Genomic DNA, 282680 nt, shown 5'->3' on the forward strand with positions numbered 1-282680 from the left:
TTATCCTTGCAAAAATACATTTTTCTTAACAAATACAATGCTTTTCAGCCCTAAAAATATCATTTTCTCCCCAAAATACTGGGTTTCATCCTCAAAAGAAGACAGTTCCTCTAAAAAATGAGTATTTGCAGCATAATATGATACATTGTTTACAGAATACCGGAATTCCTCTTTCAAATAAGGACACTTTCCCCCTAAAGATCAATTTCTGTTCTAATTTTTGAAATTTACACATGACTTTCACTACATAGACCAGAAATAATAAGTTCTCTCTAAAGCATCAGCATTTATCCTGGCAAATATTTGAGATTCTTTTGAAAATATGAATTTTCTTCACTAAAAATAGCATTTTCTAAACCTAATACCTGTTTTCATAACCAAAAGAAGATATTTTCTCTAGAAAATGATGCACTGTAGCATTATAGGATGCATTTCTACCAGAATACCCGTTTTCCTCTACAAATTATGGACATTTCCACCCAAAATGACAGTTTCTGTTAAAATTTTTACCATTTACACATGAATATCACCACTTCTTCCAGAAATAAGAAGTTCTCTCTTAAGTATCACTCTGTATTCTGGCAAAAATACATTTTTCTTACCTAAGAAAATGCTTTTCATTCCTGAGTATAGTATGTTCTAAACAACATATGGTTTTTAATTCCCAAAAGAAGATATTCTCTCTACTAAATGATACTTAGGAGCATAATATGACACATTGTTTCCAGAACACCAGTTTTACTCTACAAAATAAGGACAGTTCCACCCGAAATATCAATTTCTGTCAAAACATTAAAAATTTTCACACGAATATCACTACACATACCAGAAATAAAAAGTTATCACTGAAGTATCACTAATTATCCTTGCAAAAATTTCATTTTCTTTCAAAAATAAAGCATTTCATTCCTAAAAATAGCATTTCTAAACAAAATACTGGTTTTCATACACAAAGAAAGACTTTATCCCTACAGAATGATGGTTTGGAGCCTAATAGAATACAGTGATTCAAGAATTCCCAAATTCCTCTACAAAATAAGGACATTCCCACCAGAAATATCAAGTTGTGTCATAATGTAGAAAACTTTCACACTAATATCCTTGCTTATCTCAGAAATAAAAAGGAATCTCATAAGTATCACTAATTATCCTTTCAAATATTTCATTTTCTTACCAAACTAATGCTTTTCATTCCTAAAAATAGCATTTTCTAAACAAAATACTGGTTTTCATCCCCAAAGGTAGACATTATCTCTACAGAATGTTCCTTTGGAGCATAATAGAATACAGTGTTTCATGAATTCCTGTATTCCTCTACAAAATAAGGACATTTCCACCCAAAATATCAATTTCTGTCAAGATTTAGAGAACTTTGACATTAAGAGCAGTACTTATCCCAGAAAAAAAAAAAAGGTACATTCTTGAGTATCACTTCTTATCCTTGCAAAAATACATTTTTCTTAACAAATACAATGCTTTTCAGCCCTAAAAATATCATTTTCTCCCCAAAATACTGGGTTTCATCCTCAAAAGAAGACAGTTCCTCTAAAAAATGAGTATTTGCAGCATAATATGATACATTGTTTACAGAATACCGGAATTCCTCTTTCAAATAAGGACACTTTCCCCCTAAAGATCAATTTCTGTTCTAATTTTTGAAATTTACACATGACTTTCACTACATAGACCAGAAATAATAAGTTCTCTCTAAAGCATCAGCATTTATCCTGGCAAATATTTGAGATTCTTTTGAAAATATGAATTTTCTTCACTAAAAATAGCATTTTCTAAACCTAATACCTGTTTTCATAACCAAAAGAAGATATTTTCTCTAGAAAATGATGCACTGTAGCATTATAGGATGCATTTCTACCAGAATACCCGTTTTCCTCTACAAATTATGGACATTTCCACCCAAAATGACAGTTTCTGTTAAAATTTTTACCATTTACACATGAATATCACCACTTCTTCCAGAAATAAGAAGTTCTCTCTTAAGTATCACTCTGTATTCTGGCAAAAATACATTTTTCTTACCTAAGAAAATGCTTTTCATTCCTGAGTATAGTATGTTCTAAACAACATATGGTTTTTAATTCCCAAAAGAAGATATTCTCTCTACTAAATGATACTTAGGAGCATAATATGACACATTGTTTCCAGAACACCAGTTTTACTCTACAAAATAAGGACAGTTCCACCCGAAATATCAATTTCTGTCAAAACATTAAAAATTTTCACACGAATATCACTACACATACCAGAAATAAAAAGTTATCACTGAAGTATCACTAATTATCCTTGCAAAAATTTCATTTTCTTTCAAAAATAAAGCATTTCATTCCTAAAAATAGCATTTCTAAACAAAATACTGGTTTTCATACACAAAGAAAGACTTTATCCCTACAGAATGATGCTTTGGAGCCTAATAGAATACAGTGATTCAAGAATTCCCAAATTCCTCTACAAAATAAGGACATTCCCACCAGAAATATCAAGTTGTGTCATAATGTAGAAAACTTTCACACTAATATCCTTGCTTATCTCAGAAATAAAAAGGAATCTCATAAGTATCACTAATTATCCTTTCAAATATTTCATTTTCTTACCAAACTAATGCTTTTCATTCCTAAAAATAGCATTTTCTAAACAAAATACTGGTTTTCATCCCCAAAGGTAGACATTATCTCTACAGAATGTTCCTTTGGAGCATAATAGAATACAGTGTTTCATGAATTCCTGTATTCCTCTACAAAATAAGGACATTTCCACCCAAAATATCAGTTTCTGTCAAGATTTAGAGAACTTTGACATTAATAGCAGTACTTATCCCAGAAAAAAAAAAAAGGTACATTCTTGAGTATCACTTCTTATCCTTGCAAAAATACATTTTTCTTAACAAATACAATGCTTTTCAGCCCTAAAAATATCATTTTCTCCCCAAAATACTGGGTTTCATCCTCAAAAGAAGACAGTTCCTCTAAAAAATGAATATTTGCAGCATAATATGATACATTGTTTACAGAATACCGGAATTCCTCTTTCAAATAAGGACACTTTCCCCCTAAAGATCAATTTCTGTTCTAATTTTTGAAATTTACACACGACTTTCACTACATAGACCAGAAATAAGTTCTCTCTAAAGCATCAGCATTTATCCTGGCAAATATTTGAGATTCTTTTGAAAATATGAATTTTCTTCACTAAAAATAGCATTTTCTAAACCTAATACCTGTTTTCATAACCAAAAGAAGATATTTTCTCTAGAAAATGATGCACTGTAGCATTATAGGATGCATTTCTACCAGAATACCCGTTTTCCTCTACAAATTATGGACATTTCCACCCAAAATGACAGTTTCTGTTAAAATTTTTACCATTTACACATGAATATCACCACTTCTTCCAGAAATAAGAAGTTCTCTCTTAAGTATCACTCCGTATTCTGGCAAAAATACATTTTTCTTACCTAAGAAAATGCTTTTCATTCCTGAGTATAGTATGTTCTAAACAACATATGGTTTTTAATTCCCAAAAGAAGATATTCTCTCTACTAAATGATACTTAGGAGCATAATATGACACATTGTTTCCAGAACACCAGTTTTACTCTACAAAATAAGGGCAGTTCCACCCGAAATATCAATTTCTGTCAAAACATTAAAAATTTTCACACGAATATCACTACACATACCAGAAATAAAAAGTTATCACTGAAGTATCACTAATTATCCTTGCAAAAATTTCATTTTCTTTCAAAAATAAAGCATTTCATTCCTAAAAATAGCATTTCTAAACAAAATACTGGTTTTCATACACAAAGAAAGACTTTATCCCTACAGAATGATGCTTTGGAGCCTAATAGAATACAGTGATTCAAGAATTCCCAAATTCCTCTACAAAATAAGGACATTCCCACCAGAAATATCAAGTTGTGTCATAATGTAGAAAACTTTCACACTAATATCCTTGCTTATCTCAGAAATAAAAAGGAATCTCATAAGTATCACTAATTATCCTTTCAAATATTTCATTTTCTTACCAAACTAATGCTTTTCATTCCTAAAAATAGCATTTTCTAAACAAAATACTGGTTTTCATCCCCAAAGGTAGACATTATCTCTACAGAATGTTCCTTTGGAGCATAATAGAATACAGTGTTTCATGAATTCCTGTATTCCTCTACAAAATAAGGACATTTCCACCCAAAATATCAGTTTCTGTCAAGATTTAGAGAACTTTGACATTAATAGCAGTACTTATCCCAGAAAAAAAAAAAGGTACATTCTTGAGTATCACTTCTTATCCTTGCAAAAATACATTTTTCTTAACAAATACAATGCTTTTCAGCCCTAAAAATATCATTTTCTCCCCAAAATACTGGGTTTCATCCTCAAAAGAAGACAGTTCCTCTAAAAAATGAATATTTGCAGCATAATATGATACATTGTTTACAGAATACCGGAATTCCTCTTTCAAATAAGGACACTTTCCCCCTAAAGATCAATTTCTGTTCTAATTTTTGAAATTTACACACGACTTTCACTACATAGACCAGAAATAAGTTCTCTCTAAAGCATCAGCATTTATCCTGGCAAATATTTGAGATTCTTTTGAAAATATGAATTTTCTTCACTAAAAATAGCATTTTCTAAACCTAATACCTGTTTTCATAACCAAAAGAAGATATTTTCTCTAGAAAATGATGCACTGTAGCATTATAGGATGCATTTCTACCAGAATACCCGTTTTCCTCTACAAATTATGGACATTTCCACCCAAAATGACAGTTTCTGTTAAAATTTTTACCATTTACACATGAATATCACCACTTCTTCCAGAAATAAGAAGTTCTCTCTTAAGTATCACTCCGTATTCTGGCAAAAATACATTTTTCTTACCTAAGAAAATGCTTTTCATTCCTGAGTATAGTATGTTCTAAACAACATATGGTTTTTAATTCCCAAAAGAAGATATTCTCTCTACTAAATGATACTTAGGAGCATAATATGACACATTGTTTCCAGAACACCAGTTTTACTCTACAAAATAAGGGCAGTTCCACCCGAAATATCAATTTCTGTCAAAACATTAAAAATTTTCACACGAATATCACTACACATACCAGAAATAAAAAGTTATCACTGAAGTATCACTAATTATCCTTGCAAAAATTTCATTTTCTTTCAAAAATAAAGCATTTCATTCCTAAAAATAGCATTTCTAAACAAAATACTGGTTTTCATACACAAAGAAAGACTTTATCCCTACAGAATGATGCTTTGGAGCCTAATAGAATACAGTGATTCAAGAATTCCCAAATTCCTCTACAAAATAAGGACATTCCCACCAGAAATATCAAGTTGTGTCATAATGTAGAAAACTTTCACACTAATATCCTTGCTTATCTCAGAAATAAAAAGGAATCTCATAAGTATCACTAATTATCCTTTCAAATATTTCATTTTCTTACCAAACTAATGCTTTTCATTCCTAAAAATAGCATTTTCTAAACAAAATACTGGTTTTCATCCCCAAAGGTAGACATTATCTCTACAGAATGTTCCTTTGGAGCATAATAGAATACAGTGTTTCATGAATTCCTGTATTCCTCTACAAAATAAGGACATTTCCACCCAAAATATCAGTTTCTGTCAAGATTTAGAGAACTTTGACATTAATAGCAGTACTTATCACAGAAAAAAAAAAAAGGTACATTCTTGAGTATCACTTCTTATCCTTGCAAAAGTACATTTTTCTTAACAAATACAATGCTTTTCAGCCCTAAAAATATCATTTTCTCCCCAAAATACTGGGTTTCATCCTCAAAAGAAGACAGTTCCTCTAAAAATGAATATTTGCAGCATAATATGATACATTGTTTACAGAATACCGGAATTCCTCTTTCAAATATGGACACTTTCCTCCTAAAGTTCAATTTCTGTTCTAATTTTTGAAATTTACACACGACTTTCACTACATAGACCAGAAATAATAAGTTCTCTCTAAAGCATCACCATTTATCCTGGCAAATATTTGAGTTTCTTTTGAAAATATGAATTTTCTTCACTAAAAATAGCATTTTCTAAACCTAATACCTGTTTTCATAACCAAAAGAAGATATTTTCTCTAGAAAATGATGCACTGTAGCATTATAGGATGCATTTCTACCAGAATACCCGTTTTCCTCTACAAATTATGGACATTTCCACCCAAAATGACAGTTTCTGTTAAAATTTTTACCATTTACACATGAATATCACCACTTCTTCCAGAAATAAGAAGTTCTCTCTTAAGTATCACTCCGTATTCTGGCAAAAATACATTTTTCTTACCTAAGAAAATGCTTTTCATTCCTGAGAATAGTATGTTATAACAACATATGGTTTTTAATTCCCAAAAGAAGATATTCTCTCTACTAAATGATACTTAGGAGCATAATATGACACATTGTTTCCAGAACACCAGTTTTACTCTACAAAATAAGGACAGTTCCACCCGAAATATCAATTTCTGTCAAAACATTAAAAATTTTCACACGAATATCACTACACATACCAGAAATAAAAAGTTATCACTGAAGTATCACTAATTATCCTTGCAAAAATTTCATTTTCTTTCAAAAATAAAGCATTTCATTCCTAAAAATAGCATTTCTAAACAAAATACTGGTTTTCATACACAAAGAAAGACTTTATCCCTACAGAATGATGCTTTGGAGCCTAATAGAATACAGTGATTCAAGAATTCCCAAATTCCTCTACAAAATAAGGACATTCCCACCAGAAATATCAAGTTGTGTCATAATGTAGAAAACTTTCACACTAATATCCTTGCTTATCCCAGAAATAAAAAGGAATCTCATAAGTATCACTAATTATCCTTTCAAATATTTCATTTTCTTACCAAACTAATGCTTTTCATTCCTAAAAATAGCATTTTCTAAACAAAATACTGGTTTTCATCCCCAAAGGTAGACATTATCTCTACAGAATGTTCCTTTGGAGCATAATAGAATACAGTGTTTCATGAATTCCTGTATTCCTCTACAAAATAAGGACATTTCCACCCAAAATATCAATTTCTGTCAAGATTTAGAGAACTTTGACATTAATAGCAGTACTTATCCCAGAAAAAAAAAAAGGTACATTCTTGAGTATCACTTCTTATCCTTGCAAAAATACATTTTTCTTAACAAATACAATGCTTTTCAGCCCTAAAAATATCATTTTCTCCCCAAAATACTGGGTTTCATCCTCAAAAGAAGACAGTTCCTCTAAAAAATGAATATTTGCAGCATAATATGATACATTGTTTACAGAATACCGGAATTCCTCTTTCAAATAAGGACACTTCCCCCCTAAAGATCAATTTCTGTTCTGATTTTTGAAATTTACACACGACTTTCACTACATAGACCAGAAATAATAATTTCTCTCTACAGCATCACCATTTATCCAGGAAAATATTTGAGTTTCTTTTGAAAATATGAATTTTCTTCACTAAAAATAGCATTTTCTAAACCTAATACCTGTTTTCATAACCAAAAGAAGATATTTTCTCTAGAAAATGATGCACTGTAGCATTATAGGATGCATTTCTACCAGAATACCCGTTTTCCTCTACAAACTATGGACATTTCCACCCAAAATGACAATTTCTGTAAGTAATTTTAAAATTTACACAGGAATATCGCCACTTCTTCCAGATATAAGGAGTCCTCTCTTAAGTATCACTTCGTATTCTGGCAAAATATTTTTTTCGTTCGTAAGAAAATGCTTTTCATTCCTAAGAATAGCATATTCTTAACCACATCTGCTTTTCATCGCCAAAAGAAGAAATTTTCCTTACAGAATGATGCTTTGGAGCAAAATAGAATACGGTGTTTCTACAATTCCCAAATTCCTCTACAAAATAAGGACATTCCCACCAGAAATATCAAGTTGTGTCATAATGTAGAAGACTTTCACACTAATATCCTTTCTTATCTCAGAAATATAAAGGAATCTCATAAGTATCAATAATTATCCTTGCAAAAATTTCATTTTTTTGCCAAAATAATTCTTTTCATTCCTAAAAACAGCATTTTCTAAACAAAATACTGGTTTTCATACCCAAAGGAAGACATTATCTCTACAAAATTATGCTTTGGAGCATAACATGGTAGATTGTTTCCAGAATTCCTGTATTCCTCTACAAAATAAGGACATTTCCACCCGAAATATCGATTCCTGTCAAGATATAGAGAACTTTGACACCAATAGCTGTACTTATCTCTGAAAGAAATAAAAAGTTCATTTTTGAGTATCACTCTTTATCCTTGCAAAAATACATTTTTCTTACCAAATAAAATTATTTTCATCCCTAATAATTGCATTTTCTAAACCAAATAATGGTTTTCATCCCCAAAGAAGACATTTTCTTTACTGAATGTTGGTTTGTTGGATAAGAGAATCCATTGTTTCAAGAATTCCTGTTTTCCTCTACAAAATAAAGACATTTCTACCCCAGTTATCTGTCTCCAGATGAAGGTCAACCCAATGCTGCCATGACTTGAGCAGGTTGCCCTTCCTTTGCTGCTTAACCCAATGCTGCCATGCGATGTGCAGGTTGCCCTCCATCCAGCTGCAGCTCAACCCAATGCTGCTCGTCCATTCGTTGCTCACCTGCTTCTGCTCCTGCAGCAGCTTCAGACACTGCAGCGCTGTTAATGTTCCGCTGGCAAATTGGGCCCGCATTGCTGCACTGCTCACACAGCTCCTTGCAGGACCTGAGCCAATTGCAGAATGGGGCCGGTGGGTTCCGTGCTGCCCCACTGCCCCTGCCCCACCCTGGGTGGCTTCTATGAGGTCAGAGTGTCATTGTGACACACCAGCACTGGAGGGTCCTTGAAGGTCACAGATGCAAAGCATGGTTTGTGATGGAAGAGACCTTGAAGGTCATTAAGAACCAGGGAATCACAGAATCACAGAATCACAGAATTACCCGGGTTGGAAGGGACCTCAAGGATCATGAGGTTCCAACCCCCCTGCCTAGCAGGGCCACCAAACATACACCTCTACTAGATCAGGTTGCCCAGGGCCCCGTCCAACCTGGCCTTGAACACCTCCAAGGACGGGGCATCCACAACCTCACTGGGCAGCCTGTTCCAGGACCTAACCACTCTTCTAGTAAAGAACTTTCCCCTAACATCCAACCTAAATCTTCCCTCCTTCAACTTAAAACCATTTCCCCTAGTCCTGCTATTATCAGCCCTTTCGAAGAGTTTACTCCCTTCCTGGGAGTAAGTTCCCTTCAGGTATTGAAAGGCTGCAATGAGGTCGCCCCGCAACCTTCTCTTCTCCAGGCTGAACAAACCCAACTCCCTCAGCCTGTCCTCATAGGGGAGGTGCTCCAGCCCCCTGATCATCTTTGTGGCCCTCCTCTGGACCCTTTCCAAAATCTCCATATCTTTTTTGTACTGAGGGCTCCACACCTGGACACAGTACTCCAGATGGGGCCTCACAAGAGCAGAGTAGAGAGGGATGATCACCTCCCTATCCCTGCTGACCACCCCTCTCCTGATGGAGCCCAGGATCCCATTTGCTTTCCGGGCTGCCAGAGCGCACTGCTGGCTCATGTTAAGTTTCTCATCTATCAGGACCCCTAGGTCTTTTTCTGCCGAGCTGCTCCTTGATGGCCCTCCTCTGGACCCTTTCCAAAATCTCTATGTCTTTCTTGTACTGAGGGCTCCACACCTGGACACAGTAGTCCAGATGGGGCCTCACAAGAGCTGAGTAGAGAGGGACAATCCCTATCCCTGCTGACCACCCCTCTCCTGATGGAGCCCAGGATCCCATTTGCTTTCCGAGCTGCCAGAGCGCACTGCTGGCTCATGTTAAGTCTCTTGTCCATCAGGACCCCCAGGTCCTTCTCAGCCGAGCTGCTCTCAAGGACAACTCCTCCCAGCCTGTACAGGTGCCTGGGGTTCTTCCGGCCCATGTGCAAAACCTTGCACTTTGCCGTGTTGATCCTCATTAGATTCACACAAGCCCAGCTTTCTAGTCTGTTGAGGTCCCTCTGAATGTCACCCCTTCCTTCCAACGTATCGACCGCACCACTCAGCTTGGTGTCGTCAGCAAACTTGCTGAGGGTGCACTCAATTCCCTTATCAATGTCATTAATAAAGATGTTCAAGAGCACCGATCCCAAGACAGACCCTTGAGGGACACCGCTCGTTACTGGCCTCCACCTGGACATAGAGCCATTGACCACCACACTCTGTCTGCGGCCTTTCAACCAATTGCTTATCCATCGAGTTGTCCACCCATCACATCCACTTCCCTCCAATTTGGAGATGAGGATGTGATGGGGGACCATGTCAAAGGCCTTGCTCAGGTCCAGGTAAATGACATCAGTCACCTTCCCTTCGTCCACCAACACCGTCACTCCATCATAGAAGGCCACAAGATTAGTTAAGCATGACCTTCCCATGGTGAAGCCGTGCTGGCTGTCTCGGATCACATGCTCATTCTTTATGTAATGGAGCATGTTGTCCAGGACGATCTGTTCCATGATATTCCCAGGCACGGAGGTGAGACTCACCGGCCTGTAGTTCCCCGGGTCCTCCCTGCTCCCCTTCTTGTATATGTGAGTGACATGACACATCCAGCAGCAGCTCAACCCAATGCTGCCATGCTATGTGCAGGGTGCCCTCCAGTTGCAGCTCAACCCAGTGCTGCCATGCCTTGTGCAGGTTGCCCTCCATCCAGCTGCAGCTCAACCCAATGCTGCTCGTCCATTCATTGCTCACCTGCTTCTGCTCCTGCAGCAGCTTCAGACACTGCAGCGCTGTTAATGTTCCGCTGGCAAATTGGGCCCGCATTGCTGCACCGCTCACACAGCTCCTTGCAGGACCTGAACCAATTGCAGAATGGGGCCGGTGGGTTCCGTGCTGCCCCACTGCCCCTGCCCCACCCTGGGTTGCTTCTATGAGGTCAGAGTGTCATTGTGACACACCAGCACAGGAGGGTCCTTGAAGGTCACAGTGGGTTTGTGTCTATGTTGGGTTTGGGTTTGAGGATTGGGTTTGGGGTAGGGTTGGTTTTAGCTTTGGAGTTTGGTTTTGTGTCTATGTTGGGTTTAGGTTTGGGGTTTGGGTTTGGGGTAGCTGTGGTTTTAGGTTTGGGGTTTGGGTTTGGGGCAGGGTTGGTTTTAGGTTTGGGGTTTGGGTTTGGGATAGGATTGGTTTTAGGTTTGGGGTTTGGGTTCAGGGTAGGGTTGGTTTTAGGTTTGGGGTTTGGGTTTGGGGTAGGGTTGGTTTTGGTTTGGGTTTGGAGTAGGGTTGGTTTTAGGTTTGGGGTTTGGGTTTGGGGTAGGGTTGGTTTTAGCTTTGGGGTTTGGTTTTGTGTCTATATTGGGTTTAGGTTTGGGGTTTGGGTTTGGGGCAGGGTTGGTTTTAGGTTTGGGGTTTGCGTTTGGGATAGGGTTGGTTTTCGGTTTGGGGTTTGGGTTCAGGGTAGGGTTGGTTTTGGTTTGGGTTTGGAGTAGGGTTGGTTTTAGGTTTGGGGTTTGGGTTCAGGGTAGGGTTGGTTTTAGGTTTGGGGTTTGGGTTTGGGGTAGGGTTGGTTTTGGTTTGGGTTTGGAGTAGGGTTGGTTTTAGGTTTGGGGTTTGGGTTTGGGGTAGGGTTGGTTTTAGCTTTGGGGTTTGGTTTTGTGTCTATATTGGGTTTAGGTTTGGGGTTTGGGTTTGGGGCAGGGTTGGTTTTAGGTTTGGGGTTTGCGTTTGGGATAGGGTTGGTTTTAGGTTTGGGGTTTGGGTTCAGGGTAGGGTTGGTTTTGGTTTGGGTTTGGAGTAGGGTTGGTTTTAGGTTTGGGGTTTGGGTTCAGGGTAGGGTTGGTTTTAGGTTTGGGGTTTGGGTTTGGGGTAGGGTTGGTTTTGGTTTGGGTTTGGAGTAGGGTTGGTTTTAGGTTTGGGGTTTGGGTTTGGGGTAGGGTTGGTTTTAGCTTTGGGGTTTGGTTTTGTGTCTATATTGGGTTTAGGTTTGGGGTTTGGGTTTGGGGCAGGGTTGGTTTTAGGTTTGGGGTTTGCGTTTGGGATAGGGTTGGTTTTAGGTTTGGGGTTTGGGTTCAGGGTAGGGTTGGTTTTAGGTTTGGGGTTTGGGTTTGGGGTAGGGTTGGTTTTGGGTTGGGTTTGGGGTAGGGTTGGTTTTAGGTTTGGGGTTTGGGTTTGTGTCTGTGTTCAGTTTGGGGTAGGGCTGCTTTTAGCTTTGGGGTTTGCATTTGGGGCAGGGTTGGTTTTAGGTTTGGGGTTTGGGTTTGGGGTAGGGTTTGTTTTGGGTTGGGTTTGGGGTAGGGTTGGTTTTAGGTTTGGGGTTTGGGTTTGGGGTAGGGTTGGTTTTAGATTTGGATTAGGGTTTGTGTCTATGTTCGGTTTGGGATAGGATTGGTTTTAGGTTTGGGGTTTGGGTTTGTGTCTGTGTTCAGTTTGGGGTAGGGCTGCTTTTAGCTTTGGGGTTTGGGTTTGTGTCTATGTTGGGTTTGGGGTAGGGTTGCTTTTAGGTTTGGGGTTTGGGCTTGGGGTAGGGTTGGTTTTAGATTTGGATTAGGGTTGAGGGTAGGGTTGGTTTTAGATTTGGATTAGGGTTCAGGGTAAGGTTGGTTTTAGGTTTGGGGTTTGGGTTTGTGTCTATGTTGGGTTTGGGGTAGGGTTGGTTTTAGGTTTGGGGTTTGGGTTTGTGTCTGTGTTCAGTTTGGGGTAGCTGTGGTTTTAGCTTTGGGGTTTGCGTTTGGGGCAGGGTTGGTTTTAGGTTTGGGGTTTGGGTTTGGGATATGGTTGGTTTTACGTTTGGGGTTTGGGTTTGGGGTAGGGTTGGTTTTGGGTTTGGGTTTTTGGTTTGGGGTAGGGTTGGTTTTAGATTTGGATTTGGGTTTGGGGCAGGGTTGGTTTTAGATTTGGATTAGGGTTCAGGGTAGGGTTGGTTTTAGGTTTGGGATTTGGGTTTGTGTCTATGTTGGGTTTGGGGTAGGCTTGCTTTTAGGTTTTAGGTTTGGGGTTTGGGGTAGGGTTGGTTTTCGATTTGGATTTGGCTTCAGGGTAGGGTTGGTTTTAGATTTGGATTAGGGTTCAGGGTAGGGTTGGGTTTAGCTTTGGGGTTTGGGTTTGTGTCTATGTTGGTTTGGGGGTTTCAGTTTGGGGTAGGGTTTGTTTTAGATTTGTGGTTTGCGTTTGTATCTATGCTGGGTTTGGGTTAGGGGTACAGTTGGTTTTAGGTTTGGGGTTTGGGTTTGTGTCTATGTTGAGTTTGGGTTTGTGTCTGTGTTGGTTTATGGTTAGGCTTTGGCACTGGATTAGGGTAGGGTTGGGTTTGGGTTAGGCTTCGGCCTTGGATTAGGGTTCAGTTTTGGTTTAGGGTTTGGGATGGCGTTTGGGTCAGAGTTAGGGTTGTGAATCATGCACAACTTAAGCAGATCCAACCTGAAGGACAAAGGCGCTGGAGTAAATGTCAGCTCAGGAACAGAACTGGGAGTGGGCCGCAGAGTTTGCTTTCAAGGGAAGATTGGACAGATGTGCTGCTGTTGAAAATAAGATTGCAGATGTGCTGGTGTTGAAGATAAGATGGCAGAACAGATGCCTCAGCTGGACGTAGCATCAACAGGAACCAGTTTGGGCACCCCCCCTTAGAGAGTTGGGCATTTATAGTGAGAATGGCTATTAGCCTTCATCCCACCACCACCAGAGATGTTCATTAATGCTTGGAATCTCTGCCCATGTCATTGGGATTAATGACCATGTATAGGCTATGCCTATCAATGGGTAGTCGCTGCAGTGATCCCCACGCACCCAGTGCTGCAATAAAGGGAACAGAACTCATTGGCGTGTCACATTCCTGTCTTGATTTCCTTGGCTTCACCATGGCCACAGCTTATAGGACTGGTCATAGATCAGCTTCCAAAGCCCCTTTTTTTAAAGGAGATGCCACAAAGCTGTACTGCCTGGTGGTGTTGTTGATCAGGTAGTAGAGAGCATTCAAAAGGCTCCAAATGATGCATTATAGAAAGCTGCAGCCACATCATGAATCCCTTCCCCTGCCCCCATCCCCAAATCCATCACCAATCAACCCCTCCATCCACGGCCCCAAATCCCCCCCTTCCATTTCTAGGAACCAATGAAGCTACATTGTGTGCCTCCGGTGGCACAGTGGTTAAGGACGCCACTTTGCAACACCAGAGGCCCGGGTTCAAATCCCCCCTGTGTCGCAAGTGGTAGAAGTGCCGCTCTGCTACACAGGAGGCTCAAATCCTGGGGGTTGGACTCGATGATCTCTAAGGTCCCTTCCAACCCGCATGAGACTGTGATACTCTGATACATCCATGGCCCCAGATCCATCTCCAATGAACCTTTATTCACAGCCCCAAATTCATCCCTCCATTTAGAGGAACCAATGAACCCCTTTATCCACAGCCCCAAATCCATCTCCAATGTACCTCCACCCATGACCCCAAACCCATCACCAATGAACCTTCATCCACCACCCCAAATCCATCCCTTCCATTTATAGGAACCAACAAACCCCTTCATTGATGGCCCCAAATCCTTCCCTTCCATTTATAGGAATCAATTAACCCTTCCATCCCATCCCCAACCCCCCACTTCCCCCTTCAGCCTCAACGCACAGAACTGACACATTGTGGGCCTAAAAATGAACCCAAAATCCAAACCCTAAATAAACAGGCCCAAAATGATGCAAAATGAACCCAAAACCAGACCCCAAATTAAGCCGTGGGGCTTCCAAACTCCACCTCAGCACCTTCCCACCTTTGGCTGCTTGATGCCCCCCATGGCAGCAGCTCTCCTGCCCTGCTGCAGCCTGTAGAGCATCTCCCCCCGGTTCCCCCTCATCTTTTCCTCATAGCTTCGGCCCTTTAAGGTCACGACGTCGCCATATTCCTCCTTCAGCTTCTTCATCACAGCCTTCAGTTCCCCTTCGTACCTCGTGAGCTCTGCGTTCAGCTGTTGCCGTGTCTCACCAGGCCATGATGGGAGCCCATGTTGGCCTTGGAAGCCATTGGGGTTGGAGTCTGGGATCCCACGTTGACCTATAAAGAAGCCATTGGGGTTGGAGTCACGGCCACCCAGGAGGGGGGTTGAAGGCAGAGCACAGATGAGGGTCCTGCATCCTGAAGGAGCATCTGGTACAGAGCAGACACATCTGAAGGATGAGCTCCAGCATGGCTGGCACCAACAAGGAGCAACCCAGGATGAGCAAGAACGGCCCCAGGGTGGGAACTGCCTCTGGACAGACATGCAGTGACACTGAAGGTACACGTGCCCACAGCCACCAAGGGAGTGGTGCTGCAGCCAGTCTTGGGATGGAAATGGCACTTTCCATCTGCCACCTCCATCCTGCCCAGCAGTGGGAGGGGTGCCAGGAAGCAGCAGATGCAGAATGTGACCTGCTTTTATTTTAATCTCCAGAGCGAGTTGCCATCTGGGATGCGGTGGCCGCCTTTGTATGAGAGAATCATGGAACAATTGGAGCAGGAAGGAACCCCAAAAGGGCACCCGGTCCCACCGCCCTGCGGGGAACAGGGACACCTACCTCCAGATGAGGTTGCTCTGAGCCTGGTCCAGCCTGGCCTTGAAAGCCTGTCTGGGCACCCACCACCTCTCTGGGCAAGACATCCCAGTGCCTCACCACCCTCCAGCCAAATCCTTCTTCCTCCCATCCAAAGCCAATCTTCCCTCTTTCTGCCTGAAACTGTTTCCCCTCCTCCTATCCCAAGTGACCCTGCTAACAGCTTTAGAAAGCCTTCATGCAGCATGAAAACATGCCTGTGAGCAAACAAGCAGAGAGAGCAGCAAGGATTGCTGTTGCACTGCGTCACGCCGCTCACTGCCCTCTCCTCCCTTACCAACTCCCCAAAATAAAGCCCACCCCCCCCCCTTCAATATATACTCATTAATAACACACACACACACACCCCTTATATAGAAACCCAGAACGCAGCGTTGGGTGCGGCGCAGCCCCGGGGCAGGAAGCGCTGATGATGGGAGGGGGCCGGGCCATATACACTCATATGGGCCCGCCCCTAAGCTCTGCCCCCCTGCACGGAAGGACACAAAGTTCCCCTGTCGTGGCTGTGGGTGACCACTAGGGGGCACCGTAGGCATAAAGATTGCCCCCCACGTCCCTTCCCCTTCAACCCAATTTGGTTCCAAAGAGACCCCCCCGCCCCCCCCATTAAACTGGGGTCTTAGAGTGCCCCCACTGACTCCAAATACCTCCCCCAACCCACCCTATAGACCCCAAACCCACCCCACTGCACCCTAATCCCACCCCACAGCCCCCAAACACCCCCCCAAGCCCACCTTAAAACACCCAAAGTCCACCCCATAACCCCCAGATACCCCCCAAACCCACCCTATGGCCCCAAAATCCACCCCTCAGCCCCCAAATACTCCCTTAAACCTACAATATAGACCCCAAACCCACCCCACTGCACCCTAATCCCACCCCACAGCCCCCAAACACCCCCCAAGCCCACCTTAAAACCCCCAAAGGCCACCCCATAACCCCCAGATACCCCCCAAACCCACCCTATGGACCCCAAATCCATCCCTCAGCCCCCAAATACCCCCTTAAACCCACCCTATGGATCTCAAATCCACCCCTTAGCTCCAAAATACCCCCTTAAACCATGCTGGAGCCTTGGGGGCGGCTGTTGGCGGCCCTCAGCCCACAAACCTCTTCCGCTCCCTCTGCCGTTCCCCCCCCTCCGCCCCACGCAACCAGGTCAGGCCTCTCCGGTCTCCACTCCCCTTTCCCCCCATTATCCCCAATGGGTCCGTGCCGTAACCCGCTCCCCCGGAGGGAACGCGTGCTCTGCGGAAATGAGTCCCCTGGGAAACGCGATCCGCTTCACTGGCGTTCCGCCCTTGCTTTGGTTCCTACGGCCTACAGAGCCGGAGGAAGGTGATCCCGGGAAGGGGGGGGGGTGGTGTCCTCAGAGGAGTGGGGACGTGTCAGCTGTGTCTCCACGGAGGGCTGTGTGTCCCCCCCCTACAGGTGGAGCTGCTGCTGCTGCTGCTCGTGTACCCCCGTGGGCGCCCCCCCCCACCACCCAAAACGAAGGGGGGCTGCGGGGATACCTGAGAGTATTGGCTCGGGCGCCCGGCCCCCCCCGGCCCAAAGCGTGCAGCCGCTACCTGCGGCGTTTGGCTGCCCGGAGCCTGGGGGGGTTACAGGAGGGCTTTGGCACGATGGGGAGCCCCGGAGGGGGGTTACGGCTTTGCCTCCGTTTGGAGCCCGACAACGCGACCCCCCCTCATCGCCTCCACATCCTGCCGGTGCTGCTGCAGGTGGGGGGGGGGGCTCAGGGCTGATCGGTGCGGTTGGAGTCGGGGGCAGCAGAATTAAGGCTCACCCTGCGCCCCTCCCGGTTTCCCCCCCACCCCCCACTCCTCCCGGTCAATGCCCTATTCAGCTCCTAAGGCCCCGGGCGATGGGGGGTGTCTCCGACTCCTCTTTGCCCCCCCTTCCTTTACCCGTAGCGGCTCAATTGCGACCCTCCCCCCACCTTGGGATGCCTCCAGGCAACGCCGCATGTTCGACGCCATGTGGGAAACGCTGGGAGTGGGACCCGAAAGCCAGTTGGTGTGAGAAGGGGCTCGGCCCCCCGCCATCATCACCCCCTTCATGTTCGATGAAGGGGACGGAGATGGGGGGTGGGTGGCGGCCACCTCGTTGCCCCCCCGTGGTCTGGCCATAGGAAATAATTCATCTCGATGGTTTTCTTATGGATTCATTTCCTTCCTCGAGGTTGTCCTGACATTTGGCAATTTCCTTCAGTAGCGTTTTGAGCCTTTTCACTTCTGCATCCTTCTGCTGTAGAAATATCACATTCCAAACAGGACGAACCAGATCATTTTAGAAACAATTACAAGCCAAGTTGCATTTTGGTGTTAAAAACAGCCATAGACTCATAGAATAGCCTGGGTTGAAAAGGACCACAGTGTGCAGGGTCTCCAACCAGCAGACCAGGCTGCCCAGGGCCACATCCAGCCTGGCCTGGAATGCCTCCAGGGATGGAGCATCCACAACCTCCATGGGCACCTGTTCCAGTGTGTCACCACCCTCTGTGTGAAAAACATCAACCTAATATCCAACCTAAACGTCCCCATATAACTTTAAAACCATTCCCCCTTGTCCTATCACTATCCACCCTTGTAAACAGCCATTCCCCTGCCTGTTTATATGCTCCTTTCAAATACTAGAAGGCCACAGCGAGGTTTCCCTGGAACCTTCTCTTCTCCAAGCACAACAAGCCCAGTTCCCTCAACCTGTCCTCACAGGAAAGGTACTTCAGCCCTCTGATCATCTTACTGGCCCCCCTTAGCGTTATTTGCAATTCTCTTTTGCCTTCCTGCAAGCACACCTGCTTCAGGGCACATTTCATCCCACTGTTAGGCCTTGTAAGAAGCACTATGGCAAGTCCATATGCAGAAAACACTGGCATTCCATTCACTAACAGAGAAACTATTCTGCCCTTGCTCCTGACTCTTGTCCCTGCCTCCTCCTGCACTGGGCAGTGTTTGTGGGCAATGAAAGAAATACCCACATTCTGGAAAATACAGACAAAAAAGAAACAGGCAGAAAAGCGGCACTAACACTTTGTCACTGGTGGGAATCTCCACAGAAAGTGCTGTGCTAAAGGTGTGAGGTTAAGGGATCATCACTGTCACGATAAAAGTCACAGCATGGAAGATTTAGCGATGGCGTGCTGACTAGAAGGAAAAAACAACACTTACCTTGGAGCTTGTTCATTTTCTCTCCTATCATCGGATATCTTCTCATCATCTACGTAGCTCTGAGGTTGGCCAAAGCCTGTTGCCATGAGCTTTGCTAAACGCAACAGTGCTGTGGCTCAGAGGTATTACACCGGCACATAGCATAGGAGAACTCCATAACCCAAGTGTCAAGGGAAGAAGAAAGGGGAACTGTTACAATTAATTACGTTCACTAAATTGATAATTGTAGGCTTCTTGTCACACACTACTGCCTACAGCAAAACAGCACAGATGCTGACAACTGTGATTTCTGCATACAAGCAACCACTCGAGGCTGAGCACACTCTCCTGTCCCTTTGCCATGTCTAGAAAGACCCAGAAGAGCTCAGTGTTCTCTTGCTGTTAGTTTACATCCTCCAAGCACTTCCAAAGGCACGCTGCTCTGTAGAAAAAGCTGAGCTGCCCAGAAAGTTTGTGCAGGAAGAAGGCAGCAGTATCAGTGCACGTCATCCTGGGGGATCTGAAAGCATTTGTGAAGAGAACACAGAAAGAAGAGGGAAGAGAGCAAAACCAACAGGCACTAGCACTGCTGCCCACAGGGGGCGGGGCTTGAGGCAGGGCCTGTGCCAGAGGGGGGCCTGGCACAGTTAGGGCCAGCTCAGGGCCCAGAGCAGAGGGGGAGCAGGCAGAGGCAGGGCCTTGGGGCCCAGGATGGAGGAGGACCAGGCACAGCTGGGGCCAGCTCAGGGCCCAGAGCAGAGGGGGACCAGGCACAGCTGAGGCCACTGCAGGGCCCAGGTGAGAGGGGAACCCAGCACAGTCGGGGCTGCTTTGGGGCCTGGGCCGGAAGGGGGCCGGGCACAGCCAGGGCCTATCCCCCTTTTTTGCACATATGAAATGCTCCCAGCTGTGCTGCACAGCAGAACATCTCTCAATGGAGATGAAAGCCTGTGAAATGAAAGAATCCTTTCTTATTTCTTTCACATTTGTGTTTGTTGACTGCAGTTCCAACCAGGTGGACTCGCAGTGTCTTGCAAGTGCCACCTGGAAGCAGGTACAGACTGGAGACACAGCACCCTCAATGTCCAGGTGAGTAACAGCAGCCAAGGAGGCCTTTGGGCTCTGCAGGGTCCAAGTGTGGAGCATTACACACAGGAACAGCTGAGTATAAAGACAGTGGCAGAGCTGCAGAGCTTGCCATAGTAGGGAGGCACAGTGGCTCAGCTCATTTCCCACAGTAACACAGGAAATAAGAGCCATGAGGGAAATGCAGATGCCTTCTGCCCCCATCAGAGGGGAGGAATGAGCTGCACTTCCACAGAGACATTCCTCTCACAGCCACTCACACCTCAGGTGTGGAGGGACGAGCTGGGGCTGCTGGTGGCAGCTGTGGAACACTGCCATCTGTGGTGCTCCATCCTACCTTGGAGGTGGGCATGTAGAGCTGAGGACCTTTGTCACTGCACAAATGACTGCAAGCAGAGATGTAGCAGAGGGAACATAAAGCATTTAATAACTTATACAAAGCAGTGAGTAATAGAAATGACAATATTTCCAACCAAATATCCCCCATCCTAACAGTCATATCTGATCTCTACAATCCCACCCAAACAATTTCCCAGCCCCCTCCAATTCCTCCTCACTATCCCACCCCTGAATTTCCCTCCCCCAATTCCCACACAGTAATTGCCCACACTAATTACCAGCATGCAGGGCATGGGGAACACCTGTTCCTTGTGTGCAGACACCTGGAAAAAAAAGAAGTGGCAGGGAACTGGGGGTCTGTAGCAGGTTGTGGAGGCTCTGCATAGAACGTAACCCCAGACCACAACCCCATCAGCTGCTGGAGCAGCATCATCCCTGTCATTGGGGGATGTTGCCAGTGGTGGACAGGGACACAGGGAGAAGCCACACCTTGGTGTAGCTCTGATCTGCTCATGTCCAGTCCAATCCTCTATAGCACTTTCCATCTTCTGTCCTTTGTTCTTAACCGTATCCTTCCTTCTCTTCTGCTCTTTTCCTTTCTTTTAGGTGTCTTACCTGTATCTGCTTTTCCCCTCTTCTGTTCTTTTACTGCTCTGGTCAGCATCCAGTGTCTGCACCGCAACTCTAGGTTTTGGGATGGAGAAAGGTACACAGGGCATAGATTTGTACAAGAAAAGCTCTCTTGCTGTGCCCAACAGATGACAAAAAGGAACCCTCAGGACCACAAAGGCAGCTTGTTTCTCCAAAGGCCACAGCGTAAGCTCGTGTAACTGGGAAGGACTCTGTTATACATCTCCTGAAAGTGCCTTTGAATTAATAATTTTCTGGTCTTGTTTCCAATTGTTGCTCAGAGGAAATGAGGTTTTTATCCTTGTATCTTTGCAGGAAGACAGAGAGGAGGGAACCTGTCTGGTGAAATGCTCAGGTGCTGTTTCCTTCCTTGCACCAACAGCCTGTTTGTGTCCATGCGATGCCAGTTGTCCTCCTGACAGTTTCTACCGGTCCTTCTCCGAGTCCTTCTGCTAAGCACTGCTATTTCTGTATCCTCGGGGCCCTGTTAGGACTAAAAAGAGGAGCGGATAACAGACGGAAGGATCTGGCCTTCTGCTGGGTGAAAGCCGCCTGCATGTCCTGTTCCTGCTTTCTCTTTTCCCCAGGTGGCATTGTGCTTCCCAAGGAGCATATGGACCTTTTAGATGGGAGTGCGCAGCAAGGAACACATGGGGTCTCAGCTTCCTCCGTGCTCTACATCTGAGTGAGGGACACTGTGACCTGCTCAGGAGGCAAGATGTCATGTCAGGGAGGTGTGTTTTCCTTGTTGTTTTTTATCATCTGTGCTTTGCTTTGCTGTGTTATTTTTTTTCCTTTGCAGTTCTATGGTTTTCTTTCCTATTTGGTGTTTTCTATGTCGTGTTTTTTTTTGTTTTTTGTTTTTTGTTTTTTGTTTTTTGTTTTTTGTTTTTTGTTTTTTTAATAAGTTTTTTTCTGTTTTTCCTTGTCTTAGTTTTTTTCTTTTGTTTGATTTATCATTTTTTCTTTGCTTTTATTATTATTATTATTTTTAATTCTGTGTTATTTCCTAAAATCCTTCATGGTTTATTTGTTGTTGTGTTTTTCATCTATGTTTTGCTATTTTTCTTTATATACGCTGTATGAGAACTGTTGAATCACAGTCTGAGCCACTGATTATCACCTAGGGAAGGGACCTGGTCAGCCCTGGTTAGTGCAGGTGAGGCCAATGCAGCTGAGTGACTGGAAGGGATGGAGCCTGGCTACACCTCTCTTACAGCTCATTTTTGAAGGCTGACTGCCCCTGGGTGGAATTTTTTTTTGATGGTTTCTCCTCTGTGGAGTTTGTTCTGTGCACTTCCATCCTCAGTGGTGGGTGAGCCATTCTTTCCTTACCTTTGTAGTATATTCACACTGTGCTAGTCTTTCTGTTGTTACAGATAGCATGTGTTTTTTTTTCTATTTGTTTTCTGTGGTTTTTTAAACTTTGATTCCCTGGTTTTTGGCTTGCTTTTTTTCTTTATATTTCTTTTTTTTTTTTCTTTTTCTTTTTTTTTTTTTTTTTTGCTGTGTCCTATTTTGCTTTACGGTGACATTTGCAAGAGACTGTGAATTCTCCTGGTTCAAATTGCAGTTGGCTTAATCAAATGTGTAAGAAATATATAAGGGCTGCTGAGGCCAGGCTGGAGTTGCATTTCTTTATGAACTGGGGTGTTGCTGCGGATGCGTTTCTCTCCTGTTTTGTCTCTTTTGCGGCTGTTCAAGAATATTAGATTGTGCTATGTCAGTGTTTGTTGCCATCCTGCTTTCTCTTCTCTGTCTTGCAGGTCAGCTTGTGCTAGAAGTCAGTGGTATCACTGTATGAATGGAGGTCAGTTTAGGAGCAGCTGCTGATGGAAGGAATCAAGACCAGGCTAATAAATGGAAGCATCTCCTGGTAAGGTGTCAGAGGTGGCAGTAATGATGTCTGTCATCGTTAAAACCAGAGGGCAGGCTCATCTGAGTGCTTGCTGACTGATACTTCGGAGTATCTCGTTCTCCAGCTGAACGATAAGAAAGCTAAATATGCTGAGCCATTACAGCTTGTGCTGAAGTTGTGAATGTGCTCCCAGATGTTTCCTTTAGTGGTAAATCATGTTCTGGCACTGTGGTAGTCCTATCTCTGGCATGATCTGGAGCACCGTGTCTTGTTGCGAGCCTTGTGTGCCTGTTTCCATGAACCTTGCTTTCTTTCTCTCTTCAGAGTAAGGGCAGGGTGCTTCCTTGCTTTTGGTGGATTCATCCAGGAGGCTGTCAGAAGGCCAAATGCAATGTTCATTACATGGAGGGACAGGATGGGAATGGACTGTCGTTGCCACCAGGCAAAAGTGAGTTTCTTATGTCATGAATGATATAATTTTGATTATTCTGAGCAGTTGCAGTGTGGTAGAGGATGTCACGAAACCATTTATTTGGGAGCGCAGGGAAGAGTCATGAGAACCGAAACCGTAGTTTCTGTTTTGGCTGTCAAAATGGTGGAGTTTCTTTGGGAGGGCAATAGCTGGGCTTCCTGTTAGCAGGCCCCCTCTGAGAGATTGGGCTTTGCTTGCTGCTTTGCTGTGCCTACCTGCCTGCTCCCTGTGCTTGTTCCTTTTACATTTCAGTGCTTCTTTTCCCTTGCTTTGATGCTTTTCCCTTTCAGGGCTTCTTTTCTCTTTCAGTGCTGCCTTTGCCCTTTATGTACTCCTTTTCCCTATCAGTGTTACTTTATGCTGTTCCTTTCCCTTTCGGGGCTCCTTTTCCCTTTAAGGGCTGCTTTTCTTTGCTTATTTTCTTTTTCAGGGCTGCTTTATCCTTTCAGGGCTGATTTCCTTTGCTTATTTTCTTTTTCAGGGCTCCTTTTCCCTTTCAGGGCTCCTTTTCCCTTTCAGGGCTCCTTTTCTTTATCAGTTCTGCTTCTCCCTTTCAGGGCTGCATTTTCTTGTTCCTTTTCCCTTTCACTGCTGCTTTTCCATTTCACTGCCGCTTTTCCCTTTCATGCTGCTTTTCCCTATTAGTCTTGCTTTTCCCATTCATTGCTGCTTTTCCCTTTTATTCTTGCTTTTCCCGTTCACTGCTGCTTTTCCCTTTCACTGCTGCTTTTCCCTTTCACTGCTGCTTTTCCCTTTCACTGCTGCTTTTCCCATTCCATGCTGCTTTTCCCTTTTAGTCTTGATTTTCCCTTTTAGTCTTGCATTTCCCTCTCACTGCTGCTTTTCCCTTTTAGTCTTGCTTTTCCCTTTTAGTCTTGCATTTCCTTTTCACTGCTGCTTTTCCCTTTTAGTCTTGCTTTTCCCTTTTAGTCTTGCTTTTCCCTTTCACTGCTGGTTTTCCCTTTCAGTCTTGCTTTTCCCTTTCTGTTCTGCTCTTCCCTTTCACTGCTGCTTTTCCCTTTCACTGCTGCTCTTCCCTTTCACTGCTGCTCTTCCCTTTCACTGCTGCTTTTCCCTTTCACTGCTGCACTTCCCTTTCACTACTGCTTTTCCCTTTCACTGTGGCTCTTCCCTTTCACTGCTGATTTTCCCTTTCACTGCTGCTTTTCCTTTTCACTGCTGCTCTTCCCTTTCACTGCTGCTTTTCCCTTTCACTGCTGCTTTTCCCTTTTCACTGCTGATTTTCCTTTCACTGCTGATTTTCCCTTTTAGTCTTGCTTTTCCCTTTTAGTCTTGCTTTTCCCTTTCAGTCTTGCTTTTCCCTTTCACTGCTGCTTTTCACTTTCACTGCTGCTCTTCCCTTTCACTGCTGCACTTCCCTTTCTCTGCTGCTTTTCCCTTTCTCTGCTGCTTTTCCCTTTCACTGCTGCTTTTCCTTTCACTCGTGCTTTTCCCATTCACTGCTGCTCTTCCCTTTAACTGCAGCTCTTCCCTTTCACTGCAGCTCTTCCCTTTCACTGCTGCTCTTCCCTTTCACTTCTGATTTTCCCATTCACTGCTGCTTTTCCCTTTCACTGCTGTTTTTCCTTTTAGTCTTGCTTTTCCCGTTCACTCTGCTTTTCCCTTTCACTGCTGCTTTTCCCTTTCACTGTTGCTTTTACCTTTCACTGCTGCTTTTCCCTTTCACTGCAGATTTTTCCCTTCACTGCTGCTTTTCCCTTTCACTGCTGCTTTTCCCTTTCACTGCTGCTTTTCCTTTTTATTCTTTATTTTCCCTTTCACTGCTGCTTTTCCCTTTCACTGCTGCTTTTCCCTTTCACTGCTGTTTTCCCTTCCCCTGCTGCTTTTCCCTTTCACTGCTGCTCTTCCCTTTCACTGCTGCTTTTCCTTTTTATTCTTGATTTTCCCTTTCACTGCAGCTCTTCCCTTTCACTGCAGCTCTTCCCTTTCACTGCTGCTTTTCCCTTTCACTGCTGTTTTCCCTTCCCCTGCTGCTTTTCCCTTTCACTGCTGCTATTCCCTTTCACTGCTGCTTTTCCTTTTTATTCTTGATTTTCCCTTTCACTGCTGCTTTTCCCTTTCACTGCTGCTTTTCCCTTTTAGTCTTGCTTTTCCCTTTCACTGCTGCTCTTCCCTTTCACTGCTGCTCTTCCCTTTAATTGCTGCTTTTCCCTTTCACTGCTGCTTTTCCCTTCCCCTGCTGCTTTTCCCTTTCACTGCTGCTCTTCCCTTTCACTGCTGCTTTTCGCTTTTAGTCCTGCTTTTCCCTTTTAGTCTTGCTTTTCCCTTTCTCTGCTGCTTTTCCCATTCACTGCTGCTTTTCCCTTACACTGCTGCTTTTCCCTTTCACTGCTGCTTTTCCTTTTTATTCTTTATTTTCCGTTTCACTGCTGCTTTTCCCTTTTAGTCTTGCTTTTTCCTTTCACTGCTGCTTTTCCCTTTCACTGCTGCTTTTCCCTTCCCCTGCTGCTTTTCCCTTTCACTGCTGCTTTTCCCTTTCACTGCTGCTCTTCCCTTTCACTGCTGCTTTTCGCTTTTAGTCCTGCTTTTCCCTTTTTGTCTTGCTTTTACCTTTCTCTGCTGCTTTTCCCATTCACTGCTGCTTTTCCCTTACACTGCTGCTTTTCCCTTTCACTGCTGCTTTTCCTTTTTATTCTTTATTTTCCCTTTCACTGCTGCTTTTCCCTTTTAGTCTTGCTTTTTCCTTTCACTGCTGCTTTTCCCTTCCCCTGCTGCTTTTCCCTTTCACTGCTGCTTTTCCCTTTCACTGCTGCTCTTCCCTTTCACTGCTGCTTTTCGCTTTTAGTCCTGCTTTTCCCTTTTTGTCTTGCTTTTCCCTTTCTCTGCTGCTTTTCCCATTCACTGCTGCTTTTCCCTTACACTGCTGCTTTTCCCTTTCACTGCTGCTTTTCCTTTTCATGCTGCTTTTCCCTTTAACTGCTGCTTTTCCCGTTCACTGCTGCTTTTCCCTTTCACTGCTGCTTTTCCTTTTTATTCTTGATTTTTCCCTTTCACTGCTGCTTTTCCCTTTCACTGCTGCTTTTCCCTTTCACTGCTGCTTTTCCCTTCCCCTGCTGCTTTTCCCTTTCACTGCTGCTCTTCCCTTTCACTGCTGCTTTTCGCTTTTAGTCCTGCTTTTCCCTTTTAGTCTTGCTTTTCCCTTTCACTGCTGCTTTTCCTTTTTATTCTTTATTTTCCCTTTCACTGCTGCTTTTCCCTTTTAGTCTTGCTTTTTCCTTTCACTGCTGCTTTTCCCTTTCACTGCTGCTTTTCCCTTTCACTGCTGCTCTTCCCTTTCACTGCTGCTTTTCCCTTTTTGTCTTGCTTTTCCCTTTTTGTCCTGCTTTTCCCTTTCTCTGCTGCTTTTCCCATTCACTGCTGCTTTTCCTTTTTATTCTTTATTTTCCCTTTCACTGCTGATTTTCCCTTTTAGTCTTGCTTTTCTTTTTCACTCTTGCTTTTCCCTTTTAGTCTTGCTTTTCCTTTTCAGTCTTGCTTTTCCCTTTCACTGCTGCTTTTCTCATTCACTGCTGCTCTTCCCTTTCACTGCTGCACTTCCCTTTCTCTGCTGCTTTTCCCTTTCACTGCTGCTTTACCCTTTCACTGCTGATTTTCCCTTTCACTGCTGCTTTTCCTTTTTATTCTTGATTTTCCCATTCACTGCTGCTTTTCCCTTTCACTGCTGCTTTTCCCTTTTAGTCTTGCTTTTCCCTTTCACTGCTGCTCTTCCCTTTCACTGCTGCTCTTCCCTTTCATTGCTGCTCTTCCCTTTCATTGCTGCTTTTCCCTTTCACTGCTGCTTTTCCCTTCCCCTGCTGCTTTTCCCTTCCCCTGCTGCTTTTCCCTTACACTGCTGCTTTTCCCTTTCACTGCTGCTTTTCCTTTTTATTCTTTATTTTCCCTTTCACTGCTGCTTTTCCCTTTTAGTCTTGCTTTTTCCTTTCACTGCTGCTTTTCCCTTTCACTGCTGCTTTTCCTTTTCACTGCTGCTTTTCCCTTCCCCTGCTGCTTTTCCCTTTCACTGCTGCTCTTCCCTTTCACTGCTGCTTTTCGCTTTTAGTCCTGCTTTTCCCATTTAGTCTTGCTTTTCCCTTTCTCTGCTGCTTTTCCCTGTCACTGCTGCTTTTCCCTTTCACTGCTGCTTTTCCTTTTCACTGCTGCTTTTCCCTTCCCCTGCTGCTTTTACCTTTCACTGCTGCTCTTCCCTTTCACTGCTGCTTTTCGCTTTTAGTCCTGCTTTTCCCATTTAGTCTTGCTTTTCCCTTTCTCTGCTGCTTTTCCCTTTCACTGCTTCTTTTCCCTTTCACTGCTGCTTTTCCCATTCACTGCTGCTTTTCCCTTTCACTGCTGCTTTTCCTTTTTATTCTTTATTTTCCCTTTCACTGCTTCTTTTCCCTTTCACTGCTGCTTTTCCCTTTCACTGCTGATTTTCCCTTTCACTGCTGCTTTTGCCTTTTAGTCTTGCTTTTCCCTTTTAGTCTTGCTTTTCCCTTTCTCTACTGCTTTTCCCTTACACTGCTGCTTTTCCCTTACACTGCTGCTTTTCCCTGTCACTGCTGCTTTTCCTTTTTATTCTTTATTTTCCCTTTCACTGCTGCTTTTCCCTTTTAGTCTTGCTTTTTCCTTTCACTGCTGCTTTTCCCTTTCACTGCTGCTTTTCCCTTCCCCTACTGCTTTTCCCTTTCACTGCTGCTCTTCCCTTTCACTGCTGCTTTTCGCTTTTAGTCCTGCTTTTCCCATTTAGTCTTGCTTTTCCCTTTCTCTGCTGCTTTTCCCTTTCACTGCTGCTCTTCCCTTTCACTGCTGCTTTTCGCTTTTAGTCCTGCTTTTCCCTTTTTGTCTTGCTTTTCCCTTTCTCTGCTGCTTTTCCCATTCACTGCTGCTTTTCCCTTTCTCTGCTGCTTTTCCCATTCACTGCTGCTTTTCCCATTCACTGCTGCTCTTCCCTTTCATTGCTGCTTTTCCCTTCCCCTGCTGCTTTTCCCTTTCACTGCTGCTTTTCCCTTTCACTGCTGCTTTTCCCTTTCACTGCTGCTCTTCCCTTTCACTGCTGCTTTTCGCTTTTAGTCCTGCTTTTCCCTTTTTGTCTTGCTTTTCCCTTTCTCTGCTGCTTTTCCCATTCACTGCTGCTTTTCCCTTTCACTGCTGCTTTTCCCTTTCACTGCTGCTTTTCCTTTTTATTCTTTATTTTCCCTTTCACTGCTGATTTTCCCTTTTAGTCTTGCTTTTCTTTTTCACTCTTGCTTTTCCCTTTTAGTCTTGCTTTTCCTTTGCAGTCTTTCTTTTCCCTTTCTCTGCTGCTTTTCTCTTTCACTGCTGCTCTTCCCTTTCACTGCTGAACTTCCCTTTCTCTGCTGCTTTTCCCTTTCACTGCTGCTTTTCCCATTCACTGCTGCTTTTCCCATTCACTGCTGCTTTTCACATTCACTGCTGCTTTTCCCATTCACTGCTGCTCTTCCCTTTCACTGCAGCTCTTCCCTTTCACTGCAGCTCTTCCCTTTCACTGCAGCTCTTCCCTTTCACTGCTGCTCTTCCCTTTCATTGCTTCTTTTCGCTTTTAGTCCTGCTTTTCCCTTTTAGTCTTGCTTTTCCCTTTCTCTGCTGCTTTTCCCATTCACTGCTGAACTTCCCTTTCTCTACTGCTTTTCCCTTTCTCTGCTGCTTTTCCCATTCACTGCTGCTTTTCCCATTCACTGCTGCTTTTCCCATTCACTGCTGCTCTTCCCTTTCACTGCAGCTCTTCCCTTTCACTGCAGCTCTTCCCTTTCACTGCTGCTCTTCCCTTTCATTGCTGCTTTTCGCTTTTAGTCCTGCTTTTCACTTTTAGTCTTGCTTTTCCTTTTCTCTGCTGCTTTTCCCATTCACTGCGGCATTTCCCTTACACATCTGCTTTTCCCTTTCATTGCTGCTTTTCCCTTTCACTGCTGCTTTTCCTTTTTATTCTTGATTTTCCCTTTCACTGCTGCTTTTCCCTTTCACTGCTGCTTTTCCCTTTCACTGCTGCTTTTCCCTTCCCCTGCTGCTTGTCCGTTTCACGGCTGCTCTTCCCTTTTAGTCTTGCTTTTTCCTTTCACTGCTGCTTTTCCCTTCCCCTTCTGCTTTTCCCTTTCACTGCTGCTTTTCGCTTTTAGTCCTGCTTTTCCCTTTTAGTCTTGCTTTTCCCTTTCTCTGGTGCTTTTCCCATTCACTGCTGCTTTTCCCTTACACTGCTGCTTTTCCCTTTCACTGCTGCTTTTCCTTTTTATTCTTTATTTTCCCTTTCACTGCTACTTTTCCCTTTTAGTCTTGCTTTTTCCTTTCACTGCTGCTTTTCCCTGCCGCTGCTGCTTTTCCCTTTCACTGCTGCTTTTCCCTTTCACTGCTGCTCTTCCCTTTCACTGCTGCATTTCGCTTTTAGTCCTGCTTTTCCCTTTTTGTCTTGCTTTTCCCTTTCATTGCTGCTTTTCCCTTTCACTGCTGCTTTTCCCTTTCACTGCTGCTTTTCCCTTTCACTGCTGCTTTTCCCTTTCATGCTGCTTTTCCCTTTCACTGCTGATTTTCCCGTTCACTGCTGCTTTTCCCTTTCACTGCTGCTTTTCCTTTTTATTCTTGATTTTCCCTTTCACTGCTGCTTTTCACTTTCACTGCTGCTTTTCCCTTTCACTGCTGCTTTTCCCTTCCCCTGCTGCTTTTCCCTTTCACTGCTGCTCTTCCCTTTCACTGCTGCTTTTTGCTTTTAGTCCTGCTTTTTCCTTTTAGTCTTGCTTTTCCCTTTCTCTGCTGCTTTTCCCATTCACTGCTGCTTTTCCCTTACACTGCTGCTTTTCCCTTTCACTGCTGCTTTTCCTTTTTATTCTTTATTTTCCCTTTCACTGCTGCTTTTCACTTTTAGTCTTGCTTTTTCCTTTCACTGCTGCTTTTCCCTTTCACTGCTGCTTTTCCCTTTCACTGCTGCTCTTCCCTTTCACTGCTGCTTTTACCTTTCAATGCTGCTCTTCCCTTTCACTGCTGCTTTTCCCTTTTTGTCTTGCTTTTCCCTTTTTGTCTTGCTTTTCCCTTTCTCTGCTGCTTTTCCCATTCACTGCTGCTTTTCCCTTTCACTGCTGCTTTTCCCTTTCACTGCTGCTTTTCCCTTTCACTGCTGCTTTTCCCATTCACTGCTGCTTTTCCCTTTCTCTGCTGCTTTTCCCATTCACTGCTGCTTTTCCCATTCACTGCTGCTTTTCCCTTTCACTGCTGCTTTTCCCTTTCACTGCTGCTTTTCCCTTTCACTGCTGCTTTTCCTTTTTATTCTTTATTTTCCCTTTCACTGCTGATTTTCCCTTTTAGTCTTGCTTTTCTTTTTCACTCTTGCTTTTCCCTTTTAGTCTTGCTTTTCCTTTTCAGTCTTGCTTTTCCCTTTCACTGCTGCTTTTCTCTTTCACTGCTGCTCTTACCTTTCACTGCTGCACTTCCCTTTCTCTGCTGCTTTTCCCTTTCTCTGCTGCTTTTCCCATTCACTGCTGCTTTTCCCATTCACTGCTGCTTTTCCCTTTCACTGTTGCTTTTCCCTTTTAGTCTTGCTTTTCCCTTTTAGTCTTGCTTGTCCCTTTCACTGCTTCTTTTCCCTTTCACTGCTGCTTTTCCCTTTCACTGCTGACTTTCCCTTTCACTGCTGCTTTTCCTTTTTATTCTTTATTTTCCCATTCACTGCTGCTTTTCCCATTCACTGCTGCTTTTCCCTTTCACTGCTGCTCTTCCCTTTCACTGCTGCTCTTCCCTTTCACTGCTGCTCTTCCCTTTCATTGCTGCTTTTCCCTTTCACTGCTGCTTTTCCCTTTCACTGCTGCTTTTCCCTTTCACTGCTGCTTTTCCCTTCCCCTGCTGCTTTTACCTTACACTGCTGCTTTTCCCTTTCACTGCTGCTTTTCCTTTTTATTCTGTATTTTCCCTTTCACTGCTGCTTTTCCCTTTTAGTCTTGCTTTTTCCTTTCACTGCTGCTTTTCCCTTTCACTGCTGCTTTTCCCTTCCCCTGCTGCTTTTCCCTTCCCCTGCAGCTTTTCCCTTTCACTGCTGCTTTTCCCTTTCACTGCTGCTCTTCCCTTTCACTGCTGCTTTTCGCTTTTAGTCCTGCTTTTCCCTTTTTTTCTTGCTTTTCCCTTTCTCTGCTGCTTTTCCCATTCACTGCTGCTTTTCCCTTTCACTGCTACTTTTCCCTTTCACTGCTTCTTTTCCTTTTTATTCTTTATTTTCCCTTTCACTGCTGATTTTCCCTTTTAGTCTTGCTTTTCTTTTTCACTCTTGCTTTTCCCTTTTAGTCTTGCTTTTCCTTTTCAGTCTTGCTTTTCCCTTTCACTGCTGCTTTTCTCTTTCACTGCTGCTCTTCCCTTTCACTGCTGCACTTCCCTTTCTCTGCTGCTTTTCCCTTTCTCTGCTGCTTTTCCCATTCACTGCTGCTTTTCCCATTCACTGCTGCTTTTCCCTTTCACTGTTGCTTTTCCCTTTTAGTCTTGCTTTTCCCTTTTCGTCTTGCTTTTCCCTTTCACTGCTGCTTTTCCCTTTCACTGCTGATTTTCCCTTTCACTGCTGCTTTTCCTTTTTCTATTTGATTTTCCCATTCACCGCTGCTTTTCCCTTTTACTGCTGCTTTTCCCTTTTAGTCTTGCATTTCCCTTTCACTGCTGCTCTTCCCTTTCACCGCTGCTCTTCCCTTTCACTGCTGCTCTTCCCGTTCATTGCTGCACTTCCCTTTCTCTGCTGCTTTTCCCTTTCTCTGCTGGTTTTCCCTTTCACTGCTGCTTTTCCCTTTTAGTCCTGCTTTTCCCTTTCTCTGCTGCTTTTCACTTTTATTCTTGCTTTTCCCTTTCACTCGTGCTTTTCCCTTTTAGTCTTGCTTTTCCCTTTTAGTCCTGCTTTTCCCTTTCACTGCTGCTCTTCCCATTCACTGCTGCTCTTCCCTTTCACTACAGCTCTTCCCTTTAACTGCAGCTCTTCCCTTTCACTGCTGCTCTTCCATTTCACTGCTGATTTTCCCATTCACTGCTGCTTTTCCCTTTCACTGCTGCTTTTCCTTTCACTCGTGCTTTTCCCTTTTAGTCTTGCTCTTCCCTTTTAGTCTTTCTTTTCCCTTTTAGTCCTGCTTTTCCCTTTCACTGCTGCTTTTCCCATTCACTGCTGCTCTTCCCTTTAACTGCAGCTCTTCCCTTTCACTGCAGCTCTTCCCTTTCACTGCTGCTCTTCCCTTTCACTGCTGATTTTCCCATTCACTGCTGCTTTTCCCTTTCACTGCTGTCTTTCCCTTTTAGTCTTGCTTTTCCCGTTCACTCTGCTTTTCCCTTTCACTGCTGCTCTTCCCTTTCCCTGCTGCTTTTCCCTTTTAGTCTTGCTTTTCCCTTTCTCTGCTGCTTTTCCCATTCACTGCTGCTTTTCCCTTTCACTGCTGCTTTTCCCTTTCACTGCTGTTTTTCTTTTTAGTCTTGCTTTTCCCGTTCACTCTGCTTTTCCCTTTCTCTGCTGCTTTTCCCTTTCACTGTTGCTTTTACCTTTCACTGCTGCTTTTCCCTTTCACTGCTGATTTTCCTATTCATGCTGCTTTTCCCTTTCACTGCTGCTTTTCCCTTTCACTGCTGCTTTTCCCTTTCACTGCTGCTTTTCCTTTTTATTCTTTATTTTCCCTTTCACTGCTACTTTTCCCTTTCCCTGCTGCTTTTCCCTTTTAGTCTTCCTTTTTCCTTTCACTGCTGCTCTTCCCTTTCACTGCTTTTCTTCCCTTTTACTGCTGCTCTTCCCTTTCACTGCTGCACTTCCCTTTCTCTGCTGCTTTTCCCTTTCTCTGCTGGTTTTCCCTTTCACTGCTGCTTATCCCTTTTAGTCCTGCTTTTTCCTTTCTTTGCTGCTTTTCCCTTTTATTCTTGCTTTTCCCTTTCACTCGTGCTTTTCCCTTTTAGTCTTGCTTTTCCCTTTTAGTCCTGATTTTCCCTTTCACTGCTGCTTTTCCCATTCACTACTGCTCTTCCCTTTCACTGCAGCTCTTCCCTTTCACTGCAGCTCTTCCCTTTCACTGCAGTTCTTCCCTTTCGCTGCTGCTCTTCCCTTTCACTGCTGATTTTCCCATTCACTGCTGCTTTTCCCTTTCACTGCTGTTTTTCCCTTTTAGTCTTGCTTTTCCCGTTCACTCTGCTTTTCCCTTTCACTGCTGCTTTTCCCTTTCACTGTTGCTTTTCCCTTTCACTGCTGCTTTTCCCTTTTAGTCTTGCTTTTCCCTTTCACTGCTGCTTTTCCCTTTCCTGCTGCTTTTCCCTTTCACTGCTGCTTTTCCCGTTCACTGCTGCTTTTCCCTTTCACTGCTGCTTTTCCTTTTTATTCTTGATTTTCCCTTTCATTGCTGCTTTTCCCTTTCACTGCTGCTCTTCCCTTTCACTGCTGCTTTTCCCTTCCCCTGCTGCTTTTCCCTTTCACTGCTGCTCTTCCCTTTCACTGCTGCTTTTCCCTTTTAGTCTTGCTTTTCCCTTTTAGTCTTGCTTTTCCCTTTCTCTGCTGCTTTTCCCATTCACTGCTGCGTTTCCCTTTCACTGCTGCTTTTCCCTTTCACGGCTGCTTTTCCTTTTTATTCTTTATTTTCCCTTTCACTGCTGCTTTTCCCTTTTAGTCTTGCTTTTTCCTTTCACTGCTGCTTTTCCCTTTTACTGTTGCTTTTCCCATTCACTGCTGCTTTTCCCTTTCACTGCTGCTTTTCCCTTTCACGGCTGCTTTTCCTTTTTATTCTTTATTTTACCTTTCACTGCTGCTTTTCACTTTTAGTCCTGATTTTTCCTTTCACTGCTGCTTTTCCCTTTCACTGCTGCTTTTCCCTTCCCCTGCTGCTTTTCCCTTTCACTGCTGCTTTTCCCTTTCACCGCTGCTCTTCCCTTTCACTGCTGCTTTTCGCTTTTAGTCCTGCATTTCCCTTTTTGTCTTGCTTTTCCCTTTCTCTGTTGCTTTTCCCATTCACTGCTGCTTTTCCCTTTCACTGCTGCTTTTCCCTTTCACTGCTGCTTTTCCTTTTTATTCTTTATTTTCCCTTTCACTGCTGATTTTCCCTTTTAGTCTTGCTTTTCTTTTTCACTCTTGCTTTTCCCTTTTAGTCTGGCTTTTCCTTTTTCAGTCTTGCTTTTCCCTTTCACTGCTGCTTTTCTCTTTCACTGCTGCTCTTCCCTTTCACTGCTGCACTTCCCTTTCTCTGCTGCTTTTCCTTTTTATTCTTTATTTTCACTTTTACTGCTGCTTTTCTCTTTTAGTCTTGCTTTTTCCTTTCACTGCTGCTTTTCCCTTTCACTGCTGCTCTTCCCTTTCACTACTGCACTTCCCTTTCTCTGCTGCTTTTCCCTTTCTCTGCTGCTTTTCCCATTCACTGCTTCTTTTCCCATTCACTGATGCTCTTAAATTTCACTGCAGCTCTTCCCTTTCACTGCTGCTCTTCCCTTTCACTGCAGCTCTTCCCTTTCACTGCTGCTCTTCCCTTTCACTGCTGATTTTCACATTCACTGCTGCTTTTCCCTTTCACTGCTGTTTTTCCCTTTTAGTCTTGATTTTCCCGTTCACTCTGCTTTTCCCTTTCACTGCTGCTTTTCCCTTTCACTGCTGCTTTTCCCTTTCACTGCTGCTTTTCCCTTTTAGTCTTGCTTTTCCCTTTCTCTGCTGCTTTTCCCATTCACTGCTGCTTTTCCCTTACACTGCTGCTTTTCCCTTTCACTGCTGCTTTTCCTTTTTATTCTTTATTTTCCCTTTAACTGCTGCTTTTCCCTTTTAGTCTTTCTTTTTCCTTTCACTGCTGCTTTTCCCTTGCACTGCTGCTTTTCCCTTCCCCTGCTGCTTTTCCCTTTCACTGCTGCTTTTCCCTTTCACTGCTGCTCTTCCCTTTCACTGCTGCTTTTCACTTTTAGTCCTGCTTTTCATTTTTGTCTTGCTTTTCCCTTTCTCTGCTGCTTTTTCCATTCACTGCTGCTTTTCCCTTTATCTGCTGCTTTTCCCTTTCACTGCTGCTTTTCCTTTTTATTCTTTATTTTCCTTTCACTGCTGATTTTCCCTTTTAGTCTTGCTTTTCTTTTTCACTCTTGCTTTTCCCTTTTAGTCTTGCTTTTCCTTTTCAGTCTTGCTTTTCCCTTTCACTGCTGCTTTTCTCTTTCACTGCTGCTCTTCCCTTTCACTGCTGCACTTCCCTTTCTCTGCTGCATTTCCCTTTCTCTGCTGCTTTTCCAATTCACTGCTGGTTTTCCCATTCACTGCTGCTTTTCCCTTTCACTGTTGCTCTCCCTTTTAGTCTTGCTTTTCCCTTTTAGTCTTGCTTTTCCCTTTTAGTCTTGCTTTTCCCTATCACTGCTTCTTTTCCCTTTCACTGCTGCTTTTCCCTTTCACTGCTGATTTTCCATTTCACTGCTGATTTTCCTTTTTATTCTTGATTTTCACATTCACTGCTGCTTTTCCCTTTCACTGCTGCTTTTCCCTTTTAGTCTTGCTTTTCCCTTTCACTGCTGCTCTTCCCTTTCACTGCTGCTCTTCCCTTTCACTGCTGCTCTTCCCTTTCACTGCTGCACTTCCCTTTCTCTGCTGCTTTTCCCTTTCTCTGCTGGTTTTCCCTTTCACTGCTGCTTTTCCCTTTTAGTCCTGCTTTTCCCTTTCTCTGCTGCTTTTCCCTTTTATTCTTGCTTTTCTATTTTACTCGTGCTTTTCCCTTTTAGTCTTGCTTTCACCTTTTAGTCCTGCTTTTCCCTTTCACTGCTGCTTTTCCCTTCCCCTGCTGCTCTTCCCTTTCACTGCTGCTTTTCCCTTCCCCTGCTGCTTTTCCCTTTCACTGCTGCTTTTCCCTTTTAGTCCTGCTTTTCCCTTTTAGTCTTGCTTTTCCCTTTCTCTGCTGCTTTTCCCATTCACTGCTGCGTTTCCCTTTCACTGCTGCTTTTCCCTTTCACGGCTGCTTTTCCTTTTTATTCTTTATTTTACCTTTCACTGCTGCTTTTCACTTTTAGTCTTGCTTTTTCCTTTCACTGCTGCTTTTCCCTTTCACTGCTGCTTTTCCCTTCCCCTGCTGCTTTTCCCTTTCACTGCTGCTTTTCCCTTTCACCGCTGCTCTTCCCTTTCACTGCTGCTTTTCGCTTTTAGTCCTGCTTTTCCCTTTTTGTCTTGCTTTTCCCTTTCTCTGTTGCTTTTCCCATTCACTGCTGCTTTTCCCTTTCACTGCTGCTTTTCCCTTTCACTGCTGCTTTTCGTTTTTATTCTTTATTTTCCCTTTCACTGCTGATTTTCCCTTTTAGTCTTGCTTTTCTTTTTCACTCTTGCTTTTCCCTTTTAGTCTGGCTTTTCCTTTTTCAGTCTTGCTTTTCCCTTTCACTGCTGCTTTTCTCTTTCACTGCTGCTCTTCCCTTTCACTGCTGCACTTCCCTTTCTCTGCTGCTTTTCCTTTTTATTCTTTATTTTCACTTTTACTGCTGCTTTTCCCTTTTAGTCTTGCTTTTTCCTTTCACTGCTGCTTTTCCCTTTCACTGCTGCTCTTCCCTTTCACTGCTGCACTTCCCTTTCTCTGCTGCTTTTCCCTTTCTCTGCTGCTTTTCCCATTCACTGCTTCTTTTCCCATTCACTGATGCTCTTAAATTTCACTGCAGCTCTTCCCTTTCACTGCAGCTCTTCCCTTTCACTGCAGCTCTTCCCTTTCACTGCTGCTCTTCCCTTTCACTGCTGATTTTCCCTTTCACTGCTGCTTTTCCCTTTCACTGCTGTTTTTCCCTTTTAGTCTTGCTTTTCCCGTTCACTCTGCTTTTCCCTTTCACTGCTGCTTTTCCCTTTCACTGCTGCTTTTCCCTTTCACTGCTGCTTTTCCCTTTCACTGCTGCTTTTCCCTTTTAGTCTTGCTTTTCCCTTTCTCTGCTGCTTTTCCCATTCACTGCTGCTTTTCCCTTACACTGCTGCTTTTCCCTTTCACTGCTGATTTTCCTTTTTATTCTTTATTTTCCCTTTAACTGCTGCTTTTCCCTTTTAGTCTTTCTTTTTCCTTTCACTGCTGCTTTTCCCTTGCACTGCTGCTTTTCCCTTCCCCTGCTGCTTTTCCCTTTCACTGCTGCTTTTCCCTTTCACTGCTGCTCTTCCCTTTCACTGCTGCTTTTCGCTTTTAGTCCTGCTTTTCATTTTTGTCTTGCTTTTCCCTTTCTCTGCTGCTTTTTCCATTCACTGCTGCTTTTCCCTTTATCTGCTGCTTTTCCCTTTCACTGCTGCTTTTCCTTTTTATTCTTTATTTTCCTTTCACTGCTGATTTTCCCTTTTAGTCTTGCTTTTCTTTTTCACTCTTGCTTTTCCCTTTTAGTCTTGCTTTTCCTTTTCAGTCTTGCTTTTCCCTTTCACTGCTGCTTTTCTCTTTCACTGCTGCTCTTCCCTTTCACTGCTGCACTTCCCTTTCTCTGCTGCATTTCCCTTTCTCTGCTGCTTTTCCAATTCACTGCTGGTTTTCCCATTCACTGCTGCTTTTCCCTTTCACTGTTGCTCTCCCTTTTAGTCTTGCTTTTCCCTTTTAGTCTTGCTTTTCCCTATCACTGCTTCTTTTCCCTTTCACTGCTGCTTTTCCCTTTCACTGCTGCTTTTCCCTTTCACTGCTGCTTTTCCCTTTTAGTCTTGCTTTTCCCTTTCACTGCTGCTCTTCCCTTTCACTGCTGCTCTTCCCTTTCACTGCTGCTCTTCCCGTTCATTGCTGCACTTCCATTTCTCTGCTGCTTTTCCCTTTCTCTGCTGGTTTTCCCTTTCACTGCTGCTTTTCCCTTTTAGTCCTGCTTTTCCCTTTCTCTGCTGCTTTTCCCTTTTATTCTTGCTTTTCTATTTTACTCGTGCTTTTCCCTTTTAGTCTTGCTTTCACCTTTTAGTCCTGCTTTTCCCTTTCACTGCTGCTTTTCCCATTCACTGCTGCTCTTCCCTTTCATTGCAGCTCTTCCCTTTCACTGCAGCTCTTCCCTTTCACTGCTGCTTTTTTTTTTTATTCTTTATTTTCACTTTTACTGCTGCTTTTCCCTTTTAGTTTTGCTTTTTCCTTTCACTGCTGCTTTTCCCTTTCACTGCTGCTTTTCCCTTCCCCTGCTGCTTTTGCCTTTCACTGCTGCTTTTCCCTTTCACTGCTGCTCTTCCCTTTCACTGCTGCTTTTCGCTTTTAGTCCTGCTTTTCCCTTTTTGTCTTGCTTTTCCCTTTCTCTGCTGCTTTTCCCTTTCACTGCTGCTTTTCCCTTTCACTGCTGATTTTCCATTTCACTGCTGATTTTCCTTTTTATTCTTGATTTTCACATTCACTGCTGCTTTTCCCTTTCACTGCTGCTTTTCCCTTTTAGTCTTGCTTTTCCCTTTCACTGCTGCTCTTCCCTTTCACTGCTGCTCTTCCCTTTCACTGCTGCTCTTCCCTTTCATTGCTGCACTTCCCTTTCTCTGCTGCTTTTCCCTTTTTCTGCTGGTTTTCCCTTTCACTGCTGCTTTTCCCTTTTAGTCCTGCTTTTCCCTTTCTCTGCTGCTTTTCCCTTTTATTCTTGCTTTTCTATTTTACTCGTGCTTTTCCCTTTTAGTCTTGCTTTCACCTTTTAGTCCTGCTTTTCCCTTTCACTGCTGCTTTTCCCTTCCCCTGCTGCTCTTCCCTTTCACTGCTGCTTTTCCCTTCCCCTGCTGCTTTTCCCTTTCACTGCTGCTTTTCCCTTTTAGTCCTGCTTTTCCCTTTTAGTCTTGCTTTTCCCTTTCTCTGCTGCTTTTCCCATTCACTGCTGCGTTTCCCTTTCACTGCTGCTTTTCCCTTTCACGGCTGCTTTTCCTTTTTATTCTTTATTTTACCTTTCACTGCTGCTTTTCACTTTTAGTCTTGCTTTTTCCTTTCACTGCTGCTTTTCCCTTTCACTGCTGCTTTTCCCTTCCCCTGCTGCTTTTCCCTTTCACTGCTGCTTTTCCCTTTCACCGCTGCTCTTCCCTTTCACTGCTGCTTTTCGCTTTTAGTCCTGCTTTTCCCTTTTTGTCTTGCTTTTCCCTTTCTCTGTTGCTTTTCCCATTCACTGCTGCTTTTCCCTTTCACTGCTGCTTTTCCCTTTCACTGCTGCTTTTCGTTTTTATTCTTTATTTTCCCTTTCACTGCTGATTTTCCCTTTTAGTCTTGCTTTTCTTTTTCACTCTTGCTTTTCCCTTTTAGTCTGGCTTTTCCTTTTTCAGTCTTGCTTTTCCCTTTCACTGCTGCTTTTCTCTTTCACTGCTGCTCTTCCCTTTCACTGCTGCACTTCCCTTTCTCTGCTGCTTTTCCTTTTTATTCTTTATTTTCACTTTTACTGCTGCTTTTCCCTTTTAGTCTTGCTTTTTCCTTTCACTGCTGCTTTTCCCTTTCACTGCTGCTCTTCCCTTTCACTGCTGCACTTCCCTTTCTCTGCTGCTTTTCCCTTTCTCTGCTGCTTTTCCCATTCACTGCTTCTTTTCCCATTCACTGATGCTCTTAAATTTCACTGCAGCTCTTCCCTTTCACTGCAGCTCTTCCCTTTCACTGCAGCTCTTCCCTTTCACTGCTGCTCTTCCCTTTCACTGCTGATTTTCCCTTTCACTGCTGCTTTTCCCTTTCACTGCTGTTTTTCCCTTTTAGTCTTGCTTTTCCCGTTCACTCTGCTTTTCCCTTTCACTGCTGCTTTTCCCTTTCACTGCTGCTTTTCCCTTTCACTGCTGCTTTTCCCTTTCACTGCTGCTTTTCCCTTTTAGTCTTGCTTTTCCCTTTCTCTGCTGCTTTTCCCATTCACTGCTGCTTTTCCCTTACACTGCTGCTTTTCCCTTTCACTGCTGCTTTTCCTTTTTATTCTTTATTTTCCCTTTAACTGCTGCTTTTCCCTTTTAGTCTTTCTTTTTCCTTTCACTGCTGCTTTTCCCTTGCACTGCTGCTTTTCCCTTCCCCTGCTGCTTTTCCCTTTCACTGCTGCTTTTCCCTTTCACTGCTGCTCTTCCCTTTCACTGCTGCTTTTCGCTTTTAGTCCTGCTTTTCATTTTTGTCTTGCTTTTCCCTTTCTCTGCTGCTTTTTCCATTCACTGCTGCTTTTCCCTTTATCTGCTGCTTTTCCCTTTCACTGCTGCTTTTCCTTTTTATTCTTTATTTTCCTTTCACTGCTGATTTTCCCTTTTAGTCTTGCTTTTCTTTTTCACTCTTGCTTTTCCCTTTTAGTCTTGCTTTTCCTTTTCAGTCTTGCTTTTCCCTTTCACTGCTGCTTTTCTCTTTCACTGCTGCTCTTCCCTTTCACTGCTGCACTTCCCTTTCTCTGCTGCATTTCCCTTTCTCTGCTGCTTTTCCAATTCACTGCTGGTTTTCCCATTCACTGCTGCTTTTCCCTTTCACTGTTGCTCTCCCTTTTAGTCTTGCTTTTCCCTTTTAGTCTTGCTTTTCCCTATCACTGCTTCTTTTCCCTTTCACTGCTGCTTTTCCCTTTCACTGCTGATTTTCCATTTCACTGCTGATTTTCCTTTTTATTCTTGATTTTCACATTCACTGCTGCTTTTCCCTTTCACTGCTGCTTTTCCCTTTTAGTCTTGCTTTTCCCTTTCACTGCTGCTCTTCCCTTTCACTGCTGCTCTTCCCTTTCACTGCTGCTCTTCCCGTTCATTGCTGCACTTCCATTTCTCTGCTGCTTTTCCCTTTCTCTGCTGGTTTTCCCTTTCACTGCTGCTTTTCCCTTTTAGTCCTGCTTTTCCCTTTCTCTGCTGCTTTTCCCTTTTATTCTTGCTTTTCTATTTTACTCGTGCTTTTCCCTTTTAGTCTTGCTTTCACCTTTTAGTCCTGCTTTTCCCTTTCACTGCAGCTCTTCCCTTTCACTGCTGCTTTTTTTTTTTATTCTTTATTTTCACTTTTACTGCTGCTTTTCCCTTTTAGTTTTGCTTTTTCCTTTCACTGCTGCTTTTCCCTTTCACTGCTGCTTTTCCCTTCCCCTGCTGCTTTTGCCTTTCACTGCTGCTTTTCCCTTTCACTGCTGCTCTTCCCTTTCACTGCTGCTTTTCGCTTTTAGTCCTGCTTTTCCCTTTTTGTCTTGCTTTTCCCTTTCTCTGCTGCTTTTCCCATTCACTGCTGCTTTTCCCTTTCACTGCTGCTTTTCCCTTTCACTGCTGCTTTTCCTTTTTATTCTTTATTTTCCCTTTCACTGCTGATTTTCTCTTTTAATCTTGCTTTTCTTTTTCACTCTTGCTTTTCCCTTTTAGTCTTGCTTTTCCTTTTCAGTCTTTCTTTTCCCTTTCACTGCTGCTTTTCTCTTTCACTGCTGCTCTTCCCTTTCACTGCTGCACTTCCCTTTCTCTGCTGCTTTTCCCTTTCTCTGCTGCTTTTCCCATTCACTGCTGCTTTTCCCATTCACTGATGCTCTCCCATTTCACTGCAGCTCTTCCCTTTCACTGCAGCTCTTCCCTTTCACTGCAGCTCTTCCCTTTCACTGCAGCTCTTCCCTTTTACTGCAGCTCTTCCCTTTCACTGCTGCTCTTCCCTTTCACTGCTGATTTTCACATTCACTGCTGCTTTTCCCATTCACTGCTGTTTTTCCCTTTTAGTCTTGCTTTTCCCGTTCACTCTGCTTTTACCTTTCACTGCTGCTTTTCCCTTTCACTGCTGCTTTTCCCTTTCACTGCTGCTTTTCCCTTTCACTGCTGCTTTTCCCTTTTAGTCTTGCTTTTCCCTTTCTCTGCTGCTTTTCCCATTCACTGCTGCTTTTCCCTTACACTGCTGCTTTTCCCTTTCACTGCTGCTTTTCCTTTTTATTCTTTATTTTCCCTTTAACTGCTGCTTTTCCCTTTTAGTCTTTCTTTTTTTTTTCATTGCTGCTTTTCCCTTGCACTGCTGCTTTTCCCTTCCCCTGCTGCTTTTCCCTTTCACTGCTGCTTTTCCCTTTCACTGCTGCTCTTCCCTTTCACTGCTGCTTTTCGCTTTTAGTCCTGCTTTTCATTTTTGTCTTGCTTTTCCCTTTCTCTGCTGCTTTTTCCATTCACTGCTGCTTTTCCCTTTATCTGCTGCTTTTCCCTTTCACTGCTGCTTTTCCTTTTTATTCTTTATTTTCCTTTCACTGCTGATTTTCCCTTTTAGTCTTGCTTTTCTTTTTCACTCTTGCTTTTCCCTTTTAGTCTTGCTTTTCCTTTTCAGTCTTGCTTTTCCCTTTCACTGCTGCTTTTCTCTTTCACTGCTGCTCTTCCCTTTCACTGCTGCACTTCCCTTTCTCTGCTGCATTTCCCTTTCTCTGCTGCTTTTCCAATTCACTGCTGGTTTTCCCATTCACTGCTGCTTTTCCCTTTCACTGTTGCTCTCCCTTTTAGTCTTGCTTTTCCCTTTTAGTCTTGCTTTTCCCTTTCTCTGCTGCTTTTCCCTTTCACTGCTGCTTTTCCCTTTCACTGCTGATTTTCCATTTCACTGCTGATTTTCCTTTTTATTCTTGATTTTCACATTCACTGCTGCTTTTCCCTTTCACTGCTGCTTTTCCCTTTTAGTCTTGCTTTTCCCTTTCACTGCTGCTCTTCCCTTTCACTGCTGCTCTTCCCTTTCACTGCTGCTCTTCCCTTTCATTGCTGCACTTCCCTTTCTCTGCTGCTTTTCCCTTTCTCTGCTGGTTTTCCCTTTCACTGCTGCTTTTCCCTTTTAGTCCTGCTTTTCCCTTTCTCTGCTGCTTTTCCCTTTTATTCTTGCTTTTCTATTTCACTCGTGCTTTTCCCTTTTAGTCTTGCTTTCACCTTTTAGTCCTGCTTTTCCCTTTCACTGCTGCTTTTCCCATTCACTGCTGCTCTTCCCTTTCACTGCAGCTCTTCCCATTCACTGCAGCTCTTCCCTTTCACTGCTGCTCTTCCCTTTCACTGCTGCTCTTCCCTTTCACTGCTGCTTTTCCCATTCACTGCTGCTTTTCCCTTTCACTGCTGTTTTTCCCTTTTAGTCATGCTTTTCCCGTTCACTCTGCTTTTCCCTTTCACTGCTGCTTTTCCCTTTCACTGTTGCTTTTCCCTTCCACCGCTGCTTTTCCCTTTCACTGCAGCTCTTCCCTTTCACTGCACCTCTTCCCTTTCACTGCTTCTTTTCCCATTCACTGCTGCTCTTCCCTTTCACTGCTGCTTTTCCCTTTCACTGCTGCTCTTCCCTTTCATTGCTGCTCTTCCATTTCATTGCTTCTTTTCGCTTTTAGTCCTGCTTTTCCCTTTTAGTGTTGCTTTTCCCTTTCTCTGCTGCTTTTCCCATTCACTGCTGCTTTTCCCTTTCACTGCTGCTTTTCCCTTTCACTGCTGCTTTTCCTTTTTATTCTTTATTTTCCCTTTCACTGCTGTTTTTCCCTTTTAGTCATGCTTTTCCCGTTCACTCTGCTTTTCCCTTTCACTGCTGCTTTTCCCTTTCACTGTTGCTTTTCCCTTCCACCGCTGCTTTTCCCTTTCACTGCTGCTTTTCCTTTTTATTCTTTATTTTCCCTTTCACTGCTGCTTTTCCCTTTTAGTCTTTCTTTTCCCTTTTAGTCCTGCTTTTCCCATTCACTGCTGCTTTTCCCATTCACTGATGCTCTTCCATTTCACTGCAGCTCTTCCCTTTCACTGCAGCTCTTCCCTTTCACTGCAGCTCTTCCCTTTCACTGCAGCTCTTCCCTTTTACTGCAGCTCTTCCCTTTCACTGCTGCTCTTCCCTTTCACTGCTGATTTTCACATTCACTGCTGCTTTTCCCTTTCACTGCTGTTTTTCCCTTTTAGTCTTGCTTTTCCCGTTCACTCTGCTTTTACCTTTCACTGCTGCTTTTACCTTTCACTGCTGCTTTTCCCTTTCACTGCTGCTTTTCCCTTTCACTGCTGCTTTTCCCTTTCACTGCTGCTTTTCCCTTTTAGTCTTGCTTTTCCCTTTCTCTGCTGCTTTTCCCATTCACTGCTGCTTTTCCCTTACACTGCTGCTTTTCCCTTTCACTGCTGCTTTTCCTTTTTATTCTTTATTTTCCCTTTAACTGCTGCTTTTCCCTTTTAGTCTTTCTTTTTTTTTTCACTGCTGCTTTTCCCTTGCACTGCTGCTTTTCCCTTTCACTGCTGCTTTTCCCTTTTAGTCTTGCTTTTCCCTTTTACTGTTGCTTTTCCCTTTCACTGCTGCTTTTCGCTTTTAGTCCTGCTTTTCATTTTTGTCTTGCTTTTCCCTTTCTCTGCTGCTTTTTCCATTCACTGCTGCTTTTCCCTTTATCTGCTGCTTTTCCCTTTCACTGCTGCTTTTCCTTTTTATTCTTTATTTTCCTTTCACTGCTGATTTTCCCTTTTAGTCTTGCTTTTCTTTTTCACTCTTGCTTTTCCCTTTTAGTCTTGCTTTTCCTTTTCAGTCTTGCTTTTCCCTTTCACTGCTGCTTTTCTCTTTCACTGCTGCTCTTCCCTTTCACTGCTGCACTTCCCTTTCTCTGCTGCATTTCCCTTTCTCTGCTGCTTTTCCAATTCACTGCTGGTTTTCCCATTCACTGCTGCTTTTCCCTTTCACTGTTGCTCTCCCTTTTAGTCTTGCTTTTCCCTTTTAGTCTTGCTTTTCCCTTTCTCTGCTGCTTTTCCCTTTCACTGCTGCTTTTCCCTTTCACTGCTGATTTTCCATTTCACTGCTGATTTTCCTTTTTATTCTTGATTTTCACATTCTCTGCTGCTTTTCCCTTTCACTGCTGCTTTTCCCTTTTAGTCTTGCTTTTCCCTTTCACTGCTGCTCTTCCCTTTCACTGCTGCTCTTCCCTTTCACTGCTGCTCTTCCCTTTCATTGCTGCACTTCCCTTTCTCTGCTGCTTTTCCCTTTCTCTGCTGGTTTTCCCTTTCACTGCTGCTTTTCCCTTTTAGTCCTGCTTTTCCCTTTCTCTGCTGCTTTTCCCTTTTATTCTTGCTTTTCTATTTCACTCGTGCTTTTCCCTTTTAGTCTTGCTTTCACCTTTTAGTCCTGCTTTTCCCTTTCACTGCTGCTTTTCCCATTCACTGCTGCTCTTCCCTTTCACTGCAGCTCTTCCCATTCACTGCAGCTCTTCCCTTTCACTGCAGCTCTTCCCTTTCACTGCTGCTCTTCCCTTTCACTGCTGCTTTTCCCATTCACTGCTGCTTTTCCCTTTCACTGCTGTTTTTCCCTTTTAGTCATGCTTTTCCCGTTCACTCTGCTTTTCCCTTTCACTGCTGCTTTTCCCTTTCACTGTTGCTTTTCCCTTCCACCGCTGCTTTTCCCTTTCACTGCTGCTTTTCCCTTTCACTGCTGATTTTCCATTTCACTGCTGATTTTCCTTTTTATTCTTGATTTTCACATTCACTGCTGCTTTTCCCTTTCACTGCTGCTTTTCCCTTTTAGTCTTGCTTTTCCCTTTCACTGCTGCTCTTCCCTTTCACTGCTGCTCTTCCCTTTCACTGCTGCTCTTCCCTTTCATTGCTGCACTTCCCTTTCTCTGCTGCTTTTCCCTTTCTCTGCTGGTTTTCCCTTTCACTGCTGCTTTTCCCTTTTAGTCCTGCTTTTCCCTTTCTCTGCTGCTTTTCCCTTTTATTCTTGCTTTTCTATTTCACTCGTGCTTTTCCCTTTTAGTCTTGCTTTCACCTTTTAGTCCTGCTTTTCCCTTTCACTGCTGCTTTTCCCATTCACTGCTGCTCTTCCCTTTCACTGCAGCTCTTCCCATTCACTGCAGCTCTTCCCTTTCACTGCAGCTCTTCCCTTTCACTGCTGCTCTTCCCTTTCACTGCTGCTTTTCCCATTCACTGCTGCTTTTCCCTTTCACTGCTGTTTTTCCCTTTTAGTCATGCTTTTCCCGTTCACTCTGCTTTTCCCTTTCACTGCTGCTTTTCCCTTTCACTGTTGCTTTTCCCTTCCACCGCTGCTTTTCCCTTTCACTGCAGCTCTTCCCTTTCACTGCACCTCTTCCCTTTCACTGCTTCTTTTCCCATTCACTGCTGCTCTTCCCTTTCACTGCTGCTTTTCCCTTTCACTGCTGCTCTTCCCTTTCATTGCTGCTCTTCCATTTCATTGCTTCTTTTCGCTTTTAGTCCTGCTTTTCCCTTTTAGTGTTGCTTTTCCCTTTCTCTGCTGCTTTTCCCATTCACTGCTGCTTTTCCCTTTCACTGCTGCTTTTCCCTTTCACTGCTGCTTTTCCTTTTTATTCTTTATTTTCCCTTTCACTGCTGTTTTTCCCTTTTAGTCATGCTTTTCCCGTTCACTCTGCTTTTCCCTTTCACTGCTGCTTTTCCCTTTCACTGTTGCTTTTCCCTTCCACCGCTGCTTTTCCCTTTCACTGCAGCTCTTCCCTTTCACTGCAGCTCTTCCCTTTCACTGCTTCTTTTCCCTTTCACTGCTGCTCTTCCCTTTCACTGCTGCTTTTCCCTTTCACTGCTGCTCTTCCCTTTCATTGCTGCTCTTCCCTTTCATTGCTGCTCTTCCCTTTCATTGCTTCTTTTCGCTTTTAGTCCTGCTTTTCCCTTTTAGTGTTGCTTTTCCCTTTCTCTGCTGCTTTTCCCATTCACTGCTGCTTTTCCCTTTCACTGCTGCTTTTCCCTTTCACTGCTGCTTTTCCTTTTTATTCTTTATTTTCCCTTTCACTGCTGCTTTTCCCTTTTAGTCTTGCTTTTTCCTTTCACTGCTGCTTTTCCCTTTCACTGCTGCTTTTCCCTTCCCCTGCTGCTTTTCCTTTTCACTGCTGCTTTTCCCTTTCACTGCTGCTCTTCCCTTTCACTGCTGCTTTTCGCTTTTAGTCCTGCTTTTCTTTTTTAGTCTTGCTTTTCCCTTTCTCTGCTGCTTTTCCCATTCACTGCTGCTTTTCCCTTTCACTGCTGATTTTCCCTTTCACTGCTGCTTTTCCTTTTTATTCTTTGTTTTCCCTTTCACTGCTGATTTTCCCTTTTAGTCTTGCTTTTCTTTTTCACTCTTGCTTTTCCCTTTTAGTTTTGCTTTTCCTTTTCAGTCTTGCTTTTCCCTTTCACTGCTGCTTTTCTCTTTCACTGCTGCTCTTACCTTTCAATGCTGCACTTCCCTTTCTCTGCTGCTTTTCCCATTCATAGCTGCTTTTCGCATTCACTGCTGCTTTTCCCTTTCACTGTTGCTTTTCCCTTTTAGTCTTGCTTTTCCCTTTTAGTCTTGCTTTTCCCTTTCACTGCTTCTTTTCCCTTTAACTGCTGCTTTTCCCTTTCACTGCTGAATTTCACTTTCACTGCTGCTTTTCCTTTTTATTCTTGATTTTCCCTTTCACTGCTGCTTTTCCCTTTCACTGCTGCTTTTCCCTTTTAGTCTTGCTCTTTCCTTTCACTGCTGCTCTTCCCTTTCACTGCTGCACTTCCCTTTCACTGCTGCTCTTCCCTTTCACTGCTGCACTTCCCTTTCACTGCTGCTTTTCCCTTTCACTGCTGCTTTTCCCTTTCACTGCTGCTTTTCCCTTTCACTGCTGCTTTTCCCTTTTAGTCTTGCTTTTCCCTTTTATTCTTGCTTTTCCCTTTCACTCGTGCTTTTCCCTTTTAGTCTTGCTTTTCCCTTTTAGTCCTGCTTTTCCCTTTCACTGCTGCTTTTCCCATTCACTGCTGCTCTTCCCTTTCACTGCAGCTCTTCCCTTTCACTGCAGCTCTTCCCTTTAACTGCTGCTTTTCCCTTTTAGTCTTGCTTTTCCCGTTCACTCTGCTTTTCCCTTTCACTGCTGCTTTTCCCATTCACTGTTGGTTTTCCCTTTCACTGCTGCTTTTCCCTTTCACTGCTGCTTTTCCCTTTTAGTCTTGCTTTTCCCTTTTACTGCTGCTTTTCCCTTTCACTGCTGCTTTTCCCTTTCACTGCTGCTTTTCCTTTTTATTCTTGATTTTCCCTTTCACTGCTGCTTTTCCCTTACACTGCTGCTTTTCCTTTTTATTCTTTATTTTCCCTTTAACTGCTGCTTTTCCCTTTTAGTCTTTCTTTTTTTTTTCACTGCTGCTTTTCCCTTGCACTGCTGCTTTTCCCTTCCCCTGCTGCTTTTCCCTTTCACTGCTGCTTTTCCCTTTCACTGCTGCTCTTCCCTTTCACTGCTGCTTTTCGCTTTTAGTCCTGCTTTTCATTTTTGTCTTGCTTTTCCCTTTCTCTGCTGCTTTTTCCATTCACTGCTGCTTTTCCCTTTATCTGCTGCTTTTCCCTTTCACTGCTGCTTTTCCTTTTTATTCTTTATTTTCCTTTCACTGCTGATTTTCCCTTTTAGTCTTGCTTTTCTTTTTCACTCTTGCTTTTCCCTTTTAGTCTTGCTTTTCCTTTTCAGTCTTGCTTTTCCCTTTCACTGCTGCTTTTCTCTTTCACTGCTGCTCTTCCCTTTCACTGCTGCACTTCCCTTTCTCTGCTGCATTTCCCTTTCTCTGCTGCTTTTCCAATTCACTGCTGGTTTTCCCATTCACTGCTGCTTTTCCCTTTCACTGTTGCTCTCCCTTTTAGTCTTGCTTTTCCCTTTTAGTCTTGCTTTTCCCTTTCTCTGCTGCTTTTCCCTTTCACTGCTGCTTTTCCCTTTCACTGCTGATTTTCCATTTCACTGCTGACTTTCCTTTTTATTCTTGATTTTCACATTCACTGCTGCTTTTCCCTTTCACTGCTGCTTTTCCCTTTTAGTCTTGCTTTTCCCTTTCACTGCTGCTCTTCCCTTTCACTGCTGCTCTTCCTTTTCACTGCTGCTCTTCCCTTTCATTGCTGCACTTCCCTTTCTCTGCTGCTTTTCCCTTTCTCTGCTGGTTTTCCCTTTCACTGCTGCTTTTCCCTTTTAGTCCTGCTTTTCCCTTTCTCTGCTGCTTTTCCCTTTTATTCTTGCTTTTCTATTTCACTCGTGCTTTTCCCTTTTAGTCTTGCTTTCACCTTTTAGTCCTGCTTTTCCCTTTCACTGCTGCTTTTCCCATTCACTGCTGCTCTTCCCTTTCACTGCAGCTCTTCCCATTCACTGCAGCTCTTCCCTTTCACTGCAGCTCTTCCCTTTCACTGCTGCTCTTCCCTTTCACTGCTGATTTTCCCATTCACTGCTGCTTTTCCCTTTCACTGCTGTTTTTCCCTTTTAGTCATGCTTTTCCCGTTCACTCTGCTTTTCCCTTTCACTGCTGCTTTTCCCTTTCACTGTTGCTTTTCCCTTCCACCGCTGCTTTTCCCTTTCACTGCAGCTCTTCCCTTTCACTGCAGCTCTTCCCTTTTACTTCTTCTTTTCCCTTTCACTGCTGCTCTTCCCTTTCACTGCTGCTTTTCCCTTTCACTGCTGCTCTTCCCTTTCATTGCTGCTCTTCCCTTTCATTGCTTCTTTTCGCTTTTAGTCCTGCTTTTCCCTTTAGTGTTGCTTTTCCCTTTCTCTGCTGCTTTTCCCATTCACTGCTGCTTTTCCCTTTCACTGCTGCTTTTCCCTTTCACTGCTGCTTTTCCTTTTTATTCTTTATTTTCCCTTTCACTGCTGTTTTTCCCTTTTAGTCATGCTTTTCCCGTTCACTCTGCTTTTCCCTTTCACTGCTGCTTTTCCCTTTCACTGTTGCTTTTCCCTTCCACCGCTGCTTTTCCCTTTCACTGCAGCTCTTCCCTTTCACTGCAGCTCTTCCCTTTCACTGCTTCTTTTCCCTTTCACTGCTGCTCTTCCCTTTCACTGCTGCTTTTCCCTTTCACTGCTGCTCTTCCCTTTCATTGCTGCTCTTCCCTTTCATTGCTTCTTTTCGCTTTTAGTCCTGCTTTTCCCTTTTAGTGTTGCTTTTCCCTTTCTCTGCTGCTTTTCCCATTCACTGCTGCTTTTCCCTTTCACTGCTGCTTTTCCCTTTCACTGCTGCTTTTCCTTTTTATTCTTTATTTTCCCTTTCACTGCTGCTTTTCCCTTTTAGTCTTGCTTTTTCCTTTCACTGCTGCTTTTCCCTTTCACTGCTGCTTTTCCCTTCCCCTGCTGCTTTTCTTTTTCACTGCTGCTTTTCCCTTTCACTGCTGCTCTTCCCTTTCACTGCTGCTTTTCGCTTTTAGTCCTGCTTTTCTTTTTTAGTCTTGCTTTTCCCTTTCTCTGCTGCTTTTCCCATTCACTGCTGCTTTTCCCTTTCACTGCTGCTTTTCCCTTTCACTGCTGCTTTTCCTTTTTATTCTTTATTTTCCCTTTCACTGCTGCTTTTCCCTTTTAGTCTTGCTTTTTCCTTTCACTGCTGCTTTTCCCTTTCACTGCTGCTTTTCCCTTCCCCTGCTGCTTTTCCTTTTCACTGCTGCTTTTCCCTTTCACTGCTGCTCTTCCCTTTCACTGCTGCTTTTCGCTTTTAGTCCTGCTTTTCTTTTTTAGTCTTGCTTTTCCCTTTCTCTGCTGCTTTTTCCATTCACTGCTGCTTTTCCCTTTAGGTGCTGCTTTTCCCTTTCACTGCTGCTTTTCCTTTTTATTCTTTATTTTCCTTTCACTGCTGATTTTCCCTTTTAATCTTGCTTTTCTTTTTCACTCTTGCTTTTCCCTTTTAGTCTTGCTTTTCCTTTTCAGTCTTGCTTTTCCCTTTCACTGCTGCTTTTCCCTTTCACTGCTGCTTTTCCCATTCACTGCTGCTCTTCCCTTTCACTGCAGCTCTTCCCATTCACTGCAGCTCTTCCCTTTCACTGCAGCTCTTCCCTTTCACTGCTGCTCTTCCCTTTCACTGCTGATTTTCCCATTCACTGCTGCTTTTCCCTTTCACTGCTGTTTTACCCTTTTAGTCATGCTTTTCCCGTTCACTCTGCTTTTCCCTTTCACTGCTGCTTTTCCCTTTCACTGTTGCTTTTCCCTTCCACCGCTGCTTTTCCCTTTCACTGCAGCTCTTCCCTTTCACTGCAGCTCTTCCCTTTCACTGCTTCTTTTCCCTTTCACTGCTGCTCTTCCCTTTCACTGCTGCTTTTCCCTTTCACTGCTGCTCTTCCCTTTCATTGCTGCTCTTCCCTTTCATTGCTTCTTTTCGCTTTTAGTCCTGCTTTTCCCTTTTAGTGTTGCTTTTCCCTTTCTTTGCTGCTTTTCCCATTCACTGCTGCTTTTCCCTTTCACTGCTGCTTTTCCCTTTCACTGCTGCTTTTCCTTTTTATTCTTTATTTTCCCTTTCACTGCTGTTTTTCCCTTTTAGTCATGCTTTTCCCGTTCACTCTGCTTTTCCCTTTCACTGCTGCTTTTCCCTTTCACTGTTGCTTTTCCCTTCCACCGCTGCTTTTCCCTTTCACTGCAGCTCTTCCCTTTCACTGCTTCTTTTCCCTTTCACTGCTGCTCTTCCCTTTCACTGCTGCTTTTCCCTTTCACTGCTGCTCTTCCCTTTCATTGCTGCTCTTCCCTTTCATTGCTTCTTTTCGCTTTTAGTCCTGCTTTTCCCTTTTAGTGTTGCTTTTCCCTTTCTCTGCTGCTTTTCCCATTCACTGCTGCTTTTCCCTTTCACTGCTGCTTTTCCCTTTCACTGCTGCTTTTCCTTTTTATTCTTTATTTTCCCTTTCACTGCTGCTTTTCCCTTTTAGTCTTGCTTTTTCCTTTCACTGCTGCTTTTCCCTTTCACTGCTGCTTTTCCCTTCCCCTGCTGCTTTTCCTTTTCACTGCTGCTTTTCCCTTTCACTGCTGCTCTTCCCTTTCACTGCTGCTTTTCGCTTTTAGTCCTGCTTTTCTTTTTTAGTCTTGCTTTTCCCTTTCTCTGCTGCTTTTCCCATTCACTGCTGCTTTTCCCTTTCACTGCTGATTTTCCCTTTCACTGCTGCTTTTCCTTTTTATTCTTTGTTTTCCCTTTCACTGCTGATTTTCCCTTTTAGTCTTGCTTTTCTTTTTCACTCTTGCTTTTCCCTTTTAGTCTTGCTTTTCCTTTTCAGTCTTGCTTTTCCCTTTCACTGCTGCTTTTCTCTTTCACTGCTGCTCTTACCTTTCAATGCTGCACTTCCCTTTCTCTGCTGCTTTTCCCATTCATAGCTGCTTTTCGCATTCACTGCTGATTTTCGCATTCACTGCTGCTTTTCCCTTTCACTGTTGCTTTTCCCTTTTAGTCTTGCTTTTCCCTTTTAGTCTTGCTTTTCCCTTTCACTGCTTCTTTTCCCTTTAACTGCTGCTTTTCCCTTTCACTGCTGAATTTCACTTTCACTGCTGCTTTTCCTTTTTATTCTTGATTTTCCCTTTCACTGCTGCTTTTCCCTTTCACTGCTGCTTTTCCCTTTTAGTCTTGCTCTTTCCTTTCACTGCTGCTCTTCCCTTTCACTGCTGCACTTCCCTTTCACTGCTGCTCTTCACTTTCACTGCTGCACTTCCCTTTCACTGCTGCTTTTCCCTTTCACTGCTGCTTTTCCCTTTTAGTCTTGCTCTTTCCTTTCACTGCTGCTCTTCCCTTTCACTGCTGCACTTCCCTTTCACTGCTGCTCTTCACTTTCACTGCTGCACTTCCCTTTCACTGCTGCTTTTCCCTTTCACTGCTGCTTTTCCCTTCCACTGCTGCTTTTCCCTTTTAGTCTTGCTTTTCCCTTTTATTCTTGCTTTTCCCTTTCACTCGTGCTTTTCCCTTTTAGTCTTGCTTTTCCCTTTTAGTCCTGCTTTTCCCTTTCACTGCTGCTTTTCCCATTCACTGCTGCTCTTCCCTTTCACTGCAGCTCTTCCCTTTCACTGCAGCTCTTCCCTTTCACTGCTGCTCTTCCCTTTCACTGCTGATTTTCCCATTCACTGTTGCTTTTTCCTTTCACTGCTGATTTTCCCTTTTATTCTTGCTTTTCCCGTTCACTCTGCTTTTCCCTTTCACTGCTGCTTTTCCCATTCACTGTTGCTTTTCCCTTTCACTGCTGCTTTTCCCTTTCACTGCTGCTTTTCCCTTTTAGTCTTGCTTTTCCCTTTTACTGTTGCTTTTCCCTTTCACTGCTGCTTTTCCCTTTCACTGCTGCTTTTCCTTTTTATTCTTGATTTTCACTTTCACTGCTGCTTTTCCCTTTCACTGCTGCTTTTCCCTTTCACTGCTGCTTTTCCCTTCCCCTGCTGCACTTCCCTTTCACTGCTGCTTTTCCCTTTTAGTCCTGCTTTTCCCTTTTAGTCTTGCTTTTCCCTTTTACTGCTGCTTTTCCCTTTCACTGCTGCTTTTCCCTTTCACTGCTGCTTTTCCCTTTCACTGCTGCTTTTCCCTTTCACTGCTGCTTTTCCTTTTTATTCTTGATTTTCCCTTTCACTGCTGCTTTTCCCTTTCACTGCTGCTTTTCCCTTTCACTGCTGCTTTTCCCTTCCCCTGCTGCTCTTCCCTTTCACTGCTGCTTTTCCCTTTTAGTCCTGCTTTTCCCTTTTAGTCTTGCTTTTCCCTTTCTCTGCTGCTTTTCCCATTCACTGCTGCTTTTCCCTTTCACCGCTGCTTTTCCCTTTCACTGCTGCTTTTCCTTTTTATTATTTATTTTCCCTTTCACTGCTGCTTTTCTTTTTTAGTCTTGCTTTTTACTTTCACTGCTGTTTTTCCCTTTCACTGCTGATTTTCCCTTCCCCTGCTGCTTTTCCCTTTTACTGCTGCTTTTCCCTTTTACTGCTGATTTTCCCTTTTAATCTTGCTTTTCTTTTTCACTCTTGCTTTTCCCTTTTAGTCTTGCTTTTCCTTTTCAGTCTTGCTTTTCCCTTTCACTGCTGCTTTTCTCTTTCACTGCTGCTCTTCCCTTTCACTGCTGCACTTCCCTTTCTCTGCTGCTTTTCCCTTTCTCTGCTGCTTTTCCCATTCACTGCTGCTTTTCCCATTCACTGCTGCTTTTCCCTTTCACTGTTGCTTTTCCCTTTCACTGCTGCTTTTCCCTTTCACTGCTGTTTTTCCCTTTCACTGCTGCTTTTCCCTTTTAGTCTTGCTTTTCCCTTTCACTGCTGCTTTTCCCTTTCATGCTGCTTTTCCCTTTCACTGCTGCTTTTCCCTTTCACCGCTGCTTTTCCCTTTCACTGCTGCTTTTCCTTTTTATTCTTTATTTTCCCTTTCACTGCTGCTTTTCCCTTTTAGTCTTGCTTTTTACTTTCACTGCTGCTTTTCCCTTTCACTGCTGCTTTTCCCTTCCCCTGCTGCTTTTCCCTTTTACTGCTGCTTTTCCCCTTCACTGCTGATTTTCCCTTTTAATCTTGCTTTTCTTTTTCACTCTTGCTTTTCCCTTTTAGTCTTGCTTTTCCTTTTAGTCTTGCTTTTCCCTTTCACTGCTGCTTTTCTCTTTCACTGCTGCTCTTCCCTTTCACTGCTGCACTTCCCTTTCTCTGCTGCTTTTCTATTTCTCTGCTGCTTTTCCCATTCACTGCTGCTTTTCCCATTCACTGCTGCTTTTCCCTTTCACTGTTGCTTTTCCCTTTCACTGCTGCTTTTCCCTTTCACTGCTGCTTTTCCCTTTCACTGCTGCTTTTCCCTTTCACTGCTGCTTTTCCCTTTTAGTCTTGCTTTTCCCTTTCACTGCTGCTTTTCCCTTTCATGCTGCTTTTCCCTTTCACTGCTGCTTTTCCCTTTCACTGCTGCTTTTCCCTTCCCCTGCTGCTTTTCCCTTTCACTGCTGCTCTTCCCTTTCACTGCTGCTTTTCCCTTTTAGTCCTGCTTTTCCCTTTTAGTCTTGCTTTTCCCTTTCTCTGCTGCTTTTCCCATTCACTGCTGCTTTTCCCTTTCACTGCTGCTTTTCCCATTCACTGCTGCTTTTCCCTTTCACTGCTGCTTTTCCTTTTTATTCTTTATTTTTCCTTTCACTGCTGCTTTTCCCTTTTCGTCTTGCTTTTTCCTTTCACTGCTGCTTTTCCCTTTAACTGCTGCTTTTCCCTTCCCCTGCTGCTTTTCCCATTCACTGCTGCTTTTCCCATTCACTGCTGCTTTTCCCATTCACTGCTGCTTTTCCCTTTCACTGCTGATTTTCCCTTTTACTCTTGCTTTTCCCTTTTAGTCTTGCTTTTCCCTTTCAGTCTTGCTTTTCCCTTTCACTGCTGCTTTTCCCTTTCACTGCTGCTCTTCCCTTTCTCTGCTGCTTTTCCCTTTCTCTGCTGCTTTTCCCTTTCACTGCTGCTTTTCCTTTCACTCGTGCTTTTCCCTTTTATTCTTGCTTTTCCCTTTTAGTCTTTCTTTTCCCTTTTAGTCCTGCTTTTCCCTTTCACTGCAGCTTTTCCCATTCACTGCTGCTCTTCCCTTTCACTGCAGCTCTTCCCTTTCACTGCAGCTCTTCCCTTTCACTGCTGCTCTTCCCTTTCACTGCTGATTTTCCCATTCACTGCTGCTTTTCCCTTTCACTGCTGTTTCTCCCTTTTAGTCTAGCTTTTCCCGTTCACTCTGCTTTTCCCTTTCAGTGTTGCTTTTCCCTTTCACTGCTGCTTTTCCCTTTCACTGCTGATTTTACCCTTCGCTGCTGCTTTTCCCTTTCACTGCTGCTTTTCCTATTCATGCTGCTTTTCCCTTTCACTGCTGCTGTTCCCTTTCACTGCTGCTTTTCCCTTTCACTGCTGCTTTTCCCTTTCACTGCTGTTTTCCCTTCCCTTGCTGCTTTTCCCTTTCACTGCTGCTCTTCCCTTTCCCTGCTGCTTTTCCCTTTTAGTCTTGCTTTTCCCTTTCTCTGCTGCTTTTCCCATTCACTGCTGCTTTTCCCTTTCACTGCTGCTTTTCCCATTAACTGCTGCTTTTCCTTTTTTTTCTTGATTTTACCTTTCACTGCTGCTTTTCCCTTTCACTGCTGATTTTCCCTTTTAGTCTTGCTTTTTCCTTTCACTGCTGCTCTTCACTTTCACTGCTGCTCTTTCCTTTCACTGCTGCACTTCCCTTTCTCTGCTGCTTTTCCCTTTTATTCTTGCTTTTCCCTTTCACTCGTGCTTTTCCCTTTTAGTCTTGCTTTTCCCTTTTAGTCCTGCTTTTCCCTTTCACTGCTGCTTTTCCCATTCACTGCTGCTCTTCCCTTTCACGGCAGCTCTTCCCTTTCACTGCAGCTCTTCTTTTTCACTGCTGCTCTTCCCTTTCACTGCTGCTTTTCCCTTTCACTGTTGCTTTTCCCTTTCACTGCTGCTTTTCCCTTTTAGTCTTGCTTTTCCCTTTCACTGCTGCTTTTCCCTTTCATGCTGCTTTTCCCTTTCACTGCTGCTTTTCCCATTCACTGCTGCTTTTCCTTTTTATTCTTGATTTTTCCTTTCACTGCTGCTTTTCCCTTTCACTGCTGCTTTTCCCTTTCACTGCTGCTTTTCCCTTCCCCTGCTGCTTTTCCCTTTCACTGCTGCTCTTCCCTTTCACTGCTGCTTTTCGCTTTTAATCTTGCTTTTCTTTTTCACTCTTCCTTTTCCCTTTTAGTCTTGCTTTTCCTTTTCAGTCTTGCTTTTCCCTTTCACTGCTGCTTTTCTCTTTCACTGCTGCACTTCCCTTTCACTGCTGCACTTCCCTTTCACTGCTGCTTTTCCCTTTCATGCTGCTTTTCCCTTTCTCTGCTGCTTTTCCCATTCGCTGCTGCTTTTCGCATTCACTGCTGCTTTTCCCTTTCACTGTTGCTTTTCCCTTTTAGTCTTGCTTTTCCCTTTTAGTCTTGCTTTTCCCTTTCACTGCTTCTTTTCCCTTTCACAGCTGCTTTTCCTTTTTATTCTTGATTTTCCCTTTCACTGCTGCTTTTCCCTTTCACTGCTGCTTTTACCTTTTAGTCTTGCTTTTCCCTTTCACTGCTGCTTTTCCCTTTCATGCTGCTTTTCCCTTTCACTGCTGCTTTTCCCTTTCACCGCTGCTTTTCCCTTTCACTGCTGCTTTTCCCTTTTAGTCTTGCTTTTTACTTTCACTGCTGCTTTTCCCTTTCACTGCTGCTTTTCCCTTCCCCTGCTGCTTTTCCCTTTTACTGCTGCTTTTCCCCTTCACTGCTGATTTTCCCTTTTAATCTTGCTTTTCTTTTTGACTCTTCCTTTTCCCTTTTAGTCTTGCTTTTCCTTTTCTGTCATGCTTTTCCCTTTCACTGCTGCTTTTCTCTTTCACTGCTGCTCTTCCCTTTCACTGCTGCACTTCCCTTTCTCTGCTGCTTTTCCCTTTCTCTGCTGCTTTTCCCATTCACTGCTGCTTTTCCCATTCACTGCTGCTTTTCCCTTTCACTGTTGCTTTTCCCTTTCACTGCTGCTTTTCCCTTTCACTGCTGCTTTTCCCGTTCACTGCTGCTTTTCCCTTTTAGTCTTGCTTTTCCCTTTCACTGCTGCTTTTCCCTTTCATGCTGCTTTTCCCTTTCACTGCTGCTTTTCCCTTTCACCGCTGCTTTTCCCTTTCACTGCTGCTATTCCTTTTTATTCTTTATTTTCCTTTTCACTGCTGCTTTTCCCTTTTAGTCTTGCTTTTTACTTTCACTGCTGCTTTTCCCTTTCACTGCTGCTTTTCCCTTCCCCTGCTGCTTTTCCCTTTTACTGCTGCTTTTCCCCTTCACTGCTGATTTTCCCTTTTAATCTTGCTTTTCTTTCTCACTCTTGCTTTTCCCTTTTAGTCTTGCTTTTCCTTTTCAGTCTTGCTTTCCCCTTTCACTGCTGCTTTTCTCTTTCTCTGCTGCTTTTCCCTTTCACTGCTGCACTTCCCTTTCTCTGCTGCTTTTCCCTTTCTCTGCTGCTTTTCCCATTCACTGCTGCTTTTCCCATTCACTGCTGCTTTTCCCTTTCACTGTTGCTTTTCCCTTTCACTGCTGCTTTTCCCTTTCACTGCTGATATTCCCTTTCACTGCTGCTTTTCCCTTTCATTGCTGCTTTTCCCTTTTAGTCTTGCTTTTCCCTTTCACTGCTGCTTTTCCCTTTCATGCTGCTTTTCCCTTTCACTGCTGCTTTTCCCTTTCACTGCTGCTTTTCCCTTTCACTGCTGCTTTTCCCTTCCCCTGCTGCTTTTCCCTTTCACTGCTGCTCTTCCCTTTCACTGCTGCTTTTCCCTTTTAGTCCTGCTTTTCCCTTTTAGTCTTGCTTTTCCCTTTCTCTGCTGCTTTTCCCATTCACTGCTGCTTTTCCCTTTCACTGCTGCTATATCCTTTCACTGCTGCTTTTCCTTTTTATTCTTTATTTTTCCTTTCACTGCTGCTTTTCCCTTTTCGTCTTGCTTTTTCCTTTCACTGCTGCTTTTCCCTTTAACTGCTCCTTTTCCCTTCCCCTGCTGCTTTTCCCATTCACTGCTGCTTTTCCCATTCACTGCTGCTTTTCCCATTCACTGCTGCTTTTCCCTTTCACTGATGATTTTCCCTTTTACGCTTGCTTTTCCCTTTTAGTCTTGCTTTTCCCTTTCAGTCTTGCTTTTCCCTTTCACTGCTGCTTTTCCCTTTCACTGCTGCTCTTCCCTTTCTCTGCTGCTTTTCCCTTTCTCTGCTGCTTTTCCCTTCCACTGCTGCTTTTCCTTTCACTCGTGCTTTTCCCTTTTAGTCTTGCTTTTCCCTTTTAGTCTTTCTTTTCCCTTTTAGTCCTGCTTTTCCCTTTCACTGCAGCTCTTCCCTTTCACTGCTGCTCTTCCCTTTCACTGCTGATTTTCCCATTCACTGCTGCTTTTCCCTTTCACTGCTGTTTCTCCCTTTTAGTCTAGCTTTTCCCGTTCACTGTGCTTTTCCCTTTCAGTGTTGCTTTTCCCTTTCACTGCTGCTTTTCCCTTTCACTGCTGATTTTCCCCTTCGCTGCTGCTTTTCCCCTTCGCTGCTGCTTTTCCTATTCATGCTGCTTTTCCCTTTCACTGCTGCTGTTCCCTTTCACTGCTGCTTTTCCCTTTCACTGCTGCTTTTCCTTTTTATTCTTGATTTTCCCTTTCACTGCTGCTTTTCCCTTTCACTGCTGCTTTTCCCTTTCACTGCTGCTTTTCCCTTCCCTTGCTGCTTTTCCCTTTCACTGCTGCTCTTCCCTTTCCCTGCTGCTTTTCCCTTTCTCTGCTGCTTTTCCCTTTCACTGCTGCTTTTCCCTTTCACTGCTGCTTTTCCCTTTAACTGCTGCTTTTCCTTTTTTTTCTTGATTTTACCTTTCACTGCTGCTTTTCCCTTTCACTGCTGCTTTTCCCTTTTAGTCTTGCTTTTTCCTTTCACTGCTGCTCTTCACTTTCACTGCTGCTCTTTCCTTTCACTGCTGCACTTCCCTTTCTCTGCTGCTTTTCCCTTTTATTCTTGCTTTCCCCTTTCACTGCTGCTTTTCTCTTTCTCTTCTGCTTTTCCCTTTCACTGCTGCACTTCCCTTTCTCTGCTGCTTTTCCCTTTCTCTGCTGCTTTTCCCATTCACTGCTGCTTTTCCCATTCACTGCTGCTTTTCCCTTTCACTGTTGCTTTTCCCTTTCACTGCTGCTTTTCCCTTTCACTGCTGATATTCCCTTTCACTGCTGCTTTTCCCTTTCATTGCTGCTTTTCCCTTTTAGTCTTGCTTTTCCCTTTCACTGCTGCTTTTCCCTTTCATGCTGCTTTTCCCTTTCACTGCTGCTTTTCCCTTTCTCTGCTGCTTTTCCCTTTTATTCTTGCTTTCCCCTTTCACTGCTGCTTTTCTCTTTCTCTGCTGCTTTTCCCTTTCACTGCTGCACTTCCCTTTCTCTGCTCTTTTTCCCTTTCTCTGCTGCTTTTCCCATTCACTGCTGCTTTTCCCATTCACTGCTGCTTTTCCTTTTCACTGTTGCTTTTCCCTTTCACTGCTGCTTTTCCCTTTCACTGCTGATATTCCCTTTCACTGCTGCTTTTCCCATTCACTACTGCTTTTCCCTTTCACTGCTACTTTTCCCTTTCACTGCTGCTTTTCCCTTTCATGCTGCTTTTCCCTTTCACTGCTGCTTTTCCCTTTCACTGCTGCTTTTCCCTTTCACTGCTGCTTTTCCCTTCCCCTGCTGCTTTTCCCTTTCACTGCTGCTCTTCCCTTTCACTGCTGCTTTTCCCTTTTAGTCCTGCTTTTCCCTTTTAGTCTTGCTTTTCCCTTTCTCTGCTGCTTTTCCCATTCACTGCTGCTTTTCCCTTTCACTGCTGCTATATCCTTTCAATGCTGCTTTTCCTTTTTATTCTTTATTTTTCCTTTCACTGCTGCTTTTCCCTTTTCGTCTTGCTTTTTCCTTTCACTGCTGCTCTTCACTTTCACTGCTGCTCTTTCCTTTCACTGCTGCACTTCCCTTTCTCTGCTGCTTTTCCCTTTTATTCTTGCTTTTCCCTTTCACTCGTGCTTTTCCCTTTTAGTCTTGCTTTTCCCTTTTAGTCCTGCTTTTCCCTTTCACTGCTGCTTTTCCCATTCACTGCAGCTCTTCCCTTTCACTGCTGCTCTTCCGTTTCACTGCTGATTTTCCCATTCACTGCTGCTTTTCCCTTTCACTGCTGTCTTTCCCTTTTAGTCTTGCTTTTCCCGTTCACTCTGCTTTTCCTTTTCACTGCTGATTTTCCCTTTCACTGTTGCTTTTCCCTTTCACTGCTGCTTTTCCTTTTTATTCTTGATTTTCCCTTTCACTGCTGCTTTTCCCTTTCACTGCTGCTTTTCCCTTTCACTGCTGCTTTTCCCTTCCCCTGCTGCTTTTCCCTTTCACTGCTGCTCTTCCCTTTCACTGCTGCTTTTCGCTTTTAATCTTGCTTTTCTTTTTCACTCTTGCTTTTCCCTTTTAGTCTTGCTTTTCCTTTTCAGTCTTGCTTTTCCCTTTCACTGCTGCTTTTCTTTTTCACTGCTGCTCTTCCCTTTCACTGCTGCACTTCCCTTTCACTGCTGCTTTTCCCTTTCTCTGCTGCTTTTCCCTTTCTCTGCTGCTTTTCCCATTCACTGCTGCTTTTCGCATTCACTGCTGCTTTTCCCTTTCACTGTTGCTTTTCCCTTTTAGTCTTGCTTTTCACTTTTAGTCTTGTTTTTCCCTTTCACTGCTTCTTTTCCCTTTCACAGCTGCTTTTCCTTTTTATTCTTGATTTTCCCTTTCACTGCTTCTTTTCCCTTTCACTGCTGCTTTTCCCTTTTAGTCTTGCTTTTCCCTTTCACTGCTGCTTTTCCCTTTCATGCTGCTTTTCCCTTTCACTGCTGCTTTTCCCTTTCACCGCTGCTTTTCCCTTTCACTGCTGCTTTTCCCTTTTAGTCTTGCTTTTTACTTTCACTGCTGCTTTTCCCTTTCACTGCTGCTTTTCCCTTCCCCTGCTGCTTTTCCCTTTTACTGCTGCTTTTCCCCTTCACTGCTGATTTTCCCTTTTAATCTTGCTTTTCTTTTTGACTCTTGCTTTTCCCCTTTAGTCTTGCTTTTACTTTTCAGTCTTGCTTTTCCCTTTCACTGCTGCTTTTCTCTTTCACTGCTGCTCTTCCCTTTCACTGCTGCACTTCCCTTTCTCTGCTGCTTTTCCCTTTCTCTGCTGCTTTTCCCATTCACTGCTGCTTTTCCCATTCACTGCTGCTTTTCCCTTTCACTGTTGCTTTTCCCTTTCACTGCTGCTTTTCCCTTTCACTGCTGCTTTTCCCTTTCACTGCTGCTTTTCCCTTTTAGTCTTGCTTTTCCCTTTCACTGCTGCTTTTCCCTTTCATGCTGCTTTTCCCTTTCACTGCTGCTTTTCCCTTTCACTGCTGCTTTTCCCTTTCACTGCTGCTTTTCCCTTCCCCTGCTGCTTTTCCCGTTCACTGCTGCTCTTCCCTTTCACTGCTGCTTTTCCCTTTTAGTCCTGCTTTTCCCTTTCAGTCTTGCTTTTCCCTTTCACTGCTGCTTTTCCCTTTCACTGCTGCTCTTCCCTTTCTCTGCTGCTTTTCCCTTTCTCTGCTGCTTTTCCCTTTCACTGCTGCTTTTCCTTTCACTCGTGCTTTTCCCTTTTAGTCTTGCTTTTCCCTTTTAGTCTTTCTTTTCCCTTTTAGTCCTGCTTTTCCCTTTCACTGCAGCTTTTCCCATTCACTGCTGCTCTTCCCTTTCACTGCAGCTCTTCCCTTTCACTGCAGCTCTTCCCTTTCACTGCTGCTCTTCCCTTTCACTGCTGATTTTCCCATTCACTGCTGCTTTTCCCTTTCACTGCTGTTTCTCCCTTTTAGTCTTGCTTTTCCCGTTCACTCTGCTTTTCCCTTTCACTGTTGCTTTTCCCTTTCACTGCTGCTTTTCCCTTTCACTGCTGATTTTCCCCTTCGCTGCTGCTTTTCCTTTTCACTGCTGCTTTTCCTATTCATGCTGCTTTTCCCTTTCACTGCTGCTTTTCCCTTTCACTGCTGCTTTTCCCTTTCACTGCTGTTTTCCCTTCCCTTGCTGCTTTTCCCTTTCACTGCTGCTCTTCCCTTTCACTGCTGCTTTTCCCTTTTAGTCTTGCTTTTCCCTTTCTCTGCTGCTTTTCCCATTCACTGCTGCTTTTCCCTTTCACTGCTGCTTTTCCCTTTAACTGCTGCTTTTCCTTTTTTTTCTTGATTTTACCTTTCACTGCTGCTTTTCCCTTTCACTGCTGCTTTTCCCTTTTAGTCTTGCTTTTTCCTTTCACTGCTGCTCTTCCCTTTCACTGCTGCTCTTCACTTTCACTGCTGCTCTTTCCTTTCACTGCTGCACTTCCCTTTCTCTGCTGCTTTTCCCTTTTATTCTTGCTTTTCCCTTTCACTCGTGCTTTTCCCTTTTAGTCTTGCTTTTCCCTTTTAGTCCTGCTTTTCCCTTTCACTGCTGCTTTTCCCATTCACTGCTGCTCTTCCCTTTCACTGCAGCTCTTCCCTTTCACTGCTGCTCTTCCCTTTCACTGCTGATTTTCCCATTCACTGCTGCTTTTCCCTTTCACTGCTGTTTTTCCCTTTTAGTCTTGCTTTTCCCGTTCACCCTGCTTTTCCCTTTCACTGTTGCTTTTCCCTTTCACTGCTGCTTTTCCCTTTTAGTCTTGCTTTTCCCTTTCACTGCTGCTTTTCCCTTTCATGCTGCTTTTCCTTTTAGTCTTGCTTTTCCCTTTCACTGCTGCTTTTCCCTTTCATGCTGCTTTTCCCTTTCACTGCTGCTTTTCCCATTCACTGCTGCTTTTCCTTTTTATTCTTGATTTTCCCTTTCACTGCTGCTTTTCCCTTTCACTGCTGCTTTTCCCTTTCACTGCTGCTTTTCCCTTCCCCTGCTGCTTTTCCCTTTCACTGCTGCTCTTCCCTTTCACTGCTGCTTTTCGCTTTTAATCTTGCTTTTCTTTTTCACTCTTGCTTTTCCCTTTTAGTCTTGCTTTTCCTTTTCAGTCTTGCTTTTCCCTTTCACTGCTGCTTTTCTCTTTCACTGCTGCTCTTCCCTTTCACTGCTGCACTTCCCTTTCTCTGCTGCTTTTCCCTTTCTCTGCTGCTTTTCCCTTTCTCTGCTGCTTTTCCCATTCACTGCTGCTTTTCGCATTCACTGCTGCTTTTCCCTTTCACTGTTGCTTTTCCCTTTTAGTCTTGCTTTTCCCTTTAAGTCTTGCTTTTCCCTTTCACTGCTTCTTTTCCCTTTCACAGCTGCTTTTCCTTTTTATTCTTGATTTTCCCTTTCACTGCTGCTTTTCCCTTTCAATGCTGCTTTTCCCTTTTAGTCTTGCTTTTCCCTTTCACTGCTGCTTTTCCCTTTCATGCTGCTTTTCCCTTTCACTGCTGCTTTTCCCTTTCACCGCTGCTTTTCCCTTTCACTGCTGCTTTTCCATTTTAGTCTTGCTTTTTACTTTCACTGCTGCTTTTCCCTTTCACTGCTGCTTTTCCCTTCCCCTGCTGCTTTTCACTTTTACTGCTGCTTTTCCCCTTCACTGCTGATTTTCCCTTTTAATCTTCCGTTTCTTTTTGACTCTTGCTTTTCCCTTTTAGTCTTGCTTTTCCTTTTCAGTCTTGCTTTTCCCTTTCACTGCTGCTTTTCTCTTTCACTGCAGCTCTTCCCTTTCACTGCTGCACTTCCCTTTCTCTGCTGCTTTTCCCTTTCTCTGCTGCTTTTCCCATTCACTGCTGCTTTTCCCATTCACTGCTGCTTTTCCCTTTCACTGTTGCTTTTCCCTTTCACTGCTGCTTTTCCCTTTCACTGCTGCTTTTCCCTTTCACTGCTGCTTTTCCCTTTTAGTCTTGCTTTTCCCTTTCACTGCTGCTTTTCCCTTTCATGCTGCTTTTCCCTTTCACTGCTGCTTTTCCCTTTCACTGCTGCTTTTCCCTTTCACTGCTGCTTTTCCCTTCCCCTGCTGCTTTTCCCGTTCACTGCTGCTCTTCCCTTTCACTGCTGCTTTTCCCTTTTAGTCCTGCTTTTCCCTTTTAGTCTTGCTTTTCCCTTTCTCTGCTGCTTTTCCCATTCACTGCTGCTTTTCCCTTTCACTGCTGCTTTTCCCTTTCACTGCTGCTTTTCCTTTTTATTCTTTATTTTTCCTTTCACTGCTGCTTTTCCCTTTTCGTCTTGCTTTTTCCTTTCACTGCTGCTTTTCCCTTTAACTGCTGCTTTTCCCTTCCCCTGCTGCTTTTCCCATTCACTGCTGCTTTTCCCATTCACTGCTGCTTTTCCCATTCACTGCTGCTTTTCCCTTTCACTGCTGATTTTCCCTTTTACTCTTGCTTTTCTTTTTTAGTCTTGCTTTTCCCTTTCAGTCTTGCTTTTCCCTTTCACTGCTGCTTTTCCCTTTTACTGCTGCTCTTCCCTTTCTCTGCTGCTTTTCCCTTTTATTGTTGCTTTTCCCTTTCACTCGTGCTTTTCCCATTCTCTGCTGCTCTTCCCTTTCACTGCAGCTCTTCCCTTTCACTGCAGCTCTTCCCTTTCACTGCTGCACTTCCCTTTCTCTGCTGCATTTCCCTTTCACTGCTGATTTTCCCATTCACTGCTGCTTTTCCCTTTCACTGCTGTTTCTCCCTTTTAGTCTTGCTTTTCCCGTTCACTCTGCTTTTCCCTTTCACTGTTGCTTTTCCCTTTCACTGCTGCTTTTCCCTTTCACTGCTGATTTTCCCCTTCGCTGCTGCTTTTCCTTTTCACTGCTGCTTTTCCTATTCATGCTGCTTTTCCCTTTCACTGCTGCTTTTCCCTTTCACTACTGCTTTTCCCTTTCACTGCTGTTTTCCCTTCCCTTGCTGCTTTTCCCTTTCACTGCTGCTCTTCCCTTTCACTGCTGCTTTTCCCTTTTAGTCTTGCTTTTCCCTTTCACTGCTGCTTTTCCCTTTCATGCTGCTTTTCCCTTTCACCGCTGCTTTTCCCTTTCACTGCTGCTTTTCCCTTTCACTGCTGCTTTTCCCTTCCCCTGCTGCTTTTCCCGTTCACTGCTGCTCTTCCCTTTCACTGCTGCTTTTCCCTTTTAGTCCTGCTTTTCCCTTTTAGTCTTGCTTTTCCCTTTCGCTGCTGCTTTTCCCATTCACTGCTGCTTTTCCCTTTCACTGCTGCTTTTCCCTTTCACTGCTGCTTTTCCTTTTTATTCTTTATTTTTCCTTTCACTGCTGCTTTTCCCTTTTCGTCTTGCTTTTTCCTTTCACTGCTGCTTTTCCCTTTAACTGCTGCTTTTCCCATTCACTCCTGCTTTTCCCATTCACTGCTGCTTTTCCCATTCACTGCTGCTTTTCCCTTTCACTGCTGATTTTCCCTTTTATTCTTGGTTTTCCCTTTTAGTCTTGCTTTTCCCTTTCAGTCTTGCTTTTCCCTTTCACTGCTGCTTTTCCCTTTCTCTGCTGCTTTTCCCTTTCACTGCTGCTTTTCCTTTCACTCGTGCTTTTCCCTTTTAGTCTTGCTTTTCCCTTTTAGTCTTGCTTTTCCCTTTTAGTCCTGCTTTTCCCTTTCACTGCAGCTTTTCCCATTCACTGCTGCTCTTCCCTTTCACTGCAGCTCTTCCCTTTCACTGCAGCTCTTCCCTTTCACTGCTGCTCTTCCCTTTCACTGCTGATTTTCCCATTCACTGCTGCTTTTCCCTTTCACTGCTGTTTCTCCCTTTTAGTCTTGCTTTTCCCGTTCACTCTGCTTTTCCCTTTCACTGTTGCTTTTCCCTTTCACTGCTGCTTTTCCCTTTCACTGCTGATTTTCCCCTTCGCTGCTGCTTTTCCTTTTCACTGCTGCTTTTCCTATTCATGCTGCTTTTCCCTTTCACTGCTGCTTTTCCCTTTCACTGCTGCTTTTCCCTTTCACTGCTGTTTTCCCTTCCCTTGCTGCTTTTCCCTTTCACTGCTGCTCTTCCCTTTCACTGCTGCTTTTCCCTTTTAGTCTTGCTTTTCCCTTTCTCTGCTGCTTTTCCCATTCACTGCTGCTTTTCCCTTTCACTGCTGCTTTTCCCTTTAACTGCTGCTTTTCCTTTTTTTTCTTGATTTTACCTTTCACTGCTGCTTTTCCCTTTCACTGCTGCTTTTCCCTTTTAGTCTTGCTTTTTCCTTTCACTGCTGCTCTTCCCTTTCACTGCTGCTCTTCACTTTCACTGCTGCTCTTTCCTTTCACTGCTGCACTTCCCTTTCTCTGCTGCTTTTCCCTTTTATTCTTTCTTTTCCCTTTCACTCGTGCTTTTCCCTTTTAGTCTTGCTTTTCCCTTTTAGTCCTGCTTTTCCCTTTCACTGCTGCTTTTCCCATTCACTGCTGCTCTTCCCTTTCACTGCAGCTCTTCCCTTTCACTGCTGCTCTTCCCTTTCACTGCTGATTTTCCCATTCACTGCTGCTTTTCCCTTTCACTGCTGTTTTTCCCTTTTAGTCTTGCTTTTCCCGTTCACCCTGCTTTTCCCTTTCACTGTTGCTTTTCCCTTTCACTGCTGCTTTTCCCTTTTAGTCTTGCTTTTCCCTTTCACTGCTGCTTTTCCCTTTCATGCTGCTTTTCCTTTTAGTCTTGCTTTTCCCTTTCACTGCTGCTTTTCCCTTTCATGCTGCTTTTCCCTTTCACTGCTGCTTTTCCCATTCACTGCTGCTTTTCCTTTTTATTCTTGATTTTCCCTTTCACTGCTGCTTTTCCCTTTCACTGCTGCTTTTCCCTTTCACTGCTGCTTTTCCCTTCCCCTGCTGCTTTTCCCTTTCACTGCTGCTCTTCCCTTTCACTGCTGCTTTTCGCTTTTAATCTTGCTTTTCTTTTTCACTCTTGCTTTTCCCTTTTAGTCTTGCTTTTCCTTTTCAGTCTTGCTTTTCCCTTTCACTGCTGCTTTTCTCTTTCACTGCTGCTCTTCCCTTTCACTGCTGCACTTCCCTTTCTCTGCTGCTTTTCCCTTTCTCTGCTGCTTTTCCCTTTCTCTGCTGCTTTTCCCATTCACTGCTGCTTTTCGCATTCACTGCTGCTTTTCCCTTTCACTGTTGCTTTTCCCTTTTAGTCTTGCTTTTCCCTTTAAGTCTTGCTTTTCCCTTTCACTGCTTCTTTTCCCTTTCACAGCTGCTTTTCCTTTTTATTCTTGATTTTCCCTTTCACTGCTGCTTTTCCCTTTCAATGCTGCTTTTCCCTTTTAGTCTTGCTTTTCCCTTTCACTGCTGCTTTTCCCTTTCATGCTGCTTTTCCCTTTCACTGCTGCTTTTCCCTTTCACCGCTGCTTTTCCCTTTCACTGCTGCTTTTCCATTTTAGTCTTGCTTTTTACTTTCACTGCTGCTTTTCCCTTTCACTGCTGCTTTTCCCTTCCCCTGCTGCTTTTCACTTTTACTGCTGCTTTTCCCCTTCACTGCTGATTTTCCCTTTTAATCTTCCGTTTCTTTTTGACTCTTGCTTTTCCCTTTTAGTCTTGCTTTTCCTTTTCAGTCTTGCTTTTCCCTTTCACTGCTGCTTTTCTCTTTCACTGCAGCTCTTCCCTTTCACTGCTGCACTTCCCTTTCTCTGCTGCTTTTCCCTTTCTCTGCTGCTTTTCCCATTCACTGCTGCTTTTCCCATTCACTGCTGCTTTTCCCTTTCACTGTTGCTTTTCCCTTTCACTGCTGCTTTTCCCTTTCACTGCTGCTTTTCCCTTTCACTGCTGCTTTTCCCTTTTAGTCTTGCTTTTCCCTTTCACTGCTGCTTTTCCCTTTCATGCTGCTTTTCCCTTTCACTGCTGCTTTTCCCTTTCACTGCTGCTTTTCCCTTTCACTGCTGCTTTTCCCTTCCCCTGCTGCTTTTCCCGTTCACTGCTGCTCTTCCCTTTCACTGCTGCTTTTCCCTTTTAGTCCTGCTTTTCCCTTTTAGTCTTGCTTTTCCCTTTCTCTGCTGCTTTTCCCATTCACTGCTGCTTTTCCCTTTCACTGCTGCTTTTCCCTTTCACTGCTGCTTTTCCTTTTTATTCTTTATTTTTCCTTTCACTGCTGCTTTTCCCTTTTCGTCTTGCTTTTTCCTTTCACTGCTGCTTTTCCCTTTAACTGCTGCTTTTCCCTTCCCCTGCTGCTTTTCCCATTCACTGCTGCTTTTCCCATTCACTGCTGCTTTTCCCATTCACTGCTGCTTTTCCCTTTCACTGCTGATTTTCCCTTTTACTCTTGCTTTTCTTTTTTAGTCTTGCTTTTCCCTTTCAGTCTTGCTTTTCCCTTTCACTGCTGCTTTTCCCTTTTACTGCTGCTCTTCCCTTTCTCTGCTGCTTTTCCCTTTTATTGTTGCTTTTCCCTTTCACTCGTGCTTTTCCCATTCTCTGCTGCTCTTCCCTTTCACTGCAGCTCTTCCCTTTCACTGCAGCTCTTCCCTTTCACTGCTGCACTTCCCTTTCTCTGCTGCATTTCCCTTTCACTGCTGATTTTCCCATTCACTGCTGCTTTTCCCTTTCACTGCTGTTTCTCCCTTTTAGTCTTGCTTTTCCCGTTCACTCTGCTTTTCCCTTTCACTGTTGCTTTTCCCTTTCACTGCTGCTTTTCCCTTTCACTGCTGATTTTCCCCTTCGCTGCTGCTTTTCCTTTTCACTGCTGCTTTTCCTATTCATGCTGCTTTTCCCTTTCACTGCTGCTTTTCCCTTTCACTACTGCTTTTCCCTTTCACTGCTGTTTTCCCTTCCCTTGCTGCTTTTCCCTTTCACTGCTGCTCTTCCCTTTCACTGCTGCTTTTCCCTTTTAGTCTTGCTTTTCCCTTTCTCTGCTGCTTTTCCCATTCACTGCTGCTTTTCCCTTTCACTGCTGCTTTTCCCTTTAACTGCTGCTTTTCCTTTTTTTTCTTGATTATACCTTTCACTGCTGCTTTTCCCTTTCACTGCTGCTTTTCCCTTTTAGTCTTGCTTTTTCCTTTCACTGCTGCTCTTCCTTTCACTGCTGCTCTTCACTTTCACTGCTGCTCTTTCCTTTCACTGCTGCACTTCCCTTTCTCTGCTGCTTTTCCCTTTTATTGTTGCTTTTCCCTTTCACTCGTGCTTTTCCCTTTTAGTCTTGCTTTTCCCTTTTAGTCCTGCTTTTCCCTTTCACTGCTGCTTTTCCCATTCACTGCTGCTTTTCCCTTTCACTGCTGCTTTTCCCTTTCACTGCTGCTTTTCCCTTCCCCTGCTGCTTTTCCCTTTCACTGCTGCTCTTCCCTTTCACTGCTGCTTTTCGCTTTTAATCTTGCTTTTCTTTTTCACTCTTGCTTTTCCCTTTTAGTCTTGCTTTTCCTTTTCAGTCTTGCTTTTCCCTTTCACTGCTGCTTTTCTCTTTCACTGCTGCACTTCCCTTTCTGTGCTGCTTTTCCCTTTCTCTGCTGCTTTTCCCATTCACTGCTGCTTTTCGCATTCACTGCTGCTTTTCCCTTTCACTGTTGCTTTTCCCTTTTAGTCTTGCTTTTCCCTTTTATTCTTGCTTTTCCCTTTCACTGCTTCTTTTCCCTTTCACAGCTGCTTTTCCTTTTTATTCTTGATTTTCCCTTTCACTGCTGCTTTTCCCATTCACTGCTGCTCTTCCCTTTCACTGCAGCTCTTCCCTTTCACTGCAGCTCTTCCCTTTCACTGCTGCTCTTCCCTTTCACTGCTGATTTTCCCATTCACTGCTGCTTTTCCCTTTCACTGCTGTTTCTCCCTTTTAGTCTTGCTTTTCCAGTTCACTCTGCTTTTCCCTTTCACTGTTGCTTTTCCCTTTCACTGCTGCTTTTCCCTTTCACTGCTGATTTTCCCCTTCGCTGCTGCTTTTCCCTTTCACTGCTGCTTTTCCTATTCATGCTGCTTTTCCCTTTCACTGCTGCTTTTCCCTTTCACTGCTGCTTTTCCCTTTCACTGCTGCTTTTCCTTTTTATTCTTGATTTTCCCTTTCACTGCTGCTTTTCCCTTTCACTGCTGCTTTTCCCTTTCAGTGCTGTTTTCCCTTCCCTTGCTGCTTTTCCCTTTCACTGCTGCTCTTCCCTTTCACTGCTGCTTTTCCCTTTTAGTCTTGCTTTTCCCTTTCTCTGCTGCTTTTCCCATTCACTGCTGCTTTTCCCTTTCACTGCTGCTTTTCCTTTTAACTGCTGCTTTTCCTTTTTTTTCTTGATTTTACCTTTCACTGCTGCTTTTCCCTTTCACTGCTGCTTTTCCCTTTTAGTCTTGCTTTTTCCTTTCACTGCTGCTCTTCCCTTTCACTGCTGCTCTTCACTTTCACTGCTGCTCTTTCCTTTCACTGCTGCACTTCCCTTTCTCTGCTGCTTTTCCCTTTTATTCTTGCTTTTCCCTTTCACTCGTGCTTTTCCCTTTTAGTCTTGCTTTTCCCTTTTAGTCCTGCTTTTCCCTTTCACTGCTGCTTTTCCCATTCACTGCTGCTCTTCCCTTTCACTGCAGCTCTTCCCTTTCACTGCAGCTCTTCCCTTTCACTGCTGCTCTTCCCTTTCACTGCAGCTCTTCTCTTTCACTGCTGATTTTCCCATTCACTGCTGCTTTTCCCTTTCACTGCTGTTTTTCCCTTTTAGTCTTGCTTTTCCCGTTCACTCTGCTTTTCCCTTTCACTGCTGCTTTTCCCTTTCACTGTTGCTTTTCCCTTTCACTGCTGCTTTTCCCTTTTAGTCTTGCTTTTCCCTTTCACTGCTGCTTTTCCCTTTCATGCTGCTTTTACCTTTCACTGCTGCTTTTCCCTTTCACTGCTGCTTTTCCTTTTTATTCTTGATTTTCCCTTTCACTGTTGCTTTTCCCTTTCACTGCTGCTTTTCCCTTTCACTGCTGCTTTTCCCTTCCCCTGCTGATTTTCCCATTCACTGCTGCTCTTCCCTTTCACTGCTGCTTTTCGCTTTTAATCTTGCTTTTCTTTTTCACTCTTGCTTTTCCCTTTTAGTCTTGCTTTTCCTTTTCAGTCTTGCTTTTCCCTTTCACTGCTGCTTTTCTCTTTCACTGCTGCTCTTCCCTTTCACTGCTGCACTTCCCTTTCTCTGCTGCTTTTCCCTTTCTCTGCTGCTTTTCCCATTCACTGCTGCTTTTCGCATTCACTTCTGCTTTTCCCTTTCACTGTTGCTTTTCCCTTTTAGTCTTGCTTTTCCCTTTTAGTCTTGCTTTTCCCTTTCACTGCTTCTTTTCCCTTTCACAGCTGCTTTTCCTTTTTATTCTTGATTTTCCCTTTCACTGCTGCTTTTCCCTTTCACTGCTGCTTTTCCCTTTTAGTCTTGCTTTTCCCTTTCACTGCTGCTTTTCCCTTTCATGCTGCTTTTCCCTTTCACTGCTGCTTTTCCCTTTCACTGCTGCTTTTCCCTTTCACTGCTGATTTTCCTTTTTATTCTTGATTTGCCCTTTCACTGCTGCTTTTCCCTTTCACTGCTGCTTTTCCCTTCCCCTGCTGCTTTTCCCTTTCACTGCTGCTCTTCCCTTTCACCGCTGCTTTTCCCTTTTAGTCCTGCTTTTCCCTTTTAGTCTTGCTTTTCCCTTTCTCTGCTGCTTTTCCCATTCACTGCTGCTTTTCCCTTTCACTGCTGCTTTTCCCTTTCACTGCTGCTTTTCCTTTTTATTCTTTATTTTCCCTTTCACTGCTGCTTTTCTGTTTTAGTCTTGCTTTTTCCTTTCACTTCTGCTTTTCCCTTTCACTGCTGCTTTTCCCTTTCACTGCTGCTTTTGCCTTTCACTGCTGATTTTCCCTTTCACTGCTGATTTTCCCTTTTAGTCTTGCTTTTCTTTTTCACTCTTGCTTTTCCCTTTTAGTCTTGCTTTTGCCTTTCACTTCTTCTTTTCCCTTTCACTGCTGTATTTCCCTTTCACTGCTGATTTTCCCTTTCACTGCTGCTTTTCCTTTTTATTCTTGATTTTCCCTTTCACTGCAGCTTTTCCCATTCACTGCTGCTTTTCGCATTCACTGCTTCTTTTCCCTATGTTGCTTTTCCCTTTTAGTCTTGCTTTTCCCTTTCACTTGTGCTTTTCCCTTTTAGTCTTGCTTTTCCCTTTTAGTCTTTCTTTTCCCTTTTAGTCCTGCTTTTCCCATTCACTGCTGCTTTTCCCATTCTCTGCTGCTCTTCCCTTTCACTGCAGCTCTTCCCTTTCACTGCAGCTCTTCCCTTTCATTGCAGCTCTTCCCTTTCACTGCAGCTCTTCCCTTTCACTGCTGCTCTTCCCTTTCACTGCTGATTTTCCCATTCACTGCTCCTTTTCCCTTTCACTGCTGCACTTCCCTTTCTCTGCTGCTTTTCCCTTTCACTCGTGCTTTTCCCTTTTAGTCTTGCTTTTCCCTTTCAGTCTTGCTTTTCCCTTTCAGTCTTGCTTTTCCCTTTCACTGCTGATTTTCCCATTCACTGCTGCTTTTCCCTTTCACTGCTGCTTTTCCCTTTTAGTCTAGCTTTTTCCTTTCACTTCTGCTCTTCCCTTTCACTGCTGCTCTTCCCTTTCACTGCTGCTCTTCCCTTTCACTGCTGCACTTCCCTTTCTCTGCTGCTTTTCTCTTTCTCTGCTGGTTTTCCCTTTCACTGCTGCTTTTCCCTTTTAGTCCTGCTTTTCACTTTCTCTGCTGCTTTTCCCTTTTATTCTTGCTTTTCCCTTTCACTCGTGCTTTTCCCTTTTAGTCTTGCTTTTCTTTTTTAGTCTTGCTTTTCCCTTTTAGTCCTGCTTTTCCCATTCACTGCTGCTCTTCCCTTTCACTGCAGCTCTTCCCTTTCACTGCAGCTCTTCCCTTTCACTGCTGCTCTTCCATTTCACTGCTGATTTTCCCGTTCACTCTGCTTTTCCCTTTCACTGCTGCATTTCCCTTTCACTGTTGCTTTTCCCTTTCACTGCTGCTTTTCCCTTTTAGTCTTGCTTTTCCCTTTCACAGCTGCTTTTCCCTTTCATGCTGCTTTTCCCTTTTACTGCTGCTTTTCCTTTTCACTGCTGCTTTTCCCATTTCACTGCTGCTTTTCCTTTTTATTCTTGATTTTCCGTTTCAGTACTTCTTTTCCTTTTTAGTCTTACTTTTCCTTTTCATGCTGCTTTTCCCTTTCACTGCTGCTTTTCCCTTTCACTGCTGCTTTTCCCTTCCCCTGCTGCTTTTCCCTTTCACTGCTGCTCTTCCCTTTCACTGCTGCTTTTCCCTTTTAGTCCTGCTTTTCCCTTTTTTGTCTTGCTTTTCCGATTCTCTGCTGCTTTTCCCATTCACTGCTGCTTTTCCCTTTCACTGCTGCTTTTCCCTTTCACTGCTGCTTTTCCTTTTAATTCTTTATTTTCCCTTTCACTGCTGCTTTTCCCTTTTAGTCTTGTTTTTTCCTTTCACTGCTGCTTTTCCCTTTCACTGCTGCTTTTCCCTTCCCCTGCTGCTTTTCCCTTTCACTGCTGCTTTTCCCTTTTCACTGCTGATTTTCCCTTTTAATCTTGCTTTTCTTTTTCACTCTTGCTTTTCCCTTTTAGTCTTGCTTTTCCTTTTCAGTCTTGCTTTTCCCTTTCACTGCTGCTTTTCTCTTTCACTGCTGCTTTTCCCTTTCACTGCTGCACTTCCCTTTCTCTGCTGCTTTTCCCTTTCTCTGCTGCTTTTCCCTTTCTCTGCTGCTTTTCCCATTCATTGCTGCTTTTCGAATTCGCTGCTGCTTTTTCCTTTCACTGTTGCTTTTCCCTTTTAGTCTTGCTTTTCCCTTTTAGTCTTGCTTTTCCCTTTCACTGCTTCTTTTCCCTTTCACAGCTGCTTTTCCTTTTTATTTTTGATTTACCCTTTCACTGCTGCTTTTCCCTTTCACTGTTGCTTTTCCCTTTTAGTCTTGCTTTTCCCTTTCACTGCTGCTTTTCCCTTTCATGCTGCTTTTCCCTTTCACTGCTGCTTTTCCCTTTCACTGCTGCTTTTCCCTTTCACTGCTGATTTTCCTTTTTATTCTTGATTTTCCCTTTCACTGCTGCTTTTCCCTTTCACTGCTGCTTTTCCCTTTCACTGCTGCTTTTCCCTTCCCCTGCTGCTTTTCCCTTTCACTGCTGCTCTTCCCTTTCACTGCTGCTCTTCCCTTTTAGTCCTGCTTTTCCCTTTTAGTCTTGCTTTTCCCTTTCTCTGCTGCTTTTCCCTTTCACTGCTGCTTTTCCCTTTCACTGCTGCTTTTCCCTTTCACTGCTGCTTTTCCTTTTTATTCTTTATTTTCCCTTTCACTGCTGCTTTTCTGTTTTAGTCTTGCTTTTTCCTTTCACTGCTGCTTTTCCCTTTCACTGCTGGTTTTCCCTTTCACTGCTGCTTTTCCCTTTCACTGCTGATTTTCCCTTTCACTGTTGATTTTCCCTTTTAGTCTTGCTTTTCTTTTTCACTCTTGCTTTTCCCTTTTAGTCTTGCTTTTCCCTTTCACTGCTTCTTTTCCCTTTCACTGCTGTATTTCCCTTTCACTGCTGATTTTCCCTTTCACTGCTGCTTTTCCTTTTTATTCTTGATTTTCCCTTTCACTGCTGCTTTTCCCTTTCACTGCTGCTTTTCCCTTTTAGTCTTGCTTTTTCCTTTCACTGCTGCTCTTCCCTTTCACTGCTGCTCTTCCCTTTCACTGCTGCACTTCCCTTTCTCTGCTGCTTTTCCCTTTCTCTGCTGGTTTTCCCTTTCACTGCTGCTTTTCCCTTTTAGTCCTGATTTTCCCTTTCTCTGCTGCTTTTCACTTTTATTCTTGCTTTTCCCTTTCACTCGTGCTTTTCACTTTTAGTCTTGCTTTTCCCTTTTATTCCTGCTTTTCCCTTTCACTGCTGCTTTTCCCATTCACTGCTCCTTTTCCCTTTCACTGCTGCACTTCCCTTTCTCTGCTGCTTTTCCTTTTTATTCTTGCTTTTCCTTTTCACTCGTGCTTTTCCCTTTTAGTCTTGCTTTTCCCTTTCAGTCTTGCTTTTCCCTTTCACTGCTCATTTTCCCATTCACTGCTGCTTTTCCTTTCACTCGTGCTTTTCCCTTTTAGTCTTGTATTTCCCTTTTAGTCTTTCTTTTCCCTTTTAGTCCTGATTTTCCCATTCACTGCTGCTTTTCCCATTCTCTGCTGCTCTTCCCTTTCACTGCAGCTCTTCCCTTTCACTGCAGCTCTTCCCTTTCACTGCTGCTCTTCCCGTTCACTGCTGATTTTCCCATTCACTGCTCCTTTTCCCTTTCACTGCTGCTCTTCCCTTTCACTGCTGCTTTTCCCTTTTAGTCCTGCTTTTCCCTTTTAGTCTTGCTTTTCCCTTTCTCTGCTGCTTTTCCCATTCACTGCTGCTTTTCCCTTTCACTGCTGCTTTTCCCTTTCACTGCTGCTTTTCCTTTTTATTCTTTATTTTCCCTTTCACTGCTGCTTTTCTGTTTTAGTCTTGCTTTTTCCTTTCACTGCTGCTTTTCCCTTTCACTGGTGCTTTTCCCTTTCACTGCTGCTTTTCCCTTTCACTGCTGATTTTCCCTTTCACTGCTGATTTTCCCTTTTAGTCTTGCTTTTCTTTTTCACTCTTGCTTTTCCCTTTTAGTCTTGCTTTTCCCTTTCACTGCTTCTTTTCCCTTTCACTGCTGTATTTCCCTTTCACTGCTGATTTTCTCTTTCACTGCTGCTCTTCCTTTTTATTCTTGATTTTCCCTTTCACTGCTGCTTTTCCCTTTCACTGCTGCTTTTCCCTTTTAGTCTTGCTTTTTCCTTTCACTGCTGCTCTTCCCTTTCACTGCTGCTTATCCCTTTCACTGCTGCACTTCCCTTTCTCTGCTGCTTTTCCCTTTCTCTGCTGGTTTTCCCTTTCACTGCTGCTTTTCTCTTTTAGTCCTGGTTTTCCCTTTCTCTGCTGCTTTTCCCTTTTATTCTTGCTTTTCCCTTTCACTCGTGCTTTTCACTTTTAGTCTTGCTTTTCCCTTTTAGTCCTGCTTTTCCCTTTCACTGCTGCTTTTCCCATTCTCTGCTCCTTTTCCCTTTCACTGCTGCACTTCCCTTTCTCTGCTGCTTTTCCCTTTTATTCTTGCTTTTCCCTTTCACTCGTGCTTTTCCCTTTTAGTCTTGCTTTTCCCTTTCAGTCTTGCTTTTCCCTTTCACTGCTGATTTTCCCATTCACTGCTGCTTTTCCCTTTCACTGCTGCTTTTCACTTTTAGTCTTGCTTTTTCCTTTCACTGCTGCTCTTCCCTTTCACTGCTGCTTTTCCCTTTTATTCTTTCTTTTCCCTTTCACTCGTGCTTTTCCCTTTTAGTCTTGCTTTTCTCTTTCAGTCCTGCTTTTCCCTTTCACTGCTGCTTTTCCCATTCACTGCTGCTCTTCCCTTTCACTGCAGCTCTTCCCTTTCACTGCAGCTCTTCCCTTTCACTGCTGCTCTTCCCTTTCACTACTGATTTTCCCGTTCACTCTGCTTTTCCCTTTCACTGCTCCTTTTCCCTTTCACTGTTGCTTTTCCCTTTCACTGCTGCTTTTCCCTTTTAGTCTTGCTTTTCCCTTTCACTGCTGCTTTTCCCTTTCATGCTGCTTTTCCCTATTACTGCTGCTTTTCCCTTTCACTGCTGCTTTTCCCTTTCACTGCTGATTTTCCTTTTTATTCTTGATTTTCCCTTTCACTGCTTCTTTTCCTTTTTAGTCTTACTTTTCCTTTTCATGCTGCTTTTCCCTTTCACTGCTGCTTTTCCCTTTCACTGCTGCTTTTCACTTCCCCTGCTGCTTTTCCCTTTCACTGCTGCTCTTCCCTTTCACTGCTGCTTTTCCCTTTTAGTCCTGCTTTTCCCTTTTACTCTTGCTTTTCCCTTTCTCTGCTGCTTTTCCCAATCACTGCTGCTTTTCCCTTTCACTGCTGCTTTTCCCTTTCACTGCTGCTTTTCCTTTTAATTCTTTATTTTCCCTTTCACTGCTGCTTTTCCCTTTTAGTCTTGCTTTTTCCTTTCACTGCTGCTTTTCCCTTTCACTGCTGCTTTTCCCTTCCCCTGCTGCTTTTCCCTTTCACTGCTGCTTTTCCCTTTTCACTGCTGATTTTCCCTTTTAATCTTGCTTTTCTTTTTCACTCTTGCTTTTCCCTTTTAGTCTTGCTTTTCCTTTTCAGTCTTGCTTTTCCCTTTCACTGCTGCTTTTCTCTTTCACTGCTGCTCTTCCCTTTCACTGCGGCACTTCCCTTTCACTGCTGCTTTTCCCTTTCATGCACCTTTTCCCTTTCTCTGCTGCTTTTCCCATTCACTGCTGCTTTTCGCATTCACTGCTGCTTTTCCCTTTCACTGTTGCTTTTCCCTTTTAGTCTTGCTTTTCCCTTTTAGTCTTGCTTTTCCCTTTTAGTCTTGCTTTTCCCTTTCACTGCTTCTTTTCCCTTTCACTGCTGCTTTTCCTTTTTATTCTTGATTTTCCCTTTCACTGCTGCTTTTCCCTTTTAGTCTTGCTTTTCCCTTTCACTGCTGCTTTTCCCTTTCACTGCTGCTTTTCCCTTTCACTGCTGATTTTCCCTTTCACTGCTGATTTTCCTTTTTATTCTTGATTTTCCCTTTCACTGCTGCTTTTCCATTTCACTGCTGCTTTTCCCTTTCACTGCTGATTTTCCCTTTCACTGCTGATTTTCCTTTTTATTCTTGATTTTCCCTTTCACTGCTGCTTTTCCCTTTCACTGCTGCTTTTCCCTTCCGCTGCTGCTTTTCCCTTTCACTCCTGCTCTTCCCTTCCGCTGCTGCTTTTCCCTTTCACTCCTGCTCTTCCCTTTCACTGCTGCTTTTCCCTTTTAGTCCTGCTTTTCCCTTTTAGTCTTGCTTTTCCCTTTCTCTGCTGCTTTTCCCATTCACTGCTGCTTTTCCATTTCACTGCTGCTTTTCCCTTTCACTGCTGCTTTTCCCTTCCCCTGCTGCTTTTCCCTTTCACTGCTGCTCTTCCCTTTCACTGCTGCTTTTCCCTTTTAGTCCTGCTTTTCCCTTTTAGTCTTGCTTTTCCCTTTCTCTGCTGCTTTTCCCATTCACTGCTGCTTTTCCCTTTCACCGCTGCTTTTCGCTTTCACTGCTGCTTTTCCTTTTTATTCTTTATTTTCCCTTTCACTGCTGCTTTTCTGTTTTAGTCTTGCTTTTTCCTTACACTGCTGCTTTTCCCTTTCACTGCTGCTTTTCCCTTCCCCTGCTGCTTTTCCCTATCACTGCTGCTTTTCCCTTTTCACTGCTGATTTTCCCTTTTAATCTTGCTTTTCTTTTTCACTCTTGCTTTTCCCTTTTAGTCTTGCTTTTCCTTTTCAGTCTTGCTTTTCCCTTTCACTGCTGCTTTTCCCTTTCACTGCTGCTTTTCACTTCCCCTGCTGCTTTTCCCTTTCACTGCTGCTCTTCCCTTTCACTGCTGCTTTTCCCTTTTAGTCCTGCTTTTCCCTTTTAGTCTTGCTTTTCCCTTTCTCTGCTGCTTTTCCCATTCACTGCTGCTTTTCCCTTTCACTGCTGCTTTTCCCTTTCACTGCTGCTTTTCCTTTTAATTCTTTATTTTCCCTTTCACTGCTGCTTTTCCCTTTTAGTCTTGCTTTTTCCTTTCACTGCTGCTTTTCCCTTTCACTGCTGCTTTTCCCTTCCCCTGCTGCTTTTCCCTTTCACTGCTGCTTTTCCCTTTTCACTGCTGATTTTCCCTTTTAATCTTGCTTTTCTTTTTCACTCTTGCTTTTCCCTTTTAGTCTTGCTTTTCCTTTTCAGTCTTGCTTTTCCCTTTCACTGCTGCTTTTCTCTTTCACTGCTGCTCTTCCCTTTCACTGCTGCACTTCCCTTTCACTGCTGCTTTTCCCTTTCATGCACCTTTTCCCTTTCTCTGCTGCTTTTCCCATTCACTGCTGCTTTTCGCATTCACTGCTGCTTTTCCCTTTCACTGTTGCTTTTCCCTTTTAGTCTTGCTTTTCCCTTTTAGTCTTGCTTTTCCCTTTTAGTCTTGCTTTTCCCTTTCACTGCTTCTTTTCCCTTTCACTGCTGCTTTTCCTTTTTATTCTTGATTTTCCCTTTCACTGCTGCTTTTCCCTTTTAGTCTTGCTTTTCCCTTTCACTGCTGCTTTTCCCTTTCATGCTGCTTTTCCCTTTCACTGCTGCTTTTCCCTTTCACTGCTGATTTTCCCTTTCACTGCTGATTTTCCTTTTTATTCTTGATTTTCCCTTTCACTGCTGCTTTTCCATTTCACTGCTGCTTTTCCCTTTCACTGCTGATTTTCCCTTTCACTGCTGATTTTCCTTTTTATTCTTGATTTTCCCTTTCACTGCTGCTTTTCCCTTTCACTGCTGCTTTTCCCTTCCGCTGCTGCTTTTCCCTTTCACTCCTGCTCTTCCCTTCCGCTGCTGCTTTTCCCTTTCACTCCTGCTCTTCCCTTTCACTGCTGCTTTTCCCTTTTAGTCCTGCTTTTCCCTTTTAGTCTTGCTTTTCCCTTTCTCTGCTGCTTTTCCCATTCACTGCTGCTTTTCCATTTCACTGCTGCTTTTCCCTTTCACTGCTGCTTTTCCCTTCCCCTGCTGCTTTTCCCTTTCACTGCTGCTCTTCCCTTTCACTGCTGCTTTTCCCTTTTAGTCCTGCTTTTCCCTTTTAGTCTTGCTTTTCCCTTTCTCTGCTGCTTTTCCCATTCACTGCTGCTTTTCCCTTTCACCGCTGCTTTTCGCTTTCACTGCTGCTTTTCCTTTTTATTCTTTATTTTCCCTTTCACTGCTGCTTTTCTGTTTTAGTCTTGCTTTTTCCTTACACTGCTGCTTTTCCCTTTCACTGCTGCTTTTCCCTTCCCCTGCTGCTTTTCCCTATCACTGCTGCTTTTCCCTTTTCACTGCTGATTTTCCCTTTTAATCTTGCTTTTCTTTTTCACTCTTGCTTTTCCCTTTTAGTCTTGCTTTTCCTTTTCAGTCTTGCTTTTCCCTTTCACTGCTGCTTTTCCCTTTCACTGCTGCTTTTCACTTCCCCTGCTGCTTTTCCCTTTCACTGCTGCTCTTCCCTTTCACTGCTGCTTTTCCCTTTTAGTCCTGCTTTTCCCTTTTAGTCTTGCTTTTCCCTTTCTCTGCTGCTTTTCCCATTCACTGCTGCTTTTCCCTTTCACTGCTGCTTTTCCCTTTCACTGCTGCTTTTCCTTTTAATTCTTTATTTTCCCTTTCACTGCTGCTTTTCCCTTTTAGTCTTGCTTTTTCCTTTCACTGCTGCTTTTCCCTTTCACTGCTGCTTTTCCCTTCCCCTGCTGCTTTTCCCTTTCACTGCTGCTTTTCCCTTTTCACTGCTGATTTTCTTTTTTAATCTTGCTTTTCTTTTTCACTCTTGCTTTTCCCTTTTAGTCTTGCTTTTCCTTTTCAGTCTTGCTTTTCCCTTTCACTGCTGCTTTTCTCTTTCATTGCTGCTCTTCCCTTTCACTGCTGCACTTCCCTTTCTCTGCTGCTTTACCCTTTCTCTGCTGCTTTTCCCTTTCTCTGCTGGTTTTCCCATTCACTGCTGCTTTTCCCATTCACTGCTGCTTTTCCCTTTCACTGTTGCTTTTCCCTTTTAGTCTTGCTTTTCCCTTTTAGTCTTGCTTTTCCCTTTTAGTCTTGCTTTTCCCTTTCACTGCTTCTTTTCCCTTTCACTGCTGCTTTTCCTTTTTATTCTTGATTTTCCCTTTCACTGCTGCTTTTCCCTTTCACTGCTGCTTTTCCCTTTTAGTCTTGCTTTTCCCTTTCACTGCTGCTTTTCCCTTTCATGCTGCTTTTCCCTTTCACTGCTGCTTTTTCCTTTCACTGCTGCTTTTCCCTTCCCCTGCTGCTTTTCCCTTTCACTGCTGCTTTTCCCTTTCACTGCTGATATTCCTTTTTATTCTTGATTTTCCATTTCACTGCTGCTTTTCCCTTTCACTGCTGCTTTTCCCTTCCCCTGCTGCTTTTCCCTTTCACTCCTGCTCTTCCCTTTCACTGCTGCTTTTCCCTTTTAGTCCTGCTTTTCCCTTTTAGTCTTGCTTTTCCCTTTCTCTGCTGCTTTTCCCTTTCACTGCTGCTTTTCCCTTCCCCTGCTGCTTTTCCCTTTCACTGCTGCTCTTCCCTTTCACTGCTGCTTTTCCCTTTTAGTCCTGCTTTTCCCTTTTAGTCTTGCTTTTCCCTTTCTCTGCTGCTTTTCCCATTCACTGCTGCTTTTCCCTTTCACCGCTGCTTTTCCCTTTCACTGCTGCTTTTCCTTTTTATTCTTTATTTTCCCTTTCACTGCTGCTTTTCTGTTTTAGTCTTGCTTTTTCCTTTCACTGCTGCTTTTCCCTTTCACTGCTGCTTTTCCCTTCCCCTGCTGCTTTTCCCTTTCACTGCTCCTTTTCCCTTTTCACTGCTGATTTTCCCTTTTAATCTTGCTTTTTATTTTCACTCTTCCTTTTCCCTTTTAGTCTTGCTTTTCCTTTTTAGTCTTGCTTTTCCCTTTCACAGCTGCTTTTCTCTTTCACTGCTGCTCTTCCCTTTCACTGCTGCACTTCCCTTTCTCTGCTGCTTTTCCCTTTCTCTGCTGCTTTTCCCTTTCTCTGCTGCTTTTCCCATTCACTGCTGCTTTTCGCATTCACTGCTGCTTTTCCCTTTCACTGTTGCTTTTCCCTTTTAGTCTTGTTTTTCCCTTTTAGTCTTGCTTTTCCCTTTCACTGCTTCTTTTCCCTTTCACTGCTGCTTTTCCTTTTTATTCTTGATTTTCCCTTTCACTGCTGCCTTTCCCTTTCACTTCTGCTTTTCCCTTTTAGTCTTGCTTTTCCCTTTCACTGCTGCTTTTCCCTTTCATGCTGCTTTTCCCTTTCACTGCTGCTTTTCCCTTTCACTGCTGCTTTTCCCTTTCACTGCTGATTTTCCTTTTTATTCTTGATTTTATCTTTCACTGCTGCTTTTCCCTTTCACTGCTGCTTTTCCCTTTCACTCCTGCTTTTCCCTTCCCCTGCTTCTTTTCCCTTTCACTCCTGCTCTTCCCTTTCACTGCTGCTTTTCCCTTTTAGTCCTCATTTTCCCTTTTAGTCTTGCTTTTCCCTTTCTCTGCTGCTTTTCCCATTCACTGCTGCTTTTCCCTTTCACTGCTGCTTTTCCCTTTCACTGCTGCTTTTCCCTTCCCCTGCTGCTTTTCTCTTTCACTGCTGCTCTTCCCTTTCACTGCTGCTTTTCCCTTTTAGTCCTGCTTTTCCCTTTTAGTCTTGCTTTTCACTTTCTCTGCTGCTTTTCCCTTTCACCGCTGCTTTTCCCTTTCACCGCTGCTTTTCCCTTTCACTGCTGCTTTTCCTTTTTATTCTTTATTTTCCCTTTCACTGCTGCTTTTCTGTTTTAGTCTTGCTTTTTCCTTTCTCTGCTGCTTTTCCCTTTCTCTGCTGCTTTTCCCTTTCTCTGCTGCTTTTCCCTTTCACTGCTGCTTTTCCCTTTCACTGCTGCTTTTCCCTTCCCCTGCTGCTTTTCCCTTTCACTGCTGCTCTTCCCTTTCACTGCTGCTTTTCCCTTTTAGTCCTGCTTTTCCCTTTTAGTCTTGCTTTTCCCTTTCTCTGCTGCTTTTCCCATTCACTGCTGCTTTTCCCTTTCACTGCTGCTTTTCCCTTTCACTGCTGCTTTTCCTTTTTATTCTTTATTTTCCCTTTCACTGCTGCTTTTCTGTTTTAGTCTTGCTTTTTCCTTTCACTGCTGCTTTTCCCTTTCACTGGTGCTTTTCCCTTTCACTGCTGCTTTTCCCTTTCACTGCTGATTTTCCCTTTCACTGCTGATTTTCCCTTTTAGTCTTGCTTTTCTTTTTCACTCTTTTTTTTCCCTTTTAGTCTTGCTTTTCCCTTTCACTGCTTCTTTTCCCTTTCACTGCTGTATTTCCGTTTCACTGCTGATTTTCTCTTTCACTGCTGCTCTTCCTTTTTATTCTTGATTTTCCCTTTCACTGCTGCTTTTCCCTTTCACTGCTGCTTTTCCCTTTTAGTCTTGCTTTTTCCTTTCACTGCTGCTCTTCCCTTTCACTGCTGCTTATCCCTTTCACTGCTGCACTTCCCTTTCTCTGCTGCTTTTCCCTTTCTCTGCTGGTTTTCCCTTTCACTGCTGCTTTTCTCTTTTAGTCCTGATTTTCCCTTTCTCTGCTGCTTTTCCCTTTTATTCTTGCTTTTCCCTTTCACTCGTGCTTTTCACTTTTAGTCTTGCTTTTCCCTTTTAGTCCTGCTTTTCCCTTTCACTGCTGCTTTTCCCATTCACTGCTCCTTTTCCCTTTCACTGCTGCACTTCCCTTTCTCTGCTGCTTTTCCCTTTTATTCTTGCTTTTCCCTTTCACTCGTGCTTTTCCCTTTTAGTCTTGCTTTTCCCTTTCAGTCTTGCTTTTCCCTTTCACTGCTGATTTTCCCATTCACTGCTGCTTTTCCCTTTCACTGCTGCTTTTCCGTTTTAGTCTTGCTTTTTCCTTTCACTGCTGCTCTTCCCTTTCACTGCTGCTCTTCCCTTTCACTGCTGCTCTTCCCTTTCACTGCTGCACTTCCCTTTCTCTGCTGCACTTCCCTTTCTCTGCTGGTTTTCCCTTTCACTGCTGGTTTTCCCTTTTAGTCCTGCTTTTCCCTTTATCTGCTGCTTTTCCCTTTTATTCTTTCTTTTCCCTTTCACTCGTGCTTTTCCCTTTTAGTCTTGCTTTTCTCTTTCAGTCCTGCTTTTCCCTTTCACTGCTGCTTTTCCCATCCACTGCTGCTCTTCCCTTTCACTGCAGCTCTTCCCTTTCACTGCAGCTATTCCCTTTCACTGCTGCTCTTCCCTTTCACTGCTGATTTTCCCGTTCACTCTGCTTTTCCCTTTCACTGCTCCGTTTCCCTTTCACTGTTGCTTTTCCCTTTCACTGCTGCTTTTCCCTTTTAGTCTTGCTTTTCCCTTTCACTGCTGCTTTTCCCTTTCATGCTGCTTTTCCCTTTTACTGCTGCTTTTCCCTTTCACTGCTGCTTTTCCCTTTCACTGCTGCTTTTCCTTTTTATTCTTGATTTTCCCTTTCACTGCTTCTTTTCCTTTTTAGTCTTACTTTTCCTTTTCATGCTGCTTTTCCCTTTCACTGCTGCTTTTCCCTTTCACTGCTGCTTTTCACTTCCCCTGCTGCTTTTCCCTTTCACTGCTGCTCTTCCCTTTCACTGCTGCTTTTCCCTTTTAGTCCTGCTTTTCCCTTTTAGTCTTGCTTTTCCCTTTCTCTGCTGCTTTTCCCATTCACTGCTGCTTTTCCCTTTCACTGCTGCTTTTCCCTTTCACTGCTGCTTTTCCTTTTAATTCTTTATTTTCCCTTTCACTGCTGCTTTTCCCTTTTAGTCTTGCTTTTTCCTTTCACTGCTGCTTTTCCCTTTCACTGCTGCTTTTCCCTTCCCCTGCTGCTTTTCCCTTTCACTGCTGATTTTCCCTTTCACTGCTGATTTTCCTTTTTATTCTTGATTTTCCCTTTCACTGCTGCTTTTCCCTTTCACTGCTGCTTTTCCCTTTCACTGCTGCTTTTCCCTTTCACTCCTGATTTTCCTTTTTATTCTTGATTTTCCCTTTCAATGCTGCTTTTCCCATTCACTCCTGCTCTTCCCTTCCGCTGCTGCTTTTCCCTTTCACTCCTGCTCTTCCCTTTCACTGCTGCTTTTCCCTTTTAGTCCTGCTTTTCCCTTTTAGTCTTGCTTTTCCCTTTCTCTGCTGCTTTTCCCATTCACTGCTGCTTTTCCATTTCACTGCTGCTTTTCCCTTTCACTGCTGCTTTTCCCTTCCCCTGCTGCTTTTCCCTTTCACTGCTGCTCTTCCCTTTCACTGCTGCTTTTCCCTTTTAGTCCTGCTTTTCCCTTTTTGTCTTGCTTTTCCCTTTCTCTGCTGCTTTTCCCATTCACTGCTGCTTTTCCCTTTCACCGCTGCTTTTCCCTTTCACTGCTGCTTTTCCTTTTTATTCTTTATTTTCCCTTTCACTGCTGCTTTTCTGTTTTAGTCTTGCTTTTTCCTTACACTGCTGCTTTTCCCTTTCACTGCTGCTTTTCCCTTCCCCTGCTGCTTTTCCCTATCACTGCTGCTTTTCCCTTTTCACTGCTGATTTTCCCTTTTAATCTTGCTTTTCTTTTTCACTCTTGCTTTTCCCTTTTAGTCTTGCTTTTCCTTTTCAGTCTTGCTTTTCCCTTTCACTGCTGCTTTTCCCTTTCACTGCTGCTTTTCACTTCCCCTGCTGCTTTTCCCTTTCACTGCTGCTCTTCCCTTTCACTGCTGCTTTTCCCTTTTAGTCCTGCTTTTCCCTTTTAGTCTTGCTTTTCCCTTTCTCTGCTGCTTTTCCCATTCACTGCTGCTTTTCCCTTTCACTGCTGCTTTTCCCTTTCACTGCTGCTTTTCCTTTTAATTCTTTATTTTCCCTTTCACTGCTGCTTTTCCCTTTTAGTCTTGCTTTTTCCTTTCACTGCTGCTTTTCCCTTTCACTGCTGCTTTTCCCTTCCCCTGCTGCTTTTCCCTTTCACTGCTGCTTTTCCCTTTTCACTGCTGATTTTCCCTTTTAATCTTGCTTTTCTTTTTCACTCTTGCTTTTCCCTTTTAGTCTTGCTTTTCCTTTTCAGTCTTGCTTTTCCCTTTCACTGCTTCTTTTCTCTTTCATTGCTGCTCTTCCCTTTCACTGCTGCACTTCCCTTTCTCTGCTGCTTTTCCATTTCTCTGCTGCTTTTCCCTTTCTCTGCTGGTTTTCCCTTTCACTGCTGCTTTTCCCATTCACTGCTGCTTTTCCCTTTCACTGTTGCTTTTCCCTTTTAGTCTTGCTTTTCCCTTTTAGACTTGCTTTTCCCTTTTAGTCTTGCTTTTCCCTTTCACTGCTTCTTTTCCCTTTCACTGCTGCTTTTCCTTTTTATTCTTGATTTTCCCTTTCACTGCTGCTTTTCCCTTTCACTGCTGCTTTTCCCTTTTAGTCTTGCTTTTCCCTTTCACTGCTGCTTTTCCCTTTCATGCTGCTTTTCCCTTTCACTGCTGCTTTTCCCTTTCACTGCTGATTTTCCCTTTCACTGCTGATTTTCCTTTTTATTCTTGATTTTCCCTTTCACTGCTGCTTTTCCCTTTCATGCTGCTTTTCCCTTTTACTGCTGCTTTTCCCTTTCACTGCTGCTTTTCCCTTTCACTGCTGCTTTTCCTTTTTATTCTTGATTTTCCCTTTCACTGCTTCTTTTCCTTTTTAGTCTTACTTTTCCTTTTCATGCTGCTTTTCCCTTTCACTGCTGCTTTTCCCTTTCACTGCTGCTTTTCACTTCCCCTGCTGCTTTTCCCTTTCACTGCTGCTCTTCCCTTTCACTGCTGCTTTTCCCTTTTAGTCCTGCTTTTCCCTTTTAGTCTTGCTTTTCCCTTTCTCTGCTGCTTTTCCCATTCACTGCTGCTTTTCCCTTTCACTGCTGCTTTTCCCTTTCACTGCTGCTTTTCCTTTTAATTCTTTATTTTCCCTTTCACTGCTGCTTTTCCCTTTTAGTCTTGCTTTTTCCTTTCACTGCTGCTTTTCCCTTTCACTGCTGCTTTTCCCTTCCCCTGCTGCTTTTCCCTTTCACTGCTGCTTTTCCCTTTTCACTGCTGATTTTCCCTTTTAATCTTGCTTTTCTTTTTCACTCTTGCTTTTCCCTTTTAGTCTTGCTTTTCCTTTTCAGTCTTGCTTTTCCCTTTCACTGCTGCTTTTCTCTTTCACTGCTGCTCTTCCCTTTCACTGCTGCACTTCCCTTTCTCTGCTGCTTTTCCCTTTCTCTGCTGCTTTTCCCTTTCTCTGCTGCTTTTCCCATTCACTGCTGCTTTTCGCATTCACTGCTGCTTTTCCCTTTCACTGTTGCTTTTCCCTTTTAGTCTTGCTTTTCCCTTTTAGTCTTGCTTTTCCCTTTTAGTCTTGCTTTTCCCTTTCACTGCTTCTTTTCCCTTTCACTGCTGCTTTTCCTTTTTATTCTTGATTTTCCCTTTCACTGCTGCTTTTCCCTTTCACTGCTGCTTTTCCCTTTTAGTCTTGCTTTTCCCTTTCACTGCTGCTTTTCCCTTTCATGCTGCTTTTCCCTTTCACTGCTGCTTTTCCCTTTCACTGCTGATTTTCCCTTTCACTGCTGATTTTCCTTTTTATTCTTGATTTTCCCTTTCACTGCTGCTTTTCCCTTTCACTGCTGCTTTTCCCTTTCACTGCTGCTTTTCCCTTTCACTCCTGATTTTCCTTTTTATTCTTGATTTTCCCTTTCACTGCTGCTTTTCCCATTCACTGCTGCTTTTCCCTTCCGCTGCTGCTTTTCCCTTTCACTCCTGCTCTTCCCTTCCGCTGCTGCTTTTCCCTTTCACTCCTGCTCTTCCCTTTCACTGCTGCTTTTCCCTTTTAGTCCTGCTTTTCCCTTTTAGTCTCGCTTTTCCCTTTCTCTGCTGCTTTTCCCATTCACTGCTGCTTTTCCATTTCACTGCTGCTTTTCCCTTTCACTGCTGCTTTTCCCTTCCCCTGCTGCTTTTCCCTTTCACTGCTGCTCTTCCCTTTCACTGCTGCTTTTCCCTTTTAGTCCTGCTTTTCCCTCTTAGTCTTGCTTTTCCCTTTCTCTGCTGCTTTTCCCATTCACTGCTGCTTTTCCCTTTCACCGCTGCTTTTCCCTTTCACTGCTGCTTTTCCTTTTTATTCTTTATTTTCCCTTTCACTGCTGCTTTTCTGTTTTAGTCTTGCTTTTTCCTTTCACTGCTGCTTTTCCCTTTCACTGCTGCTTTTCCCTTCCCCTGCTGCTTTTCCCTATCACTGCTGCTTTTCCCTTTTCACTGCTGATTTTCCCTTTTAATCTTGCTTTTCTTTTTCACTCTTGCTTTTCCCTTTTAGTCTTGCTTTTCCTTTTCAGTCTTGCTTTTCCCTTTCACTGCTGCTTTTCCCTTTCACTGCTGCTTTTCACTTCCCCTGCTGCTTTTCCCTTTCACTGCTGCTCTTCCCTTTCACTGCTGCTTTTCCCATTTAGTCCTGCTTTTCCCTTTTAGTCTTGCTTTTCCCTTTCTCTGCTGCTTTTCCTATTCACTGCTGCTTTTCCCTTTCACTGCTGCTTTTCCCTTTCACTGCTGCTTTTCCTTTTAATTCTTTATTTTCCCTTTCACTGCTGCTTTTCCCTTTTAGTCTTGCTTTTTCCTTTCACTGCTGCTTTTCCCTTTCACTGCTGCTTTTCCCTTCCCCTGCTGCTTTTCCCTTTCACTGCTGCTTTTCCCTTTTCACTGCTGATTTTCCCTTTTAATCTTGCTTTTCTTTTTCACTCTTGCTTTTCCCTTTTAGTCTTGCTTTTCCTTTTCAGTCTTGCTTTTCCCTTTCACTGCTTCTTTTCTCTTTCATTGCTGCTCTTCCCTTTCACTGCTGCACTTCCCTTTCTCTGCTGCTTTTCCATTTCTCTGCTGCTTTTCCCTTTCTCTGCTGGTTTTCCCTTTCACTGCTGCTTTTCCCATTCACTGCTGCTTTTCCCTTTCACTGTTGCTTTTCCCTTTTAGTCTTGCTTTTCCCTTTTAGTCTTGCTTTTCCCTTTTAGTCTTGCTTTTCCCTTTCACTGCTTCTTTTCCCTTTCACTGCTGCTTTTCCTTTTTATTCTTGATTTTCCCTTTCACTGCTGCTTTTCCCTTTCACTGCTGCTTTTCCCTTTTAGTCTTGCTTTTCCCTTTCACTGCTGCTTTTCCCTTTCATGCTGCTTTTCCCTTTCACTGCTGCTTTTCCTTTCACTGCTGCTTTTCCCTTTCACTGCTGCTTTTCCCTTCCCCTGCTGCTTTTCCCTTTCACTGCTGCTTTTCCCTTTCACTGCAGATTTTCCTTTTTATTCTTGATTTTCCCTTTCACTGCTGCTTTTCCCTTTCACTGCTGCTTTTCCCTTCCCCTGCTGCTTTTCCCTTTCACTCCTGCTCTTCCCTTTCACTGCTGCTTTTCCCTTTTAGTCCTGCTTTTCCCTTTTAGTCTTGCTTTTCCCTTTCTCTGCTGCTTTTCCCTTTCACTGCTGCTTTTCCCTTCCCCTGCTGCTTTTCCCTTTCACTGCTGCTCTTCCCTTTCACTGCTGCTTTTCCCTTTTAGTCCTGCTTTTCCCTTTTAGTCTTGCTTTTCCCTTTCTCTGCTGCTTTTCCCATTCAGTGCTGCTTTTCCCTTTCACCGCTGCTTTTCCCTTTCACTGCTGCTTTTCCTTTTTATTCTTTATTTTCCCTTTCACTGCTGCTTTTCTGTTTTAGTCTTGCTTTTTCCTTTCACTGCTGCTTTTCCCTTTCACTGCTGCTTTTCCCTTCCCCTGCTGCTTTTCCCTTTCACTGCTCCTTTTCCCTTTTCACTGCTGATTTTCCCTTTTAATCTTGCTTTTTATTTTCACTCTTCCTTTTCCCTTTTAGTCTTGCTTTTCCTTTTTAGTCTTGCTTTTCCCTTTCACAGCTGCTTTTCTCTTTCACTGCTGCTCTTCCCTTTCACTGCTGCACTTCCCTTTCTCTGCTGCTTTTCCCTTTCTCTGCTGGTTTTCCCTTTCACTGCTGCTTTTCTCTTTTAGTCCTGATTTTCCCTTTCTCTGCTGCTTTTCCCTTTTATTCTTGCTTTTCCCTTTCACTCGTGCTTTTCACTTTTAGTCTTGCTTTTCCCTTTTAGTCCTGCTTTTCCCTTTCACTGCTGCTTTTCCCATTCACTGCTCCTTTTCCCTTTCACTGCTGCACTTCCCTTTCTCTGCTGCTTTTCCCTTTTATTCTTCCTTTTCCCTTTCACTCGTGCTTTTCCCTTTTAGTCTTGCTTTTCTCTTTCAGTCTTGCTTTTCCCTTTCACTGCTGATTTTCCCATTCACTGCTGCTTTTCCCTTTCACTGCTGCTTTTCACTTTTAGTCTTGCTTTTTCCTTTCACTGCTGCTCTTCCCTTTCACTGCTGCTCTTCCCTTTCACTGCTGCTCTTCCCTTTCACTGCTGCACTTCCCTTTCTCTGCTGCACTTCCCTTTCTCTGCTGGTTTTCCCTTTCACTGCTGCTTTTCCCTTTTAGTCCTGCTTTTCCCTTTATCTGCTGCTTTTCCCTTTTATTCTTTCTTTTCCCTTTCACTCGTGCTTTTCCCTTTTAGTCTTGCTTTTCTCTTTCAGTCCTGCTTTTCCCTTTCACTGCTGCTTTTCCCATTCACTGCTGCTCTTCCCTTTCACTGCAGCTCTTCCCTTTCACTGCAGCTCTTCCCTTTCACTGCTGCTCTTCCCTTTCACTGCTGATTTTCCTGTTCACTCTGCTTTTCCCTTTCACTGCTCCGTTTCCCTTTCACTGTTGCTTTTCCCTTTCACCGCTGCTTTTCCCTTTTAGTCTTGCTTTTCCCTTTCACTGCTGCTTTTCCCTTTCATGCTGCTTTTCCCTTTTACTGCTGCTTTTCCCTTTCACTGCTGCTTTTCCCTTTCACTGCTGCTTTTCCTTTTTATTCTTGATTTTCCCTTTCACTGCTTCTTTTCCTTTTTAGTCTTACTTTTCCTTTTCATGCTGCTTTTCCCTTTCACTGCTGCTTTTCCCTTTCACTGCTGCTTTTCACTTCCCCTGCTGCTTTTCCCTTTCACTGCTGCTCTTCCCTTTCACTGCTGCTTTTCCCTTTTAGTCCTGCTTTTCCCTTTTAGTCTTGCTTTTCCCTTTCTCTGCTGCTTTTCCCATTCACTGCTGCTTTTCCCTTTCACTGCTGCTTTTCCCTTTCACTGCTGCTTTTCCTTTTAATTCTTTATTTTCCCTTTCACTGCTGCTTTTCCCTTTTAGTCTTGCTTTTTCCTTTCACTGCTGCTTTTCCCTTTCACTGCTGCTTTTCCCTTCCCCTGCTGCTTTTCCCTTTCACTGCTGCTTTTCCCTTTTCACTGCTGATTTTCCCTTTTAATCTTGCTTTTCTTTTTCACTCTTGCTTTTCCCTTTTAGTCTTGCTTTTCCTTTTCAGTCTTGCTTTTCCCTTTCACTGCTGCTTTTCTCTTTCACTGCTGCTCTTCCCTTTCACTGCTGCACTTCCCTTTCTCTGCTGCTTTTCCCTTTCTCTGCTGCTTTTCCCTTTCTCTGCTGCTTTTCCCATTCACTGCTGCTTTTCGCATTCACTGCTGCTTTTCCCTTTCACTGTTGCTTTTCCCTTTTAGTCTTGCTTTTCCCTTTTAGTCTTGCTTTTCCCTTTTAGTCTTGCTTTTCCCTTTCACTGCTTCTTTTCCCTTTCACTGCTGCTTTTCCTTTTTATTCTTGATTTTCCCTTTCACTGCTGCTTTTCCCTTTCACTGCTGCTTTTCCCTTTTAGTCTTGCTTTTCCCTTTCACTGCTGCTTTTCCCTTTCACTGCTGCTTTTCCCTTTCACTGCTGCTTTTCCCTTTCACTGCTGCTTTTCCTTTTAATTCTTTATTTTCCCTTTCACTGCTGCTTTTCCCTTTTAGTCTTGCTTTTTCCTTTCACTGCTGCTTTTCCCTTTCACTCCTGATTTTCCCTTTCACTGCTGATTTTCCTTTTTATTCTTGATTTTCCCTTTCACTGCTGCTTTTCCCTTTCATTGCTGCTTTTCCCTTCCGCTGCTGCTTTTCCCTTTCACTCCTGCTCTTCCCTTCCCCTGCTGCTTTTCCCTTTCACTGCTGCTCTTCCCTTTCACTGCTGCTTTTCCCTTTTAGTCCTGCTTTTCCCTTTTAGTCTTGCTTTTCCCTTTCTCTGCTGCTTTTCCCATTCACTGCTGCTTTTCACTTTCACCGCTGCTTTTCCCTTTCACTGCTGCTTTTCCTTTTTATTCTTTATTTTCCCTTTCACTGCTGCTTTTCTGTTTTAGTCTTGCTTTTTCCTTTCACTGCTGCTTTTCCCTTTCACTGCTGCTTTTCCCTTCCCCTGCTGCTTTTCCCTATCACTGCTGCTTTTCCCTTTTCACTGCTGATTTTCCCTTTTAATCTTGCTTTTCTTTTTCACTCTTGCTTTTCCCTTTTAGTCTTGCTTTTCCTTTTCAGTCTTGCTTTTCCCTTTCACTGCTGCTTTTCCCTTTCACTGCTGCTTTTCACTTCCCCTGCTGCTTTTCCCTTTCACTGCTGCTCTTCCCTTTCACTGCTGCTTTTCCCTTTTAGTCCTGCTTTTCCCTTTTAGTCTTGCTTTTCCCTTTCTCTGCTGCTTTTCCCATTCACTGCTGCTTTTCCCTTTCACTGCTGCTTTTCCCTTTCACTGCTGCTTTTCCTTTTAATTCTTTATTTTCCCTTTCACTGCTGCTTTTCCCTTTTAGTCTTGCTTTTTCCTTTCACTGCTGCTTTTCCCTTTCACTGCTGCTTTTCCCTTCCCCTGCTGCTTTTCCCTTTCACTGCTGCTTTTCCCTTTTCACTGCTGATTTTCCCTTTTAATCTTGCTTTTATTTTTCACTCTTGCTTTTCCCTTTTAGTCTTGCTTTTCCTTTTCAGTCTTGCTTTTCCCTTTCACTGCTGCTTTTCTCTTTCATTGCTGCTCTTCCCTTTCACTGCTGCACTTCCCTTTCTCTGCTGCTTTTCCATTTCTCTGCTGCTTTTCCCTTTCTCTGCTGGTTTTCCCATTCACTGCTGCTTTTCCCATTCACTGCTGCTTTTCCCTTTCACTGTTGCTTTTCCCTTTTAGTCTTGCTTTTCCCTTTTAGTCTTGCTTTTCCCTTTTAGTCTTGCTTTTCCCTTTCACTGCTTCTTTTCCCTTTCACTGCTGCTTTTCCTTTTTATTCTTGATTTTCCCTTTCACTGCTGCTTTTCCCTTTTCACTGCTGATTTTCCCTTTTAATCTTGCTTTTCCCTTTCACTGCTGCTTTTCCCTTTCATTCTGCTTTTCCCTTTCACTGCTGCTTTTTCCTTTCACTGCTGCTTTTCCCTTTCACTGCTGCTTTTCCCTTCCCCTGCTGCTTTTCCCTTTCACTGCTGCTTTTCCCTTTCACTGCAGATTTTCCTTTTTATTCTTGATTTTCCCTTTCACTGCTGCTTTTCCCTTTCACTGCTGCTTTTCCCTTCCCCTGCTGCTTTTCCCTTTCACTCCTGCTCTTCCCTTTCACTGCTGCTTTTCCCTTTTAGTCCTGCTTTTCCCTTTTAGTCTTGCTTTTCCCTTTCTCTGCTGCTTTTCCCTTTCTCTGCTGCTTTTCCCTTCCCCTACTGCTTTTCCCTTTCACTGCTGCTCTTCCCTTTCACTGCTGCTTTTCCCTTTTAGTCCTGCTTTTCCCTTTTAGTCTTGCTTTTCCCTTTCTCTGCTGCTTTTCCCAATCACTGCTGCTTTTCCCTTTCACCGCTGCTTTTCCCTTTCACTGCTGCTTTTCCTTTTTATTCTTTATTTTCCCTTTCACTGCTGCTTTTCTGTTTTAGTCTTGCTTTTTCCTTTCACTGCTGCTTTTCCCTTTCACTGCTGCTTTTCCCTTCCCCTGCTGCTTTTCCCTTTCACTGCTCCTTTTCCCTTTTCACTGCTGATTTTCCCTTTTAATCTTGCTTTTTATTTTCACTCTTCCTTTTCCCTTTTAGTCTTGCTTTTCCTTTTTAATCTTGCTTTTCCCTTTCACAGCTGCTTTTCTCTTTCACTGCTGCTCTTCCCTTTCACTGCTGCACTTCCCTTTCTCTGCTGCTTTTCCCTTTCTCTGCTGCTTTTCCCTTTCTCTGCTGCTTTTCCCATTCACTGCTGCTTTTCGCATTCACTGCTGCTTTTCCCTTTCACTGTTGCTTTTCCCTTTTAGTCTTGCTTTTCCCTTTTAGTCTTGCTTTTCCCTTTCACTGCTTCTTTTCCCTTTCACTGCTGCTTTTCCTTTTTATTCTTGATTTTCTCTTTCACTGCTGCTTTTCCCTTTCACTGCTGCTTTTCCCTTTTAGTCTTGCTTTTCCCTTTCACTGCTGCTTTTCCCTTTCACTGCTGCTTTTCCCTTTCACTGCTGCTTTTCCCTTTCACTGCTGCTTTTCCCTTTCACTGCTGATTTTCCTTTTTATTCTTGATTTTCCCTTTCACTGCTGCTTTTCCCTTTCACTGCTGCTTTTCCCTTTCACTGCTGCTATTCCCTTCCCCTGCTTCTTTTCCCTTTCACTCCTGCTCTTCCCTTTCACTGCTGCTTTTCCCTTTTAGTCCTCCTTTTCCCTTTTAGTCTTGCATTTCCCTTTCTCTGCTGCTTTTCCCATTCACTGCTGCTTTTCCCTTTCACTGCTGCTTTTCCCTTTCACTGCTGCTTTTCCCTTCCCCTGCTGCTTTTCTCTTTCACTGCTGCTCTTCCCTTTCACTGCTGCTTTTCCCTTTTAGTCCTGCTTTTCCCTTTTAGTCTTGCTTTTCCCTTTCTCTGCTGCTTTTCCCATTCACTGCTGCTTTTCCCTTTCACTGCTGCTTTTCCCTTTCACTGCTGCTTTTCCCTTCCCCTGCTGCTTTTCCCTTTCACTGCTGCTCTTCCCTTTCACTGCTGCTTTTCCCTTTTAGTCCTGCTTTTCCCTTTTAGTCTTGCTTTTCCCTTTCTCTGCTGCTTTTCCCATTCACTGCTGCTTTTCCCTTTCACCGCTGCTTTTCCTTTCACTGCTGCTTTTCCTTTTTATTCTTTATTTTCCCTTTCACTGCTGCTTTTCTGTTTTAGTCTTGCTTTTTCCTTTCACTGCTGCTTTTCCCTTTCACTGCTGCTTTTCCCTTTCACTACTGCTTTTCCCTTTCACTACTGATTTTCCCTTTCACTGCTGATTTTCCCTTTTAGTCTTGCTTTTCTTTTTCACTCTTGCTTTTCCCGTTTAGTCTTGTATTTCCCTTTCACTGCTGCATTTCCCTTTCACTGCTGATTTTCCCTTTCACTGCTGCTTTTCCTTTTTATTCTTGATTTTCCCTTTCACTGCTGCTTTTCCCTTTCACCTCTGCTTTTCCCTTTTAGTCTTGCTTTTCCCTTTCACTGCTGCTCTTCCCTTTCACTGCTGCACTTCCCTTTCTCTGCTGCTTTTCCCTTTCACTGCTGCTTTTCCCTTTTAGTCCTGATTTTCCCTTTCTCTGCTGCTTTTCCCTTTTATTCTTGCTTTTCCCTTTCACTCGTGCTTTTGACTTTTAGTCTTGATTTTCCTTTTTAGTCCTGCTTTTCCCTTTCACTGCTGCTTTTCCCATTCACTGCTGCTCTTCCCTTTCACTGCAGCTCTTCCCTTTCACTGCAGCTCTTCCCGTTTCGCTGCTGCTCTTCCCTTTCACTGCTGATTTTCCCATTCACTGCTGCTTTTCCCTTTCACTGCTGCTTTTCCCATTCACTGCTGCTCTTCCCATTCACTGCTGCTCTTCCCTTTCACTGCTGCTCTTCCCTTTCACTGCAGCTCTTCCCTTTCACTGCAGCTCTTCCCTTTCACTGCTGCTCTTCCCTTTCACTGCTGATTTTCCCATTCACTGCTGCTTTTCCCTTTCACTGCTGCTTTTCCCTTTCACTGTTACTTTTCCCTTTCACTGCTGCTTTTCCCTTTTAGTCTTGCTTTTCCCTTTCACTGCTGCTTTTCCCTTTCACTGCTGCTTTTCCCTTTCACTGCTGCTTTTCCCTTTCACTGCTGCTTTTCCTTTTTATTCTTGATTTTCCCTTTCACTGCTGCTTTTCCCTTTCACTGCTGCTTTTCCCTTTCACTGCTGCTTTTCCCTTTTAGTCCTGCTTTTCCCTTTCTCTGCTGCTTTTCCCATTCACTGCTGCTTTTCCCATTCACTGATGCTTTTCCCATTCACTACTGCTTTTCCCTTTCACTGCTACTTTTCCCTTTCACTGCTGCTTTTCCCTTCCCATGCTGCTTTTCCCTTTCTCTGCTGCTTTTCCCATTCACTGCAGCTTTTCTCTTTCACTGCTGATTTTCCCTTTCACTGCTGCTTTTCCTTTTTATTCTTTATTTTCACTTTCACTGCTGCTTTTCGCTTTCACTGCTGCTTTTCACTTCCCCTGCTGCTTTTCCCTTTCACTTCTGCTTTTCCCTTTCACTGCTGATTTTCCCTTTTAGTCTTGCTTTTCTTTTTCACTCTTGCTTTTCCCTTTTAGTCTTGCTTTTCCTTTTCAGTCTTGCTTTTCCCTTTCACTGCTAATTTCTCTTTCACTGCTGCTTTTCCCTTTCACTGCTGCTTTTCCCTTTCACTGCTGCTTTTCCTTTTTATTCTTGCTTTTCCCTTTCACTGCTGCTTTTCCCTTTCACTGCTGCTTTTCCCTTTCACTGCTGCTTTTCCCTTTTAGTCCTGCTTTTCACTTTCACTGCTGCTTTTCCCATTCACTGCTGCTCTTCCATTTCACTGCAGCTCTTCCCTTTCACTGCAGCTCTTGTTTTTCACTGCTGCTCTTCCCTTTCACTGCTGCTTTTCCCATTCACTGCTGCTTTTCCCTTTCACTGCTGTTTTTCCCTTTTAGTCTTGCTTTTCCCTTTCACTCTGCTTTTCCCTTTCACTGTTGCTTTTCCCTTTCACTGCTGATTTTCCCTTTCACTGCTGCTTTTGCCTTTTAGTCTTGCTTTTCCCTTTACTGCTGATTTTCCATTTCACTGCTGCCTTTCCCTTTCACTGCTGCTTTTCCTTTTTATTCTTGCTTTTCCCTTTCACTGCTGCTTTTCCCTTTCACTGCTGCTTTTCCCTTCCCCTGCTGCTTTTCCCTTTCACTGCTGCTCTTCCCTTTCACTGCTGCTTTTCCCTTTCAATGCTGCTCTTCCCTTTCACTGCTGCTCTTCCCTATCACTGATGCTTTTCCCTTGCACTGCTGATTTTCCCTTTTATTCTTGCTTTTCTTTTTCAGTCTTGCTTTTCCCTTTTAGTCTTGCTTTATTCTTTCAGTCTTTTTTTCCCTTTCACTGCTGCTTTTCCCTTTCACTGCTGCTCTTCCCTTTCACTGCTGCACTTCCCTTTCTCTACTGCTTTTCCCTTTCTCTGCTGCTTTTCCAATTCAATGCTGCTTTTCCCATTCCATGCTGCTTTTCCCATTCACTGCTGCTTTTCCCTTTTAGTCCTGCTTTTCCCTTTTAGTCTTGTTTTTCCCTTTCACTCGTGCTTTTCCCTTTTCGTCTTGCTTTTCCCTTTCACTCGTGCTTTTCCCTTTTAGTCTTGCTTTTCCTGTTCACTGCTGATTTTCTCTTTCACTGCTGCTTTTCCCTTTCACTGCTACTTTTCCCATTCACTGCTGCTTTTCCCTTTCACTGCTGCTTTTCCTTTTTATTCTTGCTTTTCCCTTTCACTGCTGCCTTTCCCTTTCACTTCTGCTTTTCCCTTCCCCTGCTGCTTTTCCCTTTCACTGCTGCTCTTCCCTTTTCACTGCTGCTTTTCCCTTTCACTGCTGATTTTCCCTTTTAGTCTTGCTTTTCTTTTTCAGTCTTGCTTTTCGATTTTGGTCTTGCTTTTCCTGTTCAGTCTTGCTTTTCCCTTTCACTGCTGCTTTTCCCTTTCACTGCTGCTTTTCCCATTCACTGCTGCTCTTCCCTTTCACTGCTGCTCTTCCCTTTCACTGCAGCTCTTCCCTTTCACTGCAGCTCTTCCCTTTCACTGCTGCTCTTCCCTTTCACTGCTGATTTTCCCATTCACTGCTGCTTTTCCCTTTCACTGCTGCTTTTCCCTTTCACTGTTACTTTTCCCTTTCACTGCTGCTTTTCCCTTTTAGTCTTGCTTTTCCCTTTCACTGCTGCTTTTCCCTTTCACTGCTGCTTTTCCCTTTCACTGCTGCTTTTCCCTTTCACTGCTGCTTTTCCTTTTTATTCTTGATTTTCCCTTTCACTGCTGCTTTTCCCTTTCACTGCTGCTTTTCCCTTTCACTGCTGCTTTTCCCTTTTAGTCCTGCTTTTCCCATTCACTGCTGCTTTTCCCATTCACTGCTGCTTTTCCCATTCACTGATGCTTTTCCCATTCACTACTGCTTTTCCCTTTCACTGCTACTTTTCCCTTTCACTGCTGCTTTTCCCTTCCCATGCTGCTTTTCCCTTTCTCTGCTGCTTTTCCCATTCACTGCAGCTTTTCTCTTTCACTGCTGATTTTCCCTTTCACTGCTGCTTTTCCTTTTTATTCTTTATTTTCACTTTCACTGCTGCTTTTCGCTTTCACTGCTGCTTTTCACTTCCCCTGCTGCTTTTCCCTTTCACTTCTGCTTTTCCCTTTCACTGCTGATTTTCCCTTTTAGTCTTGCTTTTCTTTTTCACTCTTGCTTTTCCCTTTTAGTCTTGCTTTTCCTTTTCAGTCTTGCTTTTCCCTTTCACTGCTACTTTTCTCTTTCACTGCTGCTTTTCCCTTTCACTGCTGCTTTTCCCTTTCACTGCTGCTTTTCCTTTTTATTCTTGCTTTTCCCTTTCACTGCTGCTTTTCCCTTTCACTGCTGCTTTTCCCTTTCACTGCTGCTTTTCCCTTTTAGTCCTGCTTTTCACTTTCACTGCTGCTTTTCCCATTCACTGCTGCTCTTCCATTTCACTGCAGCTCTTCCCTTTCACTGCAGCTCTTGTTTTTCACTGCTGCTCTTCCCTTTCACTGCTGCTTTTTTCATTCACTGCTGCTTTTCCCTTTCACTGCTGTTTTTCCCTTTTAGTCTTGCTTTTCCCTTTCACTCTGCTTTTCCCTTTCACTGTTGCTTTTCCCTTTCACTGCTGCTTTTCCCTTTCACTGCTGCTTTTGCCTTTTAGTCTTGCTTTTCCCTTTACTGCTGCTTTTCCATTTCACTGCTGCCTTTCCCTTTCACTGCTGCTTTTCCTTTTTATTCTTGCTTTTCCCTTTCACTGCTGCTTTTCCCTTTCACTGCTGCTTTTCCCTTCCCCTGCTGCTTTTCCCTTTCACTGCTGCTCTTCCCTTTCACTGCTGCTTTTCCCTTTCACTGCTGCTCTTCCCTTTCACTGCTGCTCTTCCCTATCACTGATGCTTTTCCCTTTCACTGCTGATTTTCCCTTTTATTCTTGCTTTTCTTTTTCAGTCTTGCTTTTCCCTTTTAGTCTTGCTTTATTCTTTCAGTCTTTTTTTCCCTTTCACTGCTGCTTTTCCCTTTCACTGCTGCTCTTCCCTTTCACTGCTGCACTTCCCTTTCTCTACTGCTTTTCCCTTTCTCTGCTGCTTTTCCAATTCAATGCTGCTTTTCCCATTCCATGCTGCTTTTCCCATTCACTGCTGCTTTTCCCTTTTAGTCCTGCTTTTCCCTTTTAGTCTTGTTTTTCCCTTTCACTCGTGCTTTTCCCTTTTCGTCTTGCTTTTCCCTTTCACTCGTGCTTTTCCCTTTTAGTCTTGCTTTTCCCTTTCACTGCTGATTTTCTCTTTCACTGCTGCTTTTCCCTTTCACTGATACTTTTCCCATTCACTGCTGCTTTTCCCTTTCACTGCTGCTTTTCCTTTTTATTCTTGCTTTTCCCTTTCACTGCTGCCTTTCCCTTTCACTTCTGCTTTTCCCTTCCCCTGCTGCTTTTCACTTTCACTGCTGCTCTTCCCTTTTCACTGCTGCTTTTCCCTTTCACTGCTGATTTTCCCTTTTAGTCTTGCTTTTCTTTTTCAGTCTTGCTTTTCGATTTTGGTCTTGCTTTTCCCTTTCAGTCTTGCTTTTCCCTTTCACTGCTGCTTTTCCCTTTCACTGCTTCTCTTCCCTTTCACTGCTGCACTTCCCTTTCACTGTTGCACTTCCCTTTCTCTGCTGCTTTTCCCATTCTCTTCTGCTTTTCCCATTCACTGCTGCTTTTCCTATTCACTGCTGCTGTTCCCTTTTAGTCTTGCTTTTCCCTTTCACTACTGCTTTTCCCTTTCTCTGCTGCTTTTCCCTTTTACTCTTGCTTTTCCCTTTCACTAGTGCTTTTCCCTTTTAGTCTTGCTTTTACCTTTTAGTCTTTCTTTTCCCTTTTAGTCCTGCTTTTCCCTTTCAATGCTGCTTTTCCCATTCACTGCTGCTCTTCCCTTTCACTGCTGCTCTTCCCTTTCACTGCTGCTCTTCACTTTCACTGCTACTCTTCCCTTTCACTGCTGCTCTTCCCTTTCACTGCTAGTCTTCTTTTTCACTGCTGCTCTTCCCTTTCACAGCTACTCTTCCCTTTCACTGCTGCTCTTCCCTTTCACTGCTGCTCTTCCCTTTCACTGCTGCTCTTCCCTTTCTCTCCTGCTCTTCCCTTTCACTGCTGCTTTTCCCTTTCACTGCTGCTCTTCTCTTTCATTGCTGCTTTTGCCTTTCACTGCTGCTTTTCCCTTTTAGTCTTGCTTTTCCCTTTTAGTCTTGCTTTTCCCTTTCACTGCTGCTTTTCACTGCTGCTTTTCCCTTTTAGTCCTGCTTTTCCCATTCTCTGCTGCTTTTGCCCTTCACTGCTGCTTTTCCCATTCACTGCTGCTTTTCCCATTCACTGCTGCTTTTCCCATTCACTGCTGTTCTTCCTTTTCACTGCAGCTCTTCCCTTTCACTGCAGCTGTTCCCTTTCACTGCTGCTTTTCCCTTTCACTGTTGCTTTTCCCTTTCACTGCTGCTTTTCCCTTTCACTGCTGCTTTTGCCTTTTAGTCTTGCTTTTCACTTTACTGCTGCTTTTCCATTTCACTGCTGCTTTTCCCTTTCTCTGCTGCTTATCCCTTTCACTGCTGCTTTTCCTTTTTATTCTTGCTTTTCCCTTTCACTGCTGCTTTTCCCTTTCACTGCTGCTTTTCCCTTCCCCTGCTGCTTTCCCCTTTCACTGCTGCTCTTCCATTCACTGCTGCTTTTCCCTTTCACTGCTGATATTCCCTTTCACTGCTACTCTTCCATTTCACTGATTCTTTTCCCTTTCACTGCTGCTTTTCCCTTTCACTGCTGCTCTTCCCTTTCACTGCTGCTCTTCCCTATCACTGATGCTTTTCCCTTTCACTGCTGATTTTCCCTTTTATTCTTGCTTTTCTTTTTCAGTCTTGCTTTTCCCTTTTAGTCTTGCTTTATTCTTTCAGTCTTTTTTTCCCTTTCACTGCTGCTTTTCCCTTTCACTGCTGCTCTTCCCTTTCACTGCTGCACTTCCCTTTCTCTACTGCTTTTCCCTTTCTCTGCTGCTTTTCCAATTCAATGCTGCTTTTCCCATTCCATGCTGCTTTTCCCATTCACTGCTGCTTTTCCCTTTTAGTCCTGCTTTTCCCTTTTAGTCTTGTTTTTCCCTTTCACTCGTGCTTTTCCCTTTTCGTCTTGCTTTTCCCTTTCACTCGTGCTTTTCCCTTTTAGTCTTGCTTTTCCCTTTCACTGCTGATTTTCTCTTTCACTGCTGCTTTTCCCTTTCACTGCTACTTTTCCCATTCACTGCTGCTTTTCCCTTTCACTGCTGCTTTTCCTTTTTATTCTTGCTTTTCCCTTTCACTGCTGCCTTTCCCTTTCACTTCTGCTTTTCCCTTCCCCTGCTGCTTTTCCCTTTCACTGCTGCTCTTCCCTTTTCACTGCTGCTTTTCCCTTTCACTGCTGATTTTCCCTTTTAGTCTTGCTTTTCTTTTTCAGTCTTGCTTTTCGATTTTGGTCTTGCTTTTCCCTTTCAGTCTTGCTTTTCCCTTTCACTGCTGCTTTTCCCTTTCACTGCTTCTCTTCCCTTTCACTGCTGCACTTCCCTTTCACTGTTGCACTTCCCTTTCTCTGCTGCTTTTCCCATTCTCTTCTGCTTTTCCCATTCACTGCTGCTTTTCCCATTCACTGCTGCTGTTCCCTTTTAGTCTTGCTTTTCCCTTTCACTACTGCTTTTCCCTTTCTCTGCTGCTTTTCCCTTTTACTCTTGCTTTTCCCTTTCACTAGTGCTTTTCCCTTTTAGTCTTGCTTTTACCTTTTAGTCTTTCTTTTCCCTTTTAGTCCTGCTTTTCCCTTTCAATGCTGCTTTTCCCATTCACTGCTGCTCTTCCCTTTCACTGCTGCTCTTCCCTTTCACTGCTGCTCTTCAATTTCACTGCTACTCTTCCCTTTCACTGCTGCTCTTCCCTTTCACTGCTAGTCTTCTTTTTCACTGCTGTTCTTCCCTTTCACAGCTACTCTTCCCTTTCACTGCTGCTCTTCCCTTTCACTGCTGCTCTTCCCTTTCACTGCTGCTCTTCCCTTTCTCTCCTGCTCTTCCCTTTCACTGCTGCTTTTCCCTTTCACTGCTGCTCTTCTCTTTCATTGCTGCTTTTGCCTTTCACTGCTGCTTTTCCCTTTTAGTCTTGCTTTTCCCTTTTAGTCTTGCTTTTCCCTTTCACTGCTGCTTTTCACTGCTGCTTTTCCCTTTTAGTCCTGCTTTTCCCATTCTCTGCTGCTTTTGCCCTTCACTGCTGCTTTTCCCATTCACTGCTGCTTTTCCCATTCACTGCTGCTTTTCCCATTCACTGCTGTTCTTCCTTTTCACTGCAGCTCTTCCCTTTCACTGCAGCTGTTCCCTTTCACTGCTGCTTTTCCCTTTCACTGTTGCTTTTCCCTTTCACTGCTGCTTTTCCCTTTCACTGCTGCTTTTGCCTTTTAGTCTTGCTTTTCACTTTACTGCTGCTTTTCCATTTCACTGCTGCTTTTCCCTTTCTCTGCTGCTTATCCCTTTCACTGCTGCTTTTCCTTTTTATTCTTGCTTTTCCCTTTCACTGCTGCTTTTCCCTTTCACTGCTGCTTTTCCCTTCCACTGCTGCTTTCCCCTTTCACTGCTGCTCTTCCATTCACTGCTGCTTTTCCCTTTCACTGCTGATATTCCCTTTCACTGCTACTCTTCCATTTCACTGATTCTTTTCCCTTTCACTGCTGATTTTCCCTTTCACTGCTGCTCTTCCCTTTCACTGCTGCACTTCCCTTTCTCTGCTGCTTTTCCATTTCTTTGCTGCTTTTCCCATTCACTGCTGCTTTTCTCATTCACTGCTGCTTTTCCCTTTTAGTCCTGCTTTTCCCTTTTAGTCCTGCTTTTCCCTTTTAGTCTTGTTTTTCCCTTTCACTCGTGCTTTTCCTTTTTTTTCCTGCTTTTCGCTTTCACTGCTGCTCTTCCATTTCACTGCTGCTTTTCCCTTTCACTGCTGATATTCCCTTTCACTGCTACTCTTCCATTTCACTGATTCTTTTCCCTTTCACTGCTGCTTTTCCCTTTCACTGCTGCTCTTCCCTTTCACTGCTGCTCTTCCCTATCACTGATGCTTTTCCCTTTCACTGCTGATTTTCCCTTTTATTCTTGCTTTTCTTTTTCAGTCTTGCTTTTCCCTTTTAGTCTTGCTTTATTCTTTCAGTCTTTTTTTCCCTTTCACTGCTGCTTTTCCCTTTCACTGCTGCTCTTCCCTTTCACTGCTGCTCTTCCCTTTCACTGCTAGTCTTCTTTTTCACTGCTGCTCTTCCCTTTCACAGCTACTCTTCCCTTTCACTGCTGCTCATCCCTTTCACTGCTGCTCTTCCCTTTCACTGCTGCTCTTCCCTTTCTCTCCTGCTCTTCCCTTTCACTGCTGCTTTTCCCTTTCACTGCTGCTCTTCTCTTTCATTGCTGCTTTTGCCTTTCACTGCTGCTTTTCCCTTTTAGTCTTGCTTTTCCCTTTTAGTCTTGCTTTTCCCTTTCACTGCTGCTTTTCACTGCTGCTTTTCCCTTTTAGTCCTGCTTTTCCCATTCTCTGCTGCTTTTGCCCTTCACTGCTGCTTTTCCCATTCACTGCTGCTTTTCCCATTCACTGCTGCTTTTCCCATTCACTGCTGTTCTTCCTTTTCACTGCAGCTCTTCCCTTTCACTGCAGCTGTTCCCTTTCACTGCTGCTTTTCCCTTTCACTGTTGCTTTTCCCTTTCACTGCTGCTTTTCCCTTTCACTGCTGCTTTTGCCTTTTAGTCTTGCTTTTCACTTTACTGCTGCTTTTCCATTTCACTGCTGCTTTTCCCTTTCTCTGCTGCTTATCCCTTTCACTGCTGCTTTTCCTTTTTATTCTTGCTTTTCCCTTTCACTGCTGCTTTTCCCTTTCACTGCTGCTTTTCCCTTCCACTGCTGCTTTCCCCTTTCACTGCTGCTCTTCCATTCACTGCTGCTTTTCCCTTTCACTGCTGATATTCCCTTTCACTGCTACTCTTCCATTTCACTGATTCTTTTCCCTTTCACTGCTGATTTTCCCTTTCACTGCTGCTCTTCCCTTTCACTGCTGCACTTCCCTTTCTCTGCTGCTTTTCCATTTCTTTGCTGCTTTTCCCATTCACTGCTGCTTTTCTCATTCACTGCTGCTTTTCCCTTTTAGTCCTGCTTTTCCCTTTTAGTCCTGCTTTTCCCTTTTAGTCTTGTTTTTCCCTTTCACTCGTGCTTTTCCTTTTTTTTCCTGCTTTTCGCTTTCACTGCTGCTCTTCCATTTCACTGCTGCTCTTCCCTTTCACTGCTGCTCTTCCCTTTCACTGCTACTCTTCCCTTTCACTGCTGCTCTTCCCTTTAAATGCTGCATTTCCCTTTCAGTGCTGCTTTTTCCTTTTAGTGCTGCTTTTCCCTTTCACTGCTGCTTTTTCCTTTCACTGCTGCTTTTCCCTTTTAGTCTTTCTTTTCCCTTTTAGTCTTGCTTTTCCCTTTCACTCGTGCTTTTCCCTTTTAGTCTTGCTTTTCCCTTTCACTGCTGATTTTCCCTTTCACTGCAGCTTTTCCCTTTCACTGCTGCTTTTCCATTTCACTGCTGCTTTTCCCTTTCACTGCTGCTTTTCCCTTTCACTGCTGCTTTTCCTTTTTATTCTTGCTTTTCCCATTCACTGCTGCTTGTCCCTTTCAGTGCTGCTCTTCCTTTTCACTTCTGCTCTTCCCTTTCACTGCTGCTTTTCCCTTTCACTGCTGCTTTTCCCATTCACTGCTGCTTTTCCCTTTTACTGCTGCTCTTCCCTTTCTCTGCTGCTTTTCCCATTCTCTGCTGCTTTTCCCATTCACTGCTGCTTTTCCCATTAACTGCTGCTGTTCCCTTTTAGTCTTGCTTTTCCCTTTCACTACTGCTTTTCCTTTTCTCTGCTGCTTTTCCCTTTTATTCTTGCTTTTCCCTTTCACTAGTGCTTTTCCCTTTTAGTCTTCCTTTTCCCTTTTAATCTTTCTTTTCCCTTTTAGTCCTGCTTTTCCCTTTCACTGCTGCTTTTCCCATTCATTTCTGCTCTTCCCTTTCACTGCTGCTCTTCCCTTTCACTGCTGCTCTTCCCTTTCACTGCTGCTTTTCCCTTTCACTGCTGCTTTTCCCTGTTAGTCTTGCTTTTCCCTTTCACTGCTGCTTTTCCTTTTTATTCTTGCTTTTCCCTTTCACTGCTGCTTTACACTTTCACTGCTGCTTTTCCCTTCCCCTGCTGGTCTTCCCTTCCCCTGCTGCTTTTCCCTTTCACTGCTGCTTTTCCCTTTCACTGCTGCTCTTCCCTTTCACTGCTGCTTTTCCCTTTCACTGCTGCTTTTCCCTTTCACTGCTGATATTCCCTTTCACTGCTGCTTTTCCCTTTCACTGCTGATTTTCCCTTTTAGTCTTGCTTTTCTTTTTCAGCCTTGCTTTTCCCTTTTAGTCTTGCTTTTCCCTTTCACTGCTGCTTTTCCCTTTCACTGCTGCTCTTCCCTTTCACTTCTGCACTTCCCTTTCTCTGCTGCTTTTCCCTTTCTCTGCTGCTTTTCCCTTTCTCTGCTACTTTTCCCATTCACTGCTGCTTTTCCCATTCACTGCTGCTTTTCCCTTTCACTGCTGCTTTTCCCTTTCACTGCTGCTCTTCCCTTTCACTGCTGCACTTCCCTTTCACTGATGCACTTCCCTTTCTCTGCTGCTTTTCCCATTCTCTGCTGCTTTTCCCATTCACTGCTGCTTTTCCCATTCACTGCTGCTGTTCCCTTTTAGTCTTGCTTTTCCCTTTTATTCTTGCTTTTCCCTTTCTCTGCTGCTTTTCCCTTTTATTCTTGCTTTTCCCTTTCACTAGTGCTGTTCCCTTTTAGTCTTGCTTTTCCCTTTCACTACTGTTTTTCCCTTTCTCTGCTGCTTTTCCCTTTTATTCTTGCTTTTCCCTTTCACTAGTGCTTTTCCCTTTTAGTCTTGCTTTTCCCTTTTAGTCTTTCTTTTCCCTTTTAGTCCTGCTTTTCCATTTCACTGCTGCTTTTCCCATTCACTGCTGCTCTTCCCTTTCACTGCTGCTCTTCCCTTTCACTGCTGCTTTTCCCTTTCACTGCTGATTTTCCCTTTTAGTCTTGCTTTTCTTTTTCAGTCTTGCTTTTCCCTTTTAGTCTTGCTTTTCCCTTTCACTTCTGCTCTTCCCTTTCTCTGCTGCTTTTCCCTTTCTCTGCTGCTTTTTTCTTTCTCTGCTGCTTTTCCCTTTCTCTGCTGGTTTTCCCATTCACCGCCACTTTTCCCATTCACTGCTGCTTTTCCCTTTTAGTCCTGCTTTTCCCTTTCACTGCTGGTCTTCCCTTTCACTGCTGCTCTTCCCTTTCACTGCTGCACTTCCCTTTCACTGATGCACTTCCCTTTCTCTGCTGCTTTTTCCATTCTCTGCTGCTTTTCCCATTCACTGCTGCTTTTCCCATTCGCTGCTGCTGTTCCATTTTAGTCTTGCTTTTCCCTTTCACTACTGCTTTTCCCTTTCTCTGCTGCTTTTCCCTTTTATTCTTGCTTTTCCCTTTCACTAGTGCTTTTCCCTTTTAGTCTTGCATTTCCCTTTTAGTCTTTCTTTTCCCTTTTAGTCCTGCTTTTCCCTTTCACTGCTGCTTTTCCCATTCACTGCTGCTCTTCCCTTTCACTGCTGCTCTTCCCTTTCACTGCTGCTTTTCCCTTTCACTGCTGATTTTCCCTTTTATTCTTGCTTTTCTTTTTCAGTCTTGCTTTTCCCTTTTAGTCTTGCTTTTCCCTTTCACTTCTGCTCTTCCCTTTCTCTGCTGCTTTTCCCTTTCTCTGCTGCTTTTTTCTTTCTCTGCTGCTTTTCCCTTTCTCTGCTGGTTTTCCCATTCACTGCCGCTTTTCCCATTCACTGCTGCTTTTCCCTTTTAGTCCTGCTTTTCCCTTTCACTGCTGGTCTTCCCTTTCACTGCTGGTCTTCCCTTTCACTGCTGCTCTTCCCTTTCACTGCTGCTCTTCCCTTTAAATGCTGCATTTCCCTTTCACTGCTCCTTTTTTTTTTTAGTGCTGCTTTTCTATTTCACTGCTGCTTTTTCCTTTCACTGCTGCTTTTCCCTTTTAGTCTTTCTTTTCCCTTTTAGTCTTGCTTTTCCCTTTCACTCGTTTTTTTCCCTTTCACTGCTGCTTTTCCCTTTCACTGCTACTTCTCCCATTCACTGCTGCTGTTCCCTTTTAGTCTTGCTTTTCCCTTTTATTCTTGCTTTTCCCTTTCTCTGCTGCTTTTCCCTTTTATTCTTGCTTTTCCCTTTCACTAGTGCTGTTCCCTTTTAGTCTTGCTATTCCCTTTCACTACTGTTTTTCCCATTCTCTGCTGCTTTTCCCTTTTATTCTTGCTTTTCCCTTTCACTAGTGCTTTTCCCTTTTAGTCTTGCTTTTCCCTTTTAGTCTTTCTTTTCCCTTTTAGTCCTGCTTTTCCATTTCACTGCTGCTTTTCCCATTCACTGCTGCTCTTCCCTTTCACTGCTGCTCTTCCCTTTCACTGCTGCTTTTCCCTTTCACTGCTGATTTTACCTTTTAGTCTTTCTTTTCTTTTTCAGTCTTGCTTTTCCCTTTTAGTCTTGCTTTTCCCTTTCACTTCTGCTCTTCCCTTTCTCTGCTGCTTTTCCCTTTCTCTGCTGCTTTTTTCTTTCTCTGCTGCTTTTCCCTTTCTCTGCTGGTTTTCCCATTCACCGCCACTTTTCCCATTCACTGCTGCTTTTCCCTTTTAGTCCTGCTTTTCCCTTTCACTGCTGGTCTTCCCTTTCACTGCTGCTCTTCCCTTTCACTGCTGCACTTCCCTTTCACTGATGCACTTCCCTTTCTCTGCTGCTTTTCCCATTCTCTGCTGCTTTTCCCATTCACTGCTGCTTTTCCCATTCGCTGCTGCTGTTCCATTTTAGTCTTGCTTTTCCCTTTCACTACTGCTTTTCCCTTTCTCTGCTGCTTTTCCCTTTTATTCTTGCTTTTCCCTTTCACTAGTGCTTTTCCCTTTTAGTCTTGCTTTTCCCTTTTAGTCTTTCTTTTCCCTTTTAGTCCTGCTTTTCCCTTTCACTGCTGCTTTTCCCATTCACTGCTGCTCTTCCCTTTCACTGCTGCTCTTCCCTTTCACTGCTGCAGTTCCCTTTCACTGCTGCTCTTCCCTTTCACTGCTGCACTTCCCTTTCACTGATGCACTTCCCTTTCTCTGCTGCTTTTCCCATTCTCTGCTGCTTTTCCCATTCACTGCTGCTTTTCCCATTCACTGCTGCTGTTCCCTTTTAGTCTTGCTTTTCCCTTTTATTCTTGCTTTTCCCTTTCTCTGCTGCTTTTCCCTTTTATTCTTGCTTTTCCCTTTCACTAGTGCTGTTCCCTTTTAGTCTTGCTTTTCCCTTTCACTACTGTTTTTCCCTTTCTCTGCTGCTTTTCCCTTTTATTCTTGCTTTTCCCTTTCACTAGTGCTTTTCCCTTTTAGTCTTGCTTTTGCCTTTTAGTCTTTCTTTTCCCTTTTAGTCCTGCTTTTCCCTTTCACTGCTGCTTTTCCCATTCACTGCTGCTCTTCCCTTTCACTGCTGCTCTTCCCTTTCACTGCTGCTTTTCCCTTTCACTGCTGATTTTCCCTTTTAGTCTTGCTTTTCTTTTTCAGTCTTGCTTTTCCCTTTTAGTCTTGCTTTTCCCTTTCACTTCTGCTCTTCCCTTTCTCTGCTGCTTTTCCCTTTCTCTGCTGCTTTTTTCTTTCTCTGCTGCTTTTCCCTTTCTCTGCTGGTTTTCCCATTCACCGCCACTTTTCCCATTCACTGCTGCTTTTCTCTTTTAGTCCTGCTTTTCCCTTTCACTGCTGGTCTTCCCTTTCACTGCTGCTCTTCCCTTTCACTGCTGCACTTCCCTTTCACTGATGCACTTCCCTTTCTCTGCTGCTTTTCCCATTCTCTGCTGCTTTTCCCATTCACTGCTGCTTTTCCCATTCGCTGCTGCTGTTCCATTTTAGTCTTGCTTTTCCCTTTCACTACTGCTTTTCCCTTTCTCTGCTGCTTTTCCCTTTTATTCTTGCTTTTCCCTTTCACTAGTGCTTTTCCCTTTTAGTCTTGCATTTCCCTTTTAGTCTTTCTTTTCCCTTTTAGTCCTGCTTTTTCCTTTCACTGCTGCTTTTCCCATTCACTGCTGCTCTTCCCTTTCACTGCTGCTCTTCCCTTTCACTGCTGCTTTTCCCTTTCACTGCTGATTTTCCCTTTTATTCTTGCTTTTATTTTTCAGTCTTGCTTTTCCCTTTTAGTCTTGCTTTTCCCTTTCACTTCTGCTCTTCCCTTTCTCTGCTGCTTTTCCCTTTCTCTGCTGCTTTTTTCTTTCTCTGCTGCTTTTCCCTTTCTCTGCTGGTTTTCCCATTCACTGCCGCTTTTCCCATTCACTGCTGCTTTTCCCTTTTAGTCCTGCTTTTCCCTTTCACTGCTGGTCTTCCCTTTCACTGCTGGTCTTCCCTTTCACTCCTGCTCTTCCCTTTCACTGCTGCTCTTCCCTTTAAATGCTGCATTTCCCTTTCACTGCTCCTTTTTTTTTTTAGTGCTGCTTTTCCCTTTCACTGCTGCTTTTTCCTTTCACTGCTGCTTTTCCCTTTTAGTCTTTCTTTTCCCTTTTAGTCTTGCTTTTCCCTTTCACTCGTTTTTTTCCCTTTCACTGCTGCTTTTCCCTTTCACTGCTACTTCTCCCATTCACTGCTGCTTTTCCCTTTCACTGCTGCTTTTCCCTTTTAGTCTTGCTTTTCCCGTTCACTCTTCTTTTCCTTTTCACTTCTGCTTTTTCCTTTCACTGCTGCTTCTCCCTTTCACTGCTGCTTTTCCCTTTCACGGCTGCTTTTTCCTTTCACTGCTGCTTTTCCCTTTCACTGCTGCTTTGCCTTTTTGTTCTTGCTTTTCCCTTTCACTGCTGCTTTTCCCTTTCACTGCTGCACTTCCCTTTCTCTGCTGCTTTTCCCATTCTCTGCTGTTTTCCCATTCACTGCCGCTTTTCCCATTCACTGCTGTTCCCTTTTAGTCTTGCTTTTCCCTTTCACTACTGCTTTTCCCTTTCTCTGCTGCTTTTCCCTTTCACTAGTGCTTTTCCCTTTCACTAGTGCTTTTCCCTTTTAGTCTTGCTTTTCCCTTTTAGTCTTTCTTTTCCCTTTTAGTCCTGCTTTTCCCTTTCACTGCTGCTTTTCCCATTCACTGCTGCTCTTCCCTTTCACTGCTGCTCTTCTCTTTCACTGCTGCTTTTCCCTTTCACTGCTGATTTTCCCTTTTACTCTTGCTTTTCTTTTTCAGTCTTGCTTTTCCCTTTCACTACTGCTTTTCCCTTTCTCTGCTGCTTTTCCCTTTTATTCTTGCTTTTCCCTTTCACTAGTGCTTTTCCCTTTTAGTCTTGCATTTCCCTTTTAGTCTTTCTTTTCCCTTTTAGTCCTGCTTTTTCCTTTCACTGCTGCTTTTCCCATTCACTGCTGCTCTTCCCTTTCACTGCTGCTCTTCCCTTTCACTGCTGCTTTTCCCTTTCACTGCTGATTTTCCCTTTTATTCTTGCTTTTATTTTTCAGTCTTGCTTTTCCCTTTTAGTCTTGCTTTTCCCTTTCACTTCTGCTCTTCCCTTTCTCTGCTGCTTTTCCCTTTCTCTGCTGCTTTTTTCTTTCTCTGCTGCTTTTCCCTTTCTCTGCTGGTTTTCCCATTCACTGCCGCTTTTCCCATTCACTGCTGCTTTTCCCTTTTAGTCCTGCTTTTCCCTTTCACTGCTGGTCTTCCCTTTCACTGCTGGTCTTCCCTTTCACTCCTGCTCTTCCCTTTCACTGCTGCTCTTCCCTTTAAATGCTGCATTTCCCTTTCACTGCTCCTTTTTTTTTTTAGTGCTGCTTTTCCCTTTCACTGCTGCTTTTTCCTTTCACTGCTGCTTTTCCCTTTTAGTCTTTCTTTTCCCTTTTAGTCTTGCTTTTCCCTTTCACTCGTTTTTTTCCCTTTCACTGCTGCTTTTCCCTTTCACTGCTACTTCTCCCATTCACTGCTGCTTTTCCCTTTCACTGCTGCTTTTCCCTTTTAGTCTTGCTTTTCCCGTTCACTCTTCTTTTCCTTTTCACTTCTGCTTTTTCCTTTCACTGCTGCTTCTCCCTTTCACTGCTGCTTTTCCCTTTCACGGCTGCTTTTTCCTTTCACTGCTGCTTTTCCCTTTCACTGCTGCTTTGCCTTTTTGTTCTTGCTTTTCCCTTTCACTGCTGCTTTTCCCTTTCACTGCTGCACTTCCCTTTCTCTGCTGCTTTTCCCATTCTCTGCTGTTTTCCCATTCACTGCCGCTTTTCCCATTCACTGCTGTTCCCTTTTAGTCTTGCTTTTCCCTTTCACTACTGCTTTTCCCTTTCTCTGCTGCTTTTCCCTTTCACTAGTGCTTTTCCCTTTCACTAGTGCTTTTCCCTTTTAGTCTTGCTTTTCCCTTTTAGTCTTTCTTTTCCCTTTTAGTCCTGCTTTTCCCTTTCACTGCTGCTTTTCCCATTCACTGCTGCTCTTCCCTTTCACTGCTGCTCTTCTCTTTCACTGCTGCTTTTCCCTTTCACTGCTGATTTTCCCTTTTACTCTTGCTTTTCTTTTTCAGTCTTGCTTTTCCCTTTTAGTCTTGCTTTTCCCTTTCACTTCTGCTCTTCCCTTTCTCTGCTGCTTTTCTCTTTCTCTGCTGCTTTTTTCTTTCTCTGCTGCTTTTCCCTTTCTCTGCTGGTTTTCCCATTCACCGCCGCTTTTCCCATTCACTGCTGCTTTTCCATTTTAGTCCTGCTTTTCCCTTTCACTGCTGGTCTTCCCTTTCACTGCTGCTCTTCCCTTTCACTGCTGCACTTCCCTTTCACTGATGCACTTCCCTTTCTCTGCTGCTTTTCCCATTCTCTGCTGCTTTTCCCATTCACTGCTGCTTTTCCCATTCGCTGCTGCTGTTCCATTTTAGTCTTGCTTTTCCCTTTCACTACTGCTTTTCCCTTTCTCTGCTGCTTTTCCCTTTTATTCTTGCTTTTCCCTTTCACTAGTGCTTTTCCCTTTTAGTCTTGCTTTTCCCTTTTAGTCTTGCTTTTCCCTTTTAGTCTTTCTTTTCCCTTTTAGTCCTGCTTTTCCCTTTCACTGCTGCTTTTCCCATTCACTGCTGCTCTTCCCTTTCACTGCTGCTCTTCCCTTTCACTGCTGATTTTCCCTTTTAGTCTTGCTTTTCTTTTTCAGTCTTGCTTTTCCCTTTTAGTCTTGCTTTTCTCTTTCACTTCTGCACTTCCCTTTCTCTGCTCCTTTTCCCTTTCTCTGCTGCTTTTTTCTTTCTTTGCTGCTTTTCCCTTTCTCTGCTGGTTTTCCCATTCACTGCCGCTTTTCCCATTCACTGCTGCTTTTCCCTTTTAGTCCTGCTTTTCCCTTTCACTGCTGGTCTTCCCTTTCACTGCTGGTCTTCCCTTTCACTGCTGCTCTTCCCTTTCACTGCTGCTCTTCCCTTTCACTGCTGCTCTTCCCTTTAAATGCTGCATTTCCCTTTCACTGCTCCTTTTTTTTTTTAGTGCTGCTTTTCCCTTTCACTGCTGCTTTTTCCTTTCACTGCTGCTTTTCCCTTTTAGTCTTTCTTTTCCCTTTTAGTCTTGCTTTTCCCTTTCACTCGTTTTTTTCCCTTTCACTGCTGCTTTTCCCTTTCACTGCTACTTTTCCCATTCACTGCTGCTTTTCCCTTTCACTGCTGCTTTTCCCTTTTAGTCTTGATTTTCCCGTTCACTCTTCTTTTCCTTTTCACTTCTGCTTTTCCCTTTCACTGCTGCTTCTCCCTTTCACTGCTGCTTTTCCCTTTCACTGCTGCTTTTCCCTTTCACGGCTGCTTTTTCCTTTCACTGCTGCTTTTCCCTTTCACTGCTGCTTTTCCTTTTTATTCTTGCTTTTCCCTTTCACTGCTGCTTTTCCCTTTCACTGCTGCACTTCCCTTTCTCTGCTGCTTTTCCCATTCTCTGCTGTTTTCCCATTCACTGCTGCTTTTCCCTTTCACTGCTGCTCTTCCCTTTCACTGCTGCTTTTCCCTTTCACTGCTGCTCTTCCCTTTCACTGCTGCACTTCCCTTTCACTGATGCACTTCCCTTTCTCTGCTGCTTTTCCCATTCTCTGCTGCTTTTCCCATTCACTGCTGCTTTTCCCATTCACTGCTGCTGTTCCCTTTTAGTCTTGCTTTTCCCTTTTATTCTTGCTTTTCCCTTTCTCTGCTGCTTTTCCCTTTTATTCTAGCTTTTCCCTTTCACTAGTGCTTTTCCCTTTTAGTCTTGCTTTTCCCTTTTAGTCTTTCTTTTCCCTTTTAGTCTTGCTTTTCCCTTTTAGTCTTGCTTTTCCCTTTCACTGCTGCTTTTCCCTTTCTCTGCTGCTTTTCCCTTTCTCTACTGGTTTTCCCATTCACTGCTGCTTTTCCCATTCACTGCTGCTTTTCCCATTCACTGCTGCCTTTCCCTTTCACTGCTGATATTCCCTTTTAGTCCTGCTTTTCCCTTTCTCTGCTGCTTTTCCCTTTTAGTCTTGATTTTCTTTTTTAGTCTTGTTTTTCCCTTTCACTCGTGCTTTTCCCTTTCACTCGTGCTTTTCCTTTTTAGTCCTGCTGTTCCCATTCACTGTTGCTTTTCCCATTCACTGCTGCTCTTCCCTTTCACTGCTGCTTTACCCTTTCACTGCTGCTTTTCCCTTTCACTGCTGCTTTTCCCTTTCACTCGTGCTTTTCCTTTTTAGTCCTGCTGTTCCCATTCACTGTTGCTTTTCCCATTCAGTGCTGCTCTTCCCTTTCACTGCTGCTTTACCCTTTCACTGCTGCTTTTCCCTTTCACTGCTGCTGTTCCCTTTCACTGCTGCTTTTCCCTTTTAGTCTTGCTTTTCCCTTTCACTGCTGCTTTAACATTTTAGTCTTGCTTTTCCTTTTCACTGCTGTTTTTCCCTTTTAGTCTTGCTTTTCCCTTTCACTGCTGCTTTTCCCTTTCTCTGCTGCATTTCCCTTTCACAGCAGCTCTTCCCTTTCACTGCTGCTTTTCCTTTTTATTCTTGCTTTTCCCTTTCCCTGCTGCTTTTCCCTTCCCCTGCTGATTTTCCCTTTCACTGCTGCTTTTCCCTTTCACTGCTGCTTTTCCCTTTCACTGCTGCTTTTCCCTTTTCACTGCTGCTTTCCCCTTTCACTGCTGATTTTCCCTTTTAGTCTTGCTTTTCCCTTTTAGTTTTGCTTTTCACTTTCAGTCTTGCTTTTCCCTTTTAGTCTTGCCTTTATCTTTCACTGCTGCTTTTCCATTTTAGTCTTGCTTTTCACTTTTAGTCCAGCTTTTCCTTTTCACTGCTGCTCTTCCCTTTCACTGCTGCTTTTCCCTTTCACTGCTGCTTTTCCCTTTCACTGCTGCTTTTCCCTTTTCACTGCTGCTTTCCCCTTTCACTGCTGATTTTCCCTTTTAGTCTTGCTTTTCCCTTTTAGTTTTGCTTTTCACTTTCAGTCTTGCTTTTCCCTTTTAGTCTTGCCTTTCTCTTTCACTGCTGCTTTTACATTTTAGTCTTGCTTTTCACTTTTAGTCCAGCTTTTCCTTTTCACTGCTGCTCTTCCCTTTCACTGCTGCTTTTCACTTTCACTGCTGCTTTTCCCTTTCACTGCTTCTTTTCACTTTCACTGCTGCTTTCCCCTTTCACTGCTGCTTTTCCCTTTTAGTCTTGCTTTTCCCTTTCAGTGCTGCTTTAACATTTTAGTCTTGCTTTTCCGTTTCACTGCTGTTTTTCCCTTTTAGTCTTGCTTTTCCCTTTCACTGCTGCTTTTCCCTTTCTCTGCTGCATTTCCCTTTCACAGCAGCTCTTCCCTTTCACTGCTGCTCTTCCCTTTCACTGCTACTCTTCCCTTTCATTGCTGCATTTCCCTTTCACTGCTGCTTTTCCCTTTCATTGCTGCTTTTCCTTTTTATTCTTGCTTTTCCCATTTAGTCTTGCTTTTCCCCTTTAGTCTTGCTTTTCCCTTTTAGTCTTGCTTTTCCCTTTTAGTCTTGCTTTTCCCTTTCACTGCTGCTTTTCCCTTTCATGCTGCTTTTCCCTTTCACTGCTGCTTTTCCCTTTCACTGCTGCTTTTCCCTTTCACGGCTGCTTTTCCTTTTCACTGCTGCATTTCTCTTTCACTGGTGCTTTTACCTTTCACTGCAGCTTTTCCCTTTTAGTCTTGCTTTTCCCTTTCACTGCTCCTTTTCCATTTCACTGCTGCTTTTCCTTTTTAGTCTTTCATTTCCCTTTTAGTGTTGCTTTTCAATTTCACTGCTGCTTTTCACATTTAGTCTTCCTTTTCCCTTTCACTGCTGCTTTTCCCTTTCACTGCTGCTTTTCCCTTTCACTGCTGCTTCTCACTTTCACTGCTGCATTTCTCTTTCACTGCTGCTTTTCCATTTCACTGCTGCTTTTCCATTTCCCTGCTACTTTTCCCTTTTAGTCTTGCTTTTCCCTTTTAGTCTTGCTTTTCCCTTTTATTCTTGATTTTCCCTTTCACTGCTGCTTTCCCCTTTCACTGCTGCTTTTCCCTTTTAGTCTTCCTTTTCCCTTTCACTGCTGACTTCCCCTTTCACTGCTGCTTTTCCATTTTAGTCTTGCTTTTCCCATTCACTGCTGCTTTTCCCTTTTAGTCTTGCTTTTACCTTTCACTGCTGCTTTTCCCTTTTAGTCTTGCTTTTCCCTTTTAGTCTTGCTTTTCCTTTTAGTCTTGCTTTTCCCTTTTATTCTTGCTTTTCCCTTTTAGTCTTGCTTTTACCTTTCACTGCTATGTTTCCCTTTCACTGCTTCTTTTCCCTTTTAGTCTTGCTTTTACCTTTCACTGCTGCTTTTCCCTTTTAGTCTTGCTTTTCCCTTTTAGTCTTGCTTTTCCTTTTTAGTCGTGCTTTTCCCTTTTAGTCTTGCTTTTCCCTTTTAGTCTTGCTTTTCCCATTCACTGCTACGTTCCCCTTTCTCTGCTGCTTTTCCCATTCACTGCTGCTTTTCCCTTTTAGTCTTGCTTTTCCCTTTCTCTGCTGCTTTTCCCTTTCACTGCTGCTTTTCCCTTTTAGTCTTGCTTTTCCCTTTCACTGCTACATTTCACTTTCACTGCTGCTTTTCCCTTTTAGTCTTGCTTTTCCCTTTCACTGCTGCTTTTCCCTTTTAGTCTTGCTTTTCCCTTTTAGTCTTGCTTTTCCTTTTTAGTCGTGTTTTTCCCTTTTAGTCTTGCTTTTCCCTTTTAGTCTTGCTTTTCCCATTCACTGCTACATTTCCCTTTCTCTGCTGCTTTTCCCATTTACTGCTGCTTTTCCCTTTTAGTCTTGCTTTTCTTTTTCTCTGCTGCTTTTCCCTTTCACTGCTGCTTTTCCCTTTTAGTCTTGCTTTTCCCTTTCACTGCTACATTTCCCTTTCACTGCTGCTTTTCCCTTTTAGTCTTGCTTTTCCCTTTCACTGCTGCTTTTCCCTTTTAGTCTTGCTTTTCCCTTTTCGTCTTGCTTTTCCCTTTTAGTCTTGTTTTCCCTTTTTAGTCTATATTTTCCCTTTTAGTCTTGCTTATCCCTTTTAGTCTTGCTTTTTTCTTTGAGTTCTGCTTTTCACTTTCAGTCTTGCTTTTCCCTTTTAGTCTTGCTTTTTCCTTTCAGTGCTGCTTTTCCCTTTTAGTCTTGCTTTTCCCTTTTAGTCTTGCTTTTCCCTTTCAGTGCTGCTTTTCCCTTTTAGTCTTGCTTTTCCCTTTTAGTCTTGCTTTTCCCTTTTAGTCTTGCTTTTCCCTTTTAGTCTTCCTTTTCCCTTTTATATTTGCTTTTCCCTTTTATTCTTGCTTTTCCCTCTTAGTCTTGCTTTTCCCTTTCACTGCTGCTTTTCGCTTTCAATGCTGCTTTTCCCTTTTAGTCTTGCTTTTCCCTTTTAGTCTTGCTTTTCCCTTTCACTGCTGCTTTTCCATTTTATTCTTGCTTTTCCCTTTCACTGCTGCTTTTCCCTTTCACTGCTGCTTTTCCCTTTCACTGCTGCTTTTCCCTTTTAGTCTTCCTTTTCCCTTTCACTGCTACTCTTCCGTTTCACTGCTGCTCTTCCCTTTCACTGCTACTCTTCCCTTTCATTGCTGCTCTTCCCTTTCACTGCTGCTCTTCCCTTTCACTGCTACTCTTCCCTTTCACTGCTGCTCTTCCCTTTCACTGCTGCTCTTCACTTTCACTGCTGCTCTTCCCTTTCACTGCTACTCTTCCCTTTCATTGCTGCATTTCCCTTTCACTGCTGCTTTTTCCTTTTAGTGCTGCTTTTCCCTTTCACTGCTGCTTTTTCCTTTCACAGCTGCTCTTCCCTTTCACTGCTGCTTTTCCCTTTCACTGCTGCTTTTCGCTTTCACTGCTGCTTTTCCCTTTCACTGCTACTTTTCCCATTCACTACTGCTTTTCCCTTTCATTGCTGCTTTTCACTTTTAGTCTTGCTTTTCCCGTTCACTCTGCTTTTCCCTTTCACTGCTTCTTTTCCCTTTCACTTCTGCTTTTCCCTTTCACTGCTGCTTTTCCCTGTTAGTTTTGTTTTTCCCTTTCACTGCTGCTTTTCCCATTCACTGCTGCTTTTCCCTTTCACTGCTGCTTTTCCTTTTTATTCTTCCTTTTCCTTTCACTGCTGCTTTTCCCTTCCCCTGCTGCTTTTCCCTTCCCCTGCTGCTTTTCCCTTTCACTGCTGCTTTTCCCTTTCACTGCTGCTCTTCACTTTCACTTCTGCTCTTCCCTTTCACTGCTGCTTTTCCCTTTCACTGCTGCTTTTCCATTTTCACTGCTGCTTTTCCCTTTCACTGCTGATTTTCCCTTTTAGTCTTGCTTTTCTTTTTCAGTCCTGCTTTTCTATTTTAGTCTTGCTTTTCTCTTTCAGTCTTGTTTTTCCCTTTCACTACTTCTTTTCCCTTTCTCTGCTGCTTTTCCCTTTTATTCTTGCTTTTCCCTTTCACTCGTGCTTTTCCCTTTTAGTCTTGCTTTTCCCTTTTAGTCTTTCTTTTCCCTTTTAGTCCTGCTTTTCCTTTTCACTGCTTCTTTTCCCATTCACTGCTGCTCTTCCCTTGCACTGCTGCTCTTCCCTTTCACTGCTGCTATTCCCTTTCTCTGCTGCTTTTCCCTTTCACTGCTGCTTTTCCCTTTTAGTCTTGCTTTTCCCTTTCACTGCTACATTTCCCTTTCACTGCTGCTTTTCCCTTTTAGTCTTGCTTTTCCCTTTCACTGCTGCTTTTCCCTTTTTGTCTTGCTTTTCCCTTTTAGTCTATCTTTTCCCTTTTAGTCTTGCTTATCCCTTTTAGTCTTGCTTTTCCCTTTGAGGTCTGCTTTTCACTTTCAGTCTTGCTTTTCCCTTTTAGTCTTGCTTTTCCCTTTCAGTGCTGCTTTTCCCTTTTAGTCTTGCTTTTCCCTTTTAGTCTTGCTTTTCCCTTTTAGTCTTGCTTTTCCCTTTTAGTCTTCCTTTTCCCTTTTATATTTGCTTTTCCCTTTTATTCTTGCTTTTCCCTCTTAGTCTTGCTTTTCCCTTTCACTGCTGCTTTTCGCTTTCAATGCTGCTTTTCCCTTTTAGTCTTGCTTTTCCCTTTTAGTTTTGCTTTTCCCTTTTAGTCTTGCTGTTCCCTTTCACTGCTGCTTTTCCATTTTATTCTTGCTTTTCCCTTTCACTGCTGCTTTTCCCTTTCACTGCTGCTTTTCCCTTTCACTGCTGCTTTTCCCTTTTAGTCTTCCTTTTCCCTTTCACTGCTACTTTTCCCTTTCACTGCTGCTTTTCCCTTTCACTGCTGATTTCCCTTTTAGTCTTCCTTTTCCCTTTCACTGCTGCTTTTCCCTTTCACTGCTGCTTTTCCCTTTCACTGCTGCTTTTCCCTTTTAGTCTTGCTTTTCCCTTTCACTGCTGCTTTTCCCTTTTAATCTTTTCCCTTTCACTGCTGCTTTTCCCTTTTAGTCTTGCTTTTCCCTTTCACTGCTGCTTTTCCCGTTTAGTCTTGCTATTCCCTTTCACTGCTGCTTTTCCCTTTTAGTCTTACTTTTCCCTTTTAGTCTTGCTTTTCCATTTTAGTCTTGCTTTTCCGTTTTAGTCTTGCTTTTCCATTTCACTGCTGCTTTTCCCTTTTAGTCTCACTTTTCCCTTTTAGTCTTGCTTTTCCCTTTTAGTTTTGCTTTTCCCTATTAGTCTTGCTTTTCCCTTTCCCTGCTGCTTTTCCCTTTTAGTCTTGCTTTTCCCTTTTATTCTTGCTTTTCCCTTTCACTGCTGCTTTTCACTTTCCCTGCTGCTTTTCCCTTTTAGTCTTGCTTTTCCCTTTCACTGCTGCTTTTCCCTTTCACTGCTGCTCTTCCCTTTCACTGCTGCTTTTCTCTTTCTCTGCTGCTTTTCAATTTCACTGCTGCTTTTCCCTTTCACTGCTGCTTTTCCCTTTTAGTCTTGAATTTCCCTTTTAGTCTTTCTTTTCCCTTTCAGTGCTGCTTTTCCCTTTTAGTCTTGCTTTTCCCTTTTAGTCGTGCTTATCCCTTTTAGTCTTGCTTTTCCCTTTTAGTCTTCCTTTTCCCTTTTATATTTGCTTTTCCCTTTTATTCTTGCTTTTCCCTCTTACTCTTGCTTTTCCCTTTCACTGCTGCTTTTCGCTTTTAGTCTTCCTTTTCCCTTTCACTGCTACTTTTCCCTTTCACTGCTGCTTTTCCCTTTCACTGCTGATTTCCCTTTTAGTCTTCCTTTTCCCTTTCACTGCTGCTTTTCCCTTTCACTGCTGCTTTTCCCTTTCACTGCTGCTTTTCCCTTTCACTGCTGCTTTTCCCTTTCACTGCTGCTTTTCCCTTTTAATCTTGCTTGTCCTTTTTTGTCTTGCTTTTCCCTTTTAGTCTTGCTTTTCCCTTTCTCTGCTGCTTTTCCCTTTCACTGCTGCTTTTCCCTCTTAGTCTTGCTTTTACCTTTTAGTCTTGCTTTTCCCTTTTATTCTTGCTTTTCCCTTTTAGTCTTTCTTTTCCCTTTTAGTCTTGCTTTCCACTTTCACTGCTGCTTTTCCCTTTCACTGCTGCTTTTCCCTTTCACTGCTGCTTTTCCCTTTTAGTCTTCCTTTTCTGTTTTATTCTTCCTTTTCCCTTTTAGTCTTGCTTTTCCCTTTTAGTCTTGTTTTTCCCTTTTAGTCTTGCTTTTCCCTTTTAGTCTTGCTTTTCCCTTTTAGTCTTGCTTTTCCCTTTCACTGCTGCTTTTCCCTTTTAGTCTTGCTTTTCCCTTTCAGTGCTGCTTTTCCCTTTTAGTCTTGCTTTTCCCTTTTAGTCTTGCTTTTACCTTTTAGTCTTGCTTTTCCCTTTTATATTTGCTTTTCCCTTTTATTCTTGGTTTTCCCTCTTAGTCTTGCTTTTCCCTTTCACTGCTGCTTTTCCCTTTCACTGCTGCTTTTCCCTTTTAGTCTTGCTTTTCCCTTTTATTCTTGCTTTTCCCTTTCACTGCTGCTTTTCCATTTTATTCTTGCTTTTCCCTTTCACTGCTGCTTTTCCCTTTCACTGCTGCTTTTCCCTTTTACTCCTCCTTTTCCCTTTTTCTGCTACTTTTCCCTTTCACTGCTGCTTTTCCCTTTCACTGCTGCTCTTCCCTTTCACTGCTGCATTTCGCTTTTAGTCCTGCTTTTCCCTTTTTGTCTTGCTTTTCCCTTTCACTGCTGCTTTTCCATTTCACTGCTGCTTTTCCCTTTCACTGCTTTTCCCTTTTAATCTTGCTTGTCCTCTTTTGTCTTTCTTTTCCCTTTTAGTCTTGCTTTTCCCTTTTGTTCTTGCTTTTCCCTTTCACTGCTGCTTTTCCCTTTCACTGCTGCTTTTCCATTTTAGTCTTGCTTTTCCCTTTCACTGCTGCTTTTCCCTTTTAGTCTTGCTTTTACCTTTCACTGCTGCTTTTCCCTTTTAGTCTTGCTTTTCCCTTTCACTGCTGCATTTCCCTTTCTCTGCTGCTTTTCCCATTCACTGCTGCTTTTCCCTTTTAGTCTTGCTTTTCCCTTTCACTGCTGCTTTTCCCTTTTTGTCTTGCTTTTCCCTTTTCGTCTTGCTTTTCCCTTTTATTCTTGCTTTTCCCTTTTAGTCTTGCTTTTCCCTTTTAGTCTTCCTTTTCCCTGTCACTGCTGATTTTTTCTTTCACTGCTGCTTTTCCCTTTTAGTCTTCCTTTTCCCTTTCCCTGCTGTTTTTCCCTTTCACTGATGCTTTTCTTTTATAGTCTTGTTTTTCCCTTTCACTGCTGCTCTTCCCTTTCACTGCTACTCTTCCCTTTCACTGCTGCTCTTCCCTTTCACTGCTGCTCTTCCCTTTCACTGCTACTCTTCCCTTTCACTGCTGCTCTTCCCTTTCACTGCTGCTCTTCACTTTCACTGCTGCTCTTCCCTTTCACTGCTACTCTTCCCTTTCATTGCTGCATTTCCCTTTCACTGCTGCTTTTTCCTTTTAGTGCTGCTTTTCCCTTTCACTGCTGCTTTTTCCTTTCACAGCTGCTCTTCCCTTTCACTGCTGCTTTTCCCTTTCACTGCTGCTTTTCCCTTTCACTGCTGCTTTTCCCTTTCACTGCTACTTTTCCCATTCACTACTGCTTTTCCCTTTCATTGCTGCTTTTCACTTTTAGTCTTGCTTTTCCCGTTCACTCTGCTTTTCCCTTTCACTGCTTCTTTTCCCTTTCACTTCTGCTTTTCCCTTTCACTGCTGCTTTTCCCTGTTAGTTTTGTTTTTCCCTTTCACTGCTGCTTTTCCCATTCACTGCTGCTTTTCCCTTTCACTGCTGCTTTTCCTTTTTATTCTTCCTTTTCCTTTCACTGCTGCTTTTCCCTTCCCCTGCTGCTTTTCCCTTCCCCTGCTGCTTTTCCCTTTCACTGCTGCTTTTCCCTTTCACTGCTGCTCTTCACTTTCACTTCTGCTCTTCCCTTTCACTGCTGCTTTTCCCTTTCACTGCTGCTTTTCCATTTTCACTGCTGCTTTTCCCTTTCACTGCTGATTTTCCCTTTTAGTCTTGCTTTTCTTTTTCAGTCTTGCTTTTCTATTTTAGTCTTGCTTTTCTCTTTCAGTCTTGTTTTTCCCTTTCACTACTTCTTTTCCCTTTCTCTGCTGCTTTTCCCTTTTATTCTTGCTTTTCCCTTTCACTCGTGCTTTTCCCTTTTAGTCTTGCTTTTCCCTTTTAGTCTTTCTTTTCCCTTTTAGTCCTGCTTTTCCTTTTCACTGCTTCTTTTCCCATTCACTGCTGCTCTTCCCTTGCACTGCTGCTCTTCCCTTTCACTGCTGCTATTCCCTTTCACTGCTGCTTTTCCCTTTCACTGCTGCTTTTCCCTTTCACTGCTGCTTTTCCCTGTTAGTCTTGTTTTTCCCTTTCACTGCTGCTTTTCCCTTTCACTGCTGCTCTTCCCTTTCACTGCTGCACTTCCCTTTTTTCTGCTGCTTTTCCCTTTCTCTGCTGCTTTTCCCTTTTTTTGCTGCTTTTCCCTTTCTCTCTGCTTTTCCCATTCACTGCTGCTTTTCCCATTCACTGCTGTTTTTCCCTTTCACTGCTGCTTTTCCCTTTTAGTCTTGCTTTTCCCGTTCACTCTGCTTTTCCCTTTCACTGCTTCTTTTCCCTTTCACTTCTGCTTTTCCCTTTTACTGCTGCTTTTCCCTGTTAGTCTTTTTTTTCCCTTTCACTGCTGCTTTTCCCTTTCACTGCTGCTTTTCCCTTTCACTGCTGCTTTTCCCTTTCACTGCTGCTTTCCCCTTTCACTGCTGCTTTTCCCTTTTAGTCTTGCTTTTCCCTTTCACTGCTGCTTTAACATTTTAGTCTTGCTTTTCCGTTTCACTGCTGTTTTTCCCTTTTAGTCTTGTTTTTCCCTTTCACTGCTGCTTTTCCCTTTCTCTGCTGCATTTTTCTTTCACAGCAGCTCTTCCCTTCCACTGCTGCTCTTCCCTTTCACTGCTACTCTTCCCTTTCATTGCTGCATTTCCCTTTCACTGCTGCTTTTCCCTTTCACTGCTGCTTTTCCTTTTTATTCTTGCTTTTCCCATTTAGTCTTGCTTTTCCCCTTTAGTATTGCTTTTCCCTTTTAGTCTTGCTTTTCCCTTTTAGTCTTGCTTTTCCCTTTCACTGCTGCTTTTCGCTTTCCGTGCTGCTTTTCCCTTTCCGTGCTGCTTTTCCCTTTCACTGCTGCTTTTCCCTTTCACGGCTGCTTTTCCCTTTCAATGCTGCATTTCTCTTTCACTGGTGCTTTTACCTTTCACTGCTGCTTTTCCCTTTTAGTCTTGCTTTTCCCTTTCACTGCTCCTTTTCCCTTTCACTGCTGCTTTTCCCTTTTTGTCTTTCATTTCCCTTTTAGTGTTACTTTTCAATTTCACTGCTGCTTTTCCCATTTAGTCTACCTTTTCCCTTTCACTGCTGCTTTTCCCTTTCACTGCTGCTTTTCCCTTTCACTGCTACTTCTCACTTTCGCTGCTGCATTTCTCTTTCACTGCTGCTTTTCCATTTCACTGCTGCTTTTCCATTTCCCTGCTACTTTTCCCTTTTCGTCTTCCTTTTCCCTTTCACTGCTGCTTTTCCCTTTCACTGCTGCTTTTCCCTTTCACTGCTGCTTTTCCTTTTTAGTCTTCCTTTTCTCTTTTAGTCTTGCTTTTCCTTTTTAGTCTTGCTTTTCCCTTTTATTCTTGATTTTCCCTTTCACTGCTGCTTTCACCTTTCTATGCTGCTTTTCCCTTTTAGTCTTCCTTTTCCCTTTCACTACTGACTTCCCCTTTCACTGCTACTTTTCCCTTTCACTGCTGCTTTTCCATTTTAGTCTTGCTTTTCCCTTTCACTGCTGCTTTTCCCTATTAGTCTTGCTTTTACCTTTCACTGCTGCTTTTCACTTTTAGTCTTGCTTTTCCCTTTTAGTCTTGCTTTTCCCTTTTAGTCTTGCTTTTCCCTTTTAGTCTTGCTTTTCCCATTCACTGCTAAGTTTCCCTTTCTCTGCTGCTTTTCCCATTCACTTCTGCTTTTCCCTTTTAGTCTTGCTTTTCCCTTTCTCTGCTGCTTTTCCCTTTCACTGCTGCTTTTCCCTTTTAGTCTTGCTTTTCCATTTCACTGCTACATTTCCCTTTCACTGCTGCTTTTCCCTTTTAGTCTTGCTTTTCCCTTTCACTGCTGCTTTTCCCTTTTTGTCTTGCTTTTCCCTTTTAGTCTATCTTTTCCCTTTTAGTCTTGCTTATCCCTTTTAGTCTTGCTTTTCCCTTTGAGGTCTGCTTTTCACTTTCAGTCTTGCTTTTCCCTTTTAGTCTTGCTTTTCCCTTTCAGTGCTGCTTTTCCCTTTTAGTCTTGCTTTTCCCTTTTAGTCTTGCTTTTCCCTTTTAGTCTTGCTTTTCCCTTTTAGTCTTCCTTTTCCCTTTTATATTTGCTTTTCCCTTTTATTCTTGCTTTTCCCTCTTAGTCTTGCTTTTCCCTTTCACTGCTGCTTTTCGCTTTCAATGCTGCTTTTCCCTTTTAGTCTTGCTTTTCCCTTTTAGTTTTGCTTTTCCCTTTTAGTCTTGCTGTTCCCTTTCACTGCTGCTTTTCCATTTTATTCTTGCTTTTCCCTTTCACTGCTGCTTTTCCCTTTCACTGCTGCTTTTCCCTTTCACTGCTGCTTTTCCCTTTTAGTCTTCCTTTTCCCTTTCACTGCTACTTTTCCCTTTCACTGCTGCTTTTCCCTTTCACTGCTGATTTCCCTTTTAGTCTTCCTTTTCCCTTTCACTGCTGCTTTTCCCTTTCACTGCTGCTTTTCCCTTTCACTGCTGCTTTTCCCTTTTAGTCTTGCTTTTCCCTTTCACTGCTGCTTTTCCCTTTTAGTCTTTTCCCTTTCACTGCTGCTTTTCCCTTTTAGTCTTGCTTTTCCCTTTCACTGCTGCTTTTCCCGTTTAGTCTTGCTATTCCCTTTCACTGCTGCTTTTCCCTTTTAGTCTTACTTTTCCCTTTTAGTCTTGCTTTTCCATTTTAGTCTTGCTTTTCCGTTTTAGTCTTGCTTTTCCATTTCACTGCTGCTTTTCCCTTTTAGTCTCACTTTTCCCTTTTAGTCTTGCTTTTCCCTTTTAGTTTTGCTTTTCCCTATTAGTCTTGCTTTTCCCTTTCCCTGCTGCTTTTCCCTTTTAGTCTTGCTTTTCCCTTTTATTCTTGCTTTTCCCTTTCACTGCTGCTTTTCACTTTCCCTGCTGCTTTTCCCTTTTAGTCTTGCTTTTCCCTTTCACTGCTGCTTTTCCCTTTCACTGCTGCTCATCCCTTTCACTGCTGCTTTTCTCTTTCTCTGCTGCTTTTCAATTTCACTGCTGCTTTTCCCTTTCACTGCTGCTTTTCCCTTTTAGTCTTGGATTTCCCTTTTAGTCTTTCTTTTCCCTTTCAGTGCTGCTTTTCCCTTTTAGTCTTGCTTTTCCCTTTTAGTCGTGCTTATCCCTTTTAGTCTTGCTTTTCCCTTTTAGTCTTCCTTTTCCCTTTTATATTTGCTTTTCCCTTTTATTCTTGCTTTTCCCTCTTACTCTTGCTTTTCCCTTTCACTGCTGCTTTTCGCTTTTAGTCTTCCTTTTCCCTTTCACTGCTACTTTTCCCTTTCATTGCTGCTTTTCCCTTTCACTGCTGATTTCCCTTTTAGTCTTCCTTTTCCCTTTCACTGCTGCTTTTCCCTTTCACTGCTGCTTTTCCCTTTCACTGCTGCTTTTCCCTTTCACTGCTGCTTTTCCCTTTCACTGCTGCTTTTCCCTTTTAATCTTGCTTGTCCTTTTTTGTCTTGCTTTTCCCTTTTAGTCTTGCTTTTCCCTTTCTCTGCTGCTTTTCCCTTTCACTGCTGCTTTTCCCTCTTAGTCTTGCTTTTACCTTTTAGTCTTGCTTTTCCCTTTTATTCTTGCTTTTCTCTTTTAGTCTTTCTTTTCCCTTTTAGTCTTGCTTTCCACTTTCACTGCTGCTTTTCCCTTTCACTGCTGCTTTTCCCTTTCACTGCTGCTTTTCCCTTTTAGTCTTCCTTTTCTGTTTTATTCTTCCTTTTCCCTTTTAGTCTTGCTTTTCCCTTTTTGTCTTGTTTTTCCCTTTTAGTCTTGCTTTTCCCTTTTAGTCTTGCTTTTCTCTTTTAGTCTTGCTTTTCCCTTTCACTGCTGCTTTTCCCTTTTAGTCTTGCTTTTCCCTTTCAGTGCTGCTTTTCCCTTTTAGTCTTGCTTTTCCCTTTTAGTCTTGCTTTTACCTTTTAGTCTTGCTTTTCCCTTTTATATTTGCTTTTCCCTTTTATTCTTGGTTTTCCCTCTTAGTCTTGCTTTTCCCTTTCACTGCTGCTTTTCCCTTTCACTGCTGCTTTTCCCTTTTAGTCTTGCTTTTCCCTTTTATTCTTGCTTTTCCCTTTCACTGCTGCTTTTCCATTTTATTCTTGCTTTTCCCTTTCACTGCTGCTTTTCCCTTTCACTGCTGCTTTTCCCTTTTACTCCTCCTTTTCCCTTTTACTGCTACTTTTCCCTTTCACTGCTGCTTTTCCCTTTCACTGCTGCTTTTCCATTTCACTGCTGCTTTTCCCTTTCACTGCTTTTCCCTTTTAATCTTGCTTGTCCTCTTTTGTCTTTCTTTTCCCTTTTAGTCTTGCTTTTCCCTTTTGTTCTTGCTTTTCCCTTTCACTGCTGCTTTTCCCTTTCACTGCTGCTTTTCCATTTTAGTCTTGCTTTTCCCTTTCACTGCTGCTTTTCCCTTTTAGTCTTGCTTTTACCTTTCACTGCTGCTTTTCCCTTTTAGTCTTGCTTTTCCCTTTCACTGCTGCATTTCCCTTTCTCTGCTGCTTTTCCCATTCACTGCTGCTTTTCCCTTTTAGTCTTGCTTTTCCCTTTCACTGCTGCTTTTCCCTTTTTGTCTTGCTTTTCCCTTTTCGTCTTGCTTTTCCCTTTTAGTCTTGCTTTTCCCTTTTAGTCTTGCTTTTCCCTTTTAGTCTTCCTTTTCCCTGTCACTGCTGATTTTTTCTTTCACTGCTGCTTTTCCCTTTTAGTCTTCCTTTTCCCTTTCCCTGCTGTTTTTCCCTTTCACTGATGCTTTTCTTTTATAGTCTTGTTTTTCCCTTTCACTGCTGCTTTTCCTTTTCACTGCTGCTTTCCGTTTCACTGCTGCTTCTCCCTTTCACTGCTGCTTTTCCCTTTTAGTCTTGCTTTTCCCTTTTAGTCTTGCTTTTCCCTTAAACTGCAGCTTTTCCCTTTTAGTCTTGCTTTTCCCTTTTAGGCTTGCTTTTCCCTTTCACTGCTTGTTTTCACTTTTAGTCTTGCTTTTCCCTTTCACTGCTGCTTTTCCCTTTTATTCTTGCTTTTCCCTTTTAGTCCTGCTTTTCCCGTTTTGTCTTGCTTTTCCCTTTCACTGCTGCTTTTCCCTTTTAGTCTTGCTTTTCCCTTTCACTGCTGCTTTTCCCTGTCATGGTATTGTAATTTTTTAATTTTGCTATCAGTATTCCACATCATAACATAATGTCAATTATGGATACTTCTCTTGAATGTGCAGTCCACAGAAGAAGACTACATATCCCAGAGAGCAACAGGAGTAACAATAAGTTACGGGACCAGGACTCTATATAATCTAGTTTCCAGGCTGGAGTGCCCTCCTTCTTCTCTTGAACTTCTCAGAGAGTGGGATGCGTTCCAGCCGTGTCGCCTAGAGTTCATAGTAGGCCTCTCGGTTTTCGGGGACTCTCTCTGTTTCGTTCGATTTGTTAGCCTCAGTTATATTATATTGTGTTATCTTGTATTTCGATATCTTATTTAGTAAAATAAGTTTTTCCTCCTTAGATTGTTGCTGTTTTATCCCACTCGCCTTTTCCCCCTACTTACCGGGCCCCGGGGGGGGCCCACGGGGTGGCTTCCCGTGTCACGGGCATAGGTAGATCTAAGTAACCCGTGACACCTATTAGTCTTGCATTTCCCTTTCACTGCTGCTTTTCCCTTTTAGTCTTTTCCCTTTCACTGCTGCTTTTCCCTTTTAGTCTTGCTTTTCCCTTTCACTGTTGCTTTTCCCTTTTAGTCTTTTCCCTTTCACTGCTGCTTTTCCCTTTTAGTCTTGCTTTTCCTTTTTAGTCTTGCTTTTCCCTTTTAGTCTTGCTATTCCCTTTCACTGCTGCTTTTCCCTTTTAGTCTTACTTTTCCCTTTTAGTCTTGCTTTTCCATTTTAGTCTTGCTTTTCCCTTTTAGTCTTGCTTTTCCATTTCACTGCTGCTTTTCCCTTTTAGTCTTACTTTTCCCTTTTAGTCTTGCTTTTCCCTTTTAGTTTTGCTTTTCCCTATTAGTCTTGCTTTTCCCTTTCCCTGCTGCTTTTCCCTTTTAGTCTTGCTTTTCCCTTTTATTCTTGCTTTTCCCTTTCACTGCTGCTTTTCACTTTCCTTGCTGCTTTTCCCTTTTAGTCTTGCTTTTCCCTTTCACTGCTGCTTTTCCCTTTTAGTCTTGCTTTTCCCTTTTAGTCTTGCTTTTACCTTTTAGTCTTGCTAAAAACCCTTCTTAAGGCCTCAGCACCATCAAAGAAGAGGCCACCCCGCCGGCAGCAATAGAAGAGCCCATGGGGCAGCTGAGGAGGCGGGGGCCAGGCAGCACCTGGGACACACACTGGCCCCAATGGACCCTTGTCATCACCGTCCAATTCAACCTCAAATAGAAAACAGAAAGACTGCAAACAATAAATTAACATTGAAAACAATTGAAAAACAAAGTGGTGGTATTGAGTGCTGGTATTGATATCGGCACAGCTGTTGACGCTTCCCCATCCTTGACGCTCTCTCCCCTTTTTCCTACTGCCGTGCAACTGCTGCCACTATTGCATTCCAGACACGAACCCCACAGGCTTCAGAGAGGGCAATGGCAAACCTCTGCTCCTGGGGACCAACATCCACAGGCTGTGCTACAGCTGGGGTCAGCCAGCTGGAGCAGAACCACCAGTCCTGCTGGACACCAGGCTGAACCTGCAAGGAACCCACGCGGGCTGCCTTGCCGAACGCTGTCCTGAGCTGCGTGAGGCCAGGTGCCACCCGTGGGTGAAGGGCGGTTATCCCGCCCTCTGCTCAGCCCTGAGGAGGTCACAGCTGGAGCGCTGGGACCGCAGCTGGGCTACCCAGCACAGGGGATAACAACACGCTTCTTCCCATTACGAGTGGACCATTCGGTTCTACCACTCCAGATCCGCAGCCCATCCCTGTACAACCGCTCTTAAGTAGGGACCTATACACTTCCTTCTTTGCAGGCATTTGAAATGTCTCTACAGAAGACAAAACCAGACAAAAATCTTTCCGTGCCTATTCACACCACGTTCCTAAGACAACACAGCTGGTTCTTAAACACGGTAGTACGTACCCTTGGTTTACTGCACAGCTGGTGAACAGAAAGTTCTCCAGCCTCACTACGGAATAAAGAACTCCACCATCATTCCCATGCTCCCTATGAAGCATACTGAGCTCCAACACTCACTCAGTCCCTCACTCAATCTTCCCCCTGCTAATGTTCTTCCATCTAATTCCACCTCACATCACAACACAAGCTGTCACAGCCTGGTGTACAGTCTCATCAAAGGGAACGCTGCTTGTTTGCCATCAGAATTCATTAAAAAATGAAACAATTCAACAACCAACAACCACTACTTCTCATATTACCTACAGGCAACAATGCCTGAAGAACTGGAGTGTCAGATGGCATGCAAAACATTACAAGTTGGCTCGTAGGAATGAAAGAATTTCATGAGAGAACGGGGTGTTGGTATTGATAACGGCACAGCTGTTGACGCTTCCCCATCCTTGACGCTCTCTCCCCTTTTGAATGCGGGCAAATTGAGTTGCTGTTTTTCTGTGTTTTCTTCTGTTGCTCTTTTAGCTTTTAACAGAGCTACGAGTTTTTTTCCCTGTTAAGGAGCTATCTCAGGTTTACGATTCTGCACCTGCGAGCTTGACCTTGAAAGTCCAGGCGGACTGCCAATACTCCTGTATATTTTATAAACACTGCTGAGCTTTGTTTTCTTTTACTTTTTTTCCTCTCTATTGAAGAAAAAAAAAGGAAAAAAAAATGTTTTCTCTACTAAATTTTTTTACCAGGGACTGTGTGCCATTGGTTCCTTTTTTGAGACGCTCCGAACATATTGGGTCATGTTTAAGCTAGCCACTTTTTCTTATGGAGCTATACAATTGTATAATGGATTGAAAGCATGGTTAGCAATGCTCACTTCGTATCTGCGTACAGCTCCAGAGGGAGCAACTAATGCAACTAATTATACAGAAATGGTGATTTTTAAGCGTGCTCCTCTTTCTTTCTATGAATCCTTTATGCAGTTTTTGAATGATCAGTGGGCCACACTCTTAATCTCCCTGATCTTACTGTTGATTATTATAATAATCTCACTCAGTATCTGGATTTATAACATCCGGAGGAAGTCTTCCCTAGAACCAGAGAATACTGAGTGGCAGGGAGTGTGGAGAGGCTTTGAAGAGATTCTCAAAGGACAGACATCTTCAGTGTTATGGAGCTTCACCCCTGAACACTTGAAGAATCCTGAGAGTTTGATTGCATATTTGAGGCAGGAATGTTGTGGCTCAGGCAGATCTCAGGAGGCACAAATGATTTTGGGCCTAGCTAATGCTTATCGGGCCTTATTCAATACCATTCCTGAGAGGGAAGTTTTTGAAGCTGAGAGAGAGAGTCTCAGGGCCGAGAAGGAGAGTCTTAGAGCTGAGGCAGAAAAACTTTGGACTGAGAAGGTAGAGAGAGTAAAAGCTTTTGAAGCTGCGAGAAAAGATCTCCTGTACCAACGAGACTCAATCTGGTACGAGAAAGAGAATCTTAGAGCTGACGCAGAAAAACTTTGGGATGAGAAAAGCTCCCTGCAATCCCAACTCAACACTCTCCGGTCCTAGCACAGCGCCCTCCGGTCCGAGCACGACACTCTCCAGTCCGAGCACAGCGCCCTCCGGTCCGAGTACAACACTCTCCAGACTGAGCGCGATGCCCTCCTGACCGAGCACAATGCCCTCCAGACCGAGCACAATACTCTCCAGTCCAAGTATGACGCCCTCCAGTCTGAGTGTGGCACCCTCCAGGCCAAGCACGATGCCTTCCAACCCAACTGCGATGCCCTCCGGTCCGAGCACAACACTCTTCAGTCTGTCCATAATGCCCTCCGGTCTGAGCATAACGCTCTTCAGACTGAGCACAATGCCCTCCGGACCGAGCACAATACTCTCCAGATTGAGCACAACGCTCTCCGGTCCGGGTACAATACTCTCCAGTCCAAGTATGACGCCCTCCAGTCTGAGTGCGGCACCCTCCAGCCTAAGCACGATGCCCTTCAACCCAATTGTGACACCCTCCAAACCGAGCACAACACTCTTCAGTCCAAGCATAATGCCCTCCAGTCCGAGCATAACGCTCTTCAGACTGAGCACAATGCCCTCCGGACCGAGCTCAACACTCTCCAGACTGAGCACACTGCCCTCCAGGCCGAGCATAACGTCCTCTGGTTCGGGTACAACACTCTCCAGTCCAACTACAACAGCCTCCAGACTGAGCTTGGTGTCGTCCAGTTTGAGCGGAACGCTTTCCGAGACCAGCTATGTGCCCTCCAGGGTGAGTTGAATGTATTTAACCAACTACCAGGGGCACATGTAGTCCAATTGGGCCAGCCACTGGGGGCGCATGTAGTCCAATCTGACCAGCCACCGGGGGCACATGTAGTCCAATTGGACCAACCATCGGGGACACCAGATACAATGTTGGTTGCCCCTGTAAGAGGGTGAAAGACAAAACAAGTTTCAACTCAGTTAGAGAAAATGCAGAAGGAGTTAGAAGAGCGGAGGGAGTTAGGAGAGCAGGACTCAGGAGACTCAGGTGACTCGGGAGAGCAGGGGGAGTCAGAAGACCAGAAGAAGTTGGAGGAGCAGAGGATGTTAGAGGGGTATAAGAAGATGATAGAGGAGCAGAAGATGATAGAGGAGCAGAAGATGATAGAGGAGCAGAAGAAGTTAGAGGAGCAGAGAAAGTTAGGAGAGAGGAAAAAGAAGGAGGGTTACCTGGAGGAAATAACACAAGCATCAGGGTCAGGGTCAGAGTCAGAAGAGGAGCCAAAAGCTACTTTTTCTTTACGAGAATTTCTCAAGTCCAAACTTATAGATGGGGCAGCCTCATCAACACAGTTGCCACCATCAACACCTGGGACTCTTGATAGAGCAAAAGGTGAGCAAAGTATTACGACCATTATTGATCGATCTTTTAAACTGAGTGAAATTCGAGATCTAAGAAAGGATTACACACGTCAGCCAAAAGAAAATATGGTCACTTGGTTACTTCGCTGCTGGGACAATGGCGCCAACAGTGCGTGGCTCGATGGCAGTGAAGCTCGCCAACTGGGTAGCATTTCCAGGGACTCACGTGTGGACAGAGGTATTGGCACATGCCAAAATCGGTCCTACACCCTCTGGAAGCGGATGTTGATAGCGGTAAGAGATAGATTCCCCTTTAAACGGGACTTGGAGCCTGAGAGAAAGAAATGGACTGATATTGAGAAAGGTATCCAATTTTTGAGAGAAAATGCTCTGGTGGAAATGCTATACAGTCGCGAGTTCAATCGTAATGATCCAGACCAATTACATGATCCTGAAGCAGTCCGCGTTCCACGACAAATGTGGCGTGACTTTACAAAAGCAGCTCCAGAAAAGCCTGCCAGTGCACTTGCATTAGTATATGGCAAAGGGGACAGGAAACCCTTTGTGAATGAACTAATTGGCAGACTTCAGGAACTTGAATTATTTATAAGCGCCACAGAAGTTAATCTGTATACTTCAGCCATTGTCAAAATTGTGGAAAGGTTAAACGAAGTGGAGGGAACACAAAATGATATTATTGACAAATTGGCTAATGTGCCTGATGTAGATGAATCCACGGTGGTACAAGATGATGGAAACCAGGATTTCCACAATCGCCTATTGAGGAAGCTAAACAACATGAGTTCCTCTCGACCTGTATCATCGAAAATCTCAACCATTAAAAAGAGACGTCCTCGTATTCAAGCAAATGACAATGATAAGTCACCTCGAATCAACGATGAGACTACACGTCTTGCCTTGTTGCTTTTCCTCTGTAGTCATGGGGAGGACATGAAGAAGTGGTGTAATTCATCCAGCTCTGCACTTCAGGCACGAGTGAAAGAATTACAAGGTGAAACAACTACCAAGGTGAACTCTTCCAAGAAGGGGAGAGTTCCAGTTGCTGCAAGTCAACGAGGTAAACAATAGAGGGGCCCTGCCCCCAGCCAGGGGGGGGAAAGGGACAATAGAGTATACTGGACTGTGTGGATTAAGTGGCCTGGCACATCTCAACCACAGAAATATAAAGCCTTGGTGGACACTGGTGCACAATGCACCCTAATGCCCTCAAGTCACCAAGGGACACAACCAATATATATCCATGGAGTGACTGGGGGTTCCCAAGAATTGACTATGTTGGAGGCCGAAATAAGCCTCACTGGTAAAAACTGGCAGAGACACCCTATTGTGACTGGTCCAGAGGCTCCATGTATACTGGGAATCGATTACCTTAGGATGGGATATTTCAAGGATCCCAAGGGGTATCGATGGGCCTTTGGGATAGCTGCTGTTAACACAAACGGTGTTAAGCAGCTGTCAGCTTTACCTGGTCTGTCAGATCCTTCTGCTGTGGGGTTGCTCCAGGTAAAAGACCAAGAGGTACCAATTGCCACCAAAGTGGTTCACAGACGGCAGTACCGCACCAATAGGGACTCATTGCTCCCCATTCACAAGCTAATTCGCCAATTAGAAAATCAGGGAGTGATTAGCAAAATGCACTCGCCTTTTAACAGCCCCATATGGCCAGTGCGTAAAACCAGTGGGGAATGGAGGCTGACGGTAGATTACCGTGGCCTGAATGAAGTTACACCTCCATTAAGTGCTGCTGTACCAGACATGCTAGAACTCCAGTATGAATTGGAGTCAAAAGAAGCTAGGTGGTATGCCACCACTGATATTGCTAATGCCTTCTTTTCCATCCCATTGGCTGCAAAATGCAGGCCACAGTTTGCTTTTACCTGGAGAGGTATTCAGTATACCTGGAACCGTTTACCCCAGGGGTGGAAGCACAGCCCAACAATTTGCCATGGATTAATCCGTGCGTGCACACAGCTCCTGAGGACACTGAGCTGTATTTCTGGTTAAAATGCACAAAACAGCAACAGCCAACAAAGGTGGCTGCTGCCAGCTCACCTGACCAGCACCTCATGCTCTGTTGTTCTCTTTTAGCACAAACCATGCAGTACTAACACCACCAAAGCAGCAGTGCTGCTGTAAGCCCATGCTGCTCCTGGACCCCCCTTCTGCCTCACACCACAGGTCAGAAAGCAAAACTCAGAGGGGGAGCAGTGGAAATACAAACAGCAAATGCTCCCCATAAAGCTGCAATCCACCCAGCGGGCTGTTACCTCTCTGTTATTTTCATTACTTGGTATCAGCTGGGTTACAGATGGCTGCTCAGAGTTACCAGCTTCAAAAACTAGGTCAATGGTATCAGAGAGAGGAGGGAAACATAACGATCCTGGGCTTTACGAACCCAAACCATCCAAATAACAGCAGCCTAACAGAGAAGATGATTTCACTGAGAGTCCTCATTAACCCCAGGCCTGGCAGCTGCACTGCTGAGCGATCAGAGCAGTGAGAGGGGCAGAGGACCGTGCAGCTGCAGCTGCGCACTCAGTACCTTTTACCATTGCCCAGTAATTCCTATAGGAGTTAATCCTGCTGCGTAACCTTCCAGCAAACATAATCAGTAGCTCTCCAGCATTTCCTAAGACATAGTTAATTTTTTTGTTAGCAGGTTGGTTATGCACAAAAAGCAATACAAAGGGCACTACCACTGCTCTAATTCATACAGAAGTGCCCCGGATCAAAGACCAATGCTCCTGCACTCCTCCAGACCCCAGTTTCATACAACACATTCTGCAGCCAGGCTTCCCCTGCCCTCGTTCCCATGGGGATGATTTCCCTATTCCAGCAGTACAGGCAGTTACAGCACACAGGGCTTCCAGCCGCAGCGTGGAGCAGAAGCAAACAGCTGTGTGCCAGGGAAGAGTGAGCACCAATACCAGTTACCTGAAATGTCGGTATTGAGGCCAAAGATTTGTGTTGTGAAAGCACAGCCACACTTACAGCCACAGAAACCTCCGCTGTGGGCTTTGACTGGGTCAGGTTATGGGATTTCTTTCCAGTAAATATGTAATTGTGGGTCTTTAGGTCAGAACAATCAAATCATATTTGAAGGACTCATTACAACAACGTTTAGCTGAACAAGTTTCCCAATTGAAAGCAAGTTGTAAGCATGTTTAAATGCTACACATCCAGTGCCCAATCTCTTTGAACCTATGGAGAAGAATTCTTGGGGAGCACCAAACATTGTATCACCCCAAACAGGGACAGTTTAGTGTCTTAACCAAAGGGCTGCAGCAGCCTGGATAGGCATACAATGGGCTCAATGATACCGTTTAATATTTTATTAAATTAAGTGGACTTCCTTGGGTACAGCTGTCACACACCACCAGAGACCCCTGAGCCACAGCCTGGAAGCAGCTCCAGTCACTGAAGTGCAAACCATACCAATGGAAATAGCAGACACCTCGCTGCTGTCAGGGGCTGGATTGAAGAAGATAGTAATTAACATCCCCTAAAGTAAAACACATTCAGTTTTTCGCTACATTTATGACCTCTTCCTAATGTCTAAACCTCATTTTAATAAGATTATGCTGAACACGGTATACATCTATTGAATAATCTGTATATGTTTTACCCTTTTGTTGTACCCTTTTTAACACAGCTCATCCCGTGCAAATACCTCAATATCTTATTTGTGCAGAGAAGCAATGGATAAGGAGCTCATGGGACATTCTGTCCAACAAAAGCATTGCTGCTCACAACTTCTGTGCTTTCTTTTTTCACAGGTAATTACTGAGCCGGAATGTAAACGAAGCTTGTCACTACATTTAAAGAAACACTTGGGGATTGCACAGTGGCAGCACTGAGGAGCAGTGCAGGATGCTGCTCCATCGCTCCCAGGCAATCGTGGCCCATTTGTTTCTCTCACAGGCACCACAGAATGTGAGAGAAGTAAACAGAGAAGGACACCAGAGTCCCTCTGGGACAGGATCCCCATAGAACAGCCCCCCAGCTGCTGCCTGTTCTGCCATCAGGACACGCTCCTCCCCTGCATTAGAGAAATGAAGAAATGAGGGGCTCAGGGGTGTCAGTATGGTCACAGACAGTGGCAGGCATGCTGCTTTCTCTTGCAACACTCAAAAACAATGGTGTCTTTGTTGTGGGGAGGCTAAATAAATAATGCAGCTAGCAGATGACATAAAGAAAAGGAGCATTACCTGATTAAGTTCCAAATGTTGGCTGGGGCAGCTCCGCCACCCTCACAGGTAAACAAACAGCCGTGTGAGCTGGCAGCTTGCTGTTCTTTAGGGCAAAAAGTGCCCAGGGTGCATAGAGAGACACAACATGAAGATTCTTGGGTATTAAGTACCGTTTAGCACTGGATGACGTCTGATAACATGTATTTATTGTTATTATGCTTTAATTTACTGCACTGGAATGGATGAGTACATGAACCCAGTAGGAGTGGAACCAATGGCCCTTGGACATGGCTTCTGAAGAAAACCCAGCCATCATGCAAGGCAGCTCGAGCACATTTCCAGAAGTAAAAGTTCTATTATTCTACCAACCAAACTCTAAAGAGTATCAGAGGTCTCCAAACAGACATCACATTACATCACTACAGACATAACTTTGAGCTTTACATACTGACCATCCACAGCTCCCAAGGCCATCCCTGGAATTCCCCTTGGAAGCAAAGAGATCAGCACTTGGAACTAAGAAAGTGACCACATCTATTATTGACAAGTCCGTAGTTGTTAATAGTTGTAGTGACTTATAGTTGCTTGTTTACTCTGATTATTTACATTCATTCACTTTATGTTTATCCTGTTTTTCATTCGCCTCATGAAGAGCCTCAAAGCTCAAGCGCTGCCGTAACACTGCACACCCCTGACAATGAGTACAGGCACTGTGACCATCTGCACATCAAAAAGTCACAAATATCTCATTCTCAAACATAAAGCCTATGCTCATACATACGCACAGAACGAAAAATGTAAATCCTGCATCATTTGTGGCAACACACAGGACTGTATTTGGGCATAACTTTCTCGTTACCCACCCTCCACTCCAGCTTGGTGTGCACTGTACAGCCAGAGGAACCTGAACTTACCAGAGCGGGACACCCCCAGGAGCGCTGTGACCAACTTCACCCCCAGCTCAGCCCATTCACTGACACCTCAGCACCCTCCAGTATTCAGTGCCTGAATCCTCACCCACAGAATCATCACCCTTCTGACAGCAAAGACTATCAGGAAACGTTCCTGTCAGGTCATGAAATATTTAAACACATTTGATCACTTTTGAAAATGTACAAAATTAAGTTCCAGAGGAGCATTAAGTTCAGGTGGATCTCCAGGTCTGCCATACACCTGCAGTAATGGCGAGCTGATGTCACAAGAGCAGATGATGAAGAGGAAGGTGATAGAAACTGGAGTGTGTTTGAGACTTGGCACCAACCATATTTCTAGCACAGTCTTTCCTTTGCAGATAACTTTCAAAGAAATTAAAGCTTCATTTTAATAACTAAGGTTAAGAAAACATCACAAACAAAAAGGAACTAACTGTGATTAGCTCTTTTTTCCCCCCTTCTCATTGCTTTCAGCTGTCTGTATGGAAATTATACACGTCTATAATTATGTTTAAAGAACATTCACAGAACTCCTACTCCATTTGTGTTCACCCCACCCCTCCCAGCCCCATTCCCACCTGCTCAGCTCTGCCAGGTCCTGGGGCACAGTGTCAGAACCCCCAGTTCCAGTGTGGCCAATGCCCACCAGGAGCCCACAGTGACAGTCGGGCTCTGCACCTGAAGGCACGGGTTGGAGGCAGCCGGGTCATTTATCTCTTGGGATGAGCCCAGAGTCAGCCCAGCCATGGCTGGGAGCTCCTGGAGATTCCAGTAGGATAAGGACAATCTTCAGACATTTAAGGTATGAAAATCAAAGCGAGTGCATTTTTTGTTGATTATTAATTGGCCAGACTTGGGAGGATCTTCAGAGGGAAGAACAAAAGGTGCATCCCTAATGCAAATCCATGCAAAACAAAAATTAGTTCCTTTCTCCAAATCATGGGAAACGCAGCTGCTCAGTGACAGCTCAGAACTACTGAAAATAGGGAAGACAGCATTTGATCCCCTAAGATCATCGTTAGGGACACAGGGTTTGTTCTGCTAACTTTGCCCCAAAAACCCAGACCGAGTAAACAACCAGAGTGCAAATTATCAGCTGAAACAAACTCCAGCAAAGTCAGGACAAGGCAGCGAGCGAGTTCAACTCCAAAGCTGACTTCACTGTTCAAAGTTGAACAGGAGAGTTCAACTCCAAAGCACAGAGGTGGCTCAGAAGCACGGCAGCACTCCCACATCCCCGGCCCTACGCGTGCTCAGACTCACAGCTCAGCACCAAACACAGCAGTCAAGAGGCAGCATCAGAGCACACGAAACCTCCCAGGCAGATTCATAAGTAAATCATTTGCATCTGCTCTCCCAAATCACTGGAAAGTCTGCTGGGATTTTCTCCCCCTCCCCTGCAAACACCTTTCCTTCCCAGCCACACCTCTGCCCGATTCATTCACTTTGGATTCCTGTTTTCCAGCTGCATGCTCAAATCATTTCACGAGTTTTAACGTTTTCTCCTGGACTTTCACACCGAAGCACACACACACACACTGCTAAGAGACACTTCTTAAACACAACACATCCGAACATCTCACAACACAACTAAGTGCTCAGATCTCAGCAGCGCAGTGTATTCGCTCCCTGCCCCGTCCCGGCGCTCAGACCTTTGCTGCTCAGAGGAGACCCCGCAGTGACCGCAGGAATTAGCGATGCGGCTCAGACCGCGACCACACAGATTTTAAAGCCCAGAGAATGGCATGTCGATGCATGGCAGAGCCGCCTTAGCCACGTAACGCCGCTTATTCAATCTACAGCAGGGCTCTTTTCACCGCGGAGATAACATCACATGAGACACAATCATCATCAGGACCATTTTGAGCAGACAACAGGACGCCGTACCTTTAGCGCTGTACAGATGAGAGCAGCATCCCCGGGAGGGATTTCCGAGAGTCCGTTTCCAGCCGGGACCGCTTCAGGCAGGAATCAGCGCAGTAACACCCGCACGGCAGCTCCCGAGAGCACAACTTCGGAACTTCCCCAAGCACTGCAGGGTTTCACCGGCCCCTCAAATCGCTGCATAAGCGATCCCTCCCCCTCCACCCTTCCCAAATCCGTCTACCTCCGTCAGTCCCAAATCGCTTCCAGATGGGTACACGCGCTCTCAGCTATTGGACCCGAGCGGCGCAACTAACGGAGCGGAGCCGACCCCGCTCGGCCCAATCCCCGCAGCGCTGCGCTCTGCCGGCCCGGCCCCGGGGAGGCACGGAGGTGGGGTCACGGGGAGACACGTGTGGCTGGAGCAGAGCTGCTGGGGAGAAAGTAGGAGGAGAACCCCCCACGGACACGGGGAAAGGGCGAAGCGGCCGCCCCGAAGTCGCACGAACGGGCAGCGCCGGGCGGAGCAACGGCGTGGGCTCCGGTCCGTGGAGTTTGGAGCGGCCACGAGGGGCTGCTTCACAGCCCAGTGCTTTTATGGCTGAGGGTCACACAAGGACACGCACGGCAGCACAACAAAACGAACGATTCCTTGTTTTCCTACCAGCCGGTGGCTGCCAGAACGGCTGGAATTGCTATTTTATTTAAAAACTATTTTAAAACATCCGAAAAATGTCACACGTGGGTACTGTTATTTACCTACCCCATCAGCTGCCCTGTGCCAGGTGACAGTGGCAGCATCAGTGCCGTGCTGCTGCTTGTAGGTACCTTCCAACGTGAGGACATGGCAGATCTCAGCTCTGTAGCAGCACAAAAACAGGAGGAAGAAAGCCAAGCATCAGCACCCACCTCCTGGCTTGTCAGGAGGGGGTTCATTTGGGTTTTTGTCCTTCCCCTTTATATAGAAAAAGTAAAATAGAAAAGGGTGAAGGTCCTCTGCCAACCTGTCTCTGCATATATTACAAGCGCTTTGGTTGTTCTTAATGACCAACCAGCACACTCTAACCACATGTGCTTTTCCCCAGACCATGCAGCTGATGACAGCACTGCATGGTATCGCCCTACAAAGAATCCACGCTAACAGCAGCACTGCAGAGCCACCACCTCACCTCCTGCCTTCCTCCTTAACAAAGGGCACAGCCTGAGCTGCCCCATGGCCCTGGTTGGATTGAGCAGCCAAGGAATGAGCTCTCATCGTTCTTTTTTAATGAACACCTGATTACAACAAGGAGAGACCCACCAGCTTCTACGCAGTATAGGCTGAACGGGTGAGGATGTGAGTGCCATGTTTGAACACTACGTATCAACATTTATCACCTCACATAACATGGCTGATGGGAAGCAATGAGTGGATGAGTTGTAAACCAAGATTTCAGTACAGAAGAGCTCTAAGTGAGCACTCCACAAGCACATACCTTCACTGCAGCAGGACTGAAGGGACTGGATGAAGCCAAGCAGCCCCAGCAGCCCACGAGCAGAGGAGGGCCAGGCTCCATTCCAGTGGCCAAAGCAGGGCCGTGCTGTGCCAGGCAGTTGTTTTCACCAAGGGTGAAGTACAGCTTTTCTCACATTGCTGCCTATTCAGTCACTGAACTCTACTAAATGAACCAACTGACTGACTACCCTGCCAAGAACAGTTATTAATTCCAGTGGTACAAACTGCCCAGTCTCTCAATGCTGTGCTACATGCTCAGCTTCCTGCTGGTAATGCATCCAAAGGAGCAACAGTGCACCTATGCAGTGTGCCTTGCTCCTGGCATGGAGAACACAGCTCATCACAGCACTGCGTGCAGCAAGCTTCATACTCAGAGCAGGACACAGCTCCACAGCAGGCACTGAGCTCACAGTTACAGTGTAGAAGTAGTTAGCTACAGACCTACAGCATTATCAAGGGACCTTACAGAGAGCACCTGTTGCTTCTTGTATTTCACAGTACTCTGAATCAGCCCAACAAGCCCAAGTAAAGCACTTGGTTGGGGCAGAACAGCTGCTCCTGCAATTGATGCTTCCGCTCTCTCATGGAAACAAACAAATGTCATTATCTTGCTACAGGGCAAAGCACCAAGTCTTCTCTGCTTCATAGAAATTCAAAGATTGCCATTAGTTTGTGATAGTACAAATGAGGTACTTGGTGTTTCCCAAGGAAGAAGAAAGAAAAGATATTGGAGAGCAGCTTTAATAGTCATGAAACAGCAGAAACCATCATCATGTTTGTCTGACATTAACACAGGGAGGGAATGGTTTACATGCACAGGAGAGCAGCAGATCAGCTCTTCAGGTGTCACTGAAGGATGCATTTTTAAAACAAACAGAAGTACCGACCTCATCCAAAGCGCTGTTACACAGATGGCCTTAGACCTGATGGCATCCCCTTATCTCATCACAGTCAGAACAGCTCTAAGAGATCTAAGCAAAAAGGTTATGTTGTTTCACATTAGAGATTGGTTGTTGGAGATGGAGGGAGAAAAGCAAACGACCACACCTGTCATTGACATATGATCAGCTAATCTCATTTATTGCTTGGCTGCGTGTACATTTATAATACAGATAATTAGCTCATACATAGTGCAAAAGCGGAGCTCATCATTGGTTCCCAATTACATACCATCCCCAAGTATCTTTGCAACTTGGAGTTATCATCCTGATAGTTACTCCCTTGCTGAGTTCACAAAACCATGGCTAGTTTCTCACCATCACAGGGCATCCTGTTGCTCTTGCTGTCCTTGCAGGTGGTACAGCTGCTTGTTTAGCTGCACTGTGTTTATGACCCTTCTCAGCTAACTAGCTGTCAATAACACTCCAAAATTGGTATCTGAATTAAACCTTCCATTCCAAATGAAAGAATTCTGTAAGTTAATTAAGCATTCTCTGAACAAGCACACATTATTTAGAAGCCCTAAGATGCAAAAGCCAGATTACAGGTGACACTTCACTAGATTACCGATAGCACAGCTCTAATTAAAACCATCTGGCATGAAAACACGTTTTCCTTACTAAGTAAAACAAAACTCCACCCCTTTCCTTACATCATGCAACAAGTTTCTAAACACACCAAGCACTCACTACTACTCCAGATGGAATCTTTAGGAGCAACAATATTTAGCATCTTATATATATTTAGCAATGATAACTGGTGCTGTTGCTGAACTTCCTTTAACAGCTAACACCCTGATACCGGAGTGCCGGCAGATCGCGCTCACTCAGCCGGACCGGCGGCATCACTTGGGCTCCCAGCTCCCCCTGGGGGCTGATCCACGCACATGGTGCGCTGCAGTTTTCACCAGGTGGAGAAGTTTAACCCTGAGAAGCAGCGTTTGTTGGTGAGACGCTTCCACGTGCAGAGACTCAGCCCAGCCGCACACACACGCACGTGGATTCCACAGCCAGCTGCGGATCTTCCCCTTTGGTTTCTAATCACAAAGAAACCTCCCTTTAGAGTCACAGCTGAAGCATATATAAGGGCTCGCACTCGTGTGCGTTCGTTTTTTCTTGAATATTTTGGGGGAGGCGTTGTTAGGCTGCAGCTCTGAAGAGCATGGAGGGTACCTGGAGGGTCTGCGTTTGTTTCTATTGCTGCATTCACTGGTTTTCTTTCAGCATCCAGTGCTCCCCCTGCTCCAGGGGTCGCGCAGCTCCAGACAAGGGCTCCGGGCTTATGAGAGCTCCTGAGCTCCGCGAGCTCTACCTGCTGCTGCGGCTGCCCAAGGGAGCGAGCCGAGGCTGTGCGCTCCTGCCCCCCCTGCTCAAAGTGCTGTCCGACCAGGGATGGCAGAGCTGGGAACGTGGGACCCCCAGGCTCCAGCTGGACTCCCGAGCCCTGCGGTACATGAAGAGGCTGTATAAGATGTACGCCACCAAGAAGGGAATCCCAAAGGCCCACAAGAGCCACCTCTATAACACTGTTCGACTTTTCACCCCGTGTTCTGAGTGCCAGCACTGCCACAGGGACCTGATTACAGGTAGGTGATCAGGTAGGTGATTTACAGCACAGGCTGCTGGAGGCGTTTTGGTTTTTAACAGGCAGCCTCATGCCAATGTCTCCTAAATACAGCAGCAGTTAAAGCAGTGGTCTGAATCCAAATCAACTTGGAGCAAATTTGGAGGCTGCTGTTGAAATTCATAACTTTAGATAAAAAAAAAATCATTAACATAAAGTTGTAAGTTTATTAAGATCCACAGAGACCACATCTGACTCTTAACCCTTTGCTTCTCTGTGTTTGAAGATCACTTAATGCACTTGTGTCTACCAAAGAACAATCTCTAACTCAGGAAAGCAGCAGTGCTGAGCAGTAAGAGAAGCAGCGTGCTGAGCATTCAGCTCTACACCTGGAGAGAAGGCCAGCACGGGGCTTCACCAGCCTCAGAATGAGACAGAAATTGCAGTAAATACAAATAACATCATGGGAAATGACAACAAACAGCGTGTACTACAGTAGGGACAAATGAGACAGAAATATGCATTCAGAATAGCTTGGAAGCTGTCATTCTGTTTCATGAGAGAGAAGCAAACTGACAGAAATGACTTTCTGCTTTGCTGTTAGTCAGCATCACTGGCAGCTGTTGGTCAGGAATGTGTGAGTAGGAACAATAACTGCAGCTAATGCTAAAAATCTAAAGTTTTAAAGGGAACATGGCAGCACACCCGTTAGAACTTACATCATTTCATGGTTTCCTGCACAGTCCAAAGGCTCTGGTTCCTTTTTCCCCATTGGAACTGCCAACTTTGTGTGCTGTTCCTTAACTGCACTCAGTGCCTCTTAGAAACCTTGGGCCTTCTTGGTTTTGTTGATAAGTTTTGGTTCTGACTGAAGTAGACATTCCATATAATAAAAATATGGGCATCTAAATTGGTTTCTTCTGCTGCTTACCAATTTCTGGTGATCCACTATGTCAGAGCATTTATGTACCGGTGGCAAATCAAGATGCATTAACTGTGCAAGATCTTTGTTTCTCTTTTCAGGAGACCTTCACTCAGTGGATCTGCTCTTCAACCTGGACCGTGTTACTGCTCTCGAGCACTTACTCAAGTCTGTCTTGCTCTACTCATTTGACACCTCAGTTCCCACTTCTTCCTTTACGTGCACGTGCCATTTGGCTGTTAAGGAGCATGATTCTTCTAGCCAAGAATGTCCGAGCATTTCACACTCTGTAGCTTTTAGCCTGCACTTTGAAGTTAGAAAGCGCAAGTGGATTGAGGTTGATGTGACTTCTTTTCTGCAGCCTCTCATTGCTACTAACAGGAGGAATATTCATATGGCTGTGAACTTCACTTGTCTGATGGGTAACCCACAACATAACACTAACCAGGATAATCTCATTAATATGGCTCTGGTCCCCCCTTCTCTTCTTCTTTACCTAAACGATACCAGCGAGCAAGCTTATCACAGGTGGAACTCACTTAGACACAGAAGGAAAAGCCCAGCGCGGCCCAGGCAGAGGAACAGCCTGTTTGCTGATGTGACAGGTGACAAAGGAAGAGAGAACACGCAGGTTAAAAGGGCATCCAGGCATCGAAGGGAAGAGAATCTGAAGGAAGCTCCAGCAACTCCGCCTCAAAACCTGAGTGAATATTTCAAACAATTTCTGTTTCCTCAAAACGAGTGCGAGCTTCACAGCTTCCGTTTAAGCTTCAGCCGGTTAAAATGGGACAAATGGATCATAGCACCACATAGATACAGCCCTCAGTACTGCAAGGGTGACTGTCCAAGGGTGGTTGGGCACCGTTATGGCTCACCTGTACATACAATGGTGCAGAACCTCATATATGAGAAACTGGACTCCTCTGTTCCCAGGCCCTCCTGTGTTCCTGCTGAATACAGCCCTCTGAGCATCCTGACCATAGAGCCTGATGGCTCCATAGTCTACAAAGAATACGAGGACATGATAGCTACTAAATGCACTTGTCGGTAGGGGGTGCACCTTAACCTGCTTCACACTTGCTTTGGGTGTTTTGTAATCTCAGAATATTTGTGGTGTTTGTGTAATTCTGACGGCTCTTTCAAACTGAATAGGAGCATGGAGTTAATTAGTGGGTGTTTATATAATAGCACTGTTTTTGTAGCCACTCGGGCTTTCTAGAATGTGGAAATAAATGTAAATATCTTTTTATTGGAATAATGTTGCATTTGAACAGAAGTGGTTTCAACTACCAGGTGCCTATTTTAAGCTGTTTTGGTACAGATTTAATAATAAATAAAATGAGTGCCTATCACACATATCACTTGAATTCAGTGTCTGCTAGTCTTACTTTATATAAAGAAATCCTTTGTAATGGCACTTCTGTTAAGGTTCTGGATAAGAGGAAAGGCTCATGTTAAAATTATTCTCAGTATTTCATTCTTTTTCCTTTCCAAATTTCCAGCCCCCCCCCCAGTGTTTTTCTTGTTGTAGGAATGTTGCAGAAAATGCTTGTTTCAGGATGAGAACAACTCAAGCTAAGAGAGCTTTGGCTGCAGCTCACACAAAGGGGGCTGCTTTTGGTAGGGATTTTTTAATAGAATATGGTGCTGTTTTGAGTGTGGGGGTTTTTTTAGTTGCGAAGAATAGCTTTTAAAACAATTTGTGAGCATGTTGTTGCGTAAACTCCCGTTCTCTACCAGCCCTTAACATTAGATCATGACTCACACGGCTCCGTGGGGCTTAGGCTGGGAGCACAGCCTGGTGGGGACAGCACGGAGCCCGAGGGCTGTACATGGCTCACAGGGCACTGGCAGGGCAGCAGACGTGCTTTAGTCCCTCGGCATGAGCCTGGAGCTGCGGTGCTGCCTGACACAGCCCAGCTCTGCCCATTGCGTTGGCCTGAAGCTGCTGAACTAAAAATAGTGCTGACTTTGGCGCTGTGTGAGGTTCATCTCACCAAGGGCTCCAGGCGAAATGGTTCCACGTCAAACAAAGTCCTGCCTCAGCTTGGTGCTGTGTCTGATTGGCTTTAAAAAGGGTTGCTTGCTGAATGTACGCCACTCCCACCGATCCATTCCAAACGATGGGAGCTGAGCTCTGCCAAACGTGTGTGTATTTGAAGCCGCCTCCTTTCACATTGTGGCTGTGGCTCTTTCAGCAGTGACAGATCCTGGCAGCGCCCTGTGGTGCCTTTTCTCACCATTTTTAGGGCGTTTTGGTGTTTTTAGGGGATTAAAGATGCTGCGCACCCTGCAGCTGGTTCAGCAGAAGTGAACACGGAGATGTGAAGTTATTCGCTCTTTATCACGAGTGTGGAAAAGTCAATGGAGGACAAAGCATTCAGGCTGTGGAAGCTGTAATGGGGGCAGCTACAGAAACGTATCACCTCATATCAGAAATGTGATGGATTCGAGGGCGCATCCTCTGCACAGTGATAACGCACCCATTGCAACCAATGGCGACCAAGGGCCGCCTCGCCGCCAGGAAGCAGAAACAGCATGTGAGGTTCCATTCTGAGTCGCGCTGCAGCGGGGCGGTGTGACAAGGTGACACGGTCCGGCCATGGGCATCCACTTCGGGAACCTGGCCCAGGTGCGGCACATCATCACGTACAGCCTGTCGCCCTTCGAGCAGCGCGCCATCCCCAACGTCTTCTCGGACGGGCTGCCCAACGTGTGGCGGCGCTTCAGCTTGCAGGTCTTCAAGGTGGCGCCCCGTGAGTAGGAGCGGGGCTGAGCGGGGGCCCGATGGAGCTTGGGGGGGCACAGTGAGCAATGGGGTCTTATGGTGGCAATGGTGCTTTGTAGTGGCAGTGGGGTCTTATAGTGGCAATGAGGCTTTATTATGGCAGTGGGGTCTTAGAGTGGCAATGGAGCCTTATGGTGGCAATGGGGCCTTACGGTGGCAGTGGGGCTTTATGGTGGCAATGGGGCTTTATAGCGAGGTGTCATGGCTGTGTTGCCGTAGAAGCACAGCGGGCAGCCCGTGCTGCTCTGTGCCGTGCTCTGTGTCAGTGTTTCCTTTCCGTTTCCAGCCTTCCTGGGCGCCTACCTGCTGTACTCGTGGGGCATGCAAGAGTTTGAGAGGCTGAAGAGGAAGAATCCTGCTGACTATGAGAACGACCAGTGACTGCACCGCTCAGTGTCACCGCTCTGCGTTACTTGTTCCATTGCTCATTCACGGAACCAGAGGGACGGGGAGATAATACATAATAATGCCTAATAAACTTTAACTTTGGCCTGTATCTTTATATGAAGTCTGTGTCTTACATTGTTTAAGGTGAATTATACCCCGTTATCTGTCAGGTGAATGCCATACAGAGATAACAGTACTAAAATCCTCTAAGCTCAAATTGCTTTATTTCACATTTCTTTCTGACTCTATTTTCTAGATACATTTCTCAGTGTATTCAGTTGAAGGCAGCCCTGGCTACAGTACAGGTGATGAGAAATAGCAGAGCATTGGTGAGCAATTTGATCCTTTTATCCTCCTCTCACTGGCCACTTTTTGCTTGAATTAGAACATATTCCAGTCTGTGTACCTGTGAAGAACAGTCTGATATGATACTGACAAAAATTGCCCAGCCTGACTGATGGTTCAGAATTGAATATGAGCTTTGATCCTTTATACAGTTACCAGGTTATCATATTTATTAATAATAATCAGATGATAAACTGCAATTCTGATGTTTGGTTAGAGTTAACTGGCTGAATTAAAAGCAGTTCCTAGGGAACTACAAGGAAGTAAAAGGATTATTTTAACACCCAAAGATGATTTAAGGAACTCTATTACTACCATTAAATTTTCAAATGCATGACTACAAAATTCACCCCGGGGCTCTTACATGTATGACACGTTTCCCTCTGCAAAGTCCAGAACATTTGGCCCATTCCTTTATCTTTTATTTTTCTTAGTGTTGAGCTGTCTGCCTCAAATTCAAGCAAAGTAACACCTTTATCTCCCTGTCACGCTATTCCTGTAGCTGGTACTGAAAATTTATCTAATCTGGAGAGTGTGACGTTCTTCTGTGATAGATCCTTTGTGGGTTAAGGGCTGAGCTGTCTGGAAGTCAAAGATGCTCAGTCTCTCACTTCAGCAAGCTGTGAATATACACTTCCAATAGCTGCAGGCTTTCTTGTTCTGTACTCCCAAGTGCAGTCTGAGGTTGGCAGAAACAAGCAAAGCAAGCTACTCAGTGCTGTAAGTTCTGCTAAAAATAATCTATTTCAGTTCTATTTCTACTTAAGCAAGGGAAGAATAAACTGGGTTCTCCAATTCTGAGCAGCCAAACATGTCGGCAGCCATACTTCATTCAGAACTCTTGTTTGGGTCTTATTTATTTACCCTCAAACAGCAACAGGAGTTGATTCGTAGCCTGAATAACAGGACATCTAAGGTTTCGTACTGTGGGAGTTTGAGTCAATACTTCCTTTTTGGTACCTCTCAGCAGTTCTGTTGAGCATGAGCAGCTCAGAACAGAGCCCAGCCTCTCGTGAGGTCTCTGCTCCCATTCACAGACAGCTGAACTATGTCCAGACCAGCTGCTAGACTGCTGTAAACAGGTGGCAAGTTCAGCTGCCACTGCTGAGTTTACCTACAACCCAGCAGCCCCGTGAGCTTCAAGCGACAGCACCGCTGCCAGGCCCTGGCTTTTAACCTTCATGCTGCAGGGTCAGCAGCTGGGCTGGAGCTGCTCCCTGTCTGTTCCTGCTGCTGGCAGCGCCTGCTGCAATCCCGCTGAGCTGTTCTCATCTCTGCAGTTGCCTGCGGGCCCAGCCATGCAGCAGGGAGCAAGAAGCAAACCTGGCACATTGACATGCTGCTGCAGTGATGGCTCCCACCTGCCAGGTGGTACGTGGGAGCTCAGCTGAGCAGCATTTCAGAGTCTGAACAATGCAGCTGAAAATCAATCTGTCCCCTCATTTATTTCTGATGTTCCTTCACTAAATGCTAAAAGTGGCAACACAGCAATGTTTTACATTCTTTTCAATTGTTTAAACAATTGCAGTGGCTATCTACTGGCCTGCAACAGACATCTGGACTGCACTGCATTTGCACACATGGAAACAATCAGTCCCTTTTTTCTCTTGCACAGATGAAACAGATGCAGCCCAGAAGGGATCTGCAACTACAAAGACACTATAAAGAACTTATAATACACAACAATTTTGATGTATCATCACACGACTAGTTTTAGCTAGCAAAAAATGCTGAGAAACAATGACATGCTGGAGGCACTGCTCTTAGAGTTGAGATGCCATTCAAACCTGTGCTCCACAGGTGAAGGCAGTAATTAAAACTCAGTTGTATGTAAAGAAAGGATTCAGTAGAAGAAACAGTTGAGAAATTCACAGCAAAATGTAAAAAAAACAACCAACCAACACTGAAGTTCAGCTATTTGATCTGCAGTGATTATGTGAGACCCAAGAATGCAAAATAAAGACCAGTTTTGATTCCTCCTCACAGGGAAGCAAGACAAATAAGGGGAAGTGGGAAAATGTAAGAGGAACGCCAGGAAAGGAGCAAATCTTCCTGCAGTGGGTTGGAGGCAATATGCTGCAAAGGGCTTTCATTTAATCCCAGTGAAATTTGGGCTTCGCAGTAATCATTTGTAGGCTGGAACCTGACAACCAAGCAGGCATTATCTTAATCTATGTAACTTGCCTTCCACGCTGGCACTTATGCCTCCATATTGGGCAATCACAGAAAACTGTAGCCTACTGCATTCACATTTGGATTTATAATGTAGCTGAAGCACAATTATTTTGTACAGTACCTGAAATATTTGTTTTTAAACAGACTGCTTCCAAATCTACGTGCAGAGCTTGACACAGCTATACTGGTGTTCTGCTACTCTGCAACTGAAAAAAGTCATTTCCTTGACAGATACAGCAAACCTGGACATACGTGGTAGCTGGGTGCATGAAGCATCACAGCCAAAAAGGAGTAAATAGTGACAAGGTGCATTTACAGAGTAGTAATCTTAGACACACACCTACTCCTACTTGTCTCAGTGGGAGACAAGTGGGGGAAGCATGTTTCAACTTTGATATTTTGGAAGAAATGGGAAGCAGTATGTAGTGCTTTTTAAACATTATTTTCTCTGGGCTGTTGGCAATCTTCTATCATCACAGAAGAGTTTAAGATTTCCCTTAATTACAGTCTGCCTGTCCACATCAGTGGGAGTTTTGCAGGCACCTTTCAGAAGATGAATCGTGAGGTAGACTATGAGATACAGAGGCAGAGTACAGCAGAGAGCATTCATCTCCATAAACCAGTCTTGCTACATAGAGCAACTCACCTCCATAAAATCCTTGCAGCCATCCCTTCTACTTTTTTGCTTAGCTATCTAGAGATTAACTGCACATGAGGATCCTTGAAAGGACAGATCTGTGATTTACCTACCAAGTAATAACATTATTTTGACATTCCAAACCCCACATGGAAAATATTATATCTGATTCTCAAGTACTGCTTTGTGGGAATAAAGGTTAAATTATTTGCTTGTGATTCTTTCACACACCAAGAATGAGAAGCAGAGTCGAAAGTTTGATTCTCTGCTCAAAATACTCTCAGGAGAGCAGTATTTACCTCCCAGCTGGCAAACTCAGAGCTGTGCATGCTGTGAATGTCACAGAAGTCAGGTTATGGCTTTTTGATCTTCACCATGAGACTGTTGGCCACCCACACTTTTACTTGCAGGCACACAAGGGAGTTCTGGTAACATGCTAGATAGGTGTTAGAAAGAACAGTTGGCAAATCTGGTAAGCTGACCAGACAAAGTACAAGTGGAAGGAGAGTAAATCATTAGCTAGATAGATAGGCCTTGAACCAGATCGCTTCAGTAGATGCTAACTTTGTAATTCCCTCTTGCTCCTAAATGAACTTTGTTCCTGTAATGATGACAGCTGAATGCATGCATTTGAAATGCTTCTTGTGGTTCTACCAACTAGTATGGATGAACTGTAACAGCAGCTACAGGAAGATAAATAGACAGAAAGGTGTCTCTTATGGGTAACTTGTACGCCACTATCTGACTACTGGGTCAGACCTGGGTAAGCTGTTCTTTGCAGTTACCACGAGAAGCAAAGAATGTAAAACGAATAAAGTCAAACTGAATTAAGTCAGTGAGATAACAGCAGCACCGCTGCAATGGCTGAGTAAGATGAGCACCGCTAGGGCTGGATAGACTTGTGTAAGCCCTACATGGCCGCCAGTCTGAGCTGTCAGTGCCTGATGATGTTTTGTCCTCCGGGAAGAACCGCTGCTTCCTTAGAACTGCCTCCGAGTGACCTGCCTCTAAGAACACCCACTGCTGTTACTGCTGCCACGGCTCAGCTCTACTTGTGACGTATTTATTGACCACTCAGAAGCTACGACAGCAAATCAGCAACAAGTACATTCGACTTTCCTGCCACAGGAACTGGTAAAAGGACTTCCAAAAGATGGAGAGCATTCGCTCACCGGGGTTGTACCTCTGCAGCACGCACTGAGGATGGCCAAGCTCAATAAAAGGACTCTGCATCTCATGCTTGTTTTGTTTGTAATTGTTCATATATATATATTTATTTTAAGGTGCGTATTAAAAGTTTATATTCCGCAACCTACCTGGGTTTTTCCTTGCATCCTGTGACCACAGTGTCTGCTGACGGCACATCAGGCACTTCAAGCAGAAGTGCTTATTTCACAGTGGACTTTAGACATTTATCGTTCAACCTGGCAAGTGTGTAAAGTTGATCACGCTTCTGTCTCATTTCAGTCTCAATAGCTGAACTCTTAGCCGGACTTCAAATAAAAGCCTGTTAGAAGAGAGAGCAAACAAACTGATAATAATAGTGCTAGCAGATTCAATATACTAAATATATCTGGTGATAACTGGAAGAAGTATTTACTTTTAAATTATTTCTAATCAAAATTGCCTACGTCCCAAGCTGACCTCCCCGTCTGAATAATCCCATCATTTCAACATACCTCACATACTGGACGGTATCTTCCCTTGTTATGCAGAGTGCTGGGGTCAAAAAAGAAACCTCTGCTTAAAAATACAGCAGCAGGGAGCACGCAGCCCTTTCAACAGACAGGACCACTTTGAAGTTTAATACAGAAAATCTATTTGATATTTATTAAACTTAGTTTCTCCAGTTACAGTTTTGCATTGTACAAAGCATTTTAATGACACAGTAGTTAAAAAGATCTTTACAAATTGAAATGTGATACCCTTTTCTCCAAATATTTTAATTGCCATAAATTTGTTTAAAAATACACATTAAACGCATGTTTCAGACACTAAACTTTCTATAATCTCAATACCACAAAATACATAGAATATACTATACAGATGTGGAAAAAATCTAGTTAGTATATAATACTTTGCTCACCATTAACAGCTTTATTACGTGAAATGCACATACTGACTTAGAAATCCTAATTTGAGCCCCAAAGTACCCTTTGAAATTTCAAATGTATTGCAACAAATAAAATCACAGTTGGTGTGTTTCTTTAGGTTTTGGTTGAAGACGGACGCCTAAATATTCCCATAGAAACAAAACGTAACACATGGACTCGTCATGTACAAAGTGTGAAACAGAGGCATCCCATTAGTTACTAGCAGTACCTTTCTGTATGATTCACAAGGGCTTCATTTATAAGAGACAGGTGAAAAGTTACCTTCCCTCACCCACAAACCCTCCCCCCAAAAAACCCTTCTTCATCAAATAATAATTTCAATTAAGATAAAGGATTTTTAATAAATATATAAGCACTTTATCCTCCATATACAAAATTTCTTAAAACAATTTAAAAGGGGGACCAGATACAAATGTCAGGAACTGTGCTTGCAAAAGTCATGCCTGGTCCTTAGAGTTGAGTTTTCAGATGTGTAACATCAATGCAGCCGAAAAGAAGCGCTGCAGAAGTACTGTGCACCCAACAGCACCGATTCCCCGGGCTGCATATAAAAACCAAGTCGGGGAACACTGCATTCCAATTTGCCCGTATCAGCTCCAATAGCAAACGCAGAGAGGTATGACAGGAGTAGGTACGTTTCCATTAAGTTTCCAGATGAAATTAAAACTTTTACATAAAGATGGCCTATATAAACCCTAACGCTGTAACACAGCGTTTCAAATTGTTCAGTATAGTGTATTCGATTGAAACTCAGCTGAGATCGGCAGAGAGCAAAGAACTAATGCTGTCGATAGCTGATCTAGCAAGGACAAGAGCTCGTATTGAGAGAAAAATGTACTTATTACATCGCTAAGCCCTCCCTCCCTGCCTCCCCCCACCCCCAATACCGCTGCTTTCAAATGGCATCATGGCATCAGAAACCAATTCCTTGAAAAGTAATGGAGTTTGACATACATCACGATTCCCTGATTGATTGATTGCTTTTAGGTAACTTTCACACTGTGGAGATTTGCCTCCTGGAACAGCTCTGTATTTGTCTGAGTTGGCCACCAAAAGCTTTGGCTAGTCTTCACACTTCAAGATATCCAGCATTAACATACAGGTTTCCATAACACTGTTTCATTAGATGGAATAATTTAAACCCTGACCAAAATTTTTGTCAGAAATCTAGAAATTTGGAAGTTGCTTACTCCCCAATGGGTAATTCAAACTTGACTTGCTCAGGCCCTTAACATAAACGCTGCGGTGACAGTAAATATCTGTTAGGTAACTGAAATATTAAATACAGCAAAGGTAGTCTCTTTTTCCAATAGTTTCCCATTCTGGAAAACTACATCATTATCTGCCTACGGCTTTATTTTACTTGCCCCGGGCAAGCACATCATTCCCATAAAGTACTGACTCTGTATGTTGGGGCCATTCATAAATACATTTCAGGGCTTTTTTTTTTCTTCTTCTTTTCCTTTGTTATCACAGCAATCAAGCCTCAGCAATCTAAAGGAATATACATTGCACTCCTGTATAATATGCAAGATTTATCACCAGTAAGATGGTGACTCAGCACTCAATAAATAATATATCAATATAGTCAGTTGCACCATAATCTAAAAACAAGTATAACATATACTTTGGACAGACTGATTTCATATATATATACATATATATTAAAAGACACATACAATACAAATTGCATACTGCCATCAAAAGCCAAGAAGAGCCATTCACATGCTCTACTTTATGGCTAATAGTTTCAAATCAAAATAAAAGTATCGGGCTGTTTTACTCTGGTGTCCTGAAGATTTGTTTATAAGTATAAATGGTTGCACCTTACCATCTAGGAACCTGCAAGTTTCACAGCAAATCCAAATAATAGTGATATCTGAGCAAGCCTAGTCTGATTAAGCCATTTTTAAGATTCACCAACTGGGACCACGTTCGGTAAGGGAATTAAGATCTCACTGTTGATATGTGCTTAAGATCCAATCATCTAGGGAATCGTTGAGGAAGCTGGGAGTGAGGGATCCCCTCCTCAGCCACCAGCGCAGCCTGCCTTAGTGCTGACGCTGTCTGCATTTCCACTGCTGTTGTGTAGAGGTTAACAAAAGGACAGAGTTGGACTGTTAGTCTGCATCGTGGCACCGGGATGGAAGCATATTCAGTATTTGCATTTTTTTAATTGCTATGAAATCTGACAAAGTACACAACTTCTGTCTTAGAAATAATGGTAAAGCCCAAATCAGATATGCTTTTGGAAGCGTGAAATTTAAGTGTCTCTGATTGAAATAGCCACAGATGAGTAAGGCATTTTTCAAATAACAAGACCACTGTGTATCTCCCATACAGACAGAAAACCTGGGCAGCACTCCAGGGAATGTTTCCCTGTGACGGATTCTGTCAGCCATTTCAGGTCCACATTTTAACACAATGTAAGAAGTCTTTCAGTTACCCAAAGACCCATTGACCTGGGGACAAGCAAAACATTTTTGTAAGAGACAACTGCGTGTAACACCAAAAGCTATTTGTGGGACTCTAAGGAAATAAAAAGAGAAAATAAATTCCCAGAGATGAGACCATTCCTGCTTACAGTCATGGTCACGGTGCACAAAGGAGCAAGCTGGAAGCAGCCGCACCGGCCGGTGCAGCACTACACAAAAAAAAACAACTATGAATGCAACTCCTACAAAGGTATTTTTTATATAGCGTCAAAAGAGTGCTAGGCACTTTAGAGTATTAAAGGAAAAATTAGTTGACAGTGTCCTATTAACCAGGATGCAGAGTCTGAGGGTACAGAGTTTTGTCTCTAACAGCAAACACGAAAAGAATGCGATCTTGCACAGTGATTTAATAAAAAGGATGCTCCAACCAACAGACCTGATCAGTGATTCAGCTCTAACGGGAAAAGTCACAGGTCCGCTAACCAAACACATGTTGGTTCGTATGTAGCAAAGCTCTTCTGGAAGTACAAAACACGCTGGAACACAAAGGAAGCTCTACGAATATGCAGCTACCTTTTAGTAGGTTACTCATTTCAAAACTTCTAAACTCTTAAAGCCCATAGGACATACTGCAGTACTAAGTAGCGTAGAATTCTATTCCTTCTTTCGAGGTTGCCATGATTTTGGCACTTAACCACGACGACAAAAAACTTTAGTGCAATATTTTTTCCTGAACGTGCACGTTCATCTCTGGTACAGAACTAAGGGTTAAATGGGAGATAAAACAAAGCAGCATTCCACAATCGCACTCTAAAGTATTCAGAGCTTGACTCTTTAGAAGACCACTGCAATGAGAAGTCAGTTTGCATGACAGACACTGGTACTTTTGAAAAAGAAATGGAATTTTACCCAAGTACTGCAGAAGACCACTGCATACAGTACACCTGGTCCTGCTGTAAAACATCTGGTAAACAGTTCATAAAATCTTCATCTAAAAGTAAGGCATAAGGCACACCAGACATGTTAGGGGCACTAAGCAATACTGAAAGCAGTAGCATTTTAAACCTTTGACTCAGACAAGCACCTCATGTGGAAAGGTACTTTGGTTTTGAGAGCAGTCGACTGCAACTCCACAAACTGTTTCTGTTACACCAACTCGCTTCCCTCTCAAATGAATATTCTGCTCCATCAAATGCATCAAACACGAATGGGACCTTCATTAACATGGGGTAAATACAAGTTTTAAATCCATTCTGCATCAAAACGATTAGACAACTTCCCTGTAATAGCAGGTGTGCTCCCCCACCCCACAATGGCTGTTGCACTGTCATGCTGTAGTGTCCATTAACCACCAGACATTTTTTCAGGCAGAAAAAAAAATGGACCTCCGTCTCTACTTAAGATTCCTGATTTTCCAGTCAATGAGAAAGTTGCAAATGGCAGTTCTGGTAGGAATTTAACTACTGTTGGTTTTTTTCACCACAAAACTGCTGATTTTGCAAGTGTCAAAAAATGACAAACAAAATGCGTTTTAAATGAAGAGAGATTAAAAAAAAAGCACAAGATTGTCCATTTCAGAAACCTTTCCTATATGCCTTTCCTATCAGACCGAAGTTCATTCCTACACCATTACTCTGATATTACATTGAATGCATATTGTTTCATGATTTGCTATAGTGTTAACCAATGGTTTGAAACTGCCTTGAAAGCAACCCAAGTCAGAACCAGCTAAATATTTTTCCATATAAATTTCTTTAAAATTCATTTAAATGAAGTATTTTAATACGTAGAAGAATATCTGGAATTTTTTCTATTTAGTACAAATTCTGCAATAATAAAATTCTAGCTGTCATTTATTAGTTGATCATAGGCATTAGGCATGAAAAGTATGGTGTTTCTACACGTTAGAACCTATCAATCCTAATTCCTTTTACAGGTTCTGCCACCACAAGACATTACAGAGTAACAAAGCTCACAGAGTACTTAAATAAAGTGTCTATGTTTAATTTTTCCTAAGTACTTGGAAGGGTAAAATTTAGGGAAGAAACAGCTAAAAACTACCCAAAAACTGGGCTTTTCAAAATTAAAATTAAAAAAATTAAAATAAATAGGATTTAAACCGACTATTTACGTATTGTGACGGGAATTCCAATGACTGATCCATCCATGATAGATTAGCCAAGCTACACCTTTATATGTCGCAAATTTAAAAATATTTAAATAACTTAAAAAGGGAATACTGAAGGAGTTCATTAACAAGATCGTTTTGGGTTAAAACACAAAACACAAATCAAGATGGGAGACATGTGAAAGCATTCTTTGTTTTTAGTGTCAACTAAGCAATGTGTTATGGCAGTCTTCCTTATTGACATGACACAGTGTTGTGGAGATAAATCAGAGGCAGCGAGAAAAATGTGTTCAATTTTCCATTCCTTCAGTTCGAAGTATCACTTGGCATCCAGGCGCAACCAGTGGAGTCCCTGACGGGTGTAACGCACTAGGTCTGTCATGATGCTCGAGTTAAAAACCAGAGGGCCCATAGCTTTATCCAGTTCGGCAAAGAACTCTAAAACAACAGAAACACAAATTAGGCACAGTTGTTCTCATTGGCTGCCGTAAGTGAAATATTGCTCTCCCTAAAAGAACACCACCTCAGCACAAACATTGCAGATCAAGGCAAAAGAAATGAAAGACGGCTGAAGATGGCAGAAGAAAGAGAAAGAGATCCTTTCTAAGCCCATTTCTTTACTGTTTTGCAGAAGGTAAGCATAATTACACTGTGGCCTAACTGTTACAAAGCATTCTTGGCCTTCTCCCTCGAATGTGTATATTCACTCCAGGATTTCAGAAAATGAAATGCACCAAGTTCTACTTCCTAAAGAGAAAAACTTGCAGGAAATGCAAGACTTATTTATTTATTTTAAGCATAGCTGGTAGGAAATGTTAGATCTCCAACACCACCTGACAACCAGGACAGCCAGCCCAGAGCATCGCTGTCACCAAAGGAATTACTTTCCATCTTTCTTTTACAAAGGACCCAATTATTTATCATTATGCACTGTTAACTCCAAAATTGAAAACCTGTTAGAATTTAACACAATGTATACATCTTAGGTTACAACTTGCCTTTGCCTACCCTTACCTTTCTGTTCTTTAGACAGCTGTTCAGCTTGGTCCCAAATTTCAGTGGCATAGAGGAAGTTGGATGTAACTTGGACGTAGCTGGCTGCCATCTGATGGATCCTCTGGGGGATCGTCACCGAAGACCCACTCCCTGAAGGGTTGGCTGCCCCAGAGGAGTAATTTCCTGAATTCCCTGGAGACAGCTTTGGAGAGACTGGAGACGGCATACCAACAGGCTTGCTGCTTATCCAAAGGAAAACATTACATTGTAAAACACGCACACAGATATGTCAGGTGTGTCATGCAAATGTCTTCCTACAGCTCAGAACATGGGATGCTAAGGCACTCCTACTTCACACACTGAGAACTCAGGACTGGCCCTAAAACAAGTGAGCTTTTGAAAACCTCTCATGTTCCTCCAGCTCCTGTATTTTAGCCTCACAGCCAAATCAACATGCAGCATCTTTCAATCAAATCTGTTGTTTAAATAAATTGAACCTCACATAGTAATAATGAAAAAATTAAAGCAAGGCAATTATACTGCTGTTGTATTTTCAAATAACATGATGCATATCTGAAATGCCCTCCTAAAATTCTGGTTTTTGTTTTGTTTTGATAGAGTAATCTATAAAAAGTCTGTTGTCAGGTTTCAAGAACAGAAGTAAACTGCTGTACCATGGAAGAGCTTACTGTGAAAGCACTTGTAGCCATCTGGGCTACAAGTGCATCACTGCAGCACTAATAAAGCTATTGTTTTGAGAGCAAAAGCATTACATAAAACAACAAACCACTGAGACAAGTGACCTGTGTGTTAAGGACACGCTGAGAAGTTTTTTGTTCATTCCTCCCAACAACGAGTTGCCTGAGAATATCTCTGTACAGCACATTTCTCAACCTCTTATCAGAACACTTACCTGAACAAAGGGATCAAAATCTAGACCTTAGAACAATTAGAAATTAGAACAAAAACAACAGAAGCTCAAGAAAGTAAAAGCTGCTCTTTGAGCACCTCAAACTCACAGTTTATGTGGAGAATGAGCTATAAACATAGAAATACAGGTAAACTTTTACTACCTACCTTCCCAGACCAGGTGACGGTGCTTGAGAATTATTATAGGAATTCTGTTGGGAAAAAGTAAACGTATGTTTATACCTCAGCTAATTATATTTTATCTGGTTGTTTAATTGCTCATTTCTGAACATGAGTTCTCATGGCTTTTCTTTTAAGCATATAATAATATCAAAATATCCTAAATAATATCAAAGTACTTTCAAAATTGGGAAAAGCATCCATTTCACTGATGACTAAGACACAAATCAGCAAAGTTTTAACTTTGTTATATCAACAACAAAATTAAAATTCTCTTTGAAGCCAACTAAATTTACTAAAAGCTGCACCAAAATATTAATAGGAAGCCATCATTAGGACCAATGGGTTGATGACATCATAGTCATGCTGTATCCTCCCAGCTTTAAACAGCTCAGCTTGAATGTACTTTCAAGGTCCATTCCTAAATTAGGGCATACTGGAAGTTCACGTGCAGCAATCTGAATACCAGGCAGAGGAATTTTAAGTAATGTAGAGCTTCAATTTGATTAGTTTTTTAATATTTGAAGAAAATATATATCCAATTACCTTCAGATGTTCAGTCAGAGTTTTAGAATATTTCAATGCACTTTCCTTTTTCAGTTTGAAAAGCCTTAGGTATAGTAGAGATTGGCACCGAAGACTAACCAAAGACAGAACAACAAAACATTTCCAGTTAAAGTCAAGCTTATCACAACATACCAAAAGTCAAAAATGGAGTACCCATGTTTTTAAAAGCTTTTCTCTCCCAACACTAAACAGCCAACTGTCAAACTGTAACTAGACAAAGTCCCACACCACCTTTACTTCTCAAGAAAGTAAAGAACAGTTTTGTGCCTTAAGCTGAAACTAGGTTGCAGTGACTTTACTGATACAGCCTTCACTTTTTTCTCATGTCAGGACACACTGAATCTGGTGCATGCTGCTATAGTCCCCCCTCCCTTTTCCACCTGACACAGTCAGCTTTGTTCAACTGCTTGCTGCAGCCATTTAATTAGTCCAGAAGGCAAATGACAATTCTTAACAGCCATTTCAAGTTTTGCCATATCACTGTGTGAACACACAGCAAAGACCCCAAACCCTCCTTCTGCTACTCCTCCCAAATCCAATAGATAATTTCCTTTCCAAGAAAGTTTCAAAACAGAACTGGAAATTCATTCAAATGAGTAAAGCAGTGTGCTCTGATTATGTTATTTTACTAAAATTAAAGCCAAGACCAGACAACAGTTTGCTTGTTAATGTAATCTCAAAGTTTCCCGAAGCATTTAGGTCACAGCCCAACATCAGCTGACCGTGCAACCAACTCAACAGTAGTCTGTTATTTTGGAACACTATAATTTACAAAGAGAGCAAATGAAGAGCTCAGTTCATCAACAGTAACTTTATCAAAACACTAAGGATAATGAAATTCACAAAGGCACCTCTATCATTTTTAGCCATATTAACAATTCCATTGCATGCGACAAGTTACCAATGACATCGCGTTCTAAAATAAAAGCAGTAACTGACAGAACATTATGGAAGTCAAAGTTGAAGTCAGTCAGTCATTTTCTTAATAGCTGAAAGACTTTGCTGTTGTTAACAAGCCCTTACAGTAATCGATCTATAGCATCAATGGTACTGAACAGTCAAACAGAAAACTCCTATTTGGTTCAAAACACCTGAAAACTCAGTGTAAGACAGCATTTCACAGACTGAAATCTGTGTGTGTAATTAATCAGTGTGTAATATAAAGTTCAGGATACACGTACCAAAGCACTGCTAGCCTTTTGTCTGCAGCCGTAGCATCTGGTGCCAAGTAATTCTTCAGTTTCATAGTGTACCTATAAACAAATCACCAACAAGAAAACTATCAAGTAAATGAAACATTATACAATCATTTATCAGCCACCAAGTTCTTATGAAATTCAACTTTCAACTCCTTCACTGTTTCAGGTCTTTCCCTCAGACCCTAAACAGAACGTGGCTAGGCAATAATTGGAATAGTTCTGCTCTGCACATGTCACAAATTGTTAAGACATCACAGACTTTGGAATAAAGGATCTCAGCCCTCAAGAACACACTTGAAGCTTCAGTAACTGGAACAAAGTGGCTAGTGATCCGTTCTTAGTGCAGAGCAAGGGACTCCAAAAGTTAGTGGCAGAACATGAGTAAAATGCAGAAGCTTTGATTTCCAGCCCTCTTCCCCAACCATCTGAGTTCTGTGTGTGCTTTACAGCGCTTACTTGATTAATTCCACAGTTTCTGAATACATAGGGAACGGGGACTTGGATTCCTGAGCATTTTTCTCCAATGCATTCCCACACTCAATGAATGACACCACTGCATCTAGGTAGTACACAGCCTTCTCAAACCTGTCAGACTGAGAAGATTGGATAAAAAAAAATAAGGAAAATATTGAGAGGAAATACCAGAAAGTTCTAGTACAGACAGGCAGCAACACAGCACAAGCAGTAAACAAACCCCAGCATAATGTGCAAATACTGGATAAACATTGTAGATTTGCTTACCAATGCATCTGCATTATGTTTTAACTTCTTTGCTTGCTGTAAATAATGATCAGCTGAGTAAGTCCTACAATAGAAGACACATTTAAGGAGTCAGACCACCTACTCTGTACTTCCTTTTATGACAAAAGTTTGTTAATGTTACAGCTTTCACTTCATCCCCCTCTAACTCAAGTTACAATAACAGGAGGTACTGCATCACAATCCCATTTGGGTTCAAAAAATGAAGGCTCCTCTTTGCTACCAAAGACAACAACTGCTCACCATGGGCAAAGCAGACTCTGTTAAAAGAGAACAGGCAGCAGTGATATCCTGAAAGTGTGTGATGGATACATCAACACTTAAAAACAGGACAACCCTGGACTGTTTAGATCTACTGTTTGGTCCATCCACGCTCTGCAGGAACACACAGGGCAGACTAGAGTTTCTCCTCAAGGAGTGCACCATCTGCCAAATATTTGGTGCACAAAGCAGGCAGAGAAGCACGTTGCTGCAGAACAGCATGCAGATCTCCAGAGCATGAACTAGTATTCAGCATCTTTTGTGAAGCAAACAGGACAACCCTTCTCCACAGAAGAGCTCACTGTGCTGCAAGATTAGCACCCCCAAAAAGGGAAAGGCACCCTCTGCTTTTCTTACCTGTCATCAAAAACAAGTTTTGCTCTTCTGGACATTGAGCTCTCTGTAGATGGAGCAGAAACAGGAGGGCAGTTCGATGAATTGTTCAGAATCTTCTCCTGAAAGGAAAATGGTCACCGAATCATGTCAAGACTTTTTTTTATTTTTATATTTTCAAAGACAAAGAGGAATTTACTGTACACATTTTTCCCATGATTTCACACTCTGTAAGCAGTAAGTTCAGTTTAGTAGCTGCTTTAGCTGCCATTCACCATACAATAACACAGTTTCCCTGAGGCTTTCATCTAATGCTGGCACAGGGGATGACACAGAGGCTATAATTAAGCTGAGCCCTACTACACTAGGAGATCTCCCTTATTGCTAAATCATGATTTTCCACTCTGAACAAAGAGGCTATATATACTTCTATGACTTCTCATGTCTTTCAACAATAAACTACTGAATGTCTCTGGGTAGAAAAGATTAGTATTTCAGAAACACCAACTTCAAGGAGAAATAACAGCTGTCTTCACAACATGCTGCCCTTGCTCCCCTTAATTTTACATGGCTCAATGTGACACTTCAGGCTAAAGAAGGGACATCAAAACATCTTGTGAATTCTAAGTGAATCTCTTCTCACTAGATCAACAGCATAAGGCAATTTCCCAGCTTCAGTGTGCTTTCAGTTCTTTGGAGTCATCGTGACCAAAGGCCAATTACACAGAGTATTTAATAACCTGCCTTTATCAGATCCTTGCTAATTAGAAGGATCTCAAAGTTGCGAGGCACTGCACTTGCACAGCAATGCCCTAACTACCAGTGTAACATAAAACACCACCAAAACATGCAGGGAAATGCAGCATTTCCAAAGTATGAAAAGAAAAACATCAAACAAGTTAACAGCTGGTTTAGGGACAGTTCTATGCTGATGAATAAGGAAAGGCCAGAGCAGCAGTCTATGATGCAAATCTGCTATCTACAGGCTTCCTGTAAGTGCAGACACCGATGCACACAACCTTCCCAGGTTTCTAAAATTTCACAGTAATGGCATGTAAATTAATCCAGCAGGTCTCCCAGTTTAAATATTGCATGGACTCCACCCTAATGACTAAGCTACTTTCTGCCACTGCCGATGGCAATTTGCTGCTTCACTCCTCCCCAAATCAATTACCCTTCCTGAACACTTCAGAGCAATCAAGGAGAAATGGTACATTTGGAATCCCAAAGATAAAGGTGAAATCCCTCCAACTTGAACATATTACACTCAAATCTGGTTATACAACAGAAATTACTCTATGAAGATACCCAGATGTGCTCACAAGTTTACTCCTGTCCAGTAATACACATTTATATACTAATGAAAAAGCACATTACATATCATGACCTTACACTATCATCATCTTATAATGTTTTTGAAACCCTTCAACTACATATGTTCTTAATCTAAGTTGCTTAAAAAACACTTTCTGCATCACCTTTTCCACAGTGTTTTCTCTACTCTAACCACAGAGAGCTCTGTACCATCCTGATCTGGAATCAGATGAACCTTTCTAGAATCCTAGGGTGAAAAATGAGAGCCACAGCTTTGTATCTCAGCACTGTGCACGGACCCAGCTCCTGTTCTCCTTAAAACGAGGACAAGATCTGTACTTGCTCCAGCGACATAAGAGTAACCTCATTATTTATTCAGTGTGAGCAGATCTGTAGTGATATTTCTCATTAACAAATTAAACAGCAAATACGCAGCATCTGTCATCAAAAGATGACTAAATGCACTTTAGTAATTAACATAAATATTTGGTAGGAATAAACATTAGCATTCGACAATCTCTCCTAAGTTATTTTCCAATTTAGAGTCTAAGCACCATGGTACGAAACAAGGCAAATCTGAAACTAATTACATTTCAACAACTGCAAATTATTTAGATGACACTGCACGTCAAAATGCAAAGCCAAGAAATAAGTTCAAGGCATTCACAGAACAAGCCCTTTACCTTTGTTTCTTTAGCACTGCCAGAACCTTTTCCCTCTATCTTCCTCTGTTTAGAAGATGAGCAGCTTTTACTGCCACTTCTGCTGTCCTAACTAACATTGCTGCTGGACTTCAAGGATGATGACGGACTGGCTGTCCTCTTCCGGGACCCGTGCTCTTGTTTGGAATCCTTCTGAAGGACTGGGGCAGCAGGAGATGGCAGTAAATCCTTCTCTTTAACAGCACTTGGTTTTAAAGACCTGGACAAAATGAATACATTCAGTTTTGTTTTTTACTTTTCAAAATAGAAATAAAACAAAAATCCAGCATCACTTCTTTTTTCTCTCCACACCCTTCCCCCATTTAAGCCTTTTCCCTCTCCCTCCCCCCCCCCCAGAAAAAAATAATAAAACAAGATTTTTAATGTTAAACATAGCAAGACAGATTCAGAGGAAGCAAATTATCACCACAGTAACTAAACGTTACGAAGCCTGATTAAACTAGTTTTCACCACTTTTTCTGTTCTGACCTGAAAACGCAGAAGGCAAGTTCTAACCATAAAACCACATCCCTCAACAGTTCTTAAAAACACCCTAAACACTTGTAATGTTAGAAATGAATGCCAGCATTAGCGCCAGTCTGTCTATTGCAGACAAGTCAGCCTAACAGCTCAGAAAAAAGATGGCCCAGATAACTGTTCTCTAGAAGCCATTGGCCTTTTGGTACAGTCTTACCTTGGCTGCTGAGGATTCCAGTTGCTAATTCTGGCATCCCTTTTCACAGAGAACAGTACACAAAATAACTATTTACATGAAGTTTTTGAAAAACCATCTTGTTGCATTTAACCAAGTGCCCTTCAGAAAATCACACCAGCAACAAAACAAAATATCAGGACTAAAGGAAAAAAAACATGACAGACGAGCATCCATTTTTTCTACATTTCTTAACAGAAACAAAGAAGGCATTTAACTCAGAAAGACTTCTAGCATCTGTAGCCAGAAGCTGCAGCTTCTCACACATCAGTAATTCAACAAATATTCGCTGTAGAGAATTTTTTTTCCATGATATAATTATACCAGCTGTCTGTTGTTTGATCTGAAAAAGGTGAACCCTTCATAGTAGGGTTTACCTAGTCAATATTTTCAGTTATGGATATGAATTTCCACCAACAACTAATGGAAACTTCAAACTGAAGAATCAGAAACCATGAAATATTACCCACTGATTAGTAAGGAGACATTTTGTTGTGGAGGAAGGAGAAGAAGGTAAGGGAGAGATGGATACAGGCATGAGTCTTCTTGATCACTCTGAGCCTTCAGTGCTGAAAAGACAGGCAAGATACTCACTCCCTACTGCTAGAAGTCTTGTGTCCTGATGGAGCTTTTTCTTCCAGTTTTGTTTTCTTGCTTTCACTGGCTCTGTTTTCATCCTCATTCTGAATACAGCAAACAAGAAACACATCCAGATAAATGTCTACATTTACAGCTTCACGAAGACAGTAATTTTTCACATTTAATGGATTTAATTCAGTGGGCGTCTTGCAGCGTACAGAATAATACCTGTACAGGCTACAGAAACATCCCCTGAAGCAACTACCTTGTATCATATATTTGAAAAGTGGCAGTCTCAAGTTGTTCATTTTATAACACGCATATCACTATGAAATAACAAAAATCTGCCAAAGGCTTTGGTACGAAATCAGATTTTATGCTGGGGAGTCAAACACAGGTGTCTTATGAATGCCAGGAACTGTAAAACCCATGGAGTCTGTAAGAGATGTCGAAGACCAGATTTTTATATAAACCTAATCCTAAAGTTGAAGAGTTTAAGAGGATACACAATCTGTGCTACCTCCAGGAATGCAAGCTACAGTGCTAACACATCTAAAGGTACAACCTTCTGCCTTTCATGAATGAAAACTCCAATATTCCCTATTACAACGGCACAGGAAGGATCAATTTATTCTACATAGAATAGGTAGGCAAAGTAATCTCCTAAATTACTGAGCCACTGCAGTGAGGTATGACATTGGTTACTGGGCCATATGCTTAACCCCTTTAGCAAGATACTAAAAGGCTAAGATAACAGGCAAGATTTTATTTACGATACTGTTACCTGTTTATGTTTCCTTTTGCCTTTTGTGGAACTCTTATCAGAAGGCTGCTTCTGAGATTCTCTTGCATGCTTCTCTGGCACATTTTTCTTTTCCACTTTGGGCACATCAGCATCCTTGTAAGGCTTCCCTGGTATTCTTGATAAGAGGCTCAGGTATCCATTTTGTGAAGGTACCCACTTCACAATAAGTGGGTACCTTTCATCAGGATCGCTGAGTGGTGAAAGAAGCTCTTTCTCTTCCATAGGAGAGAACATTCTTTGCCGAAAAAAGCTGTCATCCTCCTCCATGGAAGATTTAACAGGAGTCCTATTGCTCTCGGGGTATTTGGCTGTTTGTGATGAAGGAGGCAGGCTTTCATTTTCATCTGAATCAGAGGATGAGGTATCTGTTTCTATGAATTCCCTGGATTTCTGGGCAGATTTGCTTGAAGCCTTGTATTTCTTTTTCTCTGTTGTAGGCCGAGGGGAAGATTTGGGCTCTTTCTTTATATTAGGTTTTCTGGAACCTTTAGTGGCTGCCTTATGCCTGTTTGAAGGTATGTTTGTTGCCATGTCTACTGGGGTTTCACTTTCTATTTTAAGACCTCCTCTAGGCTCTTCAACAGATGTCTTTTCTGCTTTCTTGGGCTGCTTTTTACCCACGGTCCTCCTCTGTGTTGAGCTGTCACTCTGGGCAGGTGATTTCTGCGTGCCACGACTGCTCTCTGAGCCCTTTTGGGTGGGTTTGGAATCTCGCCCTGGTGTTGAAGAAATCGAGTCCTTGGATCCGCTTTGATCAGCGTACCCACTTCCTGTTCCCTGATCCCGTCCCTCTTTTTTGTAGCCTTGTGAGGATGGGATGTTGCTGTCCACAGAAGAAGCTGGTGACACTTTATGTGAATTAACTTTGTTCAACCAGTTATCCAGTTGCCACTTGTTTGTTGGCGGTGGCTCCGGCTAAAAACAAATTTCAATAAAGCACTGTTAGATACAGTGTTTCACGTGGCTTCCATTTTTTCTGCAGCCCTACTGTGCTGCAAGCCAAAGCAAGAGGTGCACTCGAGCATCTGAGGTCAGTAACTAATGAAAAATGCATATAACTACAGATAGCAGGTCTGCTTTTTCCTTCAATCAGAAGAACTGCAGTCCACAGGAAGCACTTGCTGCCATGGCATTCCAGACTAAAAGCTACTGGTTTTTAAGCTACTGTTCCCATGTCTTCTGCACTCCAACAGATAACTATGGTAAAAATCACCTCAAATAGCAAATGTGTGCTTATAGAAAATATAGCTATCATGTCAAATTACAGGTACTTTAGCAAAAGAATATGTGGAAATATGTGGAAATAATTCTACACTTGACAAGTTTTTGTTAAAAAAAAAAAAAGAGACCGAGAACATGTTCATTTTTTTCTGCTTTTAAAACTCAGGATTAATGCCTGATGACAGCCCAAATGCGTGACAAATCCTACCTCAGGGGATGCACTCTGTGATGGTTCATTAGCTTCACTATCACTGGAACTGCTTTCACTTTCAGAGTCAGATCCTGAACTGCTTTCAGACCCACTGTGGCTGCTTGAGTCATCCCTAGAATTATCTGCTCCTTCACTGTTATGTTGTGAAGGTTCAGAACTACTGAAAACAAAAAGGAAGAAAAATAAACAAACATTACTCAGTGCAAAGGCATCCTGGAAGTTCTTCCATTAGGAAGAATAAAATGTAATATTTTAACTAACATTTGCTAAAGAGTTCAACTGAGCACAATTCACCTTGTTCCCCTCCCCCCTTCACAATGTTGTCAGTATAATATTTGCAGAATATGTGTTGGCCACTGATTAAACTCTAATCACCTTCTGGTCTAATCAAAGACAAACAACTAACACTGATTTTAGAAATGAGATCAAGCCAGAAGCGCTGACTGGACCAAACATCACTACCATTGGATTGCAGCATAGAAAGTAAAGGAATGCCTACCTTCCAGGTGTGCTCCTTGGAACTGTTTTATCACAGTCCTGCAATTAAGAAGAAGAGCATGAGGCTTCTAGAAGCATATGCAATTACATTGCAAAGTATTGATATCAAGTCTTAAAGATTCTAAATACTTAGCCTGAAGAGTGCTCTAATTCAGAAATACAGAGGTTTAAATTTGCCTGCCTTTGGCTTGTACAAAAGGAAAAATAAATCACAGTTCTTTTATCCAAGCTTTTACCACAAACGTGTCATCTCAGAACCCTCCATATTCTGACAGTAGTTCTGAGATTTCCTATTTTCTCCACTCCCCCATGCCATGTTTTAGAACCAGATGATACAAATTTTTACTGTGCTATTCCAGAAATGTTCCATGCCCCAGTAATTAAACAACTAAATGCACCATCTTCAAGTTTTCCATGTGAAAAAATAACAAACAGCGGAACTGAGAACAGCAAAAAAAGCAGCATGGACTTCTGCTGGGTAGCACAGACTCAAGAGGTATGTTTAATTCAGCAGGCTGAACACCATCTCTGGCTGGAGATGCACAGAGTTAATATTGCCAAGGAGCAAAAGATACGATAAAAATAAAGGAGCTGCTAGACTTATAGTTACAGAAACAACCTGGGAGTAAAAGACACACACAGCAGCTCTTATCCCGAACAGTTGCTGCATGGACATCTGTGTGCCATGTACTCTTTAGCCAGCACAGAACATGAGGGGCTCTCCCTTAGGTGGCAGCCCATTGTGTGTGTTAGGAAACTGACTCTGTTTCCATTCCACATTTAAAGAAAGCCCATTTGAAATCATCAAAGCATGAGTCCATAGGTAAAAAAAAAAAAGTACTGTTCTCACAAAACCAGATCATTTTCCTCACATTTGCATTTTAGAGTACCTGAAGTTTGTTTGAAAACTTGCTAATTGTTTTTCGTACCTCAATTGCAAATTCTCCTTCAGCTGTTCAGTTTGCTGTTGGACTACTGAACATTGCTGATGTAACAAACCATCAATACACTTGGTTTATTCTACTGAATCTTTGGTATCTTGTGAACATACCTGCTCTCCATCGCTGTCTTCGCTACTGCTAAGTTTTAAGTCATCTTTCAACATACTAAGTAAGTAAAAGGGAGAAAGTGAGACAAGATTTTCCATGTAATTTAATTACATTCAAAGCACTCTTCTATATTCCAACAAGTTACTGTTTATGCTACAGAGCTGGGTGTGTGGGTGAAATCCACAAGTTACCATTTAAAACATTTAATGTCTAAGAATGGCAAGTTAAGTCATTCTTTAAAGAAAACTACGGGCTGTAGTGCTTTGATTCCTTTGTTCGTTCTTTAAAGTTTAGAAAGGAATTCTGACACGTTTTACTAATGCAGGTGGAGCTAAAACATCTGCGTTCAACCTCTTACACACCATGGACAAGAATACTGTTTCCCATTGAATTAAGAAATGTGATTGCTTCATGTCTAGTGGCAAAATCCCAACTGTTCGACATCATAAATTTTCTACTATTCTTCAAGGGTATAATTGCTCCTATTTAGGGTAGTCATACATACACATACTATTTCATGACACTGAAAGTACAGGAACACAAAGAAAACATAGTGGGGTATTTGTGCTTATTTAAAAACACCTTCGTTACAAAAATAAAACGTCTTACTCTGTCTGGTTCGATTCACATCTGGAGAAAGAAGATAAGAAAGGATTAGATACTTCCCAATTTCACAGTACAGCTGCTCTACTTATAATCTGAAAAGAAACAGCAACCTCGAGAATCTACTTAGACATCTATTTTCAGCTGCTACCCTTATCAAAAGATGCATTTATCTCACTTTTTAACGCTTTCTTAACAGAGCACAATCGCTTTATCGGAAATTCTATTGACACAGCAAACATCTCCTCACCCCTCTTCCCATGCACCTCACTTTAACTAATGTGAAGTGCTAGCTCCAGTTCTTGCACCTTCCTACACCCTCCCATTCTGGAACCAGCACAGCCCTTTCATAGAGGACTACACTGCTATAACAAAAGAAAAGCCAAATGATGAACTCCTACTGCTACCACTTATTGAAGTGGCTGTGTATAAACATCTGAAACCTCATGTTTTAAGGAACTGACATAGTCTATAATAAATAAATAAATGAACAAGCCACTCTTCAATTATTTCCCATTTCTTTCTCACAGATGATTTGTTTTTTAATCTTATTAATACTAAAAATGTAAACAGAAAAACTAAACTTCATTTCGTAACTGCATCACAGCAAATACTAACTTAGAATACCTTCAGAATCTGCAGTTGCTTTCAGTAAACATTCCATCAGGTGGAATGGGCATTTTTTGTTTGGAAATTGTATTTAAACAGAATGTAATCAATTTTCAGGTATGAATAGGGCAGAAGACAGTTAGATTCTTCCTGCTGCTTTTTTATTTTTTCTTTCTGATGTCTGATTAATGAAGCATAATGTTAGGTCTGTGTACGCAACTAATAAAAATGCCTGTCAGTCACTTAAGAGAATGAGTAACTACTCGTACAAACTTAACTAGATCTCAAACTTAATTTACTGTCTCCTCTAATAACAGAACAGTTCCTCATCCTATTTGTGCAACTGCAACAAGCTGCTTCCAGCTGACAGCTTAGCAATGCACGTTTAGTAAATCCTGTCCCATCCTGCCCATTCTCACACACTGATACACTTCCAGCTCACCAGCCAATTCCTAGGGCCAAACTCCTGCTCAGTATCCTACAGCTGAGAAGAAAGCAGGGGGATGGAAGGAAGGCACAGCGCACCTGTTACACCGGTGTGCCATTATTTGCCCTACTGTTCCTGAAAATAGGTTGAAATCAACTTTTTTTTCCCTCTCCTGTCAGTTAACTGTAAAGCATGACAAAGAGTGTGCAAGAACTGACACATTCTGGTAAAGAAACAGCTACTTCCAGAATCTTTTAAAAGTTGACTGTTACGTGAGAAATGTTTTCTCAACTGCTACTTACGATTTGGATTGATGGCCATTGGATGTTTTTGATGAAGGATTATATCGTTCTAGAAGGAAAAAGAAATAACGCTGTACTCTTTTGAACACAGACAGCAAAACAGTCACTGCAAAGTGGACAGAACTAAACAGGCTTAGCCAAACAAACTCAAGAATGGCGGAGTGAACAGGAGAAAGAGGGACCAGCTGACGTCAGGTGCAGCCTCTCACACATTGACCAAGTGAGAGAGGAGCAGAGACAGACTGCCAAGAGAAGCAATGACCTTAATCAAGAAAATCTAGAAGGCTTTTTTAAATCGTTGCTGTCTAAACCAACACACACTTAATATGTTTCTGAAGGTGTGAAAAACTTCTGCTTCTATCAAGGTAGGATACAAGTGACAATCCTGAAGTAAAAGAGGATAGGTCTAGCTTAGATATTAGGAAGAAATTCTTTAGTCAGAGTGTGGGGAAGCCCTGGCACTGCTGCCAGAGAGCTGTGGGTGCTCCATCCCTGAAGCCAGGCTGGGTGGGACCTGGGCAGCTTGGTCTGGGGGGAAGCTTGGAACTGGATGGCATCTAAGGGACCTTAGAGCCCAAACCCTCCCATGAAAATTATTCTATTACCCTCTACATGCTGAGGAGATCAATTAAATCAAGTTTTTAATCTGTTTCAGCATTCCTACGCAGCTTTTTAGTGAATGAAAAGTCTTTAAATCCAAAAAGCAAACTCATAAACCAAACCCTACAGTTAGAACACTGTGATATAATCTGCTTTTTGGTTTGTCTTCTTTTTCCTTCCCTGTTCTTTAGTTCTAGTAAATTACTAAACATAGCACAACAGAAACAATATCTGAGGTTGTTGGAAGTGTCACAGAAAACTGAAAATGGAGCTGAGAAATGGTTCTGTGTTTTTATCTATTTGGCCTCCCTGATGACATACCTAAAGATCAGCTGTTTCCAGAATGTAACCTATTGGCTAGCCTTATGGAATTAAGTTTTAATTTGTTTCCTTAATTCCCCACTGTATTAGGAGTTTAGATTAAGCTGCTTGTGAATACCTAAGAATAAACCATTCCGCTTTTACTATTTAATCTGTTTAATCACTTTGACAGGGACTGGTAAGACTGTTGGAAGGCAACAGCACAAATCTAATTCATTTTTGCCAGATATGTTACCTGGTTAAATGCTTCATTTCAGTAATATTCAAAATGAAGACACAGTCAAATAGGAATAAAAGGTGCATTTGTCTAGACTTTGGAAATACATTCTGGGATAATACACTCAAGAATATTAACAATTCTTGAGCAGTTCTCTTCAATTTTCATATCCATAATGCGAAAGTGGACAAGAAAAAGGAAGAAAATGCATTGTGCTTTTTCTATTAAAATATGAACTTCGTTGCTTTCCAGCATACCCAGGGGTTTTCTCTGTGGGTGTTTTCACACTCAGCTATTTTCAATCATATCAACCAAGGAAGCCTATTTTTCGAGAATTAAAAAAATAACAACAATTTAAAGAAACAATTTTATTTTTTTCCCCTTTTCTAGAAGTTATGAGTGAGTTACACAACAGTTATTAACTTTCCAGTTCTCAGCAAGAAGCCACAAATAAAATCAAGTGTTTATTTCATAAGTCTTGAGAAAATACGGACAATTTTTACGTGCAACCCATTCCATTACCAGCCTGGAGAGGTCTCATGATCTAATGGCCTGACTTCTTAAGGGGTACTAAGAATACTCAGTTGTAACAAAAACACTGCACATAGGAAAGGAAGTTTAATGTACTTACTCTGTTCTCCAGTGCCAAAACTGGACTGTTGAGACTCCTAAGGGAACAAAAGATCACAGGAGTTTTTTCAAAGGGAATTTTAACATCTCAAAAATCATGCCATAATCAAGCTATTGTTCTGACTTTAAAGGATGGCACATATCCTTTAAAAAACAACAACAAAACAAAACCAACACCTACTCCCAAAGAAAACCAACATGCTAAAAACAAAACCCAGTGGTAACAACCAAACAGAAACAGGGAGCCCTTTCCTGGGCCCAAGCTGCCTTCCCCAGCAGTGACAGAGCAGCGAGTACATGGGAAGAGCATCCTTAGCTCATCTGTCCCACTGACCCATCTGTCCCTGCTTGCTTGCTTGGAAGATGGGCCACGTGCAGTTGTCATACACAGTACCTGAATCTCCAGAAACTGTGCAACTTCTGCAAACCCTATCTTCCCTTTCTCACCTTCATCCAAATCCTCATGTAACTGAGCAACCTGGCTGTATAAAAGCCAACAGACAGTGATAAATACCTGCCTCGATATACAGTGGATTTGCTGTCTATGAAACTAGCCTTGAAAGACAGAGCCTCACCAATTCTAGCACTGGTAAGATCTCTGTATTCCTGTTCCAGAAAACCCAATTCTGCCTCCTGAAACACAGTACGTTATCAAACACTTGAAATGTTAAAAAATAAATAAATAAACAAATAATCAGAGAGTATTGTGTTACTGAAAACCTACTTCTAAGCTAGTGTGCCATTTTAAAATAGGACCTTCCTGACCTCCTTTTAAAATGAGGACAACTGCTGACCTTACGCATAAAAACAGAGAATGTTTGAGTCAATTCACCAAGCTGATAGATGTACTCTGTGACAGTGAATTGCAGGGGTTTGGGGCACAGCTGTACAGCAGTCTTCACAAACAGCCAGCTCAGTGACGTGATGCAATTTATAAATGCAGTTTCCAATTGTAACTTCATAAACACACAAAAGCTCTACATGGCAAGGCATACTTACATATATCTGACTTCCTTTAACATTTTTATTTCAAAAGTGGCAGCAGTTGAAATCATGACTTGAATGAGTATTGTCAGTGGAATGGAGAAAGAGTGCAATTTTCTCAAAAACAAAACCTCTTAGGGAACTTTAAGATGATACCAATGCCCTTCATCTTTACTGACTGAAAGAAGAGACATTAAAATCAACCTATGGTTAAACTGCAAAGTCAAGATCAAGTTGCAGAAGTCTTCTTACTTCAACAGAGAGCAAAAGCCGTACTCTCTTCAGAATACAAACTGATTCTTATCTTTCACACAGGTTCAATGAGTACAAGCATGATTCCTCAGTTTCCTTTTTCCTGTCAACTAAGACAAGTAGGTAAATACTTGATAAAAGTACCTGATAAAATGTAGGTAAAACCAAAAAAAAGACCCTACAGTAATCAAAATACCACATATGCAGAACGACTGCGCTGTGCTGAGCACAAGGTGAGTAACTGGGACTGTTCTCATCAATGTACATACCATAAATTCTACAGAAAGTGTCTGCCTCAGTGCTTACCTCAGCCAGCTTCCTATTTCTAAGGCAGTATTCCAGTTAAGGGCACTTTAACGAGGTGTTATGCTTAAATGTGCAACTTCTTCCAAATAACTCACCATCTATTTTGCCTCTGAATACACGTCTCTCAGAAACTCAAAGATTAATAAAGAAATAAACAGAAATATATATTTTTTCAAGTCCAATTTCTTGAGAAAGAAGAAATTAAGAACATTTTGAAGGATGGAAATGCTTTTCACAAAAGCACAGCAGATTGCTGAAGTTAAGTGGAAGACACTTCAACAGGTAAGAAACCATTGCTTGGACTCTGACAAAAAATGGTGATTAGAATGGTAGTCAGGTACATAATTCTTACGTGTCCATTTTTGGTTTGGCTGTGGTGAATAGGATCCATTTCCATTTAATATCTGACAACCCAAGTCAGACCTCACTTTTAATTCTCAGAATAAAGTTTCTGGATCACAAGGATCACAAGGGATCGACGCAACTGACTGCTGCCTTCACAACTACTACAGCACGGGACACTGAGCAAACCCAGAGACCAGTGCACCTCTTCAGAGATGTCTGCAGGTCACTGCTCAGGTACACAGACATAACAGCTGTCAGTGACATCACACTCCCTGTTCTATGATGGAAAGATTCCATCCAATAAGAAACAGCTGCATTTCTGAATATATTTTACAAACACACCAGTCCTCCTGCTCTGCATTTTTTGACTGTGAACCCCTGGCTTTAAAGACTTACACAGGATGAAATTACAGAGCGTTAGGTGATGGGATAACATTTTTATCAAGAGTCAGGAATCTGTTTTTCACAGCACCCATAAAACTTTTTATGACCTATTTTCATGAAGTTTTATCTTCTGATTCAAAGACTTCCTGATAATTATAAGATACATTTATAGTAATGCAGACAGGCCCCACTCAGGATTTTGGGTCCCTGCAAACACTTGCTGCACACAGGGAAAATGATCTTATGCCAGCAATCTTAGACATAAAATCCACCCATCCACCAAAACGAGCCTCATTTTCTACATGTAGGCAAAGTGTACCAGACTTCTGCACACAAGAGAAATGCTGTGAGATGCTGCAGCATATAACTTGTAAATAAATAGAAAGTTAAGGAGAATAAGATTTTCTAGAACAGTGTGGCTTGATTCAAGTAAACCAGCACTGTGTTCAGCCTTCTGAATTCTGTTCCGGGTCTAGGCTGTACAAGCCTATGGCTCACTAACTTGCTGGAATTTGGAGAAATCACACTGCCAAGAATGACAGAGGGGAGAAGGCAGAGGAAATTACAGACTTTGGAAACAGAGAATTTGACAAAGTTCCATGGCTAAGATGTACGCACACAAAATAAATAGGCTGGCAGAAAGTTGAAAGGCTCAGGGCAGCCATACATGGAATTTTTTCGCAAACTTTGTGAAGAAACAGAATCCAAGGTTGACAGATTCAGAAAGAAAAACACAGCCTCCCTTTTGTGTTCAGACGTCAACAAGGCTGTGCAATATTATGCAGTTCCTATCTGCAGCACGAAGGCCTTTGTATTTCTGCACACTTTCTTTCCCCCCCTGAATCAAACAGCCACTGAGAGAAGAATGTAGGCAACACAGGCTGCTGACACCAAAGCTGCCCATAGCTCTGGGCTACCCAGGCAGTGACAGTACCAGGACCATCCAACCTTCTGTCAGCCTGTGGCACTTTGGTGGATGTGCACTTACAACACACAGCCTGGAACATTTGGCCAAAAAGCAACCATGAGTTGTAGTCGGAGCCTTTTGGAAAGCTCCATTCACACACTGCTCTGAATTCTTAAATGTTGAAAAGCTGGATAACTTAAAAAGTAGTCTGTCTGTGTGCTTCAAACAAAGAAGTAACTAACAACTCTATTAAAATCTTTGATCAAATTTAAATGCAACTTTGCCCAGTTATCATTTTCTCATTTTATTTCATATGGCCAACAAAGTATCTGTGAAGATTTATCCTTCAGCCTGGGAAGACACAAAAACACCCAGGACACAGAACTCTAAGAAAAGCATTATTTAAAGCATTGCTTTTTAGGGAGGCAGGTGAAAGGAAGCAAACTAAAATGTCAGCCATATCTATTTATCAAAGACTACCAAGGGCTGAATGAAAGAACTGCCATTAGCAAATAAAAAACCACTTCTATGTGTTCTTCTGCATACAGGCCCCTTTAAAACTGCCCTCTTGATTGCACGTCAAATAGGATTTCCTATACAGAGGAGATTACCACTGTCTTAGCAGAGGCTGAGAAGACACCTGTTCATAGAAAATAATGACTAAATCCCTACAGGCAGAGAAGAGAAGGAAAAAGACCAAAATACTTTGCAATACTTCATACTTATTTTGACAGTTTACACTTATTTTGATAGAAAGAAAGCCAAATGAAAAGTGTCTATTGATGCCCAATCCATGCTTATTCTCTAAAAAATGAAGCCGTTGTTAAAATCTACACAGTCAATAGAGTTTTTAGTCCCATGCATTAGAAGGTGAAGGAAACAGGCAAGCAGCCACACAAGTGAAAAATACTAATTAAATGGCCTGAAGATCCCTGTATCTTAAACCCCTACAAAGAGTCACAGTGACCCAATTCTCCCCAACCAACCACAATAATGCAGTTCTTTCCCTCCCTCTGCTCATCTTTTTCTCCCTCAAATTTCCTCTTTCCCCTGAGAGGCAGATGAATTACAGCTGACTTCAAATAAATGGATCAATCACTTCACAAACTCAGTTCTGTTATTTTCTTATATTCCAATTCTCATTCTGGGCAAAGAAAGTGGATTTATTTAATCTGCAGCCAAATTCTAGGTCTTCAGCCAAGTTTCAACAGGGATTTTAAGTAGTACTTCTGTACAGCACCACTTAAATTGACCAAGAATAGTTGAAACACTAACCAGTGCTTCAAAGAATGTATAGGTGAGCTGCATGGAAGACTTTAAGAACTGTAGACATTGTCACCTTAAAGTCTATAATGTATTGGTCAGACAACGCTTTACTTAGCAGTAAAATAACATCAGCTCAACCTCACCACTCAGTTATGTAATTTTTAATTGGTATTTATACTGGAATAACTTGTTGCCAACACAGTTATAGGGGTTCTTTCCTGAAAAACCAGTTGGGGTTTTTTCTGTTGTTTCTTTTTTGCCCTTCAAATCAGTTTTACTGTATTCCAACCAGCTTTAGTTAGCTTCATACTTGTAGGTTTTAGTTATCAGGCACAGCAAACAGAAGGGAAGACAGGAATCAAAAAACTCACAACTTCCCTCCTGAGGGAGAAAAGTCTTCAGCTGCAATGTTTGACCTCCCGCAAACAAAACAGAGATAAGGGAATGGCTTTGTTTTCAAAGTGAGTTTTGAACTGTATAATGAAAACCTTCAATGGTACCACTTAATGACCACTGCAGCAGAAGCAGAAAAAAGGTTTTTTCAAAAAATCCTGTCTCATTATCCCTTTCCTCCCTTGAAAATAGTCCCTGCTTCATAAGTATTAGCATAAATCTGCCTATGGAGATGAGTAGTAACTAACTGTCCATCCTTAGTTTCAATACTTGCTTAAATGCTGGTTAAGGTGACAACTGGGACCTGAAAAGATTTCAGATATAAACAGATTTGTAGCACATATTTCCCTACAATTTCCACTACAAAACAAAAAAACACATTTGTACAAATGGCAGAAACTCACAACTTTGTACGGTTCAGCAAAGAGAGGAGAGTTGGGTGGAAAGGCTTCTTCACCCTGCTGGATTTCTTGATTTCGCCTTTCCCTTTCTTTCATACGCAGCACATTTCGGTCTTCACGGTTCATGTTGCTGCAAAAAACAACCAACAATTCCCTGGTCACAGAAGGAAAGAGGAGGATGGAAGCACACCCTGTTCTGCAAGAGATCCCAGGCAAGAACCCCCCGCTGACTGCAGCTCCTCAAAACTGAAAAGAAGTTTGTCCAGCTTAAAACATTTCACATTTAGAGCATCTATAACCTACAATCTGTTCCTGACAGGGACAGTTTATGCACTTAAATAAATAAATCACAGAGTCCTCAGGCAAACAACTGGAAGTTGGAGCCTTCAGCTCTGTTGGCACTGCGATGCAGCAGTCAGGAGTTGTCCAGGCTCCAGGAAATCCAGAAGGATCAGCCCCTCTGGTAGCCCAACAGACAGCACACATTACAGTGCTCTACTGCAAAAATGTAGATCAAAAACATAGAAATCTCACATATTACAAATCTTCCTTGGAAGCCTGGCCTTGCTGCTTGCATTAACAGCAACGTGTCAAATTGCAGAAATGCAAAATCCACAAACAAGTCAGCAATGATTTCCTTTGAGGTTCATAAAGCACCAGGACTTACAGGAGTAAACAAAATAAGGTATAAATAAGGTCTCTAACTCTTTTTTGTACGTGTCATGCTGTACTTTGCATTAAGAGATTTATAAAAGTGGCTTATTGATCTACAAAATGATGGTAGGTGCATCCAGAACATAAATACTATTCCAATTTAAGTGTAAAATGAAAAAGGTGTCTGCTCAGAAAGTCATTATTTCATATTTTCAGACAGCTGCCTGATTATTAGAAATACAGCATCATAATCCTGCCACAGAGCTCATCTGAAAGCTCTATGAAACCAGCTGTTCCATCCTGGGCACAACTTCCACCTACCACTCAGCTTTTAAAAAAACATTATTTGTGCTTTTCACCTTAAAATCATTTGAGCCTTTCACTGCAGTTTCTTACTCACTTGGCTTCATTTTTTCCTACTGCTCTGCCCACAGGCACATCAAAACCAGAAGAAATCCCCGGTGTAAGTTTAAATGTGTGATGCTTTAGGGTGTGAGTTTGTTGCATTTCCCTGAGATACCTGCACTGTAAGCAAGCTAAAAGCATCAGCATCATCCAACGTGACGCTGACATCGAGCCTAGGAATGTGCTAACTTTTAACGTACATACGAAAATCACTTCTTCTCTAATTGTGCTAAAATCAGTTGAACTCATGCAACTGCAAGTGAATGCAAGTCTGCCAGCTGAGGGAGGGCCCTGCACGCTGCAATGCAGCCAAGCTACAAACTACAACCAATGTTCACAGTGATGGCAGAACGTAAACCTGCCTTGAAAGTTGGAGGTATAAACAGCTTTTTCTTTTTTCCTCCTTCAGATTTCTTGTATATCCAAGACTTAAACAGCAACAAATGTCAGACTTAATCACAGATAGTGACCTGTTAAAGCCAACCATTAGGATCTATGCCATTTTACTATCAAAGGCAAAATGTTTGGCAGGGAACAGAGTATCTACACCTACCTGTGGGTAGTTCATTCAATAAAAAGCACTAAGATAATGAATCATATGCAGATATCCCTTTAGAAGATAATTACACTTTACAAGTAGAGAGTTACACTTTAACACGAGGATCTTCACTGAGCATCACCTTTCAAAACTGTATCAACATCTGTTGAAAAAAACAAGTGTACTATACAAAGATATAAAAACAAATATAAAGGGAGTTACAGTACTATTTGAGTATAAGAGTAAAAAGGTCAAAAGAGTCAAAACAGTTTAAATCTGCTCTCCACTAAATATCCCAAGACAGACGGAAAATTTGATTTAATATGCTGTTACCCTTTTTTTCCTCCCAGTACATTTCACTTGGGTCTCTCAATATGCATTATGCTACATTTATATTCCTAGTTAAAGAGTCATAACTTCTTCAGAGCGAAGAAGCAGCAAATGCCTGCCATGAATCTGTGCAATGAAGTGCTCCTTAAAAAATCAAAAATGCATGAAATGATCCAGAGCTGAAAGCTGAAAATCATCCATGCCAACCTTCAAAATTACCATTGTGTTTACAAATGTCATAGGAGAATATGATTTTAGTTCCCAGGATTTCCTGTCTTCACAATGAGAAAAATATCTGATATTTAGCCAAGACTTTGTCTTGAGGCTTGTATACAGAGTCATGTCCACAGCATGTGAACATTTGGGTGAACACTTCCAAGGCACAGCACGCATGCCAGTGCAGCTAAGTGCTTCTACCCTGACCTGGCCTCTGTTATCCTGATGAATTTTCATTCAGTGAAATGAAGTAGGATTCTTGGGGTGGGACATCGCAACTGCTTAACTGCACACAAAAACACTCTGTAACAGCATAAAGGAACATGAAGCTGTACTTAACCTTTTTAAGTGGGCTTTTCCTGCAGCCATATTTCTCATAAAGTACAAAGAGGAGAGTAAGCCATACCCTTTATCCTTTTCTGCATGTACAGCACCACACCACCTAAAGCAAAACACTGCTAAATACGTATTAATTCACATGGTAATATAGAGTGAATAAGATGGAAGTACAAAGATAGTAGGACTCTTCTGTTACCTACAGCACTCTGCTAGCTGAGTGTTTTCCTGGGAAACAACCAACTGAATACCTGTAGAAAATTATATTCTGAATCTTTCCTTTATGGACCCTCCTTAAATGAATGGAATTTCAGACTTAAACCCTATAAAACTGCAGAATTAAAATTGAAAAACTAGGACCTTAACATTTCTGTGCAAATCAAGATGAATCTGAACATTTGTAAAACATGACCATCTTGGGAAATGAGAAATGTCTTTGGATATTTATTATGCCACAATTTAAAAACATTCTGAAATCTCAGTAGCTTGGGCCTGAGTTAGCTCCCAGTCAGATGGAAAGATTTTGTTTAAAGCTGTAAATCCTTCTAATGGTATTTAACTGTTTGAGTCATTGGAGAATTTCCTGTCGGAGTGACAAAGTGCGTAAATAAAAACTAAAGCATCTGAAATATCAAAGAGATCACAGACACCTTTGGCTTCAGTCTATAGGAAAAAGCTCAATTGCCTCATCACAGTGCAGCGCCCAGCACACAACATCAGGGCAGAACACCAGACAGAGAAAGCTTTTTTGTGTGTGTTTACACAAACAAACCCAGTAGGGAGTGTAACTGACTAGGATAGTTTTCAAGATCCCTTCACAAAAGCGATCCCAGAAATGCCAAAAAGTGTAGCACATATTTAGTCTGAGACTGAAATGAGGAAAAAGCAATCACTTCTTTCAGGTGAACACTCCAAAGCTAATGGGAATGCCTTTTTATAAACGCCAAGGCAACTTTTAAAGATTGAAAATTAGAACTAGAAGTTATTTTTGCTGTTGTAGGTGTCACGGAGTTCTCTCTAGAGCTCACTCCGGGACAGTGGGCACAAACCCGGGGCAGCAGGAACAAAAGCCCCCCCCCCTTTTCTCTAGCGGCAGTGCGGCGTGGCCCGGCCCGGCCCAGCCACGTGCGTTTAGGGAGACGGGGAAGGGAAGGGAGATTACGATTAGGTCTAACAAAAAATGAGGGAGAAAAAAAGGTGATCTGAGAACGAATGGCAGTTTAATAACCTAATAATGCTAAACAAACAACAAGAGAGTATCAACAAAGAGAATACCAAGTCCCCAATCTCACCGGTGGAGCTGTGGAAGGCAGGAAGCTCTGACCACGTTGTCTCCTCGCAGGGAGCCGGCCAGCAACCCCGTCCCCTTCCTCACTTCCCTTCCGGTGCCCCACCCCACATGCCCATTAAGGCAGCCCACAGAAAAAAAAACTTGTCCCCTTTACTCCCATTATTAGCATGGTGTTCTGATGTGGAATACCAACACCAACCAAATTACAAAACAATAACATTCCACCCCTTATTACACATCATCACATCATGCCTAACTTTTATCAACATATAAACAGAACAGTAGTTAACATGCATTACATATGTACATACAGATATATATATATATATATATACACACACATGGAATCACAGGCTGCACTCCCCCAGCATCAAATTTCCCTGTGGCACACACTGAACATCCCCATCCTTCTGCATCACCCACCAGGTGCACCCAGGTCCCTGTGCAAAGACAGTTCCACGGAGGGGCCTCCCCTTTCCAGAGGCTGGAAGGACCCAAACCGCTTTTCCCAGCATATTCTTTACATGCACCACAGGAACCTTGTCTCCCTCCACGGTACACAGGGAGTTGGACTGTGTAGCACCGTCTCGGTTGTTTACCAGCCAGGTGGCTTCTGCTAGATGTTTCTCCCAGTTCTTAAATGTTCCACCACCCATTGCTTTCAGCGTGGTTTTCAGCAAACCATTGTGGCACTCGATCTTACCAGCGGCTGGTGCGTGATAGGGGATGTGATAGATCCACTCGATGCCATGTTCTTTGGCCCAAGTGATCACCAGTGAATTTTTGAAATGAGTCCCATTGTCTGATTCGATCCTCTCTGGGGTGCCATGTCGCCACAAGATTTGTGTCTCTAGGCCTAATATGGTGTTTCTGGCAGTGGCATGGGGTACCGCATATGCCTCAAGCCACCCGGTGGTTACCTCCACCATGGTGAGTACATAATGCTTACCATTACGAGTCTTTGGCAGGGTGATATAATCAATCTGCCATGCCTCCCCATATTTATACTTTTCCCATCGCCCTTCCCCCCAGAGAGGTCTCATCCTCTTGGCCTGTTTGATCATGGCACAGGTGTCACAATCATGGATGATCTGCGCAATAGCGTCCATAGTTATGTCCACCCCTCGGTCTCTAGCCCACTTATGTGTTCCATCTCTGCCAGTCTCTACCAGTGAGGCTTATCTTGGTCTCCAACACCGACAGTTCCTGCGAACCCCCAGTCACCCCATGTATATGTATTCGTTCTGTCCCTTCGAAACCTGAGGGTATCAGAGTGCACTGTGCACCGGTATCCACCAGTGCTTTATATTTTTGTGGTTCTGATGTGCCAGGCCACCGAATCCACACAGTCCAATACACTCTATTATCCCTCTCCCCTCCCTGGCTGAGGGCAGGGCCCCTCTATTGGTTGTCTGAAGCGGTAGAGGCAACCTCAGTAGTGGCTGACCTCTTTTGTAATTTTCTTACCCGTGCTCGCAGTACAAAATTGGGTTCGTCATGCCACTTCTTCATATCCTCTCCATGGTCACGCAGGTAGTTCCACATGGCACCACGTGACATAGGCTCACTGCGGTCCTTCACTCGGACAGGTGTGTGTTTGCGTCTGACAGCTGAGACTGCCACAGGTTCACTGTGGTTCCTTGCCGCAGACCAGCTCTTCTGCATGTTGTCCTGTCTTCTCTCCATTTGGTCCATTCTATCCACCATTTTACAGATGGCTGCGATGGTGGTACGGTGTGGCAGTAGTGAGTATTCGATATTTTGCAGTGAAAGGATGAGCTCAAAAATTTCAGGTCTCCTATCCAGCTCATCATACCTGTTAGAGTTCGTTAATAGTACACTGGAATACTTCCCTGGTGCTGACCGTATGAGTTTCTTGCATATTTCCGGAGTACCGCTCACCTTTTCTGGGTCATGGTAATCCTCTGGGTCCCCAGGGACAAACGTGGGATCAAACAGCATTTCTGCCACAGCCATTTCTCTCAGGTACTGGATACCTTCCTCAGCTGTACTCCATTTTTCCAGTACAGGCTCCAAATCACTTTTGAGAAGACAGGTTGCCTTTACAGCTGATAGAATCCTCTCCCCGAGATTGGCGACTCCATCGAGACATCTGCTGATTCCTCTATCAATAGATGAGTCTCAAGCAATGTTTCCTAATTGACGAGCCTCATCGCAGCTTAGGGACATGCAGGCAGCCCCATTGTCCCAACACCGGAGCAGCCAAGTGACAAGGCGTTCACCTGGGAGTCGGGCAAACTCCTTTCTCGCACTTTGGATTTCAGTAATTTTCAGAGGTTTACAAGTAGAGGAAGCAGTGACTTTTCCCTCATCATCACTATCTTCTCCGCGTCTGTTAGTCTTCTGGGTTGCCTTTCTCAGTGGTTTTGGGGAGGGTCCCTCACCAGGATCTTCCTCTACTTCCTCCATCCGTTCCAGACGTGAGGGCACACGCTCCCATCTCTGGCCTTCATCGTCACTATCTTCTCCATGTCTGTTAGTCTTCTGAGTTGCCTTCCTTGGTGGTTTTGGGGAGGGTCCCTCGCCCGGATCTTCCTCTACTTCCTCCATCCGTTCCAGACGTGAGGACACACGTTCCCATCTCTGGCCTTCCACTGGGGCGACTGACACTGATGCTGGTGCTTCCTGTGGTCGGCTGGGATTAACTTGTTGCCTTCCCCTTAGGATTTGGATCTCATTCTCGAGACTCTCTATCTTTTTCATAAGCCATTCGTTCTGAGATCCCCCTGATCTCCCACACTCACTCAGGGGTTCTACTAATTTCCCAAGGTCCCTCTGGTGTTCAGGGGTGAGATTACCTGATACTGGGGGTCCCGATGCTTCTGGCCCTTTTCCTGAGTCTCTCTGCACTATTCTTTGCAAGTCTCTCTGCAATTTATAGTAAACTACTACAATCAGAGAGACTAACAACACAGTATTCAAATTGACACCCCAGTCATACTTAAGGAATTCAGAGCATTCGTGAGCCAGTTCAAGCACGGTGCCTGTGATGTTCGTTAGTCTGGAAGGGAGCCAGGCAGATATCTCTATCCCTGCCAGCCATCGGCTTAATAAATCTACCCCTACCCCCAACATCAGGAAGTCCTTAAGCCAGGACCACAGGAACCTAGGGACTATCAGTCCTACATACAGGGCTGCTGAAAAAAACCACCTAATTACTGCCCAAAACATTGCCCTGAGCTCTGCCTGCATCCTCCACCAAAAATGTCACGGAGTTCTCTCTAGAGCTCACTCCGGGACAGTGGGCACAAACCCGGGGCAGCAGGAACAAAAGCCCCCACCCTTTTCTCTAGCGGCAGTGCGGCGTGGCCCGGCGCGGCCCGGCCACGTGCGTTTAGGGAGACGGGGAAGGGAAGGGAGATTACGATTAGGTCTAACAAAAAATGAGGGAGAAAAAAAGGTGATCTGAGAACGAATGGCAGTTTAATAACCTAATAATGCTAAACAAACAACAAGAGAGTATCAACAAAGAGAATACCAAGTCCCCAATCTCACCGGTGGAGCTGTGGAAGGCAGGAAGCTCTGACCACGTTGTCTCCTCGCAGGGAGCCGGCCAGCAACCCCGTCCCCTTCCTCACTTCCCTTCCGGTGCCCCACCCCACATGCCCATTAAGGCAGCCCACAGAAAAAAAAACTTGTCCCCTTTACTCCCATTATTAGGCATGGTGTTCTGATGTAGAATACCAACACCAACCAAATTGCAAAACCATAACATAAGGAAACAAACATTTGGGGAATGGCAGAATGGGGTAAAATTTACCGTCACGTCAAGAAAGTTGAAATTTCACTCTCATGTTCTTGGTGTGGTTTCTGCTATAATTATTTGGACTAATTAAGCTTTTCCCTGACGAAAGCCTAGAAGTATATCACAAAAAGGACCAACTTACCCATGACCTTTTATTTGTCTTACTCAAGCATCTCCTCCTGACCAAAACTGACAATAAAATATTCAGCCAGACTACAGGTTTGAGTAGCTGGGTTGTTTCTAGGATCTCCTGCAATCATAAGCTTGTAACACACACTTGTCTTTTGACTAAGTGTCTTTTACAGTGCAGTAAAACAACAGGTTTTCACATGGCTATTCCTCATTTACCTTGCTCTGAACTCATTCACAAACCATGCGGGATCAATCCAGGGAGAAGGGGAGGAGAGGGGAAGGGAAAGGGGAAGTCCACTGTCCTCTAAAATCAGGCTTCTTAGCCTAAAGCTCAACAGCAAATAGCAGTCCACTTCCCCACATTGCTAGACTCCGAGCATTTAAAGAACATCAGCTGACCTCATTATGAGCTCTAACATAGCCAAAGGAATTCACATATTCAAATATTCTCTTGAGTGATGAGAAATATGGAGCATAACTTCAGACTTCTGCTGTTAAACTCTCACTTCTATCATCAACCAGGGTAACAGTTCAATGCTGTTTTAGATGGAAGACTCATACTTTAAATAACTCAGCTCATTAAGGCTTGGATTCCCTACTACAATTAGCTAAATTCCAGTTTGGATCATGCTTCACCTTGGATCACTTAGGGATTCAGCCACTTAATGGAACTAACTCAGTTTGTCTACAGAGAAGCTGTTTTCTATAGCAACAATAAGCTGGGATTGCAACTGGATGTCGGGAAAGCACAAATCCCGCAGTTCTCCTGCACCAACATCCTCTCCTTCCATCAGAACTGCAAGTTTTTAAACCAGACTCATGCAAGCTTGCATGACACACCTTGTGCAAAACTGTTGGCAGCCATCAGGACAGCCAGTTGCTTCCTGTATAGACACTGTTCCATCAGTTTGGGTTTTTTGCCTCGCTAGAACAACATCCAGTGGTGAAAACTCACACAGCTGAAGCAACCACGCTGATATACTGCAGTCACTGGAGGTGCTCAAGAGCCACGGGTATGTGGCACTGGGGACGTGGTTAGTAAGTCCAGTGAGGGTGGGCTGGGTTGGACTCAGCTATCTCAGTGGTCTTTTCCAGCCTTGGGTGCAACTTGTAAGAGGGAATGAAGCAGCAAACTGCCCAGCACTGAGCTGCATTCTTCCGACATGTGCTATCAATGAACTGCTGTATTTCCCTATCTTCTCTGGAACTATTATTCATCTAACCTAACTGAAACAGTAAGCCTGAACCTAGATATAAATCAGGATCATAGTCACCCGTGGTTCCTTCTATATTCAGAAATACACTCTAGAGGGTAATTCAGTGCATCTAGAAATTCAAGTAGTCTCTGAAGGTCTTTGTATTTTCCAATGTCTGTTGGCCGCAGAAGTATGTGAAGTGATGGACATGGCCCAACGATCAGCACTGACAATCAGCTGCAAGTTAATATCTGCGGGTTGTTTGGTTTGTTTGCTTGTCTGTTTTATTTCCTACAACCATTCAGTTTGGAGAAAAGATGAGCAACTGCCAATAGAAGTGATAAGTGCACATTTTGGGACACAGAAGCAGAATTTTGTGACAACTGTCAGCCCAGAATATGTTGATGATGAAGTTGTCCTAACAGTGCATGCCAGTGATTTGACAAACCCTGCTCGGTATGACACAGTTTGTCTTCAATTTTTGGGATCTTTGATTCCCAGTTGGCTCTTAGGCAAAAAAAAAAAAAGCCACCCAAACAACCTAGTCCTCATCTCATCCTTCCCATCCAGCTGCTGCCTCACAGAAGGGGTAAAATAAAAACTCTCTTGGACTAGCAGAGAGATTTACAATGGAGTAACTTAAGTAAGGATGGGAGACTGAAGGTGTTGGGGAAGACATCCAGGCTTTAGCTACAGGGCATGCATGCAGAATCACAAAACAAAGGCCAGTCAGAGAAATCAGAGCTTCGTCAGAATTAATGGGGTTGTTTCTACATGCCCACCCTATCTGCCAGTGTAAAACCTTCCAGTGAAAAAAAAGAAAGCTACAGATGGGTGGGGAGAATTGTTGGTGAAATTATTTGTGATATTTTTTGCTAATAATATGCTTAAAATCCTGTAGCTAGACTTAAAGTTAAGCAACTCACTCTATGTAAGTAGACTTACAGATGGGAACCATAAAGCTTATGGAAGGGAACTGTCAAGCTAATCCACAGCTAAAACAGAGTAGAGACGAATTGCAGGAGCTTGTTTACTTTGCAGAAGTGTGAGCTTTAACCACTGCTGAGCTCCTAGTACAAAAGTCTGAACCAATGCAACAAACCAACCCGTCCATGTTGTACAAAAGAATGTACTGACACCACCAGAACACAAAATTCAATGGCTAAAAATACCAGCAAAAATCATCCAGCCCTTCTCCATTGCTCCAGGACATGCTCAGCTCTTTGTGACACAGATATTTCACTAACCTTTTCTGAATCCCACAGTGAAGGCTTCAAAGCCCCTCCAAATGACATATCCAGTCATCCAACCATTAAATGCTTTTCTGTTGTAGAACTTGCATCTTTGTCATTGCAATTGAAGTCCCTTATTTCTGCACAGAGAACAGATTGTTTGCTTCCACTTTCTAAAAGCCTTTTATATACTCAAAGCCTGCTATCATATTATATATGAGCACCTTCAAAGAGCCAACAGAGTCAATGATTTCATTGGAAGCATCAGATTTTATGACTCGCAGTAAGTGATCACCATAACTCACACTCACATCTCCTGCGTGTAGAGGAGATCCTCCTTGCATCTACAAAGATGCAAGAAGAAAAGAGGCAAAGAAGGGGTAAAATAAATCCCATCTTACATTTGGGATGCTTAATTCCAGCCTTGAAGGCTGATTTGCCCACTTAACAGCTGTGCTCTTCAGAAGCAGTTGTTCCACAGTTATTTAGAGAGAAAGACAAGTTTTGTACTTGGTTGTTAACACAGAGAACAGCATAAACACACAGATGAACTCAGCTTTGCAGTGTTGTAATGGCTGATGAGGGAAGCCAAGGATCCTTCCACACTGTCAGCCTTCATTTCCAGAGACATACCTTTGGGGGTGATGGTAATGCTGCTCTTGTCATCTCTGGACTCACACAAGTACTCTCCCTCATCCTCAGCCTGGACCCCTGTTATTGTCAGGGTTCTTCTGACCCCTTCCTCATCAATCTGGAAACGTTTGCTGGGTTTGATCGCAACCTCATTCCTGCGCCACACCACCTTCCCTTTGACATGGCTCACTTCCTCTTCCTCTAAGCCACATAAACAGCTGCTTAGTGCTCCCAAAGCGAATGCTCACCAGTTGTTTCCAACTTGAAGGTCATCTTCTGGCCAGCAGCCTCGCAGATGTATTCTCCAGCATCTTTCTTCTCCAGCTGCTCCACAACCAGACGCCGTGTTTTGCCCACGGATTCCATTTGGAACTTTCTGGAGGAGGCAAGCAGTCTTCCATCCTTGTACCATTTTACTTCAGTTGGATCCTGTGCTACTTCACAGCTGAGGGAGGCACTTGCTGCCAGGGCAGCACTCACCTCTTTCTGCACCTGCTCCTGGTTTATAAACACAGGTTTTGGCTCTGAGGGAAGAAAAGAAAAAGTATTGACTGAGGGACTGAAATGAGACCAACTTGCAGGTCTGTATGTACAGGTTGGAACAGGTTTAGGTTACTACTTGTGCCCAAACTAATAGCCTTCACTAGAGAATATCAGCTCTTCTGTTGAAACAAAGTGTCAAATCTAGGCAAGAAAGAACCTAGGAACTGAAGGAACCAAGAGGGTCCTTGAACACCAGTCCCATGGTTGCAAGTCACTATGCAAACATATTGAACCCAAAAGAACATCTGTCCTGCAGGCAACCAAAACCTGAGTTCCTTTTACTTAAGACCCACTGTGAAACATCAAAACACATAAACATGTGATAGTCAAACCACTGGCTGCCTTTTCATGACCCAGAACAGTACTCCTGGCTTCCTGAACAGACTCCTCATGGCCTCTACTGTGATAAAATGTTTGCTCATTAAGACCGGGATGTGGTAGCATTGTGGTGGAGTGCTTGTTCATTAGGACCGGGATGTGATGGTGGAATATGGAGGCCATAAGGGTTGCAGAACACTCTAATTTTATGGGTAGATTGTGTACTCTGCATAGTTACAGGCAAAGCGCGCCCCGATGGATACAAAGTTTCACGGAAGGACCAACCAAGGAACAACACACCAAGTGGCACGATCACGACCGACCAATTAAAGGACAATACACTCGGGATGGACCTTACAAAAGAAGTTGCAAGGGACGGGAAGGCGCGGCAGTTGGAGGAACGATAATCCCCCTGTCGCCCAGCGCTGAATTGCCTTTTTGTTTTACCCGCTACAATTAATAAAAGTTTATAATTGGAACATTATTGGCTCATTGCTTATAAATTGATGACAATTTGGCGCCGTGACTCGGACGGGAATACTGGCGTAGGTATGAGGAGCCTGAGGGGGCGCCCCGCCTAAATAGGCGGCCTCGGCTCCTATCCTCCCGCCCTACTCCCGCCGACGATCCGAAATTTAAAACACAAAGGCAAGGAAAAACCGGTTAACCCTTTAAATTTCGTGCACGAAAGTCCGGACGAAGACGCAGGACAGGTGAGTATAGTCCGGTCTGGGTTGGGAATCCGGCGTGTGGCGAGTGTTGTGTGCTTGTGAAGGGGGGCCGGCAGCCGGCACTAACCCGAGCGAGTGTGGACCCCACAGTAGTGCGGTTCCCATTGCCCGCGAGGGCGTAGGCCACGACCTGGGGGAAGCGAGTGAATGCAACACTGAGTGAGGGCACGCCGAAGGGTGGGTACAGGGTATAAGCGGGACCCTTTCACCACCACAACCCCTAGAGCTACGGGCACTAGGGAGGATTATTATTTAGGTGTTCCCCTAGAGCTACGGGCACTAGGGAGGAGGATTACTATTAGGTGTACCCCTAGAGCTACGGGCACTAGGGAAGGATATTATAAGATCGCATCCTAGAGCTACGGGCACTAGGGGGAGCTACAGACGTTGAATAAAACAAGAGAGCAAGAAGTAAAGAACGAGATGGGGCAGTGTAAAACTAAACCATCCGCCCCTTCTAAACGACCATCCATTCCTAAGGACTCACCTCTAGGGTTCATGCTAAGTGCCTGGACGCACTATCCAGGAACAAGAAATAAAGATAAGGCAAAGATGATTTATTATTGTGTAGAAATTTGGAGCGGACAACAAATTGGCCCGGCAGTATGGTGGCCTAAGTATGGTTCTAATGAAGATTGGGTACAACAGCAATTAAATTTTTGGGTAAACTCCAAAACCCCTTTCAATCAAGAAGAAAGTGACTATGCAGCAGTATGGGTCACTCGCCCAGAGGGTTTAGGAGTCCCCATTTTTAATTTGACACGAACAGAAAAAGATGTCGAAAAACGTAAGCCTCAAAGGGAAGAGGAGGCCTTAGTGGGACCCCCACCATATGCTTTACCACCAGCAATTCCCCTACCTTCTCCTCCTCAGTTGGATCATGGGCAGATGGATTCGAGAGAGGGAGAAGTACAAAAGATAGAAGGGGGAGGGCCTGTGACACGGGCAAAGGCACGACAAAATAACCTCTACCCTTTAAGAGAAATGCCCATGGGAGGTCCACAACCTCAGATGGGGTTTATATCAGTGCCCTTAAATTCAGGGGATGTTAGAGATTTTAAGAAGGAAATGGGTAATATACTAGAAGATCCCCTGGGGGTGGCAGACAGAGTAGATCAGTTCTTAGGATACCTGGGAGGAACTACAATCTATTCTAAGTATACTGTTCACAGCAGAAGAGAGAGGTATGATTCTGGAGAGGATGAGGGAAAGGTTCGGAAAGAAAGTATTAAATTGCTGAACTTTTTGGGACTGAAGGGACTTAAAGTATCAAAAAGGAAATTGCAATTTGTGGAAGAGGAGGTTAGATATCTAGGGCATTACCTGAGTAAAGGAGAAAAGAAGATAGATCCTGAAAGGATACAAGGAATATTGTCCCTGACGTCGCCAAGCAATAAGAGACAAATAAGACAATTGCTGGGATTAGTGGGATATTGTAGACAATGGATTGAAAATTATAGCAGTAAAGTAAAGTTCCTATATCAAAAGCTCAGTACCGATGGATTAATAAAGTGGGATAGACAAGATGAAGAGAATCTACAAAAGCTGAAGGAGGATCTCATCAATGCCCCTGTCTTGAGCCTGCCTGACTTGAAAAGACCCTTTTATTTATTCGTTAACATAGACAGTGGTACAGCGTATGGGGTTTTAACACAGGATTGGGCAGGGAAGAAGAATTAAGAGAAGGGGAAAAATTATTTGTGGATGGATCCTCTAGAGTAGTGGAGGGAAAGAGAAGATCAGGTTATGCAATAGTAGATGGAAAGACCCTCCGGGTATTGGAATCAGGACCCTTGAGTAACACTTGGTCAGCTCAAGCTTGCGAGCTGTATGCTGTTTTACAGGCACTAAAAAGATTACAGGGAAAAGAGGGCACTATCTATACCGAATTTCCTAAAGTAGGAAGATATAAATATGTATTAGTCATAATAGACCACCTCACACATTATGTAGAGGCATTCCCCACAACTAAAGCAACAGCTCAGGTAGTAACAAAAATATTACTTGAACAAATCATCCCTAGGTATGGGGTAACAGAAGTAATAGATTCAGATCAAGGACCACACTTTACATCAAGAATCACTAGAAATATAGCTGAAGCCTTGGGAATAAAATGGGAAGAACATACTCCCTGGCACCCACAGAGTTCAGGGCGAGTAGAGAGAATGAATGGGGAACTAAAAAAGCAATTGGCCAAATTAACACTAGAAACTAAGCTCTCATGGATAAAATGCATTCCCCTTGCCCTCTTAAACCTTAGGGCCCAACCCCGGGCCGATATAGGAATATCCCCCTTCGAAATGTTATACGGGATGCCATATGATGCAGGAACCCCTAAAGATCACCCGGGGGTGTTAGATAAGAACATTTAAGCTTATATCACGGAATTAATGAAGTATAAACAGGAATTGTGGAAAAAGGGACAATTTACTCAAAGACCCCCTCTTGACATTACCCTCCATCAGATAAAGCCTGGAGATTGGGTTCTGATAAAGACCTGGAGAGAAACCACACTGCAGCCTCGCTGGGAAGGTCCCTATCTGGTATTATTGACTACCAATACTGCCATCAGAACTGCTGAAAAAGGATGGACACATGCTAGTCGTGTTAAGGGTCCAGTACAAAATCACGAATGGAGAGTCACTAGTCCAGCGGGTGATTTGAAAGTAAAACTGTCACGAAACCCTCCGTCAAGGAAAATGAGAACATGAATTAACAATGATTGTATAAACGTATCAGTATAGAATTTAATGTAGAAGGGAATATTTTGACTATTGTGAATGCAACTGTTGGGATATGTTTTAGAAAGGTAGTGGACCCACTGCGAAAACAGGGATACACAAATTGGTTGTTAGCCTTCAGAGTGGCCGTGGAAATTTTAATAGAAGGGGGTAAACCTGGGGGTGAATTTGGATCCTTACCAGCATCACTTAAGTGTATAACCAGTGGGAAAAAGAATAGGGTGCAGTACCCCAAAGACCCACTTAAAAGGGAAGCAAAACCAGCCCCTCCTGAAGAATACTCTTGCTGCCGAGAAGATTATACACCCCATGGCTCGAGGCAACCGAGTCGATGGGCGAGGCAGAGGAGATAAAACATGTGGAGGGGTCTGCTCCATTATGAATGAATCCAAAGATTTAGGATCCAGAAGATACCCCAAGACTGGAAATAACTCCCCCGAACAATTAAAGACTCACAACTGCAGTGGGAAAACTGCCTATCTAAAACTAGCTCAATTGATAATAATATTAAGTCTCATTAATGAGGGTTGGGGTACAGAGGTACAGACACATGAGCCATTTAAGTGGTCCCTAATCAGATGGGAAGATCAGAAGGTGATAAGCACAGACGTGACCCCAGGCGCTCCCATCCTTAAAAGTCAAGTATGTACCTAGTACCAACACAACCATGCCTGAATCGCAAGGCAATCTATGCTTGCCCAGCATCAAATCCAGGGAAAAGTTATTGTAATTACCCAGGGGAATATTATTGTGGATACTGGGGTTGTGAAACGGTTTCACTGGGATTTCTGCCAGGGGGGGGACAAGATGAATATATAACAATTAGTTGGGGTCCCTCAGGTTGTACACCTCCGACTTATGGGACTGAATCTGGTATCGGTAGTGAAGGAACATGCCAACATTTAGAGATAAAAATCCTTAAAACAGAAAACACAGTGTGGTGGATAGGAAAGACTTGGGGGGTACGAATGTGGGAGCCTGGAAGAGACCGAGGGGGCCATTTCCTTATTAAAAAAGAAAGAGTTCTGCCAGACCCCCCAATAGGTATAGGACCTAACGTAGTAATAAATAACAATCAGAATAAGACAGAAGCTGTTACTGTAGGCCCGACCGAAGCAAGCCCTTATATTACTGAATATGGCACCCTTTGGAAAATAATTCAGTCTAGTTTCAAGGTGTTAAACAACACCCACCCAGAATTAACTAAGGAGTGTTGGCTATGCTATGATATAAGACCCCCTTTTTATGAAGCAATAGGATCCGTAGCGAAGATTAGGAGAAGAAATGGGACTAACCCAGCAGAGTGCCTATGGAAAAAGGGAAGGCCTAATGTTCCAGGGATAACTCTAGCACATGTTACTGGAAATGGTGTGTGTGTGGGAACTATACCTCTAGAAAAATGACATCTATGTAATAAAACTATAGAACTACAAAGTCAGGAGAAACCCTCAGACTGGCTCCTACCCGCAGTCAATGCTAAATGGATATGTGCCAAATTAGGGGTCACTACATGCTTATCGACTAAGATATTTAATCAAACCACCAATTACTGTGTACAAGTAATTATAGTTCCACGAATCATATATCACCCTAAAGATTATGTGATCAGTCAACAAGAAACCTCTGAACATCACCTGATTAAAAGGGAGCCATTCACAGCCCTAACCGTTGCAATGCTATTAACTATAGGAGGGGCCGGGCTGGGGACTGGAGTAGCATCTTTAATAAACCAGCCACAAGGACTGAAAACCCTTAGACAATCTGTGGATGAAGATCTACAGAAAATAGATGAAGCCATCGATGCGCTTACAAAATCGGTACGGTCTTTATCAGAAGTAGTGTTACAAAATAGAAGGGGGTTGGATCTTCTCCTATTGCAGCAAGGGGGACTATGTGTGGCTCTTAAAGAACAATGTTGCACCTACGTTGATCAAACGGGGGTAGCAATAGATACAATGGCTGAACTAAGAAAACAGTTAGAACAAAGAAAAAGAGCCCAGGAGTCTCAAAGAAGTTGGTATGAGAGTTGGTTTAATGGTTCCTCCTGGTTCACTACATTATTATCCACAATAATGGGACCAGTTATTATGATAATATTAGGTTTGACCTTTGGACCCTGTATTTTAAATAGACTAATCGTTATCGTTAAGAACAGGCTAGAGGCAGCCCACCTAATGGTAATTAGAGAAAGATATGAACCCCTTGATGGGGAACCAGAAGAGGATGCTCTAGAATGAAGTCGACAAGAACTAAAACGGTTTAATGAGCAAAACAAAATAGTACAATAAAAGAAAAGGGGGGACTGTGATAAAATGTTTGCTCATTAAGACCGGGATGTGGTAGCATTGTGGTGGAGTGCTTGTTCATTAGGACCGGGATGTGATGGTGGAATATGGAGGCCACAAGGGTTGCAGAACACTCTAATTTTATGGGTAGATTGTGTACTCTGCATAGTTACAGGCAAAGCGCGCCCCGATGGATACAAAGTTTCACGGAAGGACCAACCAAGGAACGACACACCAAGTGGCACGATCACGACCGACCAATTAAAGGACAATACGCTCGGGATGGACAATACAAAAGAAGTTGCAAGGGACGGGGCGGTGCGGCAGTTGGAGGAACGATAATCCCCCTGTCGCCCAGCGCTGAATTGCCTTTTTGTTTTACCTGCTACAATTAATAAAAGTTTATAATTGGAACATTATTGGCTCATTGCTTATAAATTGATGACATGATGGAGCTGTGGTGCCCCTGTTCATTGCGGGGGAGTCCAACTAGCTGACCCTTAAGGGTCTCTTCCCTATCTATGAGATACCTGAAAGCTGATTCTGCAGTAACCAAGCTACCAACAGCAGTTGTTTGTCTTACAGCTTGCCAACACAGGTTTTAAAATAACAGCATTGATTACTCATTTGATAGTCACATTACAGTGCAAAGCACATGGAAACGTCCATCAGCTAATTCAATTAATTCTGGGGGCAGACCTGCCAGTATGAAATATTATGCTAACATGACTGAGAGAAGAAAAGCAAAATTAAGACTAGCTGACAAGCCTTGGCAGGAATTCTGCTCTCCAGAAATTTAGTCCCATTATTCAATTCTCTTTGGAGCTGTCTCCATGCCTCTCTGGAGTTTGTTCTTTGAGAAGAAGCAATTAAGTAAGCTCTCCAATGCCAAAGTGCATACACTACTCTAGGGCTTTGTTGTTTCTCCATGGATCAACAAGGGTGACAAGCCAGCAGAATATGATGAAGAGCTTCATGCATACTCAGAGTAAAAAAAAAGGCAATTGTTGCTGGGAAGAAGGTGCATTTGCATTTGTGTCATCTGCAGAGGGTACTGCAGAAATGGAAAGTCTTCCACTGGAGCAAACAAAGGGCTCTCATTTATTGCAATCAAGGCCCAGCGATCAGAGATCAGACCTACACCCTGCAGCAAAACAGAGACCTGCGTGGGAAAGTTCAGTTTCTCTCTACATCTGTGTAAGAAAACGCCCACCATGGAATGACAGCTAAGGAAACATCCCTGTGACTCTTCACAGGTCTCTTCTACACTTTGGATCACTGCTACAAAAAGAGCTGTTGACATCATCTCTCGTGGCCACCCTGAGAGAAGAGCACGAAGGATGGGATGCTCTTTTTCCTATCTTTCCCTTCATTTCCTCTATATTTTAGGGACAAATCACAGGACAGAACACAGAAATCAAATGGCTCTACAAAGCAGATTGGCCAGTTCAAGTCAAAACAGGCACTGAAAACACCCCAGATGCTGTCTGACAACAGCTGGACTGTCGGGGAGTCAGGTGAATGCAGTCTGCTGGCCCTGGGCAGGAACAGGACAGCCCAGACTGTCACATACCTTTCAGTGAAAGCTGATAGAGCATTTTATCCCCCTCACAGATGCACTGACAACTTCCAGCATCATCCATTGAGACGCTGTGAATTTTCAGGGTGTGTTTCTTCCCCACAATGTGCAGTTCATAATTTTCACTGGCCTTGAGCTCCTTCCCATCCTTCATCCACTCCACAGTAGCGCCTGTGTCTGAAAGCTCAGCCTGCAGTTTGGCTTCCTCACGCAGCCAAGCGGAGATCTTTTCTACATCTTTGCTCTTATTGGTAAATCTCACTGCAGCACCTGTCAGGAGCAAAGGCCTTGTTATTTCAATTGATATCAGGTTAACATGGTCAATGTTTGCTGCAAGATCTCTGAAAAAGTTCTGCTAATTTCAGATTCCTGCTAATCAGATTCCAGAAGCAATCTGGTTCAGATACCAAGCAGCTGGGTAGACTGGCATACCCTACACTTAGTGCTATCATGTTTAGGTCATTACCAGGACTCACGTCAGTCCATGGGATGCAATTTCAGGTATTTGGTACAGTCAGTGAATGCCTGCAGCCCCAGTTCTAATAATCAGATCACAGCAACTATGCCTTGACTGGAAGAGGAAAGGAGAAGGATCAAAGCAAATACCTCTCACTCTCATCTTGGGGCTGACATCAACATTTTTGGCAACAAATTTCACTTCTGGTCCATCATCGTTCTTGGTGACGTTCTTTGTGATTAGGCTGTGAGTAGTTTGGGTTCTCTTGATGATGCAGGTCTCGCTTTCCTGTAAGACTTTACCATTGAGGTACCAAGTGCCGCAACACGCTGTTGTAAGGTCAGTAGTAAACATGGCATCCCCTCCAGGCACAGCTTCACCTGTTGTTAGGGGGGATTTCACAGCCAGGACTGGTTCTGAGGAAGAACAACATGTATGTCTTCATGCTCTTTAGGTGCAAGTCTGGTATCTCATTTAGAGATGGAAGATTTAATCATAGGGACATTTCTACTTCTCCCTTTGCATGAGTGCTGGAAGAAGCACTTCTATGCTTCAGATCTGTTACAGAAAGTTCCGCTTCTTGCACATGTGAGATATCAAAAGATAAAGATATTCATGTCTCTGTCACAGAAACATAACTTGTATCACTTTAGTGGCAGCTTGAGGTTTATAGGAGATAGGAGGACTAGGAATAAAGGAAAGCCTTTGGTGTGTTAATGCACTACTGTCCTTAAAGTCAAAGGAAACACCTTTAGGGAACCAACACAGCTGCTCAGCACACACTGACCCATTTCCATTGGGGTTTCTGTGCTTACCAAGGTGCACGCTCCCTGGGAATTCAAGAGACGGGCTCTGTTCAATTCAAGAGACACATGATGTGCTCTCAGTCTACCCCTTCCCTAAGGATGGAACCAATTGTAATTATCTTCATTTTCTGCAGGCATGAATAATTCACTTATCATTAAAAAACAGGTAGCATTATCTAACTGAAACTGAATGCCACTGAAGCTGGGGTAGGGGGCTCTAAGAGCACTTGGGGTAAAGATAAGACAAGAAACAGAAGGAAATATCCAGGGAGAAGGGATAAGATTATAAGAGGAAGGTTAGAGCTCCATATGCTGCTTCTGCTTAAGGAATGCTGAACTACATTAAAATAAATGCAAGTAATGGTGCTAAATGTACACTGTTGTAAGAGAATAAAAACATTTCATAGTATAGCAGGAGGAGTGTGTCTGAGAATGGTCTGGACTTGTCATTATCTTCTGCACTCTGAGCAGGACTCCAAGCCCAACAACAGCAGATGCCCAACAGCAGCTCCATCAGCGAGTTCCTCCTGCTGCTGTTGGCAGACACGCGGCAGCTGCAGCTCCTGCACTTCTGGCTCTTCCTGGGCATCTACCTGGCTGCCCTCCTGGGCAACAGCCTCATCAGCACAGCCGTAGCCTGCGACCGCCGCCTGCACCCCCCCATGTACTTCTTCCTCCTCAACCTGGCCCTCCTCGACCTGGGCTGCATCTCCACCACTCTCCCCAAAGCCTTGGCCAACGCCCTCTGGGACACCAGGGCCATCTCCTACACAGGATGTGCTGCACAGCTCTTTTTCTTTGTCTTCTTCATCTCAGCAGACTGTTCCTTTCTCACCATCATGTCCTATGACCGCTACATTGCCATCTGCAAGCCCCTGCACTACGGGACCTTGATGGACAGCAGAGCTTGTGCCACCATGGCAGCAGCTGCCTGGGGCACTGGGGTTCTCAATTCCCTGCTGCACACTGCCAGTACGTTTTCACTGCCTCTCTGCCAAGGCAATGTGGTCAACCAGTTTTTCTGTGAAATCCCCCAGATCCTCAAGCTCTCCTGCTCAGAATCAAATCTCAGGGAATTTGTGTTTATCTTTTTAGGAGTCAGTTTAGTATTTGGGTGCTTTGTTTTCATTGTTGTGTCCTATGTGCAGATCTTCCTTGCTGTGCTGAGAATGCCCTCTGAGCAGGCATTCTCACACAAAGCCTTCTCCACATGCCTCCCTCACCTGGCTGTGGTCTCCATGTTTGTCAGCACTGCTGCTTTTACCTACCTGAAGCCCCCCTCACTCTCATCCCCAACCATGGACCTGATGATGGCACTTCTGTACTCGGTGGTGCCTCCAACACTGAACCCTATTATCTACAGCATGAGGAACCAGGAGATAAAGCACGCTCTCAGGAAGGTGTTGCAATAAGCACTATTCCAGCTTCCATAAAAAGCACAACTTTCTCACAGGATTCCCAGTGATGGTTATTTATGTTTTATGCATATTTGGTTGTTTGATTGTGTTTTATACAGCATTCTGAAAAAAATGTTGCAAATTATTTCACTTCCTTCCTACCTCCTTTCCATTTTCTCACTCCAATAACTTGTGTAAATGTGGAACCAGATTCCCTGAATAGGTTAAGAGATAAATAAATACTTTCAAAGTAGACTTTTCCTTAGCTTTTCTGTCTTCCTACCTTCTCTGGGACTGGGGGAGGTAGAGCCGCAGATAGCAGCACAACATGCTCTTTTCATTCCTGCTCCATTTACACTGCCATAGTGCTCTCAAGTCCTCTCATTTGTGCAGGCCTGAAGGTCCTGTGTCTCACAACAGTCCTGTTGTCTCTACAGCAGCACTCTGGGGCTGCAGTCAGTTCTTAGCAATATGAACAGTTCTGTCAGAGCTGGTCTACTTCCTGGCACTGCCATAACAAGAGGGCCCCTTCAGGTCAGGACCAGAGAACTGGATGTCTCTTCCAAAGCTGGTGTAAGGAATATACCTCAGGAGCTGCTCCCTGAGAAGTCCTCAAGATCTTCTGGTGCTCTTCAGTGCATGACCGGATCAGACTGAATAATCCCAATGTGATCAGTAAGAGACTTCGGGCAGTGCTGTGGTTTAAGGTTTATGGGTTGAGATAAAGAGAAAAAGAAAAAGATAATAATCATGACAAATGTATTTATACATATATGTATATATTATACTTAGTGTATTTTCACGCATATACAACATATGCAGTTGCAAACATATATGAACTAATCCCTAGGTGCATCTGTTTGCAAGTCCAGGACTAGTTGCAGGGGTTTTAACAGCCACAGGGTTCACTGTAGGAGCTGTACTGACTTTCAGGCTGTTGCTGGAAGCGACCTCAGAGTTCATTGCCAGAGCTGGAATCACCACAGGACATGTGATTATGTTGGAGCAGCCACTGGGCTCATTGGAGGGGTTGGAGTGACCACAGGGCTGAACCTCCTGGCACAGTGCAGCTCCCTTGGGAGGCATTTGTTTCACTTTCTTATCAAAATAGTTGGAACAGCTACAGGACCTGTAGCAGGAGTGACTGCAGAGCTTTTTATGAGGGGTGGAGTGACAGTGGGATCTGTCCCAGAGCTTGGAGCAACTGCAGGGCATCTAGCAAAACCTTGGATCTGCTGCAGGGTCTGTGCCAGGAGTTGCAGAGGCTGCAGCACTGTCAGCAGATCCAGCTCTCTGGATATGGCACACTGCAGTCATGTGTGTATCTTGGGGATTACCAGAGCCACAGCAGACCTGCCCCCACTATTCTACCAGTTTCTCAGGATCCTGCAGTTGCTCGGAGATGAAGTTCCAAAGGCCTGGGGGTGCCCACCGCTCCAGGCAGCTGCCCAGACTGTCCCACACCCTCTGCCATGCAGAGCCTTCTCACCTTGGGGCAGATCTCTCAGTGATATTCCTGAATAATTGTTTAACCTCAATCCTAGAATCATAGAATCACCAATGTTGGAAAAGGCCTAAAAGATCATCCATTCCAACCGTTCACCTATTACCTATAGCTCCCACTAAACCATGTCCCTCAACACAATATCCAGTACACCTCCTGACTCACAGAGGCGTCAATGTAAATTGTGTAATTCCTAATCATATCAACAATATTACTTCCAAAACCCAAAGATGACCGCAGAGCTGAATGTGCAATAAACTTCACTTTGTCAGCTGCCAATTTTATTGTGGTACAAACCAAGGTCAAACAGCATAGCAAAATAAATACCCTAATCCAGCAACCAAGCACCAAGTAAGGAGCTGTGCAGTGAAGCTTCATGAGAAGACTCAACAAGCTCCACACATAGGGAGCACATCCACACATATCAGCACCATGGCCTGCACTTCTCCAGCTCCCACAAAGCCCTGAGTTATCTCGCTCTGGACAGATGTGCTGCTATCTCAACCCTTGGAGCCTCACATCAGGCACCAAAATGATGATGGTTGTTGAACCCAACATGTGGCTCAGCAGCACACAGTTCTTTGTGCACTGCCCAATTCCCAGTGGGATGCGGATGAGAACTGGGAAAAAAAGTACAACTTCTGGGTTGTAACAAAGCAGTTTACTAAGAGAGATAAAAGAAGAGGAGTAATAGTTATCACTATATATCCGTTGATATGGAATAGTATGTAACAACTGATGCACAAGCACTTGCTCTGCACCACCAGACTGATGCTCAGCTGGACCCTGGGCAGTGAAGAGACTGAGATGAACTCCCACCCCTTTCAATACAATTTCAGCTTGCTGTCAGCTGATAGAGAACGTCCCTTTGGCCACTTTCAGTCAGCTGTCCTCACTCTGTTCCCTCCCAGCTCCATGTGCCCTCCACTGACCATGGCCTTGGCTCTGTACAACACTGCTTAGCAGCAGCTGTAAACATCAGAGTGTTATCAATGGTTTTCTCCTAGAACCAAAACACTGCACCATAGCAGGCAGTCTGAAGAAAACAATTCCATCCCAGCTGTAACTCAGATTCCTGCCTGTCCCCTCTTCTTGTTCTTCCTGATCAGGAAGCAAACAGAATCTGCTGCTCTCCTTTCTGAGCCCTTTCCATCAGTATTCAGGTGGCTCCTCTGCCATCCCCAGGCAGAGCTCAGTGCCCTCTCATGGATGGCAGCAGCCTTTTCTCTTCTTCCTTGCCCATCTGTCATGCAGAATCTGTACCCCATTTGCTACAGTACAGAGCTGAGAATCAACCCACCATGTCTCCGTGAACCAAACAAGACCCTAGGCCTGCAAAGGCACAGAGATTTGGAGTTAGCTGAGTGAATGTTTGTGGTCCTCTCATTAGTGTAACGACTCTTCAGAATGCATCCCCTTCCAGAAGCATGTTTTGCTTTTGCCTGGCTGGGCCTTGCATCTACACCGTGCTACTGGTGTTCAGAAGGTGGCACACAGGTACGAGACCCATTGTGGGGCTCACAGTTGTCCAGTGGACATTGTCACTACCCAGGGCATGTCTTTCCTAAAAGTCCTCAGTGGCATTTGCCAGCTGGCTGGGGGTGTGCTGGAGACCCCAGGGAACTGCCATTCTGTTGTAATACAAGAAGAATTTTACAGAGCAGCAGCCATGGATCAAGATAAGCACTTTACAGAGCAGCAGCTGTGGAGCAGGATAAACAGCATGAGAACCAAGGACACCTCTAGCAAAAGAGTGAAAGGCTCGTGGCTTTGAAGCGGGGTTTTAGGGTTCTTATTGCAGAAGCTTTCTTCCAATTAGTACGTGTGATTTTTGAACACCCTTGCTTGTTTGCTATAAAAGTACGGCTTTTCAGGCAATAGATGGACACAGCTATATTTAACTATATTGGTGTGTGGTTGTTTGTCCTAGAACGCTGACTTTTGCCTTCAGGTTCGCCAACACATGGGGGCCCGCAATGTCATGGGATTTAACTCTTGAACACCTGTGGGATCCCGAGAAACTAAGCCAGTATTTGAGTCAGGGATGGTGCAGCCTAGATAGATCTAAGGGGGTACGACTTATTTGGGGCTTGGCTTGTGCTTACCGTGCTCTATATAACACTGTTCCGAAAAGAGAGAATTTCCGAGCTGAGGTTCAAGCCAAAAAGGGAAATCCCCAAGTTGATTTTGATCAGTCACAGGAGGCACCAGTAACAATATCAGTTGCCTCTGTGGAAGGCAAGAAATGGAAATGGATGTCCTCACGTCTAGAACAGAAAAAAGAAGTGGAGGAGGAGGCAACAGAAGATCCAGGTGACAGGTCTGGATCAGCACCGAGAAAGGAAAAAGGAAAAGTTAAGAGGCATGAAGAAGAGAGTGACGAGGAGGAAATCTCTATTACTATTTGTCAACCCCTGAAGATGACTGAAATCCAAGGCGTAAGAAAGGAGTTCACATGGCACCAGAATGAATCTCCTGTTGTAGATTGTTGTGACGTGTCAGGCCCTTCCCCATATTCTGGAAGAATCTTAGTGACGTGTAATACAGTGGGTGTAGACGAAAAGGTGTAGGTTATATAAGGATGAGTCTGTTTCAATAAATTGCCATTTCGCCACTTCATCACCTTGGTGTCACTTGGTAATTGGCCTAGCTGCTGCTTCAGTTGAAGGTGAGAGATCGTAAAGCCATTAACGATCGCAAAGCCTTCACGTGTATCATCAAAAAACTCCGCTATTAGACATACGCGCTTTCCATCTCGAGCAAGGAACAACAGTACAATTGCACTGCGTGTTTCCTTGTGGCGTTACCTACGTGACCACAGAGAAGACATGAGGAAGTGGCATGACCAGCCTACTCCTGTACTATTAGCACGGGTGAGAGAACTACAAAACAGATCAACCACGAGTACAGCTGCTCCAGTTATCACAGGTAACAAATAGAGAGGCCCTGCCCTCAGTCAAGGGAGTGGAAGGGATAATAGAGTTTATTGGACTGTGTGGATTCGATGGCCTGGCACATCAGAACCACAGAAATATAAGGCGCTGGTGGATACCGGTGCACAGTGCACCCTAATGCCCTCCAGTCATGAAGGGACAGAATCAATCCATATTTCTGGAGTGACTGGGGGCTTTCAAGAGTTGACTGTGCTGGAGGCTGAAATAAGCCTCACTGGCAAAGACTGGCAAAAACATCCTATGTGACTGGCCCAGAGGCTCTATTCATACTTGGTATTGATTAGCTCAGAAAGGGGAATTTCAAGGATCCTAAGGGGTATCAATGGGCCTTTGGAATAGCTTCTGTAGATATGAACAACATTAAGCAGCTGTCTGTTTTGCCTGGCCTGTCAGAGGACCTGTGTGTTGTGTGGCAAAAGAAAAGCAGGCACCGATTGCTACAAAGACAGTGCACAGACAGCAGTACTGCACCAACAGGATTCCTTGCTTCCCATTCATGACTTGATTCGCCAGCTGTAGAATCAGGAAGCAATCAGTAAAATTCACTCCCCTTTTAACAGCATCATATGGCCAGTGCATAAAGCCAGTGGGGAATGGAGGCTGATAGTGGACTACCGTGGCATGAAGGAGGTCACACCCCCATTGAGCGCTGCTGTGCCAGACATGTTGGAACTCCAGTATGAGCTGGAGTCAAAAGCAGCCAAATGGTATGCCACCATTGACATTGCTAACGCCTTCTTCTCTATTCCTTTGGCCTCAGAATGTAGGCCACAGTTTGCCTTCACCTGGAGGGGCATTCAGTATACTTGGAACCGTTTGCCCCAGGGGTGGAAACACAGCCCAACCATTTGCCATGGGTTGGTCCAAACTGTACTGGAACAGGGTGGTGCTCCTGAACACCTGCAGTACATTGATGACATTGTTGTGTGGGGTGATACAGCAGAAGAAGTTTTCACAAAAGGAGAGCAGATAATCCGGATTCTTCTACAAGCCGGCTTTGCTATTAAGCGAAGCAAAGTGAAAGGACCTGCCCAGGAAATTCAGTTCTTAGGTATAAAGTGGCAGGATGGACGTCGTCACATCCCAGCAGATGTGATCGACAAAATCACTGCCATGTCTCCACCAACTAGCAAGAAAGAGACACAATCTTTCCTGGGTGCAGTGGGGTTTTGGAGGATGCACACTCCAAACTACAGCCTCATTGTAAGCCCCCTTTATCAGGTAACGCGGAAGAAGAACGATTTTGCATGGGGCCCTGAGCAGCAGCAGGCTTTCGAACAGATTAAACAAGAGATAGCCCGTGCTGTAGCCCTGGGGCCAGTACGGACTGGACAGGATGTAAAGAACATCCTCTATACTGCTGCTGGAGAGAAAGGCCCCACTTGGAGTTTGTGGCAAAGAGCCTCAGGAGAGACCCGAGGCCGACCCCTGGGATTCTGGAGTTGATCATATAAGGGGTCTGAAGAGTGCTACACTCCAACTGAGAAGGAGATCTTAGCCGCGTATGAGGGGGTTCGGGCTGCTTCCGAAGTAGTTGGGACTGAAACACAGCTCCTTTTGGCACCTTGACTGCCAGTGCTGAACTGGATGTTCAAAGGACAGGTTCCCTCCACTCATCATGCTACCGATGTCACCTGGAGCAAGTGGATTACGCTGATTACACAGCGAGCGCGAATGGGAAACCTCAATCATCCAGGAATCCTAGAGGTAATCATGGACTGGCCTGAAGATAAAAGGTTTGGAACATCACCAGAAGAAGAGGTATCACGTGCTAAAGAGGCCCCACCATACAACGAATTACCAGAAAATGAAAAGAAATATGCCCTATTCACAGACGGATCATGTCGCATTGTAGGGAAGCATCGCAAATGGAAAGCTGCTGTGTGGAGCCCCACACGACAGGTTGCAGAGGCCACTGAAGGTAAGGGAGAATCAAGTCAGTTTGCAGAGGTAAAAGCTGTCCAGCTGGCCTTAGATGTTGCTGAACGGGAGAGGTGGCCAATGCTGTATCTTTATACTGACTCATGGATGGTGGCAAATGCCTTATGGGGGTGGTTACAGAGGTGGGAACAAAACAACTGGCAACGGAAGGGTAAATCTGTTTGGGCCGCTGAATTATGGAAGGACATTGCTGCCCGAACAAAAAATATGGTTGTAAAGGTGCGTCATGTGGATGCACATGTGCCCAAAAGTCGGGCTACTGAAGAACAACAAAACAACCATCAGGTAGATAAAGCTGCCAAAATTGAGGTGGCTCAAATTGACTTGGACTGGCAGAATAAGGGTGAATTATTTCTAGCTCGATGGGCTCATGAGACCTCAGGTCACCAAGGAAGAGACGCAACATATAAGTGGGCCAGAGACCGAGGGGTGGACTTAACCATGGACGCTATTGCGCAGATTATTCATGATTGTGAAACATGTGCCATAATTAAACAAGCCAAAAGGATGAAACCTCTCTGGGAGGAAGGGCGGTGGCAAAAGTATAAATATGGGGAGGCGTGGCAGGTTGATTATATCACCTTGCCACGATCTCGCAGTGGTAAGTGTTATGTACTCACCATGGTAGAGGCAACCACTGGGTGGCTTGAAACATACGCAGTACCCCATGCTACTGCTCGAAACACCATATTAGGTCTTGAGAAACAAGTCCTGTGGCGACATGGCACCCCAGAAAGAATTGAATCTGATAATGGGACACATTTTAAAAATTCCCTTATAAATACTTGGGCCAAAGATCATGGCATTGAGTGGATTTATCATATTCCCTACCATGCACCAGCTTCTGGTAAAATTGAACGATATAATGGGTTGTTGAAAACTATGTTGAAAGCAATGGGTGGTGGAACATTTAAGCACTGGGAGAAGAATCTGGCAGAAGCCACTTGGTTGGTCAATACTAGAGGATCTGTCAATCGTGATGGTCCTAGTCAATCTAGCCCCCTACACACTGTAGAAGGAGATAAGGTCCCTGTTGTACATGTAAAGAACATGTTGGGAAAAGCTGTTTGGGTCCTTCCAGCTTCTGGAAAGGGCAAACCTATCCGTGGAACTGTCTTTGCCCAGGGACCTGGGTGCACTTGGTGGGTAATGCAGAAGGATGGGGATGTTCAATGTGTGCCACAAGGGAATTTGATGCTGGGGGAGTGCAATCAATAATTTTATGTATCTATATATATATGTTTGCATGTGTAGTGTATTTTAGTTATTATAGTTGTACATTTAGTTATGTTACATGCAATTCTACTGTTTAGCTATCATAATTTTACATACATGTATATATATGTATATATATATTTACCATGATGTAATAATGTAGAATAAGGGGTGGAATGTCATGGTTTTGTAATTTTGTAATTTTGCTATCAGTATTCCACATCATAACATCATGTCAAGTATGGATACTTCTATTGAATGTGCAGTCCACAGAAGAAGACTACATATCCCAGAAAACAACAGGGTTAATGATAAGTCACGGTACCAGGACGCTGTATAATCTCGTTCCCAGGCTGGAGTGCCCTCCTTCTTCTCTCAAACTTCTCGGAGAGTGGGAAGCGTTCCAGCCGTGTCGCCTAAAGTTCACAGTCGGCCTCTCGGTTTTTGGGGACTCTCTGTTTCGTTCGATTTGTTAGCCTCAATTATATTATATTGTGTTATCTTGTATTTCGGTATCATATTTAGTAAAATAAGTTTTTCCTCCTTAGATTGTCGCTGTTTTATGCCACTCCCTTTATCCCCCTCCTTTCCGGGCCCCCGTGGGGGGGGCCCACGGGGTGGCTTCCCCTGTCACAGGCATAGGTAAATCTAAGTAACCCGTGACATCACCTCACCACCCAGGCAGGACCGCTGAAATCAGTGGGGTGCACCTCTCCTGTCCAGGAACCCCAAAGAGGCGATAATAATCCCAGGCCAGCAATTGTCGTATTGATATGATGATTTTATTCAAAGTCTTTGTTAAACAAAGAGGGAAGGAAGGGAGGGGTACTCTGGGGGGGGAATGGTAGGGGTGGAGGAGGGTTGATGTCAGACTGTGAAATCAATTTTTTTAATCTTAATTCTGCTTCAGAAACAACATCTGATTCCCACGCTCTCTGCTTGGTATTTTGTCTTTTGATGCAAACACGTAAGCCCCATTGGTGCCTGGTTCAGCAGTTCAGCTTCCTTTGCGCCCTTTGCCTGGTTGTAGGGAAGGTGGCAGGCTCTGATTCAATGAGGGTGTTGTATGGACACAGTATTTATCGCCATGTATCCAAAGGTGCAACAGTTTCTGGAGACCTGTGTGGGATCCTATAGGTGATGGTTCTCTCACCACCAAGTATCCAGTTGCCAGCAGTGGGTGAGTTCACTGGGACTTTGGGGATGGGAGGTGCCAACTAGCAAGCCTTCAATATCTGCTACTAAAATCAGGCTTGGAAGCACGTTACTCGTGGGAAATACACTTGGTGCAGGAAAGGGGATTTCCTTAGCCATCAAAAAAAGATGAAACTGCAGATCTATCAACAAGAATGTAAGCACGTGACACTTGACTTGGCGGGTCTGTGGGAAGGTCAGCTTCTCCGTGTTTGTATTTCAGCCATCATCCTCCACACTGGAGAGGATTTATCCGCTTGGCTTGCTTAATTGCAGCACGTTTCACACGCGTGGATAACCTGTGCATATTGCGTCACTACCCCTGTGGCCTGAGGTGGTGCACCAGGCTGGAAATAATGCCTTCTTGGGGTTGTTGAAGCTCTGCAAAAGTTTGCCAAGCAAAGTTGTGGATGCTCCATCCCTGGAGGTGTTCAAGGCCAGGCTGGATGGAGCTCTGGGCAGCAAGACTCTGTGGGTGGCATCTCTGCCCGAGGCAGTGGGGCTGGGGTTCTGAGTTCTTCACTGTCCCTTGCAAGCCAAGCCATTCTATGATTCTGCATTTCTATGATGTAAGCACCAGCCCCACACAGCCCTGGTGCAGTGCATCACAAGAGCAGCAGCCTGCGGGGAGCCACCACCCGGAATCACAGAGATGTGAGGTCACAATGCCCCATCCTATGACTGTGCTGAGCTGCGTCATGAGCTCACAAGGCCTGGCTGCAGGCTTGGCTCAGTGCGACACTCACTGTGGCTGCAGCGGTGGTGTTGGAAGTGTGGTGCAAGTGTGGGGGCGGCCATGGACCCTGCCCGCCTTGTCCTCTTCCTCCTATTGGTGGCCATGAGTTTCCAGGAGAGCTGTGCTGCTCCGTGGCGAGCACGGGGAGCAGGTGAGTGGGTAGAGATGGGACCCAAACTGAGCAGAGCTGGGAGCAAGAAGTCAGGCTGTGTCCCCACTGCCCTGTAGTACACTTGCCTGAGGCCTGCCTTCCATGGGGGTGTTGCTGGGTAGGGGGTGATGGGCATCTTCTTCCACGTAATCTGTGAGAGATGTGGCACGTGGCCCGGAGAGAGCACTGCATACGCTGCCAGGTGCCAGCCTACGGGTCATCCCGTCCACCCTGCAACTTTGGAAATCATGACCTGAGTTATTCTCCCATGCCCCACATCCAGTTACTGAGGGAGAAGGAGATCACACCATATAGTGCATATAAGTGGGAACTTCTCTCATCTGTTCTTGATTCTAGATGATGAGCTTCGTGCTCCCTTTCCGGATGCTCCTTTGGATCCGGACTTCATGCCTGTGCCTGGGGGACAACCCAGGGGTAAGTTGTGAGTGTCTGTTTCCTTGGAGGCTGAAACGTTCATGCTCTCATGGTTTACCTGGGTGCAATTTTACTGGAGATCCTCTCCAGGTCTTCCAAGCCTGTTCGTGCCCAGAAGGGTTTGCACAGATGAGCCATGAGTATTTTTTCTCTTAGAGAGCTGCAACATTTCAGTGGGAAGGTTACCGCTGCCCCTCTGCAGCTGAGGGAGCCCAGACCTTTGTATTTGGGCTGTGGCATTCCCCAACCACCGCCAGACCCTACAGGTCACTCAGGGAAAAGGAGGCCCCCACATGTGCCGGAAGCTCTCCTCACCTGTGTCTGATCACACTTGTGTCTGCAGGCCCTGTCCCCTGTATGCTCTGCTACTCAGTTGATGTTGTAGTGTGTGACTAAAACTTTTCATGGGTCTTTGGTTGCAGAAGTGCCCCCAGTGTGGGCCTTGCCCGGTCATCGGTTTCCTCCTGTGCTGGAGCCCAGCTGGAATCCCAGCAGTGAGTACTCTGTCTTCACTGACTTGGCTGACTCGCCGCTGATCTTCAGATCTTCATGCACATGATATTTAACTTCATACATTCTGTTAAGGTCCAGAAAGAGAAGAGGATGAATCCAAACGGGGAAAATACTCTCAGGGCTCATCCCGTCTCCTGAAGCGACTGCTGAAGGAAATGGAGAAGGCAGAGCGTGGTGGGTATACTTCAGTCTGTTCACTGTGGGACCTGGGAAGCTGAGGTGTGATATACAGGTGTGGGCAGGCTGTAGCCTGCACAGCAGGAAGGGATGGGTCAGAGCTGTGCTGCAACCGTGTTCCGTGTATCACCTTGCAGGTGCTGTCAAGCACCAGAGCTGGTCTGCTGCCAGATGGTCTGCATCCAGCCAAGACCCAGAGGCAGCTGCTCCCCCAGCACAACCATTACTTGTCAGAGCTGCTTTGTGCAGTCGTTGGCACCCAGATGGCAGCAAGTGGCAAAGTGGCAAGCGCTGTGCTTCTGTTCATCCAAAGCCCTCCGTGCAGCTGAGCAAGTTCAAGGCAGGAGGAGCATCCCGAGCAGGGTTGGCTGCCTTTGCTAATGCTGGAAATGAGGTGGAGATGCTAATTCTGAGGGCTTGGACTGTGTGTTAGAGCTTGGATTTCAGCCTGCAGCTACCTGGCTGTGATGGGCTGGTGACAGCACAGTATGTGAGGGCCTTGCACAGGAGCTGATTTCTCAAGAGGTGTGAGGGAGTCAGCATTGTCCAATAGCTGGGAGGGCCCAAATGCCCTTGGGTAACAGAGGGGTTCACAGTGTACTTAGGGGGGGGTCCTGGGCTTTACCTGAGTTCGGGATTGGAGAAGCTCAGTTTTTGATGAGGGCACGTGACATCCCAATCCTACTGCCCTGCTTTCTTTCTAAAGGAACGGACCAACAAAGTGAGAGGGATGCACTCCAGGAAGGTGGATATCCCACACTGCCGGTCCCGGATGCGCTGCAGGAAGGCGGATATCCCACACTGCCGGTCCCGGACAGAGGAATGCAGGCAGCACCAACTGGCATGCCAGGTAATTTCTGTCCCATGATCATATGGTGTCACGAACCAGAGTCACTGCGTGCCTGCAGGCTCTTGCTGCCAGCTCTTGCACACCAGGTCAGCAGCCAGACCTGAGCGTGTGAGCATAGAGCACATGTAAAAGAAGCAGGAGTGTTTCTCCCCTGGGCTGGCTCTGGCTGTGCCCTGTGCTGGCTGAAGCCTGACCTTCAGCCTGGGGGGCGTCCCACAGGGGGAGCTCAGGACATGCATGCCGGGAAAAGCGTGAGGGATTCTGCTCTGTAGCTCTCCCCATGGACCAAGCCCAGACCCCAGGGTACAGCCACAGATCTCGGCCCAGAGGAGGACACGGGTAGTGCCTGTGCAGCCTCTCCATACCCAACGAGAGGTGGAAGCAATCCTTCTTGTCCTCCGGTGCTTCGGCACCAGAGACGGAGGCACCCACTGACAAAATGACCTCTTGGGTCCATGAAGCACACTGAGAGATTATCTGTAGCGCAGCTGAAGGTAACATGGGACATTGTCTCATTTCTTCCAGGGATGAACACAGGCAAAAGCACAGAGGCTGCTGCTCACACATCTGTGCGGAAGCGCCACATTCCGGTGACGGTCTCAGCGATGCTGCTGCCTGCGCTGGTGCTGGCCGTTGGTGTTGTGATATGGGTGCTCAAAGACTACCTGTGAGTTGGCCTTTCCCCAGAACACCTTATTGCTGCATTTGGCAATGAAGCATTTGTGGTGCCAGGATCCTGGACGGCCAAATCAGCCGCTGGCAGTACACTGCCAGGACTTAGGTTGCAAAGTCTTTCAAGTTTCCCCTTATTTCCTGTCACTGAGTAGTGCTTTCTGAAACTCATTCTCACAGAGCGCGCAAGAGGGAAAAGAGAGCAGCAGAAGCAGCAGATGGAGCTGGGGAAGGCAACGAGACAGACTCTGACCCAGTCAAACAAGAATCTCCGTAATAGCTCCAGTCCGTTCCATTCTGCCATTGAAGAGGCCTGAAGTCTTCAAGGTCATCTGGAAGACCAGGAGCTTGAACTGAAAGCCATGAAAGAGATCCTTGGGAACAGTCCTGAGTGCTGCCTTCTGTCAGAGGATGGCCCTGAATGTGAGAGCAGAGCTTTTGTCCTTCATCCTGCATACTCCAGGACAGGTATCACCAGCAGTTTGAAGATTCTTAGCTCGACACAGCTACATTCCTATTGAGAGTCCTAATGAGGACCCAGAAAACGAGCTTCCTCTGACTGCCGGACAAAACATAATGTCTTTGGAGATGTGGGTGAGAATGGCTGGTTTCAGGGAGAGCTGACAGATGGCACAAGAGGACTGGTCCCTTCCAATTTGGTTGCGGAGCTTTCAGTTGATGAACTGGATACACCTGGAGATCCTGTCAGAATTCCTGCATTGCTCCATCTGCAAGACTACCATTGCTCCACTCAATGGAACAACTCGATGTTGAGCAGAATGTGGTTGAGCTCCTTCGGGAACTCTCTGAGGCGACTGACAGCGGAACTGCATAGCTTTATTGTATATTAAAAACAACCAAACAACTGTCCCCTCCCTCTGCCTTCCCCTCGCTACCCTCCCCCTCCCCCTCCCCCCCCCCCCACCCCAAAAAAAAAGACAAAAAAAACAAAAATAAACCCTAAAAAACCAACAAAAAACAACCCACCCTCAATAAAACAAAAAACCAAAACCAATTAAAATCTCAACGCTGTTCTTTTTTTGGTATACACTGAGGTGATGCTTCTTCTAGCTTAGACTTTGCAATGAGTTTGAGTCACGGAGTTCTCTCTAGAACTCACTCGGTGACAGCGGGAACAAACCCAGGGAGAGAAGGAACAAAGAACCTCCCCTCTCTAACAGCGCGGTGCGGCGCGGCCGAGAGGGGAAAGGAAGGGAGAATGTGAATGGGTCTAGGAGGGAAAAAATGAAAAAAAACCAACGATCTGAGAATGAACAGCAGTTTAACGAACCCAGTGACACTAAACAACAACGATGTTGCAGAACGGCGGGAGAAAAGCAGACGACCACACCTGTCATTGACATATGATCAGCTAATCTCGTTTATTCCTTGGCTGCGTGTACCTTTATAATACGGATAATTAGCTCATACATATTGCAAAAGTGGAGCTCATCATTGGTTCCCAATTACATACCATCCCCGAGTATCTTAACAGCTTGTTGTTATCATCCTGATAGTTACTCCCTTGCTGAGTTCCCAGAACCATGGCTAGTTTCTCACCATCACAGGGCATCCTGATGTTCTCACTGTCCTTGCAGGTGTTATGGCTGCTTGATTAACCTTACCGTGTTTACGACCCTTCTCAGCTAACTAGCTGTAAAAAACACTCTCTACAGGACCCCACAGATTACCTTCAGAATTCAACAGTTAGTTCTGTTTCCTTTCTGAGTGCATAACAACCTGAGCAAATGAATTGAATGACGTGGCTTGTTAGTCTGGTAAAAACTCTGCTGTACACTGGAACTTGGTCCATTTTTAAGCAGGACTTCGTCCATCTCTGCAGGACAGCAGAAAACCCTTTGTGCTAATCATGATGCCAAGAAGCAGAATGCGGCAAATGGCAGATGATCCAACTGCTTCAGGTGTTCATTGCCTTAAAACTGCGAATAATTTTGGACTGAGAGTTTGTAAGCAGAACGGAGCTCTTAAAGCTGTCAGAGATTATTTCTGCACTGTTCAATTCTATCTGCCTAACATACACAGGATCTCAGAACTGTGTTGCTTGAACTGGTGGAACTTGCTGAAGTGAACTGGGATGAGCAAGTTTTAGAACTTAGTCAGAGTGCTGTAAAAAATGGATAATCTCATGAGTATTAAGGTACAGGATTGCTATTTCTGCACTGAATTTGTTTTTATTTTACATGGCTGTGATCTGAAAGTTGCTTGAAACGCAGGCACCTAGGCACTGTTGTGTAACTGAATTTCACACATGATAGGTCCTGAAATATCCTGGAATCTAAAACTCTGACTTGTTTTAAGTCTGCTGCTTGAGTATAATCAGGGTCATAGTGTCTGTGTGCAGTGTTTCTTTCCCTGTAATGCTCCACATCATTTCATTTTGGGAATATTGAAGGAAATGGACTATGTGCCATAACTGTTGTTAGAACAAACTATGCCTGGTGTGATCTTATGCATAGGTTCTGTAACTGCTCTTCACAGCTCAGGTGTTTGACCTTCCTTTTGGTGAAGTGATGAAATACTGCTGGTTTCTATTTGTGCTTCTAGGCACCTTGAAGCTCTTAGGAATAGAACAATTGTCTCCAGTTCTTTTCAGTGATATCAGTAACAGCTCGAGTGCTGCTGCCCACTAGGTAGACCCAAAGAAGCGGATTACAGTGAAACAACACACGAGCTGGACCTGCACGAGGATCACTTTCAAGACAGTGGCTCTGTTGCTTGAAGCCTATTTGCTTCTTCCTGACGCCACTCTATTACCAAATATCAACAACCTTTCATGATTCAACTTGCAAACGTTTGACACTAACCCTTGTGTTTCTATGCCTTCCTAGGTGATTCGAGCCCTTGTCAACCCCAGAGATCCAAACCAAGTAGTGATGTGCAGTGTGTTTCCATCAATGGAGAGTTCTTATTAAGCACGAATCGCTGCAATTCGGATGACAGCCTTCCACATGGTAACAGTGATGGACACAAGGGGCTCATCCACGTTCATGCTCTCATATCTCCTGGCTCTGCTGAAGATGCTGACCTGAGCCTGCCAGACACAGCAGTCACCTGCCTGGATTGTGACCCAGCGCCTTTGCAGTGCTGCCCATCCCAAGCACAGCCCGAGCGCCCCAACAGCAGCACCACCATGCAGGAGCAGGTCAGCATCAGTGAGGTGAAGCTGAGCATCTTAGATGGGGACTTAGAGTCAGACTGCCAGTCCCAGGCACCAGGCAGCAGCACCAGCTCTGAGCCACTCTCATCTTGACAAGAGGAGTCCCATCTTCACCCTTCACCTCTCAAGCCCTCCTGTCTTTTATTGAATAAAGTCACTCATGCTCAGTCATCGCCTTGACTGCATTCCGAGTCTTCATTCACAGGGATTGGGATGAATGCAACAAACAGCAAGGCAGCTCAGCTTGCAATGCTATGGCTGTGGGGTTCGTGCAGGCAGAGCTCTGGGTTCCCATTTTGCCTGGCTTTGGGATGTCTGCAGCAAGATCTCTACCATTTTGTATGGGAGCAAATAATCTCTAGCATCCAGGTTGCTGCTCATGATAATCCCAGTCTTCCTGGCTGTCGCTTTTTGATACTTTTCAAAGCCTTTTGATACTCTTTGATGCCTTGGCTGCTCCCTAACACCTCTGTCCTCCTGCCATGTTGACTCACGTCTCCCACTTTTAAGCTGGCTTTGCAGATCATCTCCAGCCCTGTCATCATCACGCTGCAGCAGGAGGTGCTCACCTGGCCCAATGTCTGGCAGTACTGCTTGTTCTGCAGATGAGCAGCTGCCTCCTCATCTCTTCAGCTACAGTAGTTTTTCTCAGGGCAGTTAGATGCAGTCATGCTCCTCTGGATTTGGTGTGTTAAATCCATGCTGCATGGCAGCAGTCAGTGCAATACAAAGGTGTTCTGTGTGCCACAGCATTTCTCCAGGGGCTGCCAAAGGTAGAAGCACAACACAGCACCATCCTTCTGACAGTAATGTCTGTGAGTGTTAGACATGTGAGCACTGCATCATCCCCAGCGTGTCAGTGCTTTTCCACACCAACCTGACTCTCACACTCTCTGCACTGAATGTAACTATGCTCTTGTGAAGAAAAATGCTTTCTGTCACATCCTCCATCCCTGCAACCATTTGCCGGTAGGCAGCTCTTGCAGAAGAATCAAGCAGCAGAACCTTTTGCTCACCCTACAGCATGCAAATGCTATGAAAGCAGAAATAACCTGGCGTGCTCTGGGTCTGCAAGGCTGCACAGATGGGAGAGGTAGATTGTGTTTTTTCAGTGGAAGTTTCCAGTATTTTAAGTACATAGTGTAGGCCCTAACTGAATGTATAACCCTCTTGTAAAACAGCTGTATAAGTAGTTTTTCCACCAAGAAAGTTGCTGAACAGAGTTAAGTTCAGACTGGGGGCATTCTGACATGGGGAGAATTGAGACAAGCACAAGATAAATACACAGGGTGGGTAGAGCCCAGCACAGGACAGAATGAATGTACTGACTTTTGGAAACATTGCCCTTCTCTGTCCGCAGAAAAGTACAAGGCAGACCTAAAAACAAGAGGTTGGTAATTGACCTTATATGGAAATGAATCCTAGCAACAGTCTGGAGGAGTCTGTGAGCCTGAGATGCTCAACCAATGAGAGGCATGAGAGCATCACCTGCATTGGGTTTAGGGCACAGAACAGAATTGATTTCACTGACTGGTGTGCAATTTCTCCCTTGCCAATAGGGGATGTGCGTGCAGTATTGCAATAATGAATAAGCACTGCTGCTATCGCTGCCATCTTTGCCTAACTAGAAATCTTTGACTTTGAGAGTTTCTCACACAAGGGGAGAGGGTAAGAAAGTAAAGAGGCACAGAAAACTAAGGGAAACTGCTCTTCTTTATCTTATCTATAAAAATCGATACAATTGATGCTGTCGTGCTTTTTTTAACGTTTTTTAATTTTTTGGTAATGTCAGTTAGATTGTTTTAAAATATCCACACACCAAAATCTGACTACCAAGCAAATTTAATGAAAATGAAATGAAGGTGAGTTAGCGGAAAGCACAAGGCCATATTATATTAGGCTCTAGCAAATTTACAGGCAGTCACTGCACGAAGAGGTAGATCTGAGTTGCACATTATATGATTTCCACAGCTTATGTGGATCGTCATTTTGGGGCTTCCCCATTGCTAAAGGAACAGCCTATGGTTAATGTTTGGAATATGGCCACAGGACTTTGGGACTGTTCCCTACCACTGACAACTTGGGGTCGTGAATATGCTCGTATTTCCACAGGGACTGGCCCTATGTGGGTTCCAGCATGATATCTTCGGTCTCATCTGAAGACAGAAAATAGCATCCAGCCTTCATAGTAATTGTAATTGTGTGTTTCTTACTTAGTGGTATTGCTTTGTAACTTGCTGTGTTATAGATAATATTATTAATAGTTTGACATAGTGTGTGATTTTCTGTTTTACCAATGCAGTCTCAAGAATTAGAGTTTAAGGCATTAGCTAGGATGTTGTGTGCTTCTTCTATTTTAGTAATAGATCAGATGTGTATTAAACAGGATTTGATCTAATCAATGCTAGAATCTACAGGAATAGCTCTTTTAATGTTTTAGTACTGTTTGGCTATGATGTTATTAGCCTATTAGTTAGCTTTTCTTAATTTGCAAAGACAAAACCTGGAAAGGAATCCCAGACAAAGAGATGACCCTGTATCATAGAATAGATACCTCTCTTACATCCATCTAATTGGGATTTTTGAAATTTAACCATGCATCATTTTAGAGGAAAGTGCACGCTAATAGAACTAAATTTGATAGTTTATTCTGTTTTCCAAGCAGGTGTTCCACTTGGGCTCTATATCACACACTGGCCATGCGGATGTGGTGTACAACTGGAAGAAATCCTTCAGACCCTGAATGCAGGAGAGAATCTGTGATGGGCGAGAGAGGAAATGTGCACCTTGAAGCAGGGGATGCCCTGCTGGCACTACCTGTCGCATCCACCACCAACATGAATTGCTGTTTCTCAAGGGTCAATAAGTAATAATGCCCCTAGTGATACTTTAGTACATTTGTCCTCTAAAATTGGTTCTATTTGACATGCTACTTCATAAAATTGCACGATCATTAATCAATTATTAGCCCGGATAACTCAGTTGGTAGAGCATGCTTATGAGCATCTTAAAAGCATTTATTGCACAAATTTTAGTGGTCATTAAAATCAATATATCAGAGTATATGAAAATTGAACACTTTTCCTGATCAGTTACAGATTAACACAATGGGACCATCATGGATTTATTTTCAGGTTGCAGAAACTTAGGTTGCAGTACAAACATATTTGTTCTTTTTAGTGGGTTTAACAGTAATGTTGTTATGTTGTATTTGACTTGTCTCTTTTTTCATTTTTAGAGTATTGTCAATCGAGGTCTTGATTGAGTTATAATAGTTATGTTATTAATTTAAGTAGTGTTGCTATTCTATTGGCAGTATTGTAAGAAGAATTCTACGGAGCATCCGTCATGGATCCAGATGAGAAGTTCACAGAACAGCAGCTACGAAGCAGGATAAAACTACATGAGAACTGATTGAACAAATGAACTGAACTGCTTGTTAAATATGATTAATCGGTCGTTAAATCAAACCCTTTTTCAGCCTAAAAGAAAACGGGGGAAATGTAGAGAGTGTTTTTTACAGCTAGTTAGCTGAGAAGGGTCATAAACACGGTGCAGCTAAGCAAGCAGCCATAACACCTGCAAGGACAGCAAGAACAACAGGATGCCCTGGGATGGTGAGAAACTAGCCATGGTTCTGGGAACTCAGCAAGGGAGTAGCTTTCAGTTGATAACAACAAGCTGTTAAGATACTCGGGGATAGTATGTAATTGGGAACCAAGGATGAGCTCCACTTTTGCAATATGTATGAGCTAATTATCCGTATTATAAAGGTACATGCAGCTAAGGAATAAATGAGATTCGCTGATCATATGTCAATGACAGGTGTGGTCGTCTGCTTTTCTCCCGCCGTTCTGCAACAAACACCTATATACAAATTTAAGAACACAACGGAGTAACTGTTACTGTTTATTAACAACCAGTTTTAATAATACGATAAAAGTATGTCCTGAGAAAGGGGAACAAACATGCTTCTTCAAGGTTTTTTAGCTGTTCTGGATCTCAGCCGTCGCTTGATGATCAGATGATCACTTTCCTTCTTTTGTTCCTCAGATTCCTGAAGAAAACATTTCAAAAGTTACTCATCTTTTCACACAAGACTGACAAGCTCTTCTTGACCCATGCAAACATATTTCTTCCCCTAAATGGATTTCAGAATGGCATTTGATTATTATATTTTATTCAGAAAACTATGGGATACCGAGATCATTTTAATGCAGCTTAATCACAAGGAACAAATATGGAGAATGTACAAAATCCTGTTTATCTTAAAAAAGCACACACATCTGAGGAAAGCCTGAAGGCAGCTTTCATTTTGAAATACTTGTTTTCAAAAGAGTATTATAATACTTGTTTTGTGAAACATGAAGCGTTCAGAAAACATTTTTAGCCTCAATCCCTGTAGCTATGACTTGCCCAGAATTTCAGTTCTCGGTTCAGTTCCATGTTCTCAGAACTACAGTGAGAAAAGAAATTGTCTCATCTTCTTCATCCTCTAACCAAAAAAATAACATTTTGGTTTCTGCCCCTATCATTCGTCAAATCATCAAAAAATTCAGAGGGATATTACAGTATGGGCAAATGATCACTTTGCGGAACAGAAAAAGGACTCTAATATAATTAAATGATGCAGTTCCAACAGAGCAAGAATGTTCTTAGCACAATAGCTGCCGACAGAGTCATGAAACTGGCACATCAGATCCTTTGCAAGTTGGCTTAGACAGGAGATCATAGTTTAAACATACCTAAAAAGCTGTCTAAGTTGTGCTCTAGAAAAGCGTGTAGTAGAATAATCCCACTCCGACACACTGAAATTATCTATGATTCCAAATTAGAAGACATCTCTGTGATTGCTACATCACCTACTTAGTAAACTGTAAGCCAGCCAAACACAGAGATCTTTGAGGACAAACTAAAACAGAACAGCAGGAAGACCAACAAGAATGACTTGGTAGAATAAAGAAATACCTCAGTACTTTCAACCTCCCCCTGCAAATAGATGAAACCTCCAGTCTGTTTGGACTCCTTAGTAGTTTATTTTAAGCCAAGACTACAGTAGAATCGCTTACCGAAGAAGCAGGTATATCTAGAGGGCCAGAAACGACAGTTGAATACAGCTTCCTTTTGCATCGTTTTGGCTTGGTCTCTCCTTCTTCGAGACTTTCAGGTTCGTTTGATTTAGGAGAACTTACTGCTGACATCAGCTTCTTGGCTAGAAGAAATTTGTTTTGATACGTAAACCAATCAACTTACTGGTTTTGTGAGTCTTTAAATCAATGAATGCAAAAAAAGCTTCGTAACAAACTTGGTTTATAAATGACACGTAAAATTTAAGTGAAAATACTCAGAAATTGTATTTGTTCATCGAGGTTCTTTATTGCTTCTATAGCTGAAACAGTTTATAGCTTCAGGTACGGCAGCTTAAAGCACGCATTAAAATGGAGTATGAAAGACAATCATGGCTCAGAAGTCGCTGGAAGTCAGAAACTTCAGCAGGAGTTAAACAACAGGCCTAACTTTCGTGCTGACAGAAGCACAAGACAGAACCAACTTTCTCTGTATACTTGTAGGTTTTCACAAATGTAATAATGAATCTCTGAAGAGACGAATAAATGCATTTACTTCATAAATCAAAGGACAAGACAACTTAACATGGCAGACAAGTTCTCTAAGAACACATACATTAATAGCCTACAGCAGAAACAAGCCATTCTACAATGTCTAGAAAACATGGAATAAAACTTATTCTACACCAACCTTTAGAGTGTATAATAGAAGGAGAGCTTTGAATAAAATCTCCAACTTTTTGCAGTGTTTCATCCTTCTTTTTAGTCAGTCTTGAAGCATGTACTCGCTTTCTCAGGAAGTAGTCTTTTCCGGATTTCTGTTCAACAGAGATGTGAACATGTGAAACAAGAGCATTGTTTAAACTTCATTTTAGTTCAACGTTATTTTAAGTTGACATTTTGAGCTTTACTACTGACACCTCTGTTCATTATGCTGATGATACCACAACGGCAAGTAATGTAGACAATTTTATACCCTTTAGGGAGTTATCAAAATCTCAGCTATTTCAAGGCATACGTTTCTTAAAGTTTCTTAATAAGGCAGTAGTTTCTTTAAAAGTAGCTCCCAAGCTGTGGAGTTGTTTCTTACATAAGCTGTTCTAATTACATAAAATAAACAAACATACAAAACAGAAGACAACAGATGGGAAAAATCTATTACTCATACTCTGACCATGCCAAGGATACTGCTATCACATGTGAACATCTGTTTTTAATAACTGCCATGCATATTAATGATATGAACCTTAGTTTAATACAAGGGCTTCACTTACAAAAGCACACGATAATACACTAAAGCTTCTCTTCCCAACTATTCAGTGTGCAATATCCTTCCCTCCAAATCATTACACAGTACAGCCATTACACGCTCTGGGGACAGACTGACTTGCCCTTTGGTTAGCTTATGGAATTTAATAGGAAGAGCTCATAAGCATGTAAGATTCCCATTCAGGTATACACATAAGGATAAGACACTGCTTCTTTCGTGTGACCACACAATTACAGGAAGTCCCAAGCTAGCTTCAAAACTAGAACAAAAACCAACCATTTTCTCGTCACTTGCAGAGGGTGAATTAAAAGCCATGGCAGATTTTGTATTTTTCGTGTTCTCACTTTTCACAAAATCCTGGGAAAATAAGACAAGTTTCAGCCATGATTCTTTTGGAAAGAACAACTGATGTCACAAAAGTGAACACTTTAAACACTTTTGCTAATAGAAGGGAAGTATTTGCTAGTGGTAACTATTCCACTGTAAATCAAATAATAAATAAGCATTCAATTATAAAAACAGGACATGAAGATATCAGTATTAGACATCTCATGATGTCTAAAAAGCTGATTTATGTCTACAGGTTTCAAAGAAAATACACAATGGAGTTAAGAGAAATTCCCTTCTCTTAAACCATTATCACTGAGCTTGGCTATTAGTTTTGTTCATTAAAGCAGTTCATTGATTAAATTCTTCAACTACTTTACTGAGGTAGAAATAGCATTTTTTTAATGCTTAAATGAGAATGGTAAAAAGGCATCAGATATTTTGTTTTCTGTTGGGTCTAGGTCATACCTCATCCATGTCATCACTTCTTTTCTTTTTTGCCTTAGGCATTTTCACTCCTAAAGGTATCATGCTGCCGTGCTGCTTTATCTCCGTCTTATCAGGTTCACAGAATCACAGAATCACAGAATTACCCAGGTTGGAAGGGACCTCAAGGATCATGTAGTTCCAACCCCTCTGCCTAGCAGGGCCACCAAACATACACATTTACTAGATCAGGTTGCCCAGGGCCCCGTCCAACCTGGTCTTGAACGCCTCCAAGGACGGGGGATCCACAACCTCACTGGGCAGCCTGTTCCAGGACCTAACCACCCTTCTAGTAAAGAACTTTCCCCTAACATCCAACCTAAATCTTCTCTCCTTCAACTTAAAACCATTTCCCCTAGTCCTGCTATTATCAGCCCTTTCGAAGAGTTTACTCCCCTCCTGGGAGTAAGTTCCCTTCAGGTACTGAAAGGCTGCAATGAGGTCACCCCGCAACCTTCTCTTATTATAAATATAATCATACCTTTTCATTGACAGAGTCATTCCTTCTACTTTGTCTTTCTTCAAGTAAAGGTATTTCTGGCAAAGTCTGAGGGCTACTGTGGTTAATGCGTTGTTTTAATTCCTTTATAAAGTCATCTTTGTCAGCCAGTTCTTTTCTTAACTCTTCTATCACAGTTGCATTATCCTAATAAACAGTAAAAACTGCTGAGTTGTGGGATTGGCAAAAGGAATTAACACACACAAGCAGTATTGCAATTACTTAGTAGCATCAGTTTTAGAATTGCAGGCTAGAACACTTAACTATTCAAGAACAGTAACATTTCACGGATTTGTACGGTCACTGTTACAAGTGCAGTAGTCACAGAATTGCCTGGGAAGTTGTAATACAATATATTTTGATTCTTCTATTTTACTTATGTGCTTCAGCCTTCATCTCTCTTAAGATATAATAACCCGAGCTTTTATTTGTTCCCAAATCCTCGGTACTGTGAGAAAGTCGGCAGTTGTAGGGGAAGTTTTGCTATGAGAATATCTTTCTTCTCAGAGAAAGTGAATCCAAACATTCTCAAAAGAGCACAACTCATTTAGTCTTCTGTTTAGCTTCTGAAATTCTATGCTACGGCTTAGATTGGCTATCCTGATTAAAAGCTGGATGTTGAAATAAGAAATGCAACTTCCAGAGATCATCCCCCCTCTGCTTTTTGATGCTTCCCTTAATCTCTATCCACGTCCCCTTCTGTCTTTTCAAGCCATTGTAGATACTACCTCAGAGAAAGCAAAGAAAGTAAGAAACCTGAGACAGAACTACTGTCTGTGTATTGAGCCTAGCTTGGGATCCGGAAATGCTGTGAATTATCAGAAAAAGCTACAGATGTCCAGTCTGATTGTAGGATCATAAGCATCAAACTGACATCTGCTTATCTGAACTACTGAAAAATTTGAAATTTTAGTAATTAACAGAAATTCTGTTTCTGAAGAACAAAAATAAAAGCTGGTGCTTTTTTTGGTTAGTTGCACATGATGCCAATACGACAGTGTTCAAGAACAGAACCACACACAGAATACAAAGAGCAGGTACAGGAGTTTTACAGAATTTATGGGTAGCTAATCAGGTAGGAGGAAAGGAGAGCGGACCTTGCTTGAATCCTTTAAGGCAGATTGTCTCAGTTCTGCTATTTCTGTCTCTTTCTGTATGGCATTAGAAGCCAAAGTTTTGAGCTGTTCTTCCAAAGCTTCTACTAACTGATCTCTCTCCTCATGCCACTTTTGAAGGTTATGGTCCTTTTCCTCCAGCTCCTATATTTCATGTTGAAAGAAAAGCATACACAGTAGAAACAAGCAGAATCTTTAAGACAGCCTAGAATTAATAAGTTTTTCATATAGCATAAATAAGGACTCAAGCTGATAAAAAGAGTTTATGGTAAGACATTTCAATTAACATATTGTGATGTCACTCAACAAGATCAGGTTATATGCATGTATTACATATGTATTTACTATGCAGATTATTGTATTTAAAGCAATCTGCCAGTGCTCTGTAGTGACTAATTATTTGAATATCTTTCATGGTCTACCGCTAATTTCAGTTGGCCACTTTCATTTTGCTCCAATTTTTTTTTTTTTGACCTTTTTCCTGTTGCTTGGAAAACCTGCATCATTCATTTAATAAAAATTAAGAGCAAGAAAAATACCTGTTTAAGTTGTTGGATAGTATAGTCTTTATAATCCAGCTCATCCTTAAACTGGTTATTAATCCTTTCAAGTTCATCCATCCTGTTCCTGAGGGATTCCTCCACAGAACGCATCGTGGACACCTGTAATGTAAGCACAGCTCACGGTTAATTAAAAGACTTCTGTAATCCAACCTGGCCAAATACTTCTTTGTTAAATAAAGAGGAATTCACAAACAAGTGCTGAGTAGGAAAACGACAGCAAGTGCAAGGTTACCAAGGAAGACATGAATTCATTTTTAAGCTTCAATTTTCCACCCCAAGCACACCCAATAAACTTTCAGACTAATTACCTGCAAAATGGGTTTTAAGATATCTACTTGTTTAATAATTAAATTTTAACTATTAACATCACTGAAGCTGAAATTGAAGAAAAAAAATATACATGCTTATATTAAAGAGCCTCTGGAAATTAGTCTATTTCTCTTCAAGTAAACAGCATTCTTCTTCCCAGTTATCAGAGTTTTTTCACAAGACTTAGGTTTTAGGCTTTGGAGTTACCACGGATACCAATGGCAAGTCACCAGTAACATAGAGATAATAACAAGTCCCCTCCAGAGGCAGATTAGCTATTCTCTTCACAAACCTTATTCCAGACTACCAACCAACTTTACTTTCCTCTGTTCATTATCTATGCGAAACCATGTTTTAACTTCTGGTCCCCTCTAGAGCTTCAATGGCAACTTTACCTAAGATTTGCTGCTAGCCACACTAGTGTGAAATTTCCAGCTTCATAGTTAAAGTTTGAGAAGTTTTAACAGCAGAAAGCCAAGCATAATCTTACAGAAAAAAAATATCTCAGTTGACTACAAACCTCGCTTTGTACTTGCTGAATTTGTTTCTCGGCATCAGAATGTTTGTCTTTTAGATCTGTATACTCTTCTTCTTTCCTCTGCAAATCTTTTTTCAAATTCAGTACAAGGGCAGAACTCTCAGAAAGAATATTTTCTAGCCTTATGTTAAAAATAAAGAGACAAAGAATATTACTGTTACACATCTCATGGAAACAGCAATTACAGCTTAATCCATGACCTGCCTGTTGGTTTCTATTTGTAAATAGACTCTTAAATCTATCTAGACCAGTGACAAGATTTAAACAATTACTTTTGAATTTCAGCTTGCTTCTCATAATCAGATGCTGAAGCAATAAATTATTCAGATGCTATTCTGAGGAATGTACAACAAAACCACCAGAAATCCCCATATTATTCTTTATTTCCTTGCACACTCCTGTTTTACCTTGGAACTCAAGTAGCATACCAAAGCATCCTAAAGTAGTAGTTTGGCCATTGATAAGCATGCAAATGCATTAAGTCGAAGGGATGTTCCCATTAACTATTTTTAACTCTAGTTCATTCTCAAAGGGCTCTAAGTTAACTCAGTGATTACTTACGATTCTATACGTTGCACTTTCTCCATTTCACTCTTTTCCTTTTCCCGAAGAGAGTGTTTCATCTGCTCCAAGCTGTTTTTCAGCTGCAGAACTTCTTGAATCAGATTTGCTTCTTTGCTACTTAACTCTTCAACCTATTTGTCTGCATTAGCAGACTTCTCCTGCAGAGTTGCTGTAACTGTCTCTGGATTAACAATAATAGATTCTTTTTCTTTAAGTAATTCATTGAGTTTTGACACATTGTCTTCCATCGTCTTGGAAGCCTCCATGAAGTACTCAAGCTCTTTTATTTTTACCTCACAGTTGGCAACTTCCTCCTGAAATTGTGCAATCACTCTCTGATCTTCTGCAGTCTTTTCTTCAAAGTCCTGAGTTTTCTTTTCTATTTGCTCATGTAACTGATTCACAAGATCATCTTCCTGACTAGTGTGAGTTGTAATCTCACATAGCTTCATTACAAGTTGACGATTATGATTTTCAGCATTATTCAGTCCCGCCTTTAGGTTTTCATTGTCTTGAAGCAGTGCTTTGATGTGCTGACTTTTTTGTGAGGAAACATCAACAATACTTCTGCATACTTCCCAAATCCTTTCAAGACTATAGTTAAAGGAGAGGTCCTGCACAAGATCTGAGATGGAAGAAGTCTGTGACTGAGTGCATGCAGAACTAATTTGAGATGTCCCTGTCTCATCTTTTTCACAGTCTGAGGAATCCTTTACACTGACAAAGTCAGTACTGATGGCATGAAACTCTAAGTGACATTTGTATAATTCATCTAATTTGGTCCGCATTTCTTTTACTTGTGATACTTTATCAATTATATATTCTTTGGCAACTTCTATGTTGTTAGTTAGTTGGGCATTTTTGTCTTCTAGTGTCATATTTATAGATTTCTGTTCATCCAGTTCAGAAGCAATTTCCCGATAGTCAGCTTGACCCTGCAGAATTTGTTCACGGAGGGCATCAGCTGTTTCTTCAGAAGAAGAAAGCTCAATACGCAGGCTTGTTACCTGCTTACTGAAATCTTCTTTTTTATTTTGTTCTCTTCTGCATTGTTCTTCAAGCACAGCTAAATGACGTTCCAAGATTTCAGTTCTTTCCCTCAGTGCTAGTACTTCCTTTCGGTACGCGGAGCACTTTTGTTTCATGTGTTCAATTGTCCTTTGCTCTACAGTGTTCTTTTTCTTTCTCTCATTTACAACTACTGTAAAACAAACAAACAAACAAACCAAAAAAAAAAGGGGAAAAGGAATGTAGCTCAGATTGATTAAAATCATTATTACATAGCAGTTCACAACACCAAGTAGCAACTTCTAAGTGAAACACTGTCGTAATATGCAAGCCATACCCTCACATCACATAGTATTTGATACTAGTGAAGGAATTAAAGTCCTCTGAACACGTAATCAGGTGCCTCAGATTTCTATACAGAATTAACAGCAAAAGGTTTTCAGTCTGGAAGAACACTTTTACCATGGCACTACTCAAACCTTCCACTCCACACCAGTAGAAAATCTTATTAGATTTAAGAAACATGGGAACGAGATAGATAATTCACAGCTATATTCTTTCTATCTTCCGTGTTTCAGCAATCCCTATAAGGCAGCCAGGAATCACTCCATCTACATCTAAATGGTAGATAAACAGTTCTCTAAGAAATTTCATTCCAACTCACAGTCCTCTTACTTTCAAAAGAAAGATAAAACCCTGGACAAGTTGATCACTTCAGTGTTGATATCTGTCTCTCTTATTCAGTTGATCTCTAAACAAAATATGAGGATTCCTACTTCTGTCCACACTTACTCTTTTGCATTTAAGTTCACTCATAAAGTTGTACAAATTTGCAGATTCAAGTTTCCATAAATATTCCATTAGCTTGGGGCTGTTTTTTTCTTTAACTGGTGAGCAATTAGCTAAAATCACATGCATTTTCTTTCTATCAAAAGCAACTTACGCTGTATTTCATCATTGCTTTAGAATCCAGTTATGTCCATTCCATAATATGCATACTTTAAGTATTAAAAAAAATAAATATAAGTCAAGACTTACTAGGGATTGGGTCACCACAACAATATATTCCATGGTGATTCTAGTACAGTCCTTTTATTACTACAATGCAGAATTTTATAGTGCCCACGTGCAGCCTGCATTACATACAGATTCACATGTACTGCATGGAAACAGCCTCTTAACTCATCTAAGGAGTTTTATATACAGCCCTCAACTGATTTAAAAGTCATACTGAAGAAACAGCAGTGGCATATTCCACCCCAAACCAGGTTTTGGGTTTTGACTGCTCACCCAGCAACACTAGTGAGGGAAATATGATTTATAAGTAATCTAAACACTTTATGCTGAAAACAACAAGCAAGCACTAAAGCAAGATAAATAAGACTAGGGAGAAGATGTGTAATGTTCAGTCTAGAAGCTCCTTACACAGGAAGTAGGGAAAAAGCATTATTACAGAGCATAGGAAACAAGACCTAAAAGCTCAGAGAATGGTGTAAATACCCTGAACTTGAAGCTGAGATAACCTAGCATCTCCTAAAACACTTTTGCTCGTGCTACTTATATAACTAATTCTACAAAAGAACCAGCACAACATACCTGTGCTCATTGTTCTACTGTGTATATTTAACATAGCTAAAGAATATATATTAAGAGTTTTTTGAAATTGGACGCTATTAATACTCACAAATAGAAGAAAATTTTAACATGATTGAATACTCAGTACTTCTTAACAGAAAACTTCATGCTGGCATTGTGACTATCAGCTACCCATTTTAATTCCTATGTGGAGCATTGCTGTCATTAATTTTTAAATGAGAGCTTTGGTCATATGATTAGAACAAACCCACTACTATTTGGAGTATGGAGGAGTCCACATCCCTCCCTCAGTCTCTGGTAAGATGCTTATATGTGATGCCATTCAGTGGTCACATTAGGATTCAATATTTATGCCAAATAAAGGCAGCAGGGACAAATCATCCAAGAACAGCATCTCATCCAAAGAAGGCCTTGACTTTCTCCCTTGCACATATTTTGCAAGAGGAATACAAGAAAGGAAGGGACTACAGCTAAGTTTTAGATTTTTCCCTTCTACATTGTATATGTCTTCCGTAATTCTAGGAACACTGATGCTCAGCTGTGCCCAGAAGTGAAGTTAAATGCATCAGAGCTTATCCAAACCATTTTGCTCAAATATTGCCCATGAGCCAGCAATTAGCAGGTCGTCAACAATTTTGATAGTTGCTTCAGGAAAAACAAAACAAACAAACAAAAAAAAGCACTTGAGCAGCTGATGCTACTCAGAAGATCAGCAACAGCAGTTGAAACAATCCTAAAGAAACTGCTTTAAAACTATTACCAAATCTGCAAGTGCATCAACAGATAAGGAAAAAGCAGCAAAAAGTAAAAAAATAGTGCAAAAAACTTCTATTCTTAAGCATTCAAAAATGAACAGCATAGGACCTTCTGAAAAAGGGATATTTACATAACAGTTACTTCTATTTACAGTTTAACACAGTGGCTTTTCTCCTTATACCATAAGGTACGCGCTTCACAGCCTTTTGCTTCCTATCCGGAATAGGAAGCAATTTATTGTTTTGGAAGACACCCTGTTCAACGATGGAAGAAACTGTACCTTTCTTTGGAGGTGGCTCTTCCACAGTAGGCTTATCCTCATCAGTAATGTGCTTTCTTCCCACTTCCAACTCAGTTTTCTCTTGTTTCAGTGCTTTAACTGAAAGCACTGAAAATTGGCTGCTTTCAGTTCCTTTATTAGTGTTCTCTTCTGCCGGTTCTGCTTTAATGGTAGTTAAATGGTAGGCAGTCTTTTCCTGTATTGATATAAGATCAGTTACATTGAAGCTTAACAAAAGGAGCACTTAAGTCTCAGTAATCTTCTGTAGGCAAATATTTACACAAAACCATACAGCTAAAATATTTACCCGGTGACTCTATAGACATCAGTTACAAATCTCAATAGCAGACAGAACAAGTACACCTTCAGATAATGACAAGTGCAATACTCGGTAGAGTATACAAGGGAAAGCAAGAGCCTAGCAGGTTACAAAGTAAAAGACTTGCACAGAATCAAGAGTTTACCGGTTTATCAAAGAATTTCCTGTTTCCAAGAAGTCAACAAAATTACAAACATGGTCAAAGAGCAAACGGTCAGCTCTCATAAAAGTTCATCACACTTCTGCTAAGCTGCTAAAATCACTTTCATCGTGACAGATATAATCCAACCTTAAAGCTTAGTCAGCTCTGTCACGCATATTTTAGATTGTGTCCTTGACCACAAGTGAAGCTTCCTTACTTACAAGATGACGATTGTTAAGCCATGCTGGCACTGCCAAGGACTGATTATTCATCTTTAGTAGCTTATGAAAAGAAAAGCCTCAGAAGTGTTCAGGCCACACAATCTCACAGATAGAGTTGGAGCCTTGTTCTTGGAAGAAGTAATAGGTGAGGACATGACTACTCATCACAGTCAGCTTTAACACCATGGAAATACTAAGTTGCAGTGATGCAGACAGTCAAAGACTAAGAAGGGTCAAGTTGCTAAGCTTACAAGGTTAGAGATCTGAGTGACAGAATTAACTATAAATGTTTTCAGAGCTACTTCAGGCTACCAAACATCAAAAAATGAACAAAAACCATCAGAAGTGGTATGCACACATACTTAATCAAGCTAGTCTTCACATATTCAGTAGCTCACAGTACATTAGTCAGGATAAAGTTTTATGGACTGCATAGAATGTGGAGATATCCTGATAATGGAGCCTACTGGAATAGCATTTTAAGCTACCACAACTTGGTATTAAAACAATTTTACACAACATCTTCTAGATAAAGTTACCTCAGTTGCTTCTTTAAGTTGCTCAACAGACTCATCCAATTTAATCATCTGCATTTCAAAGTCTGTAACACACAGAAAAGGTTGTATTACATAAGTAGCCAATAGATAGTTTATTAAGTAATCAATTTTTCCAGATATTCTAATGTTTAGGTAGCTTTTGAACAGATTAATTAATTTGCATGTGGTCTTCACTTATTGGGAGTGATTCAAAAGTTTTCTATATTTCTTGGAACGAAAACATTGCATCAACAAGACATAAAGAAGAGTAGAGATTACAATATAAAAGTAAAAATCAAGATATAGACATTTAACCCCATACTTACGAAAGCATAAAGCTGCTAGTTGCAGTTTAAAGGAGAGGGGGAAAAAAGAAAAGAAATAACCAAAAACCGTGGAATTGCTGAACCTGAATATACACAAGGAATAAACTATCACTTATCTACAGGCTATGGTTCCAAAGGTAGAACATCTCCTCTAATTCCTACTCAAACTGGTTATTTCTCTTTTAGATTAATGAACTATTTCTGTCTTCTACCTTTCACATTGCATAACTCACCTTTGTTCTTCTGCATCAGCTCTTCTTCAGTTTTAAGTAGTTTGGTGTTTTCCTCTGTTAGCTCTTCTTTGGTCTCCATCAGTTCAAAGTTAGTTTTCTCCAGCTGCTTTTCAAACCAGCCAATATCTTCCTTCGGGTCCCCCAGGGATACAATGGAACTATGTGCTGCCTCAGCTTGCTCTTTAATATCCATGACATCATAATGCACAGAATCAAGAATGCCCTCAGGATCAACACAGGTGTCAGGCACTATGCTATGTTCTCCACCCTGAAACGTAATTTATAATCAGTTAAAACTGGTGAATAGCTGACTACATAATAGCTGTTATTTCTACAGATAGTCTGGATAGCCACTATGAAGACAGCCATACAAGAAGTTTTTAATTTCAGCTTCAAAACCCACCTCACAAATTCACATACAACATGACAGTGATTCGTATGGGGGGAACATAAGTGGCATTCTAGTAACAGCTAATATATTTTATAGTATTTGATGACCACACTCCCCCTTTTTTTTTTTTTTTTTTTTGTTTTTTTAAATATTACCCCAGATTGATCTCCTTCAAATTTAACGTACAAGTTTGGACTCCCCTTTTCTTTGTATACAGTGTAAATTTTCATTTTGTGTTGCAGAAACAAGGAAAACGCCCAAATTCCCAAAGCTTTCTGAAACTGTTCTTAAGGCTCAGCAACTATTCCTGCTAGATGAAGAATAGATGTATCTTGCTCATCATACAGCAACACAGCATGCACTTCTTTGTAAACAGCCTTGTGTTTCTATAAGATGTGCCCATAACATTTAAATAATAAAAAGGAAAATATTTAAGAAAAAAAAAAGAAAAATACCAGGGTGTCATGGTTTAATAATTTTGTAATTTTGCTATCAGTATTCCACATCATAACATCATATAAAGCATGAATAATTTTACTGAATCTGCAACTTACAGAAGAAGACTACATCTCCCAGAGAACAACACGATGGGTCACGGGACCTGGACTCTATATTAACTCAGTCGCAGAACAGACTGACGTCTTTCGAGTTCTGGCGTTCAGGGGAGTGTGTGGGAGCCTTCAGCCGTTCGCCTAGATTTCACAGTAGGCCTCTCGGTTACGGGACTCATTCTCTCTCCTATTTTGCTTGATTCGTTAGCTCAATTTTCAATTTTCAATTATATTGTATTATATTGTGTTATCCGGTATTTCTATATAGTAATTTAGTAAATATGTGTGCCTCCTTAGATCGTTGCCGTTGTTTTCTTTTCCTAATTAACTTTTTCCTTTCGGCCTAGGGCCCCTGCGGGGCCCACGGCCCCTGTCACGGACGCAGGTGGACTTTTCATTCAAACCGTGACAGATTTTGGTGGAGTATGCGGGCAAATTGAGTTGCTGTTTTTCTGTGTTTTCTTCTGTTGCTCTTTTAGCTTTTAACAGAGCTACAAGTTTTTTTTCCTGTTAAGGAGCTATCTTAGGTTTGCAATTCTGCACCTGTGAGCTTGACCTTGAAAGTCCAGGCGGACTGCCAATACTCCAGTTTATTTTATAAACACTGCTGAGCTTTGGTTTTTTTTTTTTTTAGTTTTTTTCCCTCTCTATTGAAAAAAAAAAAAAAAAAAAAAGTTCCCTCTACTAAGTGTGCTTTATAAGGTACTGCATTTCATTAGTTCCTCTTTTACGATGCTCCAAACATATTGGACCATGTTTAAGCTAGCCTATTTTTCCTATGAAGTTATAGGAATGTATAATAGATTGAAAGCATGGTTAGCAACGCTTATTTGGTATTTGCATGCAGCTTCAGAGGGAGCAACTAATGCAACTAATGAAACCAATAGTACGGATATGGTGGTTTTTGAGCATGCTTTTCCTTTTTTCTTTGCATCTTTTAAGCAGTCTTCGACTGACCAGTTGTCCCAGTGGACCACACTGTCAATCATATTAATCTCCCTCAATTTGCTGTTGGTTATTGTAGTGATCTCACTCGGTATCTGGATTTATAACATCAGGAGGAAGTCTTCCTTAGAGTCAGAGAATACTGAGTGGCAGGGAGTGTGGAGAAACTTTGGAGAGACTTTTAGAGGACAGACATCTTTAGTGTCATGGAGCTTTACTCCTGAACACGTAAAGAATCCTGAGAGTTTGACTGCATATTTGAGACAGGAATGTTGTGACTCAGGCAGATCTAAGGAGGCACTAATGACTTGGGGCCTAGCTAATGCTTATCAGGCCTTATTCAATACCATTCCTGAGAGGGAAGATTTTGAGGTTGAGAGAGAGAGTCTCAGGGCTGAGAATGAGAGTATCCAATCCAAACTCGACACTCTCCAGTCCGAGCATAACGTCCTCCGGTTCGGGTACAACACTCTTCAGTCCAACTACGACAGCCTCCAGACTGAGTTCGGTGCTGTCCAGAAATATAAAGCCTTGGTGGACATTGGTGCACAATGCACCCTAATGCCCTCAAGTCACCAAGGGACACAACCAATATATATCCATGGAGTGACTGGGGGTTTACAAGAACTATGACTATGTTGGAGGCCGAAATAAGCCTCACTGGTAAAAACTGGCAAAAACACCCTATTGTGACTGGTCCAGAGGCTCCATGTATACTGGGAATCGATTACCTTAGGATGGGATATTTGAAGGATCCCAAGGGGTATCAATGGGCCTTTGGGATAGCTGCTGTTAACACAAATGGTGTTTATCTGCTGTCAGCTTTACCTGGTCTGTCAGATGATCCTTCTGCTGTGGGGTTGCTCCAGGTAAAAGACCAAGAGGTACCAATTGCCACCAGAGTGGTTCACAGACGGCAGTACCGCACCAACAGGGACTCATTGCTCCCCACTCACAAGCTAATCTGCCAATTAGAGAATCAGGGAGCGATTAGCAAAACTCACTCGCCTTTTAACAGCCCCATATGGCCAGTGCATAAAGCCAGTGAAGAATGGAGGTTGACGGTGGATTACCGTGGCCTAAATGAAATCACACCTCCATTGAGTTCTGCTGTACCAGACATGCTAGAACTCCAGTATGAACTAGAGTCAAAAGAAGCTAGGTGGTATGCCACCATTGACATTGCTAATGCCTTCTTTTCCATCCCATTGGCTGCAAAATGAAGGCCACAGTTTGCTTTTTCCTGTAGAGCTGTTCAGTATACCTGGAACTGTTTAACTCAAGGGTAGAAGCACAGCCCAACAATTTGCCATGGGTTGATCCAAGCTGTCTTGGAACAGGGTAATGCTCCCGAACACTTGCAGTATATTGATGATATTGTCATGTGGGGCCATACAGCAGCAGAGATTTTCAAGAAAAGAAAACAGATAATCCAAATTCTTTTGCAAGCTGGTTTTGCCATTAAGCGCAGCAAGGTGAAGGGGTCTGCCCAGGAAATCCAGTTCTTAGGTGTAAAATGGCAAGATGGGCATTGACACATCCCAGCAGATGTGATTGAAAAAATCACTGCTATGTCTCCTCCCACCGACAAGACAGAGACCCAATCTTTTCTGGGAGTAGTGGGCTTTTGGAGAATGCATGTCCCAAACTACAGCCACATAGTTAGCCCCCTCTATCAGGTAACATGAAAGAAGAATAATTTCTCATGGGGTCCTGAGCAGCAGCAGGCTTTTGAGCAGAGAAAACAAGAGATAGCCTGTGCCGTGGCCTTGGGGCCAGTACGGACAGGACAGGATGTAAAGAACATCCTCTACACTGCTGCTGGAGAGAAAGGTCCCACTTGGAGTTTGTGGCAAAGAGCTTTAGGAGAAACCCAAGGCCAACCCCCGGGACTTTGGAGTCGAGCATATAAAGGGTCTGAGGACTGCTACACTCCAACTGAGAAGGAGATCTTATCCATGTACGAGGGGGTTCGGGCTGCTTCTGAAGTAGTTGGGACAGAGGTTCAGCTCCTTCTAGCACCTCACTTGCCTGTGGCCCCTCTGTCACGGACACAGGTAGATTTTTGTTTAAACCGTGACAACTACCCAGAATGCAGCATAAGGGAATTTTTGCCTAGAACTCTGGAGGACTATTTTTAACTCAGAAAGGTCAGAGATAGAAAGTTCACACTGATTTCTGGGTCACCAGCCTCACAGTACATCAGCATTTTTGGTTTTTAAATGATACATAAAGTTCTCAATGGCACTGCTCTAGTCGGTAGTTCCTTCCCTTTCCGTGCAGCTTGCTCTGTGCATGGCTTGTGAACCGCTATTCAGGCCAGACAGCTGCAGCCCCAAAGACCTGCCATAAATGTACAAATTCTACCAGGATAATATCTTGGTAGTGGAGAAACAGGATGCGCAGTCATATGGCTCTCACACATACCTTGTACAACCAGCTTGGCTCTGGACTGGGCATCACCAATGTCACAGGTGTACACGTCACTGTCACTTTTCTCCAGATTTTTTATGCACAGCTGCAGGTCTCGTCCTTTCTGTGCCCTCTTGTATTTCCTGCCAGGCCTGAGCTCAGCAAAGCCTTTCCTCCATATGACGAAGGATGCGGCTTTCTCGCTCTGACATGTAAAAAGTGCACTTCCACTTTCTTCAATTTTCACATCTGAAAGTTCCTTGATAAAGTAATTAGGTTTTTCTGGAAGGAAAAAAAAAGGATGAGGGTGTAGGACAAAGGGATTTGTTACGCCAACAAGTCCCAAGCATACAGAGGTGTCCTGAATCTCCTTTGCCCTCATTTCAGAATATCACATAGAGATGCAAAGAGTCTAAGAAGACCACAGAATCCACCCATTTACATAGGTTTGATAATTCCAGTAGATATCTGGAAAGTTCAATACCATTATACATGCGCTGGTAGGATCTCATCTGATAAACTGCATATAGTTTGGATTACACATATTCAATATAGACTAATTCAGATTGCCATCTTTTCTTGGCTCACTAACACCCAAGATCATAGAATCATAGAATGATCACAGAATCATAGAATGGCCTGGGTTGAAAAGGACCTCAAAGATCATCTAGTTTCAAACCCCCTGCCAAGGGGTCACAAACCACCAGACCAGGCTGCCCAGATCCACATCACACTGGAGAATCATTCAGTTTCCAGATTATTTTAAGGAAAAGATTTTAATCCATCATATTTTCTGAAAACTAAGAATTGATCCTGCTCAAGGAAAAAGAAGAGAAAAACATCACCCACAGGCTGCAGATATTTACCTCGACTTCTCTACATGCCATCCCCAGTGTGCTTTTCAACTCACCTTGCACAGTGACCCTGGCTTTTGTTATGGAGTCCTCTGTCTCACAGGGGTACTCCCCACTGTCCTTGGCAGTAGAGTCATGGATGATCAGAATGGCCCCAGTTCCCTCCTGCTGCAAGTCGTACTTCTGGCTTTTTCTGATTGCTTTGCCATCCTTGTACCACCTGATGTTCAAATCCGGTTTTGACAGCTCACAGCTCAGGCTGATGTCCTGCCCTGCTGCTGCTGTTGTCTTATCCTCCAGCTGTTTTGAAACCTCAGTAGGTTTTCCTGGAAGAAAACATTGCTTTTTGAGTAACATACACTTAGGGTAGGATGCCTCTCTCAAAATACATGCATCTACATGCTGGAGATAAGTTAGAGGCACTTGCAACAGACGCCATCCTACAGCCAGCAGTAATCTGCAAAGTACAGACAATAGAATTCCAGGCAGCATTTATTCTCTCTTAAATCTACCCCATTGAGGATGATGAACCATGTCTGAAAACTGCCTCTTTCTTCTCTCCACTCATCACACTGGGAGCCTCGGATGATGCTCTCAGATGCACATGTTCTAGATAGGAATTTGTTGTGCAGCTAGATGATGTGAAGGCCATCCCTTCAGCTTATACTTAGAGGATATTTGCTCCCACAGTTCCCTCAACAGATCATTCCTGATTTACTGTTAATGGAACAAGCTGTAGTGAGATGACCATTGCCAACACTACCCCAGTGCTTTGGGTAGTTCTCACATTTGTGTAAAATGTTTCCTCCTTTTACTTATTTTTAAGAGAAATTCTCAGTGCTTCGAGGTTCAAGTAGAAGGTTGCTATTCACTTTAACCATATTATGAGTTAGCTCTCACGACAATCTTATCAGAAGACAGTTGAAGGAATCAGACCCCAGAATCTCTCCCATCTCATTACCTTTCACAGACAGAGAGGCTTTGGAGGTTAGACCACGGGCAGTAAAAAACGACTTCCCCAGCATCAGTAGGAGTCACACTTTTGATAATGAGAGTATATTTCCGACTCACGTTAGAAGCTTTTAATCGCCCACCACTTTCCATTCGGCTTCCATTCAGTGTCCAGTTGAACTCATCAATGCTTTCATGGGACGGAATGCATTCAAAAGTACAGTCTTCTCCCTCCTGGATTTCAGTGTTTTTCAGCCGTTTGGTAATGCCACTATTCAGCTCTGGAAGATAAGAGATAGGTTAGTATGAGGTTTATATGGAGAAAAGGCATTTGTGACTGACATGAGTAGCAGTACTGGTGTTTTAACTCAGGATTTGCAGAACATGGCTGTGTTCCTTATTGAACTGGAAATGGAGCAGACCCTCCAGACACACACACAATATTTCAAAGACCCCAGTGAAGGAAGACTGTATGTTAATTAATTCTTCATCTTCATGATGTAAACCAAGCCAGGATATGTTACCTCTGACAAGCAGATTGGCTGTGGATTTTGATTTGCCAATTGAGAACTGAATGGTGCTTGTCATATCAGTGATGGTTTTTGGTATGGTCAGCTGGTGGATGGTGCCTTCTTGCTGCATAATCAAGTTTCTGCCAGCCTGTTAGACTTCCCCACATAGGAATACCACTTGGGAGGTTTCATAGAAGGAATGGATATCTCGCATTCAAATTTGGCTTCTTCAGGCTCAGTCACATCCTCATCACACAGCTCCTTTACTAGATTAATGGATTGCTCTTTAAGAAGGATGGAACAAGAGAAAGCAGAGATTTAGAAGGAATGTAAAAAGCCCTTACATTATCACCCCACTTACTCACGTCAGCATTACTGCACATGAACACTACACCTATCAGCTCAGAATGCCTTGAAACATCATTAAAAAATAATAGAAAGAAAAGAATGTTGTTAAGAAGTCAGACAATAAGATTGACAATCTGAAAAGAGCCCAGATCTTCTGATTCCCAGTCCAACATCTAAATCAAACCATGACCTTCCCATCCCAATATCCAACTCCTCGCATTACGAAATGTAATAGAGGTTCAATGAAACACGGACATTGATAATTACTTTGGTTAAATACAGCAACTTAGCTCTGAACAAGTTTTCACCTAGTAAAGGTCTCTGTAGCTCAAATGTAATGACTCTACTTAGGAAAAATTCATTTTCCAGGAAGTTCTTGCCCTTATAATGGTAACAGTGGCAAAGCTGGGGACTGAACTCTTGAGTAGTGTGCTAACTCAAATGTCTCCCTTTTCTTTATCACACTTAACATCATATATATACCCTAACATTGTATATATTAAAAAAAAAAACTAAAACCCTGTGTTCTTTTCAAACAGCAAGAGAAAATGAAGAAAAAGTCAAGCTATGTTTTTTATCCCTCAACGTTCAAACACAAATTTGAAGTCTAAACGTAGAAAATCAACCTCCTAAGAAAATAATCTGTTTTACTTAGCAAAAGTAAATCCCAAAAGAGAAGCTGGATATTTTGTGGGCAGAAAGGTAGGTAGGTAGGAGTTTTTATTTCTGTGAAAGGTCCTGGTGGTGTTTAACTTCCTTGACATTAAAGCAAAGGATGTTAGCTCGTTTATAACATAAGATAATTTAATCAAAATCGTCATCAGAAGCATAATTACCTTTAACTGTAAGATGGGCACAAGATTCACGAGATTCTGCCTTTTCTGCTACAAATTTTATTTCTGCTGCATCCTTGACTTGGACACGTGTGTAAGTCAGCGAGTAGCTCTTTCCTGAAGCAGAGAACCACAGAGTCACTAAGGCTGGAAAAGACCACTAAGGTCATCTAGTCCAACCGCCAACTCATCCCTACCAAACTGTGCTCTTGAGAGCAAACCCACAACTACACTTGGCTTCCTTGAGCAAAGAGCTCTGAGGCACATGGCCAGGCTGAGCATCATCCATCTGGTTTCACAGCATCACTGCCTGTTCTCTCATGTCAATGAAACCACCCATTCCCCCACGTCCACATCCCCACCAAAGTGTAATCTAAACATGGCTTCTACAAGGACTGACCAAATGTGGCCGCCGTCACCTTCAAAGTACCTGATACAGAAGGATCACACTCACTGTCAGACAAAACCTCTTTGGAGAGGTGAACTGACTGCCCTGTTCACCCCCACTTTGGAAATAACTGCACTCATTTCCTACCTGCTCCCGGCAGTGTGGGATGGTGGGATAGCATCACACTTCCCACACTAAGCATCCCACCATGTCACTTGTTCCACCCTAACCTCAGTCCCAAACCAAAAGGGGAACTCGCTTCTGAACCCTCTTCACTTCATTTCAGATGTCTTATATGCTTGATCTCCAACCCACCCCCCACTCAGGAGAAAGATCCCCCTCTTACACCCTACCATCTTGCCGCATTCTGATGTTGTCATCAGCCTTCAGCTTGTTGTCATCTTTGTACCACTGGCTCTGAACCTCATCGTGTGAAATCTCAGACAAAAGATGCACTCCCATATTCATTCACTTCCACATCTTCCAGTGCTTTAACAATCTTGATATCTCCAGCTGTGAAACAGTAGAGATATATTTGTCAGGATATTTCCAGAACTGAGTGCAGCATCTTTTCCTTACACATATTTGCATAGAAAATAAGTAGGATTATGTTTTATTCTAAACCATCATCCATTCCTGAGTCATTTCTCTCTTCAACACAGTCAATGCATTATTGCCCTTGAACTTAAAGATAGACTTACTAGCTACAATGGAGCTCCCTGCAAACAGTTTTCATGGAAACCAGAATCTCATTTATTCTAAAACCTTTCAAGCAAAATTGAGGGTAGAAAAACAATAGAACTGACTGAATCTTGAAGGTCATTTAGTTCCAGTCCCCCTGCTATTGGCAGGGACACCTCCCTCCAGACCAACTCTTCTCCTCAGGGTCAAGGCTTCTCTCAAATCATTCTCCTCTAAGCCTGTGCCTGTGCTTGGGATTGCCCTGACCCAGGTGCAGGGCCTTGTACTTGGCCACACTCAAGTTCATGAGGCTGCCAAGGGCCCACCTCTCCAGCCTGTCCAGGTCCCTCTGGGTAGCATTCCTTCCCTCTAGCACATCAACAGCACCGCTCAGCTTGGTGTCATCTGCAAACTTGCTGAGGGTTCATTTGATTCCACTGTCCACGTTGCCTACAAAAATGTTAAATAACACTGGTCCCAACACCACCCTCCACCTGGACACTGAGCTATTGACTGCAGCTCTCTGAGTGTGACCATCCAGACAGTTCCCTATCCTGCAACTGGTCCATCCATCAAAACCATTTTTCTCCAGTTTGGTGACCAGGATGGCATGCAGGATGGGATCAAATGCTCTGCACAGGTCCATGTAGATGATGTCAGTTGCTCTCCCATTATCCACTGATGCTGTTACTCCATCATGAAAGGCCACCAAGTTTGTCAGGCATGGCTTGACTTTGAGGAAGCCATATTGGTTACCACCAATTACCTCATCTTTATTTTCCAAATTATGCCAAGGAGAACTAGACAGAACTCTACAATGTCGTGTCACTGCAAACCTGTCTGAACCATTGGCTTCTCTGCATGCTCATCACTAGTCTCTCCTTAGCTGGTGTGCCCACAGTGTATGGGGAATGTCAGCCACAAATCTTACCTAGGGGACATCTTTGCTTCAAAATCCCTTGAACATCACACAAACCCTTTTAACTCTCCAGGTCTGCACTTATTTATGTGTCACGGTTTGAACTAAAAATCCACCTGCGTCCGTGACAGGGGGCCGTAGGCCCCGGAGGGGCCCTAGGCCGAAAGGAAAAAGTTAATTAGGAAAAGAAAACAGCGGCAACGATCTAAGGAGGCTCACTTATTTACTAAATACTATATCGAAATACAGGATAACACAATATAATACAATATAATTGAAAATTGAGCTAACGAATCAAGCGAAATAGGAGAGAGAATGAGTCCTGTAACCGAGAGGCCTACTGTAAATCTAGGCGAACGGCTGAAGGCTCCCACACACTCCCCTGAATGCCAGAACTCGAAAGACGTCAGTCTGTTCTGCGACAGAGTTAATATAGAGTCCAGGTCCCGTGACCTATCGTGTTGTTCCCTGGGAGATGTAGTCTTCTTCTGTAAGTTGCAGATTCAGTAAAATTATTCATGCTTTATATGATGTTATGATGTGGAATACTGATAGCAAAAATTACAAAATTATTAAACCATGACATTATGTCAGAATCAGACCATATTTCTGTGCTGCTATTTCCCTTTCCTTCTGAAAGGCCTGGATACAACTTGGATTAACCACAGGAGCAGAGTTCCTGCATAAAACAGCCAGTACTGAAACAGCAACCCAACCTGGTTGCAGACTGAGAGAGAAAATGAGAGTTCACTACTTGTGAATAATGAGACTTCTCTTATTTCCCTGGGGAGTAATGCCCACTTCTTTTACTTTGACGGAGCTCCTTCCCATCCTAGAAGGGAAAATATCAAGTCAGATCTCCATGAGTCCTTCCATCTCTGCACTGAGCAAAGGGAGCCTTCAGATCTATGCTTAATTCACCCACTCCCCTAGAATTAATGGAACTGTGCTTACTGGAACATATGCTGAAGCTTAAGCACAGTGCAGTGTTTTCAACATGTAGGAATGGCTATAGAAAATTCAGAAATTCTGGCTGACCTATGACAGCTTAAAGCACTGCGGAGGACTGTTAACAAGCCCGTTTGGAAATCACCTTGAATAAATGACGTTATCCCCAAGTAAGGGAAGGAAGAGCTGAGCACCGGGGAGGTACACAAAGTGCCAGAGCAAATTCTCACACTGTCAGGTGCAAAGAAAACTGAGATTTCACCCTAAAACCCAGTTCACAATAAGGCTACAAAATCCCGGCTGAGAATTTCTGTGTTAGACTTGAAGCTCAAGACTGTACTCCAACCAACAATATTTTGTGCAGCAAGACCCCAGGAGTTCACAATAAACCCAAAACAAACTTCCATTTCAACTTGATAAATGAACTCAGGACATAATAACAAAGAGTGCTGATCTGGGCAAATAAAAGAGCATAAAGAAAAGAGAGCAGTGCAAAAGCTATCAAGCAAAATCTTAGACCCGCATCCCTTGGAAGTGAAATTAAAGGCTCTCATTCATTTCCAGAGAAGTCAGAAAGGAAAATACCATTACATGCCATACCTTGAACCACTTGACGTCCATGTTGGGCCTGGACAGCTCACACTCAAATGTGACCTTGTCCTTCTCAATGACGCTACTGTCTGCCACTGGTTTGCTGATTTTCACAGGCAATTCTGAGAAGGAGAAAGAAGAATGTGGATTTAGTTGGGAACTTAGTTTTGTTCATAACCAGGTCCATGGGTGCTGTTAAATGGATCCTTCCAGATGGAAAAAACATTTCAGGTGGCCTCCTAGATTTTACCCCTTTTTGTGTTGCACGCAAGACTGAAAAAAAAAATTACTTCTGCAAAGTTCTTCTTGTCATAAGGAAACAAATATTTGGGGAATGGCAGAACCAGGTAAAATTTTCCTTCACGTCAAGAAAGTATAAATTTCACTCTCATGCTCTTGGTGTGGTTTCTGCTATGATTATTTGGACTAATTAAGCTTCTCCCTGATGAAAGCCTAGAAGTATATCACAAGAAGGACCAACTTACCCATGACCTTTTATTTGTCTTACTCAAGCATCTCCTCCTGACCAAAACTGACAATAAAAGATTCAGCCAGACTACAGGTTTGAGCAGCTGAGTTGTTTCTAGGATCTCCTGCAATCTCAAGCTTGGAACACACACTTGTCTTTTGACTAAGTGTCTCTTATAGTGCAGTAAAACAACAGGTTTTCACACGGCGATTCCTCATTTACCTTGATCTGAAATCATTCTCAAACCATGTGGGATCAGTCCAGGGAGAAGGGGAGGAGAGGGGAAGGGAAAGGGGAAGTCCACAGTCCTCTAAAATCAGGCTTCTTAGCCTAAAGCTCAACAGCAAATAGCAGTCCACTTGCCCACATTGCTAGACTCTGAGCATTTAAAGAACATCAGCTGACCTCATTATGAGCTCTAACATAGCCAAAGGAATTCATATATTCAAATATTCTATTGAGTGATGAGAAATATGGAGCATAACTTCAGACTTCTGCAGTTAAACTCTCACTTCTATCAGAAACCAGGGTAAGAGTTCAATGCTGTTTCAGATGGAGGACTCATCTTTTAAATAACTCATCTCATTAAGGCTTGGATTCCCTACTACAATTAGCTAAATTCCAGTTTGGATCATGCTTCACCTTGGATCACTTAGGGATTCAGCCACTTAATGGAACTAACTCAATTTGTCTACAGAGAAGCTGTTTTCTATAGCAACAATAAGCTGTGATTGCAACTGGATGTCGGGAGAGCACAAATCCCGCAGTTATCCTGTACCAACATCCTCTCCTTCCATCAGAACAGCAAGTTTTTAAACCAGACTCATGCAAGCTTGCATGACACACCTTGTGCAAAACTGTTGGCAGCCATCAGGACAGCCAGTTGCTTCCTGTATAGACACTGTTCCATCAGTTTGGGTTTTTTGCCTCGCTAGAACAACAGCCAGTGTCTGAAAACTCACACAACTGAAGCAACCACGCTGATATACTGCAGTCACTGGAGGTGCTCAAGAGCCACGGGTATGTGGCACTGGGGACGTGGTTAGTAAGTCCAGTGAGGGTGGGCTGGGGTTGGACTCAGCTATCTCAGTGGTCTTTTCCAGCCTTGGGTGCAACTTGTAAGAGGGAATGAAGCAGCAAACTGCCCAGCACTGAGCTGCATTCTTCCGACATGTGCTATCAATGAACTGCTGTATTTCCCTATCTTCTCTGGAACTATTATTCATCTAACCTAACTGAAACAGTAAGCCTGAACCTAGATATAAATCAGGATCATAGTCACCTGTGGTTCCTTCTATATTCAGAAAGACACTCTAGAGGGTAATTCAGTGCATCTAGAAATTAAAGTAGTCTCTGAAGGTCTATGTATTTTCCAATCTCTGTTGGCCGCAGAAGGATGTGAAGTGCTGCACATGGCCCAACGATCAGCACTGACAATCAGCTGCAAGTTAATATCTGCGGGTTGTTTGGTTTGTTTGCTTGTCTGTTTTATTTCCTACAACCATTCAGTTTGGAGAAAAGATGAGCAACTGCCAATAGAAGTGATAAGTGCACATTTTGGGACACAGAAGCAGAATTTTGTGACAACTGTCAGCCCAGAATATGTTGATGATGAAGTTGTCCTAACAGTGCATGCCAGTGATTTGACAAACCCTGCTCGGTATGACACAGTTTGTCTTCAATTTTTGGGATCTTTGATTCCCAGTTGGCTCTTAGGCAAAAAAAAAAAAGCCACCCAAACAACCTAGTCCTCATCTCATCCTTCCCATCCAGCTGCTGCCTCACAGAAGGGGTAAAATAAAAACTCTCTTGGACTAGCAGAGAGATTTACAATGGAGTAACTTAAGTAAGGATGGGAGACTGAAGGTGTTGGGGAAGACATCCAGGCTTTAGCTACAGGGCATGCATGCAGAATCACAAAACAAAGGCCAGTCAGAGAAATCAGAGCTTCGTCAGAATTAATGGGGTTGTTTCTACATGCCCACCCTATCTGCCAGTGTAAAACCTTCCAGTGAAAAAAAAAGAAAGCTACAGATGGGTGGGGAGAATTGTTGGTGAAATTATTTGTGATATTTTTTGCTAATAATATGCTTAAAATCCTGGAGCAAGACTTAAAGTTAAACAACTCATTCTGTGTAAGTAGACTTACAGAAGGGAACCGTAAAGCTTATGGAAGGGAACTGTCAAGCTAATCCATAGCTAAAACAGAGTAGAGACAAATTGCAGGAGCTTGTTTACTTTGCAGAAGTGTGAGCTTTAACCACTGCTGAGCTCCTAGTACAAAAGTCTGAACCAAAAAATTTCACCACCCTGGGAGCTGATGGAGAAGAAGAAACCACTTAGGAGCACATAAAAGATGTGTCCCTAAGTGTATGAGCTCCTTTTATGTATGAGCACCTTCAAAGAGCCAACAGAGTCAATGATTTTATTGGAAGCATCAGATTTTATGACTCGCAGGAAGTGATCACCATACCTCACACTCACATCTCCTGCCTGTAGAGGAGATCCTCCTTACATCTACTAAGATGCAAGAAGAAAAGAGGCAAAGAAGGGGTAAAAAAAATCCCATCTTACATTTGGGATGCTTAATTCCAGCCTTGAAGGCTGATTTGCCCACTTAACAGCTGTGCTCTTCAGAAGCAGTTGTTCCACAGTTATTTAGAGAGAAAGACAAGTTTTTTACTTGGTTGTCACCACAGAGAACAGCATAAACCCACAAATGAACTCAGCTTTGCAGTGTTGTAATGGCTGATGAGGAAAGCCAAGGATCCTTCCACACTGTCAGCCTTCATTTCCAGAGACATACCTTTGGGGGTGATGGTAATGCTGCTCTTGTCATCTCTGGACTCACACAAGTACTCTCCCTCATCCTCAGCCCGGATCCCTCTTATTGTCAGGGTTCTTCTGACCCCTTCCTCATGAATCTGGAAACGTTTGCTGGGTTTGATCTCAACTGCATTCCTGCGCCACACCACCTTCCCTTTGGCATGGCTCACTTCACAGTTTAAAGTGACACTGCCTCCAATCTCAGCATTAACAGCTTCGAGCTTCTTGGTGAACTTCACTGGGATTTCTAAGATGCAGAGGAGAAAAAAGAACTATGAGAATGCACAAGTTAACAAATGTGTTCTACAAAACCAAATGAAAAACCCCATGAACAGACACACTCGGGGATCATGGCAGGCTGAAAGAAATCCAAAAGACAGAAATCTGGAGATACTATCAGCATGGAATTATATTATCATTCTATTTCTGCAATGTAAGAACAGCGCCTTAAAGAGACTTAAAGACTACCTTCCAGTGTCTCTAATCTTCTACCTAATGAGATGTGTGGTGGTTTTTTGCTGCTATTGTCGGTTGGTTGGGATTGTCTCTTGTTGCTGCTTTTATTGTTCTGTTTTTTAGCATCAGAGTCTAATTTGCCTGACTACCATTAAAATCTGTACAGATGGAAGAACCCCAGCAGCCACAGTTGTATTTCATGTCACTGGAGACACAGCCAATGGAATCAGAGATCTGGGAATGTGACACATTCAACCTGTTGACATGACCTGCTAGCAACCACTCCCATGCAGTAACAGCCAAAGGGAGCTGGTGGGGTGCATGCCAGCTGCAGATTCCTCCAGTGTGGGTGTCTGAAGGGACACAAACCCCATGCTACATCCTCCTCATCAGCTCTGACATGCTTAGCAGAGTCAGGAAGAGCTGAGGCTCTGAACACAACCTACCAACTGCTTTAGGAAGAGATAGAAACTGGGTGATGACAGTGAAGAGCAAACACCAAAAAAGAACCCATCATAGTCCCTGAGCTCTCAAGTGGCCAGCAGAGGACAAACTTGGATCTCTGGAGGCAAGAAGGTCTTTTCTGGTCTATGCTGGGGATGCTACAGCAGCTGCAACAGCAAATCAAGAGTAAAGGTTGGAACAGCTTGTAGAATAGACCAATATTCTTCACTTCATCCTCCCATAAGAAAAGAGCAGCTGTAAAAAAGGACACAACTTGCAGGCTTCTACCTCCTTACCTTTCACTTCTAGAATTCTAAAACTAACTGAGAAGTATTAATACGCTGAGTATGGCCTAAGTAAGGCATATTTTCTATTCATTCTACTCCCAATCTCTTGGCCTCTTCATCTTGTACAACACTTTGCCACAGAACTGGGCAGTTCGGGGACACACAGCAGCAGAGGGGATTGTCTTAATCACCTTCCTCCCTATCTTTTTCTCTGCTCTTCAGAACATCCCATGCCTGCTTTCAGCTCATTGACACAGATCAGGTGATGAGGCATGCAAAGATGAACAAAATCTATATAGAAGTTCTTTAGTCAAAAATATTCCACAGCCACATTTTCACCTCACAACCACTACATTAAAAAGGAGAATCCAATTAGTGGTGTGGGTCATTGATGTTGTTCCAGGGGGAATTGTGGCTGTTCCATGCCCACAGGGTAGAAGACAGCCAGTCTTCCTCTAAGCCACATAAACAGCTGCTTAGTGCTCCCAAAGCAAGTATCAGCTCTTCTGTTGAAAAAAAGTGTCAAATCTAGGCAAGAAAGAACCTAGGAACTGAAGGAACCAAGAGGGTCCTTGAACACCAGTCCCATGGTTGCAAGTCACTATGCAAACATATTGAACCCAAAAGAACATCTGTCCTGCAGGCAACCAAAACCTGAGTTCCTTTTACTTAAGACCCACTGTGAAACATCAAAACACATAAACATGTGATAGTCAAACCACTGGCTGCCTTTTCATGACACAGAACAGTACTCCTGGCTTCCTGATGGAAGGTTGGGAACATGCAGCCAAAGGGACAGGATCAAAGGCCTCCCTGAAATCTAGAAAGATTACATCCTTTTCCTTCATACACTGAGTCGGTGGCCTTATCATAGAACAAGATTTGATGACCAAGACTGGTTGCACACATGCTCCCTCACCGATGTTTAGGCCACCAGACTGTTTACCCGGGCAGAGCTTCAGCACACAGAGGCATTTTGACCTGAACCTTGTGCTGAACTCTAAAACTTACCCCCAGGCTTCCTGACTGTGTGGTACTGGCACGTCCTGTTTGGGATGGAATTCTCAAGGGAATGTGCTTGCCACGAGCCTTCTTAGACTGAAGCAAGAGATAGGTTGCCAACAACTGGTCATAATTCTGCTAGAAAACAAGAGGATGTAGATCTCTTCAGAAACATTGTCAGTACAAAGAAAATTTCTGCATGTCTGCCATATTTTCCCCTTGATGTGCAACCTTCACGTCTGATCACATTAGGGTAGTTTCAGGCCTCAGCTGATTCACACAATATGTAAGAGATAAAGAAGCAGACTATTCTCGTTTTTGCTTGAAAGTTAGTGTATTGTACAATTGCTGGAAGTGAAATCTAAAGCTGGTGCCAGAATCTCTCTACTGAAGTGAATGGCAAAGCTCCTACTAATTCAGTCTGCACAGCATTTCAGCTGGACTCCCATTTCTGGGGGCAAGTTTCAGCCCAGCTCCAAGGAGCATCGACATTCAGCTGGACTTTCAGCAGCTTTTGGACTACTATGAGAACCGTGGGTACAATGCTTGACAGACTCAGTGTAGTGTAATAAGCTTGAATTACTTATCAGGCATTAGAAGTCCTTTGAATTAAGACTGTGATAATACCACAGACTTGAACTGAAGAACTTTTTCCCCTTGTAGGTCGATCGTTCTCTTTATTCCCTGTACCTAAAAAAGAAGTAACAGTGACTCCACAATTGATCTTGCCTAGATAAAACTTACATTTTACATCTAGTCTTACTAAGGTTATATGGAAATCTTAACAATCCTTCAAATTCTACCACTTTCTATTTAACAGAAAGATAACTCAATTTCAAGAGACAACTTTCAGATTCAGGTTAAAGCCAGAGTACCCATCATGTTTTAAATCTCTTCTACAGCTTGGAATGTCATTATTGACATTTATACAGCATCTCTAGAAGCACTCAGTTCAGCTTTTTTCTATTTATTTTCTAAAGTTACTGGAATTAATTTATTTCCTGAAGTATTTGTGAACTGTAATTCCCCAAATTTGCTTGGTTGTCTTACCTGATGTGTTGATATTTTCCACCTATCAGTGAATCATTTCAAAGCAGGGAGTTAAGCCAGCATGTGACACCTGCTGTTCATCCATCAGTTTCTGTTTTGAGTCTGCCTGGACTTCCAGAGATTCATAAGGATTTCAGCATGGTAAAAAAATAACAAAAAGGCTGAGAAAACACAATTAAAGGAGAAAAAAGGAATAAATGTGAACTTCAGAAATGCAGTTATTAGGTAGACTATGAAGTTCTGCAGTGGTAACTTACCTCTGAAAGGTGTGAAATATTTCATGTTTGAGAATAAGTGAGTGTTAGAGTCTGTTAATACAGTAAGGTTATTTACTGTAGGAGTGGGCTTAAATACAGAGAATTACTGACATACGTTTATTACCTCTGACGTTAATGCTGATCTACTCTCTCTTCTCTTGTTGTGAAACACAGAAAGCTGTTACACAGTCTTCATCAAGGTGTCCCAGCTGCAAGAATAAGACCTATACTGAGGAAACAGCTTTCAAGTCATCTCACAGCCCAATCTCACCGTGGTAGTGTTCTGCTGTGCAGCAGTCAATAATTAGCCATGATTTCAGATTCTTTTTTAAATAGTGTTATGGCTACATATTACAAGGAGTAAACGGAAAGAGTCGTCCAACTTCAGCAACTAGTCCCTCTGTGGCAACAGGTCCTGAGTTCTGAATTCAAGTACAAAAGCCTGTCAGCAGATGAGACCTTTTACTAGAGCAGAAGTGACGCTTCTATCTCTTCTTGATTCCTAGTTCCATGGCTTGCACAGCATGCTGTGCTGCATGCACAGCACAGCTGTTCTTCAGAGCAACAGTGGCACCCAGTGACCAACAGCAGCCATTGTCTGCAAATACACAGCAACTTCCCAGGATCTGCTGCAACAATCTCCCCACACACTCCACACAGACACTATGACCCTGATTAGACTCAAGCAGCAGACTTAAAACAAGTCAGAGTTTTAGAATACAGAATATTTCAGGATCTATAATGTGTGAAATTCAGTTACACAACAGTGCTGAGGTGACGGCATTTCAAGCAACGTTTAGATCACAGCCATGTAAAATAAAAACAAATTCAGTGCAGAAATAGCAAGCCTGTACCTTAATACCCATGAGATTATCCATTTTTTACTGCATTCTGACTAAGTTCTAAAACTTGCTCATCCCAGTTCACTTCAACAAGTTCCACCAGTTCAAGCAATGCAGTTCTGAGATCCTGTGTATGTTAGGCAGATAGAATTGAACAGTGCAGGAATAATCTCTGACAGCTTTAAGAGCTCCGTTCTGCTTACAAACTCTCAGTCCAAAACTATTCACAGTTTTAAGGCAATGAACACCTGAAGCAGTTGGTTCATCTGCCATTTGCCGCATTCTGCTTCTTGGCATCATGATTAGCACAAAGGGTTTTCTGCTGTCCTGCAGAGATGGACAAAGTCCTGCTTACAAATGGACCAAGTTTCAGTGTACAGCAGAGTTTGTACCAGACTAAAAAGCCACGTCATTCAATTCATGTGCTCAGGTTGTTATGCACTCCGAAAGGAAACAGAACTGTTGGATTCTGAAAGCAATCTGTGGGGTCCTACATTACTTCCTGATTCTGGAAGAGGAAATTCTAATAGCAAATGCAGAACTTTGATCTTTGTAGACATGAGAAGAGCTGGCATTTAGGAACATTCATTTCAGGGAAATCAAATGATGTGTCTATATTTTTACTACAGATAGTATAGGGAGCAGCCAGTTGAAGAACCAGATACAAAAAATCCAGACCATTGGCAAGAAAATACTTCTCCTTAAATTCTGTATGCTATCATGGTACAGAATTAGGCTACAGTGCCACATAGGCCAACCAAGTGTAGAACCAAATCCACAAAATACTGGTAGACAAAGCAGCAAAAACAGGGACAATATTCAGCAGACAGGCCTTTCTACCCACAGCTCAGCATGTTCTGCCATCTGAAAAGCAAGGCCTCTTGTCAAGCTCAGCTATTTCCCTTCTCCGTGTATTCTAGCACCACTGATACCCACTGGTATCCTCCTGTAGAGTGCCATCATATTGTCATCATCCAAAGGAAAAACCCACACAGCAGAGCATACAGCACTACACCCATGATCCAAATATCCGCCTGAAAAACAAAAAGACAAGCTTACAAACCTGAAGCACCTCAAATGGCTTCCTGACAGACTGGATTGTCTGCCCTTGCCAAAGCCCACATATAGCCCATGAAAAGCTGGCTCTTTCCCTCAGGAAAAAAAGCCTTATCGTCCCAGAGAAAGCATATAACCCTCATTCAATTGCCCTTCCACTCAGCTTAGAGCACTACTAAAACCAGCATCTTCATCTTGGCTCATCACACTGCTGCAGTTCCTTTTACAAGGATTTCACTGCAAAAATGAAATCAAAGCCGTCACAAGGGATTTAGCACAGTTACGTGTTACTGGCTACGAGAGCTGTCAGCACAGTCACCTGTCTGGCTTTGCTGCTGTTCTCTTTATGAAGAGGCACAACAAGGTTCAGACACCTCACAGTGCAGTTCTCACTTGGACTGTAAAGAAAAAGGAGGCTTGAAAAGCAGCGTGTGGAAAACAAAGAAATAAGAATTAGAACAACAGTGGGGCCATGGCACTTGTAGGAATTGCTCCGCCTTTAACAGCGATTCAAGAAGGATGAGGGCATTCCAAACCAGACCAGTTTGGACAGATTAACAACTGCAAGTAGTGGGTTCCAAAATTCCAGACATGAAATCAAAGCTGGAAAAACTCTTCACATTTTCATCTCTCAATTTTTAGTACATTGTGCATTACAACGGAAACAATTCTTCACATACAACTTGGAAGCTAAAGACAAGTCTGACAAAACAGACTGCACAGAAATGATGGATAATTAACAGAGCAAATTGCTCTTTCAAACACTTAGTAATAGAAAGAGATCTCTGAAGTTGCTGTTCTGTAGAGCCCCAAAGCAGTCGCTTGAGGCAGTTCAGGATTAGCCTGAGACAAACCAGCCAGCTGTGTGAACTGAGACCAATTGCACTTCTTCTATTTTACTTTCATTCTATGTGACCTCACTAAGCAAATATTGTCTAAGACCATGAGTATCACATAAATGTGCAGATCTCAAGCTGCTCACTTATCTAGTACCCTTGGCATGATGCTTTATTTTCCTCAGCTATTCATCTAGATTGTGTCTGTTGATTGTGCAACAACAGCCTGTTGGTCTCGATTACCTGTGAGAGGCTCTAAATTTGGCCAGGAAAAATCATTTGAGGATAAGTAATTATCTGGGACTCAGTAAGGCAGTCTTCCCATGCTTTCATAACAGCCGAGATACACACACACACAAACTCATGGAACCCCACTGCTTTGCACAATCCTGTGCACACTCACATGTGTCATGCACTGATTTCCCAGCCAGTCCTCATGGGGTCTATTACTTAGGACAGGAGTGCAGGGGAGCAGCCAGAAGCTGTTTGCATTCCCTGCTGTCTGCTGGGCAGCTTTGCTGGAGATGCTTGGGTTGCTTTGCTTTTCCTTGGGAGGTGGGAAGGAGCTTTGGGTTGGAGGCACATCCCATGCCAGAGCATCCCAATGGCACGTGTGGGGCACTGATCTGCAGCAGATGAAGGGGAGGAGGTCCCAGCACAGCCCTGCACCATGCTCTGCCACACTGGGCAGCTTGTTCCTGGCTCAGCAGTGCCATCAGACAAGAAGCAGGGAAGGAAATCAAGGATGGGGGGTACCATCAAACGCAGTTAGTGCATGCCTGTGCAAGACAAACAGACCCAGAGCTTGCGGGTTGTTCCTGCTTTTGTAGCATTTGTGTGCTGTAGCTGAGCAAAAGGTTCTGCTGCTTGAATCTTCTTCTACAAGAGCTGCCTACAGGTAAATGTCTGCAGGGATGGAGGATGTGAAAGAAAGCATTTGTCTCCACGACAGCGTAGTTACACTTGGTCTAGAGAGTGAGAGAGGCAGGCAGCACTGCCTGATGTTGGTCAGGGCGAGCTCCTCCTGCCGCAGCACGATGATGGCAGGGCTGGAGATGATCTGCAGGGACAGCTCACAGGTGGGAGCCAGGAATGGACACGGCGGGAGGACAGAGGTGTTAGGGAGCAGCCACGGCATCAAAGAGCATCAAAAGGCCCTGAAAAGCATCACAGAGCCACAGCCAGGAAGCTTGGGGTTTTCATGAGCAGCATCCAGGATGCTAGAGACTATTTGCTGCCATACACAACGGCAGCAGAGCTCTTGCTGCAGGCATCCCAAAGTCAGGCAAAATGGGAACACACCCAGAGCTCGGCCGCACAAACCCCACAGCCAGAGTGTTGTAAGCTGAGCTGCCTTGATGTTTCTTGCACTCATCCCAATCTCTGCGAATGAAAACTCGGAATTCAGTCAAGGCGTTGATTGAGCACAATCGTGCCTTTATTCAATAGGAGAAAGGAGGGGGTGTGAGGTCTGGAGGAAAGATGGGACTCATCCTCTCTTGTAATCATGAGAGCTGCTCAGAGACCGTGCTGTTGCCCGGAGCCTGGGACTTGTGTCCTGATTCTGTGCCCCCCTGCGAGATGCTCAGCTTCTCCTCGGTGATGCTGACTTGAGCCTGCATGGTGGTGCTGCTGTCAGGGCACTCGGGCTGTGCTTGGGCTGGGCTGCACTGCAGAGACATTGAGTCCAGGCTGGTGCCTGAGGTGTCTGGCAGGCTCAGGTCAGCAGCTTCAGTAGGGATGGGATGAATGAGGGCTTCAACGATGATGACATTCTTCTCTTGATAGCTGATGATATATGGAAGGCTTTCATCTGAACTGCAGCATCCTGTGCTTAGTAACAACTCTTCATTGATGGAAGATGCATCATCGTAACATGACCTGCGTCTTGGGGATATACAAGGGCTCGGGTCACGTAGGAAGGAGTAGATGTACAGCGGTTAGTGTCGAACGTTCGCAAGATGAACCATGGAGATTCTTGCCATTTGGCTATGTAGTGGTGGTGGGCAGAAGCAAATAGGCTTCTAGCAACAGTGTCACTGTCTTGAAAGTGATCCACGTGCAGGTCCAGCTCTTGTGTTGACAAGAGACTCATTTGGGAAAGACAGGTGTCAACTGAAGATGTCAGGCACGGACTTGAACGCCAGAAGGAGGTACAAGCCCACTGAAAGCATGAATTCTACCTGTGTTGCTGACAAGCAGTGTTTTGTAAGCTGGATTTGCACCCTTACCTGCCAGGACCAAGACTTCAGCTTCAGAGGGCTCCCTGGCAATGCTCTGCAGTTGGCGTTTGGCCACAGGGGATGGTTTGCCCAGGCAGAAGCAGGAACACCAACTGCAAGCTGCTGACTCTGCCCTCTTACTGGGAGAACTCAGTCTGCAGAGAAAACAGAGCATGCTGTCAGACGTGGTGCAGGGTGAGGGAAGAGCTGCACCGAGCCCTGGCCAAAAGTTGCCTGTTCCGGGCACTGCCTGCTTTCTGCTGAAACACAGCTTAGAAACGCCCTCTGTTTCAAACAGCAGAGGATGCTTCCATTCCTACAGCTCAGCCCTCAAGTCCTGAAGGCTAAATACCTCTCAACGATGTCAAGCAAGGACATGGATCCGGAGAATGTCGGAGGCTCAGGCTGCTTTGCTCTCCCGGGGCTGGCCTTCACCAGGGAACGAAGGCGGTTGATGAGCTTGCCCCATTTCTTTGGCTCTGCACAACAAAACAAAGAAACCAGTTCATTTCAGGCCTGGCTCAGTTGGACGAAGCTGAGCGCAATGCATTCGACAGAGCATGTAATAACGGGAAGAACATACCCAACAAGGACACGCAAGAATGGATTTTCCCCATCCCTGGAGGTGCCCAAGGAGATTACTGTAGTTCTCTTTCTAAGCTTGCTGAACTTGGGCATAAACAAACCCCCTGAAAGTAATGTTCTGACCCTATTTGACTAACTCGCATTGTCAAATGTAAAATACGCACCTGGCTTTGGCAATGAATTGAGGAGGGAATCGGGAACTTTTCCGCTGATGAGTTCCACGCACTCACCAGGGAAAAAACCAACCTGTAATAAGAACAAAAAGACAGGTGGGCATTAGCACAAGCCCAGAGCCAAAGGGAAGGTCCACTGACACCGACACAGGGCAACTGTTTGCATCCAGCAGCCATCCTGTGCAGGCAGAGCAGCTCCAAGCTGAGATTCCCAACTCTACTGAAGTTGTGCTCTCTAGTCAAAAACGTGTGCCTACCTCAAAGCCACGCTTGCCTCTCCACCAGGGGCTCAGCCTGTTGATATGTCCTCATATCAACAATGCTCACCAGATCTCCGACCTGCAAGAGATTGAAACATCAATCCCAGAATCAGCAAATCTGGTAGGAAAACAAAGCAGAAAGGACTGCCCTCTTCTATGCATGACAACAAGGAACGCCTGGAACTGCTTACCTCCAGAGAGAGCTCATCTGGCCCCTGGGCGACGTGGCTCTTAATAACATGGGCTGCCACAATCACTGGTACGTTTAAAGATGACATAGCATGCCCCAGCTGCGGCTTCTGCATGTTATCAGCCTGCAAAACAGAGAACAGGCCGTGGTCAGGAGCTGAGGACAAACCACGAGGATTTCAAGGTGAGGAGCACATCTGCAGAGAAAGCTGCAGCAAATGCGCTCCGTCCTTATCAGGAGCACTTCAGAAGGAGCTGCACGTCTCATAGCTCTGGAGCAGCACTTCTTCCCCACCCTTCACTACTCCAAGCAGCTCCAACAAACTTCTCAGAAGAAATCCAGGCCAGCACAGACCTGGCAGACCAGAACCAAGTGCAGCTTGTGTGACGGCAGTGCCCACTCCTTGCTTCCACCCTGCTCCAGCAGGTTAAGGAGTCTGAGCCTCACTGGCCTTTGACAACTCAAGACTTCCAGCACCTCATGCCAACATTTCTCACTAAGATACACCTAAGGCATTGAATTCTCTTCTCACTACCTCCTCCCAGTCCTCCCCTAGGAACAGAAACCATTCAGATTCTACAGCAAACACATCTACCCTGCAAGAGCACACTGAACCACCTGCAACAATGAAACATGGTTTTGGAGAGTGGGTTTGAAAACACACCTTTAGACAGCTGTCTCCCTGTAGCCAAAAGGAAACCAAGTAGCAAAAGTAGAGTCCAGCCTGAAATATGCCCATGCTACTAGCCCAGGTTTTTCACAGTCAATGCAGAATCCATCCTGCTCTTGAGTTAACAAATGACCAGTGGGTCTCCCCTTGCTCCACACCTTCTCCTTCAAAGCCAGAAAAAGAAAGAAAAACAAGTAGAAGAAAACCCAGACGTACCTTTCCACACACAAAGCAGAAAGTGGAACAGCAGTTGTCTCCTTCCTGAGACATGGTGGGGAGCATCCCAGAGGAAGCCCAAGTTCTTTGCTTCTCTCCACAGGGACTTCAAGCACTCTTGGCAAGAGCTGCTTTTGTTCTTTCTTCAATTGCTTCCATCACCAGAATCTCCTTTGGAAAAGGAACCCGAATGAAAGAATCAGCAAATGAAAAAGAATGAGCAATAGCCACTTTACCAGCTTTCTTCTGACACTCAATGTAGACTCTTGACTCGGGCAAGGTCTTAAAATCAGCTGGTTACAAGAACTGTCCCAAAATATATCCAGCTTCTGTACAGCTGCCGTTCTTTCTGACAGCGAGTGTAATCACAGAATCATAGAATGGCCCGGGTTGGAAGGGACCTCAAGGATCATGAAGATCAATCACCTCCCTGTCCCTGCTGGCCATCCCCTCTTCTGATGGAGCCCAGGGGACCATTTGCTCTCTGAGCTGCAAGAGCACGCTGATGGCTCACGTTCTGTTTTTCATCCACCAGGACCCCCAGGTCCTTCTCTGCGGGGCTTCTCTTAAGGACTGCTCCTCCCAGTCTGTAGAAATGCCTGGGATTCCTCCAGCCCAAGTGCAAAACCTTGCACTTTGCTGTGTTGAACCTCATTAAATTCACCTAGGCCAACCTCTCGGTTGAGCTCCCTCTGAATGGCATCCCTTCCTTCCACTGCATCAGCCGCACCACTCAGCAAACAGCAGAGGGTGCACTCCATTGCATCACTGGTGTCTCTGATAACCATGTAAAAAAGCACTGGTCCCAAGACAGACTCCTGGATGACACCACTTGTTATCGGCCTCCACCGGGACATCAAACCATGAATCACCACCCTCTGTCCTCTACAAAACCTCTTTGTCTTCTACTCCTGCTGCAGCTGCAATGGCTGCACCAGCATGACTCACGTTTGACAATCCTCCAGCTCTGGCCTAGCCATGCACAGCAGCAGTCCGTCTCCCTCCCAGCTCACTCACCAGTGTGCTGCTGTGCCCCAAATTCAGTGCAGCAGCATTGAGAGCAGGCAGCACCCATCACCCTCCTCTAACTCTCTCTGCCAGCTGCGATGAGGACTGACACAGCATGCCCACCGCAGCCCAGCTTTTCTGCTGAGACACCTCCCAGCAACCACCCAGCACCAATCCCAGTGGCTGCAAGCTGTCTGAGAGCCTGCTGGAGTGCACTGACAATAACTTTGTGGGCCAAGCATTAAGCACACCAAGCAGAAGGGAAGCATTACTGGACATGGTGCACAGCAGGGGTTAAGACTGGAGGTGGTCAGGGCTGTAGTGACCATGCCCTCCTAGAGTTCCTCATCTCAAGGAATGCGGGCCTGGCAAAAAGCAAAGTCAGGACCCTGAGCTTCAGGAGAGTCAGCTGCAGGCTGTTCAAAGAATTCTTGCATGAGAGACACTGGAAAACTGTTTTTAGGGGTAAAGGAATGGAAAAGAGATGGTAACTTTCTCAGAAAACCTTTCTCAGAGCTGGAGCTTTGAGCTCCATCCCAACCACACGAAACACAGCAGAGGAGGCAGGAAGGCAGCATGGCTGAACCTGCTGGTTGCAGGGAGCAACAAGAAGGAAATGGAGAAACAGCGGAAATGGAGACATGCAGCCTGGTCGCTTTGGTGGCCTTCTACAGTGGAGTGACAGCATCAGTAGGGAAAGGAAAAGCAACTGACATCACTCAGCCAGGCTTTTGCAAGGCCTTCGATGTTGAGCAAGTTTCCTGTTAGAGCTCAGTGTGAACAAATCTACCACTGAGCAACACCCTGAGCCCCCACTCACCTCAGCAGAGGTCAGCCTGCACCCCAGCCTTCCGCCTATTCTGCTCCATTGATGGAAGCACACCGGGCATCATTGCTACTCACCCGACCAATGATGATAGGGGCAGAAAAGGGAATTCCTCTTTACCTTTCAGATGAAAAATTGATGACTGTGTGGAATCTTCCCAGTACAGCTGCGGGGCCTTCCTTTACTTGTATCCTGCTGCTCCGTGTCACAGTGGGAGAGCTGCTCTGGCCTCTCCTCTCAGCCTGTGCCTCCTGCAGTGTGAGCAGCTTTGTGGATAGAGGAGACACCCACACAGACTTGGGCCTGGATAGAGAACTGTGCCCTACAACATAGAATAGCCTTTGGTACATTTACATCATGCTCTTTTCCTTGCTCTTTTCAGATGGTACTATGAGCGTGTGACACCCCAAACACATAGTTAGCATCTGTCCATATCATTAAGGCTCCATCAAGGCAGTTATTTCAGCCTTCTGAGGGGTAGTCCCCACGGCTGATGGTTGTGCTTCCATTCCCTGCTCAGTAGCAGTTACTGCATGTCCTGCCTTACAGCCTCCTTGTCTCACAAAACTGCAGCTGCTGGTAAACCAGGCATCTTCTGCATCTTCTAAGGGTTCGTCCTTCAGCTCCGACCAACTGGATGTAATGTGCAGCATCAGTTGTTTCAAAGCAGTGATGTCATCCTGGTTCTCCACCAGGGGAGTTCCGCTAAGGAAAGATACTGGGTTGGCAATAGTAGTTACAATTATTTCTATATCACCCTGCTCTACCAGGATGGCCTGGTATTTCGGGAATCTTTGGGGTGAAAGCCAATGTCCCCCTTTTGCCTCCAATACAGTAAACACTGCATGAGATATTAAAACTGGTATCCTTTGGCCCAGTGTAGATTGATGGGCTTCTTGAATATTGAGCACCAGTGCACCCTGGATATCCCTTACTCACTTCAAGCTGTTTCAAGTTTACCATCAGTCCGTAGCTGTGTATCCATGGTCGGCACCCTCCTGTCATTCCTGGCAACGTATGGAGTTCCTTGGCAGTTTGCAGCTCAGGGGTTGAGCAGATGGCTTCTTTCTTGGCAGTCCTTAAGGTTCAAAGTCCAGCTGTCATCTCCTATCCCAAATACATCACTTGCTGCTGAGTTAGTTGTGCTTTCTGTCAACCAAGAAACTCAGCAAACTCTCAGTCTATTGTACACAGTCCTTTTGTTGCTGTGGCACCCACGTGCTCCAGTAAAGTTCCACCCTAGGATGGAGGATCCCAGGTCTCAGGCTCACGAGTTGACCAGTTCTCAACAATCATTCAGCTGTTCTCACAACCCTGGGTAACACTGTCCAGGTTCACTGAGTCTCTTCTCCCTCTATTAGGGAGAACAGATACACGCAAGTACTCATATGCTATCATGAGGAATCCAGTAGGTTACATTTAATTTAGAAGCATGATGCAATCAAAAGCTCGCTTAAATAAAAGCATACCCTTTTCTTTCACTCAAAATAATACCCCAGAAAAAAATAAAAACAAAACAAAACCCTCATCATAATTGTTAAAGAAATTATCTACTAGATCTCGATGGAGAGTGGAGACACATGCTAGTTTTAGGAACACAGCGCTTATCTCATTATCTGAATGCATCTCAAGGCATGCTCCTTGTGAAACTGTGAGAACTTCTATCATTAACAGACATGTACCGTGCCCTGATATATGGTTAAACCGCTTGCAGTACACTGTCAGATGTACAGGCTGGCAGCTGTATGTGCTGTGACCAAATAAACCCCACACTGAAACCTTTCAGAATTTTAGGACCTACAAGTATTGCATTCATATTTAAAGTAAAAAATTCCTAAGCTACACATGTTCTAGGTTTCCATTTGTTAGATACAACATACCTTTGGAAGTAGGCACCTGAAAGGATATGCCTTCTACTTGCTTCTCTGTCTGGCTCTTCGAAAAGAAGGCCTTTGGAGCAGGAAATGCAAAGGGCATCTCATTTCTTAACGCTGACTCTGCATCAACATTCTCTGTGTTTGCACACTTCTTAGATGCCACTTTTCTTGTCACTGGAGTTGACAGTGTGAATTCCATATCACCCAGTTGAGTATCATGCCTCGAATGCTGCCAGAGACGGAACAAAAGGTTTTCTGATCACAGCCGGAGAAGTTACTGTCAAAGAAATTCTAACAGCTGAGAAGGTCAGGCACAATGCTTATAAAAATATCATACATTATTTGGCTATTGAACAAAACAGTTGAAAACTCTGATTCTCTCCTAGAATAAGTTCGTTTCTTATAGACTGTCAAACGCCATTTTTTGATTTGTTCATCTCAATTCTCCATTGAGGATTAACCCTCACCAGCTTATCTAAACATAAATATGAATTATCACTTGGTTTAGTTAAAAATTTGAATAATATCACAGTGGATTTTTTTGGCCAACACAGTAAGATTGAATTTCTTTCGGTACCTTTCAACCTCTGCCTACCTCCAGCCTAACTCCAGAATCTTATTAACTGTGCCTTATCTCTTCCCATTGTGTTTTAAAATCTTCACTGACTCCTTTACTTGTTCCCTTGCTTGCTGTTTCTGTGCAAACCAAACACTGGAGTTAGGGATCACGTCGAACCAACCATGGCCTACAGGTAGAAGGCAACAAAATTTATGCTTAACATACTTCTTTGCTCTATCTTTATCTTCCTTTGGTCAAGGTCCACTAGATACTTAAATATGGAGTAAGCACTAGATACAATGAGAAGCAGATTTCTAGATTAAGAGCTGTATTTTTTCTGTAAGAAACTAGCTGTACATCTTCACACACCTGCTTTGTTTTCTGAGTATTTAGATCTAGTGGAGATTCTTCAAACACTGAAGCTACATCAGAAAATTCCATGGATCCAAACGCATCTGGCACATGGCTGCAGTCTGGCACATCTTCATATGCCAGAGCCTTTTCAGACAGAAATGTTCCATCAAGATTCTTTTGCAGAATTAGAAGGAGGATTTCATCAGAAGATTTCATCACTAAAGTCTAAATAAGATTGCTTTGCAAGTTCCAAACTATGGCTAACAGCTAATGGAAGTCCACAGGCCAGCAGCAACAACTTTTATATTATGTTCTTAATATTCTAATTGTTGATATGATGTTCATATCAAGAGCAGAAGGGAAATTACTCTTAGAGCTCAAGTCATCTTTCACAGCCTGTGTCAACAAGAGCAGCACCTCATAGCCTTTGGTTTCAAGATCCGGACCACAAGCTAGCTAATGATTTTACACAGAATTCCAGAGTTCAAGTCACTGTTTACATTAGGGCTGAAATTGTACTGAAAGCCTTCAAGTTCATCACACTTAATTATCACTGGCACCACACATAACTCCACGTTACATATGTGATCACACGCAACCGTGCCCCGGTGGCGCAGTGGTTAAAGACGCCGCCTTGCAACACTGGGGCCCGGAGTTCGAATCCCCCCTGTGGCGCAAGTGGTAGAAGTGCCGCTCTGCTACACAGAGGCTCGAATCCCGGGGGCTGGACTCGATGATCTCTAAGGTCCCTTCCAACCCGCACAAAACTATGAAACTATGAAACCTGGCAACTTCAGACAATTCCAAAGCACTCCACTTGCACTTGGCTACTAAAGTACAGAAAAAGGAATTAACATCAGAAATAGCTGCAGTCAAAACCATCTAAGAATCCAAGTCTCCAGGAAACAAGGAAAGCAAATCCTCTCCAGGACTGTGTTCTAAAAGGAAACAGATCAGAAAGGTGAGTTCTTCCCCCCTTTGACCACCCACTCATGAAACGTCCATGTCATTTCTAAGTATGCTGCCCAGACCAAGACTGAGGATGCTTCAGAAGAAGACCTTCCCTGCTAAGCCAAACAGAACAAGTAAGGTACCAAAATATGTAGAGCCAAACGAGGAAAGGTGCTCTAAGAAGGTAAGCATCACAAGAGACCAACAGGAATACTTACACAATCCAAACAATGCACAGTTTCTGTTCCACAAGCTGCCAAGAGGAATGTGTGCAGTACTCACAGCGCACCATGTACACTGCTTACTGCAGTCATACTGCTTCGTAGGACCAGCCCAACTTACTAAAACATTTTAATGAGCAGTCCGAACTGTCTGGATCAGCACGGTTCACTTGGAAGGGACCTTCACAGATAAACCTGAAGAGGTGAGGCGACTGCACTATCTAAACCTTAAAGCATATAGGACCTTAAAGCATAAGCTTAAAGCACAGAAGCATGACCAGCAGGTCGAGGGAGGTGGTGCTGCCCCTCCACACTCCTCTCATTGAAACCCCATCTGGAGCACTGCACGCAGTTCTGGAGCCCTCAACACAAGAAGGACTTGTGGAGATGTTCAGGCAGGTCCAGAGGAGGGCCATGAAGGTGATCAGAGAGGGCTGAAAGCACCTCTACTATGTGCACAGGCTGAGAGAGATGGGGCTCTTCAGCCTGGAGAAGACTCCAAGGAGACCTTAGAGTGGCCTTCCAGTATCTGAAGAGGGCCTACAGGGAAGGCTGGGGAGGGACTTTTCATAAGGGCAGGTAGCAACAGAATGAGGGGAAATGGCTTTACATGGGAAGAAGGTAGATTAGGATTGGATATTAGGAAGAAATGCTTTACTGTGGATGTGGTGAGACACTGGAGCAGGTTGCCCAGCAAGGCTCCAATATGATTGCTTTGCAAGTTCCAAACTATGGCTAACAGCTAATGGAAGTCCTCAGTCCAGCAGCACAAACTTTTATATTATCTTCTTAATATTCTAATTGTGGATTTGACATTCATATAAAGAGCAGAAGGGAAATTTCTCTTAGAGCTCAAGTCATCTTTCACAGCCTGTGTCAACAAGAGCAGCACCTCACAGCCTTTGGTTTGAAGACCTGGACCACAAGCTAGCTAATGATTTTACACAGAATTCCAGAGTTCAAGTCATTGTTTATGTTAGGGCTGCAATTCTACTGAAAGCCTTCCAGTTCATCACACTTCATTATCAATGGCACCACAGATACCTCACAAAGAAGCATTATGACATCACAAAGGGGCATTATGACGTCAGAAAGGGCATTATGACATCACAAAGGGCATTATGAATCACAAAGGAGAATTATGACATCACAAAAGAGCGTTGTGACGTCTCAAAGGGTGTTATGACGTCACAAAGGGTGTTATGATGTCACAAAGGGCGTTATGACATCACAAAGTAGCATTATGACATCACAAAGAAGCATTATGACATCACAAAGGGGAATTATGACGTCAAAAAGGGTCATTATGACGTCAGAAAGGGGCATTATGACGTCAGAAAGGGGCATTATGACGTCACAAATGGGTGTTATGACATCACAAAGGGGCATCATGATGTCACAAAGGGGCATCATGACGGCACAAAGGGGAATTATGACGGCACAAAGGGGTATTGTGACATCACAGAAGAGCATTAAGACATCACAAAGGGGCATTAAGACGTCACAAAGGGCATTATGACGTCACAAAGAGGCATTATCACGTCACAAAGGGGCATTATGACATCACAAAGGAGCCTTATGACGTCTCAAATGGCATTATGACATCACACAATGGCATTATGACGTCACAAAGGGGCATTAAGACATCACAGTGGGTCATTATGACGTCAGAAAGAGGCATTATGACATCAGAAAGGTGCATTATGATATCACAAAGGGGTGTTATGATGTCACAAAGGGGCATTATGACGTCACAAAGGGGCACTGGGAAAGGATCTCTGTGTGGAGATTGCTTCTACTAGAGGTAGTTCTATAAGACTGTTATATAGAGCTGTGCAGGGGCTGTAAATCTGTCTGCAGAGGGTGATGATCAGTTCCAAGTGTCTGCAGTCAATGCTCATGGACAGAGCCCATCCAACCTGGCCTTGAATGCCTGCAGGCCTTGAATGGGGCATCCACAACCTCCTTGGGCAATCTGTTCCAGTGCGTCACCACCCTCTGAGCAAAAAACATCTACCTAAGATCCAACCTATACCTCCCCAGTCTCAGTTTTAAACCATTCCCCCTTGTCCTATCATTATCCACCCTCATAAACAGCCATTCCCCCTCCTGTTTATACGCTCCCTTCAAGTACTGAAAGGCCACAATGAGGTCTCCCCACAGCCTTCCATTCTCCAGGCTAAACAAGCCCAGATCCCTCCACCTTTCCTCATAGGAGAGCTGCTCCAGCCCTCTGATCATCACAGTGGCCCTCCTCTGGACCCCCCCCAACAGCTCCACATCCTTCCCAGGCCTGGACACAGTGCTGCAAATATGGCCTCACAAGAGCTGAGCAGGAGGGGACAATCACCTCCCTCTCCTGCTGGCCACCCCTTTTTCAGTGCAGCCCAGAACACACATGGATCTATCTTTTCCATACGGATATTCCCATCTGTGTACATATATATACCACACCTACACCCCCACAATCTGCTACAACTCCATAGAATTTTCAAGGTTGGAAAAGACCTGGATGATCTTATGATCTTATGATCTCAGATCTTATGATCTGGATGATCTCATGATCATCCAGTCCAACCATCACCAATACTTCCCAGTTAAATCACATCCCTCAACACAACACCCAAACTTTTTGTGAACTTCCCAGGGTTGGTGACTCTACATGAGAGAAAAGGGCACTCAGATAAGGGATTCTGCATTTGCTATTAGCAGAGGTGGGATGAGACCGAGCACTGCCCCAGCTCCTGGGATAACGCAGAAGGGCTGAGACCTTCCAGCTGCTTCCTCCCAGGGTCACACAGCAAAGCCGACCCTGCAGGAGTCTGCATCATTCTTTGCATGGCATTGCTAAGAGGAAGATCCCCCCCCTACCCTTGGCTCTACACTCCAGCTGCTGTCTGACATCTGTAAAGCCACCACAGCTCTCCTACTGGAGTTCCCATCTGCACAGTGACAGCTTGGTTTCTTCTTACTGTCAAAGCAGCCACAGCCTCAGTGCTTCTAAAATCTCCCCTTTTCAGCTGATTTCCTCTTTCTAGTGGCTGGGCAATTCCTCCCTCTCACAGTCATCCCTCTGCCCCACTCTGTGCCCACAGACCCACAGAGGGCACACAGAGCCAGCCCTGTCCCAGCTGCTGCTGCTTCACATCTGACAGTCTCAGGAGCTGAGATCCAGGCCGAGACAGCAATGCCCAGACATGGTCTGTAGGACGACTGTGAGAGGAAATAGGGAGGTTTGTGATTAAACTTGCCCCCTAAGGAGGAAGGCAATGCTGCCTGCAGCCCCAGCAGGCATTACAAAACATCCCCATTTACAGGAGGGTTTTAAATAGCACAATTCAGGAACTACAACTGCACAAATTCCCGCATGCCCTGGAATAAGTTTGGGAATGGACAAGGTTCTACCACCTGTGCAATGCCATAGAAATAACAACCATCCACCTGTAAACCTCCATCCTCTCCCCTGCTGCACAAAGGGAAGCTCAACAGCAGTGCACAAATGTCCCAGCAATGTCTGAGCACTGCTCTGTGCATCCCAACCTGCTCATCCCATCCACTCCTGGCTGGGCAGCAGGATTGGGGTGGCACACTGCAATGGGCACAGAGGAACATGGAAGCCCCACACATGTGAGGAAGGGGCTGGCTGTGCTCCACACTCACGTTATCAGACGTGATTTGCCCTTCTGTGGGGAGCCTCTGCTCTTTCCCAGCTCATCCTCCAGCGTCTGGGACTCCAGGATCTCATTCAGGCTGTTGTTGGCTGCGGGGCAGCTCCATGAAGAGCCGCCCCTCCACCGACCGGCACACAACAGCCGCTCCCGCGCACTGCGGCTCAGCCAATCGGAGCCGGCGGAGCTGCCGCTGCCCGATGGGAGCCCCCCCCCACATATTGACCCCCCAGACGAGGAAGAGGAGGAGGAGAGCGACAAGGAGCTGCCGCAGGAGCTGACGTTGGGGCGGGGGGGCAACGCGGGGGGGGGTCGGCAGTGGGGGGTGGGGGAGGGGGTGGGGCAGCATTACCCCCGGACCCCGGGGACCCCCCCCCCCCCAGCCAAAGTGCTGCTCTCCGACCCCCGCGGGCTCTTTGTGCAGCCACTGCCCTCCAGTTAAAGACACCCCCCCAATTTGTGCCCACCCCACCATATTGCGCTTTGCCCACCCCCCCCCAACCCCGGAACCCCCCCCCTCCCCACACCGCCCCCCTCCCCCCCCGGGTGGGGTTATGGGGGGTGGGGGTGGGGTCGACGATGTGCCGTAAGCCGCGCCGGGGTCGTGTGACAAACCCCCCCCCCCATCAAGATGAATGGGGAGCTGTCGGGGGGGGGCTCAGCCGTAAGGATAAAGCGGGGGGGTTAATGACGGGGGGGGCAGCGCTATAGGGAACGCAACTAATCTAAGCCCCCCCCCCCCCACATTAACACCCCATTGTGTGTGGGGGTGGTGGGGGTGGGGCACACAATAACCCCCCCAAAGGTCAAACAGCCCCAACACCCCCCCTCAAAGCCGCTGCCTTACGCTATGCCCCCCCTGCATGAAGGGCCCCCCCCCATCGATTGAGCCCCCCCCAATCCCATCTATAGTTGAGAGCTATGCTTTTTGTAACCCCCCCCTTTTAAAGGCCCCCCCCCCCAAAGTCGTGCACGATGTGCTGCCCCCCATGAGCCCCTGACCCTCCCCCTTAAAAGATGGGGTGGGGGGGGGTGGTCTCGGACCCCCCCTCCTTTAAACAATGGGGTGGTGGGAAATTGTCACTTCCACCCCCCCACACCAAAATGGACACCCCCCTTTTAAAGGATGGGGTGGGGATGGGGGGGGGGGGTGAAGGTGGTCTCGGCCCCCCCCCCATTAAAACGGACCCCCCACCCCTTTAAAGGATGGGTGGGGGTCAGTTACGGGCCCCCCCCGGCGCTGTGTGTGTATGTGGCCCCCTCTCCATCTTGCCCCCCCCTCCCATGTCGGAGTGTGCTGGGAAAGGATCTCTGTGTGGAGATTGCTTCTACTAGAGGTAGTTCTATAAGACTGTTATATAGAGCTGTGCAGGGGCTGTAAATCTGTCTGCAGAGGCTGATGATCAGTTCCGAGTGTCTGCAGTCAATGCGCATGGACAGAGCCCGTCTCTGGAATTCCCAGGGAGCGTGCACCTTGGTAAGCACAAAAACCCCATGAGCAGCTGTGTTAGTTCCCTAAAGATGTTTCCTTTGACTTTAAGGATAGTAGTGCATTAACACACCAAAGGCTTTCCTTTATTCCTAGTTCTCCTATCTCCTATCAACCTCCAGCTACCACTGAAGTGATACAAGTTATGTTTCTGTGACAGAGACATGAATATCCTTATCTTTTGATATCTCACATGTGCAAGAGGCAGAACTTTCTGTAACAGATCTTAAGCATAGAAGTGCTTCTTCCAGCACTCATGCAAAGGGAGAAGTAGAAATGTCCCTATGATTTAATCTTCCATCTCTAAATGAGATACCAGACTTGCATCTAAAGAGCATTAAGACATACATGTTGTTCTTCCTCAGGACCAGTCCTGGCTGTGAAATCCCCCCTAACAACTGGTGAAGCTGTACCTGGAGGGGATGCCATGTTTACTATTGACCTTACAACAACGTGTTGCGGCACTTGGTACCTCAACTGTAAAGTCTTACAGGAAAGCGAGATCTGCATCATCAAGAGAACCCAAACTACTCACAGCCTAATCATAAAGAACGTCACCAAGAACGATGATGGAGCAGAAGTGAAATTTGTTGCCAAAAATGTTGATGTCAGCACCAAGATGGGAGTGAGAGGTATTTGCTTTGATCCTTCTCCTTTCCTCTTACAGTCAAGGCAGAGTTGCTGTGATCTGATGATTAGAACTGGGGCTGCAGGCATTCACTGACTGTACCAAATACCTGAAACTGCATCCCATGGACTGACGTGAGTCCTGGTAATGACCTAAACATGATAGCACTGCGTGTAGGGTAAGCCAATCTACCCAGCTGCTTGGTATCTGAACCAGATTGCTTCATGCCAGCTGATGAATGTCTGCAGTTCACAGCTACTGGCCAGTGCATTCAGTCACCAGGTTTACCACTGCATCACCATAGAGCAGTACTTTCAGCTCCACGTTCAGATAGAATTTCTGATTGCACTGGAATAGTTTAGAAGTAGGGGAGCAATCATTCCAATAATATCTCTATCAATCAGCTTTGCATGAGAAATAGAACAAATAAAGATTCATTATGGGAGGAGCTGTTTGTCATTGGGTGGAAACCTCTGCAGAAGCATGTTTAGAGCATTATTAATCAGTAGCAGGAGATGTTTGGTTGATTTTTACTTAGTAAATCCGGCAAGAAGACCAAATGAAACATCTTGAATTGCTCAGCACTGACCCAATTATGAGTGCAGGAACAGAAGGTGATACTTTTTCAGAGATCTTGCGGTAAATATTGACCATGTTAGCCTGATATAAATTGAAATAACGAGGCCTTTGCTCCTGACAGGTGCTGCAGTGAGATTTACCAAGAAGAGCAAAGATGTAGAAAAGATCTGCGCTCGGCTGCGTGAGGAAGCCAAACTGCAGGCTGAGCTTTCAGACACAGGTGCTACTGTGGAGTGGATGAAGGATGGGAAGGAGCTCAAGGCCAGTGAAAAATAGGAACTGCAAATTGTGGGGAAGAAACACACCCTGAAAATTCACAACGACTCAATGGATGATGCTGCAAGTTATCAGTGCATCTGTGAGGGGGATAAAATGCTCTATCAGCTTTCACTGAAAGGTATGTGACAGTCTGGGCTGTCCTCTTCCTGCCCAGGGCCAGCAGACTGCATTCACCTGACTCCCCGACAGTCCAGCTGTTGTCAGACAGCATCTGGGGTGTTTTCAGTGCCTGTTTTGACTTGAACTGGCCAATCTGCTTTGTAGAGCCATTTGATTTCTGTGTTCTGTCCTGTGATTCGTCCCTAAGATATAGAGGAAATCAAGGGAAAGATAGGAAAAAGAGCATCCCAGCCTTCCTGCTCTTCTCTCAGGGTGGCCACGAGAGATGATGTAAAATGCTCTTTTTGTAGCAGTGATCCAAAATGTGGAAGAGACCTGTGAAGAGTCACAGGGATGTTTACTTAGCTGTCATTCCATGGTGGGCTTTTTCTGACACAGATGGAGAGAGAAACTGAACTTTCCCACGCAGGTCTCTGTTTTGCTGCAGGGTGTAGGTCTGATCTCTGAGATCCACATGCTGGGCCTTGATTGCAATAAATGAGAGCCCTTTGTTTGCTCCAGTGGAAGACTTTCCATTTCTGCAATACCCTCTGCAGATGACACAAATGCAAATGAACCTTCTTCCCAGCAACAATTGCCTTTTTTTTTTTTACTCTGAGTATGCATGAGGCTCTTCATCATATTCTGCTGGCTTGTCACCCTTGTTGATCCATGGAGAAACAACAAAGCCCTAGAGTAGTGTATGCACTTTGGCATTGGAGAGCTTACTTAATTGCTTCTTCTCAAAGAACAAACTCCAGAGAGGCATGGTGACAGCTCCAAACAGAATTGAATAATGGGACTAAATTTATGGAGAAAAGAACTTCCTGCCAAGGTTTGTCAGCTAGTCTTAATTTTGCTTTTCTTCTCTCTCTTTGTCATGTTAGCATAATATTTCATACTGGCAGGTCTGCCCCCAGAATTAATTGAATTCGCTGATGGATGTTTCCATGTGCTTTGCACTGTAATGTGACTATCAAATGAGTAATCAATGCTGTTATTTTAATATATGTGCTGGCAAACTTTAAGACAAACAACTGCTGTTGGTAGCTTGGTTACTGCAGAATCAGCTTTTGTGTATCTCATAGATAGGGAAGAGACCCTTAAGGGTCAGCTAGTTGGACTCCCCCCGCAATGAACAGGAGCACCGCAGCCCCATCAGGTGCTCTGAGCCCTGTCCAGCCTGACTTTGAACATCCTCAGGCTCACCAATCTTATACCCATGCCACACACTCGCAGTATTTCACCATTCAGCATCGCCACTTGTATCTTCTCTTGCTGTAAACCAGAGCTAGCTGGTAAATCATCTGCTGTGCGGGTCAGCTGTGTCTCTCCCATGGGCATCACGTGGCTGCTGGGAGACTCTGAAGAGCTGCAGCCAGAGGTGTGTCACCCGCTGGGCCTCGTGCCCAAAGGAGCCCACAGGAAAGTGTTGTTGCAGTTTGTCATGCACTGCACTGCCATGAGACTTGACGTGCCAGACATCCTCTGACACGTGACCTCCTGCATCCAGGCAGGACATCTGAGACGTCTCCTTCAGCCTGACGTGGCTGCAGTTTCACACTGGTTTTACTAAGGAAGGAGAAGGCACGTGGATGAAACTCTTTTCCTGCTCTTCCTGGCATTAGCTCATAGTACAAGTAAAGCACTGTCAGGTCAAGCCTGGAGGAGTAATGCTTGTCACTGACATGTTCCTGTTCAGGGTGGAGCTGGAGGGTAAAATAACACAAGAAATTGTCATTGAAATTCAATATCTGTGAAATTCAGCTGGCTGCATTCACAGAACCTGGTGTTAAGATCTGTTTTCTGGTTTCTATCTTGAGCCTATTTTCCATAACCCAGTTTTCATTTATGAACTGAAGCTCTACTGAAAGCCTTTCGCTGTGTATGCTCATGCTGCAGCGCAGCGCTTGTGACCTCTAACAGCACATTCACGTTCCTCTGATCACAGGATCCTTAAGGTTGATTAAGACCCTCTAGTCTGACTGCTCACCCATCACCACCGTGATGCTCACCATCAGCTAGCTAAAAACTCAGCAGAGATGATAGATCAAGCACAACACTGGATTTGGGATGGCTAGAGATTCCTAAGATACTGAAGGATTGCATGCAGGTGGTGTTGGCTCAGGTATTCACCCTGCATCCCACCTCCTGTTCTGTTTGGTTGAGAATCATGCATTCTGCAATTTCACTTTGTAATTCAAAGACCCTGGCTTTATCTGTTGAAAAACTGATCTAAAACAAGCCAAGAAGACTCCGTTGGAACTGGTTGATGCAGAACAAAGGCATCCCCAAAGGACAAGTTGCACTGTTTGATGAACATTATTGGATGAGAGCTAAGCTAAGAGCTGTCTCTGAGCATCAAATACAGAGGAAGCCTGCATGATTCCCTGAGAATGGATACCTCCTACTTTGGTGTAGGGTTAAGGGAACACTAGCAGTAACTGCTATCACAAAATGTCACATGGCTCAGACAAAAAAGCCATCAAGAGGGCTTAATTAATAGCACCAAATGGTCACAACATGGTCTTAGGGCAGGGAAGTAATCTATCTATGTGATATTGGTTGGTGCTATTAGTTCTTCACAGCTTGACTCTAGAGGGACTGTTCTTCTTTGGTCACCTAGTTTTAAAAGAATAGATGGCTCCTGTCTATTACAATTTTTAAGGCATTATTTGTTCACTGATGCCATAAATGTGCCTGGCATAGCAATTGGCCTTGGTATATTCAGCGACTGAAAGCAACAGTAGTTGCTCTAAGAAATGCAATACTAACCTAGGTCTGCCTGTAGTTGACAGCCATCAGCTTGCTCCTCAGGCAGGTTCTGTCTGGATGGAATGAAGGGCATGAAATACTGATGTGCTCATCAAACGCTGCTTGTTAGCTTAGAGACAAGGTGTTGAATAGGTTTGTTCATGTATTGAAAACACGTTACTTAGCTGCCTTCATTTTAGCTTCAGAAGAACATGTGCAAAATACAGAATTGATTAAAAGAAATAAGAACTGTCTGCATAGAACTTACTCTTTCCTTACACAGGAGAATCAAGCACACGTTTGTATGTGAGTACCTCCAGAGGTGAAACTCAATCACCCAAATGTAATGAGCAGAGACATTACAATCAGTTCTAACTGTATCTTCATGCTGTGCCGAATAAGCCTGAGTCAGGATGTAAACCACTTTCTCTTTTTTTCTTCAGATGAAGCCATTAATTTTGTCAGCAAGTCCAAAACGACTCCAGAAATATCAGTCAGTCCTTCTGAAGACCTGGAGCTGGTGTGTGAGGTGTCAGCTGCAAGCGGAGCTGTCGTATGGAAGAAAGATCGAACAGAGGTGAAGCAGGACCAGAGGACAACCATCATCTCCCAGGTGTTGTATTAGGCGAAATCGGACCCTCGGGATGTAACGTGATAGGCCCTCCCCTGCTGGGTCATGCATATGTAAAAAAGATAAGGATGAAACTGGATACCTATATAAGGGACCCTCACATTCCAATAAAGGCCATTTTACCGCTCACCATAATGGTGTAACAAACAGCTGTGACTTGGTCGGGGCCGTCGATACACATTCACAAAGGGACTTGACTCTCCAGGTTACCAGATCGAGGTAACACCAGGGGACGCACCTCAAGCTCATGATCAAAAATGTGACCCTGAAAGACCAAGGGAGCTACAGCTGTGAAACAAAAGATGACAAAGCAACATTCCAAGTGAAAGTCAGAGGTGAGAAAATGCTTGAAATCCCAGAGATAAAGGAATGCTTCATTTTGTGTGTCTTGCATTTGGAGGATCAACTTACAGACTCTCTGGTGCAAAACATTTTGGCTATAGGACTTTCTTTGTCATCTAGTGTTATAGCTACACTTTTCTACATGTGCTTTTCCATCCAGGAATGAATTACTGCAACAAACAATAGGCAAGGAGGGTAACTTGTGCAGCTCTTGTAGTCAGCTGGTGTCTGCAGGGTTACAGTGCAAGAGCACACCAGGCATGCAAGGAGTGAGAAAAGGGGAGGTGTTTGAAAAGATCTGGTTACAAAATTTGAATGACACAATGAGGTGGAAAATGACACTAATCAGACTCATATATGGCCTGGGTTGCAAAGCCCCACAGTGCTCATCCAGTTCCAGCCCCCTTCTTCCTATGTGCAGGGTTGCCAACCAGCAGCCCAGGCTGCCCAGAACCACATCCAGCCTGGCCTTGAATGCCTGCAGGGATGGAGCATCCATAGTCTCCTTGGGCAACCTGTTCTAGAGGGCCGTTCCCTTCTGATTTACTGGAAATGTAGAGAGACATCAGAAGAAAAAAAGAGAAGGGAGGAGGTTCAGTTGTGCATGCAGGTGTTCTAAATCACATGTCCAAATCTGCTATCAGACTGAGAAATGTTTAGCTTTGTGATATGATGTGATATGATGTGATATGAAATGATATGCTTATCATTTCCCAAGGCAAAATAGAGGGGAAAGTATTTTCCTATCTTAATGAGGCATCACGATGCTCCCTGTGAAGGGCAAGTATAGTGAAAATGGGGAACTGGAGTTAGCTCTGCAGCAGACTACATCAAAACGGTGTGACTGATGTGATGTCCCTGCAGAGAAAGAAGACCTGTTTACAAACAAGGACAAGGTACAAAAGGAGGTGAAGGCTGTACTGACTCAAAATGCCACGCTGAGCTGCGAGGTGGCCCAGGAGAAGACAGAGGTGAAGTGGTACAAGGAGGGGAAACTGATCACCTGGAGCAAGAAGTTCAAGGTGGAGTCAGAGGGCAAACAGCGTCGGCTGGTGGTGAGCCAGGTGGAGAAGAAAGATGCAGGGGAGTACAGCTGCGAGGCTGCTGGCCAGAAACTCACCTTCAAGATTCACGTAACTGGTAGGAAACACATTTTGGTTGATATTCTTTGATTATTCCATAGTCTGGCTGTGGAAACATCTGTGTGAATGTGTCCTCTTGATTCTGCCATGAAACTGTTTTGGGGAGGATGAAAAGAAATGCTTACAAACGTGCAGCTAAAATGATTATTTGTTTTTAACACTGTTTCATCCAGCTCTTCCCCAACGACTACTTTTATAATGAGCTGTCCATGGATGTCCAACTGTGATTTGTACAATGTGCAACACTGCTCTACCAGTTGATATTTCAACAGTAGTAGTTACAGTTCTCTACTGTGGCTGCACTGAGGTTTGGTTGTTGGTGTCCTAAGAACTTTTAGTCAGAGGCATTGCACTTGCCTTTGGCTTGTTGAATCCCACGTTGACGACCATTCGTTCCATGTTCTGTAAATGTAATGACCAGTCATGAATCCATTGATACCTTTCTAATTGTACGTTTCTCATTAGTCTGAGAGTTTAGCACGGAGGCAGATCTCTCACTCCAGCTGCAGTAGAGATTGCTCTGGTGTCAGTATATTTTGCACAAGATCTGGTAAATTTTAACTTAGACTCCAGATAGCCTTGAGCACATCAGCTGCATTCTGAGTGACCATTAGTGAGCTGGCTGATGACGAGGGTTTGTCTTCTGTTTTATTTGTAGCTGCACTCTGCTGGTTTTTGCTCGTAAGTCAGCTTGTTCTCTGTTAACTTTACAGTTCTTGTCTTGTATTCTGAGCTGATCAGGACAGGGAATCTGTTTTCTCCTCTTCTTTCTTATGGCAGTGAACAAATTGGAGCTTAATCCTGGTCAAGGTTTGGCATTTGGTCAGCTATGTGGAGGAGCAACTGTACTGGGAGTCTACTGCCTTTCTGCTCACACAGACCTGGTGTCCTTGCAGGGCATAGCTTGCGTTCTGTTCCCTTGTAAAGGTTGCAGTCTTTGCTCTCTTCATCTTGGGGCATTCTGCTCCTTCAGTCCCTGGTGTGCAATATATCTCTGCTCCTGTAGTAGACAGTTTTGCTGCTGCCTGTGGTGTAGACTCTAAACCATCAGCTCTTACTATTCCCACACCACGTGGATGTGATTCTGGGGCCTTTGGATCTGTTCCATGAGTTGTGTAGCTCATGCTTTTGGCTCAGGAAATTGGCAGTTTCAGCAAAGAGTGGATTACAGACAGGGTAGATTTGGGAGGTATCTGTCAGAGAAAATGAAATATGAACAATGACAGAAAGACTATGGCAACAGCTGGAATCCAACAAGTTAATCCTCAGCAGCCAAAGCCAGCCCACGTCTTATTGCAGAGGTGTAGGGAGAAAACACAGCAATGTAGTGCTTTTACACTTGAATTTTGCTAGCTGAGGGCTATTATTAGCTGTTTGCCTCAGAAACCAAAGGTTTTCTGTTCTCTTTCAGACCGGATGAGCTCATGGCTGCACAGGGTAATGTAATACCTCCTCCTCTGCCATACGTGGAGAGTGCTTGCCTAGCTACTGTTGCTGTATTTCCCATGTGTGCCACTGTAACATGACGTGCAAGTCCAGCCCTCACTGCAAAATGATGTGGTGTGAAAGTCAGGAGGGATTATGAGTACTCTTGGAGTGGTTGGCTCTTTCACTACAGAAATCCTCATCTTACTAGCTTCTCCCAAAGTGCAATGGCTTCCTGAGTCTTAATTTCTCCTCTTACCATTGCACTCACAAAGCTTTTCAGGGTTCCTCTACCCCACGGTTCCACTGGTAGCACAGAACAATCCCATTTTAAGGACATGTTGAATGTTAGGTGCTGAGTGTTGAGCATTATGGGATGCAGATTAGACCTTCTTGCTTAAAAGAAACAAGTGCTGCACACCTTGGAAACCTACAGAAAACTAGAGTAAAAAGGGCTGATTCTGCCATCTAATTATCTCAGTACTTGTGGTGCATGCTGAAATCCTTATTTGAAGTGGGCCAAAGCTCCATTGCATTTGTGAGAAGTTTTGCATCACCTGGTTGGTCTAGGGCATGTTTGTTGTCTTGCTAATAAGCAAGCCTTCTGATCTTCATCAAATCATTGTGGTTGGAAAAGACCACAAAGATCCCCACATCCAGCCTCAACCCATCCCACCATGCACACTGCCCACGTCCCTCAGTGCCACATCTCCATGGTTATTGAACACTTCCAGGGATGGTGACCCCACCACCTCCCTGCAAAGCTGTGCCACCACATCACCACTCCTCTTCAGAAGAAGTTTTTCTTAACATCCAACTTGAACCTTCCCTGAAAATCATCAGTCAGAACAGGGGCTGTTGAAGGTGGGCGGAGAGAATGATGCTTCTACAGTCAATACAAGCAGGGAGATCAAATGTAGAGTGTATCAACTGCATTCTTGCATTGGCTTGCTGCCCTGCTCCCTGGCCTTCAGTGGACTGCAGTGCTGGTGGTAGAGCTGTGGTGTGAATCCTGGGATTGCACATACTGCAACGGTCAGCAGCACAGGAACTTGACCTGAACTTACCCTCCTGGGCAGCTGCTGCCACTCAGAATTCAGACAGCATGCAGAGGAGAAAGTCATGAAGGAAGGGAAAGGGATGGCAGCAGAAGGCTTCACAGAGTGACAGCGGGGAGGAAGGAGATAGGGGACAGGTCATGGAAGGGTTTGCCATGACTGCTGGGGAGCAGGAGCCTTCCCGGTCACCTGAGCTGGGTATGCCTGAATATGCTTGCATGAATGATCTGAATGAGTGGTCTTCCATGTCTCCACTGCAAATAAAAGGCAATGTCAATCCCCGTCACACCTGCTAGTCCTGCATTCATGCTTGGAGCCTCTGTCTTGGTATCAGCATCAGGACCCTGGGATCTTTCCTGGGACCCAAACAAGCATAAGAAGCTTATTCAAAATTGCTCTGCTGTTAGAAGCTGGCTAGCACTAGAGAAGTCCATGATGTAAGTACTTCAGAAATATTCTGCACTCTACAGCCTTTTGTAGGGCAAACCATGGAATAGAAATGGAAGCCCATTTATTTAGGGTTTATCTGTTCTCCCACGCCTCATAGGAACTAGCATGAACGCTCTCAGCAACCAGTTGTTGGTAAAAGGAGAATCAGATAAAACAGTCATTAAAGTAATCAATAAAAGATTCAATGTATCAATCGATCCCACTTAGCAAAGTGATTAACTGAATCACCTTAACTGAAGTGTGTATGCCTAACTAATTACACTTGCTATCTTTCTGGTGCTAACTCCATTTGTTGACACAAAGGGTAAGGTGGGCTTTAAACACTTTCTTCTATATGTGTTAGGTATTAAGAGGAGATGACCTCAGCCAGTTCTCTGAAGAATCAGGGGTTGCTGTGAGTACAAAACCATGATTTATGCATAAAACTGAGCTACAAAATCTAATGTAGGCCAAATATTCACCATATTAAGGGCTATATCATTACCATAGGGTAGAGTCAAAAGATGGTTTTCTGCTCTTAAATTTCTATGGTTTCCTGATTTTGAGGTCTTCATAATTGAGCTGTACTTGGCTGATATCCAGTGCAGAGTGGAGCAATATCAAAAAGACAGACAGATGAAGATCTGTCATTGTCTTCATTAGAAGAAATCTGAAAATTAGGAGTCCAAGCTGATAGTAAAGACTACCCAGAGGGATGGGATGACCATAGGGACTGTGCTGAGGATGCATTATAATGTGGGATAAACACTGTGAAGCAGAGTTGCTCCAGGAAATGGTCCAATACAACATAGAAGCAACTTTTAATGTCTTCCAGTCACAAGTTGCTCATATCTAATGTATATTTTACCCAATGTTTTCCAGTTCCAGAAGCAGAGGATGCCTTTATCAACAAGCAGAAGGTGCAGAAGGAGGTGAAGGCTGCACCAACAGAAAATGCCACGCTGAGCTGCGAGGTGACCCAGGAGAAGACGGAGGTGAAGTGGTACAAGGAGGGGAAACTGATCACCTCGAGCAAGAAGTTCAAGGTGCAGTCAGAGGGCAAACAGCGTCGGCTGGTGGTGAGCCAGGTGGAGAAGAAAGATGCAGGGGAGTACAGCTGCGAGGCTGCTGGCCAGAAACTCACCTTCAAGATTCATGTCACAGATGAGAGAAATTGTTTCGACTGTATTGAACCCCCCAACAAAGAAGGAGGGGAAAGTTAAGTGGTTTGACACATTTAACCCCAGCATTCAGTGATGTAGACGGTGCTTAAATTCTGTTTAATTCATATAGTTTTCTGTTTGCCTTCTGAAGCTATTAACACAGAGGACTTGGGTAGCCTCAGCTTAAGACAGGCTGGAAATAATTCGGGAATTTCCCTGGGGATCTCAAGTAGATGCAATGATAGCAAAATGAGAAGTCAATAATTTCAGGGGAAATTAAAGGTTATTAAAGATATCTTCAGGGCACAAGCACACCCCTGCAAATGCTTCTTCCTAAATAGTCTCAGAGACAGCATTTGGTCACAATGCTAGACGGCGGCATTGGTGGTTTCTATTAAATTAAAGAAACCTGCAACTAAAAAGGTTTTCCTGTATTTTCTTTTGTTTTCTTCTCTATAGCAGGTACAAAAGAAATGCTTAAAAATAGAAAGGCTTCAAGCTGGTGCTTTTCATTCCAAAATGGAGGAAGACAGGCGTTCTATTTATGAAGAGAGTCTGATAAGAAAGTGGAAAAAGGCTTTTTACCAGGGTCTGTAGCAACCTAAGAAGGGGCAATGGTTTCAAAAGTGAAGAGGGTAGACTCAGTTTGGACATGAGAAAAGTTCTTTATGATGAGGGTGGTGATACACTGGAACAGATTGTCCAGTGCAGGTTGTGGGTGACTCATCATTGTAGTGTCCAAGGGCAGGCTGGATGGGGACCCTGGGCAGCCTCATTTAGTGAATGATGTCCCTGACCACGGCAAGAGGTTGGACTGGATGATCTTTAAAGCTTCCTTCTATACCCAAATCGTTCTATGATTCCATAGGGGAAACCATTTTATTACTGCCTCTGAAAACTCAGGAGATATTAGAATTGTTTTCAGAAATAAGTAGGTGAGAAAAATACATTTCCTCACTATGACTTAATCACAAACAGAATTTAACCTTGACCCTCACCTGGCTTTTGCTGGCAAAGCAACTTACAGCTGTCAGCTTGTTTGGACAATTTAATGCCTGTCCCCTTGTATGAAACAGACTTTTCAATGACTGCGTATGCTGGTGTGCTGCTGGACAGTGGGGAAAGGGGTGTTTTTTAATTTTTGAAGATTTTGGAACATGATACTGGTGGAAATGAAAACAAGTTTAGGGCTATCTAAGCTGTTTTGGTCTGGCAGGGAGGAAGTTCTTCACTGGCAATTGATATAGTTCAGATGTTTGCATTCAGTTCATAGCACTGTCAGGAAATGTGAGTGGGAAAGCTGTCCTCAACGGTACAGTCCAAAGACTAATTTGGGCATTTGGGGAAGGCTGTGTAGAAAAGATTCATGTCTTAAATGTGCCCGTTTGCCTTCAATTCCAGAAGCAGAAGATGCTTTTATCAACAAGGAGAAGGTGCAGAAGGAGGTGAAGGCTGCACCAACAGAAAATGCCACGCTGAGCTGCGAGGTGACCCAGGAGAAGATGGAGGTGAAGTGGTACAAGGAGGGGAAACTGATCACCTCGAGCAAGAAGTTCAAGGTGCAGTCAGAGGGCAAACAGCGTCGGCTGGTGGTGAGCCAGGTGGAGAAGAAAGATGCAGGGGAGTACAGCTGCGAGGCTGCTGGCCAGAAACTCACCTTCAAGATTCATGTCACAGGTAAGACAGGTGTTGTCTGAAATACAGCAGAGATCAGTAAGGTAAAATCTAGTTTCTATTATACAGTGATCCAGTTGCAGTAGTCTGTGCTGAGGTTTTTCCCCTATACTTGATTGCCTGGGTTTGTAGAAAGTATTTGGATTTAGTATGGCACAAAGACCTGTTTCAGTCTGTCTGTAGAATAATAATTACTGATATATGTACAATGGAAGCAATATTCAAGATATTATTCAAATCTCTCCTGTGCCTGAGATCCCAAACTGTAATTCTTGTTCACCTAAACATTTGACTAAGATAAGTATGTGCAGTGAGGCTGGAGTGCATGTTCTACGTGCAGCCTTTCGTGGCAGGAGAAGCAGGAACTTCTCCTAGTAGTACACTGCTTTTTTACTATGCCTTTATGTTGGAGGCTGCATCTGGAGAGGTGAGTCTGCTACTCACAGTAAGAGACCTGGTAGAGCTGACTATTGCCAGAGCTCAAAGTAAGATAGATATCTGCAAATCACACACAAAGAAGAAAGGACTGCGTTGGTGAGCATATTTCCTTTGTGCCTTTGACAGTCACAGTTGTGGCAATGGTAGAGGCCATGAGGAGTCTGTTCAGGAAGCCAGGAGTACTGTTCTGGGTCATGAAAAGGCAGCCAGTGGTTTGACTATCACATGTTTATGTGTTTTGATGTTTCACAGTGGGTCTTAAGCAAAAGGAACTCAGGTTTTGGTTGCCTGCAGGACAGATGTTCTTTTGGGTTAAATATGTTTGCATAGTGACTTGCAACCATGGGACTGGTGTTCAAGGACCCTTCAGTTCCTAGGTTCTTTCTTGCCTAGATTTGACACTTTGTTTCAACAGAAGAGCTGATATTCTCTAGTGAAGGCTATTAGTTTGGGCACAAGTGGTAACCTAAACCTGTTCCAAGCTGTACATACAAACCGGCAAGATGGTCTCATTTCAGTCCTTCTGTTTTTCTTTTCTTCCCTCAGAGCCAAAACCTGTGTTTATAAACCAGGAGCAGGTGCAGAAAGAGGTGAGTGCTGCCCTGGCAGCAAGTGCTTCCCTCAGCTGTGAAGTAGCACAGAATCCAACTGGAGTAAAATGGTTCAAGGATGGAAGACTGCTTGCCTCCTCCAGAAAGTTCAGAATGGAATCTGTGGGCAAAACACGGCGTCTGGTTGTGGAGCAGCTGGAGAGGAAAGATGCTGGAGAATACATCTGCGAGGCTGCTGGCCAGAAGATGACCTTCGAGCTGGAAACAACTGGTGAGCATTCAGAAATTCTCAGCCAGGATTTTGTAGCCTTGTTGTGAACTGGGTTATAGGGTGAAATCTCAGTTTTCTTTGCACCTGACAGTGTGAGAATTTGCTCTGGCCCTTTGTGTACCTCCCCGGTGCTCAGCTGTTCCTTCCCTATCTTGGGGATTACGTCATTTATTCAAGGTGATGTCCAAATGGGCTTGTTAACAGTCCTCTGCAGTGCTTTAAGCTGTCATATGTCAGCCAGAATTTATGCGCGTTCTATAGACATTCCTACATGTTGAAAACACTGCACTGTGCTTAAGCTTCAGCATATGTTCCAGTAAGTACAGTTCCATTAATTCTAGGGGAGTGGGTGAATTAAGCATAGATCTGAAGGCTCCCTTTGCCCAGTGCAGAGATGGAAGGACTAATGGAGATCTGACTTGATATTTTCCCTTCTAGGATGGGAAGGAGCTCTGTCAAAGTAAAAAAGTGGGCATTACTTCCCAGGGAAATAAGAGAAGTCTCATTATTCACAGGCGGTGAACTCTCATTTTCTCTCTCAGTCTGCAACCAGGTTGGGTTGCTGTTTCAGTACTGGCTGTTTTATGCAGGAACTCTGCTCCTGAGGTTAATCCAAGTTGTATCCAGGCCCTTCAGAAGGAAAGGGAAATAGCAGCACAGAAATATGGTCTGATTCTGACATAAAGAAGTGCAGACCTGGAGAGTTAAAAGGGATTGTGTGATGTTCAGAGGACTTTGAAGCAAAGATGTCCCCTAGGTAAGATTTGTGGCTGACATTCCCCATACATTGTGGGCACACAAGCTAAGAAGAGACTAGTGATGAGCATGCAGAGAAGCCAATGATTCAGACAGGTTTGTAGTGACACGACATTGTAGAGTTCTGTCTATTTCTCCTTGGCATAGTTTGGAAAATAAAGATGAGGTGATGGTGGTAACCAATATGGCTTCATCAAGGTCAAGCCATGCCTGACAAACTTGGTGGCCTTTCATGATGGAGTAACAGCATCAGTGGATAATGGGAGAGCAACTGACATCATCTACTTGGACTTCTGCAGAGCATTTGATCCCGTCCTGCATGACATCCTGGTCACCAAACTGGAGAAAAATGGTTTTGATGGATGGACCAGTTGCAGGATAGGGAACTGTCTGGATGGTCACACTCAGAGAGCTGCAGTCAATAGCTCAGTGTCCAGGTTGAGGGTGGTGTTGGGACCAGTGTTATTTAACATTTTTGTAGGCAACAGGAGAGTGGAATCAAATGAACCCTCAGCAAGTTTGCAGATGACACCAAGCTGAGCGGTGCTGTTGATGTGCTAGAGGGAAGGGATGCTACTCAGAGGGACCTGGACAGGCTGGAGAGGTGGGCCCTTGGCAGCCTCATGAACTTGAGTGTGGCCAAGTACAAGGCCCTGCACCTGGGTCAGGGCAATCCCAAGCACAGGCACAGGCTTAGAGGAGAATGATTTGAGAGAAGCATTGACCCTGAGGAGAAGAGTTGGTCTGGAGGGAGGTGTCCCTGCCAATAGCAGGGGGATTGGAACTAAATGACCTTAAAGATTCAGTCAGTTCTATTGTTTTTCTACCCTTAATTTTGCTTGAAAGGTTTTAGAATAAATGAGATTCTGGTTTCCATGAAAACTGTTTGCAGGGAGCTCCATTGTAGCTAGTAAGTCTATCTTTAAGTTCAAGGGCAATAATGCATTGACTGTGTTGAAAAGGGAAATGACTCAGGAATGGATGATGGTTTAGAATAAAACATAATCCTACTTATTTTCTATGCAAATATGTGTAAGGAAAAGATGCTGCACTCAGTTCTGGAAATACCCTGACAAATATATCTCTACTGTTTCACAGCTGGAGATATCAAGATTGTTAAACCACTGGAAGATGTGGAAGCGCATGAATATGGGAGTGCATCTTTTGTCTGTGAGATTTCACATGATGAGGTTCAGAGCCAGTGGTACAAAGATGACAACAAGCTGAAGGCTGATGACAACATCAGAATGCAGC

At 43.7% G+C, this 282680-nt stretch overlaps 4 protein-coding genes, 4 long non-coding RNA genes and 1 pseudogene across 11 annotated transcripts; 4 read left to right on the forward strand and 5 right to left on the reverse strand.

The window, feature by feature from the left end:
* Positions 1–14362: 14362 nt before the first annotated feature.
* On the reverse strand, positions 14363–19070 carry LOC146759563 (uncharacterized). Of its 2 annotated transcripts, none has more exons than XR_014932461.1 (2): positions 18790–19070; positions 14363–15077 (listed from the first exon to the last, which is right to left on the reverse strand). It is a non-coding gene; the product is annotated as an uncharacterized LOC146759563 (long non-coding RNA). The 2 variants fall into 2 exon arrangements; XR_014932462.1 differs by lacking the exon at positions 18790–19070 and adding an exon at positions 15581–15901.
* A 741-nt stretch (positions 19071–19811) lies between these two features.
* On the forward strand, positions 19812–128124 carry LOC146759564 (uncharacterized). Of its 2 annotated transcripts, XR_014932479.1 has the most exons (5): positions 19812–19857; positions 21139–21557; positions 22590–22699; positions 23006–23129; positions 126992–128124. It is a non-coding gene; the product is annotated as an uncharacterized LOC146759564 (long non-coding RNA). The 2 variants fall into 2 exon arrangements; XR_014932478.1 differs by lacking the exon at positions 19812–19857 and having other exon boundaries at positions 20186–21557; positions 126992–128123.
* A 13655-nt stretch (positions 128125–141779) lies between these two features.
* Positions 141780–144926, forward strand: LOC146759565 (growth/differentiation factor 9-like). The gene is made up of 2 exons (XM_085510759.1): positions 141780–142679; positions 143681–144926. Exons 1-2 carry the CDS (start codon positions 142256–142258, stop codon positions 144628–144630), a joined length of 1374 nt encoding a protein of 457 aa, XP_085366885.1. The 5' UTR covers positions 141780–142255; the 3' UTR covers positions 144631–144926.
* Positions 144927–146139: 1213 nt separating this feature from the next.
* Positions 146140–146863, forward strand: LOC146759566 (cytochrome b-c1 complex subunit 8-like). Its single transcript, XM_085510749.1, has 2 exons — positions 146140–146335; positions 146654–146863. The coding sequence occupies exons 1-2, from the start codon at positions 146182–146184 to the stop codon at positions 146746–146748; spliced, it is 249 nt and encodes an 82-aa protein (XP_085366875.1). The 5' UTR covers positions 146140–146181; the 3' UTR covers positions 146749–146863.
* Positions 146864–156761: 9898 nt separating this feature from the next.
* On the reverse strand, positions 156762–188621 carry LOC146759567 (AF4/FMR2 family member 4-like; annotated as a pseudogene). Its single transcript, XR_014932480.1, has 19 exons — positions 188559–188621; positions 177833–177959; positions 172593–172629; positions 170824–170872; positions 169492–169512; positions 168885–168939; positions 167835–167872; positions 167333–167492; positions 165883–166818; positions 165114–165202; positions 163790–164027; positions 161817–161914; positions 161181–161244; positions 160896–161032; positions 160422–160493; positions 159220–159313; positions 158662–158705; positions 157603–157823; positions 156762–157026 (listed from the first exon to the last, which is right to left on the reverse strand). The product of XR_014932480.1 is annotated as an AF4/FMR2 family member 4-like (transcript).
* Positions 188622–209944: 21323 nt separating this feature from the next.
* On the forward strand, positions 209945–212627 carry LOC146759568 (uncharacterized). Its single transcript, XM_085510310.1, has 4 exons — positions 209945–210039; positions 210131–211085; positions 211611–211752; positions 211938–212627. Exons 2-4 carry the CDS (start codon positions 210803–210805, stop codon positions 212032–212034), a joined length of 522 nt encoding a protein of 173 aa, XP_085366436.1. The 5' UTR covers positions 209945–210039; positions 210131–210802; the 3' UTR covers positions 212035–212627.
* Positions 212628–219698: 7071 nt separating this feature from the next.
* On the reverse strand, positions 219699–221915 carry LOC146759569 (uncharacterized). Its single transcript, XR_014932324.1, has 3 exons — positions 221548–221915; positions 220693–220819; positions 219699–220147 (listed from the first exon to the last, which is right to left on the reverse strand). It is a non-coding gene; the product is annotated as an uncharacterized LOC146759569 (long non-coding RNA).
* Positions 221916–224110: 2195 nt separating this feature from the next.
* On the reverse strand, positions 224111–235550 carry LOC146759570 (kinesin-like protein KIF20B). The gene is made up of 7 exons (XM_085510311.1): positions 235404–235550; positions 231090–231357; positions 230534–230595; positions 229313–229508; positions 225670–226873; positions 225091–225229; positions 224111–224360 (listed from the first exon to the last, which is right to left on the reverse strand). The coding sequence occupies exons 1-5, from the start codon at positions 235434–235436 to the stop codon at positions 225804–225806; spliced, it is 1629 nt and encodes a 542-aa protein (XP_085366437.1). The 5' UTR covers positions 235437–235550; the 3' UTR covers positions 224111–224360; positions 225091–225229; positions 225670–225803.
* A 12936-nt stretch (positions 235551–248486) lies between these two features.
* Positions 248487–249558, reverse strand: LOC146759571 (uncharacterized). Its single transcript, XR_014932325.1, has 3 exons — positions 249329–249558; positions 248948–249108; positions 248487–248587 (listed from the first exon to the last, which is right to left on the reverse strand). It is a non-coding gene; the product is annotated as an uncharacterized LOC146759571 (long non-coding RNA).
* Between the last annotated feature and the right edge of the window lie 33122 nt (positions 249559–282680).

The sequence above is a fragment of the Coturnix japonica genome, chromosome 10 (assembly GCF_054131305.1).
Source record: "Coturnix japonica strain WE chromosome 10, WE-NBRP24, whole genome shotgun sequence".
NCBI lineage: Eukaryota > Metazoa > Chordata > Aves > Galliformes > Phasianidae > Coturnix > Coturnix japonica.

Coding starts and splice junctions, on each gene's coding strand:
- LOC146759565 (XM_085510759.1), top strand. CDS start 142,256: ATGGAGGGTACCTGGAGGGTCTGCGTTTGTTTCTATTGCTGCATTCAC. Junction 142,680..143,680: donor CCACAGGGACCTGATTACAG/GTAGGTGATCAG, acceptor TTCTCTTTTCAG/GAGACCTTCACTCAGTGGAT.
- LOC146759566 (XM_085510749.1), top strand. CDS start 146,182: ATGGGCATCCACTTCGGGAACCTGGCCCAGGTGCGGCACATCATCACG. Junction 146,336..146,653: donor GGTCTTCAAGGTGGCGCCCC/GTGAGTAGGAGC, acceptor TTCCGTTTCCAG/CCTTCCTGGGCGCCTACCTG.
- LOC146759568 (XM_085510310.1), top strand. CDS start 210,803: ATGCCCTTGGGTAACAGAGGGGTTCACAGTGTACTTAGGGGGGGGTCC. Junction 211,086..211,610: donor AGCACCAACTGGCATGCCAG/GTAATTTCTGTC, acceptor CATTTCTTCCAG/GGATGAACACAGGCAAAAGC. Junction 211,753..211,937: donor TGGGTGCTCAAAGACTACCT/GTGAGTTGGCCT, acceptor TCATTCTCACAG/AGCGCGCAAGAGGGAAAAGA.
- LOC146759570 (XM_085510311.1), bottom strand. CDS start 235,436: ATGCCCAGTCCAGAGCCAAGCTGGTTGTACAAG. Junction 229,509..230,533: donor AACTTAAAGAAGCAACTGAG/GTAACTTTATCT, acceptor ATATCAATACAG/GAAAAGACTGCCTACCATTT. Junction 226,874..229,312: donor AGAGCCACCTCCAAAGAAAG/GTACAGTTTCTT, acceptor TTTGTTTTACAG/TAGTTGTAAATGAGAGAAAG.